The 244504-nt window shown below is 41.1% G+C and overlaps 4 protein-coding genes across 7 annotated transcripts in view; 3 read left to right on the top strand and 1 right to left on the bottom strand.

Moving 5' to 3' along the window:
* Positions 1 to 1239: 1239 nt before the first annotated feature.
* Positions 1240 to 23955, top strand: PROZ (protein Z, vitamin K dependent plasma glycoprotein). Its single transcript, XM_089693560.1, has 8 exons — positions 1240 to 1367; positions 10070 to 10233; positions 12839 to 12863; positions 14087 to 14200; positions 17056 to 17193; positions 19691 to 19779; positions 19891 to 20008; positions 23099 to 23955. Exons 1-8 carry the CDS (start codon positions 1298 to 1300, stop codon positions 23614 to 23616), a joined length of 1236 nt encoding a protein of 411 aa, XP_089549686.1. The 5' UTR covers positions 1240 to 1297; the 3' UTR covers positions 23617 to 23955.
* A 4561-nt stretch (positions 23956 to 28516) lies between these two features.
* PCID2 (PCI domain containing 2) lies at positions 28517 to 89718 on the bottom strand. 2 transcript variants are annotated; one of them, XM_089693557.1, is made up of 16 exons: positions 89627 to 89688; positions 75532 to 75592; positions 72429 to 72503; positions 70783 to 70872; positions 66697 to 66770; positions 61481 to 61546; positions 59861 to 59902; positions 58249 to 58303; positions 49588 to 49691; positions 47883 to 47958; positions 40199 to 40340; positions 39156 to 39256; positions 36361 to 36434; positions 35454 to 35579; positions 34429 to 34552; positions 28517 to 28813 (listed from the first exon to the last, which is right to left on the bottom strand). In XM_089693557.1, exons 2-16 carry the CDS (start codon positions 75565 to 75567, stop codon positions 28724 to 28726), a joined length of 1275 nt encoding a protein of 424 aa, XP_089549683.1. In that variant the 5' UTR covers positions 75568 to 75592; positions 89627 to 89688; the 3' UTR covers positions 28517 to 28723. The 2 variants fall into 2 exon arrangements, with proteins under 2 accessions (XP_089549683.1, XP_089549684.1); XM_089693558.1 differs by lacking the exon at positions 72429 to 72503 and having other exon boundaries at positions 89627 to 89718.
* CUL4A (cullin 4A) lies at positions 89670 to 205680 on the top strand. Of its 3 annotated transcripts, none has more exons than XM_089693554.1 (21): positions 89670 to 89793; positions 100073 to 100277; positions 103262 to 103377; positions 120375 to 120479; positions 122691 to 122759; positions 125722 to 125795; positions 131403 to 131565; positions 137813 to 137902; positions 139269 to 139351; positions 140593 to 140660; positions 142145 to 142263; positions 143723 to 143915; positions 146019 to 146123; positions 154765 to 154875; positions 165542 to 165627; positions 170229 to 170336; positions 175206 to 175319; positions 194569 to 194674; positions 196720 to 196892; positions 197014 to 197166; positions 204502 to 205680. In XM_089693554.1, exons 2-21 carry the CDS (start codon positions 100160 to 100162, stop codon positions 204595 to 204597), a joined length of 2250 nt encoding a protein of 749 aa, XP_089549680.1. In that variant the 5' UTR covers positions 89670 to 89793; positions 100073 to 100159; the 3' UTR covers positions 204598 to 205680. The 3 variants fall into 3 exon arrangements, with proteins under 3 accessions (XP_089549680.1, XP_089549681.1, XP_089549682.1); XM_089693555.1 differs by having other exon boundaries at positions 89792 to 89902; XM_089693556.1 differs by lacking the exon at positions 89670 to 89793 and adding an exon at positions 89811 to 89909.
* A 34021-nt stretch (positions 205681 to 239701) lies between these two features.
* LAMP1 (lysosome associated membrane protein 1) overlaps positions 239702 to 244504 on the top strand; it is a 41287-nt gene continuing 36484 nt past the window's right edge. Inside the window, exon 1 of the mRNA XM_089693553.1 lies at positions 239702 to 239916. Coding sequence (XP_089549679.1) covers positions 239736 to 239916 — 181 coding nt within the window. The 5' untranslated portion in view covers positions 239702 to 239735. The remainder of the gene's footprint in view (positions 239917 to 244504) is intronic.

Here is a 244504-nt window from a genome sequence, read left to right as displayed (position 1 = left end):
GAAACTCGGGCACTGCCCGAGGGCCCGGGGTCAGTAGGGGGCCCCATGAGATGCCTCTGGTACCTTTTTCATAGGCTTTTTTGAGTTTGGGCAAGGACACGGGCCCCATGATCCCCTATTGCCCAGGGGCCCCATGAGTTGTCAGTCCGCCCCTGATCCTGACTTTACAGTTGGGATCCACTCAGATGTCTGGACTGGCAGCTGGCTCAACTTCTGAGAGCCTGTGCTAGCCCCTCCACAGCCCAGCGCTCCAGTGAGCACTGGAGGGTAAGAGCAGAGAGCCGGTGATTAAAGACAAAGAGTGAAAAGCTGTCTTTTTTTGCTTAGTTCTCAGTCTTAGAGGTGGGGGGGACAGATGCAGCATCGATCCACCTAGGCGAATATAATTTTTTTGGTTCAGAATCCCAAACTTCTCTTTAGATATTAGAAATACTGTATATTCTCTAGTAGGACAACATGTACTGGTTGTATATTTACAAATGATGCTGTAAGACCTGGCTTACACTCACGGTTGGTGTGGGGGGGTTAAAAACAGGCAGCTGAGCTACAGTTTTAACTGCCACCCTTCATCTTACACGGCAGCCTGGAAAGGTTGTGCATGCTGCTTTGCTTCACAGCCATGGCAAAAATTATACCTTCTGCTGCATTTGGCAGGCAGTATCACTGCAGAACCTGAGCCATTCATCTGCCCTGGAACCACATGCAATGTAATTGGTTGTGGTGCACTGGTGAGGGTTTTACAGGATAAAAACAGGTGATGAGAAAGCAACATGTTGCCTCTCAGTCACCTGTCAAAAGCCCTCTAAAAAGCGATACACTGCAGACTGCTTTTCAGAAGGCAATACAGGTATAAATGAGCACTAAGAAAAAGTTCCACACTTTATAAAATCAACAACTTTCAAGTGCAATATATAATTTCCACTGTTCCCTATTGCTGCTAGTAAAATGCCTTCATATGACTGAGAGGTATCAATCTTTATAAATAATTATGTTGATAGTGAAGGAAGAATATCTATTAGAAGACATTTATATCTGAGATGCATTGAACTATGCAGGATATTGTTTATTTCTTACACTGGATATTAAACTGGAAGGCAGGGGTTTTCTTTTATTTGTCCTGAATCATTTTTGCTGCAATGTTATTTGACAACTTCACAAAAGCTCTGTCAGTTACACAAAAGAGACCTTTGCCCTCAAAGTTTACGTCCATAGGACCCTGAACTCTGAACTTTAAGAGAAGCTTCTATTTACCAACTCTTAGGACAGAACTCGTTTTTCAAATTCCCAAGTGACCAAAATGGCTAATTTGATGCAGACGACAGGCATATTCTTCCTATTATTTCTCATTCCCCAAGCAGAGCAAACAGGTAAGATTATAAACAGTATGTACTTTTATTTATAGTACACTAGAAGGTGAGGATCCTATTGTCTTCATACACGCTGTTAGTTTATAGAATATTTTGTAATGTCATATTTTATTGTAATATTATAATATATTCTGCCTCAAGATAAAGAATAGAATTTGTAAACAGCTAATTATTGGTTAGCGTAATAGTTTAGTAGTGAGGAGAGATTCTTTAGAGATATTAAGTCCTGGGTTTATTTCAGGAACCCAACTGCAGTTTGTAAATACTTCTCTTGTTTGCCGGGTTTTTATGGGTGCCCAAATTGTCTATCAGAGTTTGGGTATTAACTTGATTCTGATCAAACAGGGTCGAGAAAATTGTGTGACTGTACAAGGGTTTTAGATGGTACACACGACAAAAGCTAGAGCATATACTTTATAAAGCATCTAATAATAAGTAAGAACTATGTAACACTGCCAATATTTGTAATATATATGTACAGTATATACAGTACTTTGCAAAAGTTTTAAGCAGGAGTGAAAAAATGCTGCAAATTAAGAATGCTTTCTAAAAATAGAAGTGTTATTGAGCAGTACAATAATGAGTGTCTGCAGGCAACAGTGAAGCATGGTGGAGGTTCCTTGCAAGTTTGGGGCTGCATTATGCAAATGGAGTTGGAGATTTGATCAGGATCAATGGTGTCTTCGGTGCTGAGAAATACAGGCAGATACCTAGCTATCATGCCATACCATCAGGGAGGTGTGTGATTGGCCCCAAATTTATTCTGCAGCAGGACAGCGACCACAAACATACAGCCAATGTCATTAAGAACTAATAACATGAATAATGAAGAAACAGAAGGATTTTAAGCAGCCTACATCCACAGAAGATTTATGGTTGGTTCTCCAAGTATATAGTATAAATATATGTATTATTATAATGATCTCCCAGGGAAAGTCTGGATTAATGGTTAGTTCTCCAAGATGTGTGGAACAACCTACCTGCCCATTCCCTTTAAAAACTGTGTGCACAAGCATGGTCTATACCTAGAAGAATTGATGCTAGCTGGAAGCCAAAGGGTAGTCACACCAAATATTGATTTGACTTGGATTTCTCTACTGTCAATTTACTTTCCAATTTGTTAACTGATAAAAAATTAATACTTCTACTTCTGAAAGCATTTTTAATTTTCAAACTTTTTTCACACCTGCCTATATAAATATATGTATTATTATAATGATCTCCTAGGGAAAGTCTAGTTTCAAAACATATTTTGCGATATAAAGATTGAACGGTATTGTAGATAGATAGATAGATAGATAGATAGATAGATAGATAGATAGATAGATAGATCGATCTCTAAATTACCTTCAGGTTTCATTTGCCAGTCCTAGAATTGTTCTCTATCCAAATAGAAATCTCCATCCCCATGTCACTGAGTGGAATTGAAGCTGTTATAAAATATACTTAATAATGTATATAAACAATACTAGCTCAAACTACACCCACAATGTAATTACAAATTAAAATTTCAAATTAGATGACACATTTAAATAAAAAAACACATAAATGTAACAGGGTTCAGGCAGGAAATATAGGCATTATAGAACAATGATGAAGTTAAAAAACTCTTCGTACTGTGAAAAACTCTCAATGGTGCTCAAACCCAATCCATTTGTAGAATAACCAAGCACATAATTTTGAAACACATTTAACGTTGCTAGTGGAAGTTAGAGATCTGAATCAGTCAGATAACTGCAGGTACTTGCATAATACTGGAGCCTATGGGTATATAAGTACATTTAAGCTACTTTTTTTTAGACAATAGCCATAAACATTCGACAGTAAGTAAGCAGCTTAGTTAGGCCTCAATATAACAGAGAGTGATGAGGCAGATTTTATCTTAAAATAAACAGAGTGTACTATTTGAGAAAAAAGGCACAAATATTGTACAGTGACTGAACAGTATGCAAGCAGCTTGGTTTGGCAGTATTATAGTAGAGAGACAAGATGGGCTTTAACTTGAAATAGAAATTAGAGTTTAATATTTGAGAGACAATAGCCCAAAATACTGTACAGTGGATGTACAGTGCAGCTCCAAATAGCAGAGGGCATCAGCTGCAGAAAAAAAAAAGCTACATGATAACAACCCTCAGGTCTGGTGGTCTGATACAAGCTTTTTAAGCTGCAATCCCTCTCAAAAATGTAGACACCTCTTGGGCTGGAGCACCCAAGAGTGGAAGATTCCCAGCTGCAATTTCTTTTTTGCTGCTGTCTAAAGAGAGGTAGAGGTGCTATCACATGGAGGTAGACGTGCAGAGCCAAGCATTGCTAATGTAACCTCTTCCTTCTCGTCCCTCTCTTTCTATGTGATTATGGCATTAGAAGAGTCTCTGTGGATCTGTTTTTCTTCCCACTCCATCAATGGCTTATCATATAGGATCCCTACACTACTTTTGAGGAGGAAACTAAAATGGTCAACTGTGTTGAGCCAGTGTTTAGTGACACCTAGTGACAACACCTCTTGTGTTCCTCTTAGAGCACACAGTGGGTGGCCTTATAGATGGAAGCACTCACAAAACACATTCACTGCAACCTCCCCCATATTTTGCATAAAGTTCCCGGCCTGGCTGGTCCAACCTTGACCACCTACTACCACTTTTTATTATTATTTTTATTATTTATCTATTTGCAATTTTTTTCCCTGTAAGGCCATCACTACCCAGTTCAAATAAATATGGGTAGGGGCGGCAATTTAAATAGTTTACAAAACCACAACTTAAAGGATAAGTTTACATCTTTAAAAAAAAATAATACATGCACAAATTTTTGCAGGTAGTAAAAATTATATTTTTTTCAGTGTCTGTTAGAAAGCTGGAGAAAGTGTGAATGAACTACAAGAGTCATTGAGAACTGCAAGCCATCTGCCGCAGTGGAAGACTGGACTTCAGTTTCTTCATTCACAGATCTCTGCAAATGAATGTCGTGGCAGTTCTGTTGGAGCCCCACACAGCCGAGTCAATTTTAAAATGTGACAGCGGCTGTTCCGGGGGCTATGAGGGGGGTGAGAGGGGGTGCTGTATAGTAACATGTTACGTCACACCCTAAATATGGGTGTACCGTGTAACATCTAACTAAAGCTTAACTTAAGCTATAAAGTTGTGTTCTGTTTGTGGAAGCTTGCAGATGACTGTGAACCCTGAAGTCTGTTTCATGGCATATCATGGCAAAGAGAATAGTGCCCCTGAATCATGCATTATGAGAACCAGTAAAATAACCTCCCTTCCTCCAGTTCCTGGCCTTGTCTGCCCCACAGAAATAAATTCCCAGCTGCATTTTATCTTACATTTACTTTGTATTTACGTTTTTATTTTTTTCCTTTGTTAGGCTCTCCCTGCCCAAGTCAAGCAAACACTGATACAGATGGCAATGGAAACTGGATAAAAATATTGGCAGCAGGAAAGGATACTACAAGGAACCCAATTGGATTTTATGGGATGCATTTAAATTCCCATTCAGTTCTTATTGGTCTTTTCTTGTGAATCCAGGGACAAAAGAGAAAGGGTAGGCAGCAGCAAAAATTAAGCATACAGTCATATGACTATAGGCTGCCCACTCTTCCTCAGAATGAAGCCTTAAAACTCAAAGCAGCACTCATCAACATCCTCTCCAAGTTTTCACAGGTGTGGAAGAAATAATGTCCCCAAACCACCACGCCAAATGCCTGTATGTCACCTTAGCATTTAAACTTCCATACCAGGTGGCAAAAACAGGCCCTTCCCTTTAGTTTTTTTGCCTTTTCAGGCAAAAAACTGCTGCCAACATTTCCATCTCTTGGCAGCTTCTTTTTCCATGCTCTCCTTCTCTTTGCCAAAAAATAAAAAAAATGTCCCTCTGTGCCATCTGACTTAACATATGGCCCTGTTTTTACTGTTTTGTGTGTATACATTTAGGCCTGTGCTTTTGTCCTAAAAAAGTGGTGCCTGTGGGCAATTTGTGCAAGACCTAAGGTGCAAAGGAGCATCCTGGTATTCACTAGCACACTCCACAAGGAGCGAAGGACTTTGATGCAGAATGGCTCCCAGGTTGCAGCCCTTGGGTACACAGAATGGCATTTTTACGCTGTGCTTAAAACCTAAGTTTAGCTAAAATCAAAAACATATAAATCAGCACAAGGAATACAACTAAGAGCCAATCCAGCCTATATGCCATGAAAGAAGTTTTACCACATAGTAAAACGTCTGTCACAGCAGGGACACATAGGAAACAATTATTTCCTATATGTCCCATTCACATTGCAACACAGCCCAGCTCTCTGCTGCGGTAAAATGCAGACATGTGCATTTTATCACAGCTCACCAGGCCGAATCGCACTGTAACGCTGGGCACGTATTGTGCTGCATGACATTACAGTGAATGAAGTGTACACTTTGTACACTTCAAATAAAGCTTGTACAAAGCAAAATAAAAAATGGAGACGTGTGATGCTCTGAATTGGGCACCACATTGCTCCATAGCACAGCCAGCAATGCAGAGCAGCCGGAGCAGTTAATTGCTGTGCCTGCTCTGCAATGTGGTGTGAATTCACCCTTAAAGTTAATATGATGTGTCCCTTGTGCTGATTCTTCTTTCAACAGAGGAAGTCTTACTCCGTTCTACACCCCCCACCCCACAGTTCAAAGGAAAGTAGGACAGAGGAAGAATTCTCATAAAAGAAGTGTTAGACAGTGTAATTTGTGCTGGGAAAACTTTTGCTTTGTTTGTGCTGTGCAAAGACCTTTTACCTCTGCTTTACAGACCACCATGTTTTCCCTATCACAGATAAAACAATTTGTCTATAGTGCTGCTATGATGAAGGGGTCCTGCATAGCTCCAACATGTTGCACATTTATAGCTGTGATGTGATCCATGACATACTGCCGATAAATGCTTATATTCAGTTTTCTAAGGTGGGAAGAGGGGCACAAACATAGCACAAAGTAATGTAGGTAAAGGACACACCTCTTTCACACCATAAGTTAAGAAGCCCATAAATATTTAATACACAAAAGAAGATTGGTTAAACCGACGTTTGCTTTTCTCACCACTGCGTTTTACGTATACCGACTTTTCAAATTAACAATTGCAATAATTTAGAAGTTGGATAAAAGCCCCCTACTCCACCAGGGCACATTGAACCCCTCTACCTCCTTTGCCATTCCCTCTCCTCCTAGTCTCCTTCCCTTTTTCTTTTCCTTTATTCTGCAGAACGCTCCACCACTGCCACTTATAGGGCAGGTACCTCACTCTCTCCACTATTTATTATGGACTCCTTGGAAGCAGATTAACTGTTCCTACCAAATGTCAGGTTTCATGTTTACGGCCCGGACAAGATGATCTGTGTATGGGTGATTTCCTTGTGGCTGACACTGAATCCCTGCTTACTGGGGTCTGGATACCCTAACACCAAATGCTACTATGGAATTAATTTTGTCATGCTCTTTCTTTTAACAAGTTGCATTATGCCTATGTGTGGTCTTTTGATAGCCCTTAAGGTAGTCAGCTGTCTCTTTAACTTCCCACGTTGGAGGAACCTGAATATTGTACTATAGATAGTTAAATCTTGTTTATAGATATACAGTATGACTCTTGGCTTGTGCAACATGCAAATGTAAGCCCTGTAGGATTGTTTTGTATTTTTGTGTAAATTTTCTATTTTTTCAATAAAAATATTATAAAAAAATTGGACAAAAGGTTCCCAGTATATATATATATATATATATATATATATATATATATATATATATATATACTGCTCAAAACAGTTAAAGGAACACTTTGAAAACACATCAGATCTCAATGGGGAAAAGTATCATGTTGGATATCTATACTGATACGGACTGGGTAATGTGCTAGGAATGTAAGGATGCCCAATTGTTTGATTGAAATGAAAATGATCAACCTACAGAGGACTGAATTCAAAACACCCCAAAAATCAAAATGAAAAAATGATGCAGCAGGCTAGTCCATTTTGCTGAAATATCATTGCAGCAACTCAAAATGGTACTCAGCAGTTTGTATGGCCCCCATGTGCTTGTATGCATGCCTGACAACCTCCCAGATCTGGACCAGGGCATAACTGAGCTCATAGACATTCTTAGATTCAACCTGGCGGCGGCGGATGGACTGAAACATGATATCCCAGAGGTTTTCTATTGGATTTAGGTCAGGCGAGTGTGGGGGCCATTCAATGGTATCAACTCCTTCATCCTCCAGAAACTGCCTGCATACTCTTGCCACATGAGGCCGTGCATTGTCATGCACTAGGAGGAACCCACTGCACCAGCGTAGTGTCTGACAATGGGTCCAAGGATTTCATCCCGATACCTAATGGCAGTTAGGGTGCCATTGTCTAGCCTGTAGATGTCTGTGCATCTCTCCATGCATATGCCTCCGCAGACCTTCACTGACCCACCACCAAAATGGTCATGCTGAATGATGTTACAGGCAGCATAACGTTCTCCATGGCTTCTCCAGACCCTTTCACGTCTGTCACATATGCTCAGGGTGAACCTGATCTCATCTGTGAAAAGCACATGGCACCAATAGCGGACCTGCCAATTCTGGTGTTCAATGGCAAATGTCAATCAAGCTCTATGGTTCTGGGCAGTGAGCACAGGGCCCACTAGAGGACATCGGGCCCTCAGGGCACCCTCATGAAGTCTGTTTCTGATTGTTTGGCCTGCTGGAGGTCATATTGTAGGGCTCTTCCAGTGCTCATCCAGTTCCTCCTTGCACAAAGGAGCAGATACCAGTCTTTACCTTCTACAGCCCTGTCCAGCACTAGAGTAACTGACTCTCTCCTGGAATCTCCTCCATGCTCTTGAGACTGTGCTGGGAGACACAGCAAACCTTCTGGCAATGGCACGTATTGATGTGCCATCCTGGAGGAGCTGGACTGCCTGTGCAAACTCTGTAGGCTCTAGGTATCGCTTCATGCTACCAGTAGTGACACTGACCCTAGACAAATCTAGTGAAAAACAGTCAGAAAAGATGAGTAGGAAAAAAATGTCAGTGGCCTCCACCTGTAAAACCATTCCTGTTTTGGGGGTTGTCTCATTGTTGCCAACTAGTGCAACTGTTGTGAATTTCATTAACACCAAAGCAGCTGAAACTGATTAACAACCCTCTCTGCTACTTAACTGGCCAAATCAATATCCCAGGAATTTAACCACTTGCCTACTGGGCACTTATACTTCCTTTGTCCCCAGATCAATTTTCAGCTTTCAGCGCTGTTGCAGTTTGAATGACAATTGCATGGTCATGCAACACTGTACCCATATGACATTTTTATCATTTTCTCACACAAACAGAGCTTTCTTTTGGTGGTATTTAATCGCCACTATGTTTTTATTTTTTGCACTATAAACAGAAAAAGAGCAAAACATTTTTCAAAAATAAAATTTTCATTTGTTTCTATTATAAAATTTTGCAAACAATTAATTTTTCTCCTTCACTAATGTGCGTTGATGAGGCTTCACTGATAGGCACCACTGATGGGCACTGATGAGGTGGCATAGATAGGCAACACAAACGGGCGGCACTGATTGGCGGCACTGCCGCACAGCACTGCTGGGCGGCACTGATCAGGGCACTGATGATCAGTGCCGTTCTGCTAGGTGACAGCTGTCAGTTATCGGCAGTACTTTCCTCATGCTGTGACAGCGTGAGGAAAGTGCTGCCGATTACCGGCAACTGTATTTACTCTGTGATCTGCTGTGTCATCACAGCTGATTACATGATAAAAGGCCGCTGTGATTGGCCTTTTACCTCATCACGTGATCAGCTGTGTCCATAGGACACAGCGATCATGGAGAGCGCCGGGTGCGCGCTGCTGGGGGCGCTTTCTGGGAGGACATCATATGACACCCTCCGAGAACTGGAGAACCATGCTGTAGCCGTCATTCGGCTATAGTGCAGTTACCAAGTGGTTAATTGACTTGATGCTATACTCTGATTAAAAAGCGTTCCTTTAATTTTTTGAGCAATGTAGTTTCTCTCAACACACTAAACTGCTACATTTGAGGGAAAGCTTGTGCTTTTGAAAAACAGACTTACTGTGGAAGATCACCTGGATCGGAAAGAAAGCCTTAAAAAGAAAACTAAGGCAGCCCTAACATCTAAGAATTGTTAAGCTACAATATAATAAAAAGTTTACTTTGGATTTAATACTGCTTTAATGCAGCTAAAGATTTCCAGTGTCCAACAAAGCAACATTGACAGCTGCTCAGATCAGTTTGTAACTAGCACTTGTTTTTGTGACATGACTTTAACTTGAATAATGTACAAGTAAATTGCTCTTGCGAGAATATTTATATTGTGTTTGGAGAATACCTCTGTACTGTGTGAATAACTAGATTACTGATTTATTCATCTTTTTTTAGCATCACTTAGAAAAAAAAACTTTACACTTCAAACTTACATTACCTCCTCCACTGGCATTCCTGTGTTTAGGACAATGTTATAGAAACCATTTCCTACACATTTTACAGGTCCACCTGTACAAAATATTACTGTACGTGACTGCATAGTATTTCCTGTCTTCTTGTACCACAGTCAGAACAAAACAAAATGAAGAGTAGAAAGTTGCATACAAACCCATCAAGTTTATTGATGAAATCTACACATTAATAAAAAATACAATTATTTTTGCAACGGCTAAGCCTATTAATATCCTTTTCTAGTTTTTCTATCAGCTGAAAATGCAAACAAAATAATACAGAGGCACAAGAGAGCAAACTTCATCATTATAGAGGAACTGCTCAATGGAAATTTAGAGAGAGAATGTTATGAAGAACTATGTACATATGAAGAAGCAAGGGAAGTATACGAAAACAATGAGAACACAGTAAGTTCACTTGGATTTTTTTAAATATACATAACAAGGAACATTTAAAACGAATCCACTGTCACATTTTGTAAACAGTGCCTGAATTATGGAGTTAATATTTTAGCAAGATGTCTACAATACGGAAATTACATTCATCATTGTCAGAACATTATTAACCTCATGGAGAGCATACGTGAATGTAGCTCCTGTTGCTGTCCTCCCTTTGTACCACCTAAAGAGGAACTTTATTCTCTCAATCAACATTAACTGTTTTTCAAACCCTATGTTGGTAGCATTAGTAAATAGATAGGAAGGTATAATTTATGTACTTGTTTTATACATTTTTTTTTAAGTTTCTTCAGCTCCTTCCAGGTTTCTGACCTAGACCAAAATGATGTCATACATCCCAGAAATCTTCATGGGCATCTTTTTTCTTTCATCTGGAGGAGGGGAGCAGGAGCTTTCTCAACTAAGCACACTCTCCTGCCTACATGTCTGAGCTAAGGGCAGATTGATTCCAGGAAGTAAATACTAAATGAATCATTTGCCCTTACTCAAGATGGCCACTGCCAGAATAACTAGGGGGTGGTTTTCAAAATGATTTCTCAGCAAAATAAAGCATGCAGACATGGGCAGATGTGTTAGTTTACATTAAACGTCAAAAATTGTAGTAGTGGTTTCAGTTTGTGGTGCTCAGATTTTCCTTTTACATATGAAAAATGTCATCCACACTTATTTGAACGAATTTGGGGTGCATCATTTTTCTCTCCGCATGCACTCACTAAGCAGTGGATAATGTTACAAATGTAAACGTCTCATTTTTATATGCTGGACAAACATATCTGTAGTTTGTACTGTGTACTTTGTATGATATACAAATTAATACTACACAATGATAGAGCTATAATGTGTTTATTATTTAGCATTGGAATATTTCAATACTCAATATAAATCATCTAAAGACAAAATTAGAGGTATAATGGCTGTATCCTTAGTGGTTATATGCACTTTGAGTTAGATATATACAATATAAATATATACACTGTATAAATAAAGGATATTGAATATATTAATGCATGGTGTCATGTCCAGTGTGCTGCACATACACTATATTGCCAAAAGTATTGGACCTGCCCTTCAAATCATTGGATTTAGGTATTTTAATCACCCCCATGGCCACAGATGTATAAAATCAAGCACCTAGGTATGCAGACTGCTTCTACAAACATTTGTGAAAGAATGGGTCACTCTCAGGAGCTCAGTGAATTCAAGCATGGTACCATGATAGGTTGTCACCTGTGCAATAAGTCCATCCATGAAATTTCCTTGCTACTAAATATTCCACAGTCAAATGTTAGTGGTATTATAACAAAGTGGAAGCAACTGGGAACAACAGTCACAACATCAGCCACAAAGTGGTAGGCCACATAAAATTAAAGAGCAGGGTCCGCGCATGCTGAAGTTGCCAACTGTCTGCAGAGTCAATAGCTAAAGACCTCCAAACTTCGGGTGGCCTTCAGATTAGCAGAATGCCAGTGTGTATAGAGCTTCATGAAATGGGTTTCCATGGCAGAGCAGCTGCACACAAACCTTACATCATGAAGTGCAATGCAAAGTGTTGGATGCAGTGGGGTAAGGCATGCCGCCACTGGACTCTAGAGCAGTGGAGATGTGTTCTCTGGAGTAATGAATCACGCTTCTCTGTCTGGCAATTCAATGGACATATATGGGTTTGGCGGTTGCCAGGAGAATGGTATTTGTCTGACTGCATTGTGCCAAGTGTAAAGTTTGGCAGAGGGGGCATTATGGTGTGGGGTTGCTTTTCAGGGGTTGGGCTAGGCCCCTTAGTTCCAGTGAAGGGAACTCTTAAGGTGTCAGCATACCGAGACATTTTGGACAATTCCATGCTCCCAACTTTGTGGGAGCAGTTTGAGGATGGCGCCTTCCTGTTCCAACATGACTGCACACCAGTGACAAAGCAAGGTCCATAAATACATGGATGAGTGAGTTTGGGGTGGAGGAATTTGATTGGCCTGCACAGAGTCCTCACCTCAACCTGATACAACACGTTTGGGATACACTAGAGCGGTGACTGCGAGCCAGGCCTTCTCGTCCAACATCAGTGCCTGACCTCATAAATGCGCTTCTGGAAGAATGGTCAAACATTCCCATAGACAAACATCTAAACCTTGGGGACAGCCTTCCCAGAACAGTTGAACCTGTTATAGCTGCAAAGGATGGGCTACCTCAATATTGAACCCTACAGACTAAGACTGGGATGCCATTAAAGTTCACGTGTGTGTAAAGGCAGGTGTCCCAATACTTTTGGCAATATACTGTATGAGCATTGGAAAGTTACATAGCATTAGATCTGTTTTTAACTGTCCTTGTCATGGACATTCTATATATTGACCATTAGGTCAGTCCTGAATTTATCAGCACCAGAAAGCTTTATATCCAGTGTTGTTTGCCTGCTGTGATAACTGTGATAATATACAGTATATAATTTCTGGAAGCTGAGCTGTTGTTATCAAATCATTTATAGCTGATTCTCCACAGATTGTGTTTCACTGAAGACACTGCAGAATGCTAATATTTATATTTTTTAATATATCTTTAATAGGATGAGTTTTGGAAAGGATATTATGGTAAGTACTATCATTTTTTGCATTTTTATAGCAGGAAAGTGCACATGGAAGTCAATTTCTGGGCACAGATTGTTCCTACAATATACTATAAATGTCTCTAAAATAAAGTGATAGTTCTTCCCAAACAGGCCACACTAATGTTTGGACTATTCTCCAAAATTAAGGAATAATGTACCCTGTGTAATACAATTGTGCATGTACATGGTCCCTTAGTATCCTAATGGCTTTGGAAGTTAAAACAAATGCAAAAACACCTGATTTATGGACTTCCATAGATTAAAAGTTACCAATTACCAAAGTAACGAAGTGAAAAAATAAAAATCTGTGGCGCTTTACCCTTTTAGAAGAACCATTTTACTTATACCAACATTAAAGCCAGGAACCAAGGTACATTAAAAGAATACCTGACATACTGTATGTATGCCTGCTGAAAAAGCACTACATTCTCAATGTGTGATGTAGTTAAATACACAAGCACTTGCCAGAACCCTGACACACTTACATCCTCATCTCTGGGACTTGATATATTGTCATTAATCCTTGGACAATGCGCAGAAAGTTCAAAGCTGTACCTCCATCTGACCCTGGTTAGGGAAAAGTCACCTTCCACTGTGACAGATGCTCCAGGGCATGTAGCACATTTACATTCTATGATTGGAAGCAATCAAACTGTGTGTGGGTAAAAAATTACCTCTGTCACATTGTGCACAACTTAGTATACAGTTAATAACTAAAAATTAAACAAAGCATCCTCAAACCAAATCCAAACAAAATTACCATGTGTCAAAAATGTGAAATATAGTCGGGTTGGTAACATAGTAAAATTCCAACTCTCACCAGCTCAGAAGGGGTCTATTGAATGTGCAAAGTAAGTGAACAAGAAACAAACAACAATGCTCTTCATATCCCACTTGGTGTTGGTGTTGTTTAGCAACACCAAGTAATCTATAAAGATAATTGTTTTTTGTTACTGGTTATATGTTTTTATGTGTTGATGTATTCTTTACTGTAAATCCCAAATCTTAACTATTTACCAGAATAGCACTTCATCCTCCCTGAAAGATCTGGAGTCTCCGGTTCTAGGAAGATACACAAATCCAATAACACCTGAAGTCCAAACTTTCACAGACTAAAAATATTACCAATACAAATGTTCAAATACCAATTACCAAAATAAATATATTTATGTTGTCCACAATAAAAGTTTGTCTCTGTATTTACAGGTGGTAGACAGTGCTCTTCAAACCCATGTATGAACAATGGTGTATGCACAGACACTATTCGCAGTTACATCTGTACCTGTCCTGTAGGATATAAAGGAAAGGAGTGCAAGATGGGTAAGACAAATCAACCCATAAAAGAAAATATATATAACAATGAACTGCAGAATGTAATATACAGTGGGGATCGAACGTTTGGGCACCCCAGCTAAAAAATTGTATTAATGTGCATAAAGAAGCCAAGGAAAGATGGAAGAATCTCCAAAAGGCATCAAATTACAGTTTAGACATTCTTATAATATGTCAACAAAAGTTAGATTTTATTTCCATCATTTACACTTTCAAAATAACAGAAAACAAAAATATGGCGTCTGCAAATGTTTGGGCACCCTGCAGAATTTATAGCATGCACTGCCCCCTTTGCAAAGCTGAGACCTGCCAGTGTCATGGATTGTTCTCAATCATGGTCTGGGAAGACCAGGTGATGTCAATCTCAAAGGTTTTAAATGCCCAGACTCATCTGACCTTGCCCCAACAATCAGCACCATGGGTTCTTCTAAGCAGTTGTCTAGAAAACTGAAACTGAAAATAGTTGAGGCTCACAAAGCTGGAGAAGGCTATAAGAAGATAGCAAAGCGTTTTCAGATGTCAATATCCTCTGTTCGGAATGTAATTAAGAAATGGCAGTCATCAGGAACAGTGGAAGTTAAAGCAAGATCTGGAAGACCAAGAAAATTATCAGACAGAACAGGTCGCAGGATTGTGAGAAAAACAATTCAAAACCCTCATTTGACTGCACGATCCCTCCAGAAAGATCTGGCAGACACTGGAGTTGTGGTACACTATTCCACTATAAAGAGATACTTGTACAAATATGGTCTTCATGGAAGAATCATCAGAAGAAAACCTCTTCTACGTCCTCACCACAAAAATCATCGTTTGAACTTTGCAAATGAACATATAGACAAGCCTGATGCATTTTGGAAACAAGTTTTGTGGACCGATGCGGTTAAAATTGAACTTTTTGGCCGGAATGAGCAAAGGTACGTTTGGAGAAGAAGGGGCACAGAATTTAATGAAAAGAACCTCTGTCCAACTGTTAAGCATGGGGTTGGATCAATCATGCTTTGGGGTTGTGTTGCAGCCAGTGGCACAGGGAACATCTCACGAGTAGAAGGAAAGATGGATTCAATAAAATTTCAGCAAATTTTGGATGGTAACTTGATGCCATCTGTGAAAAAGCTGAAGTTAAAGAGAGGATGGCTTCTACAAATGGATAATGATCCTAAACACACCTCGAAATCCACGGGGGATTACATCAAGAGGCGTAAACTGAAGGTTTTGCCATGGCCTTCACAATCTTCTGACCTCAACATAATTGAAAATCTATGGATAGACCTTAAAAGAGCAGTGCGTGACAGACAGCCCAGAAATCTCAAAGAACTGGAAAACTTTTGTAAGGAAGAATGGGCAAAGATACCTCAAACAAGAATTGAAAGACTCTTGGCTGGCTACAAAAAGCGTTTACAAGCTGTGATACTTGCCAAAGGGGGCAGTACAAGATATTAACTCTGCAGGGTGTTCAAACTTTTGCAGACGCCATTTTTTTGTTTTCTGTTATTTTTAAAGTGTAAATGATGGAAATAAAATCTAACTTTTGTTGACATATTATAAGAATGTCTAATCTGTAATTTGATGCCTTTTGGAGATTTTTCCATCTTTCCTTGGCTTCTTTATGCACATTAATACAAATGTTTAGCTGGGGTGCCCAAACTTTTGATCCCCACTGTATTTAGTTTATAAACATTTCTCACAACAAGCAGTAGTTGTAACTGAGCTCCTTATATAACATTTGCTTGCAGTTTTATTCTTAGCTGGTATAAGGAAAAGATGACATTTACCCTGGGCCCGTAGGGAAAGTGGCCTATGTGTTGGAATCACAGATTGTATATTCAGAAGATCAGTTGAAACCCTGTAGACTGGGTCACTGATCAAAAGAGCTGCTGATGCACAAATCTGAAAAAATGACAAATTTGAAGTAAAGAGCAAGCCTCCAGGTTGGGCACCCACCAGACAAGAGTGGGAGGAAAAAACTATATTCGAACCATGTAATCACATAATACATCAAATAACTGAGACACTGGAAAATGGGAGGATATTTCATGATCTGACAAGTGCATCTAAATTTTCGTAGTATCTGGCGCAGCCTGCAGTGCTTACACACGGACATACCAACAACACTCTAATATATATAGTTAGAATAGGGGTGAGCTGCACTGGAAAAGTAATTTATATCCAGTGGGTGCAATACATCAAATGGCATCCAAACACCATTATGAAGAAATAGTATCCAAGGAAAAGATGCTGCAAAACCCAATGGAAAGTCTAGACACTGGACTTATGTTTTGCTGCAATGCAAACAAATGACTGATAGATCATTTTCCCAAGGTTTGCTTTAAGAGTGTCATTATGGAGGATAAACTGAAAAAAGCAAGCATTCAAGGAGAAGGTAGCTTAAATCTATGTTGATTAAAGCTCCACTCCAGGATAAAAACCTTTTTATTTACCTGTAGGTTAAGCTCTAAGTTCTTGTTTGGGTCCTTCTTCAGGTATCAACATCATTACCTTCAAGGTAAAGAAAAGAGGACGATTCATTAGAGGGGGGTGGCAGGGGACTGGCAATCTATGTTTCCTCCCGACCAGAGTCAGCAGGGGTGAGGGACTTGGATGGGGTACTTAAATTAATATATCTGGCTTCACCATGTAAGGGTAAAAAAAAGAGAAAATAATAGTGTTGGTTAGAAGTGTGTGGGAGTTATGCTCACCAAAATAGTTTTTGCCAAGAATGGGCCTTAAAATTAGTTGATATGTCAAACTGAGATACATGCTGTAATAGAATGAGAGATTGAGTGTATAGTATATACATATTTTCTGGTTTCTTACTAGTATACTTTATTGCTGACTCCCTGTAGCGGTAAATGAATGCCATCCTGATGCAGAAGATGGATGCCAGCATTTCTGTGAACCTAGATATGGACTTGACTTTTACACCTGTTCCTGTGCAGCTGGCTACAAGCTTGGTGAAGATGAAAAGTCCTGTCAACCAACAGGCAAGTCACACCAAAGGCACATAGTACATAGTGATACTCATTCAAGGATGGCAGTTCTAAATATGAGAATTAAGGCATGGATGACAGCTTTATAGGGAATATTTTTAACAATTTGCAGAATTGCAATTTAGCCAATATATAGCTTAATTGTTTTATAGGTTTTAAAAGCAATTGTCAGGTTTCATTAACAGTGAAAACATGGAAAAAAAACCTACAGGGGGAAAAAGAAGTAATTCTTACCTTCCCTACGCTTCCGTACTGTACTGGGTGACATCACCATCCTGCCAACAAGATCCTGGGGAATGTTGAGTACTTGCAAGAAGATGCTGCAACACACTGCAGGGCCATCTCCTCAGTCACATTTTGGCTACTTAACATTCTGTAGGAACTTATCAAAAGGATAATGACACCACCCTTGCCTAGGCACCTTAGGTTGAAGCTGTCTCTTCTCAGTGATATTTGGGCTACTCATGGGTGATGATGTCACTCCTTGCCTAGGCATCATAGGTGGAAGCTGGGGGAAGGGTCTTTATTTTTATCTAATTTTTCCCCCCCATAGATGTTTTTGTTTTCAAGTTTAATGTGGCATTTCAGAAAGGGGGTGCATGGTCAGTTAAAGTGTTACTAAACCCAAGATGCTACATTTACTATATTTGGTCTCCCACAGTACACAGAACATGGAAATGCATTTATTTTAGTAAATATAAACTGCTAAATACTTTTTCCCATCAGCAGTTAGAGCAGTCCTGTGACTTCTATCAGTGTCCACCAGAGCACTGGTTAAAGCTTGTAGGAGGAGTTTTCATTCTCCTCTACTGCCCAATGAGGGTGCATGACCTCTGACCCTCTGTCTGGATAACTCAGATTGTCCCTGTGCTGATCACATGCATGCTACCAAGAAAAAAAAAACAACTCTCTAGCAATACAAACCAAACTGAGCACGTGCAGCTTGCCCCAAGGCTCTGTTCTATCAGCAGATGGGTTAGGGACTGTGGAAAAAGGAGAGGATCACAGAAGATATGATCAAACATCCTTTTTACACAATACAGAGGATTAACCCCTTAGGTTCAATAGTGAGTATAACAAGCATGCTTTACTGCATATACAGACTGTATGGGGAGGGAGTTTCTCAGCTAAGCACACCCACCTGGCCTGAGTGAAGGAGCTAAGGACAGATGGATTCCAGGAAGTAAATGCTACATGAATAGTCTGCAGTTACTCAAGATGGCTGCAGCTAGAAATGTTGGAGGGTGTTTTACAAAGTGATTCCGTAACAAAACAAAAAGCATGGAGACATGGATGGATGGATGTGTTTTCTTTGAATAATTAACAATGAATTAAAGTGGAACTTCACTGTATCTGAGCACCGCAAACCAAAACTGCTATTTAATTCATTTTTAATATTGAAAGCAAACTCAACCATCCATCCATGTCTCCATAATTTGTTTTGCTGAAAAATCACCTAGAAAAACACCCCCTAGCCTTTTTGACCAGGGCCATCTTGGATAAGGGCAGAAGATTCATATAGCAATTACTTCCTGGAATCCATCTGTCCTTAGTTCAGGCATACAAGCAGGAGGATGTTCTTAGCTGAGAAAACCCCCCCTTCCTTCTTGGAGACTCCTGGGATATATGGCATCGTTTGACTAGGCATGGAAACTAGGAAGTGACTAAAGATATGTAAAATAAAAAAGTTTAAAACAAGTAACTATAAATATACCTTCCTATCTATTTACTAATGCTAGAAGCATAAGGATTCAAAATAGTCAGTGCTGATTGAGAGAGTGAAATTCCACTTTAAGTAGTGTTTTCAGTTTGTAGCAGGGGCGGACTGACCATTTGGAAACTCGGGCACTGCCCGAGGCCCGGGGGTCAGTAGGGGGCCCCATGAGATGCCCCTGGTACTTTTTCATAGGCTTTTTTGAGTTTGGGCAAGGACACAGGGGCCCCCATGATCCCCTATTGCCCGGGGGCCCCATGAGTTGTCAGTCCGCCCCTGGTTTGTAGCACTCAGATACGGTTTAGTTATACTGATATTAAACTCAAAAACAAAAATAATTAAAGTATATTAATCTTAACCTAAAAAAGGACCTTCTTCTGCTCTCCACCATCTCCACATTCTTTTTTTTTGGCTGTCATCGACTACAGTTGTTCTCCATGGTCTGAATGTAGGAATGTAGTCACAATGCTCTTCCTCGTTTCTCAGATGAATTAGGGACTATGAAATTTGTAGTGTGCATAGAGCAGTGCACATGACCACAACAAGTATACACTGTTTGTTTCAAACAGACGTGTGGGAAAAGGAGAGGTCTGGATGCTTACGGAGGATGTTAAAAGGAGGCAGAACACCACAGTAAGAAACAATTTAATGAAAGATAGATTACAGGTCCACTAAATAGTGGCTGTGTATAGATTACATATGGAGAATAAGGATATTGTTTAACGTCACTTCAATGCATCAATTGAAATAGATCTTGCATTCTTCTTTTAAACACAGAACCCTATGCATGTGGACAGTTACAAAAAGATGATGCTACAAAAGAACTAAGCTTGCAAGATAACCATAAGCCTATATTCCCCTGGCAGGTAATGACTGGATGGTGATGTGTCCAGCTAGGGAAATACTTCTCCCTGGGGTAAAAGATAAAATATGTACTGTAATGGTATAATCCATCAAATACATCTTTTTGTTTCAAGGTTCTTCTCCTAAATGCAGAAGAGACTCAACACTGTAGTGGCGTTATAATCAGTCAGTCTCTAGTGCTAACGACTGCAAAATGCACAGAACAGCATAGACCTCCATTTGTGATTGCCGGTAAGTTACTCCAAGTTTACCAAGGAAGGACTGATATATGCTTCTAGGAAAACTCTGCATAGATACCTCCCTTTTCCTGATTTTGTTTTTTAAATTGATATTTTTTTTTAACAAAATGTAGATTTGATTTATTCATGTAAAGGTTCTTTTCTATTTATGACAAAAAATAACAGATGTTTAGGTATTTAACAGTACAATTTTGCAGGAGAATATGAAGGTGAAATCACAAATATAAAGGCATAGAACATATTTGGAGTGACTCTCTTGCTATGTCGCTAAAATAAACTCTCCAAAAAAGGTGCCCCTGCGAAGAAGTCATGGAGAACTTGCTTCTTTTGCTTCCCGAGCTGCTGATTTTTGCTGTAGTGAAGGGAAACCGCACTCTTAAGATCCTGGACATTTTGACACTTTGTGATTGTCCTGGTCCCTTGCTGCACTCGGTGGGGAAGCAGGAAAATTATTTAACTATTTCTATGCAGAGGAACCTTTGCAGTGGCCCGCTCTACTGACCTTCTGCAAAGTGATCTGCGGTGGATAGGGCAGTGACTGCCAGGCATTTAGGAGGCAATACTGCTGCCTCCGCAAGGCCCCTTTTTTGCAGGATTTTCTATTGAAATACCAGGCCGTGTTTAATATCAAAACGTTTGTATATTCTATGTACGCTATGTTTTGTACCTCAAATTTTTTCAATAAAAACTTATTGAAAGTGATGCGATGGTGCAAACTTACTTTCATATTTGGTGGTCTTGTGCAGTTGCCCAAACCTTCTGGACTGAAATTTTTCATATGCTATCCCTGCTATTTGCTAAACCACTACCACCAGATCCGACTGTAGCCCTCTTAAATCTTCACCCCCCCCCCTCTATTTCTAAAACCCAATTTAAACTTCTCCTACAAATTACCACAGCAGCCAAGCAAATCATGGCCAAAGCGTGGAAGTCCCCATCTTTGAGCATTCTTGCAGTTAAGCATAAAGTTACCCAAGCAATGATCCATGCCAAAGTGGAAGCAACCGTCATAGATTCGGTCCCCAAATTTCTGTCGATATGGACCCCATGGGTGGACCAGTTCCTTCTGCCGAACTTTGATGATACGCTGCTTCTCTCTTAAGGCTATCTAGTCCTTCTTGTGAAGATACTACCATTCCATTTAAATAATACCTTGGTTTGGTCCCGAGAATCTCCTTTCTCCCCCAGAAGTTACACACCTCCCCCCCTCCTTCTTTGTACCTTCCCCTGTTTCTTCTTATTCTCCTCTCCTCCCCACTTTCTCCAAACTTAATTCTTTCCCCTTGGTTTTACGCAGAACCCTCATGCAGTTCTAGGAAATATTGCTCTCCTCCCAGAGCTTGACCATGTCTCATCTTCCTTCGCTATACAAAACTTCCTTTGCTCCCAAGGGTACCTTGTTAAATGTTTATTGCACTGCACTCCCTTTCTGTGGTAGGGCAACCTACCCTCCCATATCTCCCCCTTTCCTCCTTTTTTTTTCTTTTTGTGTTTCTTATTGTTTTGTTCATGTACTTGTATTTGAGATGCCTTATATTTGTTCTTTTGGCACTGAAAATTAATAAAATGTTTGAACATGGAAAAACTTATTGAAAGTGAAATACCAGGCCGCAACTGCAAGCCACAATTAGGTTTGTGGTTACGGCATAACCCCATTCACTAAAATAGGTCATTTTTGGCAGGCAGTACAGTTGTATAGATTTTGCCACGCTGTGCCATACTGCACTGCAACTGCAGCAGTGTGTACTAATGTGGCCACCGGCCATGCCCACTTTCTGCTTGGCAGTAAACAGGAGGTAAATCCATGGCTTGACTTCCTATATTTCCAGCCTCCCCAGGGGCACCCGTGTGAATGAGCTGCTATTGTAGTAGTTTATTTTAGCAACAGAGTTAAGATCAGTTTGCCAGTTGAGATTCACAACTGAGAGAATTTATGTGGTATTCCGATTTAAATAAAAATAAAGAGGGCATTCACAGTGAGCGCAGACATACAATTTGTGTTTTGACCATATGTTCCTGATCATGCTGTGTTATTACTGGGTAACAGCACAGAGTCTGCTTTCCTGTCTATCCTAATAAATAAAAATCCAAGTGGTGTGCTTAATTGCTTACTCTTTAAAGTGGTATTAAAGCCACTTTGTTACTTTTTACCTACCTAATCTTACAATATAGCTCACCTGTAGGTAAAAAGAATATCTCCTAAACGTGCACTGTTTAGGAAATATTTGGGTTTTTCTTACAGCAGTGAATGTGCTCTGAAGGAACAGCATACCTGTGCCGTTCCTTCAGAGCACTGTGCCGTGTCCCAAGACTCCCATGCGCATGTGTGGGAGTGACATCATTGCGGCTCAGCTACCCAGATGGCCAGAGCTCACGAACGCGGAAGGAAGACTAGGTGAGGATTGAAGCTTCAACAGCAATGACAGCGTGCCTCTGGAGGGCTTAGTTTTAAGGTATGTTTTGCATAATGTACTAGTATGCAATGCATACGAGCACATTATGCCTTTACCTTGCAGAGGATTTTTTTTTAAAAAATGTGTTTAAGACACGGTTTACTACTGCTTTAAGGGATCATTCATACAAGTGGCAAGGACTGCCACTCCTCTACAAAAAAAAAAAAAAAAAGATTCTTGCTTGAGTTGCTTTTCAGAGGCATTTTACAGGCTCTGAGAAGGCAATCTATTGCCTCTTCTCCACCTTTTTTAACCCCCTAAAATGATGCACCACTGTATGGATGTGGTTCTGTGGCAGTTGCAGCATGAGCCTATTCACTTGAATGGGCCGTGTTCAATGAACGGTAGTGCCTGTTGAACATGACAGGTATCATTCCTGCCACTGCCGTAAAGCAAAACATTGTGGTCATGGAACATATACATCCCCAGCTGCTGTCTTCTCAGCTAAAGGGATAGTGGTAAAAACATAGCTTAACCACATGGTTTTAGTGCCCCCAACCACAAGTGAGAACAAGCCCCATGGATATATTCACATGTTCCAATTTGTCCTTTTTTACTGATATTTCACTTCCAACCTATATGCCATTTTGATAATTTACCTACTGCTGATTATTTATAATATTTCACAGGAAACCGTGATCCAGAAAATAAGCAAAAGATAAAAGTAGAGGGCTATCGTGTCCACTCCAAATATTCTAAGCATACTGGAGACAACAACATAGCCTTAGTGAAGCTGCAAGACAGTATCAAGTTCCACAAACATGCTTTACCCATTTGCATTCCTCAGAAGGACTTTGCTGAGAATGTGTTAATGCCACGTATATCGGGTACCGTGAGTGGGTGGAAGCTTCCCTCCAACAAAACTTTGGAAATACAGCCTTTTCAATTCTCTGCAACAGAAACTAACAAAGAACACTGTGAGTCGACTTTCAATGTAACACTATCAAATCGATTGTTCTGTGGGAAATCAAAGAGCAGTATGGATTCTGCTATAGTGGATGGGAGCCATTTTACCATTGAACACAAGGGTGCCTGGTTCTTGATAGGTGTAATGGGCACAAATAATACAGAGGCCAGCAGCCCAAATGTATTTTTATTTACTAAAATCTCTAGATATATAATGTGGTTAGTACAGAACAGTGGATAATCACTTACTGTACATTCATTTTGTAAATTATTACAGAACGTACACTTTTCCAATTATTTTTTACACCTCATGCTCTTCGAATGAGTTTAAGGTATATTTTGCTTAACAAAGAATATCCTCACTTTTACAAAGCTCTGTATAACCTTAATACCAGGGATGGCAATTCTTAAGTAATGCATAACCAAATATTGTATATAAGACTCTTAAGTAATCATTTTGCATTAATAAGTCTATTTTTAAAAAAGGTTTTATACCTACAGTTTGGGCAGATGAAAAATACACCAGCTAATGCAACTCTGTAATCATTATTATGTCATTAAAGTTATTTTTTTAATGCAAGCCATGTAAGTACCTGAATTTGACTTGGTATTAGCTTCTTGCAGTCCCAGTACAGCAGCAACCAGATTAGGATTGGGAGAAGCAGCATGAGTAACCAATCAGTTGTGCTGCAGTGCCCATGTGTTTACAAAAGACATGCTACCACCTTCCATGGCTTTCTTGAGCTCTCCCATCCGACCGGGGAATCCGAGAATGCAGCCAGCAGTTCCGCCAGCTGACCATAGAGCTGATCGGAGATCAGAGTGGCTCCAATCATTGCTATGGTCTAAGAGACCAGAAGCTACAAACATTTCATCATTTCTGTTTTTGCTGGATATTAAAAGCGCCATTTTTAATTTGGGAAAGTGTCTGATCACACCAGTCTTGGTGTGATCAGATACTTTAAGAGCAGTTGAGAGATATAGAGTCTAATAGACCCTAGAATTCTCAGAAAAGAATGTCTGTCATTGCCTATTGCTATCACAGGACATATTTACATTCCCTGTGATAACAATAAAAGTGATAAAAAAAAAAGGGATAGTGTAAAAATAAAAATTGACCATTTGCATATTGGGCACTTTTACCCCCTTCCTGCCCAGGCCAATGTTCAGCTTACAGCGCTGTCACAGTTTGAATGACAATTGCGTGGTCATGCAACACTGCACCCAAACAAAAATTTTATCTTTTTTTTTATACACATAAGAGCTTTCTTTTAGTGGTACTTAATCACCACTGGGTTTTTTATTTTTTTGCTAAACAAACTAAAAAGACTGAAAAGTTTGAAAAAAAAAAGTTTTTCTTAGTTTTTGTTATAAAACTCTGTACATAAGTCATTTTTCTACTTCACTGATGTGCGCTAATAAGGCTGCACTAATGGGCACTGACAGGCGGCACTGGCAGGCATCACTGATGGGCACTGAAAGGCAGCACTCATATATGGCACTGATAGGAGTTACTGACTGGCACTGATAGTTGGCACTGAAAGGCAGCTCTGATGGGCACTGGTATGTGGCATTGATGGGCACTGACAGGTGGCACATCATATGACGTCCTCCCAAAATGAGAGAGCAGCCACCCACCCTTCATTTCCTTATATGGCATGCGGGAAGTGGTTAAAAAAAAAAAAGACCCCACCCCGCCCCAGCCCCCTTCCCGTGCTCATGCGCAAAGGAGACCATAAGCTTTGGTCCTGTGTCAGTATGTAAACAGAGATTGCACCATGCATTTGAGGTATCACCATGAACGTCAGATCGAGGGCAGTAATTCTAACACTAGACTTCATGTGTAAATATAAAGTGGTGACCTGTAAAGGCTTTTAAAGCGTTGCCTATAGATATTAAAAATGTATGTAGTTTGTCGCCGTTGCACGGGCATGTGCAATTTTAAAGCATGTCACTTTGGTATCTATTCAGCGTAACAACATATTTTATATGTTATCAAGCAACTGGGCAATATATTGTGTTTTTGTGCAATAAGATTTAAAAAAAGTGTATTTTTTCCAAAAAATTAGCATTTGAAAAATCACCGCACGAATATTGTGTGGCATAAAAAATTGCAACACCCAGCATTATATTCTCTAGGGCCATTGCTTAGAAATTTATAAAAAATATTTGGGGGTTCAGAGTAATTTTCTAGCAAAAAATGTTTTTTCATGTAAACAAAAAGTGTCAGAAAAGGCTTGTTCTTCAAGTGGTTAGAATAATGAGTGATGGGATGTGTGGCAGAAGCTTCTAATGTTAGCCCCGAAATGCCAGGATAGTAGAAGCAAACTCCCCCACCCCCCTTTCCGAAAATCATCCCTTTTATTAAAGTACACACTCCAAGATATTTGCTAAGGGGCATGGTGAGTATTTTGCAGATCTCATTCGTTGCCACAAGTTTTTGGAAAATGAAGAAAGAAAACAAAAATGGATTTTGTCTTTTTTTTTTTCAAAACCGTGACAAAATTGGGATCTGTAAAATACTCACTATGCCTCTTACCAAATTCCTTGGATTGTCTACTTTCCAAAAAGGGGTCATTTTGGGGGTTGTTTGAACTATCCTGGCATTTTAGGGACTCCAAACTGATAGGTAGTGGAGAAGTGATATGAGAAAATATGCCCTTCGAAAGCCTGAAAGTGGTCATTGGATTTTGGGGCCTGTATGTCGATAGGCTGTCCAGAAGTCTCCCGCATGTGTTATCCCCATACTCAAGAGAAGTAGCAGAATGTGTTTTGGGGTGTTATTCCACTTATAGTCATGGAATTCGTGAGCAATATATCATTTAAGTCTCAACTTTGTGTAAAAGAAAAATGTGTCATTTTCAAAAATTTGTGGAAAAAAAATTAAAATCCGCCATGGACTCAACATACCTCTCAGCAAATTTCTTGGGGTTTCTACTTTCCAAAAAGAGGCCATTTGGGGGGGGTCTTTGTACTGCCCTGGCATTTTAGCTCCTCAAGAAATGTGATAGGCAGTCAGAAAGTAAAAGCTGTATAAATTCCAGTACATATACTATAGTTTGTAGACGCTATAACTTTCACACAAACCAATTAATATACACGTATTGGGATTTTTTTTTTTTACCAAAGACATGTAGCAGAATACATTTTGGTCAAAATTCATGACTACCTTTGATTTTATTAGATCTTTATTGTAACCAATAGTAGAAAATATCCTTTTTTTCAAAATTTTCTATATTTTTTCATTCATATCACAAAGAATTAAAAACCCAGTGGTGATGAAATACCAACAAAAGAAAGCTCTATTTGTGTGAAAAAAGGACACAAAGTTAGTTTGGGTACAGCACTGCATGACTGCACAATTACCAGTTGTGAGTTGTGTGATGTAAGTATTTCATCCCTGTATTTAGCAGTTTGCCTGGATTTTAGTCTGCACACCCAGATGAAGACCCCCATTTAGGAGAAGATACAGACCTGCATTTTAGTTTTAAAATGAACCAGTCATGACAGAAGTATGGGGGCTGCAACTGACCTTTTTCTGAATTGTCAGTTAGCCTTATGGGCTGAGCCACTGGTTTTAGTCCCTCACTGAGTCACTGTTCCGAAACAAGCATGTAGTTTGGAAAAGTCAGAAGTTTTTATCTGCATGCTTTTTCCAGGCTATTAATTCAAAGTACTGAATCAAGAGTCAGCCTGACAGCCAGGCAATCATCAGTTTTAGAAGATGTCAGCAATGGATGACCGTGTGTTCTGTCATCTGACAGGTTTCCTTTAATGTAAATCATTTTTACTGAAAAATATTTTCTTATAGAATGGATATCAAACTGTTCTAAACACAAAAGCGTAACAAAACTGACGATATATACCGCATAATATAAAACTAACTAGTACAACAGCTACATTAATATTTTATGTACACAATACAGCTGTATGCCAATCTGTAAGCTGCAATTTGAAGCTGAAGTTAATTTTCTTTGCAGGTAAAAAAATATACATTTATTATTTTTTGTTAGGTATCTGTAGAGCATTTGTGGGGGCAATGTCATGGTCCTGCAGACCTTCTGTCTATCTGTCTGCCTCTACATCCAACATAGGCAGGCAGTTACACTCTGACAGGAAGAATCCACGTACTACCAGAGCGGTCATAAGCACCCTGGTAGTCCATTGAGAGCTACAGTGCCTTGAAGTATTCATACCCCTTGAAATTTTCCACATTTTGTCATGTTACAACCAAAACATAAATGTATTTTATTGAGATTTTATGTGATAGACCAACACAAAGTGACACATAATTGTGAAATGGAAGGAAAATGATAAATGGTTTTCAATTTTTTTTAAATATCTGAAAAGTGTGGAGTGCTCTGCTTCTCCATGCAATGGTGCTCTACATAGCTTCCTGAAAACATTACAGTAACCTGCCTCAGTACTCAAAGCAGAACTAACATATCAATGCAGCGGTTTCCTAGAACAGTTACAAATAAGGCATACTGTGAATATGATAATCTGCATAACTGTCATTTTTGCTGTCATGTAAAAACGGGTTCCTGATGATCAGTCACCAGAAAACTATCCTAAGTGCTTACTGCAGGGCATTCTGTATTATCGGTATACTCCCATCAAAACTGAAATTTTAAACTTTGAGATGCTTACATGGAGCAGCAGACTCTTACTTCTTCAGCTTTGCATCCAGACATTACTGGAGTGTACTAGTCCAACCAACCCCTTTTTCAGTAACCTGGTGGTTTTGGAATGGGCCTGTTTGTGATGCTGGAAAACCTACTGCCTCACACACACAAAGCCTTATGGAAACAACAGCACTAAAAGTTTCTAACATCCACTAATCTTGCCTTGGAATTCTGAATGTGATTTTTGATGCATAGAAAAATAGAGGCAGTTACACAGCACAGGCTTCAGGACATACACTCCAACTCAGCTCATATGGCAATGTGTACAGAGAGATTAGGGAAGATTCAGATTTATTGGAACATTCTGATTTTAAGGCAGCTGCAGCATTTTTCTGATTGGCATTAGTAACTCAGAGGGAGCGTTCAACTGTTCCCTGGAAAGTATGTTGAAATTTACATTTTTAACCATTAATAATAGTTACATTATACAATTTTCAACATATGAATTGAGACCAGTTATCCAAAAGAGGATTTATTTCAAATTGTATATAAACACACAGTAAAAATGTGTACTATGGTAAATATGACCTGATACTTTAATTAAACATCAATGATAATGAAACATGGATCCTGCATTCACAGGTGAGGAATTTAGCTGTAGTACAAAAGGTCTTGTGTTGACAGAGCAGACCTTTGTAGTATCTGCATTCACCAGAATTCTTCTTAGCAGATGGTTGACAGGGGTGGAAAAGGGTTTTGTTTGCTGACCACAAGCTTCTGATGCTGATAAGATATGTAACCTTTAATGTGTCCCTTATAAAAGAAAAAAAAAAACATGAGCATTTCAATGACATAGCAGCTGGACATTCTGTCCAATGGTTGAGCCTGTTTGAAGACTATTTACGTCTGTATTTTTCTATATTGTATTATTACACAATGTGGTGCCTACAGTCAGGTCCATAAATATTGGGACATCAACACAATTCTAACATTTCTGGCTCTATACACCAACACAATGGATTTGAAATGAAACTAACAAGATGTGCTTTAACTGCAGACTGTCAGCTTTAATTGGAGGGTATTTACATCCAAATCAGGTGAACGGTGTAGGAATTACAACAGTTTGCATATGTGCCTCCCACTTGTTAAGGGACCAAAAGTAATGGGACAATTGGCTTCTCAGCTCTTCCATGGCCAGGTGTGTGTTATTCTCTCATTATCCCAATTACAATGAGCAGATAAAAGGTCCAGAGTTCATTTCAAGTGTGCTATTTGCATTTGGAATCTGTTGCTGTCAACTCTCAAGATGAGATCCAAAGAGCTGTCACTATCAGTGAAGCAAGCCATCATTAGGCTGAAAAAAAAAACAAACCCATCAGAGAGATAGCAAAAACATTAGGCGTGGCCAAAACAACTGTTTGGAAAATTCTTAAAAAGAAGGAATGCACCGGTGAGCTCAGCAACACCAAAAGACCTGGAATACCACGGAAAACAACTGTGGTGGATGACCAAAAAATTCTTTCCCTGGTGAAGAAAACGCCCTTCACAACAGTTGGCCAGATCAAGAACACTCTCCAGGAGGTAGGTGTATGTGTGTCAAAGTCAACAATCAAGAGAAGACTTCACCAGAGTGAATACAGAGGGTTCACCACAAGATGTAAACCATTGGTGAGCCTCAAAAACAGGAAGGCCAGATTAGAGGTTGCCAAACGACATCTAAAAAAGCCTTCACAGTTCTGGAACAACATCCTATGGACAGATGAGACCAAGATCAACTTGTACCAGAGTGATGGAAAGAGAAGAGTATGGAGAAGGAAAGGAATTGCCCATGATCCGAAGCATACCACCTCATCAGTGAAGCATGGTGGTGGTAGTGTCATGGCGTGGGCATGTATGGCTGCCAATGGAACTGGTTCTCTTGTATTTATTGATGATGTGACTGCTGACAAAAGCAGCCGGATGAATTGTGAAGTGTTTCGGGCAATATTATCTCCTCATATTCAGCCAAATGCTTCAGAACTCATTGGACGCCGCTTCACAGTGCAGATGGACAATGACCCAAAGCATACTGCAAAAGCAACCAAAGAGTTTTTTAAGGGAAAGAAGTGGAATGTTAAGCAATGGCCAAGTCAATCACCTGACCTGAATCCAATTGAGCATGTATTTCACTTGCTGAAGACAAAACTGAAGGGAAAATGCCCCAAGAACAAGCAGGAACTGAAGACAGTTGCAGTAGAGGCCTGGCAGAGCATCACCAGGGATGAAACCCAGCGTCTGGTGATGTCTATGCGTTCCAGACTTCAGGCTGTAATTGACTGCAAAGGATTTGCAACCAAGTATTAAAAAGTGAAAGTTTGATTTATGATTATTATTCAGTCCCATTACTTTTGGTCCCTTAATAAGTGGGAGGCACATATGCAAACTGTTGTAATTCCTACATCGTTCACCTGATTTGGATGTAAATACCCTCCAATTAAAGCTGACAGTCTGCAGTTAAAGCACACCTTGTTCATTTCATTTCAAATCCATTGTGGTGGTGTATAGAGCCAAAAATGTTAGAATTGTGTCGATGTCCCAATATTTATGGACCTGACTGTATATTTAAAAAGGGATTCAAATCTTTACCAAGTAATCATAGACCTGTTAGTTTAACATCTATGGTTGGGAGAAACAGCAGAGAGTTTAATAAAAGACCACATAGATGAGTTCTTGCTGGAAAAAATATTTTAAGCAACAGACAGCATGGATTCATGAAAGACAGAAGTCGTCAAACAAATCTGATTTCTTTTTATGAGGAGGGGAGAAAAACCTTGGACAGAGGGGTGTCTGTGGATGTGGTATACTTGTATTTTGTAAAAGTGTTTGACACAGTTCCTCACACATTGCTAATATTTAAGGTAAAGTCTACAGGCTTGGAAAAAATCTGAATGTAAATGGATAGAAAACTGGAAAAGATTGTATTCAGAGAGTAGTGGTTAATGATTCATACTCTGAATGGACTAGTGTTGTTAGTGGTGTACCCCAAGGTTTAATGTCGGGACCCTTACTGTTTAATATATTCATAAACTATATAGGGTCTGTGATTAAAAATATAACTTCAGTCTTTGCAGATGACACCAAGCTGTGCAGTGGAATAACGTCCTTACAGGATGTCTCCAACTTACAAGCTGACCTCGATGCACTGTTTAATTGGGCAACTATGTGGCAAATGAGGTTTAATGTTGATAAATGTAAGGTTATGCACTTGGGGGCTAAGAATATGCATGCATCATACATACTAGGGGGAGTACAACTGGGGGAATCAATGGTGGAGAAGGATCTGGTAGATCACAAGCTTAATAATGGCATGCAATGACAAGCTGTAGTTTCTAAAGAGAGCAAATTCTTCTCTTGTATTAAAAGAGGTATAGACTCCAGAGAGAGATATATCATATTACCCCTGTACTAATCATTAGTAAGACCTCATCTGGAATATGCAGTTCAGTTTTGGGCACCAATTCACAAAAAGAACATTGGGGAACTGGAGAAAGTACAGAGAAGGGCAACCAAACTGATAAGAGGCATGGAGGAGCTCAGATATGAGGAAAGATTAGAGGAACTGAATGTATTCTCTCTTGAGAAGAGGAGATTAAGGGGGGATATGATCAACATGTATAAATACATCAGTAGATCATATAGTGAACTCGGTGTAAAGTTATTCACCCTGAGGTCATCACAGAGGACAAGGGGGTTCTCTACATCTGGAGGAAAAGAGATTTAATCTCCAAATTCAGAAAGGTTTCATCACAGTAAGAGCTGTGAAAATGTGGAATAGACTCCCTCAAGAGTTGGTTCTGGCCAGCTCAGTGGATTACTTCAAAAAAGGCCTGGATTCTTTCTTAGATACACAGAATATAACTGGATACTAACATTTATAGGTAAAGTTGATCCAGGGAATATCTGATTGCCTCTTGGGGGAGAAGGAATTTTTTCTCCTGCAGGAGCAAATTGGATCTTGCTTTATTTGGTTTTTGCCTTCCTCTGGATCAACTGTGGGTATAGGATTAGAATTTTTTTTTTGTATGATTGAACTGGATGGACTTTTGTCTTTTTCCAGCCAGACTAACTATGTAGAAAATATTTCTAACCCCAGATCCCTCACTCCTTTTTTCCCCACTTTCCTTTTTACACCTCAGTGTCTGATGTAACAAGCCAGCAAGTATTCCAGAAAATTGCTGCTGTACCCCAGCGATACTGAAGCAGATGTGAATTCTCTTGTCAAAAAGGAACTGGAGGAAGGTGCCTCAAAAGTTGTGGAAATACCACATAGGTGGAGGGAGTCAGAGCCGCATGGAAAAAACTGACCACCAGAGGATACATTGCACGGGGGATCAGATCCAGAATCTCCCGTCACCTGAAGGTGGAGACATAATTCTATTTCCATGGACATGAAGATGCTCTGTCCCATGATGTACGATAAAGAAAACTGTGAGCATTTTCTCAAATGCTTCAGTTTCTGAAATGGAAAAACAGTAAATCCATAGTGCGCTCCCAGCGCAGAGACTAAGCTGTCAGCGACAACTCCTGGTCTCGTATCAATGATCACATGGACACTTTGACAGACCCCTGAATAAAATAAAAAAAAGAGAGTACAGAAGCGGGTTTTACTGAACAATCACAGTCTATTTAAAAACATTGGTTAGATGAATATCAAGCACATTTGTGCACACTGCACAATTTCTGGATATACTTTCTCTAATAGAATAACCCCTCATTGATGTATTTCAGAAAAATTGGATTCTTTTCTACTTACTTACCTGTAAAATCCATTTGTTGGAGTACATCATGGGACACAGAACAAGCTATAATGATGACCATCTAGATGTGCTACCTATAGGTGAATTGGCAGACCAGACAGACAGGAAGTCCTCCCCTATATAACCCCTCTCATACAGGTGGTACCTCAGTTTTGTAGCAAGCAATGAGCTCCCAGAAAGAGGAGAAGGACCTCTGTATCCCGGGATGTACTCCAAAAAAATTAATTTTACAGGTGAAAAGTAGAAAAAAACAATTTTCTTTATCATAAATCTCGGGACACAGAGCAGGCTATAATCAAGACCATCTGGGATGTCCTAAAGCAATACGCTTGAGGGGAGGGAGACACAAACCACAACCACCGCCATCAACCAAAAGGACCTATTCTGCCACCCATAACACACTGAGGCCAAAGAAAGTATCCTCCGTGGCTCGAACATAGACCTGGTAAAAAACTTTGTGAATGTATGTACCGAAGACCTGAGCCGCTGCTGCCTGATATGCTCCTACACTTTTGCTAGAGTGGGCTCTTACCCAAAAGGGTGGAACTTTACCTTTCAAACCATAGCCTTGAATGATTACTTGGCAGATCCAATGCAAAATAGTCACTTTGGACACCGCCTGCCCTTTTCTGAGCCCCTCTGGCAGCACAAAGATTCAGTAATCCTGACCCGTGCCGACAATCTCAAATAGATCCTGTCCGCTTGAACTACATCCAAAGTTTGCACTGATCTTCCCCCTGCTGACTGAAGACTAGGAAAAAAGGAAGGCAAGACAATGTCCTGATTCATATAAAGGGTCGCCTTTTTCTGCTCTGAGGTCCAAATGTCTTCTAGATGGAGATTATGATCATAGGGATTACTCTATTAGAGAAACTAGAGCCAGAATCTGTGCTCAACAGTGTGTGACATTCGTCCAAACAATGTTTTATAAATAAATTAGTGTCAATGTGTTTAGGTAGGATAAAAACAGCAAAATGCACACTATTTTTTCTTGGATCTACAGTACTATGGGTACAAACAGCAGATAATCTACATGCATGTGGTATCACAACAAACATAAGCAGTGTAAGAATTTATTTTGGAGGATTTTTGTTTGCTTGCGGGGCATGGTATTGGCAAAAAATATACAGCTAAAATGTAAAACATAATTATTTTCTATTTTGGACCAGATTTCCTTTCATTATACAACAGAAAATAACAAGGTATCCATTAACTTTTACCACCAAATGAAAGCCTAATTTATCCTGAAGAAAACAAGGTATAATTTACCTTGAAACACTAAGTAGTTGTGACAATATGTAAAGTTTTACTAACACATTCCAAAGCTGTAAAATGGCATTTAGGTATTAAGATGTGTTTTACCTTTAGACAGTAAGGTGTTAGTAGTACAAATCAAAAACAGCCAGATGTGTAAATTATAGTAGCTGAAATTAAGGACTTCTTCAGCTGTATGCTGGGTAGACATTGTATTATTTTTTTAGCTTTTTAATTCTGAAACTATTAAAGTCTGTATGTTATCATTTTGAGAATCTTAATGCCAATTCAGAATGAGGGGACATGCCTTATGCTGGGTTTTAAAACACATTTAATACCTAGCGATTATGATATTGAAAATGAAAAATCAAAGTGTACCATGTAAATCAGATTAGCTACAATGCAGTTTACTTCCTCTGTATCTGTATCTTCCACCCCCATGAATTTTAGGGCGACTAGAAAGGCATCAAGTGAAAGTTGATGTGTTCGAAGTAGCAGATACCTGAAAATGTAAAAATATATGGTAAATAACACAAACAAAAAATAGGTATTTATAATAAAAAGAAAAAAAGCATTCCCTGCATTCTGTCAAACACTGGAGGCTTTTTCCCTATATAAAGACTCTGTAAGCATGTATCTGTGTGCTCTGCTTCTCAGTGTTCACTCCCCTGCACAGCTCTCCTTTGTATACAAGCACCTCCTGCATTCTGTCTGTACTGAAGGCTTCCTGCGAATATAGTTACATTTTCACTTTTATATTCCCATGGCTCAAACAACACTTCTCTCTCCAATTTCCCACTCAGTGCTGCACTCCCTACCAACTATACACTCCTGCTTTTCTTTCTTTTTGTTGTCATTCTGTGTCCTTGCTTAAACACAGAGGGGAAATTTACAAAAACTGAGCCAGCTGTCGGTTAGGCATCTGGGTGGATCCTTGTACAGTCACAGGAATGCAGAACTAAGTGCACTCCTGTGACCCACAGGAGAAATATGTCCAAAAGAGCTTGGCCCTACTTCTCCTTTAACATTTCTAGATGTTCTCCATAAAATAGTAAATTTTGGTTTTTGAATTTAGGTCCACTTTAAAAAAAAAAAAAAAAAAAAAAAAAAAGACAACTTGCCCTCAACTGAACATTTCTAAAACAGCAGTCTTACCAACTGTTAATAACCTTTGCCAGAGGAAAGTCAATACTTCACCTTTACATATTTTATGTTTTCTAAAGAAGAATATATAACAACTGTGTGCAGTTAATAAAGTACCTGTATGATATTTTCAAATGAATGCCTGAGTGCCAAGCTTGTAGCATGAACATTTGATAAATTGATCATTTAGAAAGCAGAGTGGGAGTAAACCAAGAAATGAGGAGATTATTACCAAATGTATATAACACGTTGAAACTCACACTTTCTTAAAAAGATTTCTGTATGTAATTATCTTCAGCTTTTCCAGAATCAGGAAGATACCACAGCGTGTGAAGAAAGTCTCATGTGTGGTTAAGGCCTCAGTCAATAGCCGAAGATTACCTTCACTGAAAACACAATGGACAGTTAAGTAAATGCTTTGCCATGACCCCAATTTACCCCTGAACTTCCCTATCCTCTTACAAATTAAGCTCTAGCATCATTTGCCAAATGATATTGAAACACTTATGGCCTGTTTTAGTGCAGCCAACCTTGTTAAGAATAGAGTGCATCAAGTATGGCCCCTTGGACTGCACTTGAGGCCCTGGACAATACCACCACACAAAACGCATGCATCCAATGAACACCAACACATGTGTTTGTGTGCAGCAAGTTGCAGTACCACTGATTTTCATTGACAACTCAAGACACTCTACGGATTAGTAAAAAAGGTGCATGAGATGTGCTGGCAGCCCATTCAAAATAAATAGAACACAACACATTACAAGTACATTAGCCCACCACCACAGACTGTATAGGTGTAAACTAATTTTTGTCACCGTCAGCATTCCCAAACAGGTCATGCAGCCTGTAGAGGGCATTCTATATCAGCTGTTAGTCCCATCTTCAGAGGTACATGACCTCCATGTGTCCGGGGCTGAACAGAAGCAGGCTGGATAGCCACTGATAAGCAGATTCCTTCATCAAGGGAATGCAGCCAGCATACATCAGGAGCCCTTCAGAGAAATGTTTTCTTTCCTTGGGGCCCAAAGGTGGCAGACCCAGCACAGTACACAGGGGTCAGAGCTTGGGACCCTAAAATGTTTGACAAAGAATATAATTGCCTGGAACTTACAGTTTAATAACCGGCTCCAGTGATATATACAGAAAATCCCAACAGTACTATACCTGACAGCCTTGGTGACATCTGCAAATTGCATCAGGTCATATTTTCTGAGCAATTGTATGGCTGGCATGTGACCCTGAAGATTAAAGGAAGAACAATTAAAGATAAGTTTTAAGTATAGGATATATTTTTGAAAACAATGCTGGGTAGCAGTTCTGACAGCCAAGGTTTCAGCACTTCTTGTTTGTGTTGAAATTCACCCTACCTTTTCTGCCTCTTGCACATTTCTCGGAAAGGCAGTCTATCAAGCCAACAGAAAAATTTAGGATTGGGGTCAGCGGAAAAGCTTGACATCACCCAAAAATATTAGTTTTGGGATTCTGCTGCAAGCAGGAGTTTTGGAGGCTTCTGCAGGCACCTGGAGCAGTTTTTTTTTTGGTAAACATTCATGACATATTCTCTTTCAGTCTAGGGCAATGAATACAAATCTTAATGGAAGTGTTGAGCATAGCTCAAAGTTCTAGGAGAATATTAGGTTGACCTCGGCAGACATCTTTTAAATATCAAGTCACAGGTCTTGTCTTTGATTCCCAACAAGGACCCTACTTGCATGGATTTGTATGAGTCTTGAATTATTTTGGTTTCCTCCCACTATAAAAAAAACGAAAAAAAAACACAGCAGTACGGAATTTGGCACTGCATTGTGTACATCTGACAGAGTAAACCCTGCCCACACAGTAACATCTATGAAAATTCAAATACAATGGAAACATTAAATAATTTCTTGTAACAATTTACAGCTTTTAATAATTTACTTAAGGCAGTCACTAAAAGAACAAGGTGGTGCAGACAGGACTGGAATCCGATTTTTATATTAACATATACCTCATGATAAAAAAAATCAGTTAACAGGAACGTTTACCTAATGCAATAATCCTGCATTACCTTTAGCAATGTATTTGATATTCAGATACAGATTCATTCTTTTCTTGAATGAACATAGTGACCGGTAGGAAATTAATGTGTTTTTGTTTTTTTTTTTACATATAATTGTTGAAAAACATTTTAGCAACTATCACAGTACCCACAAAAATGTTTTCAGAATATTCTAAAGCTGTAAGTGAACAATAAAAATTGCAAAAATGTTCTAACCACCTGAAGTTTAAAGTGTCCCACGGTGTCCTCCCCGCAGCCCGTTTCACCAGCCGTCTGGTGTTTCAGGCATTGGCATCTTCAGTGTGGGCACCTGGCTGCGACAGATTGCGGCTTCACAGACGAGTGCCCACTGCGCATGTGCGAGCAACGCTGCGCTACCTGAATGGCCCCATAGTCTTCTGGGACCTGTCACGTGTTCCAGAATACTATGGGGAGTGAGGTTTGGAGGACCACGTCCGCTTCTGATCGCCTAAGCGATTGCAGCGGACGTGGGAGCGGGTACCTGTCAATTTTAGGTACCCGCTCCCCAAAGGTGCCAATCCTTAATGGGGAGCGGGGGACCAATCTTTAAAGCAGAATTTCCCCTTTTGGGTAGAGCTCAGCTTTAATACTGCAAAATAGGAGTCTGATTAGGCCTTTAACATAGGCATTTCTGAATCTCTTGTTTAACCATTTCCAATGTCATTTTTTTCCATTTTGCACAAATTAAAACGCACATTTTCGCCCTGAAGACTGGTAAAACCCCCACTTTTATATTTTCTGAAAGCAGAGATCCTGGAGAATAAAAATGTGAAAGATGCAATTCTCTTTGTATGCTTCCTTTGTGTGATATCCCTGGTGTTCCTGTCAGTCCCTCTGCTTTCCTATTAAAAACTGACCATGCTAGGTATGAGAACACAGGGTGGTCAGTGTTCTGGCTGTGCTGGGAGCTCATCCAATGATCAGGCTTGTGCTGACACACCCCTCCAGCCATTCACTGGGAATATCAGTGCACTGCTGTTTCCCCTCCCCTAGTTGCAGCTGAGAGCAGATGGTATTAATCACTTGTAAAAAAAAAAAAAGTATAAGGCTTCATGCACATGGGGCGTTTTAATGCCGTTGGTAATGTTAGCTGTGTAAAGTCACGTTAAAAACTTGAGTTTCTTGCATTTTCAAAGTTTTTGTATTAGCATTGTTTTGCTGCGTTTTTTCACATTTGCAGCTTTTAGAGGTTTTTTTTTTTTTTTTAAACAAACAAAAAAAATTTTTTTTTAGTCAAAAAAAGTCCATAAACGCTGGTTTGCTGCGATTTACTCTATTTTGCCACGTTTTTACAGCTAAAAAACTGCTCTCGAAACCCACTAGTCCTCTGTTTTTTTTTACAGCCAAAAAACATTGATTACAGTCTATGTGTGCATGAGCACATAGGATAACATGCTGGGGGGTTTACTGGCTGTAGAAAAAACCGTCAAAAGCCAAAAACAGCAGCTGTAAAAACGTCCGGTGTGCATGAGGACTAAAAGGGTATTTATAATGTTATTTATATACATGCACAAATCTCGTGCAGTTGTGCATGGTAGCCAATCAGCTTCTAATTTTAGCTTGTTCAATTAGGCTTTGACAAAAAAAAAAAAAACACTGGAAGCTGATTGGTTTCCATGCACAGAATTGTTGTATGAGTTTATGTTCTTATGTGCGTTAAAGTGGGAGGAGGAAACCATTAGCAGGACATGGCTTTACAGCCACCCAAATCTCACTAGAGAGCCCAGAGTCAGCTTAACAAATTTAAACATGCTTCCAGCTGCTAAGGCAGCTGGTAATGTGTTTAATATTCCTTGCTACCAGCCACCATTTATAAATAGCTCTGGTGATTAAATGCACTTTATTCACATAATATAGACATTTACTGGTGAAGCTAAAATATGCATCGGCGAGCACTCACCAGCAGCATCTTTACTGGCAAAAGGTAGATGAGAATCATCCTTTTATTTTTTTGACACGTGCGGAGACAGTTCCTAAAGGCAAATGACAGACATTCTTCAGCTAAAAGAAAAAAAAAGAAAAGTTTATCACTAAACACTTTTGTATTCAGTTCAAAATATCATTTTAATAAACATGAACCATCCTGGACCAAATGATTCAGCATCTGAAGAATTAGAAAATGTACTATTTAAAGCCTTAAAAGCCAAGGGGCATTACCTACTATTAATCTGATCTTGAAATCTTTCTCCATCGATCCTCCACTGCTGTAATCTTCCAAGACACCAGAAGATTACCATGACAGGGGTGGGGGGAATCGCAGGAGGAAAATGTCAATGAATGCAGAAGCTAGCAGGACAAGGAATGTATCAGATTAATAAGTGGTGTCCCTCGTGTTGTGTTTTTTGTTAGGCTTTAGCTTTGTAACATTGACGTTACACATGTCCTGTTTAATAGAAAGCTGCCTAAACTAGACTCCAAAATTCTACATTAATTTGTTGACCCCTGCTGCAAGTTTTGTTGATATAACATCTCTCTCTGTGCCTTCTAATCAGAATGGACTATAAAATGCAATCTTTGCCTCAAATGAAATAGCAGGAACCAAAAAATGTACATAACATCCTGTTTATTGTAAGGTCAATTAGTATATCCTGTCTTTCCAGCTACAAAATACTAATTCAGCACCTAAAGCACAGATTGCTAAATGTTCATAATTAATTACAGGAATAGCAAGGTAAACACAATTGGGAGAGATTTACTAAAACTGGAATCAGCTTCCAGGTTTTATTGTCAAAACGTAATTGAAGAAGCTGAAGTTTGAAGTTGATTGGTTTTTATGTACAGCTGCACCAGTTTTAGTAAATCTCCCACATTAAGACAAGTATTTGGCTGTGCCAAGTTAAAAATCAGGTAATTCAAGTGCTCCTCTAGAAACAGAGACATTCTTTATTAGCATTATTCCCAAACCCAAATGATGAAATTATCTGTGATTTCTGTTTCATGTACCTTTTTTGAAGTCACTGTCAAACATTGCCTTGCGACCAACATAATATCTATAAGTCACTCTTTGAGACATGGCATATTCATCTTTAAAGTTGGAACTGTCAATGGCCCTGATTAAGGGTTTGCACAAATGAAGTTTGCTAATCTGTAACAGAAAAACAAGAAGGGAAATCTATACTTAGTGTTTACAGAGAGAGAAAATTTTTTTTCTACAAATAAAAAACTAGAAAAAGTGTGCTCGCTCATTTAATGGGCTGGAAGGTGCCTCACTAGTACAACGGCAGTGAGTGTGGAGGCCTGCATCGGTGGAAAGGTAGCAAGTGCAGAGGTGGGATAGCGGTTTGATGGTGTGAGCTTCTAGACAGATTTTAATGCCTGCTTAAGCTGCAGCAGGAGCCATAAGGTTTGGCGGAGGTGTACCGTGATGGGGACAGAAAATCAGGCCATGTCCCACTGCAATGCAAAATACCGGTCATAAATCCCTCTGAATGTGCTTCCCACTGGCTATGGCTGCTGTGGATGGCTCTGGTTTACATTTAAATGCTGATGCGAACACACATGCATAGTAGCAACACATTTTTACTTACCTGCAGTGTTACCTGCCAAAGGGACCACTCTTGATTGGCTTCCTGCTGAGTGAGTGGAGCTGGTCTAGTTACCTTTGATGCTACTGTGCATGCTTAGTAGCAAGACACTGTTTTTTCCTGTTGCCACTGCACATACACCATGTATTGGTGCCATTTTGGCTTATCCCAAAGACTCTACACTATCCCCAGAGTGGACCTGGCATTTAGTGACAGTGATGCTGATCTTCTTTAATCTGCAGAGTTGCCAATACCAACAAGCAGATCCCAGAACAGGAAGTCTGCTGTCACTAATAACATATCTGTGGCTCCTGCGTGCTACATGATCTATTGAAGAAAGGTGCGAGTTATTAGCAACAGAAGACTTTCTGTCCCGGAAGCTAATTTCTGATATGTACAGGGATCATTGGAGGTTAGAGGAGATCAGTGTCACTAAATGCTGAGCCTGGTGCCACTTCCTTCACAGTAGAACCTCTATGGGGATGGGAGACAGAATAGTCTCCTGGCCTAATGATGTCTATGGGGTTCTACTGCCTACAGTGAGAAGAGGAAGACCCAATGACCACAGGTAAACATTGCGTGAGAAAGCTGGTGGACATGCTACCAGAACGTTCAAAAGAAGGCTGTTTGAAAGTATCCTTGTCATTTAAGTTAAAAACAATCATAAAGCAATTTTATGGTATTCATTATATTGAAAGACAATTGTTTTAACAATAAAAGCATCCAACTTATTAAACGTTGAACTGCTTTTACCTGTAAATTCCATATTTTGGAGTACAGTACAGGACAATAGCAACTTATTCACACACCATGAGTTATAGGCTTGTGCCTTAAGGTTATTGGACACTGGCAAGCTTTTGAGAACATGTCTCCCTCGGGTGCCTCCCCTATAACCTTACCCCACTCTGTAAGTCTGGAATGCAGAATAAACAAGGAGAGCTGGGGAGGGTGACCGGTGTCCTCTACTGTACTTCAAAATGTGAAAATCACAGTCAAGTCATAATTCTTTGTATCTTAATCGTACATTCCAGGAAACCGGCAACTTATTCAAACACCATGGGACATCCCCAAGGAATGAAAAAAGGTTGTATGACAACAAGCACACAGGACTGTGGACACAAGCCCAAAGAAACAAAAACAAGTTCACAGTGCTGCTGAGAGAACCTTGCGGCCAAAAGGTGCATCTACGAAAAAATGGAAATCCACCTGATAAAACTTTTGAAAAAGTATGAGCAGAAGACCAGGTGGTGGCTATACATAATTGGGCAACAAAGGCTTGGTGCCTGAAGGCCCAGGATACTCCAACAGATCTTGTGGAGTAGCCATGCAACAGCACAGGAGGAGGTTTCTGCTTAATAGCATAAACTTGTGTAATCAAGTTCCTGATCCACTGTGCAATGGTACACTCTAATGGCTTTGACTATGTCCAGGCAATGTAGAGAGAATTCCTTTGGATGCTTAGCTGCAAGGCACAAGGATGGCAGAACAATGTCTCCATTGAGACATAATGCCAAAACCAATTTTGGAAGAAGAGACGGTCTTGAGTGCAATACAACTTTGTCATTGTGAAGTATGAGGAAAGGCTCTTTTATAGGAAAGGTTGCCAGTTCTGACAAACGTGATGGCTAACAAAAAGTCTGCTTTGCCTCTTATAAGTTTCCAAGGGAATATCCCTGATGGGTTCATTTGGAGGTTTTTGCAGGACAGAGAGAACCAAATAACTTTCCAGGGAAGCAAAAGGTGCTGCAAGGGGGCTGAACACAAGAAACACCTTGAATAAAGATTTTTACAAGGAAATACGAGGAAAGAAGCCTTTGAAAAAGGATGGATACGGCCAATAACTGCAGCGCCCATGCTGTTAAAGCCAGAGACTGAAGTAGGGTGGAATAGAACACCTTGAGACAGGAGATCTGGTCTGTTAGGAAGAGACCAGGGATTGCCTACTAGAAGTCCGAGTATGTCTGTGTATCAGGTTCTTCTGGGCCAATTTAGAGTCAATAAAATCACTGGTTTCCTCTCTTGCTGTATTCTTTGGTGCAGTCGAGATAAAATTCATAGCGGAGAAAGGGCATAAATTAACCTGAACTGAGACCAGGGGATAACTAGAGCTTCTGAGGCCATAGCTAGTGGATCTCTACCTCTGGTAATAAGGATAGCTTGTTGTGTTTGGAGGCTAAGAGGTCCATATCTGGAGTCCCCTACCTTTGGCATATCCAACTGAACACATCTGAATGAAGAGACCATTCCCCTGATCCAAAGGGTAGTGCCTGAGATAATCTACCTGCCAGTTGTCTACTCTTGGGATGTGGACTGCAGAGATCACTGGACATTGAGTTTCAGTTCATGACAATATCTGGTTCACTTCTTTAAAGACAGTTAGGCTTCTTGTGGCCTCCTTCATGGTTCATATAAGCCATTGTAGTGGCACTGTTTAACTGCATTTGAATTGGGCGTCCCATAGAGGGGGGGTCCATTGCTGAAGAGACAACCTGACTCCTGAGTTTCAAAATGCTGACAGGGAGTTTTGTTTCTTCTTTTGACCAATTTCCTGAACTGATAAAAATTGCAAAACCCCTTCCCAGCCTGACATACTTGTGTCTGTTGTAACAACCTTCCAATTGTAATGAAGGAAGGATTTTCCTTCTGTTAGAGTTGGAGTGGCGAACCACCAAAACAAGGAAGTTCTTGCTTGTCTGGACAGGAACATGGATAAATCCAGGGAAAGGGTTCATGACCCTGGACCTGTTTAGCACCCTGTGGCTAACTCAACACAAGTGGCAAGGTGAGACCCCCCCATGCAGGATCCAGTGCCCAAAGAAACATTACAGGTCATTTTCAGTGCGGGGTCCAGGTTCGGCTCCCAAGGTATTTACAGAGTTTGCACTGATCTGGATATACTACTTCTGTGGACAATGGAAGACAGTAAGGGTTGATTAAAGAATTCTAAGAAAATAAAAAAATAAAATTAATAAAGGAAATTAAACTAGTGAAGTTAACTACTCCACAAAGAAAAGAAGCGCATCACTTTCAAGACTCAGAGAGTGGGGTAGGGTTATAGGGGAGATGCCCCAGCTGGGCATGTCCTCAAAAGCTTGCAAGTGTCCAATCAACTGAAGGTATTAACTTCTACACCATGATGTATTAATAAGTTTCATGTAGCGTGTACTGTACGATTAAGATACATAGTTGTCATGATCTCAAACATCATAACAGCTGAGAGTTATTAATCTGGAAGTTTCTAAAAATATATGGAAAAAAACGTAATACCTGCCATTTTGAAAGCCTCCTCCTAAGTCCTCATAGTCAACACATCAATTGGCCAACAGTGCAGAAAATATTAAGACACACACGCACGCACGCACACACACACGTTCCACTGCGGGGTACTACTGCATGTGTTGCGTTAAGGCAGCCATTTAGGGCAAATATAATGCAAGGTACATGTGTAGCGGAGCACTTTAGCATGCATTAATTGGCACATACTGTACCTGTGTGTTGGGGTGGCATTCTACATTAATTTCACTGCATTGTACCACACAGAGTGCCTTGTGTTATTGCTGCTGTAAAACAGACATTTCTGCAATAAATAGGTCTGAAGAGGCCTAAAGGCTAATTTTCCTTTCAAATAACTTAAGTCCTTTCCGTGCTAACTAAATCCCCTTGAGCTTACCTTAGATCAGCAGGTAATGCAGCCCAGGAGCCTGCATCATAGCTGGTGGTGCTCAGTCAGAGAAGCATCCCTGCAGACTTACAAGTCTTACAAGTAGCTTTTGTATTCAGGCCAATGTAGAAGCCAGTATCCCTGGCGTTCTGCACTATGACATCTCCCTGTCACTCAGCACCCCTACCATTGAATCCCTCCTGCATCCCTGAGTCAGAGGTTTCCAGTCTGCCAGCCACACCCCTTACCCCGGTACTGCAACACCCTTTACCCCTGACTCTGAACTACCCTGCCTACAGAATCCATGTCACTGAATGCCAACACCCCAGACACTGCAATTTTCAGTCCGCTAGCAACCCTGCATGTTGCACCACTGCTTCCATGATCCCATAACCCTTTGTCACCTTTGCAGGGACATGCAGAGAGGAGAGGCTGAGTCAGGGGCTTATGGGTTCTACTTCTGGGCTGAGGGGAAGAGTGAAACCAAAAAACACTAAGATTTTATTATAATCGTGACCACCTAACAGCTAGTGTAAGCTCCCCCCTTTTGGGAGTTGGGAGGATGAATTTAATCAAAATGGTGTGGGCCCCACAACTTCTCTACATATTTCACAAATTCTCATGTATGGATTCCTAAAAAATGGTTCAACTGCATAGAAACTCAGTTTAGATCCCTCATCTGGAAAAAACAGACTGCTAGGATTAGGCTATCCACTTTACAATACGGCAAGGACTCTGGGGGCTTAGCGGTACCTGACCCCAGGATGTATTTCCTGGCAGCTCAACCTCAGCAGCTAGTAGGGTGGGACTTACTTGATACTGGGGACCCTATCATAGGCCTAATTTCTCTCGGACCTTACCCTCCCTGCTCTTTCCCACTTAGAAATGGCTCTACCAGGCCTCTCTCCTCAAGCCCCCACTGCGGATATCCTAAAGAGACTGTGGCGAACTGTGAAAACTTCCCTTCATGTGACTGGGTATTTGCCCTGTACCATGTTAGGGCACAATACTAATTACACTGAATTAGCCAAACTAGAGGAATTCCAAGACTGGCGGGAAAAAGGAGTGACATTTGTGGCTCAGCTGTATTCACAGGGAACATTAAAGTCCTTTGCACAGCTTCAAACTGAATTTGCACTTGCTCACAAACAATTTTACCAGTACCTTCATATGTGCCACGCCTTACAAGCCCAATCTCTCCTCTCTAATCTCACACTGACGGAGTCTGCTATTTATAAAGAAGTTACTCAGGCATCACACAAAAAGGGTATGATATCTCGTATTTATTCACAATTATTGGCTACTATATAACATCCCGCCAATCTGCGTAGTAGAACGCAATAGGCCCAAGATGTTGATGAGCTTACTGGCGAACTCTGGGATGCTGGCCTGGAGTATGTACTAGTGATCTCTCTCTCGGCCTCCCACAAATTAGCTCAATTAAGGTGCCCAAGGTGCAATATACACAGGTGTGACTTTATATGATCTGGCGTTGCCGAAAATTGACTAGATATTGGAAGGAGGTCTTACAATCTCTCTAGTATCGCAACATACCATACCTCAGGAACTTCTAATTTGCCTACTAGGCGCATTCGATCAGGAAGTATTCCAACCCAGAGAGTATATTATGGCTTATACACTACTGTATGTTGCCAGGAAATTAATTGCTAGACGATGGCTGTCTCTGTCCCCACCAACCAGTAAACAGTGGGCAGATTATGTTAATTCATTATTGCTTAGAGAAAAACTTTCATAGCAACACCGTATTGCCCATCGTAAATTTCAGACTGTCTGGCAATGTTGGTTAGCTATACCTGGGCTTGCTCCATCTCAGTTGATAATGGATAGGTTGTTACAAGTGTGATACCTTACCCCTACGTAGGCACCACTGCATACCCCTCGGTTTGTGTTTGAGAAGTCAAGCTGGTCTTTAGCTTTGTGCCCTAGGCATCATTGTAAGCTCTAATGAGCAGGGCTCTCTGATTCCTACTGTATTAAATTGTATTGTCATTGTACTGTCTGCCCTTATGTTGTAAGGAGCTGCATAAACTGCTGGTGCTATAAAAATCCTGTATAATAATAATAATATCCATTTTGAACATGCAGTCTCTATAACAGGCAGAGACTAAGCGGGTAACTAAAACTTAATTTTAAATTCTGCACTCTTCCAAGTATAGGACAGTGATCACTAAATGGCGGACCGAAGGACAGTCCCGTCCGGACCGCGGCCACGCCACTGCCAGGTGCCCTACCCCGGGCCCCCCGCCCAGCCACCAACGCCATCACCACAGCGGGTGGGGTGCGAGGAGCCGCAGATCGGGACCGAGAAGTGGGAGCTGCCCAAGTCACTATATCAACAAATGGGCGACCGCACGGCCCGTCAACATGAAAAGACTCCTGCCCCCCCCTTGAGCCACAGAGAGCGGATGTCCCCACACACCAACAAGCTGGGCAATCACCAGCTCCCGCCCCCCCACACCCCATTCACAATTAGTACGACACCGGTGGCTGAGGGGGAGGCCTGGAAGAGGACACCCAGCAGCGGCATGGCCGCGGTCCGGACAGGAACGATCCTTGGTGGGCAGGGCATGAGGAGCTGCAGATCAGGACCGAGAGGCAGGAGCTGGCGACCACCTAGCCTGTCAACGTGCAAAGACCTCCGCTCTCTGCAGCTTGAGACGGAAAGCAGGAGCCCCTCCACACCAGCAAGCCAGGCAGTCGCCCATCTGCCAACACAACAACATGGGCAGCTCCTGTCCCCCACACCCCGCCCACCATGAGGATGACACCGGTGGTGGGCCAGAGGCCCAGGAGAGGACACCCCAGAAGGATTAGTGTCTCTTGCGTGCCTAAGTTACCATAGGACCAAACAGGGGAAGGCTTGCATTAAAACAGACACTGCGTTGTGTTAGGGGCACTCAGTTGTGTTAGGAGGCGCTGCGTTGTGTTAAGGGATTCTGTGATGTAAAGGGGGGCAGATATGTGAAGGGGAAAAGAGGACACTGGCACTTCTTTAAAAAGGGGACTGTGAAGTAGAGGGGACTACAGTGTGAAAAGGTACTCTAAAGATCATAATGTACCAGGGGACTGTGATGTGTTATATCGTTAACGAGTTTCAGACCTCTGCTGGAAGGAAATTTTGCTGATCGGACCTCCGTAAATTTTAATTCAAGACCCCTGATCTAGGATAAAGCTAGTACAGTTAGAAAAATCATACTAAAGCATTTTATAATTCTAGGATTTATTCCCTTTAATATATACCACATCAGAGCATTATCAGCAGTTTCAAAGGCTTAAGGGCCATCCTGGCAAAAGAAAAAAGAACAAATTGCTAAATCAACCGAAAAAAAATAAATAAAAAAAAGTGTTTAGATCACAAAATATTGAAACGCAAGGGCAATACTGTAACAAAATTCCAAAAAAGGAAGTCAAGTCAGCCTACCTTAAAATAAATCCTAAAAAGTTGATTGACGAGAAACAACATTCCCCACTTTTTGGAGTCATCAAAAGATGCACGGCTGTAATATAAAACAAAAAAAGAACATTTTATAAAGCACAAAATGACTTAGAAAAACTGCTGATTATTTAATCTCTCAAGCTTCAGAATATGCAGTTGACAAGCCAAAGAACTTATACAAGTACATTAATAGCATTCAAAGTACTATGACATTCACAGATAGGACCATGTACCTAAACTAAAAGCCATAACCCTGTATTGGGATTGTACCGTTTGGCTGGCTGGCTGGCAGAAATGGACTTGGAGCCTTCAAATGCATTTTTTTTAAATTTAAAAATAATTGTACTATAAGTTTTTTGGGACTTGTCAGGACACAACGTTAGCCGAGGTGTAAACTTTCAAATTTCTCAACTGGAGATCTTATAAAACCATATTTCCTGTTCCTGGGTGTCTATATTGACTTCTTCATGGTATGTATGGACGGAGCCATGTTGTCAAAGCTGGACTTCAAACATGCCTGCCTTTGTTCATACCCATTATATAAGGGCTGACGAGATTTTTACAAAAGAAAGAGGTTTTTGCTTTCTGTTAAGCTCATAGAAGTAAGGAGGACACTGTAATTCTGACACGATCAACTGATATTTCCTGTACTTGCTGAAAATGTTCTGAAAAAAAACAAAGTAAATGCAGCTACTACATACAGTGACTGGTGAGCGGCAATATATTACATTTGTTTTTAGTTATTCTTTAATAATATATGACTGTATACAGATATATATTTCAATTGGGTAAAGTACAACTCCAACTTAAAATACATACAGTACATGTTTAATGTTTTACTTTTGTTTGTATTTTTGGCCAGCCATGTGAGCAATACAAACACTCAGCTAGTAAGATCACACTTTGCTAACTCAGGGATTAGTATTTACATCCTAAATCAGCTCCTGCTCATTGGACAAAGACATTAAGGTCAATGCATTGTCCAATAAGCAACCATGTAAAAATTTGAAGTTATTACACACAGAAAAAAAAAAATGTTTTGGCAATAACTAGTAATGTTCTTAATGAAAGCATACTATGCTCTTTAAAACAATGTACTGCAGTTTACAGATTTTGTACTTTTGTCATGAAAACTATCCCAATTACGTTTTTTTAAAATGTCATATTTGTCATAATTATGCAGGACAATATCATAATGTGCTAGTGTGCACTGCATACTAGCACATTATGACAGACTTGACTTAAAATTAAGTCCTCCAGCGGCACACTGTCACCGCTGCTGGGTCTTCTATTAAAAGCTTACCTGTGGGTATAAATTGAACAGGTGACTTTACTACTGCTTTAACTGAAAGCAAAACACTGGCTTACATGGGTACTGACATGCAGATGCAAGATGCAAATGCAGCATCTTAAACAGATAGTTTATTCTGCAATATAAACAAACTCAGACTAAGCAATGCTACTGCAATATACAGTACAGATACAAAACAGCGGGGCTTACAATTCTTAGCATTTTTAAATTTGCCAAGGTCACAACTCATTGTTTAATACATGAATTCGAACTTTTTGAACAGTTAACACATTGCTGTATATTGTGACATCAGGAACCTGTTCAAGCAGATTTATATGTTTATTGATAGGTGTTAATGGCCAACACTTCAAGGTATGAAGAATAAAATGAAATGCTTACGTGTCACTAGCACACACTCTGAAGCAACTCATCAACAGTTCTGCTGCTTTTTCTAACATATCACCAATTTTGCCTTTTCCTTTCTTAACCAGTTGCTGGTCAGCCTAAAAAAAAAAAAAAGTGACACACAATTTACAGCCATCAATATGTACCAGTGGTTATGTTGTCTGAGAAGATATTGCTGCTTATTGACCTGACACTTTCACCTTTGGGAACATGTTACACCTGTTTTTAGGGTGGAACATAAAACATGTCCCTTTGGGAACATGTTACACCTGTTTTTAGGGTGGAACATAAAACATGTCCCCACTACAGCAGCCGCTGCCCCCCAGTGACAATATCATGGGCAGAAGTTCTCCATACTAGCTGTCAATTTTTTAAATTAAAGCGGCTGTGCAGGGCTCCGCCCACACGGCCGAGTCATTCATTCACAGAGTTCTGTGAATGAACTACAAGTACCGACATCCTTTGTAGTTCTCAGTGAACTACCATGGCACTATGGTAGATCATTCAGTCTTCCTGGGAGTGTTAAACTGTCTGCTCTTACAAGGTACGAGCACAGAGGTTAAACTGAAAGTCTGCTGGAGACCCACATTACACTACCAATCACTGGTGCAATGCTTTACAGGTTTCAAGAAAACTTAAATAATATAAAAGGCACATACCATTACCTACATGTGCATTTATTATTATTATTTGTGAACTTTTCCTTTGAAATAAAACATTAAGCAAGATCAATCTACAGTGTAGATCTAGCTGATTACTTTATTATAAAAACAAGGCCAGAATAAGCGCAAGCAACTACTCACAGCAGCTTCATAAACAGGGGGACTCTCAGAAACAAAATTCCCCACAGTAAATTGTCAATTTTTACATATAATATTTTTTTTTCTTTTCAAACATGAAGCTGTTCCCAGACTATGTACATACGGCCATTGTGGAGAAATTAATTTCATGACAGAGGCATAGAAATCTCAGCTATTTTCTGGAGAGCAGAATCTTGGCAGCCTGACATCCTTATAATGTAAACAAGCATTAGGTGTTTCTGAACTGTAATGAACTGACTATAGTATTTGCTGTGATCTTCAAGGAACTCTGAATTACTTTTAGTGCAAGCAGTAAAACATGTCTAGGGTGGCTCGCTTTAAAGCTATTTTACTATTTGATAGCAATATGTTGATACTTTAATGTTCATAGTCTGGACCCAGGTATACTTTAAAATGGTTGTAAAGGCTAACGTTTTTTTGTTTAATTAAAATAAAAAAAGTAGTTATATTAACCTGCTCTGTGCAATAGTATTGCACAAAGTGGCCCCTTACCTGCTCTTTTTTGGTGAATCCAAGAGGTCAGTGGTTTGGCATGGGTACCATTCAGAGAATGTTTTGCGTTGCTTGAAGAACTGCAAAGCGTTCTCTGATTGGATGAGGTGGAGAGGCAAGGCGGTGATGTCATGCTCACCACATCATCCAGGGAATGTTTTGCATTCATTCAGAAAAAGCAAAGCATTCTCTGATTGGTGCCCATGCCGAGCAGCCAAGTGCACCAAGTAGAAGTGAATAACTATATTCCCTTCACACACATTCCTGGAGGTACAGCTCATCAATGGAGAGTGCTGTAGCGACTACCAGCTGGGACTGGAAACATAAGCAAACGTACATATTCGGCAGCACACCACGATCTCCAATATGGTTCACAAAATTTGTAATGTGATCTCTTTGGTATAAAGACCTTATTTGGACCATATTGGAGATCTGTGGTGTGCTGGCGAATATGTACGTTTGCTTAAATGGAAGTGCAGATGCTCAGCCCAAGACCCAGAACCACATGGAGTTCACTGAAGTAGCAGAGTTTGCGTAAGTGCTTTCCAACTTCCAGAGGCATTGGTCAGGTATAGTATACACATAGTTACATTGGTCCGCTGTAACTATGTATAAAATACCCATGCTGTAATTATTCTTCAACCCCTTCCCCCCTGCCCCGGCATCCCTTTAACTGGGCTCATACAATCGAGGGGCAGGAAGGTCTGCCTAGTCCTATGATAACTGACTGGCTGTCAGAGTGGTCACATGATCGGGAGCTGGTCCTGCTGGTTCCTCATCATTAGTACAGACCAAGAGTTGTTTTAACAGCTTAGTCTCTGTGCTGGAAGTGCGCAGTGAGCGAGCTCTCAGCACTGAAAAACTCTGTCACACATAGACGCATATGTATGGCATGTGGGCGCTAAACCCACCCTCTTTGCCGCCACACATAAGCCTTATTTGGATGGCAAGAGGTTAAGTCTTCACTAAATCAAAAAGTACCAGGTGACATGACAGATAATACTATTAGACATTCTCTATGACTTTCAAATCAATTCAATTTTCTGAGGATGTACTCAAACAAAATTATTTGAAAAAACGCTCTTATTATCAGCAGATGAAGCTAAATGTGGATCTGTGGAAAAATACTGTATTGGCTATCTTCAGAAAGCAATCTTTCCTTAGCTGCTTCACTGGGTCCTTCCAAGTGTCCAGATAAAAAACAAAACAGTGGCTCCATGGTTACCATACTTTTTTTTTTTTTGTATGGTTTATTGCTTTTAGCATCCATGCACACTAGGCAGCTAAAAAAAATACCAGAACCTCATGCAGAACAAGCAGCATAAAAATACTTTTAGTGGCTTGTATTGCACAATAGTTTATGGGCATTTGTCTTTGTGTAAATATGTGGGTTTTTTTTTCAAAAACATTCCCTCTGCGCATTTTTCACTATAATCAATGTACATTTGCAAACGGCGAATCAAGTGTTTTTATCTGCCCAAAAAGCTCCTCTCAAATACACAATTCTGATGTTTTTTTGTCTGCATGAAAACGCTTCTATGCAAATATGCCTCTAAGCTTCCTAATGTGCATGGACAAATAGACTAACAGAGCTGCTTATACAGGCTGAAGAAAAAAAAAATGCCAAAAGTCTATATAAGCAGCATTTTTTATGCCCAGTGTGGATAAATCCTTAAACATGTGATTCAATACAGTTGCAAAACACATACATTTGTGAGAAAAACATAAGACAACCAATACAGTCTCATGTCCTTATACAAGTGTCAACAGTATATGACACTAGTACAGTGGTGACATTGTAGTCAGGTATATTTAAATAGAAGACGTATGTAAAAGAGAAGCATTGGAAATAGTGGTCTTGTGATAACCATGTTGTTTTATTCTTTAGAAATAGGGTTATGCTGCCACTTTCAGGTTATTGGACACTGTCATTCTTGCCAATCTGTTAACATTCAATAAGGATATAAGCTTCCATCCAGATAAAGGAAGGCCTGTGGATGTGGTATACCTGGATTTTGCTAAAGCATTCAAAACAGATCCCCATAAATGCTTAATTTACAAACTGAGGGCTGTAGGCATGGACCATAGGGCTTGTTCATGGATAGAAAACTGGTTACAAGGGCGTGCCCAAAAGGGTGGTGATAAATAGCGTGTATTCAGACTGGTCTGCAGTGGTAAGTGGGGTACCGCAGAGCTCTGTCCTGGGACCAATTCTATTTAATTTATTCATTAATGATATAGAGGTTGGTATAAATAGCTCATTCTCAATTTTTCTGATGATATACAGTAAAGCTAAGTAGGGCAATACCTTCACAGCAGGATATAGAAACTTAACAAGAAGACCTCAAAGTAAAGGAGTTGGCAAATGCATGGCAAATGAGGTTTAATATTGAAAAATGTAAAGTAAAGCACTTGGGAGCTAAAAATACTAACGCAAAATACTCGGTAGGAGAAGAACCTCTGGGGGAATTCAAGATGGAAAAAGATGTGGGGGTCCTAGTCAAAGACAGACACAGCAGTGGCAAGCAATGCCAAGCTACACTAAGCAAAGCTGATTGAATTTTAGCATGCATAAAAAGAGAATTTACTCAAGAGATAAGACGATACTCCTGCCACTTTACAAAACTCTGGTTTGGCCACATCTGGAGTATGCCGTCCAGTTCTGGTCACCAGTACTCAGAAAGGATGTGCTAGAACTGGAGAGAGTCCAAAGAAGGGCAACAAAGTTAATAAGGGGACCTCAGTTATGAGGAAAGGGTGGTGTCAGAAAAAAGTATTGAAAGTTTAAAAAAAAAAAAAAAAAAAAAAAAAACTCTTGGATGGATATCTTAGTGAACACAATATACAGTACAGGGATATGGGATATGAGTTTTTGATATGAACACCCACACCCACACAGGTTGAACTGGATGGAATGGTGTCCTTATTCAATTTTACCTACGCAACTATATAAAAAAACAGAACAGGAAACCCCACCCAGGCATAACCCCTCCCTCTAAGGCAATAATTTGGTTTTTGTACACAGTAAGAAGGGCCTGTGTCCCATGATGTACTCCAGCAAAGGATTTTACAGATAAACCAAAAATCCAATTCTCTATATTGAACATCACAGGGCATAGAGGAGGGAAGTTACTAAAACTGGAGCACTCAGAATCTGGTGCAGCAGTGCATGGTAGCCAATCAGCTTCTAACTTCATCTTGTTCAATTAAGCTTTGGCAATAAAAGAAGCTGATTGGTTTCTATGCACAGCTGCACCAGATTTTGCACGCTCCAGTTTTAGTAAATAATCCCCAATGTGTCATTTAGATTAGGGATATGCCAAAGCAATGAATATGAGAGGAAGACAACACAGCAGCCAGACAACAGGTCCCAACCAACTAAACCAAAACAGATTAGAACCGCATTCAGCAATCTTCAAAACACACCGACCAAAGGTAATGTCCTAAGCAGCTCTATCATCCAGTTGGTAAAAACATGAATTGAAGACCAGGTAGCAGTTTCACAAACTTGAGCTACCGAAACTAGATGTCAAATAACCCAAGAAGTAGCGACACACCTGGTAAAAAGAACTATTTGCCAAAAACAGTGGAACTTTGCCCTCTAGACTGTAAGCCTGAGAAATAAGCTGACGGATTCAACGAAAATCAATAGATATGGAAACTGTAAAATCTTTCCTTGAGCTTACCAGAAGTAAAAAAAAAAAAGGAAATGCGACTGACAAAATACTGCAGACTTCAGGTAACATCTGACATGAACCACATTCAAAGAGTAAAGAGTCTTTTCCCTAGAGACTGCAACTTAGGACAGAAGACAGCAGGACAACATCCTAGTTGAGAAGGAAAAAAGAAACCACCTAAGGTAAAAATGACAGCCTAGGCCATAGAACAACCTTGTCAAAGTAGAGTACCAAGAACAGTTCCTTACAGTAAAGAGCAGCTAAAAGCAGAACTCCATGTGCCAACAAATAGGCAACCAATAAAAATAACCTCTTGAGAAAGGACTAAGTAATAGTACCAAGTACTAAATTGAGGTCCCACGAAGTCAATGGAGTCCTGACCGGAGCAACAGTACGTGTTATGCACCAAGGAATGTGAAGCAATTTAACACTGAAAAAAGCCTGCCAATGAAGAAATCTGACCCTTGCTTGTACACAAGGTCAGCCCTGGATCAACTCCAGATTGTAGAAAGCCAGAAAATGACCCACAACATACTTACGAGGAAGAAAACCCTGGCCTCACACCAAACAAAAAAAGGATTTCCAAGTTTTGTGACAATCTTCCTTGAAGTCACCTTCTGAGAAAGATCTAAGGGTCGTCCACTGACATGGTCACAAAGTTGGAGAACCAGAAGCTCCTGGGCCAGGCCAAAGTGATCAGAAGCACCAGAATTCCTTCTACTGAGATCCTGTGAAGCAGACAAGTTAGATGTTGTAATGGAGGGAAGGTATACTATAAATTACAGAGAACTGGCCCAACTGTGTCATCAGCACATTTACCACAAACATTGGAGAATCCATGGTCCTGGAGTAGAACCTGTCCAGCTTTGCTTTGAAAATGAACACTGGAAAATCCACATCTGTAGGTGCCCAACCATTGACAGAGTTCCCTGAACAATTCAATGTGAGGAGCCCATTTCCCCCGGAGGCAGTCGTTGATGGCTGCCAGATTTTCCTCGCCTGGAATGTCTACTGTGGACAGTGGAGGAACAAGGAGTTCAGCCCAAGACAGAATAAAGACCCTCCAGCTACACTAATCAATGCAGTAGATCAACAAAAATTGCCCTTAATTCCAGGATTTTTATGGCAATGTCCCCTGCTGTGCTGAACAAGGCACTTGGCTTGAGAAATGCAGAACAGTGCAGAACACTATCCCAGCCCAACAGGCTAGCATCCATCATCAGGACCCTCCAGGATAAAAGGAGGAAAGATTTCCCATCTCCAGCATCTGTGAGGTTGACCAGGCCAGAGATAGTCTTGTGCTTGGGTTTAATACATCAGGGTTTCATACAGTCAAGAAAATTAACTGGAAGGGCCAGAAATGAAACTGGAGAAAAGCACAGCCTTACAGGAGACTACCATATTCCTCAGAACCCTCATGCACAAGAGAAATTAGGGATTTGTTATAGTCTTGAGCAAGTCTACCTGAGCCCTCAGAGCAGGACCTTTGTCCAGAAGGAGGGTCATTCTCGCCTGGATGGTAACCAAGGTCTGGCCTAACTTTGGGGCTAAGACAGAATCCTGTAAATTCAGAATACCTTCGAACCTCTCTACAGTGTGTACCATGTGAGACACATTGGTCTTCAGCTTAGAAGCAGATTGCTCCCTCAGAAGTTGTCCAGGTATCCTATAATTGGGTTACCTAGGGTAAGCAGGGGCCATAACCTTGATGAACACTGTAGGAGCTGCCAAACCCAAAAACTGCAGAAATCTTTTGTATGGTAGAAAAACAGAACAGGTAGGTAAGCCTCTCTCACATCCAGTGATGACAAGAAAAAACTCCCTGTTGGAGACAGGGCACCTGTTACTGCACTAATTCCATTCAGAACTTCTTCACTTATAGAAACCTTTTGGGTCTCTTGAGATTCAGGATGGGAAAAACATCTCTGTTTGGTTTTTGAACTGTGAAAGGTTGGAGTAGAAACTGTGAAACTTTTGTCCCTCTGGAACTGGAATGATCACACTTAAAATAGAAGATGATCCAGAGCTTCTAAAAGTGCAAATATTTTATGTAGATTTAAAGAAAACATTTGAAAAGTAAAAGCATACAGGGGAAAAGCTTTGAAATTCAAGCTGGTAACCATAAACCACTACACTGCAGTCCCATCGGTTCACAATCTCCGACTACTAAACCTCTAGAGGGCTTATAAAAATTCCCCCATCCAAATGTGTGTAGCCACCCCTTGATTATGTACAGAACATGTTCCCTGGCTGAGCAGGTTTTGAAGTCATGGTTTTTTAAGGAACTGGGTCTGAGTTTTTGGGCTTGGAGCCCAAAAGGCCTGAGATTGGCATAAAGAAGGCTTTCTTTAAGAAGGAGCGGCAGGTTTTTGAACCGTAGTGCTTATCTTCCTCCTCCTAGGCAGTGTCCTGAAGAAGGAAGCATAACCCTAATCATAATGAATATAAAGACATTTTGTGCAGGGGTTTAGCAAACTCCAGTTTTATAGTTTGGAAACCTTTCAATTTGCCCTTATAAAGCAGCTGATACACAAAATTATAGCCCATTGAGGACCAGTAAACTGCACTAGGAACTGCTAATAACTAGGAAAGAGTGGGTTCACAGTTGGAAATCCAAACATAATGTAGGAGTTTAAGGGATGTGTTAAAGCAAAACTATACTCATCTCGTCTCAAGTGACACGGCATCCCAGAACTCTCCACCTGGCCACTGAAATCTTCTGGCGGCCAGATTTTACTGGCCAGGCGGGCATGACATCACTCCCGGGTATGCACAGGAGTCCAGCCAGATCATTAGGGACTGTCATGCCAGCTTGTTTGAATGGAATCTGGAGGGTAGTAAGAGATTCTAGGAGGGCGTTGGTTCAACATGAACGAGGAGCATAGAGAGTTTGTTTGTTGAAAGTATTTTTGAGCTATGGCACGGGGAGTTTTCTAAAGTATCAAAAAATTCAGAATTAAGTGCATTTTAATAAGATCAACGTGACCCAGTAGATCTAATGCCAAGGACATCCATAATTTAGTTTTGGTGGAGGGTGTTTCTTTAAAAGATTGTTAGATAAGTATTGTGAGATTGGAGCCTGAATGAGAACACCAACATATATGGACCTATGTCCTATTTTAAGTTGGGCTGAATACTGAGAGTAATATCAGAGTCCAGGGGAAAAAGCAGGGATTTTTCCCAATTAGGTGGTTAGCAGTTTCTAGATTAGCACTTAGTGGTAAGCACTTCTGCCTTGCAGCACTGGGGTCCTTGATTGCAATCTGCATGCAATTTGCATGTTCTCCCTGTGCTTGCATAGGTTTCTTTCAGCCACTCCGGTTTCCTCCCACATTCAAAAGATAAGCAGGTAGGATGGCCTTAGTACATGCATATAATGTATGAATGCATGCGAGATAGGGTCATTAGATCTTACACTCTTTGAGGGCAGGGACTGAACATTATGTAAAGTGATGAGTAAAATGTTGGCACAATATAAATGACTGCAATAAATAAAATGACTAGACTGGATTCTGCTCTAAAATGACTTCCCAGCCTTCAGCAAGCAATGTTTTTGAAAAATTATTCAGTAGGAGGATACATTCTTCTAAATAATGGATCTGAAAACTAATACTGCCTCAGTACACTATGCAGTTTTAAGATGCATACAGCAAAAGTTGACTTACGCGATTAGCAAAATTTCGCAAATCCAAAGTAATGGCATACATGATAGGCAAGGCCCTAAAAAATATCACATACACAGTGTAAGACAATAAATCTGCAAATGCTGTACAATTATTACAAATTATTTAGTCTGGGTGCATTTGGAAATAATTATGAAAATTCAGCCACACATTCAGAGAGTAGTGATTAATGAGTCATACTCTAAATGGTCTAAGTTTATTAGTGATGTAACCCAATATTCAGTGTCTCCAACTTGTAAGCTGACCTAAATGCACTATTTAATTGGGCAACAACCTGGCAAACGAAGTTTAATGTTGATAAAAGTTATACACTTTGGGGATAAAAACATGTACACATAATACATTTAGGGAGGAGAACAACTGGGGGAGTCAATGGCTGAGAAGGATCTGGGTGTTCTGGTAGATCACAGACTTAATAATAGCATGCAATGCCAATCTGAAGTTTCTAAAGCTAGCAAAACATTTAAATAAGTATAGATTCTAGCAAGAGAGAGACATAATTTGCCCCTGTACAAATCACTGGTAGGATCTCATCTAGAATGTAAAGACTCACTAATGGGCACAGATGTCCTTGGTTATGAGTATAGTAGCCAGAACATATATAAAGGTCAATGTCACAAGCTGCTCTAATGACAACCAGGAGCAGTGCGTTGTAGGACAAAAAAAAAAATCTAAAAAAAAAAAGAGCACTATGGATAAAGACCACTAGATGGTGCTAGTTCCATTGGGATATCTTGATACAGCCCCAATATTATCAGCAAACACATGTAATCCAATAATTGTAAAATACAGAAGTTTAATAATACATTATTTAATAAATTTCTATTTTTTACACTTATTGGATTACATGTGTTTGCTGATAATATTGGGGCTGTATCAAGATATCCCAGTGGAACTAGCACCATCTTGTGGTCTTTATCCATAGCGCTCTTTTTTTTAGATTTTCTCATCTAGAATATGCAGTTCAGTTTTGGGTATCAATTCACAAAAAGGAAGTGCAAAAAAGAGCAACCAAACTAATCAGAGGCATGGAGGAGCTCTGCTATGAGGAAACATCAGCTGAACTTAATTCATTATCTCTTAAAGGGGCAATTAAGGGGGATGTGATCACCATGCATAAATAAATAAGTAATACTTTCAGGCCATTACAAGGGGTACTCTAAGTCTGGAGGAAAAGAGGCATAACCTTCACATACAGAAAGGCTTCTTCACAGTAAGAGATGTGAAAATGTGCAACAGATTCCCTCAAAACCTAGTTCTGGCCAGCTCAGTAGATTTTTTTTTTTTTTAAAGCAGCTTGATGCATTCCTAAATGCAAAACAATAAAAATATTTAGTTTTTTTTTTTTAATGGTTGAACTAGATGGACTTGTGCCTCTTTCAGCATATGTACAAAATATGTTTGCGAGTTGTTAATCCACTTTTAAGTACACTCCTTAAGATTTAGCAATGTTTCTCAACCGCTTCAAAAAAAAAATTATCTGAAGTTTTGTGGTCACAAGCTCTTGTTGATTTCTCCTGAATAAAAAAAAAGGGGTATAAAAGGTAACTTTCACAAATTATTCAGAAACATCAAAAGAAAAAATTTTATTTACCAGTTTTCTTCTTTATGTGCCTGAAATATTCTCAAAAATGATGTAAAATATGTTAAGTCAAACATCTCAAAATTGATTTTGAAAAAAGTTTCACATGTGGCAATAAAGGTCATGGTAAATACATACGTTTAAAACAATTACTAGAAAGCTATTTTGAAACATGTTATGTATTGATGGCTACTAACATCACATTCAACAGCACAATACAGGAAACTTTCTAGTCTTCAAGAGCACCATAACACCAACACTAAGGTATACACTCACTGGCCACTTTTACACCTTGCTAGTACCACGTTGGACCCACTTTTGTCTTCAGAACTGCCTTAATTCTTCATGGCATAGATTTAACAAGGTGCTGGAAACAATTCTCAGAGATTTTGGTCCATATTGACATGATAGCACAACACAGTTGCTGCAGATTTGTCAGATGCACATCCATGATGCGAATCTCCCGTTCCACCACATCCCAAAGGTGCTCTATTGGATTGAGATCTGTTGGCTGTGGGGGCCATTGGAGTACAGTGAACTCTTTGTCATGTTCAAGAAACCAGTTTGAGATTATCTGAGCTTTGTGACATGGTGCATTATCCTGCTGGAAGCAGCCATAAAAGATGGGTACACTGTAGTCATAAAGGGATGGACATGTTCAGCAACAATAGTCAGGTAGGCCATGGCGTTTAAACAATGCTTAATTGGTACTAAGGGGCTCAAAGTGTGCCAAGAAAATATCCCTCCTACCATTACACCACCACCAGCCTGAGCCACTGATACAAGGCAGGATGGATCCATGCTTTCATGTTGTTTACGCCAAATTCTGACCCTACCATCTGAATGCCACAGTCATCAGACGAGGTAACATTTTTCCAATGTTCTATTGTCCAATTTTTGTGAGCCTGTATGAACTGTAGCATCCGTTTCTTGTTCTTAGCTAACAGGAGTTGCGCCTGGTGTGGTCTTTTGCTGCTGTAGTCCATCTGCTTCAAGGTTCGATGTGTTGTGCATTCAGAGATGTTATTCTGCATACCTTAGTTGTAACAAGTGGTAATCTGTTACTGTTGTCTTTCTATCATCTAGATCCAGTCTGCCCATTCTCCTCTGACATCAACAAGGCATTTTTGCCCACACAACTGCTGCTCACTGGATATCTTCTCTTTTTCGGACCATTTGTAAAACCTAGAGATGGTTGTGCATGAAAATACCAGTAGATCAGCAGTTTTGGAAATATTCAGACCAGCCCATCTGGCACCAACAAACATACCATATTTAAAGTCACTTAAATCCCTTTCTTCCCTATTCTGATGCTCGTTTTGAACCACAGCAAGTTGTCTTCACCATGTCTAGATGCCTAAATTCATTCAAGCAATTGAACAGGTGTACCTAAAAAGAGGCCGGTGAGTGTATAAGTCAAGGTGTGTGTGTATATACACATATATATGTATAAATATATACATACATACACACACACACACACAGTCACTGTACTGAAACTATTGCCATTTCTTTCAAAAATGTGAAAAATTAACCATGTTTTGTTACCCAAACTGGAAAACAGGAACAAAAACAGCTATTTTTTCATATTACACCATTCTTCGTTTTCATCTGTTTCCATTAAAAGGATATTGGACTACTACTGTTTGATATTTGTAAGCTTCAACAAAGTCATGGTTGGAAACAGCATAGGTGCACCTAATTGTAAGGAAAATAAAGTAGGTTATTTGTTTATGCAGTTCTACACATATGCCGACGAAAAGAGCACAGTTTAGCACTCATGGACATCTATGTATGGTACCAGTCTTCTCACAGCTTCCTGATACTCCCTGGTATACTCAGTATCCCAATCATTCTTTCTCTCTTATTTAAACTAGGTGCTGGTGATTGGGGTATTAACATTCTAAAGCTATTGGTGGCTTGTGAAGTAGTGGTTGAGCTGTTATAGCAATCTCTGGGGCACAGAGTAATGATTGGTGTTACCACTAGTACATTATTTAAAAAAAAAAAAACCTTAGATAGCCATATTTGTATTTAAGTGTACAGTGCTGTGAAAAAGTATTTGCCCCCTTCTTGATCTTTTTTTTTTTTTTTTACATATTTATCACACTTAAATGATTCAGATCATTAAACAAATTTTAATATTTTACAAAGAAAAATACAAAATTCAGTTTTTAAATGATGATTTCATTTATTAAAGGAAAAAAGCTGTCCAAACCTGTCTGACCCTATGTGAAAATGTAATTGTGCCACTCCTTGCTAAACCATGCATTAACTTTGATTAACCACTTTTTTTGGAAAGCTGAATAAAATGTTACTTGTCAAACAGGCCTGATTACTGCCAGACCTGTTGAATCAAGAAATAGAAGTTGTCTGATAAAGTGAAGCACGTTAAAAGATTTTGGAAAGCAACACACCATCCCGCAATACACAGAAATTCAAGACCAGTTGAAAAACAAAGTAAATGACATCAGTATCAGTCTGGAAAGGGTAACAAAGCCATTTCTAAGCTTTGGGACTCCAGTGAACCAGAGTGAGAGCCATTATCCACAAATGGAGAAAACGTGGAACAGCGGTGAACCTTTCCTGGAGTGGCCAGCCTACCAAAATTACACCAAGAGCAAAACAATAACTCATCCAAAAGGTCATAAAAAAACCCAGAACAACTTCTAAAGAACTACAGGCCTCACTTGCCTCAGATAAGGTCAGTGTTCATGATTCAACAATAAGAAAGAGATTGGGCAAAAATAGAATCCATGGGAGAGTTCCAAGGATAAAGCCACTGATGACCAAAAAGAACACAAAGGCTTGCATCACATTTGCTAAAAACCATCTTGATTATCCTCAAGATTTTTGGACAAATATTCTGTAGACTGATGAGACAAAAGCTGAACTGTTTGGAAGGTGTGCATCCTGTTACATCTGGTGACACAGCTTTTCATAAAAAGAACATCATACCAACAGTCAAACATGGTGGTGGTAGTGTGATGGTCTGGGGCTGCTGTGCAGCTTCACGACCTAGAAGACTTTCCATATTTGATGGAATCATGAATTTTGCACTCTACCAGAAATTCATGAAGGAGAATGTCCAGCCATCAGTTCATGACCTCAAACTCAAGCGCACTTAGGTTATGCAGCAAGGAGTTTGGGGGGCAATTACCATTTCACATAGGGCCAGGCAGATTTAGACAGCTTTTTTCCATTAACCACATCCAGTCTGGCCTATAGCAATTTGATCACCGGGCGGGACTTTCGTCGTTCTGGGTGGACATCCTGGAACGAGCTGCATTGTGGGCATGACTGATCAGTGTACCGGCCCGCTGTCGGTACCATGTGATCACTGTGACCAATCACAGCAGACCATATGACAATTGTAAACAATTAATTGCTTTGATTCATGCCATTCATTGTTACAATTGTGTTGTTAGCTGTGATTGGTCACAGTGATCATATGGAACAGATAGGGCCAATCACAGCCCATCTGTACCATGTGATTAGCTGTGGCCAATCATGGATACTCACAACAAAACAATGGTAACATTATATTGTACTGGTCACAGTGAGTTAAAAAAAATGTAAAGAAAGAAAAATGTAAGAAAAATAAAATTTTAAAGATTAAAAAAAAAAAAATAAAAGTAACATTTTTCATACTGTCATCAGTCAGTGTCCCTGATCACCACCACACCAGTCATTTGGGGGGTATTTGTACTATCTTGAAATTTTGGGCCTCAAGAAATGAGACAGTACATCAGGATGGACTGATCTTAAGATATTTACCATAGTTTGTGGACTTTCCTACAGACTAAATAATAAACACTGATGTGGGTTATTTTCACCAAAGAAATGTAGCAGAATATATTGAAAGAAATGTAGCAGAATACATTTTTGCTAAATTTATGAAAAACTATTATTTATTTGAAAATGTTTATAACAGAAATGAAGAAAAACACTTTTTCTGTAAAATGTTTTGTTTATTTAGCAAAAAAATAAAAACCTAGTGGTGATTAAATACCACCAAAAAAAAGCACTAATTGCGTGAACAAAATTACAGAAATGTAGTTTGGGTACAGCATTGCATGACCGCGCAATTGTCATTCAAAGTGTGATGGCGCTATAAAAGGTGAAAATTGGCCTGGGCAGGAAGGGGGAAATAGTGCCCGGTATTGAAGTGGTTAATAAATGAAATCATTTTAAAAAAGCTGCATTTTTATTTATGTGGGTTATCTGTAGATTAAAATTTGTTTGATGATCTGAACTATTTAGGAGTGACAAATATGCAAAAACATTTTTTTTTTCAAATACACAAAACTAAAGTTGGAACACGGTTCCAACAAGGCTGAATGAGGACCTGAATCAAAATAACAGAAGATTTGCTATGTTAAAAGGGAACCTTTAGAAATGTTAATGATGCCTAAGAACTACGCTGAAAATGTACCCTCAAATTCCTCCTGAAAAAGAGCAATGTATTTCCTGGTTTATAAGTGTCTTGAGCCTCAGCTGTGTAGCTACAGTTTGAGAGTAAAGACACTGCTGCCTCTTCTTGGTAATCTCACCAGATTTGGTGAGGATACTGCTGTGCTGCTAAGCGCTCTCCCTGCTGGAGGCTATGACAGGAGGAAGCAAAAGCCGTACGACTAGATGCAGGGAGACCACAAGCAGTACTGGCTATTAGTCCTTTGCCTCAGTCTGCCTTTTTGGGCACAGCTTCCAGAGTGCAGTTCCTCTTGAAAGCTATGGTTTCTGCAATAGAGTCTATGGCCTGGAAGCTGAGCTAACATAGTAATCATAAGATTACAAACCACTATGATTTCTTCTCAAATGTTGGTGGGGACCACACAGAGATTAGGCGCAAGCCACTGAAGAAAGCATTGGTTGCTGATCTTCAAATGGAAGATCCTCAGCATGGGCACAATGCTGGGGAATGTTAATATACACCAACTGTGGTCAGGAAGGTGTAAAATGTAGGTATTGCAGGAGGTTGGAGTTGCCACCTACAGGATTCGGTGCAACACCTGAATAACACCTCCAGAAATAATCAGTAAGTTATACCACTGACATTTCTATAGTATATTGTAAGACAGACAGATAGATATTGAAACACATACTGTTCACTCTTGGACAGCCCAGTGACAAGATCACTTTACACATCAAAATAACTCTTTGCTATGTTAATTTTATGCAAGGTCACCTTGGTATTTGGAGACTAGCCTGTTTATCTAATTAGACATTTCAAAGGGTTTACATGTTTATGGTAAAGAATGTGATTTGACCATACAAGAAGTATTTATGGATAGTGATTAGACTCAAAGGGCTATTCATGGGAAATGGTGAAAGTGTGCCTTGTTTACCTGGTAAACACTATAATGACCTCAATTGTTTACAATAATAGCAAATGAAGTCTTTTCATGTTAAGATCAAAAGTGTTTTGTCAGTCAATGAGAAACCCCTCCAGCTTTGCTTATTGATAGTAAACTGTATATGTTCCTCTTAGATTGTAAGCTCCAAGGAGCAGGGCCTTCCTAACCCTCTTGTATTGAACTGTATTGTCTCCCGTTATATTGTAAAGCGCTGAGCAAACTGTTGGTGCTATTTAAATCCTGTATTATAATAATAATAATATGAAGGGCAGTTCTTTGGCAGGTAGGGGAGCTTCTTTCTTTCATTAATATGGAAGCACAGGTATAGATCATATTTTGCATTATTGCATGCATGGAAACTACCTAGGTGCATATTATAGATTGGACATATGCTGGACGGTGTAGTATCTCCATGTTTGATATCAAGTATCTTAAATGAGACTCTGAGGGCTATTGTTCGTTGTAATATTTACAAGTATTTTGCTGAATTTTTGTCATCTGTTGCAAATATATTTTGGACTATTGTGGAGCCGAATAAAAATGTCTTTCTCTGGATGAGTTGCTGCGGGAAATTTCATTTCTTGGATAATTTATATAGGACTACAATTTCGATCAACTGGCTTGCAATATATACACCTTCCTTAGGTTGTGATTGGAAGAAGCAATGTCTCCGACATAACTTTCCACCTGTCAGCTGACATCCTGTTCTGCTCATCAACGCCTCTTTGCCTGGCACTGGGCCATGAAATAGCATGTTCCTACCTCGAGCCAGGTTCTCAACATGGGACTGACTGTGAAGAGATTTAAAGTTGCAATGAGCAACGTGGAGGTTCTTGCTCTTTGTAGTGTTAAGTGTTAATGTATTATGCTTTGCGAGTCCACAGGTTTTGAAAAAACTATATAAAAAATTCCTATTTAATACTGTAAAAAATAATTTCCAACAATATATAACCCAAAAATATGATTATAGGATACGGTGAAGTTTTTTTCAAAGGATCCTTTGCTAACACACATTTTTCTGGACAAATTGACCAAACCTAACTAAGGCTCCTTTCATACTCATCTGTTTTTCTTCAGCTTCTGCATTAAAAAAAGTGGAAGAAAAACATAAGACCATGTATTCCTATAGAACTCTTCACGTTCGCTGATCCGTTGTGGGTCAGGTGCTTTTTTTTAAAATCCTGCTTGCTGCATTTTTTTGTGTGCAGGTTTGGTGCTGTAAAAAAAAAAAAACAAAAAAAAAAAAACGCACCTCTCCATTGAAATCAACGGAAAACGCATCAAAAAAGCACTGTTTTTGAATCACATGGCCTGTAAAAATCGCTGTAAAAAATACGTTTTTGCCGCAATTTTGCTAGGATCAGTGTGAAACCAGCCTAAGCTCCCAAAGGCAGCTATTACAAAATCTGGCACCATTGCAATAACAACAGCTTGGTCAACTAAAAGGCCTGAGTTTAAACATTAACAACTTTGTGCAAAACAAATCAGTACCTTAGGTGAGCTGCAAACATCTCATCATAAGGAGGTTCCAGCATCTGCTGACACTTATCCTCTGGAGAAGGCAGCTAAAATATATGAAGATAAATAAAATAAATAAATCTATATAATAGAATGTAGGTTACATACAAAAGATACCCTACTGACAGACACATTTTCATATTAGTGCTTGTACTAAATTGAAGACAAATAAAAACATAAATATCTTAGATATAGAAAAGGGCTTTCCAAATGAGGATTAGGCTTCATGCACATTGGGCAAAAAAAAAAATTGCTGGTTTTGGATTTTTTTTCTTCATCCTGAATAAGCAATTCTATGTTAGCCTATTTGTCTATGCACATTTGGGCGTTTACAGGCATATTTACAGAGGAGCGTTTTTAGAATGAAAGAAAAAAAAAACAAAAAAAAAAAAACAAAACTGCGTTTTTGAAAAGAGCGTCTGGACGGAAAACCGCTTGACACACACAAACACACACCTAAATGTGGTGTTTAGGAGAATTTGGAGTTTTCAAGCTAGGTTATAAATGTATACATAATGTAAATTACAGGTTATGTACACAAATCAGGCTTCTATGTGTTTTTAATTCTAAGTCAATAAATTATGTTAAAAAGTCGGTTGCCCTGGTAAGTGATATTTATTGACGGACATAGGGGGCGTTTTACTAAAACTAAAGCGTGCAAATCTGGTGCAGCTCTGCATAGAAACCAGTCAGCTTCAAGGTTTTATTGTCAAAGCTTAAAGTGGAGTTCTGACCCCCCCCGAAAAAAATTAAAAATCAGCAGCTACAAATACTGTAGCTGCTGACTTTTAATATTAGGGCACTTACCTGTCCAGGGATCCAGTGGTGTCCTCACCACAAGCCGATTCTTTAATCGGCTGTTGGGTGCTGGCGCCACCACCTTGACTTAGAGAAACCTGCAGTAAAGTGCTTGCGGCTCCACAGCCGGTTACCTACTGCGCATGCGCGAAGCGCACTGCACTTTGTGAATGGGCCGCAGTCCACTGGGACCTGTGAAGTGTGCCAGAGGGTTGCAGGGGGGGGATGTGCAAACTTCTGGCTCAGTTTGCTGCAACAAACTGAGCTGGAACTGGGAGTAGGGTCCTGTCGAAACCAAGCACCCGCTCCTCCCTCCCCCCATAACTGTGCTAAGTGTAGCAGCAGAAGGGGGGGGTAGGAAGAACAGCAGAGCTTCCACTTTTGGGTGGAACACCGCTTTAACTGAACAAGCTGAAGTTAGAAGATGATTGGCTACCATGCACAGCTGCACAAGATTCTGAGTGCTCCAGTTTTGGTAAATCTCCCAAATGGTGTGTATAGCCACTGAAAGAAAGACTTTTTGGTTTAACAAAATAAAATAATATCTTTTTCAAATAATCCCTCTACCACACTCCCATCATCTCCCCTCATACATAAAATAATACAAAATCGTGTATATATAAATGTCCAAATACAAGTCCATACAAAATACTCTTCCAAGTGTTGAGAACTAATCCACTTTGTTGCTTTTCAATCCAGGATACCTCAAAAAAATATATAAACTAGATATAGTGCATTATCTTTAAACAAAGAAAACACTCGTGACACTTAAAGTGACTCCTCCTAAACCCCCACTCGTGACAAACCAACACTTCAACTTGTGATTTGTGCAAAAATCCGAAAAATCCAAGGGTACCCTTGTGAAAAAAATCGGAAGTGACGAAACGCGTCAGAACGTAAGGACGCGACGTCAGAACGTCAAACCGGAAGGAGCGGCGCGGCCATCTTGGACACTGGAGTTCAGTCATACGAACTGTGGGAGAGGATGGACGTTGGTGTTATCTAATGTAAGATTTTAAATAAATGTATGGATTCCTTTTATATACTTCACTGAGTATTGTATTCTCTGCCCCTCTGAGGAGTGGGGAAGTTCGGATTGGGAGCATCAGGAAAAGGGGATATTTTGGATTACCCTGGAGGAGTCTTATGCCTATCTATATTGAAAGAGGGTAATGGTATATTATCCTACAAGAGTTATGGCACTACCTACTTTTGACGCATGTGATCATGAGTAGTTTGATGTGGAGTTTGCATTATCCATGAGAGGGTAATGGTATTTACTACATCTGAATGGTGCCACTGGCTTTGGATTTTTGCACAAATCACAAGTTGAAGTGTTGGTTTGTCACGAGTGGGGGTTTAGGAGGAGTCACTTTAAGTGTCACGATTGTGTTTTCTTTGTTTAACCATTTCAATACCGTGCAATTTTACACCTTCCTGCCCAGGCCATTATTCAGGTTTCAGCGCTCTCACACTTTGAATGACAATTGCGCAGTCATACAACACTGTACCCAAACTAAAATTTTATCATTTTCTTCACACAACTAGAGCTTTCTTTTGGTGGTATTTAATCACCGCTGGGGTTTTTATTTTTTGCTAAATTAACAAAAAAAGGCCAAAAATTTTGAAAAAAATACACGTTTTTCTTTGTTTCCGTTATAAAAATTTACAAATAAATAATTGTTCTTCATAAATTTAGGCCGAGATGTGTTCTGCTACATGTCTTTGGTGAAAATAACCCAAATTAGGATGTATTATTTAGTTTGTAGGAAAGTTATAGAGTTCACAAACTATGGTATAGATCTGATTATTGATCAATCCTGAAGTACTGACGGCCAATCTAATTTCTTGAGGTCTAAGAATGTCAGAACAGTACAGATATCCCCCAAATGACCCCTTTTTGCAGAGTAGACAGTCCGACGTACTTCATAAGAGGCATGGCGAGTTTTTTGAAGTTGTATTTTTTTTTGTCATAATTTTTCGGAAAATTAAAAAATTAAAAAAATTATTTTCACTATTTTTTTTTTACATACTGTCACCAGTGCAGTACAGCGTCATCATATAACTGGCATGGCGGTGAACAGGGACACTGACTGGTGACAGTATGAAAAAAAAATATATATATATATTTTTTTAATTTTTATTTTTTATTACTTTTTTTTAACATTTTTTTTTCATATTTTACTATGACCAAAGTAGTACAATGTTACCATAGCAACATTGTACTACTTTGGGGAAGTGATCAGTATTTTTTTTTTTTTACACAATTTGCTTATAGCAAAGAAATACTTTGCTATAAGCAAGCATTTACCTGAATGAAATGGATTCATTCAGCTTTTTTTTTTTTTTGTGCTTAGCTGTGATTTGGTCACAGCTAATCACATGACATGTGCATGTGATTAGCTGTGACCATTCACAGCTAGGCACTAGTATACAATGGATGGCATCATGAATGAAGCCATCCATTGTATACAACTGTCATGTGACCTGCTGTGATTGGTCACAGCAGGTCACATGGTACCTGCAACGGAGCCGGTACTCGGATCTGTCATCGGCCGTGTCCGAGGTACACGCCCAGTGACAGATCGAGCCGCTGCGCCGCTCTGCATTAGCGCAAACGGCGCATGTGCGGGAGCACGCCAAATGGCGTGCACCCGGAGTGGAGAAGCAACTTTCAAGCCGCCAAACGGCCATTGGCCGGGCGGCAAATGGTTAAAGATAATGCACTATATCTAGTTTATATATTTTTTTGAGGTATCCTGGATTGAAAAGCAACGAAGTGGATTAGTTCTCAACACTTGGAAGAGTATTTTGTATGGACTTGTATTTGGACATTTATATATACACGATTTTGTATTATTTTATGTATGAGGGGAGATGATGGGAGTGTGGTAGAGGGATTATTTGAAAAAGATATTATTTTATTTTATTTACACTTTCTAGGGTGAGAGTGGTACTTTTTGTAGGGACAAATAGAGTTTAAATTTACATTTTTGGTTTAACAGTTTTGTTCAACTATAGCAGTCTAAGAATTTATACATGAACAGATTTCTTTTAAATCAAGTAAAAACAGGAGCATTGCTGGAATGTGCATAGTAATTGTTCCTTCTTTAGCAGAAGATTATTGAGTTACCAAAATGATAATCATTTTAACAAATATTGGAGAAAAAAACAAAACCATCAGGACAAAATAATTAGTATTACAGTATGCACCATGAATCATAAGTGTATACTAAGGGTAAAGAGATAATGTTTTCTTACCTGTAAGCGTGGATTTGCAATATGTGGATGTCTGAATGAAACCATGTCTGCACAGTTAAAGCCATTTTTCATTTCAATAGCCTCCAAAACCTATATTAAACATGTCAACGTTAACTACAGCAGCACCATATTCACATTTCTTACAGAACACAAAAGATAGTTGTGTATTCAAAGCCAAATTAAATATCACAGGAGACGGGGTCATAGTTTCCAAGTCGATCTACAATATAAGTTGCATTTCTTCTTACATGTGCCCTTGGTAGACATTATAAAAAAGGTACCCATGAGGCAGCACTGTGGTTAAATGGTTAGCACTTCTGCCTGGCAGTACAAGGGTCATTGGTTCGAATCCCAACCACGGCACCACCTGCCTGGAGTTTGCATGCTCTCCCTGTACCTGCGTGGGTTTCTTCCGGGTAGTGAAGTTTCCTCCCACATTCCAAAGACATGCTGGTAGGTTAATTGGATCCTGTCTAAATTGGCCCTAGTATGTGTATGTATGAATGTAAATTAGGGACCTTAGACTGTACACTCCTTGAGGGTTAGGGACTGATGTGAATGTACAATATGCATACAGTACGTAAAGCGCTGCGTAAATTGACGGGGCTAGATAAGTACCTGAAATAAATAAAATAAATACAAAGCTGCAAACCCAATAGATAACACTCAAATGCTTTTTTCGCAGCCCTGTTGACGTGTTGCCTAATTTCAGGGAGAGCTGGAGAGATTTAAAACGTCAAACAATAAATGTATTTGGTACACCTCTGCAATACATGCACATTTCCCCATGTTTTCCTCTTTAGAAAATGCTGCAAGATTACAAAAAAAAAAAAAAAACTTACCTGCTGATCTGTCAGAAAATATGTGAGCTCCTAACTTCCAGTATTCAGCAGACAACACCATCTCTGCTATACTGAAATTACAGCAGAGTTATCAGTCCTGCCTAAAGTGGTTCTTAAGGCAGAAGGTTTTTTACCTTAAACTTCTTCCTGACACCTGATGATCAGTGGAGGAGAAAATAATTTATAACTTTTATAAGAGAAACTAAGAAAAACTCTTTATTTTACAAACTTTTTGGTAGTTTTTTGCTTGTTAAGCAAAAAAAAAAAAAAAAAGTGGTGATTAAATACCACCAAAACAAAGTTCTATGTGTCTCAAAAAACAAGCAAATGATAAAAATTTTGTTTGAATACAGTGTTGCATGACCACGCAATTGTCATTCAAAGTGCGACAGCACTAAAAACTGAAAATATGCCTGGGCAGGAAGGGGGTGAAAGTGCCCGGTATTGAAGTTGTTAAAGGCTAAGTTCGCTTTTTTTTCAAAATTCCAGCTTCCTTATGTACCAATATAGCATTAATATGCTTTTTTGCAAAAAGGATGAAGCGATATATATTATTTCACACCAGCACTAGGCATCAGTGTGATCTATGGAGAACTTTTCCATTACTTCCTGGACGGACCTTAGTTTGGGAAAACCAGTGTGACACAGGACGTAATTCACCAGCTGACCTTATTAACATACACCATGCCACTGCCTTCCCTACTCCAGGAGATCAATCACACTCAGCTCCATAGGTGCACACAAATCTAATACAGTGACCACCATTCTCACTAAAATCTCAGGCATAATTGTTTTTTTTCTTACTTTCATATTGCATAGATCATTCATTTGGCAGAGTGGGCGATCAGATAACAGTCTATGTGGAGCAGAGCTGTAGTACTGAAAACAGGAGAAATATGTCCTGGAAGTCTGTACAGCTCACCATACATTATACAGTCTGATTGTACAGATCTACCATTAACTATGTAGTGCACGGGCCTGACTGATTGGATACAAAGTGATTGGATAGAAGGTGTGTCCTCCCTCCTAGATTGTAAGCTCTAACGAGCAGGGCGCTCTGTTTCTTCATTGTACCAAACTGTATTGTAACTGTAATGTCTACCTTCATTTTGTAAAGTGCTGCGCAAACTGTTGGCGCTATATGATCTCTGTATAATAATAATAATAATATTAAACAGTTTTGGTAAATCTAAAGGGGATTGTACAGAGATTGTAAAATCAGACTGTATAGCGTATGGCCATCTTTACCTAAAATGAACTAGTTGCACTTTCGGCCATTATTTGTCAACAGCATTCCAAATGCACAAGCAAACACATTTTGCCAAGTGAAAAACCGAGTGACAAACACAGCAAATCGCAAGGTAAAAAACATGCAAATCACAAGGCAAAAAACGTGCAAACCGCACCACACCAAAATATTTAATGAGCTATTTTGCATGTGCAGAGCAACACATTGAAATCAACGGGCTGCTCTATGCATGTCGCAGCAAAAATAAGCCATAAAATGTGCTACGGTACGCTAGGTGTCATTGGGGCCTGAAAGTGAAATTGGTGTGTTTATACAAGAACAATGAGGCTCCATTCACATCTGTGTGTTTCCAAATGCATGGCAAACTGCACAGAAAATGCGCGCTTTGCCATGGGTTTCATGCTGCAAATGTGCATCATGTTTGTGTTGACATTACATGTTAAAGACACCCCAAGTGCAGAAACGTACCAAAAACTGCAGTAATGCACCATGCTCCGCTCCAAAAACAATTCTGGAGCTTCTCTGGAGTGATTGTTGCACATAGGGCAGCCCATTCAAGTGAATAAAGAGCTCTATGCATGTTAAGTGAAAACACCCCAAAACACCCAAAAACCTCATGGGGGAATGTGAGTTTTCAATACGCGGAGAAGTGAGCAGGACCTGATGGACTACGTGTCTCCATCCACTCCCTCATATGTACTTGTCTAAAGATGGCCATACACTATATAATCTGATTGTACAATCTCTATACAATTTCCTTCAGATTTACCAGAACTATGGAATAGGACTTACCTGACCAATCCATTCAATTTGTGAATTGTGAATGAGTAGAAGTTAGTATTGTAAGGAGTGAGGTGTGGTCCAGAGTGGTGAACATACCCTATCACACCCTCTTCTTTGATGCAACAAGGAAGTGAATGCTTCCAGGAGATGACCTACAGGAAGTGAATGCTTTCAGACTATCTACAGAAAGTGATGGAATCTGAAAATCATTTAAAAAAATTCAAATAAACTGATAAGATTTTTAACCTCCCGAGGTTAGGTTAAGTGAGAGAAAAGCACATTGGGATGGCAGGGCCAGAAATGGCATTGGAAAATGCTTCCATGTATTATGAAAGTGAAATTCTGTCAGAAAAGGTGAACTTATTTATTGTATTCTATGCATTAAGGTAAAAAAACCTTCTGGTTACAGCTCCCCCTCCCCAGTCTCCCCTTATACCTACTGGAGCCTCATCCTGATCCAGTGATGTGTACAAGAGCAACAGCTTTCCCAGATCTCTGTCTCCTCATTGGCTCACACAGCAGTGGGAGCCATTGGCTCCCGCTGCTGTCAATCACAATCAGTGAGCCCTTCAAGAGAGGGAGGACCGGGCGACACTGTGTGTGGGAATAGATAATGTCTATTCACAGGAGGGCAGCTTGGGAGTGAGCCTGCTCGAGTGCCCCCATAGCAAGAAGCTTGCTATTGGGGGCACACAGCAGGGGTGAGGGGCCAGGAGCAATGGTGGGGGACCTGAGAAGATGAGGATTGGGGCTGCTCTGTGCAAAACCATTGCACAAAGCAGGTGAGTATGACATGTTATTTAAAAGAACAAACAAAAAAAAAAACCAAGCCTTTAGCATTACTTTAAGTTCCCTCCCGTGGACTACAGAACCCTCCCCCCAAAGTGTGCATCCATGGCAACGTTGCGAGATTTCTATAGAAAGTGAGGACCCCCTCCCTCCTCCTGCAATATATGGCCTGTTATCTCAACTTAGGGACAGCACACAGGCCTTGGTCAGAGCAGTAAACAGCTAATTGAGTACTGGCAGAGTGCCTGTTTCTTCGTACAAGAAAAAAACTCTACAGATTAACACTTCCCTCTGACCTATCGTAAAACAATGACAAAATCTGTCCATTCTTTCATACATGATGTGTAGGGCAATTAAAGCACTAGGAACACATAGCATGCCATAAAACGTCTACACAGAAAGTAGCCAGGCATGAGCGACCTCTCTGAGACTTCTGCCCAATTCACAACTTCCTTCAACAAAATCCACACAACCATTCACAAAATCCAACAGGATCCAGACACATTTATACTGGAAATATCAAACTGAACAAATCAAGGTCGTACATGACTAAGCTAGCACATACAAAAAGGGAGAAAGCAGTCTCCTCCCTCCTGGGTGACAGACCCATCCGAAATACTCTGTGTTTGGTATCCCTGGGCATGAAACATAATGCTGAACAATACTCTACCAGTTTCCAGAATGCAACCTGTACGTAGTGGATAATATTAGTATAAAACTGTGTATAAATATGGGAAAATGTGTATGCACATTTTGCAGAGATGCACTGCATATGCTACTTTATTTTTTTTTTTTAATTATTTTTATCTCCAGCCACACACCTCTAATATTCTGTAGATGTATTACAATTTCAAAATGTTTGTAATACCGCCTTAAAAAATTTTTGGTAGATTTCCTGGCCTTTAGATAATTTCTAACAATTAAAGGCTTCTGCACTGCATGAACTATCTTTAATCAGAAAATACTACAAGGTATTATTAAAAAGAATATTGTGCTATTTTTTTACATCTGATTATTATTTTGACATATCACTTTTGTTTCAGAAAAGAAAAAAAATCTAATAAAATACCATAGATTTTATTATACCTGTTGTAAATACTGATTGATAGTAATATGTGCCATCTGTTCTTCTATATAGATTGAGGTCCTGTTGGGAAAATCAAGCAGCAGAAGCAAGTGAATACACTAGAATGTAATAAAAATATAAAATGTACATTCCTGCTAAACTGTCATTCTGAGTTATTTGTTTTACAGAAATAAAAAAGGTTTACTTAGGATTATTACATACAACCATCAGTTCATAAAGCTGCAAGAGTTTCGTTGGCCATACACAAGTTAATGTTTTTCATTTAAACAGCGGGTTGAATGAAATTTATTTATTTATTTATCGAGTTTATATAGCGCCAAAGGGTTTGCTCAGCGCTGTACAATAGAGGGGGGACAATACATGAAACAGAACAGTAACATCAAACAGTACACAAGGGGTAAGAGGGCCCTACTCTTTCGAGCTTACAATCTAGGAGAAATAAAATGACTCGATTCCCCCATCCATACACTCATTGTTGTTGGGGGAATCCCTCTCTCTGAGTTATTGTGTTCTGACAGCAGGGAGATTTCCCCATCATCAGAATACACTCATCAGCACCGCTGGCTATAGCTGCCAGTGCTGAGCAGGAGAAAATTTTTCAACAGGCTGGTTGTACACAAATCGATCGATAGACTGACTTGTGTACAATCAGCCTGCCCATACATGGATAGAAATTTGGCCAGTCCCTGCTGAACTTCACGATCTATGGATTGAAGTTTGCATGTGTTCCTTATTGTACAGTATAGTTTTGGATATAGTGGAGAAGGATTAGAACCCGTCAGGTTTTTTTTATGCCCCTGTTAGGAAAATGCACCCTGTCTGTTTAATGTTATCAATGAAAGTAAAAGAAAACCACAAATTTTGGGTTGTCCCCAGAACAGTAAAAGAGGGGATATCTTCCAAAAGAGACACTAGTTCTGGTGACAACTAGGCATTTTCTCACTGTTTGGCTATGGGACAGGAAGTAAACATAAATCTCCCCAATGGGACACAGATGGAAAAAAAACTACTTGACAGGTCTTACATACTTCCCTTTTGCAATTCAAAATTTGAAAAAAAGTTTTTCCTTTAGTTCTATTTTAAGACAAATATTATATACTTTGAACTCATCAAATAAATCTTAGCTGCAGTATAAATGCGAAGGGTGTTCAAGTAAACTGGGACTTTTGAGTTTATATATTAAAAGAAAACATTCAGGGATGTTCAATTTATATCGTATTTCTTTTTTTACCTTTAGCGCAGCAGGGATCATATGTCAGGCGGAAGCATTTGGGCGGCAGCGCTGCCACCCGATTGCGTCCACACAGCCCACTACTGTGCCAGCCTCTGCCCTACCGCCTGCTGTCTCCCGGGCTCCACTTGCTCATCTGTGGGCCCGGGACCAGTCAGTGGCTGCCTGCGGGTATAGAGGAGGGAGGAGAGCAGACACATCCACTCCCCTCCCCTTCTTGTCCTAACTTGAAAGTGATGTGATGTCACTTCCGAGTCCCCATTGATAGATTCCCGGCCATCAAAGCCAGGAAAGAATGTAATGCGGTGTGATGTGCACTGCATTACATTCAGTTGAGCACAGGGGAGACATGCAGGGTCTTTTAGGTATGTTTTTTATTTTTGTTTTGTTCTGGTTTTATATTCTGCTTATGGTATACGCCCTCCCGTACCCCTCTGAGGTTTCGACTCAACAGACATGCCCCTGATGACATACTGTATCGAAATTATGTACGATTGTTTGTGCGACTGTCCTACATTGGGTCGTTGATTTTTATTTTCTCTCGTCTGTGGACAATCCTGTATGCTTTTGTCATTTTCCTTTAATAAAAATGTATTATGGAAAAAAAAATATCTTTATGATATTGGCAAAAATTGATAAATAAATACAAAACTAGCCTAAACTCTAAGTGTCTTACAGTGATCTATTAGTCTAGATTCACATCAGCTATTTAGGCCAGTGCAAATTGTAACAGCAGGAATCTTCTGATTCTTGCTGCAGATGTGAGTTGCTAGGTGCAGACACACACAAAGTGCATCCAGCAGCGATCGCTGCAGGTAATCACTGGTCTGCGGAGAGCCATGAGTAGCTGCGGCCACCAGCGACCAATCGCCATAGCGAACAAGGCCATGAGTCGAACCAAGCTGGAGCAAGAATCAGAAGATTTCTGCTGCTACAATTTACACTGGCCTAAATCACCAGTGTGAACATAGCCTTTACCTCTACTATAAATGCATCTAAACAAAAAAAAAAAAAAAAAAAAAAATCACAATAAAGTGCTTAGTACAAAAACAAACATTCATGTTCCATAATATATGTTTATCAGTAAAATTGTGAAAAGAACAAGCAAAACAGTCCATGTGTTAATAACAAAAAAAAAAGAAGTCTAATAAAGAACTCAGTAGAGAAACAAAATGAGTACAGTTTCTTAAGATTTCTTTATTAGCACTTTTGACATGTTTTATTGATATGTTAATAGAAATCAAATGTTTGTTTTTAAATTAAGCACTTTATTCGAATATGTTGTTATACAGATGTATAGCAGAGGTAATAGTTCGCCTAAAACACTTCAGGGCATATTTACAACAGCTTGCAAAACTCTGAAGCTAAAAAAAGTTTATGTTCCCATTACAGTGCAAGCGGTTTGATGCTTTGGCAACAGGTATAAACAAGCCCTGATTAATAACGATTGAATTTATCCAGTCAAAATCAAAAAGCACATTGCAAATGTGCTTCAATAACACATGTCAACGCACCTAGGAAATGTACATTGACACATGACAACACACCTGCCTCACACATGTGAGCAGAAATAAATTGGCCCTTACAGCCCATTCATGGTGGTTTGACAGTTTGGTTGAGAGCACAGGCAAATGTGACAGTTACATTCCCAGCATGTGCAGGGAATGTAACAGTTTTTTTTTTTTTTTAAACCAGTGGGTTTAGTTTAAAACCAACCATATATGGGTCGAATTCCGAAAGAATTTTCTTTTGAAAATCTATTCTAAGCCTATCCTGCTTCTAACTAGTAAACTACTTTTTACTTCAACTCATCCCCCACAGCTATTACCTTTTGCATCACTCAACCCTTCCTCCTAGATTGTAAACTCTAACAAGCAGGGCTCTCCGTTTCCTCTTGTACCAAATTGTATTGTAACTATAATGTCTGCCTTCATTTTGTAAAGCTCAGCACAAACTGTTGGTGCTATATAAATCCTGTATAATAATAATAATAATAATATATGGTAATGACTCTGTTTTTATATGTTTTATATGTTTTTCTTTTCTGCACTGCTTGATACTATGTTGCAAGAAGTAGTGGCTAATGTTTAACTCTGCACTTGCGGATAAATATGCAGCCGTACAATGTAATCATAGTAAATTATACAGAAATATTGGAAACATTACTCAATATATAAAGCGCTGAGAAAACTGTTGGCGCTATATAAATCCTGTATAATAATAATAATATAGTTCTAGGAATAGATTTACTGATGTTATACAGTACATGTATGTGTAAAGCACTACATTTTGAGCTATTTTATTAGGAACCTGGAAAAAGATGTTTCAAAAATGATGATTCTAAATTACAAACGCCAGGGAAAAAATGTATGCATTTCTGATAACAATGTGGTTATTATTGATCTACATGGGGATTATGGATGAAAATATGAAATATAATGGTTACACATCCCAGGTAATACATTTCACCTTTTTCGATAAGAATATGGGGAAAATATATGGGGATTATGGGTGGGAATATCTTGGTTACACTTAATAACGAACATCTATTTTGGATAAGCAAATGCATATAATTATTTTTCCACATAGGGATTGTGAGTGGAATATTGTGAATACACATGGCAAAGACCATATTTGACCTGTTTCTGATAGAAAATATAGGTATACTGTAGTTATTTTTCTGCATGGGGATTATGGATGGATTATTGTGGTTAAATTTGCCTAGGAACACATTTGACCTTTTATTTTTGAGAATAGGAGAATAGTTTTATTTTCTACGTGGCAATTATGGAGTAAATATCATAGTTAAATATGCCTAGGAACCTGTTTGATCTGTTTCTGATAAGAATATGAAAATGTTTGTTTTTCTTCATGGGGTTTATGGGTGGAATATCATGGTTAAACATACTTAGGAACACATTATTTTTTTATAAAGGGTTTATGGATGGATTTTTGTGGATACACATGCCAAGGACCATATTTGACCTGTTTCTGATAAGAATTTGGGTATAGTTGTTTTTCTACATGGGGATTATGGGTGAAATATCATGGTTAAACTTGAGTAGGAACACATTGGACCCGTTTCTGATAAAAATATGAGAATAGTAATTTTTTTCCACATGTGGATTCTGGATGGATTATTGTGGATACACATGCCAAGGACCATATTTGATCTGCTTTTGATACGACTATGGGTATAGTTTTTTTTCTACACAGGAATTATGGATGACATATCATGGTTAATTTATGCCTAGGAACACACTGGACAAGTTTCTGATAAGAATAGTTATTTTTCTACATTAAGATTATAAATGGATTATTGTGGATACACGTGCCAAGGACCATATTTGACCTGTTTACGCAATGATTGACTATGGGTATAGCTATTTTTCTACATGGGGATTATGGGTGGAATATCATGGTTAATAACGGCTAGGAACACATTTGACATTTATCTGATTATTGTAAATACACGTGCCAAGGACCATATTTGACCTATTTCTGATAAGAACATGGGTATAGTTTTTTTCTACCTGGGGATTATCACAGTTAAACATGCCTTAGAACACATTTGACTTGTTTCTGATAAGAATATAAAAAAGGTATTTATGGGTGGATTATTGTGGATACCCTTTCCAAGGACCATATATGACCTATTTATGTTAAAAAACATGGGTATAGTTTTTTGTTTTTTTTTTTACACAGAGATTATGGGTGGAATATCATGGTTAAACAAGCCTAGGAACACATTGGACACGTTTCTGATAAGAATATGAGAATAGTTATTTTTCTACATGGAGATTATAAATGGATTATTGTGGATGCATGTGCCAAAGACCATATATATATATTTTTTAATTTAAATATTTATTAATTTTTCATGTTATTACAAATATCCATAAAAGGAGACACAACACATATAAATATTCATAACATTTCTACATTTCCCCTTCTAAAAAACTCTTTTCTTTCCCGAACCCTCCTGAGCCATTCCCACCCCCCTCCCCCCTCCCTCCCCTCTGCAAGCTCTCACCCACTCTATTCTCTCGAGGCCTAATGACTTTAGGTAACGTCCTAGTTTATAGTTTTCTATATTTCTCTTTCAATCCTGATTTTTCCCATCTCATATAATATACTCCCATCCTGTCTTCCTGCATATGGTAAAATTTTTCCATTCTACCAATCTGATTTACTCTATTGATCCAGTCTTCCTCCTTCGGCACCTCTGTTTTCTGCCAAAACTTGGGTATCAAGCCTTTTGCAGCATTTAAGTAGTACCATACGCCTGATTCTTTGTATTTATTTACTGATGTCTCAACATTATGTAGGAGGAACATCGTTGGGTCTAACCCTATGTCATTTCCAGTTATTATTTCAATCAATTTAACTATTGTCTTCCAAAAAGCTTGAATTTTCGGATATTCTCACCATATGTGAAACACCGTGCCTATCTCTCCACATCCTCTCCAACACATTTTTGAATTTTCCCCACTCATCTTATGCTCAATACTCGGTGTAATATGCCATCGTGTCAAACACTTATAATTAATCTCCACCTCTCTCATACTAACGTTCTCGTGTATCAATCTAAATATCTTTTTCTGTTTATCCTCATCTAACACCACTTCCATATCACTTTCCCATTTTGTTATAAAAGTTAACTTTTTGTTTGTGTCTAATTCTGTGAGTATTCTATAGATTTTAGCAATACCGTACTTCCCGTCCCTTTGTGTTTCTAACAGCCTTTCAAACATATTCCACTCCTTTTTTAATCTCAGGGGTTTCGGGAGATTTCCAATGAAACATTTTAATTGATGGTATTTCCACTCATCTATTCTAGTAAAAATATCTCCCTTCTTCTCTTTTAATTCTTTAAATGGTCTCAATTCCCCCTCTACCAGAACATCTCTCAATTGGATATCTTCCTTTTTAAGCCATCTCCCTGATATCTCATCCTTTCCTAGAGGGAAGTACTCAGTGTTTGCAAGAGGCATTAATATAGAGTTGAATTCCCATTTCATGTTTTTGTGTAAATTATCCCATATCCTTAAAACATTTAAAGTGTAAATACTTGTGCTTTCTTTAATTCCTCTATGCTGTGCTGGAACCCATATCATCTTACTCAAACTAATTCCACTAAGTTCATTTTCGATTTTTACCCAACTTTTCCCCTTATGGTTAAATTGTCCAATCATAAATTCTTGCTAAAACTACTGCTTTATATTATCTCTTGACATCTGGCAGTCCCATTCCCCCTTTCTCTTTAATCCTACTTAATGTTTCATATGATATTCTTGATTTTTTATTCCTCCATATATATCTTGTTAACATTTTTTTTATTATCTTAAAGAAAGCCTCTGGGAGTTTGATTGGAACCATTTGAAATCTATACAGTTTTTTATGTATATTTACCATTTTAACTAGGTTTATACAACCTATCCATGATGGATTTCCTCCTTCTAGTGTTTTTAATTCTTCCCTGATCTCGTTTATCAAAGAAATATAGTTTAATCTATATAAATGCTTATATGAGACAGTAAGTTTTATTCCTAGGTATTTTATATCTTTTTCTCTCCATATACAGGGGAATTCTTTTTGTAGCTTTTCTTTTTCACTCTTTGGTATATTAATGTTCAGAATCTCTGTTTTTGTTGGATTCATTTTTAGGTTTGATAGTTCACCATACTCCTTCAGGATCTTCATTATATTTGGGAGTGTTATTCGGGGGTTCCCCACATAGAACAATAGGTCGTCCGCAAAGGCCGCTACTTTGTGTTCTATAGTTTCTGTCTGAATTCCCTTTACCGCTCCACTATTCCTTATTATTGACAACAGGGGTTCCAATGACAAAACATACAACAAAGGGGACAATAGGCAGCCCTGTCTTGTTCCATTAGACATCCCAATGGGTTCCGACCTCTCCCCATTTACCGTAATGATTGCGGTGGGCTCCCTATATAATTTACCTACCCACTCACGCATTCTCTCTCCAATCCCCAGAGCTTCTAAGTTGTCCATCATAAAGCCCCAGTCCACTCTATCAAATGCCTTCTCGGCATCAATTGACAAGAGCACCACCGGGGCTTTCCCTTTTCTACTTTTCTGAATAAGCATCAGAGTTCTCAACCCGTTATCTCTACCCTCTCTCCCTGGGACAAAGCCCACCTGATCTCCATGAATCCATTCAGGCATTAGGCCTTTCAACCTATTTGCTAGAACCTTTGTGTACAACTTAGTATCAGTGTTCAGTAATAAAATTGGTCTATAGCTGGAGCACTGAAAAGGATCTTTTCCCTCCTTGTGAATAAGTACTACATGGGCCTGTAGAGATTCTCTACTCACCTCCATCCCACCTCCCAGAGTGTTCATATACTTCTTCAGCTTAGGTAACAATAATTCACTGTATTTTTTATAGTACTTAACTGTGTAACCCGGTCCTGGGCTTTTTCCACCCCCTGTACTTCTTAATGCTACTTTTATTTCTTCCTGGGAAATTTCCACGTCCAAGGAGTTCAATTGTGCTTCACTTAGCTTTGGTAATCCCGCGTTTTTTAAATATCATCCTTTTTTTTCGTTGATACCCTCTCCAATTTCTTTTAGAGAACCTTGGGGACTAATATTATACAGCTTTCTATAATACTCCGTGAACACTTTAATAATCTCTTTAGTTGAGTGGACCAACTCCCCCTTAGGGCTTTTTATCTTTTCTATATAATTCCTATTTTTCTTTTTGTTCAGAGCTCTCATTAAGTATTTTCCTGGTCTGTCTCCCCATCTATATCTCTCACTTAAGACTTTGTTATATACTCTTCTCCTCTCCTCTTCCATCAACATCTCTAGCTCATCTTTTTTATCCATTAACTTCTGTCTTGTTTCTTTTGTTATTTTCTTCTTATGTATCTGCTCCAAGTCCAATATTTCTTTTAGAAGCCCACTAACCCTCTCTCTTCTTTCTTTTTTCTTCCTTGCTCCCATCGCAATCAAGATTCCTCTTATATATACCTTATGGCTCTCCCATACTGTAGCTATCGATACTTCCTCTGTCTCATTCTCCATAAAATATACCTTAATCTCTTCCCCGATCTTCTGAGCTATATCCTCATCCAGGAGAAGAGCCTCATTTAACCTCCATCCTAAACCTCCCGTCCACCGTCTTCCCCATCCCTTTCCTTACCCGCCGGGCTGCATGCTCGGATAAGGGTCTGGTATGGATGGAGGAGGGGACCCCATACCATTTTCTTTTTAATTTTGGTGTGGGAGTTCCCCTCAAAATCCATACCAGACCCGAAGGGCTTGGTATGGATGGGAGGGGGGGACCCCAGGCCTTTTTGTTTATTATGGTGCTGGTTTTTAAATGTAATTACCGCTTTTTTTTCTCTTCACTATAGCTCAGACATTCAGCTGTCACTTTCCCCCCAGCTAAAAGAGAGAAAGTTTTCTTTTAGTTTATTTCCCCAAGTTAAAAGAAACAATGTTTCCTTTTAGTTTCTTAAAAGAAACAAAGTTTCCTTTAACTCCGGGGAAAGTGACAGCTAATTCTGTGAGCTATAGTGATGAAAAAAAGGTGGCAATTGCATTTAAAAATCGGCACCAACATACACTTCGTATTGCGAAAAAAAAGTAAAAATTTTGTAAACCGACGCATTATTTTCAATGGATTTACATTCGTAAACCAAAAATTACGTTAATGAAGGCATTAGTAACTGAGGTACCATTGTATTTCTATATAATTTACTATGATTACATTGTACAGCTGCATATTTATCAGCAAGTGCAGAGTTAAACATTAGCCATTACTTCTTGCAACACAGATTCAAGCAGTGTAGAAAAGAAAGTAGTTTACTAGTTAGAAGCAGGATAGGCTTCTTTAAAGAGAAGGCTTTTCAGGGATCGTCTTAAGGTGGATAAATTAGGAGATAGTCTGACAGATTGGGGTAGGGAGTTCCATAGGTTGGGAGAAGCTCTGGAGAAGTCCTGGAGGCGAGCATGGGATGAGGTGACACAGAAACTAGAGAGCAGATGCTCTTGGGTGGATTGAAGAATGTGGTTTGGTTGATATTTTCAGACTAGGTTTGTGATGTAGCTGGGGGCAGAGTTGTGGATGGCTTTGTACGTTTTTTGAATTTTATTCGTTGGGTGAGTGGAAGCCAGTGCAGGGATTGACAGAGAGGGGTAGCAGACACTGAACAGTTGGTAAGGTGCATTAGCCTGGCAGCAGCATTCATCATGGACTGAAGGGGGGCTAGCCTATGTAGAGGTAAGCCAATGAGAGTTGCAAAACGAGGGGAGAGATAACCAGGGAGTGAATTTTAGAAGCTTTGTGGTATTATTGGTTAAAAATGGGCGTATTCTGCAGATGTTGCGGAGGTTGAGGTGGCATGATTTGGACAGGGATTGGATGTGAAAGGATAGTTCAGAATCTAGGGTTACCCCTAGCACCCTGGTATGTGGGGATGAGTTGATGTTTGTGCTATTGATCTTGACCGAGAAATCAGGGGAAGAGGCACGTGGGGGAAGAAATATTATGAGCTCAGTTTTGGATAGGTTGAGTTTTAGGAAGTGGTGTGACATCCAGTCTGATATGTCTGTTAGCAAATCAGTGATATTAGAGGAATATGATGGGGTGAGCGGAGGAGTAGAAAGATAGATTTGTGTGTCATCAGCATAGAAATGGTATTGGAAACCATGGGGAGCTATCAGCTGACCCAAGGAAGAAGTGTAGATGGAGAATAGGAGAAGTCCAAAGACAGAACCTTGGGGGACCCCAACAGTAAGAGGAGTAGGAGAGGAGGATGTAGAGTTTTAAGTGACACTGAAGGTGCGGTGAGATAAGAAAGATTCGAAACAATGGAGAGTACAGTCACGGAGGCCAAGTATAAAGAATTTTTTGAGGAATAGGGGGTGGTCAACTGTGTGAAAGGCAGTGGAGAGGTCCAAGAGTAAGAGTACGGAACAGTGACCGTTTTTGTCAGTATTTTGAATTTTACCTTCTACCTTTGGGAGCCATGCTTGTAACTGTCAATCTTGCAATGCCTCATGGGACTAGTTTGGCAACAGCTGGTGGCCTGCCAGTTTGACACCTGTGTTTTAGGACGTACGGGGACGGAACGGCGGGAAATTTAAAAATGTTAAAAAGTGACATTCACTAAATACACTAAAATCACATAGTAAAACATTACTGTATCAAAGCATTTCACATACATAGTGCTTTGTCCTGTGCCCCGCCTGCATTTTTACCGTTCTTTCTACCTGGAAACTGAGAAATGTCCATGGCATCCAAAAAGCGTCCCTTTAGGTCAAAATCGGTTTAAGACCAGCTAGACAACAGCGATAATAAATCAGAACCACTTGCAGAATTGAGTGATAATGATTTGTGGGGAAATTCGTCATCAGACACTGAAAACGATTTTGCGACTTTGCTCAGTGATGTGCGAACTTGGCGCTATATTTCAAATTTCAGTGTTTTTGGTTTGATTATATTATTGAATTAAATGTATTATTATATTATTATTTATGATTATTAAGTTATAATTTATGATTTCGTGTTTCAAATTTTAACATACCCGGGATGTTTACTAGACTCTTGTTCGGACAGATTTCATTGAGTTATTCCTAAATATTACAGGCCTACAATAAAAAAAAATACATATTTCCATGCAAAAAAAATGTACCGCTTTGAGCACAGAAATACTGACATAATCAGACCGCTAGGGAGGCTACACAGTTAAGGATAGAGCCAGAGGGTGGCCGTAGTATTTGCGAGGGAACAGGGTCCAGGGGACAGGTGGTGTAACAGAACAGGACCCAGACCGCACTTGGGTATTTCCGTTAGACTCCAGCTTCCCTGTCCAAACACAAATCCCTGGACCACTACCGCTGATCATGCAGGAAATAGACAGCACCAGACTCTTCTTAAGACAGGAAATCAACTGCTTTATTTTCACACAAACAAGATATATACACAGGATGGGGAAATACAACCAGGAACAGGAAACACATCACAGGCCATCCCATCAGGAGGGAAGGGCTGCCAGAAACACCCCCCACCAAACCAAGACACATAATAGAACAAAGGAATACACCACTTGGCAGTAGACAATAGGGGAACACATGCATCCCATAATAGTTTGCTAGAACAATGACAAGCAGCCACTTGGCAGAGAACAATGAACAACCCCCACACCAATATTAGAACATTTCACCCTGTCCCCTAACAGGCACAGGGTGACTTAAACATAAGAGGAATTTGGGAAGATGATACATGGGTCCCCCCACCCCCAAAAGTCACTCCCATCACAGGTGGGCTTTAGAAAACTGTTTACCAACCTCCTCTACAGTAGCTGGGTTAAACAAGGGAAGTATTGACAAGGAGTGTAGGGTGAGGGGGATATCTGCACAGTGGAGATCTTGTCATGAATTGTATCAACCTTATTTTTGAAGTGATTAGCGATCTCCTGGGCAGTGAGTGAGTTAGTGGGTGGAGGTAATTAAGGATGAAGTAGAGAGTTAAAGGTAGAAAAGAGCTGAAGGGATTACATGAGAGGGTGTTAATGAGAGTGATAAAATATGTCTGTTTGGCAGTGGGGAGACAAGAATTGTATTTTTGGGCAAAGGCAGATTTATATTGGTCGAGGTCTTGCGCCATAAACGCTCAAAAGCATCTCCTAAATTGTAAGCTCAGGGCCCTCAGCCCCCACAGCTATTACCTTTTGTATCACTCGACCCTTCCTCCTAGATTGTAAGCTCAGGGCCCTCAGCCCCCACAGCTATTACCTTTTGTATCACTCGACCCTTCCTCTTAGATTGTAAGCTCAGGGCCCTCAGCCCCCACAGCTATTACCTTTTGTATCACTCGACCCTTCCTCTTAGATTGTAAGCTCAGGGCCCTCAGCCCCCACAGCTATTACCTTTTGTATCACTCGACCCTTCCTCCTAGATTGTAAGCTCGGGGCCCTCAGCCCCCACAGCTATTACCTTTTGTATCACTCGACCCTTCCTCCTAGATTGTAAGCTCAGGACCGTCAGCCCCCACAGCTATTACCTTTTGTATCACTCGACCCTTCCTCCTAGATTGTAAGCTCAGGGCCCTCAGCCCCCACAGCTATTACCTTTTGTATCACTCGACCCTTCCTCTTAGATTGTAAGCTCGGGGCCCTCAGCCCCCACAGCTATTACCTTTTGTATCACTCGACCCTTCCTCTTAGATTGTAAGCTCGGGGCCCTCAGCCCCCACAGCTATTACCTTTTGTATCACTCGACCCTTCCTCCTAGATTGTAAGATCGGGGCCCTCAGCCCCCACAGCTATTACCTTTTGTATCACTCGACCCTTCCTCCTAGATTGTAAGCTCAGGGCCCTCAGCCCCCACAGTTATTACCTTTTGTATCACTCGACCCTTCCTCCTAGATTGTAAGCTCAGGGCCCTCAGCCCCCACAGCTATTACCTTTTGTATCACTCGACCCTTCCTCCTAGATTGTAAGCTCAGGGCCCTCAGCCCCCACAGCTATTACCTTTTGTATCACTCGACCCTTCCTCTTAGATTGTAAGCTCAGGGCCCTCAGCCCCCACAGCTCCCACAGCTATTACCTTTTGTATCACTCGACCCTTCCTCTTAGATTGTAAGCTCAGGGCCCTCAGCCCCCACAGCTATTACCTTTTGTATCACTCGACCCTTCCTCTTAGATTGTAAGCTCAGGGCCCTCAGCCCCCACAGCTATTACCTTTTGTATCACTCAACCCTTCCTCCTAGATTGTAAGCTCGGGGCCCTCAGCCCCCACAGCTATTACCTTTTGTATCACTCGACCCTTCCTCCTAGATTGTAAGATCGGGGCCCTCAGCCCCCACAGCTATTACCTTTTGTATCACTCGACCCTTCCTCCTAGATTGTAAGCTCAGGGCCCTCAGCCCCCACAGTTATTACCTTTTGTATCACTCGACCCTTCCTCCTAGATTGTAAGCTCAGGGCCCTCAGCCCCCACAGCTATTACCTTTTGTATCACTCGACCCTTCCTCCTAGATTGTAAGCTCAGGGCCCTCAGCCCCCACAGCTATTACCTTTTGTATCACTCGACCCTTCCTCTTAGATTGTAAGCTCAGGGCCCTCAGCCCCCACAGCTCCCACAGCTATTACCTTTTGTATCACTCGACCCTTCCTCTTAGATTGTAAGCTCAGGGCCCTCAGCCCCCACAGCTATTACCTTTTGTATCACTCAACCCTTCCTCCTAGATTGTAAGCTCAGGGCCCTCAGCCTCCACAGCTATTACCTTTTGTATCACTCGACCCTTCCACTTAAATTGTAAGCTCGGGGCCCCCAGCCCCCACAGATGATACCTTTTGTATCACTCAACCCTTTCTCTTAGATTGTAAGCTCAGGGCCCTCAGCTATTACCTTTTGTATCACTCAACCCTTCCCCTTAGATTGTAAGCTCAGGGCTCTCAGCCCCCACAGTTATCACTCAACCCTTCCTCCTAGATTGTAAGCTCTAACGAGCAGGGCCCTCTGCTTCCTCTTGTACCAAATTGTATTGTAGCTGCTATATCTGCCCTCATTTTGTAAACTGCTGGCGCTATATAAATCCTGCATAATATGTGTGTAAAAATATAGTGACACCTAATGAGAGTGTTGAGTATTGCAGCCAATCATCCCAATATGCAGTTTAGTACCTCCCCAGAATGGGGCGAGAAATGTATTTGAAAAAGGCATGAGCATATTTTGAGTCAAAGTGTGAAGAAGCCCTAACACCGCCTCTACACACAGCCTTTACAATGACTATACTTTCACTCCCAAGGTTCGACCACTGTCCTCATTTCTACCCTTAAATAAACGTTTTCAAAAGATGCAAGAAACAAAACCCCACTCACCACACAGCACGCGCATGCGTCAAAAGTTCCAGCCGGCGCGAACTGATGACGGAACTCGGCAGCGAGAACGAAGGCTAGGAAGGCAGGAGAACGGCGCCTGCGCGGTAGGGCTGCTGTATTGTTTGCTGCAGACGTGAGCTTTGGAGGCGCATGCGCGGTTCTGCATGGTGAGTTCCTAGATTGTAGCCGGTGATCGGTGTTTAGTGTTGCAGTCCGGAAGGGAGATGACCTGCAGAGCTGACATGGCACGCCGGGAGCACCAAGGCAGTGTAGTCTGTATGTGGTCAGTGATTGTGTCCTCTGACATTAGACAGGCGGTGTTACCAGGCTCAGCACTGTCCTGTGATGAGGATTAGATCAGTATTAACCCTGCAGAGCTGGGCCCTTCTCTCCTGGGGTGACAGATGTCACACAGCTCAGCTGTTCCTTGTTTACACTGGGGACACATACAGGCCTCCCCAGCCTATCATGTCCTTCAGTCATGGAAGGCTCAGTGAGAATGATGTGTCAAACACCCTATTCTGTCATCTCCTTGTCTGACTCCTCCTTATTTATTGCTAAGGTTTACCTAAAGCCTCAACATTTGGTTGTTGATGTTGTTTTGGATGGAGTGGTGAGGGATTAGAACCTCTGTCAGGGTTTAACCTCTTCCTGCCCAGCCCCGGCATACCTTTTAAAAGAGAAGTATGGCTACATTGTACACTTACCAGGTGGCATCACTAAGCCCCTTCACGCTCCTGAGAATCTCAATGGTATTGTCAGGTTCCACCCGAATGCCTGGTCAGTAGCTGGCTCGGCCTACCATTAAAAGTCTGAGCAAACCTCCTGTCCCCTCCCCAGCCCAGAGATCCAGTGGGTGCTGGAGGGACAGAGCAGTGACTGACAGTCGCTGGTCTCTGCTAGTGCTGACTGAAAGCTGAGCGATCAGTGGTCATGTGATCCTTCAGTTCTCAGACTTAGAGTCCACATGGAGGCGAGTGTGAAGGTTATTATTTTATTTTAACAACCCCAAACGTCTTCTTTAACAGGGTCTTCATATCAGGGGCAGGAAGGATCAGCTGATCATGCAACTAACTGTCTTGGTGGTCACATGATCAAGAGGTGGTCCAACCAGCTACTGATCTTTAGCAGAGATTTGGTCACTGTGCTGGGAGTGCAGAGTGAGCACACTCTCAGCACAGAAAACTCTGCACATATACTATTATATTATTATTATTATACATTATATAGCGCCAAAAGGTTTGCTCAGCACTGTACATTATAGTGGGGGACAGTACATGAGACAATACAGTACAATACACAAGGGTTTCGAGGGCCCTGCTCTTTCGAGCTTACAATCTAGGAGGGAGGGGATAGTGGTACAGGAGGAAGTGGCTGTGGGGGATGGAGTGGAGGAGATTGGCTGTTAGGTGAGAGTGGGGTAGGCTTCCCTGAAGAGATGGGTTTATATTGCCAAAAGTATTGGGACACCCCTCCAAATCATTGGATTCAGGTGTTCCAATCATCTCCATGGCCGCAGATGTATAAAATCAAGCACCTAGGTATGCAGACTGCTTCTACAAACATTTGTGAAAGAATGGCTCGCTGTCAGGAGCTCAGTGAATTCAAGCGTGGTACCGTAATAGGTTTCACCTGTGCAATAATCCATCCATGAAATTTCCTTGCTACTAATATTCCACAGTCAGCTGTTAGTAGTATTGTAACAATGTGGAAGCAACTGGGAACAACAGCAACTCAGCCACAAAGTGGTAGGCCACGTAAAATGACAGAACAGAGTCAGCGCATGTTGAAGCATGCCACCACTGGACTCTAGAGCAGCGTAGACGTGTTCTCTGGAGTGAAAAATCACAATTCTCTGTCTGGCTATCCGATGGACGTGTCTGGGTTGGGCGGTTGCTAGGAGAATGGTACTTGCCTGATTGCGTTGTGCCAAGTGTAAAGTTTGGTGGAGGGGGGATTATGGTATGGGTTTTTTTTTCAGGGGTTGGTTTGGCCCCTTAGTTCTAGTGAAGGGAACTAGACATTTTGGACAATTTCTTGCTCCCAACTTTGTGGGAACAGTTTGGGGATGGCCCTTTCCTGTTCCAACATGACTGCTCACCAGTGCACAAAGCAAGGTCCATAAAGACATGGATGAGCGAGTTTGGGGTGGAGGAACTTGACTGGCCTGCACAGAGTCCTGACCTCAACCTGATACAACACCTTTGGGATGAATTAGAGTGGAGAATGCGGGCCAGGTCTTCTCATCCAACATTAGTGCCTGATGTCACAAATGCTCTTCTGGAAGAATGGTCAAACATTCCCATAGACACACTCCTAAACCTTGTGGACAGCCTTCCCAGAAGAGTTGAAGCTGTTATAGCTGCAAAGAGTGGGCTAACGCAATATGATATTGAATCCTACAGACTATGACTGGGATGCCATTCAAGTGTTACTAACCGACATCAGTAAAATCAGTCTGTATAATTAGTAAAGCATGCTTGTTATACTCCCTTTGGAAATATAGGGGTTAATCCTCTGCATTGTGTAAAAAGGCTGTTTGATCCTGACCTCTCTGATCCTTCCCTTTTTCAAGAGTCCCCCTCTTGTCTCCTGATAACACATATTGTGTGGAGGCACTCTGCACGTGCTCGGTTTGGTGTGTATTGCTAGAGAGATGTTTTTTTTTTTTTGTTCTTGGGAGAGTGCATGTGATTAGCACAGGGCCAATGAGCACTGTCCAGACAGAGGTAAGGGGTTCTGCATCCTTCTAGAGCAAAATGAAAACTCCTCCTAAAAGTTTTAACCACAAGACTGCTCTAACTGCTGATGAGAAAAGGTATTTAGAAGTTTATATCTACTAAAATAATTGCATTTCCATGTTCTGTGTACTGTGGGAGACCTGATATAGTGAATGCAGGGTCCTGGGTTTAGTAACACTTGAAAGTTCATGTGCGTGTAAAGCTAGGCACCCCAATACTTTTGGCAAAATAGTATATGTGCAGCGCGTAGGCTTTAAAGCCCACCCTCTTTGCCACTGAATATTTGCGTTACCTGGGTGGCAAGAAATCAAAGTCTCGCTTCAGTTTGTATTACTGTGTCCTGTTCTTCAGGGGACAAAGTACATGTACTACTTTCTCTCATCTTCCTATGCACTGCCTAAAGTCTTCTTTAGATCTACCATCAACTACATAGTGCATGGGCCTGCCTCACTGTATGCTAGTTGAATGGATTGTTGAGGTCTGACCACAAATTACATAGTTTTGGAAAATTTAAATGAGATTGTATCACCAGCTTAAAGCAGAAGTTTGGGGTTTATATGCAAAAGAAACATGCATGCTCACTTCAGTGCTGCAACATTGGTGTGATGCTGCAGCTGTCCCATGTGGGCTCCAAGACTGAGAACTGAGTAATCACATGACCGCTGCTCGCTCAGTCCGCTTGGAGTGGGGAGCAGTGACTGTCAGACACTGCTCTCCGCTTTGCTGTCGGCAAACTTTGGATCACAGGAGAGCAAAAGTGTAAATGCACTCCTGTGACCCACAAGAGAAGTATGCCTAAAAAAGCTTTGGCCATACTTCTCTTCTAAGTCTAGCTGTGGGGTCAGGTGGGGCACCGCTCCACTGCTGTCTAACAACACAGTTAGCAAAGAGATGACTTCTTTGACTGACGGTGCTTTTCTCTGTCTTCAAGCACATTTTAGCTGAAAAGTCTCCTCTAGAGATGATTGTCTCAGGCAAGTGCTTAGAGATGGAGAAAAGTGCTGTTTGTCAGAGCAGTAATTTCTTTGCTGTGTTGTTGGACAGCTGTGGGGGGCACATTGCTTGACCTTAAGGCTAAGAAGGAGACAACTGCTTTGATACATGGCAGTTTCCTCCACCAGCTCACGAGGAATATCAGCTGAAATGCTCCAGGCAAGCGCTCGAAGGCTGAGCAAAGTGTTGGGTGTCATCTTGCTAGCTGCATTGTAGGACGGCTGTGGGGAGAGGAGGGGTGCCCTGTCTGACTTCCCAGTTGGCCGGAAGACTGCTTTAACACACAACACTTTTCTGAGTCTCCAAGTACTTGCTTGAGACAAACACCTCACAAGGAATGCAGGTGGCGGAGGGCATATCAGCTAAAATGATTCATGCACATGGTTGGAGATGGGGAAAAAAGCACAGTGTGTCAAAGCAGTCTCCTTGCTAGCTATGTTTTCGGACACCAGTAGAGAGATGGGTGCCCTGCACAGCCTCACAGCTAGCCTAAAGCTGGCCATAAATGGGTCCTTTTTTTTTTTTTTCCAGCCAGCGGGTTGAATGAAAAAACTTGACCCAATGGGGGTATGGATGGGGGAGTCACTCCTGTTGAGTTATTTATTGTATTTTGATGGCAGGGAGACTTCCCTGCCATCAGAACATACTGATCAGGTCTGCCTGTTACAGTGGCATTTTTCAGACAGTGGTTATACAGAAGTTCAGACAGTGATTGTACAGAAGTTAATGCATTGGCATGCATTTCCTTTTTACGTATGTTGATAAACATTTTCAATGCATTTTTAATCTGGAATTTTGAGAAGATAGTTAATAATCATTGTCCAAGGCTTGGTCATACCTCATAAAAGACGTACTTTTCAAAACACACTGCACTGCAGAGCTTAGATTGGAACCAGCAGTATTTTTATTCTGGAGAAGTGGGACACGTGTTTTAACGCATGTTTTTCTACACGTTAAAACACAACAGTGCTAATGAGCCCTTAGAGTTTTTGTTCATTCTGAAAATGTTAGTTGTCATATGTGGCTTTAGCACTTGAGTCACAGACCCGGATCAAGCATACAGCAAACAAGGTAGACAAGTCAGAATTCCTCTTTTAGCTCTTACTCCAGGTCAGTGACTCAGTTATTAAGACAAAGGATCACTAGGCTGACTAGGCTTTGAGATGGAAGTGAGTAGTGACAACCTGCTTATTTCTCTTTTGACATGTCAGTGACATGAAACAAGTGTGAAGTTGAGAATCCTTACCTGCCTACTTGTTCTGGGTCACTGACACATTGGGGTTGATTTACTAAAACTGGAGAGTGCAGAATCTGGTGCAGTTCTGCATAGAAACCAATCAGCTTTCGGATTTGTTTTCCAAAATGTAATTGAACAAGCTGAAGTTAGAAGCTGATTGGCTGCCATGTACAGCAGCACCAGCTTTTGCACTGTCCAGTTTTAGTAAATCAACCCCATACAGTCTTAGGCCTCATGCACATGGTGCGGAGTAAACCCATGGACATGTTCTCCGCTGATCATCTCAGCACACAGATGGTCAGTGTATGAAGGAGCGATGTCAGCCCTTCACTGGCGATCTGTGTGAAAGTTCTCCCTCCAGATTCTCCAGCCCAGAGCTGGAGAATCGGAGGAACCACAAGCGAAGCAGGGGTAATTTACCGCTGCTTAGTAAATGGTGTTTGACTGATCTCTTACTGTAATCTCGCAAGATTACAGTAACAGCAGCCGTTTTCCAGCGTTTGTAGATCGTTCTCCCTTCATTCGGAGAACTGAGCTACACCGCTTCATAAAAAGGCATTCACAGGAGAACTGTGTTCTTTGAGAATGCCGGAGAACTGCGCAGCGGTCATATACCGCTGCATGATAAAAGGACACCAAAGTGAACTGACACTTCTACACCCTTCCCATGCCTCTGGCCCCTGCTGCACTTACCTCTGTAGATGATTCCTTTTCACTATCTACACAGCCCGGTGCAGCAGTCCTGGGGTTTGAAAACTGTGCTGTTCTTTACATAGGGACGTTGGGAGACTCAGAGCAGTTCTGATTGGTCAACGCCCTCACATGCCAGTGCTGATCAATCAGAACTTCTCTGATCTGTCCTTGTGATTTGCTTTTTTCCTTTATAATACCCAGTACTGCCAAAAGAAAGCACAAATGATCACGCTGCAGAAGGGGTATTGCAGACTAGTACTGAAGTGGTTAATAAATATTTTACTGGATTTAACACTTCTCCAAGCTGTACAAAACTAAAATTAAACATTTTGGCTTTAGATATGCTTTAAATGATGCCTCTAATTTATCATTGAATATTATATTAATTTGTTTTAAATAATAGTAGGTACAGTTACCAAAATCAGCCTTATATGGAAAAGCATTGACTTTGAATAAGATTAAATATTAGCTCAGGTTGCAGAAAGTAAACATTCGTGTCATATGTGCTTTGGACTGCAGTGTTATGTGAATCAGTCCAACCTCAAATACTTTGTGTATGTGCTGTTGTGTCATCTTTAGTACAGACTGCTGCCTAAGAATGATCTGCAAAATGTTGAACTGACTTTAATAAGGATGTGTGCCAGTGTTAACTGACAGATGACCACATAATGATAATATACTAAATTATACTTTTTTTTTTTGTAATTTTTTTCATTAACCCCTTGACTAGGTATGTTTATTAATGTCCTGGTATTCAAGGAGTTAAAGCAAGCTCATAACTGCTGCAGTGATTTGGGAGTTGGAAATCTCTTTTGAGGGACTCTTAAGGTGAGCCCCCCCTTTCCTTGCCTGTGGCGCCCATTGCTGTTCCTGGGCTGTTCTGTTTCTCTAGGGATCTAAGAACAAAGGCAAATAGTGGAAACTTTGAGAAGAGATGGTCATGGAACATCAGTTCCCATTTGAAACTGAAGAACCCAGAAGCAACATGTATTTGTTAGCCTCCTTGTGATAGCAATAAAATTGTGGAAAAAAGGTGTTAAAAGGTATCACCACTTAGAGTCGGGCATGCAGGTGTGTGTAATCATAAATTGTGCCACACATGTAAGGTATTGGCACAAGCGTAAGAATGAAAGCAATAACTTTACAATAACTCTAGAGCCAGAATTAAATGACTAAACCCAGGACTCTGCATTCACTATATCTGGTCTCCCACAGTACACACAACATGGAAGTGCAATTATTTTAGTAAATATAAATGGCTAAATACCTTTTCTCATCAACAGTTAGAGCAGTCTTGTGACTTCTATCAGTGTTCAGCCGAGCACTGGTTAAAGTAGAAGTACAGCTAAAGCTCTGTGGCTCAGTCATCGCTCAGCCAGTCCAGGCTGGGGAAAGATCCTGACTTTAAAGTTGGAATCCACCACAAAGTCTGGAGCAGCACCTGGCTCAGCCACTCAACTATCCACTGAGACTCCCTCCTCCTCAACAGCCAAGTGCTCCAGTGAGCACAGGGGGTGGGGACAGAGGAGACGGTGGGGACAGAGGAGACGGTGGGGACAGAGCAGACGGCGGGGACAGAGCAGACGGCGGGGACAGAGCAGACGGCGGGGACAGAGCAGACGGCGGGGACAGAGCAGACGGCGGGGACAGAGCAGACGGCGGGGACAGAGCAGACGGCGGGGACAGAGCAGACGGCGGGGACTAGCAGACGGCGGTGACTGATAAACTTAAAGCTGACGGTGAACAGATACAGCATCGGACTGATGCTGTATCCACTTAGGTAAATATAATTTGGGGGAAAAAACAAACCCCATACTTCTCGTTTAATCTCGTTGGAGGAGTTTTCATTCTCCTCTGACTGTCCTATGAGGCTGCATTATCCCTGACCCTCTGTCTGATTGGCCCTGTGCTAATCATATGCACCCTTCAAAAAAGAGAACTCTCTAACAATCAACACCAAACTGTGCATGTGCAGAGAGCCTCTTAGTGCTCTGTACTATCAACACATGGATTAGGGGCTGTGGAAGAAGGAGAGGATCAGAGAAGACAGGATCAAACATCCTTTTTACACAATGCAAAGGATTAACCCCCTTAAGTTCCACAGTGAGTATAACAAGCGTGTTTTACTGCATATACAGACTGATTTTACTGTTGTGGGTTTAGTAACACTTTAAGTTAACTCTAAATTAATATGCACTGATACCATTTTACAAGTGCTGATAATTTTTTTTTGGTACTCGCTGATACCAATTACTGATACCTGCTGAGGGAACCCCGCTGACAGCTGAATGAATGATCTGTTGTTAAGGATGCGGTGGCCCCGCTTCTTAACCACTTAGGTTCTCACACCTGTTCACCCCTTATGGACCAGAGCAATCCTCTGCACTGTGCAAAAAGGCAGTTTGATCCTTTCTTCTCTGTTACTCCCCTTTTTCAAGTGACCACCTCTTATCTCCTGATAAGACTGTCTGAACAGAAGGTATTTGCACATGCTTAGTTTGGTGTGTATTGCTAGAGAGGTTTTTTTTTTTTGTTTTTTTTTTTTCTTGGGAGAGTGCATGTGATCAGCACAGGGCCAATGAGCACTGGTCAGACAGATGTCAGGGGTTTTGCATCCTCCTAGAGCAGAAAGAAAACTACAAGGTTTAGGTAGTGCTGTGCTGGACACTGATAGAAGTCACAAGACTGCTGTAACTGCTGATGAGAAAAGGTATTTAGCAGTTTATATTTACTAAAATAAATGCACTTCCATGCTCTGTGTACTGTGGGAGACCAGATAGAGTGAGTGCAGGGTCCTGGGTTTAGTAACACTTTAAGATAACAACGTAATACATATATTGTTTTTTAGGGACAAACAAGGATTTATTTTCATGAATATTGAAACAATGCGTTTTCGTGTCTTACAACAATAAATTTTGGTTACAATCCTTAGTTAAATGTAACAAAGCTAAAAAAAAAAAAGAGGCACTTTTTTATTTTGTGCAGTGTTCGTTTAAAAATATAGTGTTACTGCACATACAAAGTGTGCATTTTATTATGTAATTTGTCCTGTTTAACCACTTTCCCTCCAGAGGATTTACCCCCCCCCCCCCCTTCCTCACCAGGCAATTTTTTGCAATACGGTGCTGTGTTATTTTAACTGGCAATCGCGCACTCATGCAACGCTGCACCCAAATTAAATTTATGTCCTTTTTTTCCCCCGCAAATTGACCTTTCTTTCGTGGTATTTGATCACCTGTGCCTTTATTTTTTGCGCTATAAACAAAAAAAGACCTACAATTTAAAAAAAAAAACAAAACAATATTTTTGACTTATTGGTATTAAACATGTCCAGTAAAAAAATTTAAAAATAAAATTTTGTCATCAATTTAGGCCAAAATGTATTCTGCTACATGTCTTTGCAAAAAAAAAATCCCAATACGTGTAAATGAATTGGTTTACGTGAAAGTTTCCAAATGGCGGTATATAATGGAATTTGTTGTTTTTTTTACTAGTAATGGTGGAGATCAGCGACTTATAGTGGGACTGCAGCGAGCATTCTGACACTGGGGGGAACTAACTTGGTGTCACTGACATCCCAGTGACACCAATACAGTGATCAGTGCTAATAAAAAGCACTGACACTGTACTAATGGCACTGGACATGAAGGGGTTAACATCTTGGGCGATCAAAGGGTAACTGTGTGCTGTTTGACTGCTTGGGCTGTGCGTGTGCTTCACTGTAAGCACACTGCTTTGTATGGCTCTGCTATTCAGAGCCATATAAAACAGTACAGGAGCTGACTGGGGAGAGATCTGTATTGCTTACATACAGGTCTCTTCCTGTTGGAGATACTCGGCGATCACCGGATGCCGGCGAGTAATCACCGGCCGGGACCCAGTGATTGACAGCCGAGGCCGCGAATGGCAGCACGGGTAGCAAGAAATTAGGTAACAAGAAATTAAAAACCCAGTGGTGAGTAAATACCACCAAAGAAAGCTCCAAAGCGGGTGCAGGGAGAGGGTAGCATGCCCCCTGTTACAATGGAGGATTGTAGGGAGGGATGTGGGCAGGTTCTTTAACAAAATGTTATCTTCCACCCTTAATATGGGTGAACTTATTCATTCAGAAATGTTTTAATTGTTTGGGGGTTTAAAGTCATTTTTAGCAAAAATGCATATTTTAGCATTGCCCTATAGACAAGTGATTAAAGAGAATTTTTAATCTTAGAAAAGCCTATGCTGTATATAAGACTTTGTAGGGATTATGGGCATCAGCATTGCTATTTATTTAAACATCTAAAGCCAAAACCTTTTGAATTTGTGTACAAAATGATTTCAGGTCTTTTTTTTTTTTTTTTTTGCTGTCTATGTCCACTTGGGGAGTTGGAGAGATTTCCTTTATTGCTTGCCTTGTAAACACATTGCAAGGTGAGTGAAAATCCCCTCTTAGACATATTGGTAGATTTCTTCTCTAGACTTCTCTGGTAACAACCATAACATTTTAGATTGGCAATTATTTTTTTTCTCTGTGACAGTAATCACCAGGACAAACAGAGAGGGGTAATCTCCCCAGCAGGGAAGAAAAAGCAATCAAAATTCCTATCAAGGGTTTCAGTGCTTCCCCACTCTATCTGAAATGGAAAAAAAAAAGTGTTTTCGTATTTACGCAGAACAAGTACTTTATGGAATTCTGTTGAGATGTTTGCTTAATTTTTGCTTCATTAAAAATTATGTGGTTGATTTTAATTTGTCTACTAAGTGCTAAATTTCATGTTTTGATTGTATATTTTTGATCTGTAGACGCCAAATGAGCTGTTGATGATAATCTCCTGCTTAAGGACACCTACTTGAAATTCTTTTCTTGGTGCTTTGCTGCACAGCATTGTCATGGATTCCGAAACTCAGAAGAAAGCATTAGTTGCCCACACCAATGGACTAACTAAGACTTCAGCACTGCCCTCAAAACCTAAGGCATCAAAAAAGCTGATTATCAAAAATTTTAAAGGTATGTTTCTAAAAAGATTTGTGTGTCGCCACATTATGGTAGTTATATATTAATTTATAATTTAGTTATATAATTATATATGTTATCTAGTTCAATTTATTCAACCCATATTTGATGGATCGCGCTGATTAACAGAACATTTCTTCTGACTGTTGTTGGATTCCCAGCACATTCATAAACACTCTAGGGTAAGCCAGTTTACCTGGCAATATTTTTTTGGGCAGTCGGAGGTGGGGTGGGACTCGCACTCGGGACTGAGAACTGCAAGTTCAAGATTCCTAGGGCATAAAGATTCATACTGGCCATGCATGCATTGGGATGATCATTTTGGAAAAAGAATACTATAGAGAAATTGAGTACACTAAGTACTTTTCATCAAAAAGGAAAAATTAGCCTCTGAAGCAAATCTAATTGGTGTTCCAGCCAAATCACTCTTTCTTTGTTGCACTGAAAGATCATTTGAAAGCAAATGATCGTTTGGAAAATTCATATATTAAAGACTGCCCTATAGCAGATATACTGCTACAGGGTGGCCCTCGTGTGGAAAATCATGTGTATATAAACATGATTCTGCACTTCCGCCTAGGGACGTGCATGCATGCCACTGGTGGACTGCTTTGGCTGTGATTATTTACAGCAAAAACCGATCTGCAGGTGCTGGACAGTGGATGTCTGCCGGCACCCGCAGATCGTCGGGCAGAGTCCCAGAACAGAGCTCTGCCACTGTAAAAGCAGAGCTCTGTTCTGACGGGGGAAGTGATGGATCTTGAGTCCCTGCAAAGCAGGGAATAAGATCCATCACTTCCCTTAGTAGAAGCAGCACACAGTGTACAGAAAAGACATAGCTAAGCACACAGTCATCCCTTTGATTGCCCTAGATGTTTATGCCTTCCCAGCTAGTGTCATTAGTACAGTGTCAGTGCAAATTTTTAGCACTGATCACTGTGTTAGTGTCACTGGTTCCCCCAAAGTGTCAGTGTAAAAAATGTCAGTCTCACTATGTCACTGATCGCCACCATTGCTAGTATAAAAAAAAAATTCCAGTTTCTATCCCATAGTTTGTAGATGCTATAACTTTTGCACAAACCAATCAAAATACGCTTATTAATATTTTTTTCTTTAACAAAAATATGTATCAGAATACATATTGGCCTAAATTTATGAAGAAATTTGATTTTGAAAAATGTTTATTGGATATATTTTATAGCAGAAAACCAAAAATATTTTGTTTTTTTTTTTTTTAAATTGTTTTTTTTTTGTTTATAGTGCAAAAAATAAAAACTCGGTGGTCAAATACCACCAAAAGAGAGCTCTATTTTTGAGGGAAAACATTATATATATTTCATTTATGTACAGATTTGCATGACCAGTTGTCAGTTAAATTAACACAGTGCCATATCACAAGAAATGGCCTGGTCAAGAAGGGGGGTAAATTTTCCAGAGGTTAAGTGATTTTTGTCACCAAAATGTGTAATGATAACCGCACACGTATCTAAATGATCATACAGTTGATCGTTCAGTGTGAGTAAAATGATCGAATTAATAAAATAAAAAAACAAACACCCGCCATACAGTTGATCTAGTGTGCTCTTGATCAGTTTTGACTCTGCCAAGCTGATGGCGGAGTTTTGTTGATCATTTTAAAAGTATAAAAGAAATAAGCTTTGCTATAGCTTCCATTAACAAATAATGATCTATAAATAGAGGTGGACCTTTTCATTCATCTGCCCGTCCTCCATTCATAGATCGTTTTGCATTCATGAAAGCTATAGTACAGCTTCTATGAATATGGCAAATCCCTCAGCTCGAATTACCCCCACATCACCAGAAGATTACAGTTGCGGGGGTAGGGAGGGATCAGAGGATTTCAACTAAAACTGCAGCCAGAAGCACAAGGGATACTTTGCATTAATTGTGCTGATTTTTGTGTTAAATAGTTTTTTTATCTAAACTTAGGCTTTAACTCTTTTGCTGTATCCCAGGCTATGCTTGCCCATCTGAAGATCCGGGACTGGCATAGCGGGTGCTGCCGGGTTGGTGGTAGGCAGCCGTGCAGACACACGTCCACTTTCCTCCTAATCTTGTTGCTGACTCGGAAGCAGCGTGTGGGTTAATCCTCTGGCACATGTAACACACTTCCAAGGGTGTCAGATGCTTAGTTCCCTGCTATGCTCAGTGGTTCCTCCTGCTGGCCCCTACCTCACCGCATTGTCCTGTAGCGATGCAGGGGGTCAGAGGAAGAAACCAGAGCACATGGCAGGGGACACAGGCAGCCAATACTCTCAGGGGACACAGGCAGCCAATACTCTCAGGGGACACAGGCAGCCAATACTCTCAGGAGTGTCAAATGCTGAAGACTTTGCCAGGGATACAGCAATGCTCAGATTCCTCACATTCTGAAGATGTAAGGATTTAGGGTCTTCTATTTCTGGAATCATTCTTCAGAGTTTTTTGGGAAAGCACAATTAATCTTTAATTGTTTGCCTTCCTGATCCCCCGAGAGGCAATCGGATATTGCCTGGATCAACTTTACCTATAAATGTTAGTATCCAGTTATATGCTGTGTATCTAAGAAAGAATCCAGGCCTTTTTTAAAGCAATCCACTGAGCTGTCCAGAACCAACTTTTGAGGGAGTCTATTCCATATTTTCACAGCTCTTACTGTGAAGAAACCTTTCCGTGTTTTGGAGATTAAATTTCTTTTCCTCCAGACGTAAAGAGTGCCCCTTGTCCTCTGTGATGACCTCAGGGTAAATAACTCTACACCGAGTTCACTATATGAACCACTGATGTATTTATACATGTTGATCATGTCCCCCCTTAATCTCCTCTTCTCAAGATGTCCTTTAAAAAAACCGTGGTAAAAATGTGTTAAAAATGCAAATGTGTAGCAAACTCAAAGTGTAGCAAAAACTGGAGATTAGCTTTATACACTTACATTGATGCTTTAGACATTTCAGTAATTGCAGTGCCACCTGTTGCAGATAAACCAAAGCTGCCTGATAACTACACTCAGGATACATGGCAGAAGCTCCAGGAAGCCGTAAACGCCATAGTGAGCAGCACTTCCATAAAGTACAATTTAGAAGAGCTCTATCAGGTATGAACTTTCTTTGTGTTCTGTGTACCTGTCATCCCAACGTTTCTCATTCTTCTGAAGCAAAGTATCGCATACTACAAGATTGAAGGGCAATGCTGGCCTCGCACTTATCGCTTTTTCAGTGATCCTCTTCAGGTTGGATTGGAATTTAAGTTGTATAAGTGTGTTTCTGTGTAATGGTACCACTTATGTCCATGTCCATGTTCATTTTTGTTTGATTAAAACCAAACTGCAATCATTTTCATTAATTTTAGCTTGCGCGTTTTTTTTAAGTTTGTGGCCAACTCCATGTCTTTCCACTATGTGGTTGATGTACTAAAACTGGAGAGGGCAAAATCTGGTGCAGGTGTGCATGGTAGCCAATTAGCTTCAAACTTCAGCTTATTCAATGAAGCTTTGACAAAAAAAAAACAAAACAAAAAATGTAAGTGGATTGGTTTCTATGCAGAGCTACAGCAGATTTTTCACTCCTACAGTTTTAGTAAATCAACCCTATTATTCTTTTCCAGAAAAAGTATTTTGCAAGTAGAGAAGTTGCATTTTTGGGAAGTAAAACTGCTGAACCCATTTACAGCACAGAGACTACCCTGTTCAGACCAGAACTTACACAACACATATGCCATAGCGCTTGTACAAATAGCTCAGTGTACAGTGCAGATATGACAGAAAATGCCCCTGTTTTGGTAGGTGTACAATAGGAAGCTTTTCCAGTGGTGAAATGATGTAAATATACAGTATATGGAGCATGCTATTCAGTAGGGTGTTTTTTCATGTGTACTGTTTGTCGAATTATCAAATGGGTTGCTTTGTATATCTGTTAGTGTCAATGCCTCTCATATACTAACCTTACATTTTTTACAACAGCATTTTGTCCTGGTAATTATAGTGGCTGTTTGCATAGTTTGTGATTCAATAACTGCATGGAAAGATACACAGGAATATGTCAGCATACTTATTGAGCTTTAGAGGTTCGGTGAATGAGCTTGGAACACTTCGACTGTGCCACGCTCGTACATTTGCATATAAAAGCTCCATAATAGTGGAGTCTGGATATTATTCTCCAGATGTCGATGTTTAATATTATTAAAACATTCTTTATGTTTTTAAAACCTATTCTGGATCTGGAAGATATGCTTTCAAAGTTGCTAGACCAGAGTTTTCAGTACCATATTAATGTGCTTGACAATGAAGAATTTATTGTACCCATTCTGGCTGTCAATATACAGGTTTTAACTTTTGCTTTCTGCAAAATCGTTTTAATCTCCATTAGCCCTCTGTACTGCCTGTAATGTCTCTCTTCTTCTCTGCCGCATCACCTCTGAGCCGAACTCGCTTTATTGAAAGGGAAGAAATGCTAGAAGTTGAGTTTACAGCAGACCAATGACCTTTCCCAGACCTGTGGTTCTAAAACAGAGAAGCCAGGCTTGCCCTGAAAGAGTTGTGGCCACATCTGCTGCATGCATGATTTCTGAAGATTGAGTAAGACCATACATCACTCATTTGTTTTTCTTCAACCAGTGGGTTGATTGAAAAAAGTGACCAAAGTTCTCTCATCCACACTTTGGAGGTGGATGAGGGAATCACAGCTGGTGAGTTATGTTCTGACGTCAAAATACACTGATCAGTGCTGTCCGCTATAGCTGGTGGCACTGATTGTGTGGAAATTTTCCTACAGGCTGCATGTACAGAAGTCAGTCGGTAGATCAACTTTTGTACAACCAGCCTGCCCATGCATGAATCGAAATTCAGCATGTCTCACTGAACTGGATGAATTTCTATTCATTTATGATCGGCTTTATTTACCAACAGAGTTGGTGACATGGATGACTCACGACGTGGAACTAGCTGAGGACTTCAGAGATGCACAGCAACAGACTCATAGCTTAAATGGTAGCATCACCCCATCTAGGCTGAACTGCTATGTGCATGAGATGACACACACAGATCAAATGCTGAGGTATGGGGGTACAGACAGCACTGTCTAATTGGGCTTAGCCAGGGACTGAAAGAGGATCTTTGCTAGATGATTGCAAAAAACAGAGAGTTGAAAGTTGCTTTATATTTATCACACCATTCCAAATTAGAAGTTCAGAGAATAAGTACGTTTTGTTAGTTTCATTTTATAGTGTACCCAAAAATGCAAAAGTGCCAAAACAGTATAATGTTAATATTGTCATGTAAATCAAGCTCTAATGAGAAAAAAAAGTTTTTCTTCTGTGAGACATATCTTTATTTAGTTTCTCCGGGCAACATGGCCACTCATTAGCATTTTAGCTACAGTGGAAATAATCTGGCTAAAACGAATTGGGGTTTTACAACCAAAATCATAGCCAATAACTTACACCTCCCTAAAGAAGGCATAATCTGTTATTTCAGGAGAAGGAAAAGGAACATCATGTTTTCCAGGAGGTGCTAGTAGGCCCTTTCACTGGGGCATACAGTACTCTTGGGGCTTGTCTCCACTGATGGCAAAAAGGTGGATTTCAGGCATTTGTGTCACCTTTAAAATGCCCCATAACCACCTTGTGTGATTGTGATAATGTAAATGCATGGCACTGTACAAAAACACGGAGTTCAGCATTTAAGAATGGCAACGCAGAAAACCACTTAGCAAACCTTACAAGTTCCCAACACAATAGTGGTCAAGCATGTTAACAAACTGTGCAATGACTCCTAAAAATGTGAGGCACATTTTTCTAAGTATTTGAAAGCATTGAATTTGTAATAAATAATAGAGACCAGGCCTTATGTATGGTTTCAACTTGTATTTATGTAATGTGGTGTGCATGGTGTTTTTTTTTTTTTTTATAATTTAAATATTTATTGATTTTCATTTTAAATACTTTTCAACATCATGATATACAAACATATAAATATATCTATACACCATAGTATCCAACATTTCTACTTTATTTACTTTATTCCAAATTTCTCCCCCCCCTCCACCACCCTCTCCCAAATCCCATCTTCCTACTTTTCCTTTTCTCTGCATCATTTTATCTCAGCAAGTGCAGTTTTCCTATTATTTTCTTTAATCTTTCCTATATTTCGTATATAACTTAGCTTTTTCCCAATTCTCCCATTTCCTATTATAAATCTCCATCCTATCTTCCTGGACATGGCACAACCTTTCCATCTTTTTAATCTGCTCAACTTCTTCTACCCAGTCTTCTACCCTCGGTACTTCTATTTGCTTCCAAAACCTGGGTATCAGAGCTTTTGCAGCATTAATGTAGCACCATATCCCTGATTTTTTATATTTATTGACTGATATGTCCATGTTATGTAAAATACACACTTCTGGGTCTAATCCAATATCTATTTCTGTTATTTTCCTTATCAAGTGGGTTATTGTCTTCCAGTATAACTGAATTTTTGGGCAACCCCACCATATGTGATATGTTGTACCCATTTCACCACATCCCCTCCAGCACCACGGTGAACTCTCTTTACACATCTTATTTTCAACAATTGGTGTAATGTGCCATCTTGTCAAACACTTATAGTTCATCTCTACTTCTCTCATAGAGATGTTTTCGTGGGTTAATCTATATATTCTCCTCTGCTTCTCCTCATCTATCACACTTCCCATGTCAGTTTCCCATTTTATTATATATGTTGGCTTTGTATTTATATCTAGTTCTGTGAGTATTTTATATACCTTAGCAATCCCGTGTTTCCCGTCACCTTGTGTGCCCAAAACCTTTTCAAACAAGTTCCAATTGTCTCTTGTCCTTAAAGGTTTTGGCAAACTTCCAACAAAACTCTTCAACTGAAAATACCGCCACTTGTCTAATTTAGTGAAAATCTCACCCTCTTTTTTTTTCAATTCCTCAAATGATCCTATTTTATCCCCCACCAAAATATCTCTTAATTGAACCTCTTCCTTTTTAAACCACCTACCTCCTATTTCTTCTCTACCAGGGGGGAAAAACTCCGTGTTTTTTAGTGAAATTAGTGTTGAATTAAAAGACCATTTCAAACTTTTGTGTAAGTTATCCCAAATTTTTAAAACATTCAAAGTGTATGTATTTACATTATCATTTAGGCCCCTATACTGTGTTGGTATCCATATCACTTTACCCAAATCTATTCCACTAAGTTCATTCTCTATCCTCACCCAACTTTTTTTATAGTTCTGTATCCAGTCTATAGTTCTAGCCAATATTACAGCTTTATAGTATCTTTTAAAATCTGGAAGCCCTAAACCACCTCTTTCTTTCCTCCTACTCAACAACTCATATGACAATCTTGGTTTTTTATTCCTCCATATGTATTTTGTTATCAGTTTCTTAATTAACTTAAAAAAGGTCTCTGGGAGTTTAATTGGTATCATTTGATATCTATACATGATTTTTGGTACTATTATCATTTTTACTAGGTTAATACGACCTATCAATGTCGGGGTTCCCTCTTGCAATATTTTTAGCTGCTCTCTAATCTCATTAATCAGTGAAATATAGTTTAATTTGTAAAGGTGTTTATATGAAGCTGTGAGATTTACTCCTAAGTATTTTATATCTCTATCTTTCCATTTAAAGGGAAATTCCTTTTGTATTTTTTCTTTTTCATTTTTTGAAATATTTATATTTAGAATCTCCGTTTTTGTTGGATTTATCTTTAAATTTGACAATTCTCCATACTCCTTCAATAGCTTCATTAAGTTTGGCAGTGTCATCCTGGGGTTTCTCACGTAGAACAGCAAGTCGTCAGCAAAAGCGGCGACTTTATGTTCCGTGTCCCCTATCTGAATTCCCTTTATATCTCTATTTAGCCGTATTGTTGACAGAAGTGGTTCCAGTAATACAACATACAACAATGGGGACAGTGGACATCCCTGTCTTGTACCGTTTGACATCTCAATGGGTTCTGACCTCTCCCCGTTCACCACAACAACTGCAGAGGGGTATCTATACAACTTTCCTATCCACTCTCTCATCTTGGGCCCAATTCCCATGGCTTCCAACGTATCCATCATGAATCTCCAATTCACTCTATCAAACGCTTTTTCAGCGTCTATAGAGAGTAGAATCACCGGTTCTTTTCCCTTTTTACTTTTTTGGATCAGCATCAATGATCGTAGCCCATTATCTCTACCCTCCCTCCCGGGAACGAAGCCCACCTGGTCCTGATGTATCCATTCCGGCATTAGCTCTTTCAATCTATTTGCCAAGACCTTTGCGTATAGCTTAGTGTCAGTGTTTAATAATGAGATAGGTCTATAGTTCGAACACTGTGTAGCATCTTTTCCCTCTTTTTGGATAAGCACCATTTGAGCCTGTAGCGATTCTTTTCTTATTTCCATCTCTCCACCTAATGCATTCATATATTTTCTAAGTTTTGGTACTAAGATTTCACTATATTTTTTATAATATCTCACAGTATAACCATCTGGACCTGGACTTTTCCCAGACACTGTACCCTTCAGAGCTAATTTTATTTCCTCTTGTGAGATATCTGCATCCAGGGAGTTCATTTGGACTTCGCTTAATTTTAGTAACCCAGCCTTCTCTATATATTTCTTTCTCTTATGGTTCTTCTCACTTTCTATATTTTCAGATTCCCGCAGGGGATTTATATTATACAGATCTCTATAATATTCCATAAAAACTTTGGTGATTTCTCTATTTGAGTGTTTCAGGTTCCCCTTAACGTCTTTTATTTTTTCTATATAATTTCTATTTTTCTTTTTCCTTAGGGCCCTCATCAAGTATTTTCCCGGTCTTTCTCCCCATCTATATCTCTCACTCAAAACCCTATTATATGCTTTTCTCCTCTCCTCTTCTATTACACCTTCCAATTCTTCTTTCTTTTTTTTTAACTTCAACTCTATTTCTTTTATTATTCTATTCTTGTGTTGTTGTTCTAGCTTACTTATTTCTTCTAAGAGTCTGCTCATTTTCTCTCTTCTTTCTTTTTTCTTTCTTGCCCCAATCGCTATCAATATTCCTCTTATGTATGCCTTATGAGATTCCCACACTGTAGCTATGGACACATCACCTGTCTCATTTTCCTGGAAATACCGTTCAATCTCTTCCCCTATTTTCTGGGCTATTTCGTTATCTACTAATAGTGTCTCATTAAGTTTCCATCCCAGCCCTCTTGTTTTCCCCTTCCCCCATTCCAATTTCATTCTGACTGGGGCATGATCCGATAAAGAGATTGTCTCTATTTCAATTTGAACTAGGTGGTCGATTAATTGATGTTCTATTAATATGTGGTCTAATCTTGAATACCTCTTATGCATGTTTGAAAAAAAAGGTATAATCTCTATCTTGCATGTGTGTAATTCTCCAGGCGTCTACTAATTGGCTTATATGTAGTTCTTTCTTCAAGAGTTTCAGAGCCCTACTTCCTTCTCTCTGTGCATGGGAGGTAGCATCTTTTTGTGGATCCATACAAAAATTAAAATCCCCTGCGAGAATCAAACAGCCTTTTTTAAAGTCCGTCAACTTCCTCAGCACTTTTTTCAGATATATCTCTGGACTTTTATTAGGACAATAAATATTGGCCAATGTACATTCGATCTCCTGTAGTTTTCCCTTTAAGAACAAGAATCTCCCCTCTGGGTCTGTCATTCTATCGTCCAGCTCAAACCTAGTATTCTTTGCCATACCTATTGCAACACCCTTCGCTCTCTTAACCGGGGAATCAGCATAATACCATGTTGGGTGATTTCTGGATCTCAGCCTAACGTTCGATTCTATCTCAAGATGTGTCTCCTGTAGGAATACTACTGAGGCTGCTCTATGATGTAATTCTTTAAACAGTCTAAATCTTTTCCCAGGGGAGTTCAACCCATTTACGTTATATGTTATAAACTGAATCTCTTCCATCTTCCATAAATCTTCTCTTCCCCTTCTTCTCCCTTCTCACTTGCTTTTGTATTTTTTTGCAGGAAAAATACCCCCCCTCCCCACTTACCCACCCCCCCCCAACTTCCCCCTCCCCCCCACCCCCTTCCCCCCCCCTCTTTTTAGGCCCATCTTTTGCCTATTGATCATTTATGGAAGAAACTTCCACTTTTGATCTAGTCCTTGGGCTAAAAACTCTGGGCATGGACGACCTTCCCCTTGTCCGACCTCCTCATAGCTCCCCTGGTCCCTCCTAGGTTCATCTCCAGCACCGTAAGGCAGGGGCAGTAGGGTGAGGGCTGACCAGTGTAGAGGAAAGACAAAAAAAAAAAAAAAAAAAAAAAAAAAAACCAGCCTTATCTTCCCTCCACCACCTCTCTCCCCCTCCCCCTCTCCCCCCGCCCCCTCCCCCCCACAAGTTGCCAATCCTCTTTTCTCTTCATTCTAAATTCCCATTGATCTTCTTCCCAGCCTGGAATCTCCATTCTTTGTATTTTTAAACTGTCGCAAAAATGTTTCAGATCTTCTGGGAACCTGAGGTGCGCCGTAACCCCGTTTTTCCATCCTATTAAACATTCAGGAGACCCCCATCTGTATTGCACATTATATTCTTTTAACCTTTCCAATAGGGGCCTCAAAGTTCTCCTTCTCCACAGAGTCTCTGGGGCCAAGTCCGCATATATCTGTATGTCGCCACCTTCATACTTAATAGCTGGTTTCCCTTTGATCTTCTTCCAAATTTTTTCTTTATCTCGAAACTCATAAAATTTAACTATAATGTCTCTCGGGTTTTCTTTCCCCAGGTATCTCTGGATGTTTCCTTTTCTGAAAATTCCTTCTATTTTAGAGTTTTCCATTTCAGTGCTGTCTGTTATAATATTTAATATTTTACAAACCACTTCTTGCAGGTTTTCTCCCTTAGAGTTCTCTGGGGCCCCACGTATCATGATGTTTCTCCTCCTGTCTCTATTTTCTTGTATCTCAGCTTTATATTTCAATTTTTCTTGGGCTTTCCCTATGCTAATTATTACTTTTTCAAGCTCAGAGATAGCCTGGGTCTGATTTTTAACTTTCTCCTCCGTTTCCTCCACTCTCACCAGCAGGTGTCCCAGGTCACTTCGGATATTTACCATTTCTTGTTTTATTGTTTTCTCCAGTTCTTTAAACATTTCTGCCATTTCTTTTTTATTAGGTATTTGTAGATCTTTTTCCATCTCTGTATTTCCTAATGCTTGCTGATTGCTGGTGTCCAGGCCTAATGATACTCTAGGGCTATTTTCCATGCTGAAATCAGCTTCTCCTCTTTCAGTCCTATTCTGGGATCTTTCTGGGGTTACGTTTCCTTGGGAGGTATATTTTTTAATTGTACCAGTCTGGGACCCTTTAAGCCCACTTCCTTTTACACTTTTATTTTTCATTTTCTCTGTAACTTTTGTTCTTTGCTCTTCTATTTTAAAATTCCTGGATTTAGGGGGGATAGAGAATCAAAGGTCTTGTATACTAGTCTCTGCACTATTCCCCGGCTGGTCTTTTTGGGCTGTTCTGTCCTCAAATCTTTTCCACCTTTTTTGCAGTCGCCGGGGTCCCCCCTTTCACTTACCCCCTGCTACCCTTTAGGGAGCCATGTAATGCATCACAGTTAGGGTATAGAAGATTTCAACTTAAAGTCACTCACCCTCCTCGTATGTTTCCTCCAGTGGCCCCGCTGTTTGCTCTCTCCTTCAGGTCACATAGGGTCTTTATTCAAGGAGAAGGGGGGGGGGGGACCCTCCAGAGTCTCTTTGATCTTCCGTTTACCAGGGCTCAGTGAATGTCTTCTTATCTTGCTTTATGCCCTGGGGGTCTCGGGGGAATAGAGGGAGAATGCACCGATCCCCAGCCGACAGGACCTTTCTGCTCTCTCACCGCAGAACGCCGGCCGGCCGGCTTCCCGAACTCCCAGGCGTGCTTTGCGGTCGGTCACGTGCTCGCGCCGACTTCCCAGCATCCAACCGCTCTCTCACCGCTATTCACCAGCCACTCTCCACTCTCCCCCCGCACACCTCCGCTTTCCGTCCCGGGGAGCCGCCAGGCCAGGGTAAGAGGCAAGCCACCAGGCTTTCTACATATCTCGGGGGGATCACAGGGGACCTGGGGAGGTCAGGACACGGAGCTCCGTCCGAGAGCTCCTACATTGAGCTCTCCTCCGCCGCCATACTCAGGCTCCGCCCTCGGGAAGTGGTGTGCATGGTGTTGATGATTGTTTCTGAACCGTGGGACCACAGCCTCTCTCCTGCCAGACCTTTGCTTAACAGCTAACACAATCTTTGCAGAACTGGTGGCTAGTATTTATGTTTAGTCGCCTTGTTTAATTACTGCTTTCCCTCCTGCCAGGCTGTCGCAGTTTCTGCAGAGCTGGTACTAACTTTTTACACTTTGATTGCCCACCTGGTAGGCAGTGCTGCTGCTAAGGCTACCTACCAGTGAGGCTAAAGAGCAGCTTAACAAAATCATTGTGCTCCTATACGAAGTTTCTAAAACAGTTTATCATAGAGTACAGGACACAGGCAAAGTATTCATTGACTGTAGCTTGTAGGCTCATACCTTTAGGTGATTGGACACTGGCAAAGCATTCAAGGACATGCCTGTTGGGTGCCTTCCCTACAACCCTACCATAATCTGTGAGTCTTCGTTTTTTTTGCTAGTGTCCTAAGGTGATGAACAACTTCTCCCTTGCAGAGAAATTGCTTAACTAGTTTATTATTTTATTGTTTTATCCTTGGATTCTTTAACTCCTAAATGCTGTACAGGTTCAGGGCCATGGTCTGTCACGGTGGAACCCAGACCCTCAAGACCTCTTAGGGCAGGAGTCAGCAAATTGTAGATCACAGCCAGGTGACTAGTAGATTGCAGTCTGGGCTTGCTGACCCACCATCTCAAAGAACCAAACAGAGTGCAATGCAGAGGAACTACTTGTAAAGCTTGAGCTATAGTGGGGAGCATGTCCCGCATAAGCCAATGCTTCTTTTGTAGTGCTGGTTCCTGTCCCTTGTGGACTGATACCAACTGCACTCCACCTCTTATCCTGGCTAGCGTTCTGCAGAGTGGTGCCAGCAGTAGGACGAAGTGACCTTCAGGTTCGTGTGAAGCAATACATTGGGCATAATAGTATAGGGTTGCTTTCACACTGATGCGCTGCAATTTGCCTATACTGTGGGTGCAATGCAGTGCACCTGCAGCTTTCCTGTGGGTTTGCTGTGCTTAGCCATAGATTTCTATTGTAGTCTGTGGGTTTAGTGCACTTTCTGAAAGTGTACCAAAACTCCTGAATGCGGGAGTTTTGATGCGCTTTCAGAAAGTGCACCACACACGCAGGATATAACAGCCTATGGCAAAGAGTAGCTAACCCCGGAAAGTCGCAGATGCACTGTGCTGCACCCGCGGTGCAGATAAACCGCAGCACATCAGTGTGTTTTAATTAACCAACCTAATCAATCAGCACAGTCTATTACACGTGGCCAAAATGATATATAGAAATAAAATGATATGAAAACAATATAAAACCCACCCCCTTGTTGCTTTCTGAACACAGATAAAGTGAATCTCACCTCACTCTCAATAGATATTCCTCATAAGAAATTGCAGCGCAACTCCTTATATTTACCCCCATTCCTAAAAAATGCTTATACCACTACCAATAGTGATTAACAGTCATGATCATAAACATCCTATCAACACAAAATCCATGCAATACTCCTATTGATGTTAATAAGTGACACTGTGAGTATCCTCTTCTTTTCACTGTTTGGTGCACCACCACCACACCAGGTGAAAGACCTGCTCACCTCCAAATTAGGTCATTAGCACTCATCTGGAAATTAACAGTCTCTTCCAATTCGGATTCAAGTCTTCCTCCTAACTCCTCTCGCCCTCCTTTTGCTCAGACATCCAGCAGGGATGGTCTCATGATACAAAAAGGCCAACACATAGTGCTCTCTGTACTTTATTGTTTCCCCACTAAAATAACACTTACAGATGTAAAAGACAAAACTCACATAAAATCAGTCCTCATCCAGCTCACCGCTCCGCTAGCAAGATGGTGGCTGTGTGACTTCCCAGGCTCGGCACCTCTCGCTTAGATGCGTTGTGCCCCCTCTCAGGGCTTCTTCAGTAGGGGGGGAGCCAATCCACCTAAGCCCTTTTATAGCCCCAATTTCTTAAATTCAGTCTGCTCAGTACAATGTAAAATGAAGACACCGGAAGTGAGTCGGCATCTTTGGGCGCAGGTGCACAAACCAGTTGCACTTCCGCCCGCCGTATGCGCACGCACCACCGGAAGCATACCGGTGGCCATCATGTGCAAGGGAGACAGAACCAACTCCCCAATCTCAACCTGAAAACACATTCTCTCATCTCACTTACATCAATTGGATACCTCAATACTTTCTGGGGCATCTGCTATATGCCAGTAAACAGTATTAACAACCAATATACCTTCACTACACCTGTGTGACCGATACTCACATAAATAAACCCATAAAACCCCTGCCAACTTTTCAGTGTTGATATACAGTGGGGCAAAAAAGTATTTAGTCAGCCACCAATTGTGCAAGTTCTCCCACTTAAAAAGATGAGAGAGGCCTGTAATTGGCATCATAGGTAGACCTCAACTATGAGAGACAAAATGAGGAAAAAAATCCAGACAATCACATTGACTGATATGGAAATTTATTTGCAAATTATGGTGGAAAATAAGTATTTGGTCAATATCAAAAGTTCATCTCAATACTTTGTTATATATCCTTTGTTGGCAATGACAGAGGTCAAATGTTTCCTGTAAGTCTTCACAAGGTTGGCACACACTGTTGCTGGTATGTTGGCTCATTCCTCCATGCAGATCTCCTCTAGAGCAGTGATGCTTTGGGGCTGTCGCTGGGCAACACGGACTTTCAACTCCCTCCAAAGGTTTTCTATGGAGTTGAGATCTGGAGACTGGCTAGGCCACTCCAGGACCTTGAAATGCTTCTTACGAAGCCACTCCTTCGTTGCCCGGGTGGTATCTTTGGGATCATTGTCATGTTGGAAGACCCAGCCACGTTTCATCTTCAATGCCCTTGCTGATGGAAGGAGGTTTGCACTCAAAATCTCACGATACATGGTCCCATTCATTCTGTCCTGTACATGGATCAGTCGTCCTGGTCCCTTTGCGGAGAAACAGCCCCAAAGCATGATGTTGCCACTCCCTTGCTTCACAGTAGGTATGGTGTTCTTTGGATGCAACTCAGCATTCTCTTTCCTCCAAACACGACGAGTTGTGTTTCTACCAAACAGTTCTATTTTGGTTTCATCTGACCATATGACATTCTCCCAATCATCTTCTGGATCATCCAAATGCTCTCTAGCAAACTTCAGACGGGCCTGGACATGTACTGGCTTAAGCAGGGGGACACATCTGGCACTGCAGGATCTGAGTCCCTGGCGGCGTAGTGTGTTACTGATGGTAGCCTTTGTTACGTTGGTCCCAGCTCTCTGCAGGTCATTCACTAGGTCCCCCCATGTGGTCCTGAGATTTTTGCTCACCGTTCTTGTGATTATTTTGACCCCACGGGGTGAGATCTTGCGTAGAGCCCCAGATCGAGGGAGATTATCAGTGGTCTTGTATGTCTTCTATTTTCTAATTATTGCTCCCACAGTTGATTTGTTCACACCAAGCTGCTTGCCTATTGCAGATTCAGTCTTCCCAGCCTGGTGCAGGTCTACAATTTTGTTTCTGGTGTCCTTCGACAGCTCTTTGCTCTTCACCATAGTGGAGTTTGGAGTGTGACTGTTTGAGGTTGTGGACAGGTGTCTTTTATACTGATAACAAGTTCAAACAGGTGCCATTGATACAGGTAATGAGTGCAGGACAGAGGAGCCTCTTAAAGAAGAAGGTACAGGTCTGTGAGAGCCAGAAATCTTGCTTGTTTGTAGGTGACCAAATACTTATTTTCCACCATAATTTGCAAATAAATTCTTTCCAAATCAGCCAATGTGATTGCCTGGATTTATTTTCTCATTTTGTCTCTCATAGTTGAGTTCTACCTATGATGCCAATTACAGGCCTCTCATCTTTTTAAGTGGGAGAATGTGCACAATTGGTGGCTGGCTAAATACTTTTTTGCCCCACTGTATAATATAAAATAAAACATAACAGTTGGGGAATCGTATATAAATAGCTATAGAATAAAGTAAATAAAAATAAAGATAAACATATAAATGGAAAGAAAAATAAAATAAAAATACAAAATATACACAAATACAAATATCTTAAAATGCTAAAAAAAAATATAAATAGATAAATACCTCAACTATTACTAATAAAGCAATTCAAAATCTTTCCCCCAGGGGTTTAAATATACTGTAGATTTTGATTTGAATTGCTTTATTAGTGCCTTATTGTTTGGATGCCTTAGATCTCATGAGACAATTTTTCAGAATGGCTCTAATCTGCCTTCACATGCATAGAATCTTGTGGCTTAAAGATTGGACAGCCAAACATGCCTGAAAACACTCCTCACACATGTGCCTTTTCATGGCAGATGTCTTTTTTGGGGACGCACTTGACCAATTCATTAAAGATTTCACAGGAGGGAAGGTTTTTACTTTCACAGAGGAAGATTCCAAAAACCCTCTTCCTCAGGAGCGTGTACCTTCTCGAAGCACAGCACCTAACCATTCTACCCAAGTTTCAACTTCAAAACCTTTTTTTCAGCCCTTCATTTCCATACATAACTTGGCCCATAAAGCTCAACAAGCTTCTCCAAAGCCCTTATTCCAATGAAGGGGCACCTTCATTCCCAAGAATGGAAGATGCCTGTTATACAGTGCATCTAGAATCTATTCACAGCGCTTAACTTTTGCCACATTTGGCTATGTTACAGCCTTAGTCCAAAATGGATTAAATTAATTTTTTTCCTCAACATTCTGCAAACAATACCCCATAATGAGAACGTGAAAGAAGTTTGTTTTGAAAAATTTGCAATTTATTAAAAATAAAAAATGAAAAAAACAAAACACGTACGTAAGTATTCACAGCCTTTGCTCAATACTTTGTTGAAGCCCTTTTAGCACAAATTACAGCGTCAAGTCATTTTGAATATTATTATACAGTATTTATATAGCGCCAAAAGGTTTGCTCAGCGCTGTACATTATAGTGGGGGCAGTACATGAGACAATACAGTAACAGAACAATACATGAGGGGTTCGAGGGCCCTGCTCTTTCGAGCTGAATATGATGCTACAAGCTTGGCACACCTATTTTTGGGCAATTTCTCCCATTCTTCTTTGCAGTACCTCTCAAGCTCCATCAGGTAGAATGGGGAGCGTAGGTGCACAGTCATTTTCAGATCTCTCCAGAGATGTTCAATCGGGTTCAAGTCTGGGCCACTCCAGGACATTCACAGAGTTGGCCCGTAGCCACTTCTTTGTTATGTGGGCTGTGTGTTTAGAGTTGTTGTCCTATTGAAAGATGAACCGTCGCCCCAGTCTAAGGTCCAGAGGGCTCTGGAACAGGTTTTCATCAAAGAGGTCTCTGTACATTGCTGTATTCATCTTTCCTTCGATTTCGATTAGTCTCCCAGTTCCTGACGCTGAAAACCTGTTAACGGTACCAAAGTCCTTTGGATTTTTTTTTTATTTGTCTTATTCAGGACTTAAAACAATATTAAACCCAAAGCCAAATTTTTTTCATATTGCAGCTTACCTAATCAATAGATGTGGTGGCTGCATTAGTTTTCTTTTTTAGGCTTTTTCCCCCTCTGTTTTCCCCTAGTGATCTGACCAGAAGCACCCTACCTGTATTATACAGATACCACTCTGGTGGAATAAGCAAAGGGGGAGATTTGGACAGTAGCATTGTCAGTCTTGGGGCAGGGGAGTGTTAGAAATAGTATCAGATTTAAATACAGCAACAAACTGAAGCCAAATTCCAGATAATACTTTATAATAAGTTACAGCAAAGGTTTTTTTACTTTTTAAATAAACAAAAGCTGTTTATTGGGGCATGGAAGCTTTAAAAAAAAGAACTTACCAGGCCCTGGTCTCAAAAAGGTTAAAAACCACTAGTCTAGATAAACTGAAAATGCATGAAACTGGATGTATATGTTTTTTGCCTAATACACATAACAAACAAAAATGCTACATGTGCTATTCTTTTGTAACACCCTGATCTGCAGCATGTAGATAAGAACTAGCTACCTAATTATGAATGAGATTTCTACCTGACCCACATTCTTATGGGTCCTAAGCAAGTGCTACATGAAGAAAAGGTTTTCTCATAGTTTATAACCTCTTTAGCATTTGTTTTTCTCTTGGGAAGTAGTCTGTAGGCTTTTTTTAATGCTGGGTGCATGTGAATGTTTGTGCTAATGTTTATATGCATACAGCATGTATGCTATTATTCCTTAATACCAAGAAAAATAGGTGGCAGTAGCCACCTGCGACCTAGCAGTCTAGATTGCTGAGCAGTAAAGGTCTGAGAAGCAGGAATAGTAGGTTTTATCCTACCAACAATACAAACACTGTATGAGTTGGAGGAGAAGTGCTTATTAAAGCTGTAGACTCCTGCAAAAATTGGCATTATGTGGTAACAGAATTCCTGGCTATACCTAACTAATCTTAAAGTGGTTGTAAATGCTCAAGGTTTCTTACCTTCATACATTCTATGCATTAAGGAAAAAAAACCTTCTGTGTACAGCAGTGTCTCCAGCACCCTCAATACTTACCTGAGCCTCATCGTAATCCAGTGATGTGAACTGCAGCCTCAGCTGTCCCAGGTCTCTGCCTCCTCATTGGCTGAGACAGCAAGCCAGAGCCATTGGCTCCCACTGCTGTCAATCACAGCCAGTCAGCCAATGAAGAGAGAGAAGGGGCGGGGCTAAGCCACAGCTCTGTGTGTGAATGGACACATGGAGCAGCAGGTGCCCCCATAGCAAGCTGCTTGCTATGGGGACACCCAACAGGGAGGGGCCAGGAGAGGATCCAGGCTGCCCTGTGCAAAACCACTGCACACAGTAGGTAAGTATAACGTTTGTTATTTTCCAAGAAAAAAAAAAAAGAACCTTTTAGAATTGCTTTAAAAATGCTTCCTTCCCTCTCCTAACACCTATTCTTAAAACCTGTGTGTAAGAAAGGTATGTATACTTACCTATTTTCAGACTGCTCTGGTCCGGTCACATGATCTCTCCTAAGTCAGCCAGTGGCAGCTGCAGGGGACAGGAGAGAGTGATCTACAATGGCTGGCAATGTCCAGGAGCGATGACATCACCCAGAAGCTTACTATGGCCCATCCATTGTGAGTGCTCCCTCCTCTTCCTTGCAGCTGCTGCTTGCTGACACGGGAGATCATGTGACTGGATTGAAGCGGCCTGAAATGAGGTAAGTATACAGATTGTACAGAACGCTGGGGATGTGTCATATATTTTTGCCATTTGGGTTGTGGTATGCAGTTTAAGTATTTGGGTTCTCACCCATGCAGGGTAAGGGGTTCCGAGGTAGTCCACATGGTGGGGACTGATTTACAGTGCTCTCAGGATTGCCATGTCCTTAGTTGGGACCCAGAATTTGGAGGTTCAGAGAGATTTCCAAACCCTGATTAGAGGGATTTTGGTCTTGAAAGAGCTAACCCGTTTGCATCAAGAGTCCAGAAAAGGAAGAGGAAACAGCCAGCAGGTGGAGTAGAAGAGAACACAGCTCAGTGAACGGTGTGGGTTAGGTTGTGGTTTATGCAGAGTTGCTGAACTGTGGAGACCTCCGCTTTGGGACCCCTGAGGCAGATGGGAACTTTCAAAACCCCGTTAAGAGGCAAGTGTGACTGGTGGTGAGCCGACCCTTTATTTTTGTATCTGAAGTTGTTGGACTATTTTTGTTTGTCAAGGATAAGATAAGCTGTTTTCTGTTCGCCTGTTTTTTTTGGAAATAAAAGGACTATTTGCGTTTACCAATATGAGTGGCCAATGATCCCAGGTTTCAATTAATTGTTTCAAATGTTCCATACATTGGGATTACACTGTGTTTTTCTCATTCTTTATATTTGCATTTGTACATATTAAAGAGCTCCTGTAATAACCGTAAATGTAAAAAGTATGTTAGCAAGTAAAACTGGTTCACTGTGTTTTTATTTCTAGGCTGTGGAAAACTTGTGTTCCTCCAAAGTGTCTCACACACTGTACAAACAGCTGCGCCAAGTATGTGAGGAGCATATGAAGGCTCAGATCCATCAGTTCAGGGAATATCCTTTATGTAATGCAAACAAATCTAAAGAAAAATATGTTGAGAAAACTGTCCTAATAATATACTCATTCATTGGTCAGCTTGACTATTTAGTTGGGCATCAGATGACCAGATCTGTGTATTTGTGAATATGTGTAAATGGGTAAAAACAGACGGAGGCAGCTGTTAATAAACACTAATTCCTGAACTTAACCTTACTGCCAGAGGAAATGGATCGTGATTCATTGTTTGCAGGTTGTCATTAATAACCTTTTTTTGTTTTTTTTGTTTTTGTTTTTTTTATCCTGCTACGAAATGTTTTGAATGAGGATCAACATACTTTCTAGTCTATATTTGCAAAATGTTACATCCTATATCTTCTTTTTTCTATTTAGGGGTTTTACATCTTGTTCTGTAAGTAAGTAGGTTTTCTTTTTCTAGTTAGTCAAGGCAGTCTAAAGTTGGTCATACATGGCTCAGTTTTTTCATTCAGCCAGTGGTCTGAAGAAAAAAAACGGGACCGATTCCTCCATTCACACATTCAAGGTGGATGTGGTAATCCTCCCCAGTCTCCACAGTGTCATTGTGTTCCGAAAGTCAGCTGGGCTCCTCTGATGTCAGAATACACTGACCCACGCTGCAGCCAATTTTTTCTTTAGCAAGCCCATCCATCAGTAGATTGACTGCTCTCAAACATGACCGGCTGTAGATGGATCGAAATTCAGAAGGTCCCTACTGAACCGGCCGAATTTTGATCCATTTATGGCCAACTTAAGTAAATAAGAATACATGAAGCTCCAAAACTAACGTGGCTATTTCATGTAGTTGTGAATTTTTAAATAGAAATGTCTTCTACTTTTGCAAGCTAGGCTACTCACTGACAGTACACAACTAAAGTTAATTTACAGAAACTGTTTTGCCTGGTTTATACATTTATTCTGATTGGTCTGGTGATGTATATACAACTGCCAGACAACATAAACAGGTTGTTGATCTTCAGTTCAGTTACACAGTACTGCTTAGCCGGGAACAATGAAGAAGCCACAACAAGGCCTCTTGAACACTGCAGCTTGAAAAAGCTCAGTACAGTGGTTTGGCTTTTTGTTTTTTTGTTTTTACTGAGGGAAAATGTAGCCCATTATTTAAAATGTGCCTGTGCACACAGGCTCATAAATAAGTGCCGCGTATTCCTCAGTAGAAAAAAAAGATTAGGAAAATCTAAATTTTTGGTCCATATTTTACGCCGCATGTGCGTGAATGTGCGCAAATACGAATATATGAGCATAAGGCCTCATGCACACAGGACGTTAAAAAACCTCTCCTAGAAGCTGTTGTTCTGGCAGCAGTGTTTTCGCAGAAAAAATGCCTGACGCTTATAAAAGTATCTAATGCTTTTACAAGCATTTAGGCGTGCTCACTAGCGTCAATTGCTTGGGCGTTAATTTATTTGTCAAGAATGATAATTTATTCTGGCCATTGAAATGAATTAACGCTCAAGCGCTAAACACGCCTAGCGTGTAGACACGTTTAGACGCGTCAAGCGGTTTTTCTGCCAAAATGCTGCTGCTCCTGGATGCACTGGTCCTGGGTTTTATTCCTGCTGGTAAACGCTACTGCTACTAAAAGCTTTTAAAAGTTTGTGTGTCCATGGACACAGGATAACATGGCGGGCCGTTGGGAAGCAGTTAAAAATAAATGCCTGTTGCCCGTAAAAATGGCTGCAAAAAGTCAGTGTGCATGAGGCCTAACTATAAATTAATTATCCCTAAGAATATATTCTGTGGTCAAATACGCTCAAAACAAATGCCTGAAATGACATCCAAAATGTGGATGCTCAAACATCAGTACTGTGTGCAAAAGGCCCAAAATTGATCAGCCTCTAAACCCTTTACCCTTTCGTAAGCATGTTCACAGTGTTAGATTGACAGCAGTACATAATGTATTAGAGGTTCAATTGGGTCATGTTGCTCACCCTCCTACTTCATTGTGATTGTTGCTGTTACATGGATTACAATAGGGTCACATTTTGATTGTTTTTCATAAATACACTTAAACAGTGTTTTTCTATGATTCCAGTTTTAAATTGCAACAGTCATTACAGCTATGATGTCCTGATTTCACTTATTAGAATTTTTACTCCTCTAAAATAAAACCACTTTTAAATATCTCGTCTACAGTATATTTGCAATGTATATAAAAGTAAATTTCCTTAATCCATTTAATGTTGCACAGAATCTCTTGATAGCTTTTTATTTTTAAAAAAGGTTAACCTGTGCTGGGAAGATCATTGTAGACAAATGGTAAGTTTAAGGATACGTATTTTTCCTTATATATATTATAAATATTTGCATATTTAAAATTATATACAGATTGAGATTCATCAAAAACTCTGTAAAACAAATTAGTGAAATATATTGTAGCAATTAAAACAAATGTTCCTTTTTCTGTTAAGTGTACAAAGTGTGTAAAGCATAAGCTAAATAAACCTGTTACTGTTGACAGTTTGTTAAAGCTAAACTCTGCTGTAATAAAATACTTCACTGATTTGTCATAAAATATTTGTGTAAAAAAAAAGAATTTGGAAAAAAGGATATGAAACATTGGCTTAAAAATGCATAGAGTTGAAAAAAAAAAAAAAAATAACATTATGTTTGTTAATCATACAGCTCACAACAAAAATGAAAAGTTCCACTGGTAGATCCAGCTATTTCCTCCACAAATCCCTGATGTTTTCAGTTGGGAATGTCCCAGTCCTTAAATACGTAGTGGACAAGAGTTTAGAGGCTCCCCCTCCCCCCTTAAAGCCTCACTTGCACTTTCAAGCTCTACCATGCAATCAATTTGGTTTCTCTGGCCGTTTGTCTGACCCTAGCAGTCTGGTGGGTTCTTAGACACCTTTAAGAAAGTCATGGATGGAAAGAGCACCAAGAAGAAAGCTAGGGTGCCCAAAGCAAAATCATTTGCTTCTGAAATTGGGAAGAATTGGAATAGGCCTGGTTTTGCAGTAGCATGGCTCCAATAAGGAGAATTTCTAACATCAATAGACATCAAAGATGTGTATGTATTGTACATGTTCTCATTTTTCCACTGCAATAGCAGCACTTCAGTTTGTGGTTCTTCCCTTAATCTGTCCACAGCCTCCCTGAGTCTTCACTTGCTGCTTGGGGTGTTTGCCCCATCCTTGCCCTGTTGTGCTCTCAGGGAATTCACCGGATATCTGGACAAGCTCCTCTTGAAGGAGCTGTCCACCCAGGCCTCAATGCAATTTTCCATATTACACACACTTAATAACTTCAAGTGGATAATCCAAAGTCATCCTTGGATCCTACCCACTGCTTGTAATACCTAGGCGTCTGCAGCTTAATATGCTTATTGAGTGGTACAAACTCACCCCAGTCTCTGGACTGGCCCCTGCATCTGTCTTTCAAGACCAGGATGACACTGACCTGTTTACTGATCAGCCCTGTGCTGAAATTGGGAAAGTCCTTTCTTTCGTTAACCTGAACAGTCTTCATGACAGATGCCAACCTGGTAGGCAGGGGAATAGTCCTAGAGATAGAAACAGTCCAAGGGTAATGTGGTTGTCGAAGGAGTCCAGATTTCTCACCAACATTCTCAAGCTAAGGTCCTTTCACTTATCCCTGATGTAGTGAGTTGAACAGCTTTAGGGATGACCGATGAGGATTCAGCCAGGCAACATCACAACCATGGCTTACATTAACTGTCAGGGTTACACTAGAAAACTCCCAGCCCTTTCAGAAGCAGACCTTATTCTGGCCGGGGCCAAAAAGTATGTTGCAACCTTTTCTGTAATCCATTTTCCTTAAGTTGACAGTTGGCAGGCAAATCTCCTCAGTCATCACCTGGACATGGGGCCTTTTTAACCTGAATTGTTCCCGGACATCTGTCACTGCTGAGGGATGTGTGGATCTTTTGGCATTCCGCTTCAACAACAAAATTGACAAGTTTGTGACCAGGATCAGGGATCCAAACACCTTTGTATTGAAAGTACTGGTGACCCCCATGGGATCAGTTCTGGCTGACCTACTGTACACTTCCCTCCACTACAGATTCTTCCTCAGCTGCTTCAAAAGATTAAGATGGAGGGTAATCTGGTGATCTTGGTTATACCAAAATGGCATAGAAAGACTTGGTATTTGGAAATTCTCTGATTTCTGGGAGACCGTTTGTGAGCACTTCCACACCAAACTGACCTGCTGTAAGAGCCGCTCTACCAACCATGGTGGCTGGCTTTGATGACTTGGCTATTGAATCCCTAGTCCTGAGAATTTGGGGTCTCTCTGACTCCATTATTCCCATACAACCTAAATCAACCTCTCAGAAGGCCTATCATTGATCATGAATGGCTCGTTTCACATGGCGTTAGACACAAGTGCTTCATTCTAGACAACATTCCGGGTGACTTGTTATGTCCTTTCTCCAGTTTGGGCTGCATCAGCACTTTGCCTTGGCTGACCTGAAGGGTCACGTTTTGGCTTTGGCTATACTCTTTCAGAGACCTTTGTCAGCTTATTTGCTGGTAAAGGCCTTAGTTCAGGGGGATGGCGTACATACACCCCCTATTCATTTACTATTCTCGCTATGGATCTTAATCTTGTTCTTTTGGCTCTACAGAGGCCTCCATTTGAGCCCATTCAAGATATTTCCTTGGCTGACCTCATTAGTACGGTGGTTTTTCTCATGGCTATTATATTGGCAAGGCAGATCTCCAAACTGGTGGCTTTACCCTGTAAACAACCCTTCCTTGTTCTTCATAGGGACAAAGTGGTTTTGAGGCCTTAAACATCCTTTCTGCCCAAAGTGGTTTCTCTCGCTCCAATCAGGACATCGTCCTGCCTTCTTTGCCTTCTTTTTGCTCCAACACATCCCAAAGAGATTTCTTTAAACTGTTTAGATGTAGCTCACACAGTCTAAGTTTACCTTTTGGCCATTGAATCCATCCAAGAGTGGCCTGTGTGTCTTGTTCCAATATTTCTAGGTTGGATTAGGCAGGTTAACACTAAGGAGCAATGGTGGGGGGCTCCAGAAGAGCAGGTAAGGGACCGCTTTGCGTAAACCATTGCACAGAGCAGGTAAGTATAGTATGTTATTTTTATGAAAGAAAATTAAGCTTCACTATCATTTTTAACTTTGGGTGGACATTGTTTATGTTGGTAGGAATTATATTTGTTGATGATTTACATCTATATTGTACTTTAGTTGCATGTCATTCTATTGTGAAATTAATAAATGTTTCTTTAGATCATGATCCGAGGCATTTTCCTATTCTTGGATCGAACTTATGTTCTTCAAAATTCCGTACTTCCCTCCATATGGTAAGTTTGTAAACAGAAGCAAAATTGCCAAATACATGTAGCCTTCATTCTATAATTTAAAATGTTTCTAAACCCCTGGGTATTTACATTCCCAGAATTGCATATTGAAAACCCATAACTCCAAATTGGGATTTAATGGTAGCAGATTAGAACATATAATTATGCAACCATATGAAACTTAGTTTTTTTATTTTTATCTTTGAGTGGGTAAAATGTGAGAAATCTCACAAATGCATAATAAAATCTCTTATATAAAACAAGAAAACAGTATTTAAAAGTCAAAATTAAAATGTATGTCACAAACCTGTCTAGAAATCCCACTTTTTGGTTAGACGTGGTTAATGATTCTATTAAACTTATACAGTCATGGCCAAAAATATTGGAACCCCTGCATTTCTGTGAGATAATGCACCACTTTGCCCAGAAAACTGTTGCAGTTACAAAATTTTAGGCATTCTCATGTTTATTTCTTTTCTTTGTACTGGTATGACACAAAAAAGTGGAGAAACAAAAGCCAAATCTGACACATTCCATGCAATACCCCAAAAATGGACTGGACAAAATTATTGGCACCTCAATTTCATTTTTAGATTACAATTTAGTGCCACATTTAACGAACAGTAAAAAACTACTTAAAACATCTGAAAATAAGTGTCCATGTATAAATTTACTCTGTAGCAGGGGCGGACTGACCATTTGGAAACTCGGGCACTGCCTGAGGGCCCAGGTCAGTAGGGGGCCCCATGAGATGCCCCTGGTACCTTTTTCATAGGCTGTTTTGAGTTTGGGCAAGGACACAGGGGCCCCATGATCCCCTATTGCCCGGGAGCTCCATGAGTTGTCAGTGCACCCCTGCTCCGTAGTTCTATATATCCACTGATATATGAAGATTAAATGCTTCTTAGTACGCCTCATGCAATATATTACTTCAAGCCAATGTGTGTGCACCTCCACTGGTTGTGCTCTCACCTGGTGTATATGACCAAACCACTAAGTGAGGTCGTATATAGCATAGATTGTAAGCTCCAAGGAGCAGGGCCCTCCTATCCATCTTGTATTGAACTGTATTGTTACTGTATTGTCTCCCGTTATATTGTAAAGCGCTCAGCAAACTGTTGGTGCTATATAAATCCTGTATAATAATAATAATGTGTCCCTTCAGTGGACTATGGTAGGATGGTTATGATGTCCAGTGGGTCTGGGTCACCTTCACTGTCCTAGTTCTCTTCCTCCGTCAGATCAATGCCTAAAGAGATGACCAAAACATAGTGCTTTATCCTTAAAAAACATTTATTTATAAAATATACAGTATTCCACTCACATGTCAGAAGAGTGTTGACGCTTTGTACAAAGTGGCTCCCAAAGGGTGCCGCTATCAGTGTGTGTCTATCATTCGCTCATCCGCAGCCAGCTGAAACCTCTCTCTACTTTCTTCCGAGCGTCGTGACCTCAAAACTCCTCCCCTATTCCCCTATGCGTTATGCACAGAGTCGAGTCACATGGCTTCATCAGGGGAAATGATTAGATGGCACGGCGCTCATCCCGTGTGAGTGTATATGTACGTGTATATATGTGTGTGTGTGTGTGTGTGTGTGTGTGTGTGTGTGTATATATATATATATATATATATATATATATATATATATATATATATGATCCATCCAGGTGCAGTTTTATTGCAGCCTGAATAGGAGTGGCCATTTCTCCTTAGCCCACTACCTATTTTATGGATGCCGATATAAATCCTATACAAAAAGAACCGATTTAAACAAAGATTGCAAACCTTTATAAGTCGTGCTTTACAGTACGTTGTACCTATATTAAGTGAACCCTATTATTTAAACTGTGTGTATAACTATTGTATAATACTTTTACCTCAGCATGGCATTTGCTAATACCGTACAGTACAGGAGATGACCAGAGACTGTGGACACAGTACAGGAGATGACCAGAGACTGCAGACACAGTACAGGAGATGACCAGAGACTGCGGACACAGTACAGGAGATGACCAGAGACTGCGGACACAGTACAGGGGATGACTAGAGACTGCGGACACAGTACAGGAGATGACCAGAGACTGCGGACACAGTACAGGAGATGACCAGAGACTGCGGACACAGATCAGGGGATGACCAGAGACTGCAGACAGAGTTTAGGGGATGACCAGAGACTGCGGACACAGTACAGGAGATGACCAGAGACTGTGGACACAGTATAGATGACCAAAGACTACAAACAGTAGGGGATGACCAAGAGACTGCAGACAGTACAGGTTTGAAATGGCAACTGTTATAGGAATGTAGGCATTTCTAGAAGTATTTTTAAAATATGTTTTAGTATAAATTGCATTCTCATCTCTAATAATTTCTAGGTCCAGAAAATGTATATTATAAGGGCTAATTTCCCAACTTAATTTGATATTTTTATCATTATTATTCGAATGGACAAAGGAATTCATGTAGCGATTTTTGTTCTCCTTGCCACACTATGATGAGATTGTCTATGAATCTCCTGTACAGAATTATTTCCTTCTTTTCATTTTCAAAAACCGTTTCCTCTTCCCATTTAGTCATGTACAACTTTGTTGGGAGCAAACTTAGTTCCCATAGCTACTCCCGCTATTTGCAATTAGTATTCTCCCTTGTAACAAACATAATTGTGTTTAAGACAAAATGTTAAACATTTGATAATGAACTTTTGATGTTTATATGTTAATGTGGAATATTTTTTTAATGACCACTTAGCTGCCTTAATTGCCCCTTCATGTTATATATTAGTATGTAATGGTGATACATCAGCTGTACTGAGAATAGTTTGTTGTGTAATCACTATATTCTGAATTAATTATATAATATGTTTGGTATCCCTAAGATACTCTGGAGTCTGTGTTACTAGTGGTTGTAAGAAGCAATCCACAATCCATATTCTTGCTGATAGAGAATCTATCCTATTAATAATGGGTCTTCCAGGGGGTTGTTTAATATCTTTACGAATTTTTGGAGCCATGTATATAACTGGTAGTTTGCATAAGGATGGAATCAGATATTTTTCTTTTTTGTTTAATATGTCCTTCCTACTTCCATATTTCACTATTTTATCCAATTCTTTTTTTTATAGTTTGGTAGAGTTTTCTTGCAAAATGGCATATTTGTTACTATTACTCAACATTTTACTCATTTCCTGTTCATAGTGTTCTTTTGATAATATTACTATCCCTCCCCCTTTATCCATGGGGCGGAAAATTATATCCTTTTTTTTCCATAATAATTCTTTACCCCTCTTAAGTTTATATTTTTTGATGGGTAAACGGTCTAAATCATCTATAACTAATTTCTTAAACATATCTATATATCTGTTGTCTGTAGCCACTGGGTTGTAAGTAGACCTCTTTCTAAGATGTGTATGATAATACTCTCCCATTCTGACTGTAAAGCACTGCTTATAAAGGTTTGTATAGGATTTATATCGGTGTCCATAAAATAGGTAGCGGGCTAAGGAGAAATGACAACGTATATTCAGGCTACAATAAAATGGTGCTTAGATGGATTATATATATATATAGATAGATAGATAGATAGATAGAATGAGCACCTTGCCGTCCAATCATTTCCCCTGATGAAGCCACATGACCCTGTGGCGTAACGTGTAGGGGAGGGGCTTCTTACATGTGAGTGGAATACTGTATATTTTATAAATAAATGTTTTGTAAAGATAAGGCACTATGTTTTGGTCATCTCTTTTGGCATTGATCTGATGGAGGAGGATAACTAGGAAAGTGAAGGAGACCAAGACCCACTGGACATCATAACCATCCTACCATAGTCCACTAAAGGGACACATGCTATTTATAACCTCACTTAGCGGTTTGGTCATATATACCAGGTGAGAGCACAACCAGTGGAGGTGCACACACATTGGCTTGAAGTAATATATTGCACGAGGTGTACTAAGAAGCATTTAATCTTCATACATCAGTGGATATATACAACTACAAAGTATATTTATGCATGGAAATTTATCTGCAAAAGTTTTAAGTTGTTTTTACTGTTAGTGAAGCGCGGCACTAGATTGTAATCCTATTATATTTAACACATTTGTATGGGTATGTGTATGGTGTGAGCAATTCACAATTTCATTTATTATATATATTATTTGGAATTTGTATTCCGTGTAGCAGGTCACAAGCTTTTCTTATATATATTTTCAATTAAATTTTTGGTCGCACAGTGGACGCAGGAACATTTAAGATCTCTGGAGATAGACTTGTAACCTTGAGATTGTCCATGCTTTTTCACAATTTTTGTTCTCAAATCCTCAGTTTTGTTCTCAGTTTGCTGCTCTTTTCTTCTCCATGCGCCTCACAGACACACAACAAAGTTTGAGTAAATTTTTCACCATTTTAACTGGTTGCTGGTGTGATTTCTATATATTGTCAGTGCCTGTTAATTAATACGGGTGAGTTTAATTACAAATTACAGGAACATCCCAAACTTGGAATGCAATTATTTCTTCCAATTTTGAAAATGTGCCAATATTTGTCCAGTACATTTTTGGAGTTTTGCGTGGAATGCGTCAGATTTGGCGGTTTTGTTTCTCTGCTTTTATGTGTCATACCAATACAAACAAAATAAATGAGAATACTTAAACATTTGTAATTGCAACAATTTTCTGGGCGAAGTGGTGCATTATCTGACAGAAATGCAGGGGTGCCAATATTTTTGGCCATGACTGTAGTTTGCTCTTTTCTCCTGTGTTTCTCAGGAACTCATCCTGCTTCTTTAGGAGCTAAATGCCCAAAAGTATTAACATCATTGCATCTATTGTGACCACAAAGAATCTTTTGGCTTGGGAAAATTTCAAAACGAAAGTCCTGCCAGAGACCATGGGGTGGGGTATATAGAGCTTATGTGTAAAATAGAAATTGCAGGTTGATCTGAAGAAGCAGATATGTCTTAGGCTAGGTTCACACTGCTACGACCCCCAAAATCGTGCGACCTGCTTGCAACTTGCTTGCGACTGTTGTGATTTAACATTGCAGTCTGTGGGACTCAAGTTACACCAAAGTCGCCGAAGAGTAGTACAGGAACCTTTTTTTTGTTGCTGTAACTTGAGCTGCATTGTTTAAGACAGCACCCATTGAAATTAATGTGTTTTGGCATGTGACTTTACATGTCGCAGCAGTGTGAACTGGGGTTTAATGGTAGTTGATGGCTAAATCTCAGTATTGCAAATAGATCTCCTAAATTCTTTGTAACTTTTTGTAAAGAAAATGGCTTCTTCAACTCCACTGAGCATTGATAACGTGAGTCGCTTCCTTGGATTAAAACCTATATCATTGTGTGCGCTTCCTATCAAGGGCCAGGGCCCCATCAACATAATATCATTAAAGTCCCAATTTTGGGATAAAGGTTTTCTATTTGGCTCAATCCTTTTAAAGCAGCCAAACACCTAAACACTCCTTAGTATCGTAATACTGTGATGCAACTTTTGGCCCTTCATTTCTTGGAATTTCTGTATGAAATTCTTTTGCATGGATTAAACAGCTGATTTAGTTATGCAGTATACCTAGAATCCTGATGGATGTACACACTTTTTTTTTTTTCAGGGATATGGGTTTGGAGCTTTTTCGTTGTCATGTTATAAGTGACAAATTAGTTCAGACAAAGACAATTGAAGGCATCCTCCTCCTTATTGAGAGAGAGCGTTCTGGTGAAGCTGTGGACCGAAGCTTGCTGCGAAGTTTACTTGCAATGCTTTCTGACTTACAAGTGAGTGAACAGCCTTTTTTAACAACTCTAAAATATTGAGTCATAGTGTATACATCTGTTTTGTTAAAAGTTTACCTTAAAAGCCTATGGGAGTTTCCCGAAGATAGATAGGTCTCTTAGCCATAAGCTGAAGTTTGCATGTAAAGACCTCTAGTGGTGTCTTTCTACTTCAGACAAAGCAGTTTAGTAGCCTGGGTAGAGCCTATAGAGATTCTAAAGCTAAAATGTTTTGCATTCAGGTATAAAACATTTTAGTATTTGCTGAGAACCTCTAGACTAACCCCCCCTCCCTCCCCCTCAAACACTACATCGTTCCAGCACTGTGCCTGTCTGCTGATCTCTTCTGGGGCTCCAGAAGAGAAGGTTCGGGGCTGCTCTGTGCCATACACAGTTACACAGAGCAGGTAAGTATAACATGTTTGTTCTTTTAATTATTAAAACAAAATTGCCTTTACAAACGCTTTCTTAGTCAGACTTGTTCACGTGTCAACCAGTTCTTGTAAGGCCACTTTCTTTCTTCCAAATGTTGATTCGAAAGATTTTCCGTGACACAAATATTAATACAAATAATAGATGGATCAACTAGAACAAATAAATGAATAATAAATGTAGCTCTATATCTTAAATCATCATTGCTTCATGTCCTGTTTTCGTGCAGTCCTCACATCATTACCAGCTTATGAATGTCTTCTGTTGAGTTTCAGCTTAAAGTGTCTCCCTGGTACCACCTCAATGTGCGTGCTCCCAGTGCTTTCTGCCTTGCTTGTGTACAGTACAGGCCACTACTTTTCATTTCTCTGGTACTGTTCTAGGCTGGCGCATTGGTGGTGTGGGCTGCTGGCATCATCTTGCCAGCGCATGTTCAGTAGAGCAGCTGTCCTGAAATCTGGTTATCGCTTGTGTAGTATGGGCTGTTGGCACTGTGCCTAGCCAGTGCATGCACAGTGTTATGCTTAGATTTCTAAGCACAGCACTATGCATAAACCATGTCCTGAAAGACAGTGCTACCTGCCGTACATGTGCCAGCCATACAGCACCAGCAGCCCCTACCATGCATGCAGTGGCCGGACACAGTGCTAGCAACGCTTCTGATTTGCTCCCAAGTGAAAAAAGGCATCAGAATGTGAAGTTTGACACATAAAAATTTGGTTGGAGCTTTAATTTAAAGAGCAGATTTACTTTTGGGGTTTAATGCTGCTTTAATAACAAAATAAGGAGATTTCTTTCTTGTCCATTGAGGGACATAGGAACTCTTTCACCATCATCTTATACTGCCACTTACAGGAGGATTGGACACTGATAAAAAAACACGTAGCCCAGCATAACCCCTCCTATTGACGGCATACCTCAGTTTTTTTGCTAGTGTCTTAGAAGGATGAATATCTTCTCCTGAGCTCTGCTGTGTGGAAGTCTAACCTCTTTTTGTTACCATCATTTTTTCTTACTCCTTTTTCTTCTTCTATCTTGACTCTTGTTCACATTACTGCTCACGCTTGTCTCCTCATTTGCAGCTGTGCTCAGCTTGGCTTTTTGAGTGATGTGTCTGGACGTCATTAGACTGAATGTTGTGGGGACAGCCTGGATATGATTTTCTGCCATAGGGTTCCCTTTATGGCACTTTTCAGAATCCTTTCTGCGTATGGAGCACTCTCTAGGTCCATAGCCACTGGCATTGCCTCAATTTTTTAATAGGTTGGTTGGACCAAGCAGCCAGAGCTACCTCATTGACTTAAGTCACTGGGCACCCTAAAATTCTCTCCTTTCCTGATTGTTTCCACCCTGGAAGGGGTTGACACTCTTTTCTGCAATACATCTTTGAGATAGATTTTTCCCATTGCTGCTCCTTCTTGTAAAGAGTTGCATGGAGTTCTGATCTCCAGTCTGTGCCCGTTTCCAGCTTACCAGCTTTCGAGATTTTGAGAGTATTGAGGCCTTGCTTTGTACCATGATTCTTACATTGCCTTTCCACCACGTATCTGATTCTAGACATGTTGAGGAGGTTGTTGTCCTAGCTCTCACTCGGGGTCAGCTTGCAGAGCACTTACTGATTGTGCCGATGTCTGGAGACTGAAATCGTGTTGCCCTCTGTTCTTATAGTATATTCCAACATCAGGATCCTCTTTAGCTCTTGTCGAGTGTAGCCAGTTCCTCTATGCAAGGTTTTACTATGTAAGATGCAAGACATTACAATACAAATCACATAGTTTTTGCTGACTCTGCCTGCAGAGGCCACTAGTGGGCTTCCACGCCTTCCCTTGCAGATTCTCTGAATTACCCATGCTCCTGGCAGTTTTCGAGCCATCAGTCACATCAGTTACAGAGGCTCTGATTCTGAATCGCTCCAGTCTCTAACTGATGAGCTTGCTGTTGAGTTGTAGTCTAATGTTATTACTCCCTAATTAAAAAAGACCATTTGGGCTGGGTTGTTTTAAAGGGTTTAAAACAAACACATGGCTGCAGCTGTTGTAGATGCTCTAGCCATGAGCTTGGTATCATTTTCAGCTGGTAATCAGGTGTTCAGTAAAAGTGATCCAGGCAGCTCTACAGCTTTTTCACATTTATCTCTAAATTAACAACCTGTAAAGGCTTTTTACAGTGTCTAGTATGGACAATCTTGAGTACTGTAGTTTTTTGCCAAAAATTAAATGCGATCTATGATGGGACAGTATCAATCTCCCAGCCTCCATTCATATATTACATTTCATTTCATTCATAGAAGCTGTAGTACCAGCTTCTATGAATGGTGGAGCTGGGTGAAAAGGTTGAGCATAGTCTGGCACTCTTGATGAGTGCCCCTGCCATAGCTCCATTAAAGCGGAACCTCACCCAAAAGGGGAGGTTCTGCTTGTTTGCCTCCCCGCCCCCCTTCCCGCACTGCCACATTTGACAATTTCTGGGGGAAAGTGGGAACGGATACCTGTTTTTGACAGGCACCTGCTCCCACTTCCAGTGAAATGTGCAGCAACAGTCTGAGCCAGAAGTTTGCTCCCCCTCATTCCCCCTCAACCTTTTGGGACAGGTCCCAGAAGACTACACGGCCATTCACAGAGCACAGCACGACTCACACATGCGCAGTAGGAAACTGGCTGTGAAGACGCAAGGCTTACTGAAGATGCCGACACCTGCACCTGAAGTGAAATGAAGAATCAGCTCATTTGAAGACATCGCTGGATCCCTAGACAGGTGTGTGTCCTTGTATTAAAAGTAGCAGCTACAGTATTTGTAACTGCTGACTTTTTATTTTTTTTTTGGCATGCTCCGCTTGAATTCTATTAACCTCTGCTGCACTTGAAGATCACCGTAGCGGGGGTGGAAGGCATTGGACACAGCAGCACAAGGGACACTTAACATAAGGGAATTAATATCCCTTCTGATTTTTTCAGTAAACTTAAGCTTTAAGTATTGGATTTCCACAAGGCTTTGTGTTGAGTCTATATTAATTTACAGTTCTGTCATAATCTCTCTTCACCAAGGAGGATTTCTGGCTTCTGTGGACTTGTACTTGCATAGTTCCATCTATCTAGTGCAGGGGTCTCCAAACTTTCCAATGAAAGGGCCAGTTTATTGCCCTTCAGACTTAGGAGGACCGGCTCTGCACAGTGGGAGTAAACCATGCCTGATCTTTTGGTATTGGGGGAGAAATAGATGGTGTCAGTGGAAGGAATGACACCACATTGTTGGTGTCTGTGAAAGGAATAGTGCCCCATTGTTGGTGTCTGTTGGTGTCTGTGAAAGGAATAGTTCCCCATAGTTCCCTGAAGGACTGGATAAAGGCAAGCAAAGGGCCGCAGTTTGGAGACCACTGATCTAGTGCATCAGCCTTTCCTAAGTTTTTTTATGTGGGACCCCCTACACTACTTTGTGGTTCTGCTGATCGTATTCCCTTCTGCACTGTGGGTGTTCACCAAGGTGCTGACCCCAGCATTAGCCATGTTGTGCTCTCCTAGCATCTCCATTGTGCGATAATTAGATTACCTTATTTTGAGGCAACAGTTGACACAGGCTCTTCAGGTCAAAGGGGCTGTCCAGACATTACAGTGGTGTGGATGGCTCCTGGACCTTCAGAAGTCATTGCTGGAATTCATTGGTTAGATTACAATATCTGGGTCTTGTCCTAGACATAGCTAAGACCACAGTATTTCCAGAAGAAGCTTGAGACTGTACTGTCTCAGGTTTGAGCTGCCCAGTCCAGGAGATGTCTGACTCTATGCTTTTGCATGAGAGTCCTAGGTATGGTAGCCACCTTAGAGGCAGTTCCATTTACCCAGTTTTACTCCAGACCCCTCTGCAGCAGAGCATTCTGTTGTCATGGGACAGGTCATAAAGTTCCTAGACAGACCAATTGATTTGGCATTGAGGATCAGTTTGTTCCTGGCTGGTAGATCAGGAATCTGGCTCTGGATCAGGGAAGAAATTTCTTCCCTTTTTTGGAAGATTGCTAAAACAGATTTCAGCTTGTCAGTTGGGAATGAATCCTTTACACACTGCCAGTACTGGCAGGGGAATTTTGTCTCCTGATCAATATCCTGAAATTTCAGGCAATTACAGTATTGGACCATTCTAATGGAAGGTTATCCAATTCAGAGTCAGTCGTACAACACCACAGCCATAGCATACATTACTTATCCAGGAGGAACAAGATGTCTAGCTGTGGTAAAAATATTAGGTTGTATCCTGTTCTGGGCAGAACTTAACATTCTAGCCTTGCCGCCATGTACATCCCAGGTGTAGGCAGATAGAAAGTAGACTTCCTTAGTCAACTGCGCCTAGATAGAGGAGAGTGGTCCCTACATTGAGAGGTGTTCCAGAACCTTTGTCACAGGTAGAGAACACTGATTCAAGACCTCCTATGCTCAATATAGACCTCCTGGCCTCCATGTTCAACAACAAATGGGGCAGGTTGTTTCCAGGTGCGGGAATCCTCCAGTGGAAACAATGGATATTTTGGTGGCTCTGTGGGATCAGTACACCTTGATCTATGCCTTTACACCTTTGAAACTTATTTGTTGCCTGTTTTACAGCTTCCGTTGTTTGTTCTCCTCCTAACTCTATGGGATCTGAATCTGGTTCTCTCATCTCTTCAAAAACTGTCATTTGAAAATATTAAAGACATTCCTCTCTCTGTTTTCTCCCACAAGTAGGTATTCCTTGTAGCCACTACCTCTGTGAGATGAGTGTCAATGTGAAGTGGTGGACTTATCCTGCAAGGAACCCTTTTTGGTTTTGCGGGCAAAGCAGCGTTGAGGCTGAGAACCTCTTTCTTGCCTTCGATAGTTTCTGCCTTTCAGCTCAACCAGGACATTGTTCTTCAGTCTCTCCACTGTCTTTGAACTGTCCAGCTGCAGTTCACCAAAATGAAATTTTCCATGGTCTGCATGTGGATTGGGCTGTATGAATCTGTCTCTCATCTGCTGCTGTTTTTGGGAAAAATTATTTATTTTTTAAAATCCAGGATGAACCCCGTAAGGGTGAATCGACTACTGATCCTGGCGTCTCTAGGTGGATCAGGCAGACCATCTTCAAAGCCTATTGGACGTAAGGATGGGTTCCAACCTTTCCTGATAAGGCACACTCTACTAGATCTTCTTGGCATCAAGCAATTTCCCAGATTTACAAGATTGCTATCTGGTCTTCCATTAACACATTCTCTAAGTTCTACCAGGTGGACGTTATGGTCTCATGTGATGCCAGTTCCAGGTAGCCTCTAGTTCTTTTGTTCTTGGGCCTGTTTGCTATTGTTTGCTGTGCTGCTCACCCCTCAGTTGAACTGCTTTTGGATGTCTCGAAGCTAAGTTTTCTTGTGTCCCTCAGTCGATGAGAATAAGGATATGATTTTTGTACTTGCAATAAAGTACTTTTCTTTGAGTCCATTCAGGAACTCTGGTCCCACCCCTCTGTGTTTAATATCATTCTTTAGGTACTGCTTTGCTACAAAGCTGAGGCATGCTGATAGTAGGAGGGGTTAACTGGACTACAGTTTGTTTTGTTTGCCAGTGACCTCCTATAGGTGGCCATATAACCCAAAGGTAAAATCTATCCTGTGTCCCTCAGTGGATTCCAAAAGAAGGATTTTTTTTTTTAAGTTGAGTACAAAAATACTTTTTTAAAGTATGCTTTAATCATGCCAATTTTTGTTACTTTTTCTTGTCTTTTATTGTTGACCATTATCATTTCTTAATATTTTCTGTTTTCTCTTTATAAACGTGAAACAGTATTCATCTACACACATTTTCTTTGGTTCAATCAGATGTACAAAGATTCATTTGAAGCAAGATTCCTGGAAGACACAAATTGCCTATATGCAGCTGAAGGGCAAAGACTAATGCAAGAAAGGGAGGTGAGTGTACTCATAGATTTTAAAGTGGTTCTAAAATCACATTGCTCCAGCACTGTCAGCTGCAGCAGTTCTCCTCCACATCCTGGTTTCACAGGGGACTGTCAGTCAAACTCCTGTGAGCAGGGGTGTGGCTTACCGGCACTGTGTGTCTATGGACGCACACAGCCCGGACTAGGAGCACACCTGCATGGGTGCCCCCATAGCAAGCAGCTTGCAAAGGCAGCACTTTAAAGAAGTAGGAGCGGACAGGTATTCATGCACTGCTCTGTGCAACACAATTCACAGAGCAGGTAAGTATTACTTCTTTCATTTTAAAGCAAAAAAAGTTTTGCTTTAAAGGCTGCTTATGCTCTTGTGGACATATATAACTTAAACGAGAAGTTCACCCAGCAGTGATATATAGAAATAGGAAAAGCATTTCTAAACCTAAAGCTTGGTATACATGTACTGGAAATTGGACGGTTCAGCAGGAACTGTCTAGATTTCGGTCTGTGTGTACCACTGTCTAACAGAAGCTGATCATGCTGCAAAACATTCAATGGCTGCAGTGCTTATTAGTGTATTATGATGACTTGGAGCCCCTGCTGTCAGAAAACAAGGACACAGTGGGAGAAATCCCTGCATCAACATTGTTTGTGTTAATGCTGGGATCTGTGAGGTTTTTTTTTTATTGCAAAATAATCTGTGTTCCCACATATTAAGGAAGCATGTGATCAGTTAACAGAATGCAGTGCTTGGACTTGAACAGCCTATTCCAATTCCTGAATACTATGTCAGTGGGAGGTCAGTGACATCAGTCCATTGTTATCACTTACCCAGAGCTTACACAGACTTTAAACTTCTGAGGAGGAGCATTGCAATAGAGGAGAGTAGGGCAAGGGAGTATTAAAGGGTGGTGAGGTAGTTTTCAAGTGGTTCTGTCACTCTGAACTTGATAGGCAAGAGGCTGTTTAAGATCTGTGCCAAACAAATCTGCCTGTGAAACATGGGAAATAGTCATGTGAAAAAGTAAGCACACCCTTTGGAAATTGAAGACTTATTAACATAGTGGAACATGGAAACATCTGCACATACAGTATGGTCATTCTAAGCCTGTGCTTTGTAAAGAGAAGAAAGTGGGGTGCAGGTGATGACTGGACATTACTATAAGATATGGGAAACCTTGCTCATTCTGTAGACACATAATTTCTCATTATGCCTCCTCTAAAGTAAACCTGCATATTGTTTTAGCTGGGTCATATAATTCAGATATTATGGTAGTTTGTACTGTCTTTCATTTGCATTAAAATGCATATAAAACTCCCTGTACAGTAAATTATGAACTATATTTTCCTCTTTATTTCATTTAAATATTGTGTTTTTATAGGTTCCTGAGTATCTCCATCATGTGAACAGGCGCTTGGAAGAAGAGTCAGACCGAGTAATAACATACTTGGATCAAGGGACATAGTAAGTGATCATAGGTACCATGAGAAGTACAAATAATCATATGCTAACTTGATTTTTAGTAGCTAAACTTTGATGCCTCATTGCTTACAAATATATTTACAGTGTTATAGAAGACCGTCAGAAGCATAAAAGGTTTTTTTCTTAGAGCATCTGAATTTTAGTTTGGTGGTTTTTTTTCCCCACCTTAAAAGTCAGAAGGTTTAATTTTTTCTCTCTCGATAAGATTGTAGAAAAAATGTGAAATTTCAAAACACTAAGGCTAGGTTACACCTATGCAGTTTGCATTTGATCCATTTCTGCAGTGCTTTTTGCGTTTTTTGCACATGCGTTTTTGACGCATTTTTGATGTGTTTAGCCTTTTTTTCCCCAACTTGTTACTGGGCAGATTTAAAAAAGTCCCTGACCCTTTCCAAAATATGCACCGGGTGAAAATGCAGAGATGTGAACATGTCCCATAGGAAATCATGTTAAATGGACTGCTGTGCGTTTCTGCAAAACACAACAGAAAACGCATAGGTGTGAACCTAGACTTAGGCTAAGTTCACACTAAAGCTGGCCATAGAAAGATCAAAATTTCGATCCATGTGTGGCTGCTCCTGCTTGTTAGATCCACTTCTGTTTAATGGGCTTGTTGGAAAATGTTTGTCATTCAGTGGCTGCAGACGCAGAGTCAATGTATTCTGACAACGGAGAGTCCCCAATGTGAAAATACAATGTCTCTGTGGGGATGATTCCTCTATCCATCTTGATTTTGTGAATGAACTTATTTTTTTTTTTTCAAAAAAAAGAAAAAAGATCAATCAATGGCCAGTTTAAGCTGGATACAGAAGAGCATTTGATGTCATTGTTACTGGGCAGGCAGGGTAAGAAATACAAGCTTACAGTCAGCTGTGTTCCTAATGTCACAACATTTAAACTGCCAAGCTTCAGTGATGTTTGCCAAATGCTGATGCTCTTCAGCTTATTGCTTATATTTAGACCTTTTTGGCATTGGGGAATGCTTGGCAGAATAACACACCAATTACAGACTTTTAACCAATGTGACATATTTGATATTGGTTGCAGACATTTATTTGGTTATCTATTTTTTTTGTATTTTTTAAAGAAACATAAATTATTTGCATGTATTGAACAGTTATACGTTATGCAAGTGTATACTATTTGGCATTTGCTAGTGCATCAAGGGATGATTTTGCCATATGTCCTTGGAACTGAGTAGTACCTTCTGCTTTCTCATCCAGCAAACCTCTGATAGCTTGTGTAGAGAAACAATTACTGGGAGAGCACTTGGCTGCCATCTTGCAAAAAGGTAAGCTGTTAAAATGTTTGCATCTTCCCAGTTTTTTTTTTTATCTAGAAAGCGGTTTCAGCAGTACATAGTAATATTGCATAGTTGCACTATTAATGCCTTGTTTTTGGGCTTGAACTCAATCATTCTTGAACAAGTTGTCTAAAGCCCAAGTCAGGCAGGGAAATTTTGTCTTTTTGATAAAAATGTTACTAATTCCACGTAATCATTCATTGTTAATCTAATTCAATAAAGTAGAACTATAGGCAAAGCTTTATTTTTCATGTTGGAGTAAGGGAGGGTTATATAACCCCTGTCAATTTGTTTGCCATTTGTGTCCCATTAGTGAGATTTACCAATTGGTGAGTAAATTAAGGAAATTCCTTGGGGCCCCCAGGTCACCAGAATTAGTGTACCCCTATATTACATTTGTGGACAACCCAGAGTCTGGGATTTTCTTTTACTTTCCCTTTCAATGATGATTAACAGGACAAATGGAAAGGGTGAATCTCCCTAATGGGGGCACATACAGCAATAAAAACCTGAGAAGTGTTCTAATCCTTTAAATCCTAAGTTTTGGATTTAGTTACACTTTAAAATCAAATGGAGTCAAGACATGAAGGGAAGTTTCCACTTACTGAGCTTCTGTATATGCCTAAAAACATTAGAATCCAGCATATCATAGCCCGTGGAAGAATGCCAATCATGACCAAGCTGCCCTGTCAACAGCCTAATCGCTCATAACTCACTCGGCTTTCATTCCGCTATGACGATCTGTTATTTAATACTTTTATGCACACACAGAAGCAGAGAATTGGCATATGTTAGCATGTGATCCAGTACTTAAAAGGGCAACAACTGCCAGACCTCAAGGGGTCCAAGAGTTGTAAGGGGCAGAAAAAAATTGTCATCTCCTGTCATTTTGCAGTTTTCATACTTTGTAACGTCTACATACATTAAAGGAGAAGTATAGCCAAACCTATTTTGGCTATACTTCTCCTATGGATCACAGGAGTGCAGTTTGTTCTGAAGTCCTGTGACCCATTTTCAGGCGACAGTGAGCTAAAGCTCGCTGTCGTTTGACATCGGGAGAGATCCCAAATTTACAGTCGGGATTCACCATGATGCCTGGACAGGCAGCTGACTCAGCCTCTCAGCATGCTGCCACGAGAGCCTGTGCCAGCCCTTCCCGCCCCCTCCACAACACAGCACTCCAGTGAGAGCTGGAGGGGCAGAGCAGAGAGCTGGCGACTGACTGCCACGGCCCTCTGCTAAGAGCGGAGGAGAGAACTTGAGTGATCAGCAGAGTTTGATCACTCAATTTTCAGGGTACAGCTGGCGGGGGATAGCTGCATCTGAGAGCGGTGCTGTAGCTATCTAGGTAAGAGTGATTTTTTTTTTTTTTTTTTTGCCATGCTTAAACTTTCTCTTTTTAAACTTGACTGATTGAATACAATGTTAATTGTGTTTTAATGGTTCTGTGTTGTGGCTTTGTACTGACACAGGTTTGAAGAACATGCTGGATGAGAACAGAGTTCCGGACCTGAAGCTTATGTATCAGCTTTACAGTCGGGTCAAAGGTGGTCAGGCAATCCTGCTGCAACACTGGGGGGAGTATATTAAAGTATGGAGTAACTATTTTTAAATCTATAAAACTGTAAAAAAAGAAAAAAGGCAAAACAAATTGAATGAGTGTTATAAGCATCTGTCATTATTCACATCTTCCTCTGAAAATGCAACTTGCTTGGCTGGCTTTCTAGTCCTCTAGCTGATTTTAGTCACCAGGGAGCAGATCATATGTTCTGACTTTGCTTGCTGAATACTGAGGTTAGGGATAGCTAAGCAACTAACATTTTCAGAAGGTGGCAGTTTGCAGACCTAGTATTTCTCTCATATGTAAATCCTAACATATTAACGTTTCTGATTTGCTCTTTTGGTCTGTTAAATCCACTATTGTGCGTTATGTCTGTGCAAAGAAATACCTGTTGATCCAGCCAGAAATCTAATGAGCTTTTGGCTTCCTGTGCTCTCTGCCTGCTTTGTTATCAGTTAGCATTGTTCCCCGCTATCTGTGTAGGCTAAGGAGCATGCTTCCATATCACACTTTACTTCTGTAATCCTAGGTTGACAACTCTGCCCCTCCATAGATACAGTACAGTAGGTGAGAATAGGAGTGTCTTACAGAATCACCAGGTGAAAATAAATGGGAAAAAGGTTTGAAAAAAGAAACCTAATGCAGGGAACAGATCTCAGGACTGGTAAACTATATTACAATATAACAATATACTACATTTTTGTTCTTGGGTTTAGATACCCTTTCAACCTTTGTATAGTCTTTTTTGTAGATAACCAAAGAAAACAGGAGGGGGGGGATTTACTAAAACTGGTGCAGACTGAGTCTGCAGCAGCTGTGCATGGTAACGCATCAGGTTCTGGCTTCAGCTTGTTCACTTAAGCTGGGAAAATGAGGACTAGAAGGTATTCGGTTGCCATGCACAGCTGCTCCAGATCCTGGCTGCTTTAAACTGGGTATACACACATAGATTATTTTTATTCAGCCTGCCGTCTGAATAAAAAAAGTCTATTCGATACAGCACAGATGATGAAATCTTCTGCTGTGGTCATTGTATTCTGACAGCCAGAGCGGGTTCCTGTCAAAATACTTGAACAGTATCTGCATCTCTTTGAATGCAGGTGCTGTTTGGCTGGCAACTTTACGCTCCGATCCTTACATTTTTCAATCGATAGATGTCGAGTGGGATGTGAACCAAGGGGGCCATCCATGTAGCCAGTTGGTTCCTCAGAGTTCCCCTACTTTAAAACTGCAGGAACACAATGAACTTCGCAATCGCCAGAGACAGAGGGATAAGGTGAAAGCTATAACACAAATGTAATGTTAAATTGGAATTAGGCCTGTACATCACAACAACCAGGTTATAAACTTATTTTTTATCAGTTATGTACACTTTAGGAAAGCTTCTCTGATTGGCTGTAATTTATTGTTTATGTTCTGTATATATGTGACATAAGCTGCACTGAATTTTCCTCCCATGTGTCTGTTTATCTTTTTTACCCTGTTACAGAGCTTTGGGAGTTCAATAGTAGTGAATCCAGAAAAAGACAAAGATATGGTTCAGGAATTATTGGATTTCAAGGATAAAGTGGACCATATAATTGATGTCTGCTTCAAGAAGAATGAAATATTTGTCAATGTGATGAAAGAATCATTTGAGACATTTATTAACAGGCGACCTAATAAACCAGCAGAACTTATAGGTACAACTGAAGTTCCTGTTTACCATGATGAATTCACTGTGAAAGATAAATTAAACGATACCCGAGTTACGTTTTTCATAGCTTGCCATTAAAAAAAAAGAGACCGTTTATATAAATTAGTACTCCTCAGTTAGCAAAATAAAGGAGTGTGTTATAAAACAGAGATTTAGCAACATGTTTAGTACAGATTATCTAAAGAATGAATTATAGTCATTTGTAAATTGTACGGTGTAACTTGTAACAATGTTCAAGTTTCAATGCTGAAAGACAAAAATTATTTTCAGTGTAATTTCATTTTATTGATAGGTTGTCATTGGAGGAAATCTATCAGTGCATTCTATGTGAAGAGTGATGGTTTTCCAGTCAGGTTTTAATTGCCTTGTCCTTACTGAGGACATTTATCAGATAAATCTCTCCTGGTGACTTGTCACTGCAAGAGAAAGTGATGGGAAATCCAGAATTTTACTGTTGTCTGTGAAAAAAAAATAGAGGGAAAATCTTCAAATAAGGACACCTTTTCAGTGATACCTGCCACCTTGGAGAGAGTTCATCTCATTTTCCTGTTGTGTCTTTGGGATAGAAAGTGAATGGAAATCTCCCCATTAGAGCACATAAAAAAAAAAAACACGCACAGTGGAGCATTTAGTTTTAGTAGCTATCTAAAACTTATTAGATAAGTTATCTTTTTTTTTTTTAAGAAATTAAATATGTTTAAAGATATTTTTATAAAAGATTGAAGATTGTCTTTAAAGTGTACACCTAGTCAAGATAATTTTATTTTAATTGTACAGTACAGGACACAGGCTGGATATTCATAGACCCAGAGTTCTTGGCTGCTATCTTCAGGTGATTGAACACTGGCAAAGCTGTCATACATGCCCCCTCCACTGGTAAAAACACTACCCTGCTCTGTGAGACCTGAGTTTCTTGCTGTAGGCGATGAATTTCTTCTCCAGATCAGGCAGTAAAAGAGAAATATCCCAATGGAGACACAAGCTGGGATTAAACTTGAAAAAAAAAAAGGCTTGGATCATTTCCTAGATGCACACAATATAACTGGATACTAACATTTATAGGGAAGTTGATCCAGGGAGTATCCGATTGCCTCTCGGTGGGATCAGGAAATAATTGTTTCCCCTGCAGGAGCAAATTGGAGCATGTATTGCCTTCCTCTGGATCAATTGTGGGTATAGGATTATAACTTTTTTTTTTTTTTTGTTGGTTGAACTGGATGGACTTTAGTCTTTTTTTTCAGCTAGACTAACTATGTAATTATGTAGATGTTATAAGTTTTCCCTACTGTACAGCTAAATCTCAGCAGTGGGATTTTTCTAACTTCCAGGAAAGGAATTGATAGAAGTCTTTTAGGGCTCGTTTAGAGTTGCAGTTAAAAATGCAATTGAGCTGTATTTTTAGCAGCCCCACCAACTGCCCCACCTTATGTTGCACTGGCAACTGAGAGGGGTGTTCCCATGCCGCAGTCGTGATGCTTTGCTGTTGCAGCAAAAAAAATCTCATTTGTTGTGCTCACCGGGCTTGATGTGGGCTATTCAAGCAAATAAGGGAACACTGCAAATGCTCTACTGCAGCTTCTTTGACAGTTATGGGGTTAACACAGGCACTGAAAAGGCGCCACATCACCTCCCTACTGCCTGTCAAAGGGCTCTGAAAAGCAACCTGAACATAGATCAGGTTGCTTTCATAGGAGCAGTGGTTTAATCTAACCTTACCATGGTGCCCCAAACAGCAATAAAACCCCAACAGCGTTTCCAACCTTTTCCTACTATATGCAAAACAAAAATAAAGCTATTGTCTGAGTTACACTTTAAAAGATAGTTCTTGAATTTCACTGAATGTTCTGTATTATGCTCACATACTGGAATTGTTTAAAATGTGGCTAGGATTTTTGCGCACACTGGCGTAATTTAGTGCATTAGTAGATTCTGGGACACTAGCTGTAGTGTGAAAAGGGTGCCGCTTTTCTTTATTTGATGCATTGTCCACTTGAGGGCTCTATTTACTATTTGCTTCAGCATTCCATTTGCTTCACGTAATTTGTAATAATTGTATAATACACAGTTCTTCCCTTCTTTTTTGTTACAGCTAAATACGTTGATTCTAAGTTACGCTCTGGAAACAAAGAAGCCACTGATGAAGAACTTGAAAGATTCCTTGATAAAATTATGATCATTTTTAGGTTTATTGATGGTATGTGTGTTTCCTTTCACAGAATACAGAATTTTATTGCCAGTAAAGCAATTTTTTTTATCTTGGCTTGTACAAATGTTCATATGCATGGTACTATGCATGGTTTCATTTTGGCAGTTCATTTTTGTAACTGTTTTCTTTGCTCTGTAGTGAGGGTCTGCAGAATAGCCAAAAAAGATTTAGGGACATTTATCATAAGTGGAGCAGACAGAATCATTGCATGCATGTTCAGTAAAGCTTTGAATATGTAAAAATGAAGTTGATTGGTTGCCATACCATGCAGTTTTGATAATTTCCTCTTATTGTGTTTTAATGTTTTAAACGAGAACTTGAAGCAAAATAGAAAATAAAAGTAGTTCTTGCTTTCAGTTGCCTTGTGTTACAGAACAGCTAAGTCCATAATAGTGGCCATACATGTAACAAAATCTAAAAACCTATTCAATCAGTGCAACACACCCTAAAATAATATGATCGTGTTCTATCACCCCGGTCACATCAAAGCTGATTTTGTAATCGTGCGACTTACAGTGAAATCGCACGATTTCAAAGTCGGGTGACTTGCCAATTTGAGGTGAAATTTGCAAGACATCTGACATCGGTGTCTATGAAAATCACACCAAAAGAAGTGCATGCACTACTTTAGAAATCTATGAGGCTCCGACCGATATGATATATAAAAGGGTGCGACTTGGGATACGATTTGCAAGTCGCATGGCATGCAAATCACATGCCAGGTCACACCCGATGTGACCAGGGTGTAAATAGTTGCTGCTAAAACAGTGTTTTTGACTTCACAAAACCTGTACCAAAATGAATAACAATAAAGTGTAGCGCAACAAACTAATATCTTTCATTTCTGGGGGTAGAGAGATGGGATACATGAGTTATTTAAGAGCTCCACATTTACCAGCTCTCTGCCTACTGAGTTAGCCTGAGTCTAGGGCATAAAACGTATAGGTGGAAGGAGCTGAGCCTTTGACTTTTGAACTGATGACCATTTGGCAGAGTGGGGTGGTAAGCCATGTAACAAAATTGTATGCTGGCTTGTTTCTTACATTTTGTGTTTTTAATCTGGGCACTAATAAATTGTTTTATAAATAGAGGGCACTATGGTTCCACTTTTCTGTTTTCCGTAATACATACAGTGGGGCAAAAAAGTATTTAGTCAGCCACCAATTGTGCAAGTTCTCCCACTTAAAAAGATGAGAGAGGCCTGTAATTGGTATCATAGGTAGACCGCAACTATGAGAGACAAAATGAGCAAAAAAATCCAGACAATCACATTGGCTGATTTGGAAAGAATTTATTTACAAATTATGGTGGAAAATAAGTATTTGGTCAATATCAAAAGTTCATCTCAATACTTTGTTATATATCCATTGTTGGCAATGACAGAGGTCAAACGTTTCCTGTAAGTCTTCACAAGGTTGGCACACACTGTTGCTGGTATGTTGGCCCATTCCTTTATTACTATTACATTGAGTTTATATAGCGCCAAAGGGTTTGCTCAGCGCTGTACAATAGAGGGGGGGACAATACATGAAACATTATAGCAACTACAAACAGCACATGAGGGGTTATAAGGCCCTACTCTTTCGAGCTTACAATCTAGGAGGGAGGGGGTAGTGGTCCAGGAGGAAGTGGCTGTGGGGGATGGAGTGGTAGGAGGAATGAAGGAGAGCAGCAGTTAGGTGAGGGTGGGGTAGGCTTCCCTGAAGAGGTGGGTTTTCAGGGAGCGCCTGAAGGTGAGGAGGGAAGGTGACAGTCTGATGGATTGGGGTAGTGAGTTCCAGAGGATGGGGGAGGACCTGGAGAAGTCTTGCAGACGTGCGTGTGAGGAGGAGACCAGGGAGCAAGATAGAAGGAGGTCCTGCGAAGAGCGAAGGGTACGGGTAGGGTGGTACTTGGGAATCAGGTTGGTGAGGTAGTTAGGGGCAGTGTTGTGAATGGCTTTGTAGGTCAGAGTGAGTAGTTTGAATTTGATGCGTTGGGCGATAGGGAGCCAGTGGAGGGAGAGGCAGAGGGGGGTGGCAGAGGTGGAGCGGGTGGTGAGGTGGATGAGTCTAGCCGCTGAGTTGAGGATGGTCTGAAGCGGGGAGAGCCTGCACTGGGGTAGGCCGGTGAGGAGGGAGTTGCAGTAGTCAAGGCGTGAGATAATCAGGGAGTGCACAAGTAGTTTAGTGGTGTCTGGGGTAAGGAAGGAGCGCATTCTGGCGATATTGCGGAGGTGGAGTCTGCATGTGTTTGTGAGTGATTTGACATGAGGTTGGAAGGAGAGGTTAGAGTCCAGAATGACTCCAAGGACTTTGGCTTGCGGGGCGGGATTGATGGTGGTGATGTTAGTAGTGATGGATAGGATGGGGGGGGGGGGCGCGGGCAGGAGGGAAGACGAGAAGCTCGGTTTTGGAGAGGTTGAGTTTGAGGAAATGGAGCGACATCCAGTCAGAGATGTCGTTTAGGAGGTGAGTGATGCGGGCGGAGAAAGTGGAGGTGAGGTGAGGGGTGGAGAGGTAAATTTGAGTGTCATCAGCATAGAGATGGTAGTTGAAGCCGTGGGAGTGTATGAGTTTGCCAAGGGAGGAGGTGTAGATGGAGAAGAGAAGGGGTCCAAGGACAGAGCCCTGGGGGACCCCAACAGAGAGGGGGAGTGAGGGGGAGGTGGCACCATTGTAGGTGACACTGAAGGAGCGTCGGGATAGGTACGAGGAGAACCAGGAGAGAGCGGTGTCTCTGATGCCAAGGGAGAGTAGTTTATTAAGGAGGAGGGGGTGGTCAACTGTGTCGAAGGCCGCGGAGAGGTCCAGGAGGAGGAGGACAGAATAGTCGCCTTTGGCTTTGGCGGTTAGTAGGTCGTTGGTGATTTTGAGGAGGGCGGTTTCGGTGGAGTGTAGGGGACGGAAGCCGGACTGTAGTGGATCAAGGAGGTTGTTGTCAGTTAGGTGGGCGCTTAGGCGGTTGTAGACTAAGCGCTCCAGGAGTTTGGAAGTGAGTGGCAGCAGGGAGATGGGTCTGAGGTTGTTTGGGTCAGAGGGGTCCAGGGAGGGCTTTTTGAGTATGGGGGTGATGTGCGCATGCTTTAGGGGGGAGGGGAATACGCCGGTAGAGAGGGAGAGATTGAAGATGTGGGTGAGGGAGCAGATGAGGGAAGAGGGGGGTGACTGGAGGAGTCGAGAGGGGATAGGGTCCAGGGGGCAGGTAGTGAGGCGGGCTTCTGAGAAGACCCTGGTGACTTCCTCAGTGGTAGTAGGGCTGAAGGAGTGCAGAGCTGGTGGGGTTACGGTAAGCGGGGTCTTGGGTGTGGAGGGGGGCAGTGCGGTTGCGAGGTCAGAGGAGGGAAGAGATGAGGGGGAGATAGGGGGGGGAGGCTAGGTGGGGAGGTAGATTGCGAGTTGACTATGTCCTGACGGATTGCATCAATTTTGTTGTGGAAATGAGTGGCAATTTCGTGGGCGGTGAGTGAGGTACTGAGTGGAGGAGGGGGGGGGAGAGCAGGGAGTTGAAGGTGGAGAAGAGTCGGCGAGGGCAGGAGGAGAGGGTGTTAATCAGGTTTACGAAGTAAGCCTGCTTGGCGGCGTGGAGGGAGGAGGTGTAAGTGAGGAAGGCAGATTTGTAGAGGGAGAATGAACGGGGCGACCTGGTTTTGCGCCATAGTCTCTCTAGCGCGCGACTGCGACGTTTGAGGCATTTAGTGTGGTCGTTCTGCCAGGGTTGGAGCGGTCTGGGTTTGATGTAGCGTGTGGTTAGGGGTGCCAGAGAGTCTAGGGTAGCTGATAGTGAGTCGTTGTACGTGTTAGTGGCTAGGTCAGGACAAGACAGTGGAAGGGTGCTGTTGTGTAAGCGGTCGGCAGGTGCGGCTGGTGATGGTTTGGCGCTCTGGGGGGGGGGAGTTAGGGGAAGGGGAGATGGAGAACGTGAGGAGGTGGTGGTCGGAGAGAGGGAAGGGGGTGTTAGAGAACTGGTTGAGGGTACAGAGGTGGGAGAAGGCGAGGTCCAGGGTGTTCCCAATGATGTGGGTGGAGGATTGAGTGTGCTGTGTGAGCGCGAAGGAGGAGGTTAGGTGGAGGAGTTGGGAAGTAGCCAGGCTGTTGTCATTGATGGGGATATTGAAGTCCCCGAGGATGATGGTTGGTAGCTCAGAGGAGAGGAAGAAGGGAAGCCAGGCAGCGAAGTCATCCAGGAAGCGGAGTATGGATCCGGGCGGCCTGTAGATCACTGCGATCCTTAGGGGGGTGGGGGTGAAGAGCCGGATACAGTGAGCCTCGAAGGAGGAGAAGGTTAGGGAGGGAGGATTAGGGAGGACCTGGAAGGTGCTCAACGGTGATAGGAGCAGGCCGACCCCACCACCTTTGTGACCGCTCAGTCTTGGTGAATGGGACCAGACGAGACCTCCATAGGAGAGTGCCGCAGGGGAGGTGGAGTCAGTGGCCTGTACCCAGGTTTCGGTGATGGCTAGGAGGTTAAGGGAGCGGGAGATAAAGAGGTCATGGATGGCAGTAAGTTTGTTGCAGACCGAGCGGGCGTTCAGGAGTGCAACCGAGAGAGGGGGGATGGATGCGGGGAGAAGGGGCACAGATATGAGGTTGAGGGGGTTACGGCAGCTGGCGGGAGCAGGGTGGTCCCTAGAGGAGGGGTGAGGTGGCGAGGGGCCAGGGTTCGGGGAGATGTCCCCAGGAGATAGGAGAAGGGTGAGGAAGGTGGCATGGGGATGGGAAGTGTAGGAGCGTGTGGGTCTGATAGTGGTGTCACGTGGGTCGACGGGGGAGTGGAGTAGCAGGAGGAGGTGGTGAGTGCCGTAGTGGGGAGAGGGGAGAAGTGCATTCCTCCATGCAGATCTCCTCTAGAGCAGTGATGTTTTGGGGCTGTCGCTGGGCAACACGGACTTTCAACTCCCTCCAAAGGTTTTCTATGGGGTTGAGATCTGGAGACTGGCTAGGCCACTCCAGGACCTTGAAATGCTTCTTACAAAGCCACTCCTTCGTTGCCCGGGTGGTATGTTTGGGATCATTTTCATGTTGGAAGACCCAGCCACGTTTCATCTTCAATGCCCTTGCTGATGGAAGGAGGTTTGCACTCAAAATCTCACGATACGTGGTCCCATTCATTTTGTCCTGTACATGGATCAGTCGTCCTGCTCCCTTTGCAGAGAAACAGCCCCAAAGCATGATGTTGCCACCCCCATGCTTCACAGTAGGTATGGTGTTCTTTGGATGCAACTCAGCATTCTCTCTCCTCCAAACACGACGAGTTGTGTTTCTACCAAACAGTTCTATTTTGGTTTCATCTGACCATGTGACATTCTCCCAATCCTCTTCTGGATCATCCAAATGCTCTCTAGCAAACTTCAGATGGGCCCAGACATGTACTGGCTTAAGCAGGGGGACACGTCTGGATCTGAGTCCCTGGCGGCGTAGTGTTACTGATGGTAGCCTTTGTTACGTTGGTCCCAGCTCTCTGCAGGTCATTCACTAAGTCCCCCCGTGTGGTCCTGGGATTTTTGCTCACCGTTCTTGTGATCATTTTGAGCCCACAGGGTGAGATCTTGCGTGGAGCCCCAGATCGAGGGAGATTATCAGTGGTCTTGTATGTCTTCCATTTTCTAATTATTGCTCCCACAGTTGATTTGTTCACACCAAGCTGCTTGCCTATTGCAGATTCAGTCTTCTCAGCCTGGTGCAGGTCTACAATTTTGTTTCTGGTGTCCTTCGACAGCTCTTTGCTCTTCACCATAGTGGAGTTTGGAGTGTGACTGTTTGAGGTTGTGGACAGGTGTCTTTTATACTGATAACAAGTTCAAACAGGTGCCATTGATACAGGTAATGAGTGCAGGACAGAGGAGCCTCTTAAAGAAGAAGGTACAGGTCTGTGAGAGCCAGAAATCTTGTTTGTAGGTGACCAAATACTTATTTTCCACCATAATTTGCAAATAAATTCTTTCCAAATCAGCCAATGTGATTGTCTGGATTTTTTTTCTCATTTTGTCTCTCATAGTTGAGGTCTACCTATGATGCCAATTACAGGCCTCTCTCATCTTTTTAAGTGGGAGAACTTGCACAATTGGTGGCTGACTAAATACTTTTTTGCCCCACTGTATTATGTGAGAGCATCAACTGGAGGAGTATATACTGTGGCGGTGTCGGGAGAGGAGCTGGAGGAAGGCCACAGAGGGTGTACACAAGTCTGTCCATATGTTGAGCACATAATGACCTATTGATGAGGCCATAAAGTGAGGTGAGCAGGTTTATCACCTAATGGTGGTGACACGGTTGGCAGCGAAGAAAGATTTCTCTAATAAACATTGCAGAGTGGTGTTATAAGAGACTTTTTCATGGGACTTTATTGTTTTTTTTTTAATTGATTTTTATATGAGATATTACTTTGTTGCACAACACTTTGTTATTCATGTTCATACATGTAACAATCTGATCAAACCATTCTTCACAGAGCTGTAAAATATGGTTGGATCTACAAATTATTGAAAAGACTGTCATTGATCAACTTTGAGCAAAACTTGATCATTTTTTTTTTTTAATTATTCTGATAAATCTGGATGGAAAACCCAACCATAGAAAGGAAATAATTCCATTAATAATTCATTAGATCTTTGATTGCATTTCTTACTGTAAATCTAACAACAATGTGATCGTTCCTTGTATGGCCGCCATAAGAGTTGGACCTGCTACAGTGTCAGGCCCTTAATTTGTACAGAGACTGTGTATGTCTAGTAATAATGTTCTGATCTTTAGTTTGCATGATCAGCGAAAAATGTAAACCAATTCAAATGCAGTCATGAGTTTCACAGAGGATGATTGGTAGTGCTAGAATTTAAAATTTTTAGTGGACATACTTGGATATTATTGAAGTTTTCTGGGGTTTTTTATTGCTTGAAGTTTTCTAAAGACTTTAAACCGTTATCAGAACAACCTTAAACAATTGTTCGTTATTTTTGGTTTATAGTAGAAAGCACACCAGATTTATAGTATAGTAAACACACTGGCTGCAAAATGCTTTTGCATAAGAGGGTTTTAACCATAAAGATAAATGTACAAAACCCCAATAGGTGTCAAATGAAGGAAAGCTGTAGAAAACCAGAACCCTGGTAACCAAGTTTTTGGTGGTAAGTTTCCCTTTTTTCCAAGTATCTCCTACCATAAGTGCCCAGTCATACTGGTGCAATTTCAGGTGAGATTTGACAATTGAAATCGTACCTGAAATCGTATCTAGTGAATGTCTTAATATGTGCAATTTGCTGCAGCTCAATTTCTAAAGTAGTTCTCACATTACTTTTTCTGCAGTTTTGTTGCGATTTCACATACATAGACTATAATGGAAATCGCACTGCAAATTGCAAGAAATCGTTGAAGATCTTCACAAGTAGTAATAAAGTCTTCACCTAAAATTGTGCTGAAAATGCACACAAATCATGTGATTTTAAATTGCAGCAGTGTGACTGGTGACTAAAGGCAGAATCCTAATACCCAAAATATTGGCTATTTCTTTCCTCTAGCTTTCTCTTATTTGATACTCTGTGTACTTATCTCTTGTATGTTATTACCTGGTTGCTTGCATGACTCTGCACATGAGTTTGCATATGTACATCCATGTATTGTTGCCAAGGCACAATGAATATTAGCTGCTTTTGCTTTATTAATCTCAATGTTTCATTCCATATGACTGCTTTATGTACTTAGAGGTTTCTAAATATATGTTTGTAGTCAATATAATCTTATGGAAAAGTATTTTTTGCATCTGGTGTGCTTACTCTGTGTCAAGTATCAGCTTTGTTGACTGCCCAGTATACCATTCCTTAGTTCTAAGCACCCTTTAACAAACTGAACTGTTCTTTTTTTTTTTTTTTTTTTTTTTTTTTTTTTTATTGTTTTTATGTGTCTTTTGTTTACTTCTGTGTGTCTTCTGATTTAGGCACCTTGACCACAATTAATAGCCAAGCAGGTGACAACGCATACTCTCTTTCAGCTTTGTAACTTTCTTTGTTACTTGTCTGCTTTTTGACTAATGAATCTGCATCATCAGCTGCTTTATTGTCTGAAGAGCAGGCAGGTCAGACAAGAAGCCACAAACCTGAATTAGGAAATAGTGGTTTTACGTTCATGGCTGTGCCATGATCTCCTTGATATATTTAAACAGGTACTGTCATGTTGTCCATGAAGTAAAAAGTGACAGTGCTTCTGCAAAATACTGGCCCTCTTTTACTTGCCCTATCTGCACTCCATCACATTTCCTTGCTTCCCTGCAGCTGGTAAGAATGGCACTTCTGGGTATGAGGTATCATGGGACGTGTTCCAATGTAACATTGCGTAGGCATAGCATTTAATTGTTAGGCCGGGCACTGTCACTTGACTGATTGAGGGAAGTTATCTTTCCATTAGGTCACAGACTCAGCTGATTTTAGTGCAGGATGCAGAGGAGCAAGAAACAGTGCGAGAGTACAGGGAAGGTATGTATTAGAGTAAAGGGGGGATCCAGAGAAGCTCTCACTTTGCTCTTGCATGGGCAGAATGCAAGAGCAAAGACAGTGTGTTCTTAACTTTGTTTCAAGCCTAAGATAAATACTAATGCATCTTCCTTTGAATGTGTTTAATTTTCCTTTCAGTTCAGTTAATGGATTTTATTTTTCTTTCAGGCAAGGATGTGTTCGAGGCATTTTACAAGAAAGACCTTGCTAAAAGACTGTTGGTGGGGAAAAGTGCATCCGTTGATTCAGAGAAATCTATGGTGTCTAAACTAAAGCATGGTATGATCAATTTTGGATGTGAAGAATTATACTTTCAGGGAATCTAATATCTAGGCACATAGTGCAACATGATGTGCTAGCCACAGGGTGCTTTTCAGGTCCAGAGCAGCGATCCATCTGCCAGTGAAACCCTGTCCATGAAGACCCCTTAGGGGGTATGCCCACTGGGAAGGCAAAGACCTGGATGGGGCTCAGTTCCTAACATCTGTTCTCAGGTAATGAGAACTGTAGGGCCGCCACAGTAATTCAGAGCTGTGCCTGTTGTTGCAACTATTATTTGAAATTACATATCACAACACTACTCACTTGAGCTTCCTCAGCCTCTCCTCCAGAGTCCAGCTCTGAATATCCTCTTACAACTGTAACATGGGAGGAGACCGAGTCAGCTCATATCTTTCTCAATCTTAAAAGATACTATTTCTGTCATTATTGATGCAGTGTGCACAAATCTTACCTTGGAGCAGCAGCCTCAGTCTGACCAAAGGTTGCCAAGATTCTTTAAAAATACTTTGACCAGCCAAAACATTCCCTGTGCACTCGCTCCTAGAGCCTGTCTTGTACTGTGACTGACCTCGTCCTGAAAAAAATGTTTGTCCCTCCCATGGTCTCTGTTGAGGATATCCTTGTTTTCAAGGGCCCTGTGGATAAAAGATTAGAAGCCCTCTTAAAGGCATTGTTCTCTCTGGCTTGGCCTGATTTGCAACCTGCCATTGTGATTATGTCTGTCTGTCAGATCTTAGATGACTGGTCCAAAAACATGGCTCAGGACCCAGATACCATTTTGAAGGATCCTTTATCAGCTGGAGTTATTACCCATAGGCTTGTGCTACTGTGCTGATGGGTTAGCAGGTATGCTCAGTTATCCAGGATGAGCTGACTTTCGGTGCATATGCGAAGGATCTTTGGCTTAAAGGCACACTTTAAAATGTTTTTTGTTGTTTTAACTAGGTATTAGTGTAGGTACATTCCCTGTGTTGTTAGCTTGCTTTACTTTGCAATTGACGGGACTTACATGTTGCTGTTGCAGTTTGTAGTGTCATGGCTGATCATTTCCCCTGTGCCCATCTATTTATTCGCCTAGCTTGTCCCTATTCACCAAAGAGACAAGCAACAACTTGTTTCCGGTCACAGAGCATCCAATCAATGCCTAGCCATTGCTCTTTGTGTTGCATCACAAATGTGGGAGTGCTAATGCAATGAGAACACATTTCTTCCCTTCATTGCTCTGCCTGCTTCAGATCGAATCACCTGCAGAGCATTAGACTGAGAGACCAGAGGATTGGGAGATATGTAGTTTAAGACCTCATATACACTGCTGTTGCTAGGAGCATTTGGCATTTTTTTGCCAAAGCCCTTGAACTCAACTCAATCCATGTACACCTAGGCTTTTGCCAGCATTTAGGAGCAGTAGAGTTTAGGGGCAGTTAAACCTTCTTCTGAATGCAGAAGAATCACATTCACGAGAGGAACGTTTGGGCCAATAAACGCTAAACGCGGCAACAACGCGTGTAAACACGTCTAAACACTAACCGCGTTTAGCACTTGGCCATTTATTCATGTAAATGGAAAATACTCTGGCCAACCAAATGAATACATTTCTAAGCTCCTAAACACAGTACCGTGTTTACAAGTGTTTTTCTGCTGATAGGAGAGTTGAATGTATAGGAGGGGGGGTTAGTGTGTACATGAGGCCTAAGAAAGTTCTTGGAATACAGACAAAGATCATTCATTAACCGGCGTAGTGCCATGCCTCATGTTTGAAAACATAAATTGCTGAAAATGAATGTGAAGATTTACTCTACTATAGACTATGCATACAGGGCAATGTATGACATCATGAAACTCCATGATCATCTTATGTAGGTGAAAAACAAAGGTGCAGGTAGGAAGGTTTATAATTCCTTTAAGTGTTGGTCTGCAGAACTTCCATGCTGTTTTGATTTGTCTTTTTATAATTTTTTTGCAGTAAAGCAAGGAAGCATAACAAAATTTGCAGTGTATTAATAATAATGTGCTGTGCTAAACAAAAATGCTATACATACAAACTACTTATAATTTTAGGAAAGCAATATACGCCGTACAGAGTATCACACAATATGCATATAATATACACATGAACAAGCTACAGTCAGGTCCATAAATATTGGGACATCGACACAATTCTAAAATTTTTGGCTCTATACACCACCACAATGGATTTGAAATGAAACAAACAAGATGTGCTTTAACTGCAGACTGTCAGCTTTAATTTGAGGGTATTTACATCCAAATCAGGTGAACGGTGTAGGAATTACAACAGTTTGCATATGTGCCTCCCACTTGTTAAGGAACCAAAAGTAATGAGACAATTGGCTTCTTAGCTGTTCCATGGCCAGGTGTGTGTTATTCCCTCATTATCGCAATTACAATGAGCAGATAAAAGGTCCAGAGTTCATTTCAAGTGTGCTATTTGCATTTGGAATCTGTTGCTGTCAACTCTCAAGATGAGATCCAAAGAGCTGTCACTATCAGTGAAGCAAGCCATCATTAGGCTGAAAAAACAAAACAAACCCATCAGAGAGATAGCAAAAACATTAGGCGTGGCCAAAACAACTGTTTGGAACATTCTTAAAAAGAAGGAACGCACCGGTGAGCTCAGCAACACCAAAAGACCCGGAAGACCACGGAAAACAACTGTGGTGGATGACCGAAGAATTCTTTCCCTGGTGAAGAAAACACCCTTCACAACAATTAGCCAGATCAAGAACACTCTCCAGGAGGTAGGTGTATGTATGTCAAAGTCAACAATCAAGAGAAGACTTCACCAGAGTAAATACAGAGGGTTCACCACAAGATTTAAACCATTGGTGAGCCTCAAAAACAGGAAGGCCAGATCAGAGTTTGCCAAACGACATCTAAAAAAGCCTTCACAGTTCTGGAACAACATCCTATGGACAGATGAGACCAAGATCAACTTGTACCAGAGTGATGGGAAGAGAAGAGTATGGAGAAGGAAAGGAACTGCTCATGATCCTAAGCATACCACCTCATCAGTGAAGCATGGTGGTGGTAGTGTCATGGCGTGGGCATGTATGGCTACCAATGGAACTGGTTCTCTTGTATTTATTGATGATGTGACTGCTGACAAAAGCAGCAGGATGAATTCTGAAGTGTTTCGGGAATATTATCTGCTCATATTCAGCCAAATGCTTCAGAACTCATTGGACGCTTCACAGTGCAGATGGACAATGACCCAAAGCATACTGCAAAAGCAACCAAAGAGTTTTTTAAGGGTAAGAAGTGGAATGTTAAGCAATGGCCAAGTCAATCACCTGACCTGAATCCGATTGAGCATGCATTTCACTTACTGAAGAGAAAACTGAAGGGAAAATGCCCCAAGAACAAGCAGGAACTGAAGACAGTTGCAGTAGAGGCCTGGCAGAGCATCACCAGGGATGAAACCCAGCGTCTGGTGATGTCTATGCGTTCCAGACTTCAGGCTGTAATTGACTGCAAAGGATTTTGCAACCAAGTATTAAAAAGTAAGTTTGATTTATGATTATTATTCTGTCCCATTACTTTTGGTCCCTTAACAAGTGGGAGGCACATATGCAAACTGTTATAATTCCTACACCGTTCACCTGATTTGGATGTAAATACCCTCAAATTAAAGCTGACAGTCTGCAATTAAAGCACATCTTGTTCGTTTAATTTCAAATCCATTGTGGTGGTGTATAGAGCCAAAAATGTTAGAATTGTGTCAATGTCCCAATATTTATGGACCTGACTGTATCTATTCTTCATAGCAAATGAACATGGACAATGTATCTGATAGGGATACATTAAAAGTTGCCTAACTTGGGTTGTAGATTTAGTGTCATCCCCAGGTAAAGTTCCTATTTTAAGTCTTTCTTTATGATGAAGTCCTTTTTTCTTTTTATTCAAAATCTTTTTCAAAACTTCTTGCTTCTCTGAGTCCTCCAAAACTACTTCCTCCTTGTGTTCAACACATGGCTGAGTTCCCTCCCCCTATCTCCTGCCAACATAACTTCCTTTTATTTGAACTCCATGAACCAGTCAAATAGTTCATTAGCATATGAATAGGGAAAGCCTAGCTCTCAAAAACAATACATGGTAACAAAAATGCATCATTCCATATATTTATGCTATAAAAATCACTAATACAGCCATAGCAACACAGAAGTGAAACATCTCTTTGGAGACTTACATCAAGGAAGTTACCGGAGGTAAAAGTACCCTCTTACCCTAAAAGAAGCCAAAAGCCCCTGCAGGTCTTTTGGGTTCCTGACAAAAAGAACAGTTTCTTTTTTTTTCATCACAGGCCTCTGCATCCAAGCTTATCTCACATTTATGCTGTAAGACCTTGGTGATCAAGCTCTCCTCACAATGAAGGGATGCTCCCACCTGTCAAAATGTTGGGATGTAAGTTAGACATCTGAAAAGTCCTGGACCCAGATAGCCGAGTCCAGAACATCACTTCCAAGAACTGTGAATTAGAGTTACGGTCTCTGCCTTCACCCTGCTTCATACTGTCATACTTGTTGTCCTCCCCACAAAAGTTGGCGTATCTTGCACCCCTGCAGGGTGTCCTTGCTCCTCTACTACAAAAGGAGAGGTTCCAGGAGTTCTGCTTAAACCTGTTCACTGTCCTCACCACCCCATCCGCCTTTTGCATTAATGCCTCCTGAATTTTTCTGCGAGCATGCAACATTATTAGTTTGTTGTCCTTCTATTTTACCTGGCTATGACACCCCAGGTCTTCACCATGGTGTTAGTTCCTGTCCTAGCTCTGCTGTGCTCACAGGATATCCCTATCATGGATACGTGTATGACCTCCTGCTGATGGAACAGACCTTTTCAGCCAGTAACTATTGGACAATGCAGAACATGCAGAGTTTTGCATGGGTCCTAAATCTCCAGAAGTCAGCGCGGGACCCGATCAACTGTATGGAGTATCTGGGTCTGATTCTGGACACTGCTCTATCCAGGGTCTTCCTTGCTCCAGACAGTCACCTTGCCCTTTGCTCCCACGTTCAGGAGATACCTCACCATTCACCTGATGATAGCCTCCATGAGGGGACTACTGTACCCCCAATTTCAATCCATACCATTGCAATTCCACAATGTGGCTGCATAGGAAAAGCAGACTCTGGATCATCCCATTAGCGCTGCCCTTCTGTTTTTTCTATAGTAATTCATTACTATTTGGTTAGCTACTTTAAGTTATTTGGTGATTGCGCTGTGTTGGGCACACACATTCTGGATCGTCCCATTCACTTGACCAGGAAAATCAGGCTTGCCCTGGCATGGTGGATTTCCAGTCTAGCTTTGGAAGTGGGGAAAGTCATTTTCTCTGTTTTGGAATGTGATCACGACAGACGCCAGCCTGTGGAATCCTGGATACCCTCTTGGTACATGGGACATGGTCATCAGCAGAAGCTTGGCTTCCAATCAACATCCTTAGGGTGAGTTGGTTGTCCCTGCAACCCTGGACCTCTTGACTTTGAGCTCACCCAAAAAGGATTCAATTGGATAATGTCATGACAATGACCTATATCAACCATCTAGGGGAAACAAAAGTTCAGCTCAAAGAGAAGTAAATCTAATTTTATTTTGCTTGGCTTTTACACTGAACTCAGTAACCTTGTATAAAGGTGGCCAGCATCCAACCCGGCTACTCTCCCTATACTCCGCTATATGGGGCAACCCTCATCTGCTCACTGTGCTGGATCCTGTCATATGGGCTAGATATGGCATAATGATACTGCAAAATCTAATGCCACAGGCAACTTTTTTTTCTTTTTTTTTTTATTTATATAATATTTATTTTCAAGCAAATGTTTTCATATACAAAAACAGAAAAAAAAACGTAACCTACATAGAAGTTTGGGTAACAGTGTTAGCATGTGTCATGGCTAACGTTGAGTTTAATATAGGCATCAGGGTGAAATTCTTTGCAAAGGTAAATGCACAGCAGAGGTCACTCATCCATCATTATGCTTATGCTGCAGTGAGTACCTAAGGGCCATGAGCAATAAAGTAGGGACAGAACAAAAAGGCAAGCAACAACAATAATAGAAGAAAAAAGGAAGGGGAGAAGAGGGGAGTAAAAAAAACCCCAAACACTCTCAACCGCTCTGTTACGTAGGAAGATCTACAATAAGGGCTAGCTCGTAGGTCTGACTCAGGCATAAACATACAAAAACTTAACTTCGGATATCATATGGATTCAAGTACATGGGAGCATATGAGAAAGTACTCAGGAGGTGAGTAGCCTTGTAAGGTTGCAGCACCCCTGCCCCTCAGCATCAGGAAGGCCCTGAAGGGGGGGGTTGCGAGGTCCCTGAAGTGTACTGAATCCATGTACAGTGGATATAAAATATATGTTCAGAATTAAGCAATCGCATTAAAAATCCTGGTAATAGGAATCAGTACACACCTATCATCATTTAACGTGCCTCTGATTAACCCCAAATAAAGTTCAGCTGTTCCAGCAGGTCTTTCTTGACATTTTCTTTGTTGCATCCTACAGCAAAAGCCATTGTTTGCAGAGAACTTCCAAAGCTTCAGAGGGATCTCATCTTATTGTTAAAAGGTATCAGTCAGAAGAAGGGTACAAAAGAATTTACAAGGCATTAGATATACTATACTGCTCTGTAGCATGTCCAGGGAAAGCAGATCCTGCTCACACCCCTGTTAAAATGTCAGGTTTATGTGATATAAAAAAAAATGAGACAGATAAATCATTTCAGAACTTTTTCCACCTTTTCATGTGACTTATAAACTGTACAGCTCAGTTGAACAACAAACTGAAATCTTTTAGGTGGAAGGAAGTAAAAATAAAAACCTAAAATAATATGGTTGCATACGTGTGCACACCCTTCAACTAATACTTTGTTGAAGCACCTTTTGATTTTATTACAACACTCAGTCTTTTTCGGTATGAGTCTGTCAGCATGGCACATCTTGACTTGGCAATATTTGCCCACTCTTCCGTGCAAAAACTCTCCAAATTTGTCAGATTGTGAGGGAATCTCCTGTGCCCAGCCCTCTTCAGATCACCCCACAGATTTTTGATCGGATTCAGGTCTGGGCTCTGGCTGGGCCATTCCAAAATGCCATTCTTCTTCTGGTGAAGCCATCCCTTTTTTGATTTGGATGTATGCTTTGGGTCGTTGTAATGCTGAAAAATGAAATTCCTCGTCATATTCAGCTTTCTAGCAGAAGCCTGAAGGTTTTGTGCCAATATTGACTGGTATTTGGAACTGTTCATAATTTCCTCTATCTTGACTCTAGTTCCAAGATAGTTTTCTTCTCGTCTTTTCATCAATTTTGGAGGGACGTCCAGTTCTTGGTAATGTCACTGTCATATTTAATCCACTTGATGATGACTGTCTTCACTGTGTTTCATGGTATATCTAATGCCTTGGAAATTCTTTTGTACCCTTCTCCTGACTGATACCTTTTAGCAATGAGATCCCTTTGATGCTTTGGAAGCTCTCTTTTGCTGTAGGATGCGAAAAAGAAAATGTCAGGAAAGACCTACTAGAACAGCTGAACTTTATTTGGGGTTAATCAGAGGCACGTTAAATGATGGCAGGTGTGTACTGACTCCTATTTAACATGATTTTGAATGTGATTGCCTAATTCTGAACACAGCTACATCCCCAGTTATAAGAGGGTGTGCACACTTCTGCAACCACATTATTTTAGTTTTTTATGTTTACTCCCACCGTAAAAGATTTCAGTTTGTTTTTATTTTACCAAAGAATTTATTGAGCATGTTGAAAGAAACATACCAACCATTACAAATCATATGATACAAAGCAGCAACAGACAACAAAAAAAAAGAGAAACATCATAAAACAGACACAGAGATACACATATAAGACCCGCAGTAGGGTCCAATTAATTCTACGTAAGGCAAAGGGCCAGTAGGCCCACAACCACATACAGACGTATAAGACACACATACAAAAAGACAGCATAAAGAAGGCATTTAGAGAGTCACACCCTCATGAAGCAATGTTGTCTCTGAGAATCACATACCTGCAAAATAACAGTAAATGGTAGACAAGATTTCAATCCATGATGGCATATTGTGTTACCAATGGTTTGTTTGGTGACTGTGGTCCCAATTGGCTTGAGATCATTCACAAGCTCTTCCTGTGTAGTTCTGGGCTGATCCCTCACTTTTCTCATTATCATCCTTACCCCATGAGGCAAAATCTTGCATGGAGCTCCAGACCGAGGGTGATTGATGGGTATTTTGTATTTCTTCCATTTGCGAATAATCACTCCAACAGTTGTCTCCTTCTCACTAAGCTTCTTGCTGATTGTCTTGTAGCCTATTCCAGCCTTGTGCAGGTCTACAACCTTGTCCTTGATGTCTTTTCATAGCTCTTTGGTCTTGTCCATGGTGGTAAGGTTTGAAGAAAGAGATTCCATGGACAGGTGTCTTTTATACACATAAGTTGTCTTTAGGAGCACCTTCTTAAATTGACAGGACTAATCTGTGTACCACATGAGCACATAGCCATTCTGTGGGAGCCAGAATTAGTGTTGGTTGGTAGGGGATCAAATACTTATTTTACTCACTGAACTGCAATTTATAACATTTGTATCATGTGTTTTTTATGGATTTTTGGTTGATATTCTGTCTATCATTTACAATACACCTATGAAAAAAGACCCTTCATTTCTATGTATGTGGGCAAACTTACAAAATCTCCAAGGGATCAAATAATTATTTTCCTCACTGTACATACATCAGCCAAAACTGTCCTGCCAAATTTGACAAAATCTCAGCTGCCTGGATACAGGCGCAGGGCATTACTGTCTAGCTATTGATACCTTTTGTATGATTGGGGGCCTGGTGTTGTGCCTCGGGTGTTTGTACCCTGCCCGCACTGGTCTTTTCCTGCCATTCCCACCCTCCCCTCCTCCTTCCTCCCCTCTCCCCCTCCTCCTTCCTCCCCTCTCCCCCTCCTCCTTCCTCCCCTCTCCCCCTCCTCCTTCCTCCCCCCTCCCCCTCCTCCTTCCTCCCCCCTCCCCCTCCTCCTTCCTCCCCCCTCCTCCTTTGCCCTTATTTATCATACCCCTCCATTCTCCTTATCCCTCTTCTTTTAGCTATACTCCAATCCATGGTAAGGCCAGGTTTCTGTTTGTCCACATCACCCAAGGATGTTCTCAGTTTACTCACGGGACTGTTTTGGATTAATGATCGTATGACTCTTAAGACCGTTTTTCTATAGTGTATATTTTGCTGTTTACTGACTACTTGATTAGTTTGTGTACCTTCTCTTGTTCATTCTGCTAACCATATTTAATAAACACAATTGTTAACCCCCCCCCCCCAAAAAAAAAAAAAAAAAATTTTAGCTTGGGTGGAACATTCCAGGCATGGAAAATCTGATGAATCCCCTCCTTCCTACAGCTGGGTCTGGACCAGGATTTTTTATTTTTTTTGTTAACCATAACTTTATTCAAGTTTAATAAAGCATAACAAATAGCAGTGGTGCATCTCCAACAGTAGGCAGTGAATACATTGGATTCAAAATACAAAGGCATACCAGGTTCACAATACAAAATGGGCAGTTTATACAAAATACAATTAATCAACACCTTCGCACAATCAAAAGATGGGCAGTAACTCTATTGTCATCTCCGCCTAATCAGCGCAGGGGGATGATCCATATATAGGTTACAATGCAACCAGCAAAGGGAGGGGTGAGGAAAAAGGGGGAGGGTGGGGTAGTCAAGTCTCTTCTCTTGCTATCTTGTTCCTGAGCCCTCCAGCTTCCTTCTGTTTTATTAAGACCTTTGTTCAGGGCATCTCCCATGTGACTCCCCTCGTTCGTTCCCCTGTGAGACAGTGGGATCTGAAATTTGTTTTCTTTGTTTGCCAGGTGGATGTTCAGATCTCATCTGATGCCAGCTTCAGATGCAAGGTGCCTTCAGTGGCTCTTTATGTTGCAGGCAGTCCCCGTTTTTCTGCTTTTTATTAGGGGGCTTCTTAGCGTTTGTGTGCCCACCCCTTAATTGCTCTTGGATGTCCCAGAGGTTACAGTCCTTTCTGTGTCTCTAAATTGACAAGAAAGAAATAGGATTTTTGTTGTCACCTAATTCCCTATTAGAGTCCATTAGGGACCCAAATCCCACCCCTCTGTTTATGATTATACTTTTGGTGCTTGTGTGCTACAAAACTGAGGCATGCTGGTAGCAGGAGGGTTATCCTGGGCTGGACTACAATTTTTTTGTGTTTGTCTGTGGCCAGTCCTCCTGTAGGCAGTGGTATAACCCATAGGCTGCAGTCTTCCTGTGTCCCTCAGTGGACCACAAGAAAAGGATTTTATTGTGCGTAAAACATCCTATTAATTCTGTCAGGGCGGATTAAGGCCTAGACATAAAATGGCTTTTCATACTCAAGTGGTTATCACGAGTAACACTCAGACTAAATGTATTTTTTATTAAAATTAGGCAATGTAGGATCAACCTAACTGTAAGTATGTCAGATATAGATCCTTAAAGCTCAGACATCTTCACATAGCCTTTATATAATGTTATATAATGGCTGCTGTAATTGCATGATTTAGATCAAGATATACCATTAGCACCAGATCAGGGGCAACATATATAGTGATTATGTTTATCCTTTTTTTTGCAGAGTGCGGTGCAGCTTTCACTATTAAGTTGGAAGGGATGTTTAAAGATATGGAGCTCTCTAAAGATGTGATGGTTCATTTCAAACAGGTAACAGTCTATTTTTTGGAGATGATTAAGATGACATATTTAGATCAGGCTAAAGGATGCATGAAAACCATATTGCCTGTACTTGTCTGCATTTCAACAAAAATATAATTTCAAAAATCTATTTTGATAAAGCCACAACATTTTACATTTTGGCTTAGGATCTGTGCTGATATTTTATAACTTTTACCAACATTAAAGTGAACTCTAGCCTAAACCTCTTTTCTTTCTCATCCATTGAGGGATACAAGAAGTCGTTAACCTCAAACTGACGCCTACAACAGGATCAGACACTGGCAAAAAAAAAAAATATATGGTAGAACAACCCAGGATAATCCCTCCTACTACCACCAGCATCCTTCAGGTTTTTGTTACTGTCCAAGGAGGATGGACATCTTTTTTTCTCTCTGGTGTCATAAAGACTAACCTGTGATTTTTCAAGCAACTTGCCACTTCATTTTTCCTTTAAGCAAGGTATTGCTGCTGAAGGTTTTCCCTTTGCTTTGTAACTATCCAGTGCAGTCATCCTGAGCCTGGCTTTTAGAGCACTGCATCTAGATCCCACTAGACTAGATGTTGTGGTGTTTGCCTGGAAGTGGCCTTGGGGCACTGGGTTCAGCGTGGGGAGTTTTCCAGAATCTTTTCTGGTAAAAGATAGCCTGGAGCACATACCAGATTCTCATCTCATTTTTATTTGATACTGGGTGCCATTCTTCTCTGTTTGCTGCTGGCTTTGCCACGTAGGGGGTTAGTACTGTGCGATTGAGGGCTGACCTCATCTGCTGGGTGGAGTGTCATGCATGATCCACACTTTTTCCAGCAATACAGTATCGATGAACCGTCACCCACATTGCTGCTCCTGTTGCAGGAGCCACATGGAACTTCAATTTTTGATCGATTCCTGCTACCTGTCTAAAGTGACTGTGATTACATCTGTCCATCCGACCCTCAGCTACTACCAGCTCTCCACGTTTCACAAATACCTAAAGCTGTACTAAACCCACATTTAACACTCCAGGCATGCCATGAATGATAACTCATCACAAGTGCTGAACTGTCAAGCCATCGGATGACTAGGCTCATGAATGATCACATGTACAGCAGCAAAGCAACTAGAGACCCACCCATGAAGTCCTTCTTAGCTACGTTGAGTGAGGCTGAGTCCTCTGCCCTCTTTGCTGAGGTTTTTACCACGGTCATACAATACTTAATGACCCAAATTAATTATATGCTGACTGACAGAGGCCACAAGCATCATACATTCTCTTCAGATTCTGTGTCATCTGTCCCTTCGCAGATTATGTATCTGATTTACCCTCAGTCTTATAGAAAGTGCAGTTTGGCTAAAGTTCTGGACTGTGGAACCCCTGTGCAAGAAGCATTTTACCATAATGACCTTCAAGGGAAAGCTCTTGATAACGTTCAAGAATGCTGCTACTGGCAGCAAGAGTGTACCCATCTTCCCTTTAGATGAAGACAGCAAAGTCGTCTCCCTCTCTGACTGTTAATAAATGAATGACCCTTTCATTTCTCCATTTCAGCACTGAGGCTGTCCAAAGCTGGGCATTCCAGGTCTGACAAATCCTAAGACAAGCCTTCCTCTGTGTTGACCTTTGCATCCCCGTACCTTGCATTCCATAGTGCAAGATTTTGTGTCCCAGGACTAAAGACTCAAGTATCGTTCTTTGCCTCCTCCTTCTTTCCTCACTTCTAACTTTTTTCTGTCCCTGCATAGACTGTCTGATCTCCAATTGAGCCCTTTTGGATCATTACCCTAGTCCCCACAACAGAACGATTCCAGGGGTTTTGTGCCAACCAGTTCCCTGTTCCCATACCAAGAGGGGACATTCGTCTCATCTTGCATCTCAAGGCTTTGAATATTTCCTCAATACAGTCCACAAATTGTGGATGGAAGTCATTGACTCTTTCTACTAGGGAAACATTTTGGCTTATATGGACTTCAGCAATGCTTACTTGCATGTACCCATCTTTCCAGTGCATCAGCGATTATCTGTGGCTTTGCCAAAGAGCCCCTACACTACTAGTTTGTGGCCCTTCCATTCGACCTCTCTTCAGCACCTCAGGTCTTCACCAAGGTGCTGCCTGCAGTATTTACCCTGTTGTGATCTCTTGACATCCCTGTTGAGGAATAAACAGATGACTTTCTGTTGCAGGAACAGTATATAAGGGCACTGTTGGACAACATACTTCTGACTATCCAGGCATTTGTGCATTTTGGGTGGCTCCTGAAGCTTCAGAAATGATTGCTAGAACAGTCTCGTCACTTGGAATAACTGGGTCTGGTCCTGGGCTCATCTCATGCCAGAGTGTTATTTCCCAAGAAGAGGCTTCAGTTTCTCCTTCTCTCAGGCTCAAACTCTTCAGCAGTCATCTCACTCTACACAGTGGAGTCTTGGAAATGATGGTAGCCTCCTTCCAGGCAGTTCCCTTTTCCCAGTTTCACTCCAGACACGTGCAGTGCAGGTGGGTCAAGTCACTTCTGTTTTTGAATAGGCTATTTCAGTTGACACTAAGGACCAGGCTATCCCTGACGTGGTGGTTCAGGAATCTGGCTCTGGAGTCTGGAAATCCTTTCTTCCTGTCTTTTGGAAGTTCTTAATGATAGATGCCAGCCTGTTGGGCTGGGGAGGAGTCTTGGGCACCTTGTTGATACAGGTGACTTGGTAGTCAGAGAACAACTTCTCCCAGTAAACATCTCGAAGCTTCAGGCAGTTTGTCCCATCAATGTCAGACCATCTTGTTGGAGCTCATTCCAATCTGGATTCACCATTGATGTGATGTACATTAACCATCAGGAAGGCATCAGAACTCTCTCTGCATCGAGAGAGGTAGAACAGATCCTGTCCTAGGCTGAACTTTACATTCCAGCCATGTACATTCTAGGCATAGACAATAAGACAAATTTCCACATCCAGAAGATCTTGGACCTGGGAGAGTCGTCGCCTTCACCCAAACGTGTTAGAGGACTTGTGTCACAGGTGGAGATGTCTGATGTAGCCCTACTTCCCTCCAGGTCCAGCGGCAAACTGTATAGATTTGTACTTGAATCTCCTGGCAGAAGCAGTGGATGCTCTGGTGTGTGATCAGTACATCGTGATCTAAGATTTTCCTGAAACCTTATTTTTATCTACTCTACAGGAATGAGATGGAGGGCCTTCTGGTGATAATCTGTGCTCTGATTTGGCACAAGCAAATGTGGAATTCCAACCTGGTAAGACTTCTGGCAGACGCACTAGAGGCCCTGCCAGACTATCAGGAACTACAAGACCAGAGACAGATTTGCCATCTGGCTTAATGGTTGCGGGCTTTAACGGCATAGTTGTTGAAGCACAAGTCCTAAGGAACAGGGGCAACTTGACTTCTGCAATCCTTCAAATGCTCAAGGATAGGAATTCTGCTTCACACAAGGTCTATCATGAGACATGGAGGGCATACTTCATTTGATGTTAGCCTAGGGGCCTACACCCCAAGAAATTATTTGCGGGACAAATACTCTTCTTTCTGCACTAAGGTCCGGACAGCATCTGGCTCCTAGAACTATCAAAAGCAAGGTTTCTATCCATTCCATGCTGTTTCAGGGACCATCGGCATCTCACTCTTTTCATGACTTTTTTTTTTCTTTACAGGGGGTCTCCCATGTGACTTCATTGTCCCTTCCCCCGTGACTCTGTGGGATCGGAATCTCGTTTTACACTTTAGAAAATGCTGTTTGAACCCATTAGTAACACTCCTCTCTCTACGCTTAACTACAAGTTTGCTTTCCTTGTAGCCATCACCTCTACAAGGAAAGTGTCTAAACTGGCTGCATTATTTTGCAACGAACCCTTTTTGGCCTTGCACAGTGGACAAAATAGTGTTGAGGCCCAGGACTTCATTCGTACTAAAGGTAGTTTCCTGCCTTTTTTCCTCAACCAGGATATTGTTCTTCCATTCCATTGTGTGACTGCAGTTCATCAAAAGGACATTTTTCTTTCGTTGTATGGATGTGATTTGGACCGTGCAAGTCTATCTCTCAGCCACTGACTGTCTCACTCAGAAAAACTGATTCCTTTTTGTTATTCTGGATTGTCATCGGAAGGATAACCTAGCTTCTTTTCCCACCATCTTTAGGTGGATCAGACAGACAGTTATGTACGCTTATGGTCTCAAGTATCAGTCTGTCCTCTTTCCTTTTGGGGCTCACTTTACCGCATCTGTAAGCCCCTCTTTGGCTTTTCCGCATCAGGCAACCATTCCCCAGATTTATATGGCTACCATCTGGTCATCATGTCAAATAAACAGCTGCTCTCTTCACTGTACTGCTGGCTAGAAATATATAGATATGTTGAAAGGTAATATGTATGTAATATTTACAAAGGCTAGGACTGATGTACAGTGAATCTGAATTAAAAGGTTATACTTGCAAGGTTATTTGGTGCCCTTGAATATAGTAATAGAATGAATGTGTTTTGAACTACAAAATTTTTTTAAGTAACCTTTAACACCTAAGGTAATACATGTAATTGTTTTTCCTTGTTACACACCTCACTATTGCATATGCATTTGTCATACTGTACAGCATAATTATTGACTTTTCTTTTTAGCATATGCAGAATCACAGTGACCCAGGCAACATTGACTTAACTGTCAACATACTGACTATGGGATACTGGCCAACCTATACACCCATGGATGTTCACTTACCTGCAGAGGTAGGCAAGGATGTTCAATACTTTGGTCCTTTTTACTGTGTACAGTTCCATATGTGTAAGGTAAAGTTAAATGCCTTTACCTTTTTGCTCTTATATTAGTTCATCCTGAAGAATTACAGCAGTAAGGAAACCCAGAAACACATTGAGGTTGCATTTCTTTTATGCACAGGTGCTTTTCACACGGTTGGATAATTTCAGTTTATATCCACACAATTTTTTTGAGTAGAAGATTTTCAACTTTTAGTAAATTAGCACAACTGTCTACTTCAAAAAAGTACATCTGCTGCATAATATACTGGTGCACTCAGGGGCGTAGTCACTTAATTTTAAAAGCAAAAAACAGATCACTTTTAAGAGGGGTGGATGTAATTATTATTATTATTATTATTATTATTATTATTATTACATCGAGTTTATATAGCGCCAAAGGGTTTGCTCAGTGCTGTACAATAGAGGGGGGGACAATACATGAAACAGTACAGCAACTACAAACAGAACATGAGGGGTTAGAGGGCCCTACTCTTTCGAGCTTACAATCTAGGAGGGAGGGGGTAGTGGTACAGGAGGAAGTGGCTGTGGGGGATGGAGTGGTAGGAGGAATGAAGGAGAACGGCTGTTAGGTGAGGGTGGGGTAGGCTTCCCTGAAGAGGTGGGTTTTCAGGGAGCGCCTGAAGGTGAGGAGGGAAGGTGACAGTCTGATGGATTGGGGTAGTGCGTTCCAGAGGATGGGGGAGGTCCTGGAGAAGTCTTGCAGTCGTGCGTGGGAGGAGGAGACCAGGGAATAAGATAGGAGGTCCTGTGAAGAGCGAAGGGTACGGGTAGGGTGATACCTGGGAATCAGGTTGGTGAGGTAGTTAAGGGCAGTGTTTTGAATGGCTTTGTAGGTCAGAGTGAGTAGTTTGAATTTGATGCATTGGGCAATCGGGAGCCAGTGGAGGGAATGACAGAGGGGGGTGGCAGAGGTGGAGCGGTTGGTGAGGTGGATGAGTCTAGCCGCTGAGTTCAGGATGGTCTGAAGCGAGGAGAGCCTGCACAGGGGTAGGCTGGTGAGGAGGGAGTTGCAGTATTTGAGGCGTGAGATAATCGGGGAGTGTGCGAGTAGTTTAGTGGTGTCTGGGGTAAGGAAGGTGCGTATCTTGGCGATGTTGCGAAGGTGGAGCCTGCATGTGTTTGTAAGTGATTTGACATGAGGCTGGAAGGAAAGGTTTGAGTCCAGAATGACGCCAAGGACTTTGGCTTGCGGGGCGGGATTGATGGTGGTGTTGTTGGTAGTGATGGATAGGATGGGGGGGGGCGCAGGCAGGGGGAAAGACGAGAAGCTCGGTTTTGGAGAGGTTAAGCTTGAGGAAATGGAGCGACATCCAGTCAGAGATGTCGTTTAGGAGGTGAGTGATGTAATGGTAATGTAATGTGGTTAATGTTTTTTTTGTTATGTAAAAAATGATGACTGTGTGCCCATATTGTAAACATTTAAAAGATAGGTTCACATTTTGAAAAAAAAATAATAATAAATGCACTTTTTTTGCAGGTAAAGAAATGTGTATTTATCATTTCTTTTCAAAGGAGCTTGCAGAGCATTGCACCCACGTTCAAGAGATTGGGGGGTACAATCTCGGGCTTCTGCAGACTCTTAAGATAGCTGTCTTGCCCATACCTTGCACAGAGTACTCACTAGTGCCCTTTTAGTTTATTGAGAACTACAAGCCATCAGCTGCAACAGCTATTTGTTCACAGGAAACTGTGAATAAATGATGCAGCTCTGTAGGCGGAGCTGTTTTAAAATTGTAACAGCAGATGCTTGGAGAAAATCCTCCACCCGCTGTCACAGGGAGGGGGGATTGGGGGGGGGGCAGATGCTGCCTAAAAGTGGGTACCCTTCCCCTGTAATTACCTCAGCTGCAACTTTGTAATTTTGCAGGTTGCAGCAGTAGGGGGCTAATCTGCACAAAGGTAGCCATACATGGATCGGAATTCGGCTGGTTTAGCAGGGACCAGACAAATTGCAATCCATGTATGTTAAGACTGGTTGTATAGAAGTCGATCTGATCGACTTCTGTACAACCAACCTGTCAGGTTTTTCCCAAGCGATCACTGCTGCCAGCTATAGCTGGCAACACCGATCAGTGTGGTCTGATGGCAGGGAAGGCTCCCCACTGTCAGAACACAATAGGGAGTGATTCCCCCATCCACATTAGGTCTTTTTTTTTTTTTTTTCCAACCTGCTTGTTGAATGAAAAAAAATATATTACTGTATAGCCAGCTTTAGACATGTACAATACAGCTCAGAACCAGTATGGAGAATTAATTTTTTGCTATCTATGGGAAGGATTTTAGCCCATGAAGTAGATGCAGCCCCTGGAACGAAAAATGGTATAGATTATCTGGGTTGTAAGGAAAAATTAGTACATTGACCATGGGAGTAATATGATACTGTAACAAACACCTTGTGCTATAATGATACATTACTTAGCCTATATCAGGGGTCTGCAACCTTTAAGACATAAAGAGCCACTTGGACCCGTTTCCGAAGGGAAAAAAAAGACTGGGAGCCGCAAAACCATTGCAACATTTATAACAAATCCGACACTGCATATATTGCAAAAAGCACTCTGGTCATGAAGGGGGTTTAAGGGCCCAGTAAGCAAAGGGTTAATCAGGGCCACAGTGTATCTTCATAATCACAATCATAGCCTTAGGTCAGTGGTGGGCAACCTTTTTTTTCAACTGAGCCAAATCTCGCCAAAACCACGATTGAAATTTATTTTGACAGCCACATTTTTAAAACTGAAAATACATCCCCCATATAGTAATTCATCCCCCATATAGTAATTCATCCCCCATAGTAATTCATCCCCCATATAGTAATTCATCCCCCATATAGTAATTCATCCCCCATATAGTAATTCATCCCCCATATAGTAATTCATCCCCCATAGTAATTCATCCCCCATAGTAATTCATCCCCCATATAGTAATTCTTCCCCCATAGTAATTCATCCCCCATATAGTAATTCTTCCCCCATAGTAATTCATCCCCCATAGTAATTCATCCCCCATATAGTAATTCATCCCCCATATAGTAATTCATCCCCCATAGTAATTCATCCCCCATAGTAATTCATCCCCCACATAGTAATTCATCCCCCATATAGTAATTCATCCCCCATATAGTAATTCTTCCCCCATAGTAATTCATCCCCCATATAGTAATTCATCCCCCATATAGTAATTCATCCCCCATAGTAATTCATCCCCCATATAGTAATTCATCCCCCATATAGTAATTCATCCCCCATATAGTAATTCATCCCCCATATAGTAATTCATCCCCCATATAGTAATTCATCCCCCATATAGTAATTCTTCCCCCATAGTAATTCATCCCCCATATAGTAATTCTTCCCCCATAGTAATTCATCCCCCACATAGTAATTCATCCCACATAGTAATTCATCCCCCACATAGTAATTCATCCCCCACATAGTAATTCATCCCCCACACAGTAATTCATCCCCCACATAGTAATTCATCCCCCATATTGTCTCAATTCACTTACCTTTGCTCCGCGCGTTCCTCTCGCTGTGTTCCCGCGCCGTTCTGGTCTTCAGGGCGGACTGAGAGAGGAGTTCGTCACTCTGCCCCGCCTACATCCTGGCTGCCCCACCTACATCCTGACAGCCAATGTTCCACGCTCCGCGGGCCGGATTTTTGAGGAGGGAGGGGAGCGGGCGCCCGGCACACAGAAGAGCCGCATGTGGCTCGCGATCTGCGGCTTGCCGACCACCTGGTGGGCAGTGTGCTCCGGAGCCGCAGCAAAGATGAAAAAGAGCCGCATGCGGCTCTGGAGCCGCGGGTTGCCGACACCCGGCCTATATGAATAAAACATCAAAATCTATATCTGATGCTAGGTTCACTAGAACTACTCACGGGTTTTTTTCAAGCAACTAGGTATCTGTCATGTTCCACCCCCTCAAAATAACTTTTGAATTACATATTGATATAAAGATGGCCTCACACTGTTATGATGGCTATAGATTGGTAGGGTTTTTTTTTTTTTTTTTTTAATTCAGCCAGTGTGCTGAGCAAAAAGGAACCGATTTCCTCTATCCATATAAACAAGGTGGATGAAGGAATCTCTCCTGCTGTAGGACATTGTATGCTGACAGCAGGACTCATAATACACTGGTCAGCAGCTGTAGCCGCTGATCGGCAAAAGTTTTGCAGCATGTCCCTTTGACAAAAATCAATTGTCTTCTGTTTAGCAGGGATGATCATAACTTGATTGAATTTGGTTGCTCCCTGCTGAATCGGCCACATTTTGAGCCAGCTTTGGTTATCTTCCAGAGGGCTGAAAGAAAAAATAACTAACAGATTCCTCTATTCTCAAACAAGGTGGATTCCCCCCTGCCACCACTGCCACATTGTATCCCCTGTAAGTAACTGGAAGGGGACTGAGCTCTAAACCTTAGACCTTTTTGTAAATTACTGTGTTCATAGTGATAGGAGCAAGTTATCATTTTGTTTTAGGTTCTCTAGTTTTTGTTTTTTTTATATTTCATATAATGTACATTTATATTAGACTTTTTACATGTTTACATGCATTCCGCGAATATGATTTTCTTCCACGGTTGTCAGTTCAACTCCGTTCAGCTGAGTTGGACAGTGTGCAACATTTTGAGGAAAAGAGAGGTAAACAGCAATGATTTACAGAGTACACAATAACAGAACCCTGAGAAATAGCTGTGCATAAAGCAGTCTCCTCTGTATACTAAATACATTCTCAATATCCTCTTAATCTGGAATATTTGTATTTGAACCCAAGCTAGGTTTGATTTGAAACATTGTAGTTATTTTCTCTTTTTCTTACAGATGGTGAAACTTCAGGAAATATTTAAGACTTTTTACCTGGCAAAACACAGTGGCAGAAGACTACAGTGGCAGTCAACATTAGGCCATGCTGTATTGAAAGCAGAGTTTAAAGATGTAGGTGCCATGTGATATATTTCATCTTTTGTTTATTATCACTAGTGTGTTTTGTTGCTTTGTGCTAATAGCATATTTTCACACCAATATTTGACCTAGTTACCAGACAAAGTTGGAATATTTGAAAAAAAAGATCTAAATGTAAATACCTGTATGTGAAACAAATCCATGAAAACAAAAGGTTGCTTTCATGTGTTTTGTTGCACAAAATGCTATTTAACCCCTTGCCCTCAAGAGGATTTACCCCCCCCCCCTTTTCTGACCAGGCTATTTTTTGCAATACGGCGCTGCGTTAGTTTAACCGACAATTGCTCAGTCATGCAAACACTGCACCCAAATGAAATTTACGTCCTTTTTTCCCCACAAATAGAGCTTTCTTTTGGTGGTATTTGATTGCCAGTGCGCTTTTTGAGGGAAAAAAAACAATATTTTTGACTTTTTGCTATTAAACATGTCCAGTAAAAAAATTTTAAAAATCAAATTTCGTCATAAATTTAAGCCAAAATGTATTCTGCTACATGTCTTTGCTAAAATAAAAATCCCAATACGTGTAAATTAATTGGTTTACATGAAAGTTATAGCATTTACAAATGGCGGTGTATATATACTAGAATTGTTTTTTTTTTTTTTTCTTTTACTAGTAATGGTGGAGATCAGCGACTTATAGCGGGACTGCGGCGGGCACTCTGACACTGGGGGGAACTAACTTGGTGTCATTGACATCCCAGTGACACCAACACATTGATCAGTGCTAATAACAAGCACTGGCACTGTACTAATGGCACTGGGCAGGAAGGGGTTTACGTGGGGCGATGAAAGGGTTAACTGTGTGCTGTTTTACTATGAGGCTGTGTTTCACTGTAAGCACACTGCTTTGTACGGCTCTGCTAAACTTTGCCTTACCTAATTTCTTTAGCCTAATACTTCAGGAAGTGTTTTATTGTCCTTACTCTAGGATAAGAACTCAACCTCAAATCTTTCTTTAAATCTTTTTCAGTCCATTGTTTCATTTGTGTTTTGATATGCCTGATATATGTGCGAAGGTCAGATTGCACCTGACTGTGGCCTACTCCAGAAAAAATATACAGTAAGAAGAAGACATTAAAAACATTCAATTGACACAGTCATTTTATGAGCTTTATAAAGAATTCAGTGCTGCTAATATAAATGAAAATATGAGAAACTGAGAATATGTGCAGACCATCGGTTTAATAACAGCATGCATTGCCAGTTTGCAGCTTTTGAAGCTAACATGATTCTGTCTTGTATTTAAAGGGGTATAGAACTTGTCATCATTTTGGCTGTTTACAAAGCACTAGTACTAAGCAGCACTGAGGCCTCATTTTGAGCATGCCTTTTAGTTTGGGCACCAGTTCCAAAACAGGATTACATAAAAAAAGAAATAGCCGGTACAAAAACAAAGGGCTCACCTTCCACTGTTGGAAAAAAAACAGATGTAAACTCTTGTTAAAAAAGGGTCATTGTAGTACATAAAAGCTATGGAATAGTCTTCCCAAAGCATTGTTTCTTAATTGTACATTACGGGGCCAAGAGTATTAAAATATATTGGGCTATGCTGCTGCCTTCAAAAGATTGGACAAATTGTCAAAAGAAAGCTTTAAGGTAAGCCCACTATATCCCATCTCACTTCCTGCATGCCTCAGTTTTTGTGTCCTAAAAGAATGGATATCTTCTCTCTTATGAGAGAAGAAAAACTTGTCTTAGTTTTTATCAAGATTTATTTTTCATTTAGCAAATTCCATTATTCACTGCAGAACTAAAAGGGGGTCATTTTGCAGCTTTCTAGATCGACATTGTCATGGAAGCTTTACCTGAACCCTACTAAAAAGAAAAAGTGGGGCCGGCCTGTAATGTGTCTTTTGCCACTGGACTCTGTGTGAGGCACCCGCCTGGGATTCTGTGGTGCAGCATGCTAAATCAACCACAAAATGCTTTACAAGTGCAGGGCCACGATGCACCTGTCTTGGTGGAAATCTGTCCCTGAAGGTCCCTTAGAGGGTATGCCCATCACAGGGGTGAAGACTGAGAGGACGGGCATTCTCCATGGATTCCGCTATCCCCTGATATGCCTGGGAGATGCAACAAGGAACAGGGCCCTTGTTGGACTGCGGTGTGCAGGGCTTTTGTCCATGTTATACACGGATCTTGTATTGGTGTTCACAGTCTATTTCCCCCCCTAAGAAGCTAATTCACTGCATTCTGGCCATGATGTGGCGGGAAGGGGAGGTTGCATGATTTAAATTTTGGCATTCAAGCACTTCAACTTCTGCAGCTGCAAAGGCTCTGGGCCTTTCTGCTATTTCTTTCCCTCTATGGTTTCCCATCCTTCTCCAGATGTATGCACCATTTTCCCTGAGTACATGTGGCCATTGTTGCCTTCTTGCTCTCTCCTCTGCACCTGCATTGGTTCTACAATCCTTTGGATGGTACCTTCTGCCTTGCAAGAGACTGGTCACAAGCAACATTAACGGCTCCTGCTCTAGCAATGTTCTGTGAGTTTTCTGGTGGGCTGCCTACTAGTATGGTGAGATTATAAATTCAAGGGCTGGGAGGTCTTGTAGTGTTCCCTCTATAGGACCCAACCTGTGCCCTGCCTAAGTCGCAGCACTCATCTTAGTCTTTCTCAGCCTTATCCGGTGACTCTCATTGCACCAAACTGGACGAGGAGGGCGTGATACTTCCTGTGGGCCCTCCCAGATCATCCCAAGGGTTGGTTTGCCAACCTGATTCTCATTCACTGGCTTTAACAGATTGACTGTTTAAGCCTAGGTCCTGAAAGGATGGGGGTCTATTGAATTTGGTCATCCCTACACCCTTGAAAGCTCATCAATCCATAGAACTTGAAAGAGTATTTTTCTTGGTGTGAGATAAAATCCTGTCTTTTCTCCAGTCTGATCTCAATTGGTGTTTGGCCTTTAAAGGGCATTTCTAACTTGGGATAATATCCCAGATTGAAGTAATACATATTTTATATTTGTTACATGTCCCCATTCCCATAACGAGGCTTACAAAAATAAAAAAAATTGCAGCTTACCTTTTTAGATGCTCTTTTTTGGAACTGTTAGTAAGGAAAAATTTTACGTAGTTTTTTTGTTATTGGGGGGGCCTGCAAAGCTGTGTTCAGCATATTTCACCCTGTCTGTAGGCAGATATCACATCAGTTGAGCTAGATTTGAACAAAATGTTAAGGGTTTAGAAGCTGGTCTTCACTATTGTACTCTAAAAGGAACTGGACTCAGTCAGTACTCTGCATAGCTATTGGGAAAGATCAGGCCAAGCTAGTTGAGAAATGCTTGCAGTCAGCCATGATACCTTGTCTTCAGAAACATCAAAACTTCTTTTTAGGTATGCTCCGTAAATAGCAACACATAACAAACATATAATGGGGTTTTCTAACATTTTAAAAAAAAAAAGTGGAAATACATTTTAAGTACCGTTAAGAGTCAAATCTCAACTCTAGCAATTCTTTTTTAGAGATATCTTACCTCTTGCCTCTCACTTCTTAGTTACTGCATTGGTACAGGTTTCTTTTGAGGCCCATGGTGTTGCTTCTTCCCAAGGTGGTTTTTTCCCTTTCTCCTTACTCAGGAACATATCCCTGTCCTGCTACTAAACATCCTAAGAAAATTTCCCTCAGCACTGTTTATCTCTCGGCTACAACTCCATTTTGACAGTCATTCCTGAAGGTTTCGTATGGAACAGACTGCTTTTCTTTTTACTATCACTAAGTGGTTTTGACAACTCATTCAAGTTTAGGACCTCAAGGGCAAGGTTTCCCCTTTCCTGGTCAAAGCGCACTCCTATAAATGTTGGTTTACTTGGGCTTTTCAGCTCTGGGCATATATTTCTTTTATTCTGCCACCTGGGCTTCTGTTCACACATTCATTAGATTTTACCAGGTGGATGTTCAAGCCTAAGTTCTAAACCACTACACAATGGGGGAGATTTACTAAACCTGGAGCACTTAGAATCTGGTGCAGCTGTGCATGGTAGCCAATCCACTTCTAGTTTCAGCTTGTTCAGTTAAGCTTTGACAATAAAACCTGGACGCTGATTTGTTTCTATGCAGAGCTGCACCAGATTTTTCACTTTCCAGTTTTAGAAAATCTCCCCCGATGTTACAAATTGGGAGCAATAGACTCATATATATGCTAAATGTCAACTCACTATATTAGTGCAGTCATGGTAACCAAAACGAATACCAATGTAGTACAAAAGGTAAAATAGTAATATACACAATACTCTTCACCTAATCCACTTTTAAACGGACAACATTGTCTTTTACCACACAGACAAACATCCGACCATCTTAATGGCCTCTGTGACAACCCACAGAATTTTGGTTTATTATTTAGTTCAATTTAGGACTATGAAGACACATGTCATTTGAAAACCTTGTAGTTTTCACAGACCCAATTATTCTAGTCCAAATAATTTTAATAAATTGTACACCAGAGCATGTATTTCATGTGCTAATAAATCATACAGTCTATAAAAAATAGCATCTATTAAACCCAATAGTGGATATGAATGGTCCCCAGAGGAGGCATGCAATTATAACCCTATTTATATTTATTTTACATCTATACAGTTTTATACACAGTAAAAAAAAACACATCATATGACATGTCGACAATTAAGTTCTACTTTCAATTTTCACAGACTCTCACATACATTATCTGGGAACCAATTTTCCCAATAACCTCTGCATGATGTTTGAGCTTAATTTTTTTGCCTTTTACTTTGCAAGCTTAAATCTAATCTTCAATGATGGAATACTGAGACATTCACGTGGTACGGCCGAACTAATGTCTCAAAACGTAATGTGATGCCACATCTCTTTATTTATTCCAAAAACTACCGAATAAACTCCCACAGGGTTTCTTGAGAGTTTTGCGTTCAAGATTTCTCCTCTTGGTATAGGTCGATAAGCTGGCAAGATTCCACAGATCTATATTATCCCTGCCTAAAGAAAAAGGAGGAATCTGATTCCCAGACCCTGTGAAATACTACGAAGCCTCCCATCTTCTTAAAGTTGTGGAGTGGTGTGCTAAACCAGATCGTAAACCATGAGTAGACCTAAAGCTGGAGACAGCGGGCCCATTGTTAGCAGGACTCTCATGGAGCCCTTCTTACTTCTGTCCCACGACGATTACACCCCACCCCACGATAAGAGCCACCCTGAGGATTACTAAATCCCACTTTAAGACATCTGCTCTCTATCCATACCCGAGTTTCCTAACTCCGATATACTAGGAACTCCAACGTCCCAACCAAGCATGGGAGACCCTCATTTTGCCGTGTTCCTACGACTCTCATTTCTACTCTGAGCTTCATTTCCTTCACTGTGTTCAATTGACCGCGTATCTTTGATCCCTACCAGCGTACCAGCACCAGGTACATTTGTTTGGACAGGAGGTTGCTTCCTCACTCTCCATCTTACTTCTACGCCCTACTGATTGATCAGGGTGACATGCTGGAACTCACCTTTCTACAGCAATGGGATCAAGACCTTCATATTTCCTTTTCACAAGCCCAGAAGGAAAGAATCCTTTGCTTTGCCCACAAGGCCTCCCTAGCAAGTAAATATCAAGAACGAGGCTACAAGCTCCTAACACAGTGGGACAGAACTCCAGAAAAACTACACCACTTGTTTCACCAGGTTCCAAGAGACCTGTTTGTGCTGTCAGAAGTCCAAAGGAACCCTTCTTCATATCTTCTGGGAATGCCCAAAATTAAACTACTTCTGGTATGAAGTTGAGAAGACGATTAGGACCCTAACAGGAGTATTCCTCAACAAGAGGCCAGCTGCATACCTTTTGAATGATACTTCATTATCCATCAAGAAATGTAAAAATTCCTTATTCAGACATTTGCTCACAGCTAAGGCCTGTATTCTGGCATTATGGAAAAGTAAGAGCTCCTCTCAACGATGACTCATTGGCAGAAATCCAGGAATTGGAAAATCTTACCATTATCCTGAAGGAACAGGAGGACAAGTATTGGAAGGTCTAGACGCCTTACTTTTTTTTTTTTGTAGAAACCAGACTCCGCTTGCCTCTCAATCCTAACCTGTCCTCTAAGCAAATATCTGGGTACCATGTCTTATGAATGGAATTATCTGAGAGGGAGATAGATTATTTAACCCAGTCCCCACCTCATCCCTTCCTTTTCCCACCCCTTCCCCTCTCCCTCCTTTCCCTTCCACCTTCCCACCTTCTACTTTCGCCCCTTTACTCCTTCCCCCCCCCCCACCGCCTTCTAGTTTCTATCTTCTCTTACTATTACTGTTGGTCTGCACCGCACTACTGTCTACGTAGTCTATGCTTTGTGTTATGATACATGCTTTCCTCGTGTCTGCGTATTTTGCATTGCTGGTTGTATTATGCATATCTATCTGTGTCGTTTGAATGGTATTCTGCACAATATTTTCAGTGCTCACGTGAACAAATCCTGCTCTGTATTTTACTGCCGTATTCCTAGACCCATAAATAAAGAATTAATAAACACATTGTGTTGGTGGTAAACTATTGCACTGATAAAAGATTCTTCCATCCAAGTCAGGGTCATGGCATGAGAAATTTCTCTTAGTGTAGCAACATGAAAAGAAAAGCAAGCAGTCGGCAAATTATAAAGCCAGTAGCTAGAGAGGAGATATTGATGCATGCAAAGCATAGTCATTAGAGGTCAGCTGACAGGAACCTGAGGTATGTAGTACATATACAAAGTTGAAAGCCTTATACAATTAGTTTCAATGACCAGAAGAAAGCTGCTGTTGTCCCAGGTTTGAAATCTCAGTATTATTATTATTATTATTATTATTATTATCATTACCGTGCATCGGTCAATTCACTTACACCACTCACCACTGCTCATCACCACACTCACTGCCTTTCAAATATATCCATCCTGTCAGTATGCGTATACTCCTCAACTACCCTACTACCCTTAACTACCCACAGCACTGTCAGTGGAAGTGATGTCATCCGTCTGCAGCTAGGACTCCATAATGTGGGAGTGCATGGCCATGGTGACATCACTGCCTGCTGACATCAACGTGTTTGGCTATAACTGTGAAATTAAGTTTCATCAGTTTCTGTTTTATGTTCTTCAGATGGCTCTGTAAGCACTGTTTAGCCACCTCTGTTGATTTGTTGGTTTTTATGGGCCTGTTGGGCTTTGTTTGCTCTGTTCACCCCTCAGTTGGACTGCTTTTGGACCCAATGTTCCTATATCCTATGTTCTATAATGTCTGATAATGCAATAGAACTTTTGACTTCCGGTAAAATCTTTTTCTTGGAGTATGGACTTGAAGGAGTTATACTAGACTGTCATTACATATTTATTTAGCCAGTGTCCCATCTTCTGAAGGAAGCAGTATAACCCAATGTACCTGAATAAAAATGCCGTAATGTACAAGAAAAGGATTTTGTAGTAATGAAAAAATCCTGGTATCTTTTTAACAGACTTTTAAACTAATCCTGTAACAACATGAAAAAAGAAGATACCTTTGTTGACTTTTTAAAGAGTGCAGTCTCCTCTTTCTAATACTGGATTCATGGTCTAACGAGTTTCTGACCTGGTCCTGTCTTTTCTTCCATGATTGTTTGGCATCAGTCCCACTCCAGGCAGTAAATATGCCATCAGAGTGCCAGCCTTGGAGCCCACACCTTTAAACCTTTCCCAAAGCAGAACAACACTTTATCTGAGCTCCACAAATCAAAAATGTAATTTAATTCTTTTTTTAATATTCAAAGAAAACTCACCCATCTATTCATGTCTTCATTCTTTATTTTGCTAAGAAATCCCTTTGAAAAACTCCCCTAGCTTTTCTAGCTGTGGACATCTTGAGTAAGGGCAGATGATTCATGTAGCATTTATTTCCTGGAGTCCATCTACTCTTAGCTCAGGCACACAGGCAGACAGGTGTGCTGAGATAACCCCTCCTCCCCTCCTAAAGGCTCCTGGGATGTATGACATCATTTGCCTAGGCATGGAAACCAGGAAGTAACTGAACAGATATTAAAAAAAAGTTTAAAACAAGCAAATATTATACACGGTCCTATCTATTTCCTAATCCTAGCAGCATAAGGATTACAATAGTCAATGTTGATTGAAAGACTGAAGCTTCACTTTAAGTGACATTTGGGAGCTGTTTACCTCCTCTGAAAATGTTAGTTCCACTCTCCTGAACAATGCATACATATTATAGTCAGATGTGGTTATTTGCATGCTTGTTTTGGGCTAGTGATCCAAAGTATTTAAGTCAAGATGGTCATGGTGATAGCTAATCAGCTAGCAAGTATAGAATGAGAAGTCAGCAGGGAGTAGCCAGTAAGAAAGATTTCTTTTAACCCTGTTACTGCCAGGAACATAATGTTGCATATCAGAAAGTAATTTACTCTCAGGAAAGGTCTCCTTTAAAGAATGTTACTCCAGTATTTAATTTTTCTGATATGTGCATAAAAACTCCTGCACTACAATCTGTTTTTTTTTAATGTAATACTGCAGCTTGCTCACACTGTCATGTGTTCCCACATCAAAACAATATCCAAGAAAATGTATTCAGCAAGATACACTTTACTTCAAGTCAGACTCAGGCTCTCTGGGTAATTGTCAAGGTCCTACCTTTCCTCAGGGCTTGTGCTGCTCCATGTGCTGGCATCCATCTTAGGTGTCTGCAAAGCATTGTTGGATCCTTTATGCTTTCAGCCCTCTGCGGCTCCTCTTCCAGGAGGTGGCGGCTTATCACATATAAGTCTGCTGTTTGTAGCTGTCCATTGCATTTGTGTCCTGTCTATTGCACAGCAGCAAGCTCCTGTTTAGTTTCTCATTGCTCTCCTGGATACCGACTTGGCTTTGGCAAGACTCCTTCCTGGCTTCTGACCCCAGCTCTGGCGACCATCCTTCCTGGCTTCTGACCCCGGCTCTGGCGACCATGACCCCGGCTCCTTCCTGGCTTCTGACCCCAGCTCTGGCAACCATCCTTCCTGGCTTCTGACCCCGGCTCTGGCGACCATGACCCCGGCTCCTTCCTGGCTTCTGACCCCAGCTCTGGCGACCATCCTTCCTGGCATCTGAGTCCAGCTCTGGCAACCATCCTTCCTGGCTTCTGACCCCGGCTCTGGCGACCATGACCCCGGCTCCTTCCTGGCTTCTGAGCCCAGCTCTGGCGACCATCCTTCCTGGCTTCTGAGCCCGGCTCTGGCGACCATCCTTCCTGGCTTCTGAGCCCGGCTCTGGCGACCATCCTTCCTGGCTTCTGAGCCCGGCTCTGGCGACCATCCTTCCTGGCTTCTGAGCCCGGCTCTGGCGACCATCCTTCCTGGCTTCTGAGCCCGGCTCTGGCGACCATCCTTCCTGGCTTCTGAGCCCGGCTCTGGCGACCATCCTTCCTGGCTTCTGAGCCCGGCTCTGGCGACCATCCTTCCTGGCTTCTGAGCCCGGCTCTGGCGACCATCCTTCCTGGCTTCTTGGCTTCTGAGCCCGGCTCTGGCGACCATCCTTCCTGGCTTCTTGGCTTCTGAGCCCGGCTCTGGCGACCATCCTTCCTGGCTTCTTGGCTTCTGAGCCCGGCTCTGGCGACCATCCTTCCTGGCTTCTGACCCCGGCTCTGGCGACCATCCTTCCTGGCTACTGTTCTACCAAATCATCCGCTGTTGCTGTTGGACTTGCATAGACTCTGTCTTGTTTTTGTATAATAAACCTACCTTTAATTGCACCTCCTTGTGTGTCTGGCTCCTCGCTCCCTGACAGTAATATCCCATAGGACATATACAGTTGTGTTCAAAATAATAGCAGTGTGTTGAAAAAAGTGAATAAAGCTCAAAATCCTTCTAATAGCTTTTATTTCCATACACACAAATGCATTGGGAACACTACACATTCTATTCCAAATCAAAACATGAAGAAAAATATATCAAATTTGTGTTGTTCCTCTAAAAAAATTGAAGAAAAGTGAATATTAGACTGTTCAAAAAAATAGCAGTGTTTGTATTCTTCTTTACAAACTCAAACATTCACTGTATAAACTGAAAAATGTTTGAAGATTTTGCTTTCCTTTGAATCACTTAATTAATATTTAGTTGTATAAGCACTGTTTCTGAGAACTGCTGTACATCGGTGTTGCATGGAGTCAACCAACTTCTGGCACCTGTGAACAGGTATTCCAGCCCAGGATGATTGGACTACATTCCACAGTTCTTCTCTATTTCTTGGTTTTGCCTCAGAAACTGCATTTTTGATGTCACCCCACAAATTTTCTATTGGATTAAGATCCAGGGATTGGGCTGGCCACTCCATAACGTCAATCTTGTTGGTCTGGAACCAAGATGTTGCACGTTTACTAATGTGTTTGGGGTCGTTGTCTTGTTGGAACACCCATTTCAAGGGCATTTCCTCTTCAGCATAAGGCAGCATGACCTCTTCAAGTATTCTGATGTATTCAAACTGATCCATGATCCCTGGTATGCAATAAATAGGCCCAACACCGTAGTATGAGAAACATCCCCATATCATGATGCTTGCGCAACCATGCTTCACTGTCTTCACAGTGTACTGTGGCTTGAATTCAGTGTTTGGGGGTCGTCTGACAAACTGTCTCCGGCCACTAGACCCAAAAAGAACAATCTTACTTTCATCAGTCCACAAAATGTTGCGCCATTTCTCTTTAGGCCAGTCAATGTGCTCTTTGGCAAATTGTAACCTCTTCAGCACATGTCTTTTTTTCAACAGTGGGACTGCTTGCAGATAGCTTGGCTTCACATAGGCGTCTTCTAATTGTAACAGTACTCACAGGTAACTTTAGACCTTCTTTGATCTTCCTGGAGCTGATTGTTGGCTGAGTCCTTGCCATTTTGGCTATTCTTCTATCCATTCGAATGGTAATTTTTCGCTTTCTTGCACGTCTTTCAGGTTTTGGTTGCCATTTTAAAGCATTTGCAATCATTTTAGCTGAGCAGCCTATCATTTTCTGCACTTCTTTATATGTTTTCCCCTCTCCAATCAACTATTTAATCAAGGTACGCCGTTCTTCTGAACAATATCTGGAACGACCTATTTTCCTCAGAATTTCAGAGAGAAATGCACTGTAACCAGCATGTACAACATTTGCTGCCTTCCTTCCTTAAATAAGGGCAATAATTGCCACCTGTTTTTCAAAGAATGAATGACCTCACTAATAGAACTCCACACTGCTATTATTTTGAACATGCCCCTTTCAATTAGTGATTCAATTACACAGAATCAGCAGCATGCATGTCATGACTGTTGGGTCTGTTGGATTTCTATTACTCTACTATACCTGCTAGTAAATTATTTGCCATGTAGAAATATCATTTCTAGCAAAAACAGTGATTGATCACGTTAGTGATGTCTGACTGCTATTATTTTGAACACAACTGTAAATCAGTCTCAGCCTTCCTCTTTAAGGGGAGGAATCACCGGTACATTGCTCCACTCTCTTCCAGCTCACATTTTTCAGTGTACGAAGTCCAACTGCACAGTGGTATAAAATCTCATATACTATATGTCCCCTTTAAAGAAGGATAGCAGTTAGCTCTGGTTTCCTCTGTGTCCAGTCACTTCCTGGTAGTGTGATGACGTTACTTGGCTCCACCCTACGCAGTACAAGACCCCTGAGGTAGTCATGTGATGTTAACATGTAGAGTGGAGTCAAGTGACATCATCATGCTACCAGAAAGTGACCAGACACAGAGGAAACCAGAGCTAATTGCTATCCTTCTTTAAAGGGGACATGCATGAGATTTTAGACTGCAGTGCACCAGATTTGGTGCACTGATAACTGTGAGTATTTTTAATGGTTTTAATAAAGTTGACATGTTATTATGGAAAGTGCTATGAAAGAATTGGGTTTGTTTGAGCTTGAGGAGAGTGGAGCAACTTACTGGTGATTAATCCCCTAAAAAGGGAAGGCTGAGACTGATTTATATGTCATATGGAATATTATATGTTGAGCCTGACTTGAAGTGAAGGGAAAGTGTACCCTGACACACAACCATTAAAAGTGGAGAGGCTATATTTGACCTGTATGCTATATGGATCTAAAACCTGTGGTGAGGAGTTAGAGGACACTGAGTGGTGATCATGTGCAGGTGCACAAAAGGAAAGGTTTGCAGTGTGTCTTGGAGGTGTGTTTGGGGTCGTTATCATGTTGGAATACTGCCCTGCGGCTCATTCTCCAAAGGGAGGGGATCATGATCTGCTTCAGTATGTTACAGTACATGTTGGCATTCATGGTTCCCTCAATGAACTGTAGCTCCCCAGTGCCGGCAGCACTCATGTAGCCCCAGACCATGACAGTCCCACCACCATGCTTGACTGTAGGCAAGACACACTTGTCTTTGTACTCCTCACCTGGTTGCCGCCCCACACGCTTGACACCATCTGAACCAAATAAGTGTATCTTGGTCTCATCAGACCACAGGACATGGTTCCAGTAATCCATGTCCTTAGTCTGCTTGTCTTCAGCAAACTGTTTGCAGGCTTTCTTTTGCATCATCTTTAGAAGAGGCTTCCTTCTGGGACGACAGCCATGCAGACCAATTTGATGCAGTGTGCGGCGTATGGTCTGAGCACTAACATGCTGACTAACCCCCACCCCTTCAACCTCTGCAGCAATGCTGGCAGCACTCATACGTCTATTTCCCAAAGACAACCTCTGGATATGACGCTGAGCACTTACCCTAGACCGTCTTTATGTAGAGCAACAATTCTTTTTTTCAGATCCTCGGAGAGTTCTTTGTCATGAGGTGCCATGTTGAACTTCCAGTGACCAGTAAGAGAGTGAGAGCGATAACACCAAATTTAACACACCTGCTCCCCATTCACACCTGAGACCTTGTAACATTAAGGAGTCACATGACACCAGGGAGGGAAGATGGCTAATTGGGCCCAATTTGGACATTGTCACTTAGGGGTGTACTCACTTTTGTTGCCAGCAGTTTAGACATTAATGGCTGTGTGTGGAGTTATTTTGAGGGGACAGCAAATTTACACTGTTATACAAGCTGTACACTCACTACTTTACATTGTAGCAAAGTGTCATTTCTTCAGTGTTGTACCATGAAAAGATAGAATAAAATATTTACAAAAATGTGAGGGGTGTACTCACTTCTGTGAGATACTGTTTATGTAAATATTTGGTTTGCACTTGCATATACGTATTTGATTAATAGCATGAATATAGTTTATTTTTTATGATTTCTATTAAAGTGTTACTAAACCCATAATAGTAAAATCAGTATGTATATGCAGTAAAGCATGCTTGATATACTCACTGTGGAACATACGGGGTTAATCCTCTGCATTGTGGGAAAATGCTGTTTGATCCTGACTTCTCTGATCTTCCCCTTCTTCCAGTGTCTCCCTCTTATCTCCTAATAAGACATACGTGTGGAGACACTCTGTGCATGCTCAGTTTGGTGTGTATTGCTAGAGAGGTTTTTGTTTTTTTTCTTGGGAGAGTGCATGTGATCAGCACAGGGCCAATCAGCACTGTCCCAGACAGAGGTCAGGGGTTCTACATCCTCCTAGAGCAGAAAGAAAACTCCCCCTACAAGCTTTAACCAGTGTTCAGCTGGACACTGATAGAAGTCACAAGACTGCTCTAACTGCTGATGAGAAAATGTATTTAGCAGTTAATATTTACTAAAACAATTGCATTTTCCAGGATGCTAGAAAACAATTAAGCACTGAGGTGAAATTTATTATCATTATTATTATTTTTTGTAGTGCTTCACTTTATCATATTGGATCCTGATAGGTATATGTTGTGCCCTGTGCTTTGCCCTCTTTGTAATTCTTCCTTTATGTGAAATACCTGGTGATCCTGCAAATCCCTCTGCTTTCTTTAAATTGACCATGATAGGCATGAAAACACACCCTTTCCAACATGGTCAGCTCAGCCTCCCTGTCCTCCAGTGGTCAACCTTGTGTTGACACACCCCTTCCCCACCCTGCACAGCCATTCATTGGGAAAATCAGTATAGTTTTGTTTCTCTATCCTCACCTCCCCAAGTCCCTTATGCAGCTGAGAACAGACATCATGTGATCAATTCTAAAAAAGGAAAAAGGTATGTATAATGTTTTTTATATCTATGCACAAATGTTTTGCCTTTCATTTCTAAGTTAAACTGAATTAGTTGTTTTACAAGGTGAGTATTCACATATGCTTTACGTAACTGCTGATAGTGCATGAAACAGCTGCCTATATGTCAGGAACTGCTGATCATTTGACATGCAGTATTCAGTGAAGGTAAGACAAGCAGTTTTATGTCAGTTTAGCAGTTGTTATACCTTCTGTCGCTGATCTCAAGGTTCAATCTGTCACTAAGGAACCTATGCAATTTCCTTGAATTATAAGCTGCTGGCTAAAAAAATTAGGTGCATGATGTTAAGGCACATTTGGCAGTTTTTAATAGTTGAAGACACCTAGTTCCTGCCAACTTCTCAAGTCTTTCACAATACGCCCTGTCATGTGATACTTAATTCTATCTACATCTTGTTACCCAAACCACTTAACCACAGCTTAATGATACAGAATTGCTCAAACAAGTTTGTCAAGCTGTCATGGCTAAAAATAAATGTGTGTAACATCTTGAAGCTCACAGACACTTAGTTTGCTGAATTCGTTTTAACTCCATATATATTTTTTACTTATTTTTGCTTCGATAGAATGTCAATATCTGTGACTAGGAATAAAAGCGTTGTAGTGTAAATATTTGCAAGAACACCAATGATCCTCGAGTTAAGTCCAAACAATTTTTTTATTGAAGCATGATCACATCACAAGCAAAAGAATGCAATGTTTCGGAGCCGCGCAGGACCCCTTCATCAGGCATGTGATGGCATGTTTTAGAACTTACTCCAGGATTGTGTGCGATGGGAATATGGATTGTTAATTAGGAATAAAAGCCGACATACCTTAAGAGCTGTAAAAGTATGACCAAAGCTTTTTTAGCCATATTTCATTTGTGGGTTACAGAAGTGCACTTATTTTTGCCATCCTGTAACTGAGAATCAGCTGCTGACAGCTGACAACACAGAGCCACTCCAGACTCTGGAAGGATCCAGACCATATTGCTGAGATCCACGCAGCTGCCTATTTGACAACTTTCTCTGCATTGGCTCAGCATGTAGCTGAGAGCCATAGTCAACTGTGCCTGCCCCCTCTCCAGTTTGGAATTCTAGTAAACACAGGCAGGGCAGAGCGGAGAACGGTGACTGACAGTCACTGCTCTCTGAGAAGACTGAGAGCTGAGTGATCAGCAGCCATCTGATTGCTCCATTCTCTATCTTAGAGCCTGTGTGGGGCAGTTGCAGCATCACACCAATGCTGCAGCATGGAGGTGAGTATGTAGGTTTGTTTATTTATTAAAGGAGAAGTATGGCCAAAGATAGTTTGGCTATACTTCTCCTATGGATCAAAAGGGTGCACTTCTGCTTTTGGTGTGGCAGTGGATAGCTGCCTTTAGTCTGAGTTATTATCAGTGTTATATTTATGTTTTGTTATTTAAGTGCCATTGAGAGCCCCTGCGTGGGCGATCTTTTGCCCTGTTGATGTTAGAGCACTGATTTCTTTAATTTTCTACTTCTTTTATGTGCAATTAATAGCCCCTGCGTTGGCGTGATTTGTTGCTCCTGTGTTAATTGTTATTAATTAATAAAAACATTGAAATACAAAAGGGTGCACTTCATTCTGCACTCCTGTGACCCATTTTCAGCCTACAGTGGGCTAAAGCCCGCTGACATCACTCAGCTAGTCCAGTCTCTGGAAAGATCCCATCTTCAGGATCCACCCAGATGCTTGGATGGGCAGCTGGCTCAGCCTCAGCATGCTGTTGACAGCATGAGCCAGCCACTCACAACCCAGCACTTTGTTGAGCGTTGGAGGGGCAGTGCAGAGAGTCGGTTACTGACAGTGGTATGGCCAAAGCTCTTATGGTCATACTTCTTGTGAGGGTTTCAGGAGTGCACTTCATTCTGCACTCCTGGGATCCAGATTCAGCTGACAGTGTGCTAAAGCCTGCTGTTGGGTGACATCACAAAGCAGGTCCAGGTAACACAAGGATCCCAACAAATGCTGTCCGGATCCTCCAAGATGCTTTACTGGCATCTGGTTCAGCTTCTCAGTGTGCCACTGTGAGCCTGAGCCAGCCGCTCCCACCCTCTTCACAGCACAGCATGTGATCGCTAAGTTCTCAGTGTTCGAGCTGGCAGGGGACAGTTGCAGCATCAGATCGATGCTGAATCCACATAGGTGAATATGAATGTTTGTTTTGGTTTTTTTTTAACCCTGCACTTCTCTTTAAAGCAGTTGTAAACCTTATTTTTTTTCCTAAAATAAAAAAGAGGTTATACTTACCTGCTCTGTGCAATGGTTTTCGCTTTCCACTCCTCCTCTTCTCCAAGTGCCCCCATAGCAAGTCAGCTGCTGTGGGGGCAGTCGTGCTCCCGAGCCATGTTGTATGAGTCCATAGACACACACTGCATGACTTGGCCCCGTCCCTCCACTCTGTCGTCATAGGATTTGATTGACAGCAGCGGGAGCCAATGTCTCCGGTTGTCATCAGAGCCTCCTGTAAATACAGGAAGAGGGAAGAAGAGCTGCTGCAGAGGGGCACAGTGCTGGATCGAGAGAAGACTCGGGTAAGTGTTTGAGAGGGCTGGGGAGAGCTGCTACTGAAGGTTTTTTTTACCCTAATGCAGGGAATGCATTAAGGTGAAACATCTCTTGCCTTTAGAACCACTTTAACTAAAAAGCTTTTTAACAGTGTCTAATGTACAGACATTGCTGTTTGTCAGGCCGCTGTTGTCCACCTACAGTTTAAATGTTTCTCTTAAAATATTCTGGTGTGTCACAAATCTGAATCTGCTGACCTTCACAAGAAATTGAATCATTCTGACTTTAAACATCTATTGCCAAACATTTTTATTCATGTAATGGTAATTAAGCAGAAATTTGTGCCAGCTGGATAATTTGGGAACTTTGTAACTTACAATTTGCAGATAAATATAGAGGTTATTCTTTCACACCAGTGTGCTGTGATAATTGTTTTTTTTCCTCTGTAATAACCTTTGGTCCTGCTTTGCCTGCTACATGAAGCATAGGAATTTTCCCTTTCTTGCACGTGTCAGCTGGTATAGTCATTGCAGTTAGCTTAAACCATATGCCATCAGTTTAGAAAATTGTGCTTGTTTGTATATGTGCCATCAATAGACTAAATTGTAAGAATACAGTCACTTGTATATATCAAATCTATACATCACAAAGTGTGAAATGTGAAAATATGCTTTTCAGTACACTTTAAAAATCCATTTCTTTCCATATGTACACACTATAAAACTCATGTTTTCAAATTTCTCTTTCTTCTTATGCATTGGCCAAGATATGTTCTGATTTTCTTTAGCACACAACTGACTTGGAAGGAGCCTTACAACATATAGCATGAGTCATCTTCAAATTGAATTTTTCTTATTTGCTTTTCTCCTTTTTGAAAAGAAGTTTTACTCCTCCAATGACAGCAGATATTGTTAGACTTCCGAGTGTTAAACTAGTTCTGAGACAGTGAAGCTCAACCCATTTAGCTTCACTGCAAATAAAGTCACTTTCCAAAAGTTAGCATGCACTGTGGACTGGGTTTTTTGAAAACTGTTTCTGCTATGAGGACCAAAAGTATGAATAGTTGTAACAGAATCCCTGTGTGGGAATTCTAATTTGCATTGTGTTTCCAAAGAATAAAAGCATGCACAGTGTAATTTATGATGTGACAAAATGTTTGGACCCTTCCTGATTTTTTTTCTTTTCTATTGCAAATGTTTTTAAACTGCATCATTTATAGGTCTAACCTACAGTCCAATATTAGACAAAATGAAATAGCACATTTTTAACTGTCATAGAAAATTAACAAACTATCTGGTATTATGTGAAAGAATATTTTAACTAGACTTCATATGTTAACTGCATCAGGTTATTAGATTATATAAACTGCATTACAAAGCAGAGGTCCATTGCATGAGTGATAATGTAAAAATCCAAATCCTACAGTGATATGCACCTTTCTATTTTAAAAGAGAATTTTAGCCATACCTTACACTTTCACTTAATAACATCAGCATTGTATTAGTAATACAAATAGTTATTTTTGACAATCCGCTATAAGCTTACCTGAAAAATCTCCTTTTATGCTGTAAGTTCTGCCTATCTGCTGACCATCTCTTTCCACAACTTCCTGGACTCCCTGCATGCTTCACAACTTCTGCTTTGCCCATTCCTTGAGTTTACTTTCCATTTCTAAAGACTACATGTCCCATGGTACCTTGCTGCCTGCACACTAGGATCCCTGTTCTGTGTGACACAGCAGCACCTACTCACAGGGCATAGTGATTATGTGTCACAAAATTCAAGGGAGTAACTGTGTGGGATTCTTCACAAAGTATGTTTTACATGCCTCAAGATCATTCAGATTAATAAAGGTTGACATGAAATAATTGAAATTCATTGTGGAAACCTTAGATGCGCTTTTACTGTTGAGTAGTTTAGAGGGAAATTTGATTAAAGTGTTACTAAACCCACAACAGTAAAATCAGTCTATTTATGCAGTAAAGCATGCTTGTTATACTCACTATGGAACCTAAGGGGTTAATCCTCTGCACTGTGTAAAAAGGCTGTTTGATCCTGTCTTCTATGATCTTCTCTTCCTTTTACTATCCCCAATGCATCTGCTGATAGTGTAGAGGCCTAGGAGGCACTATGCACATGCTCAGTTTGGTGGGGGGTGCATGTGATCAGCACAGAGCCAATCAGCACTGTCCGGCCAGGGGGTCATGCAGCCTCATAGGACAGTCAGAGGAGAATGAAAACTTTCTACAAGCTTTAACCAGTGCTTGGTCAGATCCTGATAGAAGTCACAAGACTGCTGTAACTGCTGATGAGAAAATGTATTTAACAGTTTATATTTACTAAAATAATTGCATTTCCATGTTCTGTGTACTGTGGGAGACCAGATATAGTTAATGCAGGGTCCTGGGTTTAGTAACAATTTAAGGCTGTTGGTAAAGCAGAACATCCCTCTGAAATAAACATCTGTTATGTGATCCTGGCTTTTTAGGGCCATATATTGTTAGAAGAGACAGATTGTGGTTGTAAACATTCCAATCCGATATTTAATTTGTGTTTTCTAATGTCTTTTTTATGTGTTTTCTATAGGAAAAGAAAGAACTCCAGGTGTCTTTGTTTCAAACACTGGTGCTGCTTATGTTCAATGAGGGAGATGAATTCAGTTTTGAAGAAATTAAAATGGCTACAGGAATAGGTGAGATTACTTTATCTTTTTAAGAACATGGCCATATTAGCAATGCAGTCACATTATTTCTCCTAAAAATACTAACAAAAATACTTTTTATTATGAAGTTCCAAAAAAAGAAAATAAATGTTGAAAGGGGTCCCTAACACATACAAGTTAGTCAGCAAAAAAAAAAAAAACTAACTAACCTGTTATACTGCTCAGCTTAAAGTGGTTGTAAGGGCTCAAGGTTTTCTACCTTCATGCATTCTCCATGCTTGAAGGTAAAAAAAAACCTTCTGTGTGCAGCATCACCCCCAGCCCCCCTAATACTCCCCTAAGCCCTCTTTTGATCCAGCGATGTGCACTGAAGTCTCCGCTATCCCGGGACTCTCTCTTATCAATAGCTGAGACAGAATCGGGAGCCATTGGCTCCCACTGCTGTCAATCACAGCCAGTGAGAAGAGAGGGGGGGCAGGGCCGAGTTGTGTGTGAATGGACACACGGAGCAGCAGGTGCCCCCCATAGCAAGTTGCTTGCTGTGGGGGCACCCGACAGGAGGGAAGGGCCAGGGGAGCCTACGGAGGAACTGAAAAGAAGAGGATCCAGACTGCTCTGTGCAAAACCACTAACACAATAGGTAATTATGGACATGTTTGTTATTAAAAAAAATAAAAATAAAAAAATAAGCCTTTAGAATCACTTCAAATAAAAAAAAAAGTAAACTATTTACTGTATGTGCAGATGGTACTGTTGTTTGAACATCAGTATTCCTGGCCAGCATTTCTTGCATTTATTTTGCTTGTATGTGTACACAAGTAAATTTAATTCTACCTCCCAGAATGCAATTCTGACCTCTTCAAATTAACAAGTTAACACATGTACACATATATTTGCACGTACTGTAATTGGGTGCATAAATGCAAACCTGTGTAAAAAAGACCTAAGCAGCAACAGATTACTGTATGTGGTTTTTTTTTTTTTTTTTTTCTGACTCCTCAGTATGCAGCGCATGTTTACACACGTGTGTACAGGCACGTTAGAAACAAGGGGCTGCATTTTGATCAATAAAGAAAAAGAAATTGCCTGTATGCCTAGAAATGCTGAATTTTTAGGCAGCAGTGTGCAAGAGGTCTCAGTTGCATACATATGTTACTATATATTGAAGCCACCCTGTGGTGTCAACGGACCTCTGATAAGTTCGATGCCTAATGCTAAACTATCTGAGTTTCCCAACTATATGACATATGTGTAAAGCAATGCACAGAGACCAGGCCCACATGGAAGCTCTATCCTCCTTAAAGGTGCAATATAAACTATATGGCCAAATGTTTGTGGAATAGATAGATTGTAGCATGCTGATCATAAATTATAGATGAGAATGCAAGAAAGTTCAATTTGTGGCTTTTTTGGAAAATACTAAGTGGAAATGGCCTGCTAATATTTTAATTGTGCGCTTCATACAGACGAGGGCAAACCAAGATGGACTCTGCATTCACTGACAGGTGACAAAGCTCGGGTATTAAATAAAACACCAAAGAGTTGAGATGTGGAACATAAAGTTTAACAAAGATTAAAGTGGTTGTAAAGCTAGAAGTTTTTTTTTACCTAATGCATTAAGGTAAAAATACCTTCTGTGGTCTGCTTTCCCCCAGCCTCACCTTTATACTTGCCTGAGCCTGACCTCGATCCAGCGATGTGCACGAGAGCAACAGCCCTCTCAACTCTCTCTGTCTTCATTGGCTCAGAGACAGTAGCGGAAGCCATTGGCTGTTGTTGCTGTCAATCACAGCCAATGAGGAGAAGCAGTGGGTGGGCTGAGCTGAGTTCTGTGTGTCAATTGACACACAGAGTGTGGCTTGGAAGTGAACATGAACAAGTGCCCATAGCAGGTGGCTTGCTATGGGGGGCACTCCGCATAGGGGAGGAGCCAGGAGCACTGGCAAGGAAACAAAAGAAGAGGAAGATAGGGGCTGCTCTGTGCTCTAGTAAGTATACCATGTTTGTTGTTTAACAAAAAAAAAAAAATCATAGATTTTCAGTCATTTAATATTTTCATTGTATTCTCTTTACAGAGGATAGTGAGCTCAGAAGAACTCTGCAGTCACTGGCATGTGGGAAAGCCAGGGTACTAAATAAATTACCAAAGGGTAAAGATATTGAGAATGGAGACAAGTTTATCTTTAAAACAGACTTTAAGCACAAGTTATATCGGATTAAAATTAACCAGATCCAAATGAAGGAAACGGTGAGCATTATTGTGTGCTATCACTTCTTTGTGTGTATTTTGGCTCATTTAGAGTAAGAAATATTAATAGAATACATTTATGTAACAGTGAATGTAACATGAGGAGGTATTTGTTTCCTAGGTGGAAGAACAGGTTAATACGACAGAGAGGGTTTTCCAGGACAGACAGTACCAGATCGATGCAGCTATTGTACGCATTATGAAGATGAGGAAAACTCTTTCACACAATCTTCTTGTGTCTGAGATTTTTAATCAACTAAAATTCCCTGTAAAGGTAAATGTGGCTTTGTCTATTTTTTCAGTGCGTATCTTTTCACATTGAGGAGTGCTATGAATTGCTAATGCCGCCAGTGTTTACTTTCTTTTTCTCTGTACTTCCTGGAGGCAGCTTCTGTACTGCAAGCTGCTCCAAAATAATGAGATATTACCACTTCATTTCATAATGATTCACTAGCCCTACTTAACTGCTTCGGTGTAAAAGTGTTAAAGGGTCGTTAAACATAAATAGTTATTTTTATAAACTGATTTATGAAAAGTTGTTTTTTTTTAAAGCTCAGAGTTTTGATGTGCCTCCTATGACTTAATTTGTGAAAGGGCAGTCATCAGTCTCCAGCTGAAGATTCTTTCAGTGCTGCCATCGGTAGAAAGCATCTACAAAGAAGCTCTGCATCACATTCAGCTCCCTTAGGGTGTTGTGCAGAGTCAAGCGTGGGAGAAACTGCAGTTAAGGCCTCATGCACAATGGACTTTTTTTGTTGTGCTTTTTTTTTTTTTTTTTTTTCAATAATAGCTTTATTAACCTCCCTAGATGGTATTCCCGAGTGTAGCTCGGGGTAAAGTTTCAGCATCACAAGCGGTAACCCCGAGCTACACTTGGGAATACACTGCAGCGTTGCTCCGGGATCCCTCGATCACCTACCTTGTCCTGCGCTACCGCAATGTCCCCCCTGCAGTGTCCCCTAAAAGTCCTCCGGCCGATTACGGCATCCGTCTTCCGGGTTCCGTTCCCTGCGACGTCAGGACGTACGTGGACGGAACTGGCAGGAAATTTAAAAAAAGTGACATTCACTAAATTCACTAAAATCACATATTAAACCATTACTGTATCAAACCATTTCACATACATTTTGTCCCTAGTGCTTTGTCCTGTGCCCTGCCCGCAGTTTTACTGTTCTTTCTGCCTTGAAACTGAGAAAAGTCCATGGTGTCCAAAAAGCGTCCCTTTAGGTCAAAAACAGTTTTGGATAAGCTAGAGAACAGCGATAGTAAATTAGAACTACTTGCAGAATTGAGTGATAATGATTCGTGGGGAAATTCGTCATCAGACACTGAAAACGATTTTGCGACTTTGCTCAGTGATGTGCGAACTTGGCGCTCTATTTCAAATTTCAGTGTTTTTGGTTTGATTATATTATTGAATTAAATGTATTACTATTATATTATTATTTTTTATGATTATTTATTAAATTATAATTTATGATTCGTGTTTCAAATTTTAACATACCCGGGATGCTTACTAGGCTCTTGTTCGGACAGATTTCAGTGAGTTATTCCTAAAAATTACAGGCCTACAATAAAAAAACTACATATTTCCATGCAAAAAAAAGTACCGCTTTGAGCATAGAAATACTGACATAATCAGACTGCTAGGGAGGTTAAAGAGAATTTTAATAATTCATACAGATAGGGAAAACGGATACTGTCAGCATAATGGCATAGCATACAAAAGTCAAACAAAATCACTACTAAGGAGTTATTCCAGAACAATACCGCAAACCCAAAATTTTAAAAATGTATAGAACCCTGTGACGGACCCCGACTGGATGATTCCGTCAGAGAACTGGACCAAGTTATTATAGCTGGGCATCACACCCAAGACTATGTGACACAAGCTTAGGTGCAAGACTGGAACTACTTTATTGAACAGAAATACAGTTTTTTATACACTTCAAAAATAAGGGCAGTCCCCACATGAACAAAAAACAAATATTACACATTGAGATAAACATCCCACACTGATTAGGTAAGAGCTTGATCACATTATCCTAAACAGTGCAAACAGTAAACCGTACAACTAACGGCTAACAGTGATCTAATTAACTGTAAGCTAATCCACAGCCAGGCATCCAGACAAGCTAGGAAGCCCACCCCAGACAGCATGGCACCTCCAACCCTGAATGCACAAAGTACATTACACATGCTGTCTTTCAGGTGTTTGCTTTCACTTGTATAATCTGTATGGTCTGTAACAAACCCCAAAGCCTGGATATTGACAGTCAAAAACATTTTACCCAATAAAAAACATTATAACTGGATAAGACCGCCTATGTGTGTCAGAGTAAGGAGCGTAGAAATACAAAAAAAGAGGAGAAACCTACTAAGGGTCCTGTTCCCCATGGGAAAATTAACAAGGCCTAGGCCAAAAAGATAAAAAAAAAAAAAAACCAGGAAAGACGATTGGGAAATTAGAATGGAAGAAAAAGATGAAGAAGGGAGCTAAAAAGAAAATTAAAAAAAGTGTTGGATGACAAGATGGGGAATAGGGGGTTGGAGGCAAGGAGGGGATGGGGGGAAAGGGAAGGAATCTACTGCTTCTGGACTTTCTGGCAGTGGGTTTTTTTCTGCTTCTAATTGCCTGTGTGTGTATGGACACATAGGCTAACATTCAGGGGTGTTTAGAGGCAGAAAAAAATGCCCCTAGGAGCAGAATCAAAAACATTCAATGTACATGAGGCCTAAACCAGGCAGCACTGGCTTGATTACATCAGCATTGCCTTGATCCTGATTGACAAATGTATGTTGATCGGACCGGCATAGATAACAGGCAGGGGGTGACAGGTCGTCTCAGCAGGAAGTAGTAGGTCTACTACTGTCTGAAGGCAGCTTTTAAAGAACACTTGTTACAAAATGGAAGCGCATCTCTAACAAAGGAAAAAGGTTTTTTTTTTTTCCAGCATTTAGTAGGATTTTGATTTCTGTTTGAAGATGAATTTTAATGGTTTGAGGAAGGTATAACTGAATATTCTTAGAATGAGTGGGCTTGAGTAGGGATCAATATTTTTAACACCGCTGACTTCACAGGTGCCTTGTAGGAGGATGGCCAACTTTTTTTTCCTGGCTGTTTTTAGCTGACATGGCAGTTAAAAGCAAAAAAACCCCCAAAAAACTGTAAAGCTTTACAATAAGGTTACATATTGCATATATGTGGTTTTGAGCATTTGGAAAATTGACATACGTACTCTTAGTTCTTTAATGCAGCCTTTTTCAACCAGGGTGCCCAGACACTCTGGGGTGCCTTGAGGTCTCTTTTGGGGTGCCTTAGCAAAATGCATAAAAAACAACCAATCACATCATCAGTTGATAAGGAGGGCGTTGATCATCTGCCTCCCCTTCCCCTCTTCACCAGCACTGGAGTCACATTACCTGAGTGATGGAGAAAAACTTTGATACACTTTTTCACACTGGTACTGACTAGTATATTTGATTTGGAAGACTAAATCACCTCTAACATTGGGTGTCCTATGTGTGTGTCCTATTAGAATAGTTTTTTTACATTTTAGAATGGGGTACCTCGAGACTTTCCACATTTTTAGAGGGTGCCTTGAAATTGTCCATCATTTTAAAGGGTGCCTTGACTGAAAAAAAGGTTGAGAAACACTGCTTTTAATGTAATGTATCTTTTGTAACATTTTTGTTTTAGGTATATAGCATTTTTATTATGGTAGGAAATTTGTGTGCGTTTTTTTGCACATTTTTGGAGCAGTGTGCCTTACAGAAGTGTCATCTGGACATGATTGTGTGTTTTTGGCTGCATAGATTTCTATTATGGGAGTGCCTGGTATAACTTGTGTTTGCACATTTTTTTCAGGCTCTCCAATTGAGGTCTGTGGTGCGACAAATGCCCAAATATGCCTGAAAAAGAAGCTCCTGTATTTTTTGAGCAACAGGTTCCTGAGCACTCAAGTGTGGCACCATTGAAAACAATTGGATTTTTAATGTTGAGCATTTTGTAGCTCAGAACCTAAAACCTGTCTGGTGCAAGACATATGTTATCATTACAAAACAAAAATTGAGTCTGTGCAATTCTATACAGATTGTTCTGTTTCTAACTTTTTTTGCACCTTCTGATTACTGGACATAATTTCAGCTCCCAGTGGCAAGCTTTTTTTTTTTTTTTTTTTTTTTTTTTTAAACGGACATTATGTAGATGAATAAAGCGGTTTCATTTCACTTACATGTAGTTGCCAATAATAGGCTGTGAGTGTTGTGCTATGTGTTGAGCAACAGCCAGACTCTTGCTTCTTCTCACTAATGTCTTGCAAAGTTGTTCTTTTTTCCCCCAACAGGAAGTAACTGCTTATCTACTGCATGTCACTGCTGTGTGAACATTTATAAGCTGCCTATGCGCTCATAGGGGAGATTACCTAAAACTGGAGAGTACAACATCTGGTGCAGCTCTGCATAGAAATCAATAAGCTTTCGGGTGGTTTCTGTCCAAGCTTAACTGAATAAGCAAGTCAGAAGCTGATTGGCTACCATGCACTCTGCACCAGATTTTTCACTCTCCAGTTTTAGTAAATCAACCCCATAGTGTTTAGAAGAAAGGGAACAGCTAAATCTTAAAATGTATGTAAAACCAGAAACTTTCTGTTCTAGCTAAGGATAGAGTGGGGATGTATTAGAATTTCTGTCAGGTTTTACCATTATCCGGAGCTCTATTGAAGGGATTACTTCCTGTTTTACTGACAGTGGTTTCACCAAACAGAAGGGAAAATATGCAACAGGGACACATAAATAAAGCTCTGACCAGGGTTCTAGCTTTCCTGTTCTCTATATATGAAAAGCGTTTTTGTTTCTGTCTGTTTTTCTCATTGACTATTACTCTATCTGTGTCTTGGATGGACAAATACTTTAAAGTCAATGTAGAGTAAAAATATATATATTTTAAATAATAAGCACAGAGCACCCCCCCCCCATTTCTTCTCAGTTCCCCCATCAGCACTCCTGGCTCCTCCTTTCCTCAGTGTGCCACCATAGGCAGCCGCTTCATATTGTGGCACACCTGCGCCTATAAACACAGGCAGTGTGGCTTGGCCCCGCCCCCTCCGCTCCTTAATCACAGGATTTGACTGACAGCAGAGGAAGCCAATAGCTCCCACTGTTTCAGCAAAGCCTGTGAGAGCCGCTATACATGGGCAAACCACTGGATCGATTAAGGATGTATAAGGGGGGGGGGGGGTGAGAGAGTGGTATGGTTGCCTAAACATTTTTTTACCTTAATGCAGAGATTGCATTACGGTTAAAATGTTTAAGCTTTAGACCCACTTTAATTCTTTCAGACACTGAGATATGAGAGAATACAGTCCATACTTTTACATGCCAATTGCTACCTAAACCTGGAGATTCTTAACTGATAGCTGCACAAAACTGAAAGTTGATTGACTGATATGGTTTACCCTTCACCTTGCACATCAGCAGAGCAATCTGCTTTGATTTACTGGATATTCAGGTTAGTGTTGCATGAAATGATTTTCTGTCTCCTGTCTCTAACTTGCAGTTACACGTGCCATTGGTGGAAAATCATTGGATACCAGTTCAACCATTTTAATGCATATATACACTATATTGCCAAACGTATTGAGACTTCCCTCTAGATCATTGGGTTCAGGTATTCCAATCAACTCCATGGCCACAGGTGTATAAAAGCAAGCACCTAGGCATGCAAACTGCTTCTACAAACATTCCTGAAAGAATAGGTTGCTCTCAGGAGCTCAGTGAATTCAAGCATTGCCACCTGTGCAATGGGTCCATCCATGAAATTTCCTTGCTACTAAATATTCCACAGTCAACTGTTAGTGGTATTATAACAAAGTGGAAGCAACTGGGAACAACAGCAACTCAGCCACGAAGTGGTAGGCCACGTAAAATGACATGCGTAGAAGTCACCAACTGTCTGCAGAGTTAATATCTAAAGACCTCCAAACTTCATGTGGCCAACAGTGTGTAGAGAGCTTCTTGGAATGGGTTTCCATGGCTGAACAGCTTCATGCAAGCCTTACATCACCAAGTGCAATGGAAAGCGGCAGATGCAGGGGTGTAAAGCACACCACCACTGGACTCTGGAGCACTGGAGACGTGTTCTCTGGAATGACGAATCACACTTCTCTGTCTGGCAATCCGATGGATGTGTTTGGTTTTAGCAGTTGCCAGGGGAATGGTACTTGCCTGACCGCATTGTGCCAAGTGTAAAGTTTGGTGGAGGGGGATTATGATGTGGGGTTGTTTTTCAGGGGTTGGGCTTGGTCCCCTAGTTGCAGTGAAGGGAACTCTTAAGGCATCGGCATACTAAAACATTTTGGACAATTTCATGCTTCCAACTTTGTGGGAACAGTTTGGGGATGGCCCCTTCCTGTTCCAACATAACTGCACACAAGTGCACATAGCAAGGTCCATAAAGACATGGATGGGCGATCCTATGGTTTGGGGTTGAGGAACTTGACTGGGACTGCACAGAGTCCTGACCTCAACCCAATAGAACATCTTTGTGATGAATTAAAGCGGAGACTGCGAGCCAGGCCTTTTCGTCCAACATCAGTGCCTGATGTCACAAATGCACTTCTGGAAGAATGGTCAAACATTCCCATAGACACACTCCTAAACCTAGAAAAGTTGAAGCTGTTATAGCTGCAAAGGGTGGGCCAACTCAATACTGAACACTACAGACTAAGACTGGGATGCCATTACAGTTCATGTGCGTGTAAAGTGAAGTGTTCTAATACTTTTGGCAATATAGTGTATGGTCAAAATGTGAAACCAAATCTTTATTTCCACATTGTATTTCAGTTCTTTCTAGCCTACTCCTATTAATCTGAATGATCTTCAAGTTTGTACATTTTTTTTAAAATCCCCACACATTTAGGGCTGGTTCACACCAGATTGAAGTGCCAGAAACCCATGTTCCGTGCATGTTTCCCACACTGCATTCAGAACGCACTGCAGTTGTGATCTGCAGCACGTGTCAATAATAGGTTAATGACACCTGAAACACAGGTCTCAAAGGTAGCGTGTTTGCTGTGCAGGGGCAGACTGACAACTCATGGGGCCCCCGGGCAATAGGGGATCATGTCCTTGCCCAAACTCAAAAAAGTCTATGAAAAAGGTACCAGGGGCATCTCATGGGGCCCCCCTACTGACCCCGGGCCCTCGGGCAATGCCCGAGTTTCCAAATGGTCAGTCCGCCCCTGCTGCTGTGTCACAGAAATTACAGAGCCTGACTTCTGAACTACAGAGGTGCTGAGAGGAAGAGTTTTAGGAGGTGGGTCAGAACAGGAATCACAGATTGTAGGAAGCATGGTAGCATGGGATGTGTAGTCCTTAAAATGTGAAAGTTAACAGCGGAGGAGAAGCTGCAAAGCATGCAGGAAGGCCAGGAAATTGTGGAAAGAGATGGCCAGCAGACAGGTAGCACTCATAACATGAAATATTTTTTTTAAGTAAGCTTATATTGGATTGTCAAAAAAGAATTGTTTGTTTTGTTATTACAATGCTGATGTAAATGAAAGCATATGCTCTGATCATCCTCATTTAATTCTGAATGGTTTTCTTCCAGCCTGGAGACTTAAAGAAAAGGATTGAGTCCCTAATAGACAGAGACTACATGGAAAGGGACAAGCAAGACTCCAAGACGTACCATTACCTTGCATAAGGAGCATGCCGAGGGCTTTTATAGTGCAATAAATAGATACATAATCAGCATTCATCTACTGTATTGTTTAATGTTAAAGCAGTTGTTTTGAGATCTCCTCATTATTAAGCCTTAGTAATGTCAATTTAGTGTTTTTGGTTGTTTTGAATCTTTAAAGAATGTTTTACCAGGTAATTTGACATACATGTTAACATTGTTTCTTTCTGTTTCTCTCATCTGCAGTGACATGTATCACTTTTAATTTCTTTGATTCTTGCATTGTTTTGGCTTATACTGTACATAACCACTGCATCAGTTGATAGGCCCTTAATGCTGCAATGTTTATTACTAGCTGAAAGAATGCAGGTTAACCTATCCTACAGTATATCACTACTTGGTATATACCAGCTACTACCGTCTCTCCTATAACCTCTCTGCTTAGCTGCCTGCTGTATTGCAGAATACAAGAGAACCGCAGACCATGTGTTATGACACAGTTCATTTTTGAAGGAAGCATTTTACTTGATGCCAATTATTATACTCTGTGGCATGTAGAAAAAGCTTCCATTTGCCAATTAGATTCTAAAATCCAGCCTCCTTTTTTTTTTTTTTCTTTTTTTTTCTTTTTTTTTTTAAGTCACATAAAGATGACAGAAGCAGAATCTCCATGCTGGTACAGGGGATGCATTGCCATTTCTAATGTCACAACACTGCAAATGTATTCCTAGTTGAGTTTATGAACACAGCAGTGTTTGTTAGGCTATGTTCTCTGTGGTTGATTAATTAAGGTCACTCCTGCTTTCTGCACTAGAGCATTCAACAAGTCTCTTACACTCTTCATACAAGTCTCTTTACACTGCACATTACACGTAGTGAACATTATTGCTGCCTTGAGGTTAATTGACCTTAATTAATCACCACTAACAGTGCACTTTGTCAGATTGTTAAATGGAAAGCTTTCTAAAAAATAAGTTATTGCGGATATTTTCTGAAAAGCTTTCAATATGCAATTTGTTAGGGCAAAAGATGTTTCAATGAGGGCATTTGTACAATGTAAAAAAAAATGAGTATTTGCATTTCCTAATAAAAGCTATTTAAAGCATACATTGCTTTATATTATAATTTATAAAGAAATTGGGTTCCTTGAAGTGGTTGTAAACCTTTACATATACCCAGTGAAGTGACTAGCCTCAGGTGATACACACCAGATGAAACAAATCCTCGTAGATAAGTTGTACATGTTTATCTGCAGTCTTCTCGTCTCTACAGCCCTTCAAAGTCCAGATATTATAAAGCTTGTCTGAGACTTCAGAAAAAAAGTGGGCAGAGAGCTGAAATTACACACTGCAGAGATCAGTTAGAAGAGCTCTGAGAGCTCATTGGAGGGAAGGGACACACCCCCTTTCACACAGTTCACAGAATCTGAGCTGAGGCTGTCAAACTGCTGGAGCTCCCTCACCTGTCACCAATTTTCTCTTGGTGTCAAGAAAACTTGCCAGAATTGATTCATGCTGATAGCAGAGGAACAAGGCAGCAGACTGAAATGACACTTGGTACTCTTAAATGAGAAAATTACAAACCTATAGAGGGATATGCACTGCTCATATTTCATGTCTGAGGTTTTCAACCACTTTAAAGTAGAACTGTAGGCAAAACTTCTTTTTCATGTTGGATAGAGTACGGGAGGGTTAAAATCCCTGTCAATTTATTTTTTGCCATCTGCGTCCCTTTGGGGAAATTTACCTTCACTTCCTGTCCCATAGCCAAAACAGGAGGTGAGAATATCTTGCAAATTTAAGGTAATTCTTTGGGGACCCCACTGAAAAACTTCCCCTCTATTACTTTTCTGGGGACAATCCAAAATTTTGGGTTTCTTTTGCTTTCACTTTCAATGATAATGGCAAACAGGACAAATAGAGGGGTGAGTCTCCCTAATAGGGGCACAGAGAGCAATAAAAACCTAACAGGTGTTCTAATCCCTCTCCACTCTATCCAAAACAAAAGGAAAATGTTTTGCCTTTAGTTAGACTTTAATTACTGTGTATTTAAATGAATAAATCTGCTGTATGCTTTATTCCAGATGGGGATCTCTGTACTGGAAAAGGGAAGTGAGTGTTTTATAGCTAACTTATTACTGTCATATATCAATGCCGCATTCACACTGCAGTCACCTAAACTATCAGGATATGCTGATATTTAAAGCCCAACTCTGGCAAAAATGAAATTTTAAAGGATACGTTCTCCTTTGGACATGTTACATGTTCCAGCTTCTGCCTCCTCTCCCCCCAATCCTGTGCTCTCATAGTTCATTGATTCTTCCTGCAATTCAGTAACTGTCTGCCTGTATAAGGTACTGGCAGACAGCTGACAAGAGCCTGGCATTGCACCCACAATCTGCTGCCTTACAGGCTGCAGAGCAGATTTTTTTTTTAAACCTGCAATAAAATGATATGATATATACAGTTAGGTCCATATATATATATTTGCACACAGGCACAATCTTAGATTTTTCAGGTATTTACCAAACCATATTCAAGCTATAGTTATATAATGTATATGGGCTGAACGTGCACACTCACAGGTTTAATTTGAGGGTACTTACATCCAAATTGGAAGAAGGGTTTAGGCATTACAGCTCTTAAGAGTAGCGATCCCCCTTTTTTCAAGAGACCAAATATAATTGGACAGTTGAATCAAAAGCTGTTTCATGGCCAGGTGTGGGGTACTCCTTCATTATTTCTAAATCAGTTTAACAGGTAAAAGGTTTGGAGTTCATTCTAAGTGTGCTATTTGCATTTGGAATCTATTGCTGTGAACCTACATCATGCGTTCAAAGGAGCTGTCCATGCAAGTGAAACAGGCCATTGTAAGGCTTCAAAAATGAAGAGATAGCAGCAACATTAGGAGTGGCCAAATCAACAGTTTGGTACATTCTGAGGAAAGAAGATAGCACTCGGTGAGCTCAGCAACATAAAAAGACATGGACATCCACAGAAGACAACAGTGGTGGATGATCACAGGATCCTCTCTATGGTAAAGAAAAACCCATTCACAACATCCAGACAAGTGAAGGACACTCTCCAGGAGGTGGGCGTATCATTGTCTAAGTCTACAATCAAGAGAAGACTTCATAAGAGCAAATACAAAGGGTTCACCACAAGGTGCAAACCATTCATAAGCCTGAAGAATAGAAAAGCCAGATTAGACTTTGCCAAAAAACATCTAAAAAAGCAAGACCAGTTCTGAAAAAGCATTCTGTGGACAGATGAAACTAAAATTAATCTGCAGCAGAATGACGGGAAGAAAAAAGTGTGGAAAAGGCTTGGAACAGCTCATGATCCAAAGTACACAACGTCATATGTAAAACATGGTGGAGGCAGTGTGATGGCATGGGCATGCATGGCTTCCAGTGGCACTGGGTCATTGGTGTTTATTGATGATGTGACAGAAGCATCCGGATTAATTCTGCAGTGTTTAGAGATATACTGTCAGCCCAGATTCAGCCAAATGCAGTTGATTGGATGGTGCTTCACAGTACAGATGGCCAATGATCCAAAACACACTGCAAAAGCAACCCAGGAGCTTTTGAAGGAAAAGAAGTGGAATATTCTGCAATGGCCAAGTCAATCACCTGATCTCAATCCAATTGAGCATGCATTTCACTTGCTGAAGGCAAAACTAAAGGCAGAAAGACCCACAAACAAAGAACAACTGAAGACAGCTGCAGTTAGAACCTGGCAAAGCATCAGAAAGGAGGAAACCAAGTCTTTGGTAATGTCCATGGGTTCCAGACTTCAGGCAGTCATTGCCAGTAAATAATTCTCAACAAAATATTAAAAATGAACATTTTATTTATGATTATATTCAATTGTCTAATAACTTTTGGTCCCTTGAAAAAGGGGGATGGCTACTCTTAAGAGCTGTAATTCCTAAACCCTTCTTCCAATTTGGATGTACATACCCTCAAATTAAACCTGAGAGTGTGCACTTTCAACCCATATACATTATATGGGGCAGCACAGTGGCTAAATGGTTAGCACTTCTGCCTGGCAGTACTAGGGTTGTTGGTTCGAATCCCAGCCACGGCACCGCCTGCCTGGAGTTTGCATGTTTTCCCTCTGCCTGCGTGGGTTTCCTCTGGGTACTCCGGTTTCCTCCCACACTCCAAAGACATGTTGGTAGGTTAATTGGATCCTGTCTAAATTGGCCCTAGTATGTATGAATGTAAGTTAGGTACCTTTTAGATTGTATGCCCCTTGAGGGTTAGGGACTGATGTGAATGTACAATATATATATGTGTGTAAAACGCTGCGTAAATTGATGGCGCTATACAAGTACCTGTAAAAAATAAATATAACTATAGTTTGCATATGTTTTGGTAAATACCTGAAAAAAAAAACTAAAATTGTGCCTGTGTCCAAATATATATGGATCTAACTATATGTATGTATGTGTGTGTGTGTGTGTATATACAGTTGTGTTCAAAATAAAAGCAGTGTGTTGAAAAAAGTGAATAAAGCTCAAAATCCTTCTAATAGCCTTTATTTCCATACACACAAATGCATTGGGAACACTACACATTCTATTCCAAATCAAAACATGAAGAAAAATATATCAAATTTGTGTTCTTCCTCTAAAAAAATTGAAGAAAAGGGAATATTAGACTGTTCAAAAAAATAGCAGTGTTTGTATTCTTCTTTACAAACTCAAACATTCACTATATAAACTGAAAAATGTTTGAAGATTTTGCTTTTCTTTGAATCACTTAATTAATATTTAGTTGTATAAGCACTGTTTCTGAGAACTGCTCTACATCGGTGTTGCATGGAGTCAACCAACTTCTGAAAAACAGGTGAACAGGTATTCCAGTCCAGGATGATTGGACTACATTCCACAGTTCTTCTCTATTTCTTGGTTTTTCCTCAGAAACTGCATTTTTGATGTCACCCCACAAGTTTTCTATTGGATTAGGGGATTGGGCTGGCCACTCCATAACATCCATCTTGTTGGTCTGGAACCAAGATGTTGCACGTTTACTGGTGTGTTTGGGGTCGTTGTCTTGTTGGAACACCCATTTCAAGGGCATTTCCTCTTCAGCATAAGGCAGCATGACCTCTTCAAGTATTCTGATATATTCAAACTGATCCATGATGCCTGGTATGCGATAAATAGGCCCAACACCGTAGTATGAGAAACATCCCCATATCATGATGCTTGCGCAACCATGCTTCACTGTCTTCACAGTGTACTGTGGCTTGAATTCAGTGTTTGGGGGTCGTCTGACAAACTGTCTCTGGCCACTAGACCCAAAAAGAACAATCTTTCATCAGTCCTCAAAATGTTGCGCAATTTCTCTTTAGGCCAGTCAATATGCTCTTTGGCAAATTGTAACCTCTTCAGCACGTCTTTTTTTCAACAGTGGGACTTTGCGGGGGCTTCTTGCAGATAGCTTGGCTTCACATAGGCGTCTTCTAATTGTAACAGTACTCACAGGTAACTTAAGACCTTCTTTGATCTTCCTGGAGCTGATTGTTGGCCGAGTCCTTGCCATTTTGGCTATTCTTCTGTCCATTCAAATGGTAGTTTTTTGCTTTCTTCCATGTCTTTCAGGTTTCGGTTACCATTTTAAAGCATTTGCAATCATTTTAGCTGAGCAGCCTATCATTTTATGCACTTCCTTATGTTTTCCCCTCTCCAATCAACTTTTTAATCAAGGTACACTGTTCTTCAGAACAATGTCTGGAACGACCCATTTTCCTCAGAATTTCAGAGAGAAATGCACTGTAACCAGCATGTACAACATTTGCTGCCTTCCTTCCTTAAATAAGGGCAATAATTGCCACCTGTTTTTCAAAGAATGAATGACCTCACTAATAGAACTCAACACTGCTATTATTTTGCACATGCCCCTTTCAATTAGTGATTCAATTACACAGAATCTGCAGCATGCATGTCATGACTGTTGGGTCTGTTGGATTTCTATTACTCTACTACACCTGCTAGTAAATTATTTGCCATGTAGAAAGATCATTTCTACCAAAAACAGTGATTGATCAGGTTAGTGATGTCTGACTGCTATTATTTTGAACACAACTGTGTATATGTGTTTTTATATATATATATATATATATATTGCACTATATTGCCAAAAGTATTGGGACACTCCTCCAAATCATTGAATTCAGGTGTTTCAATCAATTTCATGGCCACAGGTATATAAAATTAAGCACCTAGGCATGCAGACTGCTTCTACAAACATTTGTGAAAGAATGGGTCGCTCTCAGGAGCTCAGTGAATTTAAGAGTGGTACTGTGATAGATTGCCAAGTCCATCCATGAAATTTTCTTGCTACTAAATATTCCACAGTCAACTGTTAGTGGTATTATAACAAAGTGGAAGCAACTGGGAACATCAGCAACTCAGCCACAAAGTGGTAGGTCATGTAAAATGACAGAGCGGGGTCAGCGCATGCTTAAGCGCAAAGAGCACAGAAGTCGCCAACTGCCTGTAGAGTCAATAGCTAAAGACCTCCAAATGTCGTGTGGCCTTCAGATTAGCACAACAACAGTGCGTAAAAGCTTCTTGGAATGGGTTTCCATAGCCGAGCAGCTGCATCTAAGCCTTACATCATCAAGTGCAATGCAAAGCCTTAGATGCAGTGGTGAAAAGCATGCCGCCAGTAGACTCTAGCGTAGCGGAGACATGTTCTCTAGAGTGACGAATCATGCTTCTCTGTCTGGCAATCCAATGGACGTGTTTGTGTTTAGCTGTTGCCAGGAGAACGGTACTTGCCTCACTGCATTGTGGCAAATGTAAAGTCTGGTGGAGGGGGGATTATGGTGTGGGGATGTTTTTCAGGGGTTGGGTTCGGCCCCTTAGTTCCAGTGAAGGGAATTCTTAAGGCATCAGCATACCAAGACATTTTGGACAACCTCATGCTCCCAACTTTGTGGGAACAGTTTGGGGATGGCCCCTTCCTGTTCCAACATGACTGCTCACCAGTGCACAAAGCAAGGTCCATCAAGACATGGATGAGCGAGTTTGGGGTGGAGGAACTTGACTAGCCTGCACAGAGTCCTGCCCTCAACCTGATGGAACACCTTTGGGATGGATTATAGCGGAGACTGCGAGCCAGGCCTTCTTGTCTGACATCAGTGCCCGACCTCACAAATGTGCTTTTGGAAGAATTGTCAAACATTCCCATAGACACACTCTTAAACCTTGTAGACAGCCTTCCATTAAAGTTCATGTGCATGTAACGGCAGGCATTCTTAATACTTTTGGCAATATAGTTTTTATATAAAGTGGGGCAAAAAAGTATTTAGTCAGCCACCAATTGTGCAAGTTCTCCCACTTAAAAAGATGTAATTGGCATCATAGGTAGACCTCAACTATGAGAGACAAAATTAAAAAAAAAATCCAGACAATCACATTGGCTGATTTGGAAAGAATTTATTTGCAAATTATGGTGGAAAATAAGTATTTGGTCAATATCAAAAGTTCATCTCAATACTTTGTTATATATCCTTTGTTGGCAATGACAGAGGTCAAACGTTTCCTGTAAGTCTTCACAAGGTTGGCACACACTGTTGCTGGTATGTTGGCCCATTCCTCCATGCAGATCTCCTCTAGAGCAGTGATGTTTTGGGGCTGTCACTGACAACACAGACTTTCAACTCCCTCCAAAGGTTTTCTGTGGGGTTGAGATCTGGAGACTGGCTAGGCCACTCCAGGACCTTGAAATGCTTCTTACGAAGCCACTCCTTTGTTGCCCGGGCGGTATGTTTGGGATCATTGTCATGTTGGAAGACCCAGCCACGTTTCATCTTCAATGCCCTTGCTGATGGAAGGAGGTTTGCACTGAAAATCTCACGATACATGGCCCCATTCATTCTGTCCTGTACATGGATCAGTCGTCCTGGTCCCTTTGTGGAGAAACAGCCCCAAAGCATGATGTTGCCACCCCCATGCTTCACAGTAGGTATGGTGTTCTTTGGATGCAACTCAGCATTCTCTCTCCTCCAAACATGACGAGTTGTGTTTCTACCAACTCTCTAGCAAACTTCAGATGGGCCCGGACATGTACTGGCTTAAGCAGGGGGGACACGTCTGGCACTGCAGGATCTGAGTCCCTGGCGGCGTAGTGTGTTACTGATGGTAGCCTTTGTTATGTTGGTCCCAGCTCTCATTCGCTAGGTCCCCCTTGTGGTCCTGGGATTTTTGCTCACCGTTCTTGTGATCATTTTGACCCCACGGAGTGAGATCTTGCATGGAGCCCCAGATCGAGGGAGATTATCAGTGGTCTTGTATGTCTTCCATTTTCTAATTATTGCTCCCACAGTTGATTTGTTCACACCAAGCTGCTTGCCTATTGCAGATTCAGTCTTCCCAGCCTGGTGCAGTTCTACAATTTTGTTTCTGGTGTCCTTCGACAGCTCTTTGGCCTTCACCATAGTGGAGTTTTATAGTGTGACTGTTTGAGGTTGTGGACAGGTGTCTTTTATACTGATCACAAGTTCAAGCAGGTGCCATTGATAGAGGTAATGAGTGCAGGACAGAGGAGCCTCTTAAAGAAGAAGGTACAGGTCTGTGAGAGCCAGAAATCTTGTTTGTAGGTGACCAAATACTTATTTTCCACCATAATTTGCAAATAAATTCTTTCCAAATCAGCCAATGTGATTGTCTGGATTTTTTTTCTCATTTTGTCTCTCATAGTTGAAGCCTACCTATGATGCCAATTACAGGCCTCTCTCATCTTTTTAAGTGGGAGAACTTGCACAATTGGTGGCTGACTAAATACTTTTTTGCCCCACTGTGATATATATATATATATACAGTGCTCAGCATAAATGAGTACACCCCTTTTGAAAAGGTAAAATTTTAATCAATATCTCAATGAACACAAGAACTGTTTCCAAAATTGTGACAAAACTGAGTTTTATAGAACATTTGTTTAGTTCATTACATGAAAGTAAGGTTAATAATATAACTTAGATTACAAAATCTTCAGTTTTCCTCAAATTAGTTGATGCAAAAATTAATACATTACTACATCTAGTATTTTGTATGGCCTCCATGGTTTGTAAGGACAGCACCAAGTCTTCTAGGCATGGAATGAACAAGTTGGTGACATATTGCAACATCTATCTGGATGGAAAGTGATGCTCCGCTTGTCTCTTCAGAATTTCCCATAGGTGTTCAATTGGGTTCAGATCAAGAGACATACTTGGGCACTGAATCGCTTTCATCCTGTTCTTCAGAAATGCAACAGTGGCCTTAGATGTGTGTTTTGGATCATTGTCATGTTGGAAAAGTGCACGACGACCAAGGGCACGGAATGATGGTAGCATCTTCTTTCAATATAGAGCAGTACATCTGTGAATTTTATGATGCTACCAATGAAATGCAGCTCCCCAACCCCAGCAGCACTCACACAGCCCCGCAGGAGGACACTGCCACCACCATTTTTCTTTGTACTCAGCTTTGCAACACCATACAGTTTTGAAGCTATCAGTTCCAAAACCATTTATCTTGGTCTCATCACTCCAGAGTACAGAGTCCCAGTAGTCTTCTTTTTCAGCATGGGCCCTGGCAATTTCTAGGCAGGATTTTTTGTGCATGGGCTTTAGGAGAGCCTTTTTTTGTGGATGACACCACATATTGGGTCACAGGAAACAATCACCGCAGTTTGGCCTTCTACTTCTTTAACTAACTGCAGTGAACTTACATGGCGTTTTTATTCAACTCTTCTCATCAGAAGACACTCCTGTTGAGGTGTTAACTTCCGTGGACGGCGTGGACATCTCTGTGAGATGGTTGCAGTGCCATCTTTGTTAAATGTTTGTATCGCTTTTGCTACAGTTTTCTGACTGATAAGTAAAGCTTTGCTGATCTTCTTGTAGCCTTTATCTTTCTTGTGTAAAAAAAATTATTTTGTTTCTCAGGCCTTGCGACATTTCTCTTCCATGTGGTGCCATTACTGACAGCATGAAATGGGAAGGGGTTTTCTTTAAGTAACGCCCAAAACTGTCTGCTGGACACCTGTTTAATGAATAATTAGACTCACCTGGAGTTGAATTCTTGTTAATTATGATTTTGTTGCCTACAATTTAGCTTTGCTCCTAAGACTTTCATTGGGGTGTATTCATTTTTGCAACATGGTCTTGAATTAATTTGTTAGGAAAAATACTTTTTTGTGTGTGCAAATTAACAAAACTTGTTTGCAATTAATGGCCCCTATTTGTGGGAGTATTTTGCAGTATAGTGTCCCATAGAAAATGTTGATTCTGAAAGGAAGGTAAAGGTTTCTTGACAAATCTGTTGGGGTGTACTCCTTTATGCTGAGCTCTGTGTATGCGTGTGTATGTATGTATGTATGTCTGTATGTATGTATGTATATATATATATGCATATATATGTATGTGTGTTTTTCAAGTCAAACCGAGACTTTTAATTTTACAGGTATTAAAAGGGATGCTAGTGTGGCAGTACTACACGCAGTAGTAAGTGGCAAGTCTGTGCTATTACTGATATGTGGCGCACATGTCGCGGGCCAGTCCAGAGACTTTTAATCAAGATAGCAGTGTTAGTGTATGCATAGAACAGCATGTGGTGATGAAATTTGTTGTGAACGAAGGCTTAAAACCAGTGGCTATCTACAGAAGACTTCAAGCACAGTACGGTGATGACATGCTCAGCCACGTTTCAAAGATGGCTGTACGTCCTTCAATGACAATCCCGGCCGTGATGGTTCGCAGCCCACAGCAGTCATTTCTGTGAACATTCAGCACGTGGAACGCCTAATCCTGGATAATTGACGCATAACCTTTTGTAATATTGCACAAGAGACGAATCTTTCGGACTTACTGACAAATTTTTCTATGTTGAAGCTTTCCAGGCATTCCTTAAATGCTGGGATAAGTGTATAAATGTAGCAGGGGAGTATGTAAAAAAATAAATACAGTTTCCACTCCTTGAAATTTTGTTCTTTTATATAAACTGAAAAGTCCTGGTTTGACTTGAACGCTATATAATTATATACACATTTTTATTTTTTTAAATAAAAGGTGATCTTCACTTTTAATTAATGCAGTTTGCATCAATTATGTTATGCCCCAGTCTTGATTCCAAACACCTTTACCTAAGCCATCGTGCAGTATAATGAATCAAAGTAACCATTTCCTCCCCTGAGGACTGGGTATTTTTTTCCCTGCTCATTATCTTCTTGAGCACTCTCTTCCCCCCACACCTCCTTGCATTCCCCTGCCTTTGTAACCTATGAGAGGACACTGCTACTGGAAGTGTTGTCCCCAGCAATAGGAGATGTCCACATTGTGCAGGCAATGATGTGGACACCCGAAGGGGAACCCCAGGAAGTAAACAGAAGAAGAGAGAAGGATCATCAAGTGACTGTGGCTTCAGGTAAGTAAAATGGGCATTTAGATAAGATTTTCTTTTTCATACCAGTGGTTGGTTAGTGGGAGGGGGCTTGACATTTTGGAGTTGGGCTTTAAGGGCCCATTCGCACCATAATGCAGTTGCACCCATATTTTTGTGAGGGGTACTGCATTTTCCTCCATACAGATCATGGTGAATGCTAACAACTCACTTTCTCCTAAAATACAAGTTATTTTCCCAGAAGGAATGCTGCATTTTATTTCCTTTTAGGTGTGACACCACAGTTTACAAACCTGTATAGTGTGAAATGAAGGATCACGTTACAGATGTACATATTTTTACAGGAACTTGGCCAGGTTCTGCCCTTGAACTGCTGCAAACTTTAAGGAACACACAAATATAAATGCTTAATATTAGTACTGCTATTATTTATTATTCATTGTACCTTTATTTATACATACTTTGTACTGCTACTTACAATCTGTTATGTCCTGGATTCAGCTGCACTCTGCACCAATACCTCTGTCTTCCTGGATTTATGTATACTTTGACATGCCCCCCCCCCTGCCCCACTATCAGAAGTCACCTTTCTGACGACTGCTTAGACATTTGGATGGTGTTGGGAAAAGGGAAGATCATGCTACATTTGATTTAAGTCTAGAAAAGCAAGGACATTGGTCGGAGAGTGTGACTGGGTTCGACATACATCAGACTGCTGTCAGAATAGTTTGTGCATGAAAAAATGTACCACTACCACAAGAAAGTAACTCTACCTCCTTACCAAACTGTCCTCCCAGGGATGATGGTCTTAACCAGCCTGTATGCCTCCATATAGTATAAATTGATGAAAAAGCTGGAGTCTGTCTTTAATCCCCAATAAGACTTTGTTAAAAAAAAAAATGCATACATCTGAGCATCCATATAGAAAGGACTCTTAACATGTTTCAGCCAAAGCCTTAGTCACAGCTATGACTATGGCTTCAGCTGAAACACCATAGCATCTTGTTATCGATGTGAATGCTCAGGATTGCTTGCATTTTTATGAATAAAGTCTTGTTGGGGATTAAATACAGACTCCAGCTTTTGCATCAATAAAGGTACAACTATTAAAATCAAATTTCAGTAGTTTACAAAAACTGTTAAAAGTTCTGAGTGTGTGATACTTCCTGCTTATAAAATGGGTGTATTTTCAGCCAAGTGCAGCCCTCTTGCATGTGGCTTAGTGGTGTAAGAATTTTAATTGAAACTTTTCTACAGTTAACACAGACTCCACTTCTATATGTAATATTGCTGCTTATTATTTCAATAAAAGATTTATGGCCCTTTTCTCAATGTTGTAAATTTCAGCTGTTACTTTGATGTAAATAACCAAAGACCCCGTTGAAAATTTATTTCACTCAATTTGGCTCACACGGTTTCCTATAAGTTTGACATACTTGCGGTAAAATTCCTACTTTAATCTGACCACTCTGACTAGAGGAGGTTTATTTATGTAATGTGATAAGACCTGGGTGTACCATTTGTTCTAGAAAAAGAGTGTAAAACTGTTATAGTATGAGTCCTATTTCTATCTGACTTGATATTGGGGCCAAGGGAAGAAGGGTCAAGGGAAATACCGTATTTGCCGGCGTATAAGACGACTTTTTGACCCTTGAAAATCTTCTCAAAAGTCGGGGGTCGTCTTATACGCCGGTACACATGTTAGGGGGGGCTGCGGCATTAAGTACAGGGGTTTGCAGGGGCTGATGTCTCTTACCTGGATCCAGTCCCACGACGATCCGGTCCAGGAAGCGCGGCGTCTCCTTCAGTTCGGCCACTGGATGTTCGTGCGGCTGCTCGGCTCCGCCTCCTCACCGGTGATTGGCCGCCAGAACTGTAGCTCAGGAAAGGCACACAGGCGGCCAATCACCGGCGAGGGGGCGGAGCCGAGCGGCCCCACGAAAATTGAGTGCCGGAGCAGCAGGTAAGTGTTCTGTGTAGAGGTGCTGCTGCAACCACATATGCTGGCTGCAGCAGCACCATACGAGAACAGGGTCAGCAAGTCTCCGTGGGAGGAATAGTGCCCCATCATTGGTGTCACTGATACCAATGATGGGGCACTATTCCTCCCACTGATACCAACGATGGGGCACTATTCCTCCCCCCCACTGACACCAACGATGGGGCACTATTCCTCCCCCCCACTGACACCAACGATGGGGCACTATTCCTCCCCCCCACTGACACCAACGATGGGGCACTATTCCTCCCCCCCACTGACACCAACGATGGGGCACTATTCCACCCCCCACTGACACCAACGATGGGGCACTATTCCACCCCTCACTGACACCAATGATGGGACACCATTCCTCCCACTGACATCAATGATGGGGCACTATTCCTCCCACTGACACCAATGATGGGGCACTATTCCTGCCACTGATACCAATGATGGGGCACCATTCCTGCCACTGATACCAATGATGGGGCACCTATTCTCCCCACTGATACCAATGATGGGGCACTATTCCTCCCACTGACACCAATGATGGGGCACCTATTCCCCCCACTGATACCAATGATGGGGCACTATTCCTCCCACTGATACCAATGATGGGGCATTATTCCTCCCACTGATACCAATGATGGGGCACTATTCCTGCCACTGATACCAATGATGGGGCACTATTCCTCCCACTGACACCAATGATGGAGCACTATTCCTCCACTGATACTAATGATAGGGCACTATTCCTCCCACTGACACCAATGATGGGGTACTATTCCTGCCACTAATGCCAATGATGGGGCACTATTCCTGCCACTGATACCAATGATGGGGCACTATTCCTCCCACTGATACCAATGATGGGGCACTATTCCTCCCACTGATACCAATGATGGGGCACTATTCCTTCCACTGATACCAATGATGGGGCACTATTCCTTCCACTGATACCAATGATGGGGCACTATTCCTCCCACTGACACCAATGATGGGGCACTATTCCTCCCACTGACATCAATGATGGGGCACTATTCCTCCCACTGGTGTGCATTGGAAGAGGGGTAGTCTTATACGGCGAGTATAGCCCAAACACTACATTTTAGCAGGAAAAGTAGGGGGGTCGTCTTATACGCCCAGTCGTCTTATACGCCGGCAAATACGGTAATTCCATCAGGTCTCTTTTGTCTTTTATCATTTAGATGGTATAGGCTAATATTTTATTAGGGCCCTGAAGACTCCTGAAATAAAATATACAGGATGTGGCTCACATAGAGCAGTGGTTCTTCATTTTTTCGTTACCAGGGACTGGTTTCATGGTAACAATTTTTCCACGGACCAGACAAAAGTTATCCCACAGAATCATGTGTAAAGGTTCATGTACTCGCGTTTAGAAGAGTTTTTTTTTTCAGCAGCCCCTGAACTCTCCCTAATGTTTTCCTACATGTCCATGTATACTATGTCGTTTACAGACAGTTGAGTTTACAGTTTTTTTGAATGCACCAAACTTACGTTCAGGAGTAGATTTTATCAGCGTTTCAAACGCCACACACTTGTAAATGCGGCTAACCGCGTTTAGAAGCTTTTTTTAACTTCCATATCCAGATGCTGGCCAGAGCCTTTTTTCATCATCAGAAATGCAGGCAAAGTGTTTTCCATGTATTCAAATGGACCCGGTACACCAGCACAGTCAGTTACAGGTTTTGCGTGAAGGAAAAAATGGTAGACCGTGCCGCATTATGCTCATGATGGGATCCATAGTGAATACAACCAGAAAAAAGAGGTCATCTCAACACATACTACTCTCTCTGCTTCTGCTCTCTCTATTTCTCTCAAAATGCTTGAAATAGTTAATTTTTTACTGTTTTTTTAGTGTCTTCTGGGCATTTTGGAAGGTCTCCTGAGGTTATCTTAAAAACAAACGCTTCTAAGCGCAAACGCTCATAAATGCGGTATGCAAACCTGGCTAAACAGATATTTTTTAACCTACGTTTTCCAGCAGTCAGTTTCCATCATTCAGAAGAGTTTTCCAAACGTCCCGTGTACATGGAGCCTTACTGCTTCATTCTTAGGCTGGCAATAAACAGAAGATACTTTCTCATGAACATAGAGGAGAAGTCATCTTATAGCTCCAGGACCAGCTGATTTTTTTCCCAGGGGGCTTAAGAAACATGCTTGGCAACTCTTCAGCCTGGTCACATGAAGATTTTGTTAATATCTCTGACATATTCATAAGGCAAATGAGCTCATCATTCTCTCCCAACGGTACCCCTATATGGAATTGTAGAGGTTTGCACACCAAATTTAACAAAGGTTTTATTACAGCCAAAATATTGGATACTTTGACCATTATTGACCTCCTAACAATAGATTTTGATTACACACCTGTCTCATTGGGCTCCTATATTGAGGCAGGATTGGGTTGTTTGACTAGTTTTACACCTTTCCTATGATTAGGGATTTCATGGCTTTACACCTGAAATAAACAACCTTGCAGAGGAGAGTTCCGAATTATATGTTTATTAGCGATAATACAATTGTATGAGAGCACCCATGCCCTGCCCATCAGATGCTCTGATTAGATATGTTACAGTCCATACTTTTATAGGGTTTTTTTATGGCTTGTTGCCCACCTTTATGCTTATCAGTTACACTCCAGAATATTTCCCTTTTACACTTCGGGATATCTTATCGAGACATTTTATCAAACATTCATCATTACTCAGCTGTTTTTGACAACTTACATAAACTTACATAAAATATCTTTTATAAGCCTTTGGTAGCAGCAGAAGCCATCTTAGCTGCTATTGGAGTAGAATACATTCACTTAATGATATATGCTAGCAATATTAGCCATGTCTAATACAATAAACCTTAATATATATATATATATATATATATATGTGTATTCATTAATTTAAACACTCCTAATTCATTATAATATATTACTATGATGTAGGATATAGTAAGGATCACCTTTATCCCTATACATTATTCCCTCCTTTTGATTAACCACTTGCCCTCTGGAAGATTTACTTCCTTTCATGACCAGGTCATTTTTTTGCTGTTCGGCACTGCGCTATTTCAACTGGTAATTGCGCAGTTGTGCAATGCTGTACCCAAACAAAATTTATGTCCTTTTTTTTTTTTTTCATACAAATAGAGATTTCTTTTGGTGGCATTTGATCACCTTTGCGGTTTTTACTTTTTGCTCTATAAACAAAAAAAGATCGAAAATTTTGAAGAAAACCTCGATATTTTTCACTTTTGGTTATCAAAAATATCTAACAAACTCAAAGTCATAAATTTAGGCCAAAATGTATTCTGCTACATGACTTTAGTAAAAAAAAAAAATCCCAATACATACAGTATTTCAATTGATTTGTGTGAAAGTTATAGCATCTACAAACTATGGTATATGTGTGTGTATATGTATATATATATATATATATATTGGCATTTACACCGCTTTTACTTTCTGACTGCCTATCACATTTCTTGAGGCTTGAGGTGCTAAAATGCCAGGGAGTACAAACCCCCCAAATGACCTCTTTTTGGAAAGTAGACACCCCAAGGATTTTGCAGAGCAGCATGTTGTTGAGTCCAAGGAACATTTTATTTTTTGCCACAAATTGTTCGAAAATTACCTTTTTTTTTTTTTGTACACAAAGTTGTCAGTTAAATGATATATTGCTCATGCATTCCATGGGTATATGTGGAATAACACCCCAAAAAACATTCTTCTACTTCTCCTGAGTATGGGGATACCACACGTGAGAGACTTTTTGGCAACCTAGCTACATACAGGCCCTCAAAATCCAATGACCACCTCCAGGCTTTCAAAGGGCATATTTCCTCATATCACTTCCCCACTACCTATCACAGTTTCGTAGGCTCTAAAATGCCAGGATAGTACAAACACCCCCCCAAATAACTCCTTTTTGGAAAGTAGACACCCCAAGGAATTCCAAAAACGTGGCAATAAATGAGATCTGCAAAATACTGACCATGCCTCTTAGCAAATACCTTGCAGTGTCTACTTTCCAAAAAGGGGGCATTTGGAGGGCTTGCTTCTACTATCCTGGCATTTCAGGGCCAACATTAGAAGCTTATGCCACACATCACACCCACTCTTGAAGACCAAGCCTTTTCTGACACGTTTTGTTCACATGAAAAATCTGTTTTTTTTGCTAGACAATTACTTTGAACCCCAAAACATTATATATATTTTTTTTTTAAGCAGAGGCCCTAGAGAATAAAACGGTGGGTGTTGAAAATTTTTATGTCACACAATTTTAATGTACAAAGCACAATATACTGCCGAATTGTTTGATAAAAGATGATGTTTCACTGAGGAAATGGATACAAAACATGACATGCTTTAAAATTGCGAATGCCCGTGTAATGGCGACAAAGTACATGCATTTTTAATATAAATAGGTAGCGCTTTAAAAGCCTTTACAGGTCACCAATTTATATTTACACAGGAGTTCTAGTGCTATAATTACTGCCCTCGATCTGACATTCGCGATGATACCTCACATGCATGGTGCAATCTCTGTTTACATAACGACAGGGGATCAACACTTGCATTTGCACAGGAGCATGGAAAGGGGGGAGGGGCAATATGATCACAATTCATTCTTTTTTGTAATGCCCATGTTGAGGGTTAGGCCCCAAAAATGTAAATTCAGAAACCGTGATAGGTTCCCATGCGAATTGTCTGGCGAGAGGTGAATTTCTGTGGGCGGCGATGTATTGTACATATAAATTGCCTTGACCCACAATCAATTGGTACAAATCTTCTGTGAAAAACAGCGGAGGGGCTAAATGCTAGTGCTGGCAGTGAATGGGGCCGATCCTGCTAACACAGCATTTTTGGGGACACTATACAAAGCAGGCACTAGTATAGTTCTGTTCATGATCATTATATTGATCCGTACAAACACTACTAGTTATGGTAGTGATTGGCGACCTATACCGTGATTGCGATAGTGTGCGGGCACTCTAAAACTAGCTGACCCTGGCTGGGAGGGGCGCTTACTTACCCTGACGCTGATGTCGCTAGTGGCAGGAATACAGTGATCAGCGAAAAATTCTATATACGGACACTGTACTAATGGCACTGGCTGGGTAATCAAAAGGTTAAATGTGCTAATCGTGTGTGTGTAATGTAGTGCTTTTACTCGGTGCGGTGTTCTCTCTGCTCTCCCTGGATGGACGATTGGGTGCGCAGATGCATTCACACCCAGGAATAGAAAGCGACATAAGATTATTTTATTTTCTTCTTTAATTCTCAATATGATATTTTTTATTTTATTTTTTTACATTTTTTTTATCTATTTCTTTTTTTTAATACTTTTATTAGAATAGTACAATGTCATCATAGTAACTGTCAGGAACCATCGCGACGCATGGGTCTACACATGCGTAGGTGTCTGCCGAGACGTATAGGTGGCAGGGCACTAGGACCCAGGCGTACCCGTCGTCTGGACAGTACTAGGCAGGCACTAGGACCCAGGCTACGCCTGTCAGGTGCAGGGCGGCCTATTTAAGCTAGCCCTGCACAGACACTTGTTGCCGAATGGTCTTTGTATCCTGTTACCTGTGTGTGAGTACTTCTGATCTGGATTGTTTTGACCTTGTTGCCTTCTCCCGTCCTGACCCCTTGGCTTGCCTGACTCTGCTCCCGGATGTTCCCGTTTAGATCTGACCTCCTGGTATTGACCCTGTGTGTGACCCGACTATCCTTTGCCTACCGTTTTGTACCTTACCGATCCTCTAGTTACCGTCCCGGCCTGCATGACTCTGATTTAGCTCATCCATCCACCCCGCAGGGATCACTAGGCTCCCTTACATCAGACTCCTAGCTCTCTGGAGCCCCTGTCAGATTCCTCTACCCCTGTTGGAGATACCTGTTAGTTGCGACCTGGTACCGGAGCGCTCCAAGTCCATCCCCACCATCAGGGGCCCTGGTGAACAAGTGCTCTGGTGCTTAGACTCCGCACGCTGGGGAGGCTCTACCGGGGGACTGATAGAGGTGCTGTCAGGCGGTCCCTTACAGTAACCTTGTGCTACTGTGGGGGGTTGATCAAGGATTTTTAAAGCATTTTTTTTACACTTTGCTTTGCAGGAGAAATAAAGATAATTTTTCCTGCAATGCAAAGCTTGCTGTCATGAACCTAACTTATTCAGGAACTGACATTTTTAACTGCTCAAGATAGTGATCTGTGATTGGCTGGAGCTGGTCACATGGTACAGGGTGCTGTGATTTTCCCCATGTATCATGTGACAGCTGTGGGTCAATCACAGCTCACTAGGAAGAGAATCAGATTGATTCATAACAACTTTGCTAACATTGTGATCATGTGATCACATAGTGATCACCGGGTCCCGTTCACCAGGATCTTCATTCCGCTGTGTCTGCTGGACACAGCAGTCGCAGGTGGGTTAGTACAGCCAGAGTGACGTACCTGTACATCGTTTTGCCTGTAGCTGCTGACCGTCCACAGTACATTGCGGGCGGGAAGTGGAAACCTTTCTTGAGGAAAATATATTATGCAGGTATTACCACCAGCTCATTTAAAAAATGTCTTTGTAGACCACATCAAACGAGTTGGCCCTGGTCATAATCTGTTCAGGCAGCCAGCAGTGTATCATGGGAGTTGCGCTCTCCTCCATATACACTATATTGTCCAACGTTTTGGGACGCCTGCCTTTACACGCACATGAGCTTTAATAGTATCAATAGTATCCCAGTCTTAGTCCGTAGAATTCAATAATGAGCTGGTCCACCCTTTGCAGCTATAACAGCTTCAACTCTTCTGGAAAGGCTGTCCACAAGGTTTAGGAGTGTGTGTATGGGAATGTTTGACCATTCTTCCAAAAATGCATTTGTGAGGTCAGGCACTGATGTCAGATGAGAAGGCCTGGCTCGCAGTTTCCGCTCTAATTCATCCCAAAGGTGTTCTGTCGGGTTGAGGTCAGGACTCTATGCAGGCCAGTCTAATTCCCACACTCGCTCATTCACGTCCTTATGGACCTTGCTTTGGGCACTGGTGTGCTGTCATGTTGGAACAGGAAGGGCCATCCCTAAACTGTTTCAACAAAGTTGGTAGCATGAAATTGTCCAAAATTTACTAGTATGTTGACGCCTTAAGAGTTCTTTTCACTGGAGCTAAGGGGCCAAGCCCAACCCCCGAAAAACAACAGATATTTATTTGTAAAAAATGTTGAAAACCATTTATCATTTTCCTTCCACTTCACAATTATGTGCCACTTTCTGTTGGTCTAGCACGGGTGTCAGCAACCCGCGGCTCCAGAGCCGCATGCGGCTCTTTTTCACCTTTGCTGCGGCTCCGGAGCACACTGCCCACAAGGTGACAGGCAATAGGGTTGCCGTAGCTCAGTGGTCGGCAAGCCGCGGCTCTTTTAACCTCCCTGGCGGTTTTCCCGAGTGTAGCTCGTGGTAGAATTTCTATACCACGAGCTACACTCAAGCTTACCATGCGGCGCTGCTCTGGGGGTCCCTGCAGCACTTACCTTGTCCTTCGTTCCCGCGATGTGCCCCCTGCAGCGTCCCCGGCCATCTCCTCCGGCCGATGCCGGCATCCGGCTTCCGTGTTCCGGTCCCCGTGACGTCGGGACGTACGGGCGCCGCCGGCGGCGGGAAATTTAAAAAATTTAAAAAATGTCTTTTTTTTTTTTTCCAATTTTCAATAGTAAAACATTGCTGTTTCATCCCATTTCACATACATATTGTCCCTAGTGCTTTGTCCTGTGCCCTGCCTACATTTTGTCTGTTCTTTCTGCCTGGAAACTTAGAAAAGTCCATGGCGTCCAAAAAGCGTCCCTTTAGGTCAAAAGCGGTTTTAGACCGGCTAGAGAACAGCGATAGTAAATCAGAACCACTTGCAGAATTGAGTGATAATGATTTGTGGGGAAATTTTCCTAAAAATTACAGCCTACAATAAAAAACTATTTCCATGCGAAAAAATGGTACCGCTTTCAGCACAAAAAATCGGAAGGAATCATACCGCCAGGGAGGTTAATGCAGCTCTTCTGTGTGCCGGGCGCCCGCTCCCCTCCCTCCTCTCGGGCGGCCGCCCCAAAAGTCAGGACTCTGCAGCTAGCCTAGCAATGGGCAAACTACGGCCCGGCGGACCTTATAATCCGGCCCGCGGAGCGTGGCAAACATTGGCTGTCAGGATGTAGGCGGGGCAGCGTGACGAACTCCTCTCCTCTCACAGTCCGCCCTGAAGACCAGAACTGCGCGGGAACACGGCGAGAGGAACGCGCGGAGTACAGGTAAGTGAATTGACACAATATGGGAATGAATTACTATAGGGGGGATGAATTACTATAGGGGGGATGAATTACTATATGGGGGATGAATTACTATAGGGGGGATGAATTACTATGGGGGATGAATTACTATATGGGGGATGTATTTTCAGTTTTAAAAATGTGGCTCTCAAAATAAATTTTAATCGTGGTTTTGGCGAGATTTGGCTCAGTTGAAAAAAAAGGTTGCCCACCACTGGTCTAGCACATAAAATCCCCATAAAATACATTTATGTTTTTGGTTGTAACATGACAAAATGTGGAAAATTTAAAGGGGTATAAATACTTTTTCAAGGTGCTGTACTTGCAACAGGATATATGTTTACACTCAGTAACTCATAACATAATTTATAATACATATTTTGTATTGTATTTTCTTGTCAGACCAGGCTGGAGGTCTGGATTCCTGTGTTGCTTCTCTGCAGGCAATAGAAGGTACCTATATAGTCATTTGTCAGATAACCTCTTCCTCCACCCTAGATACTGCCTGTCTGTATTTCACTGCTATTAACTGAAGGACAAATCATTTTATGGTGTTTACTTATAATAGCAACAGGGCAAGCTGGACCTTGCTCCCTATAAGTGTGTCATGACAACAAATTATTCAGTCCAACATCCACATATATTAAACCTCATATTACAGATTAACACAGTGGAAGAAAAAGCAGACTGCAACTTGTAGGCACATAAAAAAACTAACACAAAACTTTGTCTTTATATGTTGTCTGTGTCCCATTTGAGAAATTTTTGCTTGCTTCCCATTTTGTTTACAGTTTATTACAACACTTTTGTTAATGTGTTTTCATTGCTGTCTTTGTCTTCTTGTTGTGATGATACTCTATTCCCCTCATTTCTCTTTCTAGTGTCACAGGTATGGGAAATACCCCCAGTGGGATCACCAAGCAATAAAAGGTTCCAAAACCTTCCTCAAATACAAGGTTTTTAACTGACGTTTGGCTTAAACAAGTGGTAATGTTTCAAAAAATAGTCTGTAGTCTAAACAATAAACTGCACAGATGCACTCTGCAAATTTGGTTGGACCATATTAAACATGAAATACATGAAAGTGCAAGTCAATAGTTGCACTCGCATGGGATACGTGTCACTCAAAAGCATGTAAAAATCCTTGCTCATCAATGAACTTCAAAGCTGGTATGGTCGGCTATTGTAAACCACTGGTTGGAACAGTTATCTCAAGTACTGAACCAACCATGATAAAAAATAGGAGCTGCCACTTTTGGCTCATCATTCTGATCCTGACTTGTAAGTTACTGAACATGAACAAGTATTCAGGCATTGAATACTGAAAAATTTAATCTCCCAGTTCTGCACAATTGCAATATATTTGTTCTTTGTGCTGCTGAATCCTGGTGTAACCTGTCTCATCCAATCCGAGGACGCTTTGCATGTATTGAGAAAATGCAAAGCATTCTCTGAATGGTGCCCATGCTGCGCAGATGTCAACCTTCTGTGTTCAGAATTCAGTATGGAGTATCAGTGTCTACTACAGTAATTTCCAGCTTCTACAGGGATCCCACATTATGGTACATGTATAGTTACATTGATCCAAGCTGGAACTAGTAGTAGTTAGCCACATTCAACTAGAACCAGCAACATTCAACAACCAGCAAGGGAGTTTACACACAGCTGGAAGTGTGTGTAAATCTGACAAGCCAACTGATCGCTTCTTTGGAGCAGCGGTAGTGTGCCCTCTCTCCTCAGTGGACATTACACACTTCTGACCCCTGTGCTGTGTGCATTATCCACTCCTGCACTCTGCGCATTATTCACTCCTGACTGCTGTGCTATTTACTTTACACACTCCTGACCCCTGCGCTTTACGTACTTTTGAGCCCTATGCCAAGTGTGTTATGGACTCCTGACCCCTGTACAGTTTGCATTACACTCTCCAGACCCCCTGATCTATATACACTAAGCAATCCTTTTGCTATATTGTATAACAAGTGCTAATTGCTCAGTAGTCATGTTAATTAAGCTCTTTAAGGAGAGAGAGAGAGAGAGAGAGAGAAAAAAAAACCTCACTGACTGCCCGGATTTCCACACTGCTAAGCAGGCCACTCTGACAGCAGGAGACAGAGTGGGAGCCAAGTATGAACCGGAGGGCCCGTGGATTGTCTTTCAGGAAAGACAGATCGTGGCAATCCGCCAAACCACATTGATCGGGTGAGAGAGCCAAGCATCCACTAACAAAGGGAATTTTGATAGTTCACATAGTTGTGAACATTACATACAGTTGCTCCAGTTTGCGGACTAGTTATACCAGTGCCATTGTTGGAATATATCTGCAGTACAGTTATTATTCGAGCTGACAGCAGGAAACACAGTTACAGACCAAGATACAGCAGTTCCAATTAAATCAAGTCCATTTCGCTCACTGCAGAGCAAGATTCCTACTACTGTTCATCTTTTGCCTTTGACATTCAGAGGAAGATGTCTTTTTCCATAGACATTTATATCAATTGTTGCTTTTTACTACTTCAAACGCAATTCATGGTTAGAGCCCTTAAAGGGAACCTTGCATTAGTTATTTACCATCAATTAGGGAAGTGCTGAATCTTCTCCTTTTCCTCACTATCTTTGATGTGACCACCTTGAAGAATTATCATCCCCCCCCCTTGACACTACTTCACACCAATTGGGCCCCAACAGGCACGCAGAAGACATTGTAGAGCTCCTAGAGGGGACATTACCAATTATAACTGAGAATTCTCGTTATTTAACATTTAATCCTTGTTATCTAGTACTGAGAACCCACAGTGAGCTTATCTGTTATTGATAGTCTTTCCTCCTCACTGGGGATTCAACAGTCCCCTCAGACTGGAGGCAGTGGATTATTTTTGAAAGCAGGCCTGCTAACAGATACTGTTGTTTTATTGTAAATGTTGTTACTTTTGCTCATAGTTGCCATGAGTGATCAGATTTGCTGCCAATGGCAGTGTTATTTTGTTATTCTTGATTCAGTTACCTCCAAATCCAATATAAACTTAATTTTGGTTTATACAACTCTGTGTGTGAGTTCATTTTACAGGGGTGATTTATCTGGGTCACCAGAGCATGGTGGTGTCAGAAGAGGTATGGCTTTCAACAAAAGGTCCAGATTGACAGGGAACCCAAAAATTTCCAAGCAACTCTTAAGGGGGTAGTGTTACAGACTCTTATGGCCGCCTATAGTATCAATAACAAGTGGGACATAATAAACCCCCAATGAAGTAGCAATACATCACAACTTCATTCTGTTAAGATAGTTACTTTATGAAAAGCAGGTACGTATGTTTCTATGTGACCTGTGTATAGAGGGTGTTATTAAACAGACCCCTCATTTGCTGTCACATTTATCCTAGTTGAAAGGCAACTGCTGTTTGAAGAAGAATGGATATGTTGGTGTTACTCCTAGAATGAAAAGGATTGTTAGTGCTGGGATTGTGAAAGTTTTGAAACTCAAAATGCTTCTATGCGTTTAATGTGTTAGTGGAATGTAACACTAAACTGGTAACACCAACATATTGAATCTATAAGATTGGAAGAACAATATTTGCTTGAAAGAACTGTTTGCTAATTAATTTGCACATACTTTTCTGAAAACAAACTTCTCTGTTAAGCAAGTGACGATTAAAGGATCAGTCCAACCAAAAATGGCATTTCAGCTTTTGGTAGATGCTAGAGAGTTAAAGTAGCTGATACTTTAGTGGGCTTTATTTACTCTATTTAAAGTTTGACTATGTTTACATAGGCTGTAGACCTAACAACCTACCTTGTACTGTATACCCCCCACTACACTCCCCAGTTCAGGGGAACAGTTGTTCAAACACAACGTACACTGGGCCTGTTGGCACTTGAGTTCTAGAGTGAGCCTGAAGGCCACACAATATTGTACATCAGTAGTGGGGACTACTAATTGCATGGAAAGATCAAAAAGGGGGCAGATATCCATAGTTATACTGTCTCTTTATTTTATACACTGCTCAAAAAAATTAAGGGAACACTTTGAAAACATATCAGATCTCAATGGGGAAAAATATAATGCTGGATATCTATATTGATATGGACTAGGTAATGTGTTAGGAACGTAAGGATACCCCATCGTTTGATGGAAAATAAAATGATCAACCTACAGAGGACTGAATTCAAAGACACCCCAAAAATCAAAGTGAAAAAATGATGCAGCAGGCTAGTCCATTTTGCTGAAATTTCATTGCAGCAACTCAGAATGGTACTCAGTAGTTTGTATGGCCCCCACATGCTTGTATGCATGCCTGACAATGTCAGGGCATGCTCCTAATCAGATGATGGATGGTGTCCTGGGGTAATTCCCCCCAGATCTGGACCAGGGCATCACTGAGCTCTTGGACAGTGCAACCTGGCATCGTCGGATGGACTAAAACATAATATCCTAGAGGTGTTCTATTGGATTTAGGTGAGGCGAGCGAGGGGGCCATTCAGTGGTATTAATTCCTTCATCCTCCAGGAACTGCCTGCATACTCTCGCCACAGGAGGCTGGGCATTGCCGTGCAGCAGGAGGAACCCAGGACCCACTGCACCAGTGTAGGGTCTGACAATGGGTCCAAAGATTTCATCACAATACCTAATGGCAGTCAGGGTGCCATTGCCTGTAGAGGTCTGTGCGTCCCTCCATGGATATGCCTCCCCAGACCATCACTAACCCACCACCAAAATGGTCATGGTGAATGATGTTACAGGCAGCATAATGTTCTCCATGGCTTCTCCAGATCCTTTCTCATCTGTCACATGTGCTCAGGTGAACCTGCTCTCATCTGTGAAAGGCACAGGATGCCAGTGGTGGACCAGCCAATTCTGGTGTTCAATGGCAAATGTCAGTTGAGCACTATGGCCCACTAGAGGACATCGGGCCCTCAGGCCACCCTCATGAAGTCTGTTTCTGATTGTTTGGTCAGAGACATTCACACCAGTGACCTGCTGGAGGTCATTTTGTAGGGCTCTGGTAGTGTTCATCCTGTTTCTCCTTGCACAAAGGAGCAGATACCAGTCCTGCTGATGGGTTAAGGACCTTCTATGGCCCTGTCCAATTCTCCTAGAGTAACTGCCCATATCCTGGTATCTCCTCCATGCTCTTGAGACACAGCAAACCTTCTGGCAATGGCACGTATTGATGTGCCATCCTGGAGGAGTTGAACTGCCTGTGCAACCTCTATAGGGTCCAGGTATCGCCTCATGCTACCAGTAGTGACACTGACCCTAGCTAAATGCAAAACTAGTGAAAAACAGTGAGAAAAGATGAGTAGGGGAAAAATGTCAGTGGCCTCCACCTGTAAAACCATTCCTGTTTTGGGGGTTGTCTCATCTAGTGCACCTGTTAATTTCATTAACACCAAAGCAGCTGAAACTGATTAACAACCCTCTCTGCTACTTAACTGACCAGATAAATATCCCAGGAGTTTAACTGACTTGACGCTATACTCTGATTAATCAATATCTGAATGAACACGAACAATTTCCAAAATTTTGACAAAACTGAGTTTTATAGAACATTTGTTTAGCTCATTACATGAAAATAAGGTTAATAATATAAATTAGATTACAAATCCTTAGTTTTACTCAAATTAGTTAATGCGAAAATGAATACACCCCACAACAAAAACTTCTACATCTAATATTTTGTATGACCTCCATGATTTGTAAAAACAGCACCAAGACCTCTAGGCATGGAATCAATAAGTTGGCGACTTATTGCAACATCTATCTTTTTCTATTCTTCAAGAACGACCTCTTTTAGAGCCTGGATGCTGGATGGAGAGCAGTGCTCAACTTGTCTCTTCAGAATTCACCATAGGTGTTCAATTGGGTTCAGGTAAGGAAACATACTTGGCCACTGAATCACTTTCACCCTTTTCTTCTTCAGAAATGCAACAATGGCCTTAGATTTGGATGTTTTGGATCACTGTCATGTTGGAAGAGTGCAGGACGACCGAGGGCACAGAGTAATGGTAGCATCTTTTCTTTCAATATAGAACAGTACATCTGTGAATTCATGATGCCATCAATGAAATGCAGCTCCACGACACCAGTAGCACTCATGCAGCCCCACAGAAGGACACTGCCGCCACCAGGTTTCACCATGCTTTATTCTTTGTACTCCTCACCTACACCATACAATTTTGAAGCCATGAGTTCCAAAAACATTTATCTTGGTTTCATCACTCCAGAGTACAGAGTCCCAGTAGTCTTCTTTTTCAACATAGGCCCTGGCAGATTCTAGGTGGGCTTTTTTGTGCATGGGCTTTAGGAGAGGCTTCCTTTGTAGAAGACACCCACGCATGCCATTCCTCTGCAGTGTACGCTATATTGTGTCATGGGAAACAGTCACCCGAGTTTGGCTTTCTACTTCCTTAGCTAACTGCAGTGAACTTGCATGGGGATTTTCTTCAACCATTCTCATCATAAGAAACTCCTGTCAAAGTGTTAACTTCCATGGGCAGCCTGGACATCTCTTTGAGATGGTTGCAGTTCCTTCTTTGTTACATTTTTGTATCACTTTTGCTACAGTATTCTGATTGATTAGTAAAGCTTTGCTGATCTTCTTGTAGACGTCACCTTTCTTGTGTAAAGAAATTATTTTCTTTCTCAGGCCTTGTGAACTTTCCATGTGGTGCCATTGCTGACAGCATGAAATGAGAAGGGGTTTTCTTTTTTGAGTAACGCCCTTTTATAATCAACTGTCTGATGGACACCTGTTAAACAAATAGTGACTCATGTAGATTTTGTTGCCTAAAATGTAGCTTTGCTCCTAAGACTTTCATTGTGCTGTATTCATTTTTGCAACATGGTCTTGAATTAATTTATTAACAACTCTTGTCTGCAATCAATGGCTTGCATTTGTGGGAGTATCGTTTATTTATTATATCCCATAGAAAATGTTGAATATGAAAGGAAAGTAAAGATTTCCTGACAAATCTGTTGGTGTGTACTCATTTATGCTCAGCACTGTGTATATATATATATATATATATATATATATATATATATATATATATATATGTGTGTATGTATGTATGTATATATATATATACATACACACACACACACTTTTAATATAATTTTATATAATAGAGAATGCAACAGGAGTGCAACATGCAAGTGTCAGCACAGCCAACCCCTACCCCCAATCCCTTCCCCCTCCATCTGCCAGGAGGAATCTTAGGAAGCCATCTGGGGCCAAGTCACACCAGCAGTGTGTATTATATTGTGGCCACTGGTGTGCTCTGTGAAGAAGCATTGTGTTGTAATGATGCATCGTGCTGTTTACTATATTTCTTTTGTAACTTTATTTAATGTCACAAAATAGCATTTCATTTATTCGTTGATGCAGTGCTTTGTGATGTGGTGCCTTATTTTGCAACACACTGTGCTATGAAAAAATGCTGGGTTTTTTTAGTGCATAACACCATAGAGATGTGATGTTAACTAAACTAATAGGACATAAGGCAAATTGCAGTGCAACACATATGGTGTGACTGAACCTTTAGAGTCTGTAACACACCAATATGAATAGGTTCAAAGCCAATCCAAAGGCTTCCTTTATTTGTTAAGAAGTCCTGATCAACTCACTTAAAGCCTCACTCCAGGATAAAACTATTTTTTGCCCACCTCCCACTAACCCTTTTCTTCTCCCTTACCTTGTGAAGCCAGAAGTACTCACCTACATCCCCATCCAGGTCCCTCACTGTCACTGGTTATGGTGCAGGGAATAAATGTCACCAGCACACCGAGGATCACCAATATGGGTCCAAAGGTTTTAATAAACCATCACATAGTTACAGCAAGGCAACGTTTCGGAGTCTCGCAGGACCCCTTCATCAGGCATGTGATGATGAAGGGGTCCTGCGAGACTCCGAAATATTGCCTTGCTGTAACTATGTGATGGTTTATTAAAACCTTTGGACCCATATTGGTGATCCTCGGTGTGCTGGTGACATTTTTTCCTTGCCGATTTTGTTCGGTTCCAGACGACGGTCACTGCAGCACCCACTTATACACACACAGCCATTTTTAACGCAGGAACATGTGCGTTTGGATCATACACTTGCATTCTGGTTATGGTGCAGGGGACAGCTAATCCAACATTGCAAAGGTGCTCCAAGACCATCAGTCCCCTGCCATCCCCCTGTGATGATGTCAGTCCTCTCTCTCTCTTGGTAGGACCCGGCCACCAGCATTCCGATTGGAAGTGTTCACATCACCCAAGCAGGAGTTAAACAGAATAGTAGAAGGCTCAGCACTGAAGTGTCACAATTATGGCTTAAAGTGGAGCTTTAGTCACCAAAATGAAAATGGGCAGACAGGCAGGATTTTTAATGCAGAATATACATGTTTTAAAGCTATATACTTGCATGTCCATCCCTGTAAAGTAAGCTGTGCAAGCCAGATCACTGCACAAATCTGGCAATGCCAAATCTGACGGAACTCCCACACATGCGCGGGAGTGACGTCATCTCTGGCCAGCAAATGATAGCGGCTGGTGACAAACAACTGAAAGCTGGTGGTGAGTTCTGGGAATGGCGCATCACTGGATTCAAGGTGAGTATAGTTCCTCTTTAACGTAAATAAAATGATGTCTTGGGATTTTATTTTTAATACAGTAATTGTAAGGGCTTTTTCACACCAGCCCACATGCTAAAACACTTGATGTGCATGGTGTAGAAATGGTGCAATGCCTTGTTGCAACACATCAAACTGTTTACTTGGTTTTAAGTTTAGTAAAGTGGCACAAAATGGGACTTCATTCAGCTCTATGCACTAAGGTGAGTAGCACTGTGTAAAAAAGCATACAGGCTGCAGTTAGAAACTCAATGTTATGCCAGCTCTCTCCATCCAATCATTCCAGATACAAAGTACTTTGTGAATAATGCAAGTCGGACACTAAAGTTTGAGATGCAGAACTCAGATCTTTATGGCTTGAGCTTAAGTATAGTGATCAAGCTGAATATTTCAGGCAGTTTCTATAAAGTATCAATCAGAATACATTACAATAAACCATGATGTGGTGTGTCCAGGGGTGGACTGACCATTTGAGCACTTAGGCACTGCCCGAGGGCCCGGGGTCAGTAGGGGGCCCCATGAGATGCCCCTGGTACCTTTCATTGTCTTTTTCCTAGGCTTTTTTGGGTGTGGGCGAGGACACAGGGGCCCCATGATCCCCTATTGCCCGGGGGCCCCATGAGTTGTCAGTCTGCCCCTAGGTGTGTCATAAGTTATCATAAACAGGATAGTAACGTCTACAATTCTTCAAGGCCTAGAGACACCTATATATATATATATACAGGCGAACCTCGGTTTACGAATTTAATGCGTTCTGCGGGACTTTATTGCGAAAAATGTGTAAACCGAAACGCGGTTTCCCATAGGAATGCATTGAAAACCAATTAATCCATTCCGGAGGTCAGAAAAAAGTAAAAAAAAAAAAAAAAAAAAAAGTCTTTTATCTGTTCAAAACTCTTTATAAAGTGCACTTTAAAGGCATAAATACTGTACAAGGACATGATTAAAAATGAATTTGTAAATGCATTGAACACCAATTAATCTGTTTCGGAGGTCAGAAAAAAATAAATATATTGCTGCTTCAAAAGAAGGCCCTTCTTGACCCTACTTTCAAAAAGTTTTAATTGCTATTTCATCCCTATCAGGCGGATTTCTTTTCACTTTCTGTCCAGGAGACAATTTTTCCACAGTTACAGGAAGTGAAGGAATATGTGCAGAATGGGCAGCCTGACAGCAATAAAAGCCTGATAGAGGTTCTATCATTTCCTGATAAAATCCAAAAACACAATTTAAGTGGTGTTCCATTTTACCAGCAGAAGGTAACCTAAATACCCCTTGTTATAGGGTACTTGTGATGGTCATAAAAATGTTTTAGTAAAACCTTTTTGACCATCATTCAGCACTTCTGTTGCACATAGTCAGATCAGCATCTCTACTGATCCATCTGGTGCCTATTCAATTTAATCAATAAATGATTACAGCACTAATGATAACCCCAGATAATCTAAATGATCAATCCAAATAATACTGCATATATTAACCAATAACATATACAGCATGTGTATATAATGCATAAATCCATGAAAATTCATAGTGAAAAACATGCTGGTCTTCTAGTAAGCTATAAAGACAGGAAAAAATAGTGAAACATCTTACAACTTAAGCGGATCTTAACTGCATTTAAGCATCACAAACTGAAAACACTATTTCATTTTTAAAGCGGAGTTCCACCCAAAATGGGAAGTTCCGCTTTAATCCATCATCCCCCGCTCCCCATTAAGGATTGGCACCTTTGCTACACAAATTTGACAGGTACCCGCTCCCACTTCCACTGTGATCGCCTAGGCGATCGGAAGTGAAAGTTGTCCTCCCTTCCCGTAGTCTTCTGGGACACGTGACAGGTCCCAGAAGACTACGGGGCCGTTCACAAAGCGCAACGCTTCTCACACATGCACAGTGGGCACCTAGCTGTGAAGCCGCAAGCTGTCACAGCCAGGTGCCCACACTAAAGATGTCGGCGCCAGGGAGAGAAGACTGCTGGTGAAACCAGCAGATGTGAGGACACCGCTGGACCCAGGGGCAGGTAAGTGTCTGTATTTTAAAAGTCAGCAGCTACAGTTTTTGTTGCACCCGCACAAGTCGCACCCGACTGTCTGCTGTTAGAGCAGTAATATCGGTGCAGTTCCGCACCAATTTCTAAAGTAGTATATGTACTACTTTTGTTGCGATTTCCATAGACATCTTTGTCAGAAGTCTTGCAAATCGAAACTGATATTTTGAAATCGTGCAACTTCACTGTAAGTTGCATGATTTCAAAATCGGCTTTGATGTGACCGGGGACTAAGTGAGTTTAATTACCACCTCAATCAGCCAGAGAAATTGTGAAATAATATGTGTTCGGTTTTGAAGGGATGAGGTGAAAACCTAGTTCCAGGGCGTTCCATTTCCAAAAAAAAAAAGAATATGCTGAATTTTTCCTGCACTGGGCTGTACTGGAATACGGTAAAACACATAAAAAAATGCACTTGGACCCCAATACAATGAAACTCAAGACAAAAGGCATCTGGAAACGCATCAAAAATGTGTTAAAACTGTGCATGTAGAAACGTATCTGGAATTGATCTGGAGTGCGTTTTTGTGGTGTGAACCAGCTTTAAGTGCGCACAAATGCAACTGAACAAGTGTTACCTCATTCTAGTGGCTACAATAACGGAATATTCTAGCCAACAGAATGGGTTTATGTGCATACATGTCTAAACGCTATATAAACATACAACTTACATGACAAAACAAGTATTTTTTTTAAAGGATAAGTTCACCTTATGTAACATGTTAACAACAGACCGGCCCCCGCTTCTCCCCGATGTGACAGCTACTGGGGATCTTCTCTTCCCTGCTAGTTGTCACAATTAAAAAAAAAAAAAAAACACAGCTGTGTGGGGCTCCACCCCCGTTGCTCATTCACAGTATTCTGTGAATGAGAGCACTGCCAGTTCCAACAGCCTTAGTGGTTGTCGGCTTGTAGTTCTCAATGAACTACCACGGCGCTGTGGAGCGTTGTGGTGATTTGAGTCTTCCTCTCATTATATCTGCTTGTCTGTATGGGATGTACAGACACACACACACCAATAGGTCTGCAGGAGACCTGCGTGGCACCAGTGATCGCTGGCACAATGCTTTAGAGCAGTGGACTCTAAACTGCGGCCCTGGGGCCAGATTTGGCTTTTTGCTTGCTTTTATCCAGCCCATGAGGCATAATTCCTGCCACGGACACCAACAATGGGGCATAATTCCTGCCACGGACACCAACAATGGGGCATAATTCCTGCCACCGACACCAACAATAGGGCATAATTCCTGCCACAGACACTAACAATGAGGCATAATTCCTGCCACAGACACCAACAAGAGGGCATACTTCCTGCCACCGACACCAACAATAGGGCATAATTCCTGCCAGAGACGCCAACGGGGCATAATTCCTGCCACAGACACCAAGTACGGGGCATAATTCCTGCCACGGACACCAACAACGGGGCATAATTCCTGCCACGGACACCAACAACGGGGCATAATTCCTGCCACGGACACCAACAACGGGGCATAATTCTTGTCACAGACACCAACAACGGGGCATAATTCCTGCCACAGACACCAAGTACGGGGCATAATTCTTGCCACCGGCACCAACAATGGGGCATAATTCCTGCCACCGGCACCAACAATGGGGCATAATTCCTGCCACCGGCACCAACAAGAGGGCATAATTCCTGCCACTGACAACAAAAATGGGGCATAATTCCTGCCACCGACACCAACAAGAGGGCATAATTCCTGCCACCGACAACAATAATGGGGCATAATTCCTGCTACTGACACCAACAAGAGGGCATAATTCCTGCCACTGACAACGGGGCATAATTCCTGCCACCAGCACCAACAACGGGGCATAAATCCTGCCACCTACACCAACGGGGCATAAATCCTGCCACCGGCACCAACAACGGGGCATAATGCTTGCCACCGGCACCAACAACGGGGCATATATCCTGCCACCGGCACCAACAACGAGGCATAATGCCTGCCACCGGCACCAACAACGGGGCATAAAGCCTACCACCAGCACCAACAATGGGGCATAATTCCTGCCACCGACACCAACAATGGGGCATAATTCCTGCTACTGACACCAACAAGAGGGCATAATTCCTGCCACTGACAACAAAAATGGGGCACTGTTTCTCCCACGGACATAAAAAATTTCTCCTCCTAATACCAAAAAAATCAAGCATTGTTTATGCCCACTGGGCACAGTCTGGCCCCCTAAGGTCTGAGGGACTGTAAACTGGCCCTTCCTTTAGAACATTTGTAGACCTCCTGCTTTAGAGGCTCCAGAAACCAAAAATAATAAATTCACATTATTTTACTTACAAAAAAAATGCATTTTTTTTTTTAAAGTTGACCGTATCCTTTAAGCTTTTTGCCTGTTAGAGGAATTTCTCGATACATTCATGTGTATGAGGCCTTTGTGAATTTACTGAGCAGCCTGTTCCTGGTAGCCTTCTGCTCAATGTAATACTAACTGCAGCCCTATTACTAGCAGACTACACCGTTCCTGGATAAACCACGCCCTCGACTATTTCTCATTTCTTGCTTTTCCTTTTTTCGTTACATTTCCGAGGTTAAACCAAAGCAAACAGAAAGTGCTGCTGTACGAAAAGAATTTCACGAATGTATTTTGTAAATCTCCACCCTGGGCAGGTTATGCCTGTTGTGTAGTCAGGCGAGGCAGCATTGGTCTTCTGTAAAATGGCGGCTCGGAAGAGGGCGGCCTCTTGTGGTCGGGGTCTTCGGTCGAGCGCGTGATGCGGTGACGTCTCTTCATATGACTTGTGTATGTGTGTGAGGTTCCTGGCAGTGGAGTGTACGGTGTGTGTCCTGGCACGGTGTTCCGGCTCTGCCGCTGGCTGTTATAGACGCTTCCCTGTTTTCAGTGAGACTCAGGAGATTAGGAGAATGGAGAGAGCCGGACACAGGAGGCCGTGGGAGGCCGTGCTGGCCATGGCGCTGATTTTTGGTGAGTGCGGGGTTATCAGTGGGGTGGGGAGCGGCCTGGAGCTAGATGTGTCCCAGTGATAGCCGGGCTGCGCCTACCGCACACACAACACACACCCTCCATGTTATGGGCAAGCCTCACATCCAACCTGCCTGCCTTTTACCATCAGCCTGAGACTGGAATTTTCTAGCATGGCCATTGTGTACAGATTATGACTGCTTAAATTGCTCCATCCCCTCCTTAAAGGGATAGTCCACCTTTGCAAAAAGGAAATGGACCCCCCACCACATTAATAACAAGCAAAATGTGCATTTATGTGGAAGGGTTAGTTTACATTGTGCATAAAGGGGCTCATGTAGTCAAAGGGCCCCAATAAATAGGGGCAGCACAGTGGCAACGTGGTTAGCACTTCTGCCTTGCAGCACTAGAGTTGTTGGTTCAAATCCCAACCACTGTCTGGAGTTTGCATGTTCTCCCTGTACCTATGTGGTTTTCTCCCACACTCCAAACACATGCTGGTAGGTAATTGGCCTTGGCATGTGTGTGAATGTGAGTCAGGGACCTTAGATTGTAAGCTCCTAGAGAGCAGGGACTGATGTGAATGTACAATATATATGTAAAGTGCTGCATAGACTGACAGCTCTGTATGTGTACCTGTGATAAAATATAAATGCTCAGAGAGGGATGTGTCAATTGGCAGCTTTCTAGTTCGTTCTTAACCACTTCCCCTCCAGAGGATTTGCCCCCTTTCTGACCAGGCCTCTTTTTGCTATTCGGCACTGCACTAATTCAACTGATAATTGATAATTGCCCGGTCATGCAGTGCTGCACCCAAATGATATTTACGTCCTTTTTTTCACACAAATAGAGCTTTTTTTTTATTCTAATAATGGCGGCAATCGGTGACTTATCGCGGTGATCAGCGATTTGACAGTGATCAGCGACTTATGGTGGGACTGCGGCGGACATTTTGACACTGGGGGGAACTGACTTGGGGGTCACTGACATCCCCAGTGACACCAATACAGTGATCAGTGCAAAAAACAAACACTGACACTGTACTAATGGCACTGGGGAGGAAGGGGTTAACTTTTATTAAAGAAAGGGTTAACTGTGTGAGGGGAGTGTTTTACTAGGGGGCGGGGGTGTGTACTTCACAGGAGCACGCTGATCCCGCGAGATAGTCTTCTCTCAGGTTCAGCGTGCTCTGAACTGACAGCACGGCTGCATTGTTTACATTGCAGCTCTGCTATCTGTCAGTGATTACTTGTAATCGGCACCGGGCGGGAAATGACGCGTCGGGAGCTGGTGACGGACACCCGCTGCCACGATCGGCGGGACGGGTAGGGCGGGCACACGCCTTGCGCGCGCTCCCTACCTGTTTTGCACAGTGACGTTAAAAGACGGCGCTGTGCCGCCCTGCCGCAGTAAAAACACTGCATAGGGTCAGCAAGCGGTTAAAGCAGAACTAAACCCTCCTATCCTTTACAGCCAAGGAAGCTGTCAGCTTAGCCTCTCTTTGATCTGCAGTTGCCATGGTGCTGCACATGTGATCAGTTATGACATCAGCCACGTTTTCTGCTGAGGACACAATCAACTGTGACAGGTATAAATTGTGGCATGCCTTGACTGAAACCATTAGATCAGTGGGTTTAGTTTTGTTATACAACAGAACTAAACCGATCGATTTAATGGTCTAACCCCCCCCCCCGTTATGATCAGTTATGACACCAACCACATGAGTTCTGCTGAGGAAACAAGCAACTGTGACCGGTATCAATTGTAGTATGCCTTGACTGTAACCATTTTGGGAAACTATTAGATCAGTGGGTTTAATTATACTATAAAGCAGAACTAAACCCATCGATTTAATGATCTCCCCCCCAATAGCATTGTGGAGATTTCACATCCTGTCCCATAGCCAAACAGGAAGTGAGAGGAAATTCCTGCAAATTAAGGGAATTCCTTGGGGATGCCCAGGCACCCGAACTAGTGACCCTGTTGGGAAGATTTCTCATTTATTACTTTTCTGGGGACAACCCAAAATTGGGATTTTCCTTTACCTTCACTTTTAATGATAATGGTAAACAGGACAAACAGTGAATCTCTTTCACGGGGGCACAGACAGCAATGAAAACTAACAAGCATTCAAATTCCTCTCCACTCTGTCCAAAACAAAAAAAAAGTTTTGCCTTTTAGTTATATTTTAAGTCAAAAATAAACTGAGCCATGTATTGCCATGAAGGTCTTCTTCAGGAAACAATGTTAGTAAGTGCATTAACCCATAACTTCATCCATTCAGGGCTTTGCTAAAAGCCAGACAAGTTGCAGTGGGTAGTTCTGTGCAGATCTGTCTGTTTGTTTGACAGGAAGTTGCCAGACTTGATAACATCTACAGGCTTGTACAGTATAGCAGTGCTAAGCTATGATAAGGTGAAAATTCAGATATGTGGAGTTGTATGTCTTCACATTATACATCTGTACTCTTAGGGCAAGAGTTTAGTCTTTCTGTTTGTGATACTATTATAGCAGAGGTCGGCAAACCATCGATTGTGAACTGCCTGTGTACTTCCGGCAGGTGACCGGTAGATCATGTTCAAACCCCTGCCCTGACGACCCCCAAGTGCTCTTCCTCTTCCCCCCTCCCCAAGGAGCAGAGATTAGTTCGGGTGTCTTCTCGCCTGAGCTTATCCCCCCGATCTCCCAGACCTCCTCTCAACGTTTGGGTTACATCATGTGATGAGAGAGGAGGGCTGGTAGGATACAGCACACTAGAACAAGTTGATCCACATCAGGAAACCGCTTATGTGCACTCCTGACTCCCCCAACACCATACCTTCCTCGTCCATTTGTAGCCTGCCCTCCTGACGCCCCCAGGACTGTGCCTTCTTGACCTCCCCCAATACCATGCCTTTTTGACTCCCCAATATTGTGCCCCCCATGCTCTCCAGTACTGTGCCCTCCTGTTTCCTCCAGGGCTATGCCATCTTAATTCACAGTACCATGCCCTAACGCCAGTACTGTGCCCTACTGACACCCCCCCTCCCTTTTCACGGTCTTCCTTGACTCTCTGTCCTTTGCCCTGCTGGCCTGTTCTCATTTGCTCTGTTGACACCTTATCTGCCCTGCAAATCCCTGTCCTGCTCACCCTAGTTATCTGCCCTATTGATCCCTGTACACTGCTCTACATGCTACTGACCTCTGTACACTGCCCTACCTCCTACTGACCTCTGGGGGCTTGCAAGTTAACCTCTTAAAAAAAGAAATGGTTTGGCACCCCGGTGGTCTTTGCTCTCTTTCTTGTTGTCATGGTAGTTCTTCACCTCTCAAAGGTTGCCTACCCCTGTATTCTAGTATTTATATACACCAATCAGCTTATAACTGTATGACCACTGACAGGTAAACTGAATAACTTTATTTTGTCACGATAACATCTGAAAGTTGGTGGGATCTATTAGCAAGTTAACATGTTGTTTCTGAAGTTGATGAATTGAAAGCAGAAAAAAATGGGAAAGCATAAGGATTTAAGCAACTTTGACATGGACCAAATTATAATAGCTAGATTACTGGGTTAAAGTATCTCTGAAACTTTAGCTGTTGTGGGTGTTCCAGGTCTGCAGAAGCCAGGATCTTTGAAAAGTCGCCCAAGGAAGGAAAAGCTGGTGACAGGGTCATGGTCAAGGCTCATTGGTGCAGGTGGTATAGCAAAAAACTAAAATGGGATCCCCAAGCACAAGAAATTACAACTAAATGTATAATGAATATGCCGACTAACCCGAATCCATGGGTAGTGTCCTCAGGGCCAAGACAATGTAGTAGAAAAATGGACAAGTGTGTAAGACCCCACTAGAAAAGAAGTCCTCAAGAGAACATACTGCGGCTTAAAACATAGTGTTTATTAACATTGTAATGGCAAATTACAAAAAGCTACAGCACCCTCCACCATACACATAAAACCATGACAACGTTGCCATAAAATAAAACACCCGTACCGGGATCCCGGTCTAAACCACACGCACTCACACAAGCACCGCACACTCGATCAGCAGGCAAAAAGGGATAACAAAAGACCACTAGAGTCATATAGAATCAAATGAAATGCTAAGGACAGCCGACTTATGGTGGAAGTCAAGGGACAGTATGCAGGTTAATGGCAGGATCAAAACTGATAGCTGTAATTGCAATCTCAATCAGTCCCCAGAAAAGGAGATATATGAAGGTAGACCCAGGTATAGGATTGTAGGTAGTCCTCCGATTTCCCAAGTAGACACTTTGGCGAAGAGTATTAATATGGTGCACTGCTCTCATGTAAACCATGAGGTAGCCACCCAATGAGGTTATGTGTATGGCACAGCCAGATCTATGTGCTAATATAGCAGAGGGATACAGTCAATAATAATGCATTTAAGCATGCGGTTCAATCCTTAGAGCCGTTTTGCAGGCATATAAATTGCATGGCAGACACCAAATGTTACCCATAATGGATAGTCCACTAGGATATCTTCAAATAGTAGGTGAAGGCAATGGTGCCTGTGAAGGTACAGAGCAGGTAGGGTAGGATTTGAAAGAATGCCGACAGTAATGGGTGAGCTAAGAAGTGGTAAACTGC

The sequence above is a fragment of the Staurois parvus genome, unplaced genomic scaffold (assembly GCF_062004578.1).
Source record: "Staurois parvus isolate SC_StPar_1 unplaced genomic scaffold, SC_StPar_1.0 ptg000634l, whole genome shotgun sequence".
Lineage (NCBI taxonomy): Eukaryota > Metazoa > Chordata > Amphibia > Anura > Ranidae > Staurois > Staurois parvus.
Note: the sequence above shows the minus strand (reverse complement) of the source record. Positions and strands in the feature narration are given on the sequence as shown.

Bases quoted from the DNA above. Each gene is read 5' to 3' on its own strand.
- CUL4A (XM_089693554.1), top strand. From the start codon at position 100,160: ATGGATTCCGAAACTCAGAAGAAAGCATTAGTTGCCCACACCAATGGA. The intron at 175,320-194,568 runs GTAGGTGCCATG...TGTTTTCTATAG, and splicing joins TGAAAGCAGAGTTTAAAGAT to GAAAAGAAAGAACTCCAGGT. The intron at 194,675-196,719 runs GTGAGATTACTT...TTCTCTTTACAG, and splicing joins TAAAATGGCTACAGGAATAG to AGGATAGTGAGCTCAGAAGA.
- PCID2 (XM_089693557.1), bottom strand. From the start codon at position 75,567: ATGGCACATATTACTATCAATCAGTATTTACAACAG. The intron at 61,547-66,696 runs GTACTGATTTGT...CCTTACAATTAG, and splicing joins ATGTTTGCAGCTCACCTAAG to GTGCACCTATGCTGTTTCCA. The intron at 34,553-35,453 runs GTGAGTTTCAAC...TTACATTTTCAG, and splicing joins AGAAATCTTTTTAAGAAAGT to GTATCTGCTACTTCGAACAC.
- PROZ (XM_089693560.1), top strand. From the start codon at position 1,298: ATGGCTAATTTGATGCAGACGACAGGCATATTCTTCCTATTATTTCTC. The intron at 12,864-14,086 runs GTAAGTACTATC...CTGTATTTACAG, and splicing joins GTTTTGGAAAGGATATTATG to GTGGTAGACAGTGCTCTTCA. The intron at 14,201-17,055 runs GTAAGACAAATC...GACTCCCTGTAG, and splicing joins AGGAAAGGAGTGCAAGATGG to CGGTAAATGAATGCCATCCT.